The sequence below is a fragment of the Nipponia nippon genome, unplaced genomic scaffold (genome assembly GCF_047370975.1).
Source record: "Nipponia nippon isolate SJK-2023a ecotype South Korea unplaced genomic scaffold, ASM4737097v1 scaffold_7, whole genome shotgun sequence".
Classification (NCBI taxonomy): Eukaryota; Metazoa; Chordata; class Aves; order Pelecaniformes; family Threskiornithidae; genus Nipponia; species Nipponia nippon.
This window is the reverse complement of record NW_028262391.1, coordinates 37,603,402-37,891,759: the sequence shown is the minus strand read 5'-3', so window position 1 is coordinate 37,891,759 and position 288,358 is coordinate 37,603,402. Positions and strand designations below refer to the sequence as shown.

Here is a 288,358-nt window from a genome sequence, read left to right as displayed (position 1 = left end):
ACTTTTTAATGTAAGGCTTTTTAATGCTCTCTCTCTCTATATATATATATTTATAAGTGTGTGTGTTTCCGTGTATGCGTATACACACAAACACACAGAAATATACATAAGCACACAAACATAATTAATTTGATTTAATAAGAGGAAGGGAGTGTTATATACAGTGTTAGAACTAGGTAATAAGTTGTAATAAACTTTTTCTGATAAATTTTTTTAAGTGAGCAGCTGTCAAACATTATAATCATGAAGCATTTCAGTTTAGTTGATGTATTTTTCAAGGCATATGTAGATTTTGAAACTATGTATTGTTACTTTAACAGTTTAAAAAATGTTTTATTTGGAGAAAACTTTTTAATTATGAATGATTTTAGTCTCATGTTATCATGGTCTTCTAAGTCTCACAAAATCGTAACATATTTCAAAGCATAAACCCAAGCATTTTTTTACAATCCTTTTGAAACTGTTTCTTCTGTTCTCATAGTGCCTTGCCTTCCTCTTCCTTCTTCTGAATACATTTCCTCTGTGCTGCTGTATCAAAGAATTCTTTTTCTTTTTGCTGATTGTTTATATATTTGAAGATATTTAAAGAAGAAGTAAGAACTGTGTATGTATAATTAAAGGCCTATCCACGGACTTCTGCTTTTGAGCTTCGGTTCTACTTATGGGTAGATGTAAGCTGTTTCCTCATGCCAAGTAACAATGATAAGATCAAAATGAGATTGGCTTGATTACTAATAGGTACGCGTTGTTTTAAAACTTGAATTGCCTAGTGCATGGTTTCTGGATAATCTCTGGGAGTTCAGAACATATATGCTTTCTTTGAACTGTGGTACAAATATAATCCTTTACTTAAGACATTACTGCAAACAGCAGTTAAATCAGACAGTGCTAAATCTTCTAGAGCTGCTCAAAAGTGCTCTGTAGCATCAGGATGGGATTCTTATAAGTGCCAATAGGCATTACATACCTAACTCCCACTGAATGAGTGTCTTTTAAGGTGTCTGATGATGGAATGACCCAAATCATTGGTGACTTTCACAGATCTTGAGCGGAGAATAAATTCATGAACACAAGAACAATTTACTAAGGGGAGTTGAAATGGAAATGAAACAGATGTTGGCAGAGCAATAAAACATCCCATGAGCTGTGCATCTTTCTGAAGGCAGATCTATAGCTGATATAAATTATTTTAACTTGACTGTAGTCTGTTTTAAATGAATGGAGCTATGCTGTCTTATATTAACTGAGGATCTGAACCAATCTTTTTTTATTTTTAGTTTATTTTTTGTCAGTATCATGCTTGCGGTGATGTTCTGTGTGGATTTGGAAAAGATACTGAGAGATATTTGTGGAAAGCAAACTAGGAAATGATATATAATAATTAATTTAATAACCTTTATTACATCTTCATTATATTTCTACAGCATAATAATAAAACAGAAGTGCTTGTGTAATGTAATGGTAAACTCTGATAAGCTCTCTTTATAAAATACTGGCAATTGCTCATATTTGTAATATAGTTAGAAGTATGTGGAAACACCTATATAAAAAGATTTATCTTGCTTGTGAACTGAATATCAATGTCCTCCAGTGGACAAAATCTTCCACTAATATAAGCTGATGTTATCCCATTTTACCTCACCTGATGATATGAAGAAGCGTGTTATAAAACACCTTTCTGTCAATATCGGTAATCTTCCTGACATCTGCAGAGGTTTAATGATATCTCTTCATCATTTGCTTTCACGTATACCTATACAAACTCATTGTCTTCATCTTGTGCTTACAGAAGCAGTTGTGCAACCTCATTGTATTTGGTACTATCGCACGAGAAAAATTAGTAGCAATTCTGTTTGCTTGATGCATAAAAAGAGAGTCCTGTGCATAGAATTAGCTATACGGTTCTGCAGGCTAAAATGCAGCAAAAATGAGTTCTTGGAATTAAATAAAGTAGCTAGAGTTCCTTGCAATCTCTGTAACAGGATAGATTTTTTTGAGAAAGAAGGTGTCATTTTTATACATCTACACCATTATTTCAGACCAGAACTAACTCTTTTAGCAAACTGAAAGCACATTTAATTCTACTGAAACTATCTCTGCTTTGTTGACAACAACAACATAATCCGGAGTTTATAACAGTAAATATATTTCTCTATTAAAAACAGATTCCTGTTTTACTGGGGAAAGCTGCTAGTTGTTTCATGAGTGATTTCATAGATATCAAATTGTCAAATTGTCACAAAAAACTGCTGCTACTTCTGCGACAATTATGGTAGAAAAAGGAGGGCGGGAAAATGAGGGTTTCTAGGGAAAGAATTTTTTTGGGAACTGGATCTGCATGTTTAGAGCAGAATTCCTAACAGACCAGCAGAGTTCAGTCTGCAGATACTGATGCAAGACACAAGAATTTAAATGGAGGAAAAGTGGGTAATTTGATTTCAGTATGAAAGAAGATGCTTACCTCTCTACAACTATATAAAAAATAATAACCTGCCACTGATAAATTGAATTAGCATTTTTTAGAAGGTGGTGGAAAATGCTTCTGGAATAGGTTGAGTAATTATATATTAGTTCTGTGAACCACCTGCCGAACTGCAGAACTGAAGATAAGGTCAATGCTACAACTACTTTCCTTTTGTGTTTGTACTGGCTTAAGGAACTAATGTTTTTAGGATTCAAGCAACAGCAAATGTGTGTCACATGAAAGATGATCAGCTGAGCAAAATTGTTCCATGGAGCAATCTGTTTAGGAAAAAAAGAGGATAAACTTGGTAGCTAATGAAAAATAAGTCTCAGTTGGTACAGTGATGCTGTAATGGAGATAATAACAGTAGTAATTTAGAGATAAAATCAGCAAGAGAAGGAGGCTCCTGAATTTTATGAAGACAGTCATATAGGTTTTAACCGAGTAGGCAAGGCTATTTCTATAAAGTATTTATAGATAGGTATTTATAAAGTATCCTGCATAATATTCAAGGATTAACTGACCTAAATTTTCACTGTTGGCAAATCTATAAATAAAGATTTTCTCTGGTTTTAAAAATAGTTCAGATTTATCCAGGTAACTTTGCAAATCTGTTGTATAGGTGCCAATACACGGGGTTTTGCATTTGTGGGTTGATGTTTGAGATGCTTCTGCATTCTTTCTTTCCACCTGTTTCTTTATTTTGGACTCTGTTTCTTTGCCTTTTGTTCATATACCAACGGTGAGCTATGCTAGAGAGAACTACAGCTTGCATGAAATAAACAGAACAGTTCGACCACTTTCAGATTGAAAGATGAGAAAATCTCAGTTCCATAGCATATAAGACGGGCCAAAATGGAGACCCTGCTGGGCAACATATGCATTTTTATGGCCTATTGTCGACCTCCTTTCTTCTATACACAAATGGATAGAAGAAGAAGACCGGATTAAAAGATTAGTTATGTCAGTTCCTTTTGGTTCCACTATTTTACTGCTGTTTTATTAAATCAAGCTACTGACCAAATGTCTAGTTTCCCCTTCCTGTGAAGGGTGTTTCTTCATGCCTACAATTGATTTTCACACTTTAATCAAAGACTATTCAAATCTTTCAATAGAAAACTCAGGTATGTTTCACGGACTTAAAAAAAATAAAAATAAAATGAAAAACTTTTACATTCTGGTCATGCAACACAGCTATCTTGTTTACTTTAATATAGAATCATAGAATAGTTTAGGTTGGAAAGGACCTTTAAGATCATCAGGTCCAACCGTTAACCTAGCACTGCCAAGTCCACCACTAAACTATGTCCCTAAGCACTACATCTACCCATCTTGTAAATACCTCCAGGGATGGTGACTCAACCACTTCCCTGGGCAGCCTGTGCCAGTGCCTGACTACCCTTTTGGTGAAGAAATTTTTCCTAATATCCAATCTAAACCTCCCCTGCTGCAACTTGAGGCCGTTTCCTCTTGTCCTATTGCTTGTTACTTGGGAGAAGAGAGACGGACGCCCACCTTGCTACAACCTCCTTTCAGGTATATACCTGTCAGATGCATACATGTCTTTACATTAGAAAAGCCTTTTTCCCCACTGGTGTTTTGAGAGAACACTGCCAGACGTGATCTCTCCCTTCTTTGCATACCTGTGTGTCACAGTTCTAGGAGCTGCTGCTCGTCTGTTGACACTTTGCTGTTAATGGCACGTTTGGAGATAGAATCATAGAATATCCTGAGTTGGAAGGGACCCATGAGGATCATTGAGTCCAACTCACAATTAATTAAATATTTAAATAAGCCTATCCTGTAGCATGATACAGCAAAGCAAAACTAATGACAAAGCATAAAATAATTCAAGTTAAGCAGGAACAGTGTATTGGCTGAGCTTACTCACCTTCAGTAATGGAAGCACCCAGTGTCATGACTATTGAGGTACATCCTGCAAATATATCCTGAAATACATTTGGCAATGTGTATAAGAACTCCTTTGTTTATAATGGGATGGATAGCAATAATCCCTGGAACACAGTGTCTATGTTTTACCATCAGGTTTTAGTCATAGTAGTGCTGATAGAACATAATGTAATGGAAGACCTGAAACATCTCTATGCCTGAATGTGGGGGGGTTGTGGATGCAGACGGTACTCAGAAAGCTTCCTTTTGAGATTATGAGGTCGCTAAAAATGTGTCCCACTTCGATTTTAATATTTTAGAAGTTTACTAACTTGCATGATCTATTGTAAGGCTTTGATCTTCTAAGTACTGGCACTATGCACAGCAGGAGCATTTGATTTAGAGTAAGTGCGTACGGTGACTGCCACAAAACTCAAGTGAAATTAAACAAGCAGCTGAGGGCTCTGTATTATTAGAAATCTTGAGCTTCTTGTATACCTCTTCTCAGCAATATTAGGTAGGAAATGAATATGGAGTGTGAACAGGGAAAGGGCTATATTATTATGTAAGCTCAGCCTTTAGCTGACAAAGGAGATGCCTGCTTACGTACTTCTGTTTGCAGGGTAGCCACCCCACAGTTCTTCCCTGAATGTTGCAGTGCATTTCTTACCTTATCTGCTTTTCTCATCACCTTTTAACTTAACTGTACATGCCACTGTCTATTCCTGCATGATATAAGAGTGATTTCTAGCTAGTAATTTCTGACTGCCTTCCTCCTCCCTTTCTGAACAATTATTTGGCTTTCTTCGTTATACCACTTACTGTGCCCCGCCATTCACAAAGGCAAAGCAATTAGTTCAAAGACCCAGACACATGCTATGCACTAGAAAGGCTGCTATTATCTGCAATCACTTCATTTGCTGAAACTAGAAATTCAAATCTCTACAAAGCTTTACTGCAAATAGTATTCACAGACCTTTATGTGTAGCTTATTCTGTCGTTTTAAATGGTATATCTGCATTTAGTAGACAAACTACCTTTTTGTGAATTCAGCAGCAGTGCTTTGCCATCCTAAAGAAAATTACTCAAAGGACTACAGTATGATAGTCATTTATCAGCAGTGCTACTGTATGGGATTGCGGCTTGTGTTATATCTTCCTACCACAGAAGTGTCTGCTTTGCTTTCTCAGTATTTTATCGCTTTGCTTATAGACATGGTAGGAAATTAGGATATTTTACTTATAGCTAGTGATGATTGTTATTTTTATTCACAAAAGGCGAGGACTGGGAAGTTATTAAACTTATTCTCTTGAGTGAAAAAGATAATCATCACTTCATCATTTTTCGTGACTAAGATTCTCCATTTGCTTCACAGAATTACTGTAGTTAAAGGAGGACTGTGTTTTGGGGCTTAAATTAGCATGACCATTAAGGAGATTCAGATCAATGGCTGCTGATATAGATATGATATGTTTAGTACTATTTTATTCTCATGGAAATGAGTTATTTTTCTGTGCAGTGCCCACATATAAGATAAACATAATTCCATACTGACATATGAATAGCTGTTCATTACTATAATGTTCTAAGGAAAAGCACTTTGTCTCTTTGCAGTGGCATATGGCTGGAGCTTTAGGATACAAAACTATGCCTCTTGAATAGCTTGTACTAAATGAGCTTTTTCAGCTATTATTTGCAGTATTGTGAATAATCTTGTAGTATGAATAGAAATACCACTCTGCCATAGTTATCATTAGCTAATGCTTTTCATATATTAACATTTACTTAACAAAATTACATCAACATCTTTGGCTTAGGCGCTCCATTAACTAACTTGATTCTAGTTGTTATTGTGTGTAGTTTGGCTTTCATTCAATCCTGTTTACAAAAATGGTCATTTGAACGCCAATCTGACTTAACATGTCATATGAAGTACCTACTAAAATATCACTACTAGCAATATTTAAATCATGAGTAACCTTGTACATCAAATCCTCCCAGTGGGCACAGTGCATTTGACCATCCATTGTTTGAATTTTTAAATTCTCTTCTTAGTGATTTATTTTCTCAAAATTCGTAAGTGCCAGCAAAGCATGAACAACAAAAAGTGACCCCTCACAACCCTTACCTATTCACAAATCCTTCTCAAGTTATACAACATCCTTCCATTTTTGCTAAGCTTTGCAGTAAAATGCTTTTATTTTTTTCTTTCATTTAAATTTCTTGCAGCTTATTAAATTTTTCAGTTTTAAAGTACTGTATGTTGCTTCTTTTCCTCCTTTGTTTTGTTCACACATTTTTGGAATCTCCAGTGTATCACCTGATGTGAGCAAGTTTTTGTTTTCCTTTGCTTGACATCTTTTTGCTGTTTTAAGGCTTTCTTTTACTCTGAAACAACAAAAAATGAGGAAAAAGTAATACAGTTTTGGAAATGAAATCGCCATTCGAAAGGAAATTCAGAGAATGAGTCGTGTTATGGCACCTTACTGAAAACTTAAGAGGTCTAGATGCAGATTTTTACAAATTTAGGGTCCAGTTAACCAAGGTCATTCAAATAAACCAGGGGGATTACTCCCGTGATTAAATCCTTATCAACATGGATGAAGGATCAAAATGAATAAGACATAACTGGACCACAGATTTGTTGTGGTTGAAGTATTTTATGGAATGCACCCGCAACTGATGTTAAAATGAAAAATGAATGACCACAATGACTGCTTTCCTAAGAAAGGAAAATAAGTGGTGTTTTTTGATGCATCGTGCGAGTTTAGAGTATGTTTTTGCTTTGGAGTCCTGTAAAAATAGAACAGCATAGAAATAACAAAGCTGCAGCACAGAAGTAACAAGGAAGACAAGGTGCCCCCAGACTACATGATTTTATAGGAAAAGGATTTGAAATTATACTGGATAAGTGCGGTTACAAATTGAGAAAATGATGGCAATTTACTTTTGCTCAGGGATGATGAAGAAATATCCCTGATTTCTCTGCCATCACAAAACTTCTGACTCGGTAAGATTTTGACATGACCCATTGCTGTAGTATCTGTTGTTTGGATAATGTACTTCAGATGAATGCTTTGAATTTCTAATGATATTTTGCTTGTGTCAAGCTTTTGCAAATTAAGAGCTTAACTTCTTTTGTGCCAGAAAAAAATACCAATAAATTTTTATCTAACAATGATTGGCTCAGAGACCACATCCTTCCTTTGTCACGTGAACTATTGGCTAGTCAAACAATTCTAGTGTTCCAGCGATCCATGACCATGTTTGAGCTGTATTTACACTAAGATAAAAGTGATTGGGTAAAGGATCTGAGCAAAAGTTTTATCTCAGTCTAAACAAGTGATTCTCAAATGGTCTGTGTTCTATTTGGAATCTTTGTTGACCAAATCTATAAATATTACACGGACTATCTCAGTGTATTCCATTTAAGAAGAATGTTGTAAGTATCAGAGCCATGATGAGGTTGAGTTTCTTCAAGAATTCTTAGAGGCTCATACAGCAACTTTGCTAGTTTTTTTTTCTTTTTTTTTTTTTTTTTCTTCCTTTAATGTTGAAAAGGCAAAAAAATAAATGGTTAGAAAATGGTTAGAACTTAATTTCTGGGAGTCTTGCTTATTTGACAAAGGATCAGCACCATTGAGAGCCAGGGATTTACTCTTTTTTTCTTATGCTGGTGTGATATTTAAGAATGCCGAATGCCTTCACTCTGTACATGCAAGCATTTGTCTAGATGGGGATGTTCCATCAGATTAGTTTGCTTATGTTTTGTCCAGCAGCATGTGATAGAAAGCATATTGATGCTGCTTTGCTAAGTTTGCTTTTTAGCTAGGGTTTTCAGATAGCACTGCAGTTGTTTAAAATAGGTATGAAATGTTCCAGATAAGTGTGCTCTAGCGTGGTGTTCTTGTCCTCCACTATAGATAGTGGAATTTTTACCGCTGTACATTGTGGGATGTCACTGCTGCCTGAAGAAAACTATGGTCCAGCTTAACAAACTCTTATGATTCCCTCTAACATCCCATAATTCTCTGTGTTTTGGAGCAGTTGGTTAGCATGTGGAACCTGCTGTAGAGCATGAACAAGATGGTGCACTTGCAGCTGGAGAGAAAGAGTGGAACTGGTTTAGCTTGGCAGCTTTGTCTGTCTTTGTAGAAATGCATCTACAAATACAGGGAGGATTTGAGGATGGGATTTAGCAGATTTTGTTCTAGTTTTTGAAGCATCTATGGAGCAACATTTTGGGGCTTGACTCACATGACAGAATGGTAATGCAGAACTGGGGGACCAACAACGGCATCAGAACACCAGGATAAAAAAGACTGCTTTTCTATGAATGCTGTTAGGCCCATAGATGCTTTCCCACTACACTAAGAGCATTGTTGGGGGAAAAAAAATAGGCTTTTTCACTGTTGCAGGACATGGTTGATCAAGCTGGAAGATTAGTCATTATTTAGTTCTGAAGGAGCAGAATGCCACATTCTCTAGGAAGTCCCATGTTGTCAGGAATAAGGAAGAAGATTTTGTTCTTCTGCTATTGCACCTTGTCACTCTGGTAGAGTCAACTTACCCTCTTGCTGTTTGAAGTCTTTCAATGGATGTTTGGACAAGAGACAAGAGTTGTTTAACTATACCATAAGTGGTTGCAGAATGAAGGCAGAATGTTTATTTAGAAGACTGAAGGGTACATGGTAGTGCTTTGTGACAAGTCTGAGTGTTTCTCAACAAATGGAGTTCCTCTTCTTCCAGGAAGAGTTATGTGCTACATGTGGTATCTTTCACTTTAAGAGAACGTCACATGTGGAAACAGGCATTGCAGGGTGAAGAAAATAGCTATTCTAACATAATACCTCTAATTACAAAATGCTCAAGATTTCACTCTGACGCTGAAATTTAACTCAGGACTTTAAAGACTTACAGGCACTACAGTAACAACAATTTTATTTTATATGTACCAATGGAAACTTCAGTTTTCTCTATTTTTTCACTATTTCTTTTTTCTTGCTACGCTCGTACCATCCCATTTTTTTCTTTTAAAAACTGTTAGAAAAGGTGACCCACAGATATTTTTTTTCAAGGTTTGTTCTTCCTCACATACAAACGTACAAACCTGATACTTTAAAATGAAGCTGTTTGTTAGTCTAATGAGGGAAGGTGGGCACAGCTTTCTCAGACCAGCATGTTATGTTGCTTGTTGATTTATACTACTGTGTGGTTTGAAAAAAGCCAAAATGATAACTTCATGCAAACAAGACACCAGTGCATAACTCTGCCCACTCTAAGGCTGAAGTAGTTTACGCTTTTCTGCCCAGTTCATTTTGTCTTAGTCACAAAATAGTATAAACAGTTCTAGCCTGGGCTATAAACTGTGAAGAGTTTAACTGTTGTGCACAGTAGAGTTTTAACTTCCGAGCCTTAAACAGTAAAGCAGATTTCAATTCCTAAGGGTCTGACCATATTTTTAGTTAGGAGTAAAATATAACAGTTGCCTGAGGAAGAAATTTTACTTAGAAAATATTTGAGGTAGGCAAAAGCCGTATTTAAATTTTACTAGAAAATGAGAATTCAACACCAGTTTTCAGAAAATAGAACATGCTAAGCCACAGGAAATCTGTCTAAACAGTGTTACCAGGTGGGCCACTGAAAGTATTTACTACAGCTTGTGATACCTGCCAGACAGAGCGTATGGGCTCGAAATTCTTCTGGCACACAGTGCAGCAGGGTGAATTTTTGCCACTACTCATCTGGGACTCCAAGAGAAAAGGTGAATGAAGAAGTTCTCTGTCCTGTTCTAATGAAGCTACTTGTTAGTGTCTTTTCTGAGATTGTCAACTGTGTGACTCTTGTGACCGATACACCTGTCTGCTGAGACGGACAGCTGAGTTCACTTTGTTTTGCACAGGCTGTCAGACAGCTATGAGATACTGATCCTTCCAGTCTTGCAATGGCTGTTGAGACTTCTGTTCTAAACGAACGGCCACTATTGAAGCCTGATGAATGTTGACTAATGGAAGGGGGAATCTCTGCATTTATTAGAACTTTGCTATTTCTAATTATTGTAATCTTTCTCCTGTCTAAACCATACTTACTTGTGCCAGCAAGAAAGTATAAAAGAAAATGCTGTCTATCAAGAGAGATATTGCAACTATTCCGATAAAGTCCCTTCCAACTTGGGCTGTTCTATGATTCTATAAATGGGGGCAGGTAAACAGCAAGGTGTGTGCATTGATATTGAGGGACAGGGAGCTGTACTTGCTTGGTGTCCCACAGAAGGAGGCCTGTTGCACTGACTGGTGTGCTTATGCTACTGAATCAGAAGGGTGCCATTCAGTTAATCAGACTCTGCTTAAGATGATGTTGCTTCTTTATAGATATGAGGAGGTCTTACCCTACATGCAGCCTAATTATATTTTAAATAAGACGTTCTCAGGTTTTAATTTTTCTGTGACTATTGCGAAGGATGGACAAAGAGTATTTTATAATGGACAAATAACTGCCTGCTTCAGCAAGCAGGGAAAATAGGAGCCAAATATAAGAATGAGTAACAGCATTTAGACACAATTGTGATTCAAGAGATAGCGTCATAGAACAACTTCAAAGATTCCTGGTAGTCAACAGGACATTTGGAACAGACTGAGATGAGAAAAAAGAATTCCCTCTGCATTACAAAACTCTGGCATTCTCTTTCAAACTGCTAATTAGGAAAAATAGGTAGCACCCACAGATGAAAGCACTGTATGCGTCAGTCTTCGAAATAAAGACATGATTATGGAATTCTTGGTAGTGAGCATCTAGATGTTGGTCCGCCATAATCTTGTTTGTGTATCTGAGAAACAGAATTTAGAAGTGTAAAATAACTTCTCTAAATCATAGTGCAGAGTACATTTTTTTTGCGGATTTAAATTGCTTTCTATTTAAAAGATTGGTTTCCCCAAGCATTTTTGTGGGGTATTTCCACCTTAATACTCACGAATGTACACTTATTTTACAGTCAAATGATGTGCAATTCACAGTATCATAATTTGTTTGATAATTACAAGCATTCTTTGAGGATACCTGTTGAAGTTTACAGACACGTCAACTCTTGCTAAATTGAAACAGAGAGAAAGGCATCTGTTTGGTATATACAAAGACTTTCACAGTCCTAAAACAAAGTTTGACCAAAAAATTAGTGCAGAACAATGATGCTTTTTTTTTTTTTTTTTTTTTCCTTCTCTAATTAGATGTGTTGCAGATATGGTACAACCCAGAGAGGATAGCAGTGCTTGGGAAATGCATCTGCTAAGTTATGAATTTGATTCTGTGTCTGTCTTTGTGTGAAATACTGCTTAACAGTATAGCCTTCACTGTGGCTGTTTCTGGCAGCAAGATTGTCTGAACCTTGGCCATCAACACTGAATAGTTCTAGCCCAATGAAGCAAAGCATAGGGATGGAGCATGGAAAATCCCCAATGACCAAATTGAAGCAGAAAAGTTAACGGAGGTTGTTTTTAAAAAAAACCAGCCTGTTCTCTCAGCAAATGAGATATCTGGTGGAGAAGTAGACGTGAGAGAATTTTTTACTTCTATCAAGTAACACTGACAAAATTCTCAAGAGATTCTCAAGGCTGGCAAGGGATTTGGGGACAACTGCATTAAAGGATATATTGCTTTGTAACTCACTTTTTCTGAGGGTAGTAAAATGAGGGTGTTTCAGAATTTTCTTTGTGTAGCCTGAATTAATTCTTGGAAATGTTGCATGGCTTCCTCCTATGAAGCTGCTGTTCCGACTGCAGCTATGCAGGGCTCTAGGATAATGTTTATGATAAGATGGCAAGAGATGTGAGAAGACTCTGTCCTAACTCTGAGACTTAGTGTAGCTGTAATATGGAGCCTGTCTCTTCCCAGAAACAGTAACAAATAACAGATTTGACCCTTCGTTGCATATATGGAGGGCACATCTGAATTTTGTCATACATATCTGGTCTTGCTGCAGTGATTATATTCATGTAATTATCCACTTAACGGATGTCATCATTTCCCTTCAAAACTGAAGTGAGGTCAATAATCTCGAGCCCATTATTACCCTTCAAAACTGAAGTGAGGTCAATAATCTCGAGCCCATTATTATGCCAAAAAATTGTCTTATATTTTATCCCAATTGAGATCAAATGTTCAACTACCTATTAGTCACCTGTATATTTTTTAGTAAAGTGTGGTTGTCAGTTTTCAACCGTATGTGAAATATTCAGGTAAATACATGGTAATATTTCACACTGATATTTTAATATTGCTTTATCTAATGGGATAGTGTCTTTTATTCATCTGTGGGTTCATTATTCTTACATATCATCATTAGGCACAGGAGTTGTGAAGGCAGCTGATAATCCAGGAAGAGAGGTTCAAAAGAGTCTCCTGAACAAATAAAGTTTCCTGAACGTTCATATTTGCAGGGAAATGTAAGGAAGATGTTTAAATTTGGAGGCGTCTCCCCACCTTTCAGAGTCCCCTAAATAGTTACGTGGTATAAAAGCCTGCACCCTTCCCTAAGCTGAAGTTCTTTCCTATGAATGGGTGTAGACCAAGTCCCTGACTGGGGGGGTGGGTAAGTAACTATGACTCGTCAGCTGGATGCAAAGAGCGTGAAGAGTTTTCTTTCCTTTTAGTTAAGCATGATTTTCTTTCTTTTCTTCAGTGTGTCTTTCTAGTTTTCTAGTGGTGATGTGACTGAATTGCGAATGGTTGTGATACTTGTAAATAAACAGTTGTATTTGCTTTCATTTTAATTTGGCTTGAGATAAGTATGATTTCAGACTAAGGGGCACTGTATTCCTGCAAGGGTAGCGATCCTTAAAATTCAGGCACTCTTCTAGTGCCCTGATTTTGAAGACATTTCTCTGTGGCATGTAAAGGATAGACCAGACCTCTGTTGGACTGTTTGATTTAGGAAAGAATAACACAGCTACATGTGTGGAAAAAGTGCCTTCTGATGACCTATAATAGCAACAAGAATTTGTTGGCATGTGGAAAGGTAATTAGGAACACCTGGATCCCAGGAGTGCAGAAGAGAGTTTGTGGCACAGGAGCTGAGCCCAGAAGCACAACGTGCTGAAGTTGTGTGTAGAATGACTAGTGACAATGGTGTTAATTATGCATGTTGGTAGCCTATAAAAATATGCCTGTTGCATTGCTTCTTTTTATGGTAGTTGCAGGAAAAAAAAGCACTAGAATGAAAGTATGCAGCAAGAGTCACAGCCAGAATTAATTTTGACTTTGGTAACTTCTAGTATCTAACTGTGTACAGTTCATAAATTCTGTTTGAGCTGTACATATCTTTGTGTCTAGCTGCAAACTCCAGTTGGATAGTAAGGCTGAGCTTGTATTTTCACCTTGGACTAAAATATTTAGTGCAGGACTAAGGCCCTTTGGAAGAGTATAAAGGAAAACAAGGCAAAAAGCAAAGCTGCAGTTTACTGCGTCACAGACAACTCTGAGTGTACAATCCAGAGCTAATGGGATCTAATACAGATGTTACTGCATGACCAGGTGACATGAGTGCTCCTAAAGGTGTGTGGAGTCATTCTGAAAATATAAGGGCCAGATTAAGCAAGTGAAAAAGGACTGCTTTTCTACTGAGAGGTTCTGGAATACCAGCCTGGCAAAGTGAATGCAGTGCGGGAAGAGATCATGCAATAGAGAAAGCAGGAGGCCACATTTTTTTTGCACCATTTATACTCTGTGGGGGCTTACACATGAACAGCAATAACCTTGTCAGAAACTTGGTCATACAGCTGGTAGATTACTGAACATTTTAATGGAACTGCATTTGGTTGCCTATTCCAGGACCAGTCCCCTGTCCACTCAGCATATTGTGCGTCAGTCAGCCACTTTTATTTATATCATAATAATATATGATTATTTATATCAGCAAAAGTTTTTTTCTGCATCTGTGCAGTGAGTGAAGAGCATAACGTGATGTATTCTAAAGTGCTTCCTTGTAATTTAATTGCTATGCATTAAATCTCAGGACTAAGAAAGCCACTTTTTAATAAAAATTGCTATTACAAAATTTATTGGGCCCATCAAAGCTACCATCCAAAGCAGATTTTTATGGAGATGATCTCTTTTCATTCTCTTCTCAGCAAAGTCTCAGGTGAACTACCAGTATAGGAAACTAGCTGCTTAGAAGATGTTTTGCTTCAGACATTTTCTGTTACAGGAGATGAATGGAAGACTGCATCAAAGAGCTTCGTTTTTTTTCATGGTTCAGTGTTCAGGTAGAATATGAGTGCAACCAAAGCAAATGCTGTCAGCCTTACATTCATCTCAGGAACCTTTCCTCCCTTCCCTTGAGAGAAAGTGAGCTAAGAAAAACGAATCTATAGAGTTGCATCTAAAATTCCCTAATTATATCAAGTGATATTTCTGGGGGGAATTAAAAAGTGTAAGGCTAAAACGAGGCAGATTTTTTGTTCTCTTTATGTTGCTTGTATAGGACTGTGCCTGTTTTAAGGTGCCCACAAGGGAAAAAAGGAAGACCTGGAGAACTACAGGCCAGTCAGTCTCACCTCTGTGCCCAGCAAGATCATGGAGCAGATCCTCCTGGAAACTATGTTAAGGCACAAGGAAAATAAAGAGGTGATTGGTGACAGTCAACATGGCTTCACTAAGGGCAAATCATACCTGCCAAATTTGGTGGCCTTCTATGATGGGGTTATAGCGTTGGTCAATAAGGAAAGAGCAACAGATGTCATCTACCTGGACTTGTGCAAAGCATTTGATGCTGTCCCGCATGACATCTTTGTCTCTAAATTGGAGAGACATGGATTTGACGGATGGACCGCTCAGTGGATAAAGAATAGGCTGGATGGCCGCACTCAAAGAGTTGCGGTCAACTGCTTGATGTCTAAGTGGAGAGCAGTGACGAGTGGCATTCCTCAGGGGTCGGTATTGGGACCAGCATGGTTTAACATCTTTGTCGGCGGCATGGACAGCGGGATTGAGTGCACCCTCAGCAAGTTTGCTGATGACACCAAACTGTGTGGTGTGGTAAACATGCTGGAGGGAAGGGATGCCATCCAGAGGGACCTTGACAGGCTGGAGAGGTTGGCCCATGAAGTTCAACAAGGCCAAGTGCAAGGTCCTGCACATGGGTCGGGGCAACACCAAGCACAAATGCAGGCTGGGTGGAGAATGGATAGAGAGCAGCTCTGAGGAGGATGACTTGGGGGTATTGGTTGATGAGAAACTCAACATGACCCACCTAATGTGTGCCAGCAGCCCGGAAAGCCAACTGTATCCTGGGCTGCATCAAAAGAAGCGCAACCAGCAGGTTGAGGGAGGTAATTCTCTCCCTCTACTCCGCTTTCATGAGGCCCTACCTGGAGTACTGCGTTCAGCTCTGGGGCCCCCAATGTAAGAAGGACATGGACCTGTTGGAGCAAGTCCAAAGGAGGGCCACGAAGATGGTCAGAGGGCTGGAGCACCTCTCCACTGAGGACAGGCTGAGAGAGTTGGCGTTGTTCATCCTGGAGAAGAGAAGGCTCCAGGGAGATCTTATAGCAGCCTTCCAGTACCAGAAGGGGGCCTACAAGAAAGCTGGAGAGGGACTCTTTACAAGGGCATGTAGTGGTAGGACAAGGGGTAATGGCTTTAAACTGAAAGAGGGTAGGTTTAGATGAGATGCAAGGAAGAAACTCTTCACTGTGAGGGTGGTGAGGCTCTGGAACAGGCTGCCCAGAGAAGCTGTGGATGCCCCCTCCCTTGAAGTGTTCAAGGCCGGGCTGGATGGGGCTTTGAGCAACCTGGTCTAGTGGAAGGTGTCCCTGCCCAAGGCAGGGGGGTTGGAAGGTCCCTTCCCTTTAAGGTCCCTTCCAACCCAAACCATTCTATGATTCTATGAATATGAACACATTATTTTGTAGTGAAAAATTATTCAGTTTTTAAGCTACAATAACACTTTCAATGGTCAATTTTTTCAAAGTTCGAATTATGTTATAATACAGGAGATGGAATTTTTTTTTTTTTTTAAATTGGGCACATCAATTAGATATGTGCACTGAGATCTCTTGGCAGCTTAAGTGAGGTGGACACTTAGTTGATTACTGACCTCATGCCTGCTGAGCTTTCTGCATGGACATTGCTGTTTCTGATTTTACTGATAAGAAATTGCATGAGCTTAAGTTCATCTAGCACTCACTGTAGTAATACATTAACTTACTAATGTAACTACATTTGTGAATGGTGAGACAGTTAGCCTCCTTAAAAAAACTGCACAAACCCAGATTTCACACTGGCAAGTATATAATGAGGTTATGACTGCATAGCTGGAGAAAGTACAGGAGCTAATTGGAGAGATTTTGCAGGTGATTGGCATATGGAAGTGGCATATACTTTTGAGATACTTCAGAAAAAGAAAGTGTATAAAGGCGGTGCTCTCCATTAGTTGTTTCTCTTAAATTATATTTTCCTGGAGATACATTGCTAAATATTCTGCCATATGTTGTTGATCTAAAATTCTTACCAACATTCATGTAAATTTAGAATGCAAATAAACTATTTTTCCAAAGCAGCCTGCTTAGAGAAAGTTGTGATCCTTATGAGAAGGATGTCTTGCAGCATGGTCTCTTACAGCTGCTGTTGCTATGATGTGGTTCTTTTGAGGCAGTACTTCTTGATCTGCCATAAAATTTATGATAGCACAAACTGCAATTTATGAGGAAACGTAGCTGCAAATGTACCCGTTAACATGGTATATCATTTAACAGAGGTATTAAGTAGGAATTGGCCCATCTATAGAGGACTAGACACCTGGCAGGATTTTCACTGTAAAGACAGTCTAATATGTGGCTGTGCCTTTCACTAGAAGACAGATTTTGGTCAAGAACCCTGTAGAGTACCAGTCATGTTCTTCCTTGCCTGGCCTTTCCTTTGTTTATCCTGGTCTGCTTTCAGGTCATGTGTCTTTATACTCTGGGAAATAATACCTTTAATGAAGCAGAAAGTGAATTAAATATGGTCATATGAGAGAATACAAGGCAAGGAGAACAGAAGCATACAGTGTTAGCAGTTGTGCAAGTGGATCTCATCAGGTGCTGACAAGAATGACCAGCATGAAGACTATAGGTACATAGCAAGGTAGTGAGAGAAAAAGGACATAATCTCTTGGCAAGAACAGGTAAGGTTTTGTGTAACAGGTTAAGAACATTAGTAGCAAAGTAATGATTTAGGCCTTTGGTGCTTTCTAAAATGCGTTGCAAGCACCATTAAATGTAAACTGAATTTGCTTCTTAAAAAAACAAAGCAATATTAAAAAAGGGGCCGTGAAATCATCATTACCAGTAACTGGAAATTTATCATGCAGCTACTGTGCTGCCAACTAGCATGAGGTTATTGAATAGAAGGTAACGAACTGGGGTCTCTTAAATAGCAACCCTGATGTTAGTTCATTGGGTTTTGCAACTGCATTCACCTACATATTTCCAAACATTTCTGAGATATTGATTATTTAATTTTATTATTCAATCTAATTTCTGTAGGATAGACAAGTATGTTTATTTTAAAATTGTGGTAAGACAGAGGAGGATGCACAATGGCCATGTCATAAGCCTATGGTAGATCAAGAATATAAATTAAGAGATAAGAGTATAACTTAGGATTTCTGATTCCTGCTCTGACATTAGGCACCCAGAATATTTTACAGCAACAAAAGTTGTCTCTAGACTTTGGTGTCTATTGGGATACATGGCAGCTAAGGGAGATTTTCTGTGATCAGAATTTTGGTCATAGGTGTTCATGTTTATTATGTGTCCCAAATCAGACACCTGTTGGGTTTTTTTTAAATTGTTTTGTTTTGTTTTGGTTTTTTAATCTAGCCTTGTGTCATTAATCCTACAATCTGATCTTAATCTAAAATCCTTGCATAGTTCTGTCCGGAAAGAGATGGGAGAATTGGGTTGATGGTCAGTTTTATTTTACAGTTGGGCAAATACAAACCTCTGCAGTTGAATGGACTTTCTGCTCTGTGATGTTTTCCCAATGAACCTTGAAGAGAAAGTTGTAACTGGATGTAACGTTCCCTTGGATGTCAAAGGACTAGAGGGCTAAATCACAGCTTAAGGCTTACAAGTCAAAATAATTTTTTTCATGATAACCACATCCCCATTGTCTTTTAGTTATTATGAAATCAAGACTTTGTGGTGGAGGAGTGGGACATTTTTATGTAAGGAGAGTAAGTTACCAGTTGAGACTGTTTCTGATTTACAGCATGGCTCATAGTACATTGACATACCCCTTTAGAATGCTAGTTGCTCAATCACAAAGGTCCATCAGTCCAAGCCATTTTATAAGGGAATTACATTTATAATTTCTTGTATTGATATTTTTCTTTTTTCTTTCCTTTTTTTTTTTTTTTTTTTTTTTTAAATAATTCTCCCTTACTGATGTCCTCGAATAAAGAACTAATTTTAAATGAGTTGTTGCCAGCCTAGGGTCTGGCCTTTATCCTCATTCCTTAACATTAGCCTGAAGGTTTAATTCAAGTTGTATTTAGTGGAATACTTTTGTAGTCCTTCATTTACATGTATGCCAACAAGCTTAAATGCACTGCAACCTTGGAAGACTTTCAAAGGAAGTAGTAATTCCTCTGAAATAGGTCTTTTGAAAGCTTTATCTTGTTCTTTCTCTTTTTGCTAATCTTGGAGCCCCTTAGCATGTCAAAGCAATTTTTCTAATGTCACATCTTCTAGACATTAGCATGAAAGAGCTTTAAAAGATGATTTGAGAAAGAATAAATGTTGAATGAGCATTTATTATAGAGCCGTTTATGCTACATTTGCATTTTGACTATATTTTTGACGTGAAATGTTTGAAAAGCAGACTAATTTGAAAGTCAATAGTCTCTAAACAATGTATACTACAAGTCTGTTTACACTGAACTGTTTCCTTTGTGCATTAATTTACAAAAATAAGATTTCATTAGGCTTAAGCTGATTTGTTTATAGGAATGAGATTAAACTAGTCTCATTAGTCTTAACATTGAAATGGTATTCCCTTTAGAAATTTGGTAGTGATCAAATGTTCCTCTTTAAGTTACATTCAATAGAATAGGGACAAACTCATCAGTCAATTGATATTGATCTTTTTTGAGTTCTGATTCCTTCCAATTCAATGATTATGGAAATTAGCTACTGAAGAATACCCAGGTCTCGAATGAGAAGAATAATATTTATTTATTACAGTACTACAAAGAAATTGAAACTTTTTTTTTTTTTAATTTTGAAAACATGGCAGACTGAAATTGTCTGTGTATATAATAGCTAACAGACTGAAGTTGTGCATAATTTGAATGATTTTGTTTATCTTTCGTGCATGGAGACTGGCCAGATGATGGCATTTGGAACATTGATAGCAGTAGTTGCATGCTACCAGAGTAACACACCATGTATCATCCGTATGGGTATGATGTTATCCAAGATATTCTGGACAAAGTACCTAAAAGAATTTCGGTTTTCAGGCATCACAGCATTCTATATATGTCATTTTAAAAGTCCATGCTATTGTGGGATTTCTGGAAATACTACTTTGCAAACAGCTTGCTATTTACCAAAATTTAAAGGAAAGTAAGAAAAAAAGAGGATCTTCCTTCCATTTTTACATTTCCAGTGAAACCTCAGCTTTAGTAGAAGGATCAACATATTAACAAAGAGGAAAAGAATAAGCAAGATTGATATCTGTAATGGTTGAGAAAAAGTTAAAAGATAAAATTGGGGATGGTGTGAGCACCCAGCAGGCAGTAAAACAAAGCTAGATGAGCTATATCTTCAGATAGCCACTCTACATGGTAGGCAGGACTCCTATCATAGCCCCCCAAGTCTGTGGTATGGTAGGAACTTGGAGAGATGCTGATCTTTTAACTCCAGAAGAGAAATTCCCTCTTCTCTATAGAGGTCCAGTAGTCACATTAATTGTCACAAATATTGTCTTTTAAAAATTGTTACACGTATTCATACATATTAACATTAGTTAATATTATTTTTGAGAATGACTCATTTGGAAGGGTTTTTTTAAAAATATAGCAGATTTTATCACAATGATGGGATTATTATTATTTCCTGGATGACATTTGTGTTGTAATTTCTGATATGTTCCTGTCACTGAGTCCTCGGCAAAGGGGTGACTCAGAGTCTGGGTAGGTGCAAAACCAAAAGAAGGTGTAGCATAGAGAAGGAGGGAGTGAGCATTTACCCATTGCATAAATCCCATAAGGAATAGTCTTTGATTTAAGTAGTGCAGTAGTGAACCCACCTTTTCCTCATTTCACTATAGATTCAACTGTTGTTTGCCATCCAGAGAGGAATTGCAATTTCCCCAGCCTAGAAACCTTAAAATACTGCTAATTACCTATCATTCTGATGTCAAGAAAGCCATAATCATTCTAAGTATGGCTAATGTGCAATTACACAGAAGCTGCCCTCCTTAAACAATCCTTTTTAAGTTCTCACAACATACAGAGGGCAAATCTTGTGGCGCCAAGTTGTAGAGATCAAAGGGACCTGGTAGTAGCAAGGATTCTAAAGTGCCAATAATATCAGAAAAAGGGGAATCCACAAAAATGAGCAACTTCTCCATGGGTGTTCTTGTTCTTTTTCGTTCCTCTTGAGATATCTGGGTTACTTTTTTTAAAAAGCTCTATTGAAATATATATCCTCAGAGCAGCGACTCATTCAAGAAGATTCAGGATACAACTAAATAAAACATGGCCTAGTGTAGGTATACATACATCTTCAGGTATAGAAAAGATGTCTGGACTATTTGATTAGGTCTTTATATGTATTTACGTGGAGATATATATATGCACACACAAATGTTGCAGTTAAAATGTTATAGTTAAAAAAATATAGTTGCCAGCGCTATCCGAGTATCTTATAACAATTATTCTAATACTTGAAGTGACAATCTAATTGAGAGGGGATGGCAGGGAAGGGTTTAAATCTGAAATATAACAGAACTTGAAGGGACCCCCCCTCGACTCTTCAGATGGTATTTGCTGTAAGGGAGTACATAAAGAACAAGTGAAAGATTTACACTCCTACTGTCATTCTCAGACACACACATGTGTATACAGGGAAAGAAAAAGAAACTCTTTACTTATGAACTTTCTGAATAAGGTAAGAGTGTTCTCATAAAAGTAGGATTTTTAAAAGGGAATTGTTGAAAATGGCCTAAGAATAAAACTTTTGAACACTGTCTCCTTTTTTTTCCTTGGTATGAATAAAAGCTCTAAAAGCTCTAGCCTTTAACCTTTTCAGGTCTTTCTATTCACTTTCTGAAGAGATTTACATGAGAGATGTTCTTTTTTGTTTGAGTTGTTTGATATAGGTGATGATCATGTAAGTGCAAGGGCCTATCTTTCTCAGGATCTTAGACCTCAGCACTAAGCTAAAAGCTTGCTCTCAGCAGTGGATAGCAGATGAAAATACCTCTGTCCTCCTTCAAATGTTATTTCCCTGGAAGTTTTATCATTTCAGGGCTAATGCTTTACTACTTGGGTGCCTCCAAACACTAGCCTTCAGATAAAACTGTAAGAGGTTGTATAGTACCCTGGGCAATCCTAAGAGGACATCTACTAGTATGAAGTAGTTGCCTGGGGGCTGAACTTCATCAGTCATGGTATCTGTAGTAGTCTGTGTCCCGTCTCTCCTTCTATGTACGCAAGTGGGTTTTGCCCATGCATTTAGACATGAGAACAGAAACATTCTTTAAATGGGAGACTTCTAGGGAAAGACAAATTCTGAAATGAACAGTCCTATTGTCTGAGTAAATTCTTGCCCTGTGCATGCCTTTTGGAAACCTGCGCAGTGCTAAAGCATAGCCATTCAAGAAGCAGAATGCTTGTAGTTGGAATTTAACATAAAGTCCCAATCACTTCCATGTATTAGAGATTTTGTGGCTTCTTTTATGTGAATAAATAATAATAGACTAGGCAAATGCTGGCCTTCCTGAAGTAGATTTAAAAAAAAAAAAATCCTGTTCCATTTACTAGGTCTAGGGTTTAATTTCTTGGCCCTAATGGATTATTTTTTTCAAATTCCAGCTAAATTAGTTTTTCCGCTTGCTGCGTACTTATCTTGCAGCTTGACCATTTCTTTCTTTGTCGTCACTCAAGACTTGCTTTCCAAAATTTTTTCCATGTTATTTCATCTTCATCAGGAGGAATTATTGAACTATTAGGAGGAGCAGTTCAGCAATTTCACCATGTTTCACAGTGTGTTGCGTAATGACTGCCTTACATTATATTCTCCACTTTCCCTCCCAACTCTCACTTATTGTATCAGTGATTGACAAAGCTTTTGTTTGTGCAGCTATCTGGGGTAGTAGCAGCAGTGACCGCTGATCTGATAACAGCTACTACTGTATTTTGTCAAGCTTGCTTTGAATGCTGTGATAAGAGCAAGTAGTTTCTGAACCTACCTGTGACAGGTGAGTAAAAAAGGACTTCCCCCCCCCCCCCCCAGTTATGATCATCTGCTCTAATAAAAACCTTTTCTAAGTAAGTCTTGCTTCACTAGAAATGTAGAGACACAGGGACTAGAAAGCACACAGAACTTAATTTTCAGAAAGACGGGAATTGAAGATTGCAGCGGTCACCTCCTCTGACAACTGCCTTGTGCTCCCGCTTGAGCAAACCTTAGCCATACAGAGACAAAGCTCAGTGTTTAGCAGAACCTTAGACTGTATTTACATATTTAGATACGAGCCACAATATCCTATTTTATAAGATAATTTCTGCAATTTCTGCACATTTGGGTCACTTCCACCCTTCTTAAATTATCAGTTTTTACTTTTGTATTTTGAATGACCCTTGGTGTTTCAGGTTAATTTAATCCAGCTCATCTACCCAATAGCTTTATTATTTCGTAATGTACTCTCTTGATCTTTTTTGACCTTCTCCCCATTTTTGTTTTCCTCATGTCATCCTACTTTCCTGATTTGAGTTTTATAAATTCATTCACTTTCTTCAGAAAGACACCTTTCAATACATATATATTTTCAATAGTGAAATGTATGGTCCCATTCTAGAAATAATTTGCTTTCTTTCATGCTACTCATTAGAGTTGTGTTGTTGTTGTATTCATTCTGGTATATCTGTGCAAAGCTTAATACACAAAATATGAATAAACAGCAATAAACACTGACATCTTAATTTCTTTCTCATGAGCATTAAAAAAAAAAATAAAAATAGACTAAACCAGAAATTCTGCTCCTCTGAGATGGATACTTCAGTGTTATGAATATATCCTTGGAAAAATGTAATAATGACAATGGTCAGGTGAAAATATTAGTTCTACATTTTATATGTTGTAATTTTTAAATTGTCACTCTTACGGCTGTCTTGCTGAAAAGAAATCCAGCTTTTGGATAATAAAACAACTCTGTGTAGGACAGGTATTGCTGTATTACAGTTCCCCTTCTACTTTAAATTTAGAAGACTCAGAACAGTGCAAATAGTCTCAAAGTTTATCAAGTGATTATTTTACAAGGAATCACAGATTTGTCGAGCCTTACCATTGTACAAATTTCTAAAAGTTACCAGTACTAGTGAATTCTTCTGCAGGCAGAAGTTTTAACTAGAAACTAGTTGTGTTTTTAGAAGGTGAGGGAAGGTTAAATGTAATGTAGCAAAAGCTGACCCCTGATAACTGTGCTCTTACCTAACACACATTAAAAAAAATCACCAAGGGTTGATTTGTCCACTTCCCTGAAAATGGAAAAGAAGGAATGAAAAAGAGAGGTGCCCAAGAGAGTTTGAACTGATGATTACCTAGGAGCTCATGGAAAAGGCAGAAGTCAGACTTAAGAATCAGTGAATCCCCTTGAAAGTTAAACAGCTCGCTGGTTTCTCAGACTGGTTTCTCATAGCTCCTGGCTCCCTGTAGGAGCCCAGTAACCTTAGAACCAGAGCCAATCTGCTTCTGTTGTTCCTGTTTCTATGTTCCTGAACATGTTAAGCTATTCAGATGGAGAACAATGTCTGAGGTTGAGCTGTTGATCGGCAATTGAACAGAATATATAACTTCACCGGGTGTTAATTAATTAAAATGTTAATTCACAATGCAGTTGTAGAGTGACATCAAATGGGACGTGCTACACAAATTATATTCTAGTAATTCTCCCTGCTGACTGCAGTCTTTTACTAACATCTCATCTTTTTTCATGTCTCTGGGTCCTGGTTAGTCAACTGTTACTTTGATACTTTTGCTGGTATAAACAAAACTTTCATGTTGAATGGCAGTTAGTGTGCTTCCATGGAGAGAATATGCACAATGCTGATGTATATCCAATCCCCATGGCTTCTACACAGTCTCGTAAATAGGCATTAAGCCCTATTTATGCCTATTCATCCCTGTTCATTGGCATGGAATATAAGAATGTGCTGGTCCTGCTATTTTTCCATGTAATAATTACACTGAACAACTCCAAGTTTCAGCACAGTGTGATGTGGTCTGTTCGTGAAATAGGGCTCCAGGGATGCTGTTTCATTGACCATGTGACATTGACATTTGGAACGCTGAGGTGGGATACAAGTGGGTTTCTGTGGAACAAGGCTGGTTTACTGTCTGGGTGCTGTTTTTCCTTGGGTCCAGTTCAGTATTCAGTGATTGAGCAAAACTCCAACTGACTTCAATTAAGAGGTTAGCCCGAGTATGCACTAGTGTAGTAACTCTTTTTACAGTGTTAACATCACAAGTTTCATATGCATGTGGAGGTAAAAACTGTTTTCATATAGGACACTGGAACAAACCCATGAATTGTTCCCAGGCTACTTGGGTCAAAGGTCCCCCATAACTCCCTACCACCCAAGATGAGTATTGTTTGGATCCTGGAGGAGGAGAATTCTGCAAGTACCAATAAATGGGACTTGTCTGTCCAATTAATAATCAGAAAAAAATGCAAATATAAAGGGGAACTGGTAGCGATCCTTCTATTAAAGCATTAAATATTTTGTAGCACAAGAGCACTAAGTCAGACTTCACTAAAGCATTTGAAATTAGGACCTCTTTAAAAAAAATACAGCAGTTGGAGGGAAAAAAAAAAAGCTTCAAAGCTGCTTTTTCTCCCCCTTGGAAACCTGCTGGTGTTAGGATAAAATGAATAGAGAAAAGAGAAAGGTTTGCCTTCTAATAAAGCATCTGTTGCCCACTTTGAACATTTCTTACTTCTTTGTGAGTGTGTCTCTTCAGTTATGGCGACTACTGACAATGAAGAACAGAGGTATAGAAAAAGACAATACCTGTTATATAGCCAATATTTCTGATTTCATGTCACTTTGAACAGAATCTTCATTTGACCACATGCTGTGTCCAAAAGGAATTTCTTTGTTGGCTGATCCAAAGATGCCGTAAGATGCTCAGAAAAGTAAACTGCAGGAATCTGTTCAATAAGAAAGATAAAAACAAATCTTACAATTCTTTCAGTGCACTGCTATCACTTTTAACTTCAGCCTATTTTGGCATGCTGCATAAAAACCGAATTCAAATGACTTGTGCTTTTTTTTCCCCTTTCTTTTAATGTTGTTAATTCTGGTCATGGACTATAGATTTCCTTCATCTTGGTGGAAATAAAAGGTAATAAAATAAACAACTCCACACAGATTCAAAATGTGAGAAGCAATAAGAGGTGCACATACATCGCTGGATTGTTTAGAAACCTATGGACAGTTATTATTGCCACTGAATTTTATCTGCTGTAACCAAGCTTTGTGAGGGCTACCCTCCCCAAAAGATTTGCAGCCTTTCAGAGCAGGAGGTTCTCAGATTTGGCTGAGGTACTCACCTGAGTGATTCAGCAAAATTTTGGCCAGACCTCAGACACTTCGTTTTTCTGTCTTCTGTGAATGCTTACAATTCAAGGCCAAAATGGGAGGACATCATTGTATTCTAAAGGCTACTTTCACCTCTTCCTAGTCAGCTCTTGTCCTGCTTGCAATGGATAAAGCCAGCTCATGACTGGCCATTGAAGCATTAAGCAAAGGCAAAGTAATGAAATTTAATCTTAAAGTTTGACCTAATTCAACTGAGTTTAATGAAAAAAAAAAGACGCTTTTATTTTAAATGTATATGGGAAAATATGAAGTTTTGAATAGACAAACATTTGGATCTTTGAATTATTTAGAGTAGATAAGGCTGTGAAGATGACTTCCTTTGCAACCCTTTTTTTCGGTACTCTTAAGCTCTCAAAACTTTCTTCCCAGATTCTTTCCTACTTTAAGCCTCAAGTCTATTTTAGAATTTCAAGAAAAGCACTTGTAGGTTGGGGGTTTTTTTGTGCTTAAAAATATGTATGCTTTTTCTTGTGAATCACGCTACTTGTGAATCCAAGGAGGGCACCTATGGGTCTGGACATAACTCAATCAAGAGTTGTAAGGCACTCTACCCAATGAGGATGTTTTTAATTACTCAGATTTAGGTAATGATACAGGTTTCCTGTATGCCTGAATTGTAAAGATGCTCTGAGATGCTCACATGGTACAATAGTGAGAGTGTTTAGCACATGGATGTAATTATTACAGTTCAATTTGGTGTGACTACAGTCTAGTACTACTAGTCATGGGGACTATTATATTGGATTTTTAAATATTCAGGCTAGTTTTAATTTCTGACTTGCAAAGTCTTCAGCATAAGAAATGTAGCATGCTTTTGGAAGGATTTAAGGCAGGTTATATTGAAATTACATCTATCAGATACTTTACGGTATTTGTGTGAAGCCTTGTGGTGATAAAGAAAAAACAAGACATGCATATATCTTGCAAATGTTACAAACAATTGGCGTTATATAGACTGAAATTGAGGTTGTGTGGTTCATGCCACAGTACAATTAAAAAACTGGTACACAAAATCAAACATGCCATCAATCGAATTTAGTGTCAAAGACAGCACAGGATTTTGCAAGAAATAATCTCATGACATGATCCTACTCTTTGAACTCGATAGGAAAGCTCATTGATGTTAATGGAGCAGGGCTGAGTCCTTGCAGAATAACCTGTTCCTACAGAGAAAAGTGTCTCTGTAACCCTTTCTTTAGCAGTGGTTGGCTTATAAACAGACTGATGAGGGCTTGGATCCCTTCTAATAACAACTTAACCTACTCATTTTATAAAGATTTTCTTGTAAATACATAATTTCTTTTTCAATCTCATTCATGTTTCAGACTCAAATTTGTCATTTTGCAGTGAGTTCCATGGGTTTAATAACTGTTTTGTTAAATGTTTCCTTTCATTGTTTTTATATCTGTGCTGTTCCTTTTTAATTCACTTTACCTTTGTATGTATTTTAAAAGAGAACAAACAAAAAAAATTCAATCTGCTATCCGTATCCTTCATTACTGCTAAATATCCTTTTAGGTCACCTCTCTCATTTCCTTCACAAAATAGGAGGATTTCTCTGAGTCCTAAATGAGTTTACCTGGGAAAATACCTGTGTCAGCTTGCAAAAAATTTAGGAGAGATCAAAAGAATAGTCTGAAAATAGAGTTCCTAGAATATTTTCTGTTCATTCTCTAATATTCTTAAATCCATTCTTTTGTTTCTCACTGAAAAGTTAAAATACTAATTATGGAAGCCCTGGAGTCGTGAAGGAGCAATGCATCCACTTCACATAGGTCTTCAAGAAAAATCTAGAAGATCCTGGCCCTTTGAGAAAAGATGACACACACTGAGGAAACATAGGTTTGTGCATTGCATACAAGATGGGCAGATGAACTCTGCCCTTGTTCCCCCCTAAGAAGGGGAAGCATGGCAGGATTTGTGCTGGCAGACCATATTATTAGCCAGATTTGAGCAAGAGTCCCTTCCTTTCACTGTTATGTTCCATTTCAAATGAGGGCACAGCAGATACTCCTATTTAATCATTAGCAGCTTACCTCTAGGCTGGCCACCCTCTGTCTCTTTGAATTCCTTGGTCCACAGCCACTGCCAGCTTTCCCAAGGGGTTTACTCTTTGAATTATGCATTCCTTCTCTCAAGTCATCAATAATATTACTCAGAGCAGATGTATGTTCTGTAATTGATTAGTTATCTCTTCATGGCAAATAGTAGAGTTTGTGATCGAGTAAGCGGGTTCATAGATTCTCTTGATCAAAGCATCAGAATCTGATTATGCCTCCTACAAAGAACATCCTTTGAAGTGGATCAGCACTCAGGTAATTCAATTATCTTCCTTCTGGAGAATTCGTCTTGAAAGGAGGTCATTTGCTCAGGTACAAAGAGGTAGAAGATACTGTTTCCATTATGACCCCTCTGGTGACTTTAAGTCAGCTTCAGAAAAAAAGGAGTATGTGAAGTTTACTGTACGTGCGAGGTAAAGATGTGATCTATTTTTTTTTATTCTGTAAATTAAATAAATATGATAATTTCTCTAAAATGATCCTGTATTATATTTATCTGTATCTGACCCTTACTACACTTTTACAACAAAATGAACAGTTCCCAAGTTTAAACTTAAACTGTAGTAGGACTTTTCAGAATGCTATACAAATTTTTACCTACATTTGCTTATCAGCCAATTTATTACCTCTTACCCTCCTCATAAATCTGGATGGAAGTCCATTTTTCAAACCAGGCATCACTCTTCTTTTTTCTCTCCTTTTACACAGGGCTAAAGGTTTCCAAGGGATATCCAGTAATCCAGGAATTATTTTTCCACACTTTTTCTTTCCCAGGAGTGTGTCAACATTTCTTATTTAATTATTAAGATAGATCAATTGTTCTCATTAGGTACCAAAAGAACTTTAATATAAAGAAATGAAAAGTACTGAAAGATAGTACTTTAAAGTTGAGAACTCCCAAGAAAAGTAATAGAAAAAAGTGAAAGGCGTTTTTAATTTGAGCACTTTTAAAGATTAGAATGATGTTATTAAGTTCCTTCTTAAACATGAATTTCTTAGTATCATTTATACTGTAGAGACATACGAAGTTTGCAACCCAGTTCCCCAATGCAATGGGCAGGTGCTTCAGACAAGGCCTATCAAAGATCCCGTTAATACTGAAATCTTTCTTCAGTTCTCAGTTAAGGAGATATGAGATCGAAGTGGTGCATAATTGCTCTGCAGCATGATAGTTTTCATCCTGAGAGCACCACGAAGACTCCAAATGGATGGAAGAGATTTTTCCTCAGATGTGAAGATAGTATAAAAATGTGCAAAACCAAAATAATTAATTTGTTCTTTTTTCTTCTATTCCGCAACACCCCTACTATAATCTTTCCTTTCTTCTTCTCAATGGGTAGATCAGATACTAGAAGGACTTTTTTTCCTCTTTAACATGGGTCTGATGGCTGTAGAATCTGACAAATGTTGCAGGGTTAAAAGCTAACATGAAGGCTCAATGAGTGAAAAGAAGTCAAATTAAGAAAATGGAAAAGTCAGCCTTTTAAAACAACTATAAAAGTAACAGCCTCTTTCTGTGGCATGTGGAATATTTGAATGGAGGGGTAAAAATTAAATAATCCTTTATTCTTTCTTTCTTTTTTCTTCCTTTTTTTGCATTTGCTTGGATGAATTCCATGGCCAGAATGATGCTTCAGTTCTATCTCCATAACAAACAAAGAGCAACACAACCTGACAGGATCCAGCAGTGAGCTTCCAGTTAGGAGTCTCCACCTCAATGCTTTCTTTCCTGTCTTTCTTTAGCCTTCAGGATCGTGTCTCCCTAGGGCAGAAAAGGGAAAGGTGTGAAGGTATCATAACATTTATAAATAAGTTCTCTTACACATTCTTTGTTATCAATGGACATCAGGGAGCATATGACAACAATACTTCCTGAAGTGGTGATATACATGGTAAATCTTTGTAGTTAGCTTGAATTATGTGAGGTTTCACTTTAGATCTCATACCATCCTCTGCTGGTGGATGTTCAGTGGCCCCTGGTAAATCTGTCCATAGTAGAGGACAAAGTGGTCCCCAGATTCAGTGTTTGTAAGAACTGACAAATCCTGCCAAGTACATGTTTCTAGCCAGAAGGCAGGATGATAAAAATGGAAACGGCTGAAGGAAAATGAAAAATAGCCAGCCTTTGTGAGTTTTAAAGGGAGCAGTCTCCTTAGGACCATGTGGAATTTCTGAAAGAATTCTTTAAACCACTCACTGTGAAGAAATACCTTTTTTGTGAAAAAGGAAGGCAGGCCACAAAAGTATATTGAGGATTTAATATATTTTCTTTCTTCTCTCTTCAGTGGGTGTCACTTGTGTTTCCTCCTTGCTCTTTAGGCTCATCCATGTTTGCCTACCTGTGGCCCCTTTGAGATACTTTCTGGGGTAAGAAATGTTTCTCTGTACACTTTTGATGGGAACGTTCAAGTGGAGACAAAGGCTTCAGGCTCCTTGCTCTGGCTGTTTTTTTGTACGTTAGTTTTGTCTCTTTTGGGTGACCTATGAGACTTGCCCAAGCTAATTAAGGCTTCCACAACCTTCTATAATTTCATAATCTTGCACGCACATATATATACACACTTTTTGTATTAAAAATATTTCTGAAATTGTGAAATCAGGAAATTCATGTGCAAACTTAATTTGTTTCTTCTGTACATCCCCTAGCTCTGCTCTGTATCCATCTCACCAGTTCTATATTTCCTATCTCCTGGGGCCATATTTCTAAGTATCTCAAAGTATGGTATGTAAACCACTTTATCTGAATGGTGTGAGGATTCATTTTCCTAGTGGAGTATGGTTACAGCACTCTGATTCCATAGAGTAAGGTTGATTTAGGTATATTTTCAGGAGAAAAGGAAAGAATTCCTTTCTGCTCGCCAGACAATGATCTGCTCTTATGACTAAGGTATTATCTTGTTTGCTAGCTCCATAGTCTATATTTTAAAACTCATGATAGTCTCTAAGAAACAATTGCTCTTGATTCTGTTTTTGCGTGCCCTTTTTTCTTGGCTATAACCATATATGTAACAACAATAATTCAACTGTAATGTTTTGTACATTATTCCTTTAAAGAAGTGCAGTGTCTTTGCTCATTCTGAATCTTATTGACCAAAGCCATACTTTGTATGAAACACAAGGAGTGGTCTGAAAGCTGACTTTCTTCCAGATACAGATAGTCCTAGTGGCTAGGAAGATACTTGGGCCCAAAAGAAGAGTTCATGTATCCTTCAACAAAACAAAAACAATTTTAATCCACTTTTCCCCTCCTACTGCAGAGAGTGCTGAAAGCTGTCTTTGCTTGTAGCAAAGGAAGTAAATTTTGTGTTTAACTACTTTAAAATCTGGGAGCAGGGAATTCATGCCATCATTAAAATCTTTGAAGTGACTTCTTGGACTTGAGGCCTGAAGTTATGTTTATTCCCAAGAGTGGGTATAAGTATTTACAGGAAATTTTTTGGTCCTGTTCCACTGTGGTGGTCCCTTTGCCTGCCTGAGCTGTATGTTTCAGCTGTTTGAACCTGGGCAAGAGGATCTAATTTAATTCACCTATGCCTGTCTATTCTGTAAACTGAGTAAGACAAGACAGGGCTCCCTGTTCTAAGATGTCTCTAAAGCACCTACTGCAATAGGATCTTAGTCTTGGTTAAGTCTCCTACATGCCAACGTGCCATTGTTAATTATAATAAGGAATATAAGATAGTAATTAGTAGCCTGCATTTTACCAACACGGTTGAATAGAATGCTCTTCTCTAGGAAGCAGTTAGATAGCGTGGGAACTGCAGAATGAGACTTCAGTTTTTTGGTTGTATGCAGTGCAGGCTATATGCACGTCAAGCTCTGTTAGGACTGTTAAGGCTGTTGAGTCAATACCTCATCCTCTGTTAGAAACATCTCCTCTGAAGTAATAATATGTTGCTTTGGGACAGTTGATTTAATTTAATTATGACTTTTCTACTCAGCTGAATCCTGTGATTGTGTTTTTCTCAAAATGCCCATACTGTGAGAGTTCCAGACTTACTGCTAAAGCAAAGGTCTATTAACTTGGTTATTTTATTTTTAAGTTCATGGCTATATGTGATATGAACTCATGTAAAGTATTTTGAAGGGGGGAACTATAACCAGAAAGAAAAAAAAAAAAGAAATTACTTAACCGTTTCTTTGCTCCTACTGCTGCTGAAGGAGTAAAGTCCATTGAGCATAATGAAGATGGCAGTTGCATTACAGTACGTGTGTTGACCATGGCCATGGAGTTATTCCCTTGAAAGCCATGGAACACTGATAAAACGTAGACATTTGAATGCTGGAGCAGTAGCCAAGCAATGAGGAACTTAAGTGGATGAGACTGTTGGAATGGAAACGGAAATCATTAAACGTGGGTGTCAGGATTTTGACATGTGACTGTGGCTTTAGGCAGTTTTGCAACTGATACTGAAAAGAAAAGAGAAAAAAAGAAACATCCTATTAAAAGAAAAAGTTTTCAAACTTTGCAGACCAAAATATAAGCCATTCAAACAAATCACTGAAGACGCTCCTACAGTTCCCATATGTTGTACATTTTGAATAGATGTGGTTTGTAATGGCAATGGAGCATCTGGACTGACCAACTGAGGATGTCTGCAGCCCAGATGGAGTAATGCTGCTCCCCGCTGTGTCAGTGGGGCTCGAGCCTGTGGGCTTGGGAGCCCTGTCTGGTGGGTGAATGAAATGGGTGCTTAACTCCTCTGCTCTGCTCTGCTCTGCTCTGCTCTGCTCTGCTCTGCTCTGCTCTGCTCTCCTCTCCTCTCCTCTCCTCTCCTCTCCTCTCCTCTCCTCTCCTCTCCTCTCCCTGTATATGCCTCTCTCTGTATCTTACACAAACTTTGAGTCATTAGTGGACTGCCTGCTGTAGAGCTCCCTGGGCTTTACACAATCTGGCAGTCTCTCTGTCACTGGAAAGCAGATCTGAATCAAATCACAGCAGAGAAGAAGAAAAATTTCTCTTATGAGAGCTGTCACCTTGCTTTTAAAGATGGCTAGGATTTGAAAGGGGGGAAAAAAGTATTCAGAAAGAATGTATTTATTTCCATAATCCAGGAAACTTTTTCTAGCTTGAAATATTTTATTATTGTACAGTGAGTTTTCTTTTGTCTCCTTGTTCTCTGTGACCTCATATGTGACTTTGCACACCGTGATGTGAGGGACCACAGTAATCTTAATCCATCCCATCCATGGGAGACAGTAGCCCCTGACTGTGATAATGCCTATGAACAACTTCTGGAGTTAAATAATGTTATGTTGATATCAATTATAAATGTTATAAATATACATCAGTTTCCAGCTAAAAATTGAGTCTTGGGTTTTCCAGAATAAATGGAGCTGTGGATCTGATAGGAACAGAGCTGTGGTTTGTCTCTGTTCTGTATTCCCTTTAAAAATAATTACAATAAAGAACTAATTATCTTGAACTCAGCACTGCAGCTGGACTACAGTAAAGATTTGAATTATATCTCTACTGTGGTGAAATGTGTTTCGTTCTGCGTAAGAAATTTTGCCAATATCATGTCTACACCTGTTTGTTGTGAATGTACAAGTCTTCTTGTGATTTTGTTTCGTTACACTGAAATTGCTGTAATTTCTTTTTCCCTTTGTCTCTCTTCATGTGAAGAAAAAAAAAGACAAACAAAACCACCAGACAAAGTGAGTACCTAACTCAGTTTCTTGCACTTTTGGCAAATCAGATCAGTATTAACTGCAGTACATTTTTCTTGATATGAAAACGCTTTTAGCAGCTTGGTTAGGACTTTGTCTTTCACAGTGCTGTGTTCATGTCACTGTCAAGTGACATCTGAAAGAAGTTCATGGTCTCTTCGTCTTGTGAATATTCTGCATGTAATATGTGCTTCGACTTCTACAAACTTCAGTTGCTTTCTAGAATTACAAGCTACAGGACATTTCCAATCCAAAATGCTTCATTTCAAAATGAAGTTGTCTGCTAATTGATAAAGCATCCCTTATGTCCTTCTGAAAAAGTCCAGCTCTAAAAGATGGAGGAAGTAAAAACTTCAGCATGACAGCAAATCCACCCAAGCTGTATGATTAACGTGCTGGGATGGATTCTCAGCTGTGCTGAGTTTGGCCTTCGTGAAGCTGAGCAGAGCCAGAGAGAGTGGTGGCACTGAGCCACCTTTCCAGTCCTTTGATCCTGGGCCAGCCAGGGGCAGAACTGGCTGTCTGCGTACTTTAAAGCAACCTAAGAGGTGTTTTAAACTGTGCAGTTATAATGATGAGGTAGGGGCTGCTACCCCAGATTGATACCCCAGCCCCACTTCAGTGGTATCCTGGGCATTGCTCTCTTCTGCTCCCCAGCCTAGATTCTGACGCTATCACTTGTCACCAGGAATCCTAACTGCATCTTTACGGTTACTGTTTTTGGAAGTAAAAAAGCAGCCAAAGCCAGAGACAAAAATATTGTCTGTTACATTTACAAATAGAAGGAAATACCTCTTTCACCAGTACATTAATCTTATTTTGGAACAAACCCAGTTTTAATTATTCTTCTTGATTTCAATGCCTAAATCCATTCTATTAAGTGTTATTCTTCATCTTGAATAAATATTTTATTTTTTAAAATTCTATTTACCATTAAGTGTTTATTATTACATGTATTTGAGGAAATGACATTTGCATTTTTGGAAAGCATTTGCATATTGGAAAAACATGAGTTTCCCAGATTAAGGTGAAATACTTATATTTTGGAGTGAAAGTGTTTCACTTGTTTCTTAAATCTACAAAATGTTACTTCCCCACCAGGATTTTATTTTGTGCTAGTTTTGTAGTGATCTTAATTCTGAGAAAATGTTCTTTCTTCATTAATCATGTTCATAGGTTACATACTCGTGAACTGTTTGAGATTAATGTGTTTATGACAAAAATATCCTTTGGACTCTTCTACTGTTGTGATGTAATTTTCTGGATTTGAAAATTTCAAACTACTCCATTAAAATTGTCTTTTCAAAGGTAAGAGCTATTTAAAATGGAAGGCTTGCTACTTGCTGCTACCGGAGTGCTCTTTGAACTAGGTTGTCTAGATTTTTCCCTTTGGATGAGACCTTTATGGAAGGAGGGACAGATGATCCTGTGTATCTGCCCAGTGTGTGGTTTCTGAAACATCTGGTGCTGGCTCTGTTGGAGACAGAGGAGTGGGGGGACAGGGAAGGGGGGAAGGAAGCATTCTTCTGGAAAAAATGCTTTTTCTCTTTTGTTTATTTTAAGATCTTATTCTGAACGTCTTCAGATTGCTCTAGTTCTGAAATTTCTGGCTTCCTCTCCAGTTGATATTAGCAAGTTGTTCTGTCCTCATAACATGTTAAGTGTAAAAATAATACAAAAAATGAGAGCTCTGTGGTACACTGTTTCTGAAATAATACTGTTCAGTGAACAAGCTAGCAAAGTCTGCATCTTCGTACAAATCTGTACTTAACTTTCACGTTTGTGACTGCATTACCTTGCAGCTCTAATGTTCTGTTATCCTATTTACTTTTTAGAGCTCACTGAAAGAAAAAAAAAAATCTCAGCTTTGAAAGTCAAAGAAATAGTACTTTTTTTTTTTTTAATATGGGCATTTGAGTAAAATTTTTATCCTAAATATTCATTCATCTTTAATATTTTGCTGATTATTTTCAAGGTTTTGTGTTTTGTTTTTAAAAACTAAGTTCATTTTGTAAAATGCCTTTATTTCACTGGATGCCATCAGAACACCTTTAAAAAGCTGTGTAAAGTGCCTACTGGCTCTGCTGCAAGACCAGTTCTGTTCAGTCCACACTTCGCAAAGTGTGAATGCCTGATGCCTGTCTGCTCTGTGCGTGCATGGATGAATGGACTACACAATACACTGCCACCCTGAAGAGCAGAGGAAGGACTACTCCCACCCCCAGCCCAGACTGTATTAGATGGCATGATGGCACGGCCTTTCTTTCTCTTGTCTTAAACCACTAGAAAACAGTGATCATAGTTTAGATGCTTGAAATCTTTGTATCTTACTTCATCTGGAAAAAACAATGCATTTCCCTAATCCTTTTTCAATCTCTAGGTCTGAAAGGAAGAAGGTCCATGAAAAACAGGTTAAAAAAAAGTGTGCCTTAAAATATATGAAAAGCTGTGTGATGGAGAAGTGCTAGTGCTTTGTTGCTTTGGAGCAGGGACATCAAATTTGTCAGGAACAAAGATGTCTTCAGACAAACCTTTTTCTGTTCCCATGAAAAGCTTACAAATTATTAACTGCTGAAAAAATGTTTATAAATGAAATTCTCATCTGTTTTTTCCTAAATGGTCCAGTTTTAGGGGACAGGGTTTTGAAAGCAAAAGGTTTGGAGGTTTGGAAAGGAAAGGCAGCACAGCTGTAGAGGTGCGTGGATAACAGCAGGAAGCTGACTGGGACAGGGAACTTCATAGAAGACTGAGACCCAGAGACAGCGTTTTGGAGGGACGAGATGGAGTTCAAAGGCAGAGCATAGGCTGGGGACAGGCAAGAGAGACTTTTAACTGGACTTTAACTCCTCTAACCAATGATGCAGAAGCTCCGCACTAACCAGTCCTGACCCAGCTTTAGCTTGAGCCCTATCTTGTTCTCTCCCTTAGAGAAAATAGCTTTTGTTCATTGTCAACAAAAACCATCAGAGTGAGTGTGTTCACAAGGGAGCAGCATCCATTGTGTGGCTGGAAGCCCTTTCATGCCTTTTGTTCTCTATTTTCATCACTGTTTTAGGAATATCTTCTCCTTCGTGACTCTTTACAATTCCTATTCATGGCAGTGGACCAAAACTTTTCCTCTGATTTTTTTTTTTTTAATCATCAGCTTCCAGTGGGAAATGATAAAAGCCCTAATTCTGATTTCAGGATTTGAGGATACTTGGTACTTAAAAGAATCAAGACCTTAGAAAAATTACTTCTTGTAGTAGTGGTAAACCTGACCTAGAATATTTCCGAATGAAAGTATTTTCTGTGAGATATTAAGCTAACAAGATGTGTTCAACTCATGTGTCACACTTTGAAAGCTTGAGAGTTTAGAAGTGGGAAGCTCTTTAAATTCACAAGAAAGATAAAAAAGGAAAGAAACGGAGAAACAAGAAGGGAAGGACAAAGTAAGGCAGTTTTTCCTAACCCTCTGTGACCAAGGCGGACTCAGAAAGCTACAGCCTGTCAGATTGATAGAAACAGTTGGCAGTCATTTTACTCAAGTGAGTAAGAAGATTTTAAAAAATGGGAAAAATAATGAAGAGCTGTACGTTAAAGGTTTCTGAAGCTTTCCAGGAGCTCCTCTTCTACCAGTTACCTTCCTGTACATAAACCAAAATGGCCTGTAGTCTCTTGAAAGATTTCTCTAACACATCTTTCTAGAAATCTTTAACTCTAAAGTGTAAATCTATAAGAATCTTTACGATGTAAAACTGATTCATGAATAAGTAGCTGTGTACTAATTGGAACTTTTCATGTGTTATAAAAGAGTAATTAATTTATCTTTGAGCGAATTCCAATACCATGTGAATCTTGGACAGCAGAATGAACATTGCTTGTGTACTACATCAGGTATCTTGGATGAGTATTTATTAGTTATTATTATATATGTAATCTTCTGGATGAGTGCCTTAGACAATAGGAACAGTAGGTAAACTGCAGTGGGAAATAGCTGCGTGGAGACTGTAGAGAAATACAGACTTTTCAAGTCGTACTTGCTCGTGTGCAGCGTGGCACTGCTCTTCCCCGCTCCAGCATGGCACTCTTCCGGCACAGGAGGCTGGCACACAGCAGTGCAGACCAGGAGAGCAGCGGCAAAGCCGTGCTGTCGCGAGCTGGATGCTCATCAGTAATGTCCTTGCTCTGAGCATCCTCCCTGGCACAGGCAAATGCTCCTCCCAGCACCAAACACCCCACTGTCTGTCCATTACATGAGTCAATGCACCAGGGTCGCACTGAGATGAGAAGATCAGCCATACAGCATTGTCATCCCTAAGTACTGAAAATTAATGATGTTTTCAATAAATAAAATTAGAACTTTATTTTCTGGTTTGTGGGCTTGTAGGGTGTATTTGAGTGACTTTTCTCAGAAACCGCAAAGGCTAGATACTTTCCTTCTTTTGTGATTCTTATGTTATTAACTGGCTCCAGATGTTGTAACTGTAAGAAAATAAGTACTGGGAGAGTTGTAACTATATCGTTCATGTAGCAACATTGGGAAGAGCGATCCGAAGAGGCTGATAGTATTCCTTCTCCGAGAGGCAACGCTGAAGGCAATTAGGTGTAGCTGAGAGAAGTAAAATGTGGCCATGAGGATAATGAAGGATGGTTTGGAGTTTCTGTGAGACCACTAACTAGAGAAGGGTCATCAGATTAAACGGGAGTAAAAGGAATGCAGGTGTATCATGTATTTTCTGCTTCAGCACCATGTACAGAGGTGCGTTCAGGGAGCCTTTACAGAATGCATCTTTGAGAGGCCAAAGATTACTGTAAAAAGGAGAAAACTGTCTCTAGAATAATTTGCACGTACATAAAATAGGTTTAGACTTTGCATACTCTTTATGCGAGATCTGAGGTGTTTTATCTGCATGAAACGGCATATTGCTGGTCTTGCACTGACGAACATGGGCTCTACTAATGCATGTGAATAGAAATACTTGTAGCAAAATGTTTAAAGCATAGAGGTTAAAAAAAATGTCATTAGAGTGATGGATTCTCTAGAAAAAATTCCCTTTGAGAAAATGTGTCATAGTGTATATTTTCCTCTGTAAGTTGTACTGGTCTGTGGTTTAGAAAAACTGCAGGGAAATTGGATATTAGAATTGGGTTTGCTTCCTTGACTGTGAGAAATCCTGGCTTAATAGCAAAATTCAGGACAGTATGTGAAAAATATGAGGAAATCGACATATCAGGTCACGGCAGACACGCTGTATTTATGCATTTAATGCTTCCTTTTGGACTATCTTATTAATATGGCTGGGTTTTATCTGATTACCACACCGATGTTCAAGAACATGCACAGACTAACATACAGCGAACCCTTCTGTTGTTAAAGCATTTTGAAAAATAGCAGGATATCAACTAGTTCCGTGCAAACTGCTCAAGTGACTGTACTTCAAATGCAAATCCCTCCCAATGCTGAGGATGACAGTTGCACTCACTAACACGTAGGCATAGGTGTACTTGAAGAGATTATGATACAGGAAACAACAGCATTGTAGTGAATTAAAGCAGTGTTATCAGATTGGGCTGGGGCTTGGGTTTCTTTATTTGTGAGGAGAGCAAATCTACATTTATTTTCAGGCAGTTTAGAAATTGCCCCAAGAAGCCTGGCTCAGATTCCCAAGTGCTGTAATCTTCTCTGTATGCAAAGCGTGCAGAAGGGGCGAGGCGGCACCGCAGGAGCTGCGTGGGATGTGCTGGGCAAACCGCTGGGTGCAACAGCGGCAGAAGTACCTGCGCCCTCACCGCCAGCCCCTGCCGCGCCTGCCCCTGCTCGACACGCAGGCTGCCAGCTGCGCCGCGCCGTGAATTATGCGCTGTTTATACGCTGTGAAAATCAACTTCCAGTCAAGACTGCACTGACACTACCTAACTCATGCTCACAGAATCTGGGGCACATTATACACAGGTCTCTGATGTGAGAGGCCAGCCGTGAACTAGCCGTTCTGCCATCAAATCCTTTCAGTCAGTCAATCTCTAATGAGAAACACTAAGGAACATGTTTCCAGCTCTTCTCTGGGTTTGGCCAACTTCTAAAATGAGGTTAATTGTCTACATGTGTGTTGTTCAGTTGAAACTCTGTCAAGAAAACAGTCTATCTGGCTGGGTTTAAAAGTTAGCTCTGATTCTGTAAACCACGTAACTCTAGTTTATGCTGGAGGTTAAATTCCATTGATATTTTAGGTGCATGTTCTACTACAATGCACAAAGATAAACTAAGCCATTTTATTCAATCCGAGACCCCATTGGGTTAATGAAATGTTCTTAAAATAAACAGCTCGCTGATGTATTTGCTAGCTGAGTAATCAACATAATTATATTGTTTTGAGAATATAGCCTGCAAGTAAGCGGGCAAAGTTGACAATTAATACTTCTGTAGGTAAAATGGTATCTGCCTATTTGTATGATTAAAAGAATTAAAATGCTGTTTAATGCATTTGACAGAGAAAAGTTGTGTTTTGTTAACAGCAATTTTTAAACCTTTCCCACCATTAGAAAAAAGGCGTATTTTTAATATGCATTATGTCATATTACAAGTCAATTTTCCTTTTGCAAGAAGAAGGAAGTTCTTAAAATGAATACAGGTTCACCTTATTCATCATGACAAATTAAAATCACAACTTGTTCTGCCTACATTAGGATCTGATTGTTAATGTATTTCTAAGGATAAGCTTTAATTTAAAAATAAATTCTGGGAGCTTTTTGCTTTTCATTAATTATTTTGCATTGTCCAAAGTGAATAAATGTCATAGTAATACATTTAACTACAATTCAAATTGGATGCTAGCCAATCTGGTTTTGTTTGTCTGTTTTTTTGATAGCTTAAGTGACATATTTTGTGCTTTCTTGGTGCCCATCATTTTCACATGCACTAAGGCTGTTTTTTGCCTACTGGGACTGAAGTTTTGGAGAGGAATAAAAGAGTCTTTTCCTTGCTATTTACTTTAAAGAAGAAAGCTACATGGAGGCTCTGATATTTTTGGTAGGCACATGTGGAAAAAACATGTGTAATTGTATGACTGATCCAGCAGATTGTTTAGCTGTATATCATGGTATGCCATTTAGGGGAACAATCTGAAGTATGAAACAAACTCGAGTATGTGTGAAAGTTCTGTGAAGCGAAAGGAGCTTTATGTATGAAAATGCCCTACTAACATAGCCCGTGTGTAATTATGCAGACTATTGCATGCATCTCTATAATGTGAGCATTTTACATTTAATCTGCTATATCCATGAGAACATACAGACAAAAAATATATTGGTCATTTGCCAGATGACTGAAGATGATGAAGTGGCTAATATAGCCCAAGTAGATGGAACATCACAACTGGGTTGCATAGGGCTGTAGCAATGTGATGTATTGTGTGTCTAGTGGCCTTCAGTTATTCTCATTTTCGTTATAAGCTGGAAATTCTTGGGATAAGTTAAATACCCAAAAGGTGTTTGGCATACATACAGCATTTATTTTATTTTTACTTTTTTATCTTTTGAATGTAATTTCATCAAACAGTCCCACAAGGTGGAAGTACTTGTTGAAGATGCTGCAAGAATGTGCCTTGTACTTGTGTAATCAGTTCTGTTTGTTTTTTTTTTTTTTCAGATGGTGCATCAGTACTTCAGGCGGCTTCTTCATGCCTCAACGTACCTCAAACCTCAGTACACCTCAGCACCCTTCGAGCATGGTGACACACAGCATCCTGGGCCACCTGGAAACAGAAGAATTACAAAGCAGCAGCAACCACCTGTTATGTTTCTGACATCAGTGAACTGCAACAAGAAAAGGTAAGAGGAAAACTAAACCGTGGGGCAGGAGCTTAAGAAGCAAGTTCCCAGGCTTGTTTCTGTGCTATGTAAATAGAGAGAAAGTACAGCAGATGCACTCTATATCTGCTATGATATATTAATATAACTATAAAGGAGACATTAATGCTATAAACTAATGTTGGTAAGTTAACACTTAATGTGTTGCATAACTCAAAGTATTACATTAACTTCAATGGAGGTTAGATAACTAGATATTATTGCTGTATGGACATGTAAAACAATGTCTGCCTTCTGTAGAGTGCTACCTTTGCAGCTTTTTTAAGGAGTGATTTCTTTCCTGGTGTCATGTGAAGTGAGTTGCTGGTTACATATAAGTTCTCTGTTGACTCTCCTTCCTCCTGAAACATTCCATAATAGTTCTGTGCAATACTGGGATGTCCATTAACACTGGAAAATCTGCAATCAACAACACTGGGGAAGACTTGCATCTGTTTCACAAAGGAGGCAACTGAAGCACAGGCCAAATCTTGCCTTAGTCATTTAGTGGCGATGCTAGGAAGAGGAATGATGAGTCTTGACTGTGTTCATTTCAACAAATTGCAAAAGTTGCTACTGTGCATCCCTTTTCCTTATACACCTTGACTGCAACATAGAGGATGCTATAAAGACTTGCCTAATCTATGGAGATTTGCAAGAACAATTTGAGACTCCAATTAGTGAGTCAAGGAAATAAATAAACAATAGCTTCTTAAAATGATTGAAGGAGACATAATACAATTGAAAATGGTTACTCACATTTTGAGGACTACCTATCTAGTTCTTAATATTTTCTAATATAGAAGAGGACAAAGAAGCAGATCTTCTATGTGTTTATAGAATGTAATATATATAAAAATACAAAAAAAAAAATGTGTATCAATATATAGGACAAGGGGTAATGGCTTTAAACTAACAGAGGGTAGATTTAGATTAGATATAAGGAAGAAATTCTTCACTGTGAGGACGGTGAGGCACTGGAACAGGCTGCCCAGAGAAGCTGTGGATACCTCATCCTTGGAAGTGTTCAAGGCCAGGCTGGATGGGGCTTTGAGAAACCTGGTCTAGTAGAAGGTGTCCCTGTCCATGGCAGCGAGGTTGGAACCAGATGATCTTTAAGGTCCCTTCCAACCCAAACTATTCTATGATTCTATGATAAATTTGCTATTCAAGTAATTCACGTTATCAATTGTAAAAAAAAAAAAAATCTGGAAAAAAAATACTCAGAACAATTCAACAAACTGATGCTTATTTGCTTAAGCCTTGAGAGCCTGATTCTGCAAAACTAAGCCCTCCTCAAAGGTACCAAGGGAAGTTGAATGTGCTCAGCAGCACTTCCCTGGATTGGAATTTAGGCCACCAAAAGTCATCTGATACATTACAAGATCCAACAAATTGAAAGGAAAGAGCAGATCTTAGAGAAAGTATGTAGACTATTTGGGGAAATTCTGTTATATCTTTTAATCTGATGATATATTCAGTTGGGCTGTTGTTCCATTCTGACCATATTGTGATGAAATGTTTAAAGTAGCATACCTGTTTTACTCCTTGGATAATAATTTAAAGAAATATTCTGATTTGGCAGAAAAAAATGGTGAAACAGCAAACACTTTACACATTGTTTCAAGTGTTTGTGTGTTCCTATCAGGTGGGTAAAATATTCATAAAAGTAAATTCTAACTGATATGACTGAATTCACACATATCATACCTGTACAGGATTGACAGAAATTTTGAAGATAGGTCTTATGTGAGATACTCAGCATGTCTATGAATGTCCTAATTGTTTATTCCTTCCATTAGGCTAGTGTGCAGGCCCCAGGAGTGTGAAATTGTTAAGTGATAAATATTTGAGCACTTACACATTGCTTTAAGAACAGAAAGATGGGTCGTTTCAGTGGAAAGTGTTCCTTTTTGAGGAAAAAGCCTGTTTTTCTGTAGAAAAGGTTCATTTTGAAGAGAGAACAGCTTAACTAAACTAAAATCATCTCCCAGAGGAATGCAGGAAATATTTGCAACTAAGTGTCCATTTACAAAATGTTGTGAACTCTTTCCTTTAAAAATGATTTCTAAAGTTCAAAGAAAGAAGTCCCCCACTTCTGGGGTGAGTATATATTGCTGTCATTAGTGTTGCTGTTAATGGGGAAGAGTGGGAAGAACCATGAATACAAGTTTGTTTGCATTATTCAATGTATAGCCATCTGCTTTTTTCTGTAATGTGAGAGTCTTAACAACTAGAGCAAATAGAGACACCACCATCACTACCCTAACAAAGGTCTGTGATTTCCAAAGGGTATTGATTTCCTTTTAATACTTCAAAGAAACCAACCAACCTTCTCCATCCAACTTTAGGCTCGAGACTTCCCAGCTTTTCTTTTAAGGCCAAGTTATGAACTGCTGCAACGTAGGGGTTTATCATAGAAACCCCAGTGCAAGCTGAGCTCTAGCCATCGTACAATTTAAATTATTTATGCACAGTGCTGTGTTCAAACCATGTGCACATTTGTCCTTGTCAGTCAACAAGTGTTCTATTAATCAAACAGGAACCCTGGCGCGTTCATTACAAAAGTAAGAACATTGAATTTGGGATGGTATTTTTAGTGCTTTTGACAGACAGGGATTATTAAGCTGTCACTCCCTCTTTTCTGCCAACTCCCCTATCTTCCTCCCCTTCTTCTGCAATGCATTGTCATTTTATTATTAAGAGCACACTAATAGTTAAACGACAGGAACCCTAAACCCCTGACTAGTTCACTGACATGACAGGTTATTTTTTCCCTCTATTCCCTGTCCAAGAACCCCTGCTGATCTTCCCAGCATGCAGTGCTGTGTGACCCTTAACATCTGGCAGTGATTAATTGTCTTAGTGTCATAGCGATCGCCTTCCTCCCTCTGATCCTCACTTACTTTGTTCTCCCTTTTAAAGCCAGTGTGCTGGAACCTTTTCTTCCCACTTTTAAATCTGTCCAGTATCCAGGATACTGTGTGTGTCTACTGCGATACAACTTGAAAGAAACCGAAACAGTCAGTTATCTGGCCCTGAAAGTCTGGTCATGGATTCAGAGGGCTTTCTGTTCACTGAAGGGGTGTGCTTGAAAAACAACACTAACTAGAATGACACAGATCTTGTTGAACTTGATCCGGATCTCAGGTCCCTTCTAAGCAAACAATGCAATTATGGGAAACACGATTTTCAGCAGACGCATGCGGTATTGTGTAGAAGGCTGTTGGCTGAAACTTACACAACGTTACATAGATTAAGGGCCTGACACCTCCTGACAGCAGTTGCCCCTTTGTGCTCAGCTCACCCTGCTGTACCACGCTGCTGCAAAGGTCTGAGCCCTATCTGGGCCTGAGCTCTTCTTGCTCAACTCCCACCAAGTTAGGCAGGGTTCCTCCACGTGTACCGAGGACCGGTGTATAGGCTTCAGCACCACAATCGCCTGGGGTGAGAGCTAAAACAGAGACTGTGTTTGCAAGTGAATTTTATTGGCTGAGCGATATCTGGGAAGTACTCATACCTGCTTTAGGTGCTTGTATAATAAGAATACTGGTGGAAGAGGAGAAGCCTGTACCACTAAGATAAATGTCAGATGTCCTCATTCTGCTCTCGAACCTCAGTAGACTTCCCATGTGATTTTCAAGAATAATTTTAATCCCTGCCTTATTTTTTCCTATTGGAAAATAAAGACAATAAGTGCTTTGAGGTATGGGAGACTTAATTAGAGTTTTCGGAGACCTTTATTTTTCCTGTATGAATATGAAGGATTGCTAGGCAATTATTTATATCGGTATTAAAGACCAGCTGCCAGGCATGGGGGGAGCTGTGTAAGAGGGAGGAAGGAGGCCATGTTGTGCAGAACTTTTTTTAGATTGCTTAGATTCAGGATGCCTGTGATCTATTCACAGTTTGGCAACTTGCATGGGTAAATTACCAACTGCTCTAAACTTCCATTTCCTTGCATGCAAACGGAGGATCAGCTGATAGTCGTCTTTGCAAAAAACCCTAACCCGCTCAACATTTGAAGATGAAAGGTAGAAATAAACAATTGTTTTAAATCCTGGTTGAATAGCAGAATACATGCACTGAACTTAAACTACTGTTACATTTACATTTTAAGGCAAAATATCTGAACGGCAGTTTCTCCTTCACTTAGCTATTGAATGTTGAGTTCAGAGTCTCTCTGTCTCCCATGACACACACTGCTCACAAACAGATTTCTCCAGAGCAGTATTATGTTCTAGCTCTCCATGTCTTTCAAATAACTATAAGGCCATTTATTTTCTATTTAAAACCAAAATAGTAAAATGGAGTGCATGGCCTCTTCTAGTTGCTAAGCAACACTGTAATGTGCATCCTGCATTTTGCTGTGCCATTTGGCAATTCACACAAGATCTTGTTTGTTCATTTCCAGTCTAGTAACGTTGGTTGCTATATTTCAAGTGCCAGTATAGATCAAAGTATTTCCTAGAAGGATAAACATGTTAACTGGCAGAGAGTGAATGATTAACATCAAGCACAAGCCTTTTAGTATAAAGGACTTGGCATGTCATCCATTGGCAAAGCTATTCAAATGAATGCCATCTATACCTAACAGATGTGCCACTAAGGAGTTATCCGCTTCTTTCCAAAGTACTGCTTGCTGTGCTGGTGTGACTGAATAAGGATGATAGCCGCTGCTGAGCTTTGTAAGCAACTGAGCTAAATGCTGTTGTCAGCCATGGCGGTGTATCTGGAGATCTCTGCTGACTTCACTTGAGCCACTTCAGTTTTGCATCTGTATAACTCTGGGCAGAATTATATTAAACTGCTATTTTCTCTTCCTCTGCCCTGTACGAACACTTACAAACAAACCAGAGTCTAATGTCTGACTATTTAATATTACTTGTCTCCGATAAACTCTATGCGCATGCCTAATGAAAGTTGTCTTCGAGTAGGGAACACTCATTCCTCATAACAAGGTGGGACATAGCTGGTTTTTGCTATGCTGTCAGCATTTCCAAATTTCTGATTAAAAACTGTAGACGATGTGAATCCTTCTGTTAGCATGCAATTTGGAGGGGAGGGTTGAAAGAGGGTTGTTCGGGCAATGCTTTTAAAAATATGTAAGAAAGACAATTTTTAAAAGGTGCAGATAGCACGTGTTTTTTTTCCCTTGTGTCTGTTTTGTCACCGCTAGCTACTTGTGCATTTGTGGGGCATCTTTAATTTGCAACATGTGTCACATTCTCAGTGGTACTATATACACTGGACCAAATGTCAGATACTGGCAAACATATTCATTAGAAGTACTACTAAAGGAGGAATGTTGTGGTGAAGCGGTAAGTTTGACATGGGTGGCAGTTTTGACTCAGTCACAATATTCCAGACCCATGGAAAAGCTGAGAATTTTTAAAAACCTGTATTCCTGTTGTAGAATGCTAGAGGATAGTTCCAAGAAGTGAACATTTCCCGTTACAGCCTCTAAAATTAGCAGATTATCTGAGTAATTCTTGTAAAACCTTATTGGCTTAGTCAGCTGTGTGTCATTGTGAGTATATTTTATAGAGTTTCTCTGGACAAAAATTTACCTGCCAGCAGTACTGCTGGAATAGTAAGTGCTAGAAGTTATTTGTTAATTGAAGAAGCAAGCACAGTACTCTCTTGTTCGTGCAGTCATATTATTATCTGAATCTGATAGTATGGCCAAGGTCAGCCAGGGGATAAATCTGTTCATACCATTTTTCTCCTTGATCATATACCCTGTCTATCTCAGACATGGTTGTGAAGAAGAGGATGAAAAGAAAGGTAAGGCAGATTTGCCTTGTGTGATCAGAGAGCAAAGGCAAGAGGCAGATTCTTTACACTGCCAGAAGTGTGTACAGCTGGGGAGAATCAGCCCTCTTATTTCATGGCAAATAATCAGTTTCGTATTTTCTGGGGCAACTATTAATATACTACAGCCTTAGCTCTAGGCCTATAGGTAAAGCTATTTGCTGTGACTGCTCTTCTGTTTGTCCCCAGAGAGCTGAGGATTCTCCAGCAAGTCCATGGTGAGCAGAGCGATGTTCTGTCCTGTCTGTGATGCAGCAGCCAGAGCAGACTCAGGCTCATTATCCTGTCGCTGTATGGGTAGATACTTCTAACTGATCTAGAAATACATTAAAGCAGCTCTTTCTCACACATGCGCAGCAGGAATGCACATAAGTCAAAAGATGGTATTTTAAAATTGACATATACTATCTCTAAATCATATTCCCTGTTGTTCATTTTGCTTTTTCCTAATATTGGAATCATTATACTGATTTCTACTGAACAGACTAGATCCTTTAGCCAAGCCGTGACGCTGAAGTAGTATGAAATGAGAACAGCACCTCAATAATACTTTCAACACCATGGTTCTTAAATAAGTTTTCATTTCTAAACTGCTCAAATGTTGATTTGGGAGGTCATCAGTTGCTTCTCAGAGTGGAGTATGGTTTTTGTAGAGTATGGCTATAATAATTGTGGTTAAAAATAAAATTAAATGGCATGGTAAAAATATTCTTAGAAGATTTAAAGTGTTTGTAATGGTGCGAAGAAAACTAATTTGTGTACTCTTGGCCCAGACTTAGGCAACTCTCTAACACTGATTATAAGCTTAAATGCCCATAATGTAATGTCAGCTTTTCAAACCAGCATTTGCTTTTCAGAGTATCTAGCACTCCAGTATAAGTGCTGCAGAGGTTGAAAAGGGTGGGGGATAGGGAGTCATACTGCTCCTTTGTTATTTTATGTTGTTTTGGGCCTCAAGTTTAAGTGCTCTGAATTTCCTTTCTGTGTATACCTCTATCTTTGTGTAAGTAACAAATTTACGCTCCTACTGTCTGCCACCGTGACCTGCACCTAGATTGTACGCCTAAACCAGTAGATGACGTGATGACAAGATGACATCTTTTTAGTGTCAAATGATGGTTTCCCATGGCAGATACCCTCCCATGAGGAAGCAGCAAGCTGTACGTGGGAGCAGTCACCGCGGTCCCAGCACCACTCATGTCACAAGATGTGACTGGAGAGGGTAGCGGGGTCCTTGCAGAACAGGTCCCCCACTGCCGTCTGCGTACACACAGTGCACACGAGCAGCCCCAAGGCAGTTTGCAAACGGAACTGAAGCAGCCCAGCACTTTCTCTGCACTATGTGTACGCCCCTGCAAAAGGCTCACAGAGGCTGCTGCTGCCCCTGATGATGCCTGAGCAAAGCAAATCAAGGAGATTTTCCTACAGAGAGACCAAGGCTAAAAAAAAGTTGTAGATGTGTGTATCTGCCTCACCTAGGCACTTGGTGAGCATGTTTGCCCGGTTGCCAGAGCAGTGCTGCCTGCCGTGGGTCCCGCTGTGCCTGTCCTGCCCTGCCTGGGCGTCACTTTGGCAGCAGGAGGTAACTTATGTTTGGAGCAGCAGCTGCCGTTGTCTGCGGCCGTGGGTGTGACTGCAAAGGCACTTGGGCATAGTTGGTCATGGAGGGCAGGACTCAGGACAGCATCAGCTGTAAGGCTGCAGGCAATAATACTAAGCTCTGGTTGTCATTTTAACTGAGTATTATGTAAATCAAATAGCGTAGCTGTTAAATTAAAGCGTGAGAAGGTAATGCCTTTGGGTAATGCCTGCTGCAGCCAAGGCACTGGATTTTAAAGAAATACAGAATTTGTTATTTCCTTATTTCTTTCCACGGGAGATGGAAGTAAAGGCTCAGAAAAAAACCCTAATTATTGACTTCCCAAGGAGATACACTGACAGCTCCCCTCACACAGAATTTAACAGTGTTGGGGCAAGCCAGTGTGGCCACAGAGCTGAACAGCTTATCACACAGATCCTTTCCGAGGGAAAACTAGACCCATTTTTACATCCTGTGAGAAATAAGTAACTTTTTCAACAGGGCTTGGAATAATGAAGAATTTCTCAGAATGGAAAATTTTAAGAATCTCCTGCCTTCAGAAATCTCCAGATAAAGTATCTTGGCTATTCAATCAAATACCAATTCTGATATTTCATAGTAAAATCTCATTTGGAATGAAGTATGTAAACTTAAAAATGTTTTATCTCATTGACTTAGTGTCTATATTAGCTTTCAATGTTACTTAAGAAAATCTCACTCAGAAAAATTAAAACACTTTGCTAAGGTTAATGTATCCATGATATGCTCTTAACTATTGCAATTAATAAACTTTTTGAGGGGCAGCAAAAGGATGAAAGTTCTAGATTAAGACTATATCTTAGTGATATTTTCAATTAAGATATTTTAAATTAAAATGCAGGTTTAGGATTGTAAAAATTTTCAAAAAATCAAAATATCTTCTCACTTTAAAAAAAACCATACTGTTTTCTTTAAAAAAGAAGTTCTACCATTCTACCAAAATGTTCCGACTACTGTTCAAGTATTGAGAAAACACTTCAGGTGCGGACCACTGATGGTGCTGTAATGCAAGGTGACACTGATATTCTGAACAGTTAGGTTAGCAATATTGCTGGACACACTATGATTACCCTAACTCATGAGAATTTTCAAGATTTAATATTTTTCCTGGAGCTAGGATGAAAAGCCAATCTAAATATTATTAAAATGTAAAATCTCCTAGAAATCTGGACTGAGTGTATTGAGACATTCCCATTTTATTTGAAGACTTTCAATGTTATAAATTCAGTTTAATCTACTTTTTTGAAAATCTGAATGAAAAAGGGAACTTCCTCATTTGAAGTTATGTTCTTTTAATTTCAATACCTCTCTTCCATTTTCCTTCTTTATTTGAATAGATTTTTTTTTTGAGCTTTTGAATTTTTAATGAATTGGCATTTTCAGATGAAAATGCATTGTGAAAATATTCCTGACCATCTCTGTCTGAACTCTATGTGTATTTAAAATATAATTGTCAGTAGTTTGGGTACACTTGGAATTAGATCTGAAAGTCATGTAGAAATCAAAATACAGTTTATATAAACACCCTTTCATCTGTCCCATTTTATAATAGATAGTTTACAAAATGTTCTTTATAAAAGTAACAGACAGCAAAGATAAAATCATGGTGGAGGAAAAATAATTGAGACAAACAAGAAGATAGTTATCTTTCCTACAGATTTTTACTGTTGGCTGCTTTTTGTTGCCTTGCTATGTGCTTGCATGAATGCCTGAAAAATAGTATATGACCAGGTAATTCACAGATTAGACAGCCACAGACTGAAATAATTATGCTTCTAGGAGGCTTGATGCTTACTGAAGACTGAATTTAGTCTTTTGCTTTGCAGCAGTGCAAATTGTCAGATAACTTCCTAAAGTCAGATTCTGATCTCATTTACACCAAAATAAATAGAGTATAGCTACATTCGCTTCAGAGGAGCTACTCCAGATAGGCAGTGCTTAATTAAGAACAGAATCTAATCCTTTATCATCTTCATTCGTGTATATCTTGGTATACACTGACAGGAAAGCAGTCAGTGGGGTGGCAGTTATGTCCAAAGTAACTCTGAGGTAGATTTGTGTTGAACTTTTTTAGTCCTTTGCATTTGATAAATCCCTCTCCTACTTAACCAGGTGTGGGGGTTCTCATGGGTGCCAGCAGCATTGCAGCGGGTCTGCTTCAAGCACAGATTACTTGCAGGAAATACCGTTGACTGCCACAGGGGTTTCACACCTGGAGCTCTTGGAAGCTGGGCCAAGAGAGTGCCCACAGATTAAATCAACATTGTGGACTTGACAAATGGCTTTATAGTACAGCATATCCCTTAACTTCTTTCAGATATCTGGGACATCTTTGATCCCTATGATATACTGTCTAGGAAGCTGTGCTGCACCAACGTAGTTGGGTAATATTTCAGCCTGTACCCAGCACATTAACGTCTATGGAGACTAGCTTGGTAAGGATATGTGGTCTTGGTAGCCTTAGTGAGAAAAGCTGTGATGTGGGCCCCCTTGATATTCTTAGGAATCATAATGATTCATGTACAAACACACAGTTTATATTCCCTCTATAACCTTACCAGCAAGGGAAGGAAAACTTCTATCCCTTGGCAAGAGTCCCCGGTGTACTCAGAGCTGTTGGCTGCATTTGTGTGTTTATGAATTCTAACAACTCCATCACGAATGTTGTCACCAGATACCTGGGCTCTAGCCACAATAACTACATTTCCAAATGTTTAAGCATGGTTTGCTCTTAGGAACGTGCTCTCAACTGCATTATATAGTTACTATAAACAGTAAGATATCATGTGATTTTTTTTTTTATTTACTCCCTAACCTTTCTAGTCAAGGATGAAATACGCATGGCGTTACTTCCAGACTTCTTGTGTTTTCTGTGTTTCAATGCTATAGAGATGGCTTTCTCTTTTTCATAAGACCTTATATCCTGAGATACAGAGCAGAGGGACACAGCAGAGAGACCACCACCATTGGAGTTAGTACAGAATGTGCATCTGGCATTTCAAAAACATTGTTTGGCCTCCTGGAGAGAACCAGTATAATTTTTCATCTGGAAAGTATTCAAAGGGTATTTGCTGGGAAGGAAAGTTGTAGCTATGTAATACAATTATGCAGACATAGGTTGCAGAGACACTATCCAAACAAAGTGGGGTTATGGTATGTGGGAGGAAAGCAGGATGAAAAAAATAGTGATTCACTGTTTTGTTGCAAAGGGAACAAAATGTCTCTTCATACTGTTTTGAATCAATAACAATGCCCTAAAAGACAGAACTCTGAGGGAAAAATAACCATCTTGATAGCGAAAGGAAGAAACTTACTATATTTTTGTATACCATTGGCAGGATCACAAAGTGCCTATTAGTCTGACCGGTAAGTCAATGAAAACTCTCCTTTTGATTTCCACAGATGTTGACTCTACCCAAATCTGCATAAAGGGTTCTGCGAGGGTCGAAGGGATAAATAGTTCTTCTCCAGGCTGAAGGAAAGCAGCAGAGTAGTAAGAGCAGAACATCCCAAAGTAGCAACAGGGGAAAGAACCTGCTTTCTCTAGATCATATGGACGTTTCCAGTACAATGTTGGTAATTAGGATTTTAGGGATGAGACCAATTTTTGGCCTAAGGGATTCTGTTAGAAGTATATATAAATAAACAACACCAATTTAAATTTCAAATAGATGTAAAAAAAAATAGTTTTGAATAAGTACTGTGAAGCAGAAAAGAGCAAAAGAGCAGATGTTTGGAGTATTTTATTCCTTGACTATAACTCTATTTTGCAAATCTCAGTGAGAAATATTTGACCAGTCATGTTTTCTTTAAGTATAGTGAAAGCTCTGATTATTCACCTCAGAGTAAGAAACAAAATTTTGTGTATCTCTATAGACTTTTGTTACCATAACAGCTCAGCTTCAGTGTGTTTATCTCAGGGAGATAATACGTAGATAGGAAGAGTCGCCAAGTGACCAGCCTGAAGTCACACAGGGAACCAACCCATTGCAGACCAGTTAATCGGTCTGCCTAGTGACAGACTGTCCCAGTAACCACTGGACCTGAAAACTTGCCTGTTCTGCAAACAGACCTAAGCACTTCGTGTGTGTGTGTTAGATCTGCCTGCCCGCTTTCAGGTAACTCGTCTCTTTTGCATATTACAGGGTGTTTCTTAATTTTCCGTAAGGAATCACTTCTAAGTTTGCTAAATGCAGGAAAGGGACCTCAATTCTGTTTGCATAAGATCAGCTTTTTGGCACTCATACAGCTTTTGGGAGAAAAATGGGGAAAAAAAAGGAAGAGCCCATTAGGAATAAGAAGATGTCAGGCTGTTTTAAGTGCAGGAGTTGTTCAAACAGCAGGTCCTTGTTAGAAGTGTGTAATTTTTGGACATGTCCCTAGCCTAGACTATGTGCACCACAGTAGCATTTCCAGAAATGAGTAATGGGAGGGGTTTTTATCATTAAATCACACAACATAAGACAAAATTTGTTTTTTAAAACCCCAAAGTCTTTGAGTGCATAATAGGCATTATTTCTGTGTGGTTATTTTTGTTACCTTATTATAAGCTTTAAAAAAAAAAAAAAAAACAGCAGGTTTTTATTCTTCGGTTTTGGAGGAAAAAAAGTCGCTTCCAGGGTGAGATTTGGCATGCCAAGTCTCTGGCCAGAGCAAATTTTTAAAGCTGTATCATAAACCTCTGAAAATAGGAGTTTATAATAGAAATGCAGACATACAGTTAATTATATCATCATGAATGGCGCCACTATAATTAGCTAACTTCTATATGATGCCAAGTTTTAAAGTGTTTTACTTTTATGGCACTGGATGTCAAAAGCTATTTATGTTACGTTTCTTTCATTTTTTCTTTTATTGTCTTACTGACCTGGCTCACCAGGTTAGGAAAATGGCTTGCAGATTTTTCTTCAGCTCTGAAGAACTTTTGCAGCCTCGATGGTTAGCAGATTCCTAGAACCTGGGGTGTCGAAGGGAGTAGATTCCCTCCAGAGGCAGGCAGGAGGATATCAGCAGATGCAGACCTCTCTGAATAACCTCGGACTTGTGGTTGCCATTGAAGGGCTTATTCAGAGATCACTGACAATCTCAGCTGGACAGGAATCTGCTAATATTTGGGTATTAATTATATGTACTTTTAAGGTGACAGTTTTAAAGAAAGGTAAAATACAGAGAAGAAAAGGAACATAATCTGTTTTATAAAGACAATATTTCATACAGATTCAAAACCAGAGAAAGGTGCTACCAACAGAGCCAAGGAGATTATGGGATGAGAAAAGCCCTTCCTTAAGTTTCTTTTTCCAAGTAACTGTAGCCCTTTTGCAGCTCGTTGCTTTTTAGGTGCTTTATAGCACACACAGGGATCACTGTTTCTCCCATCACTGAAATCCAGTTTCCTCTGGAGTTGAATACAAAAACCTTTACAAAAATGTGACCAGGGCTGTCTAGGTTTCAAAGTAAAGATGAACGTGATTTTTGGTTAAAAAAACAGGAGAATCCGTGAATTAACCATACATGCTCAAATATTATTTGAATTGATAATGATAGCTTGACAAACTTAATCATAGAAAACAGTCATTATAATTTGAATGTCCAGGCAAAGTCTGTGCCTGTTTTTTAAGATAAGTTGAATTTTCAGAATGTTTTTTCAAAGTGAATTTAAACTTTTCTTTTATCAAAGAATATCCATATGCATATAATAGTATCCTTAAGTTACTCATTGTCCTTATTATTTAACATATCCATATTTATATGTGTATATATAAAAATTATTATTAATATTCATATGCTTGATACCACTTTTCTTAATTATAACTGATAAGGATCTGAAGGTGAAACTTTAGTTCAAATACACTGCACCCTGTAGGTTGTTGCTTTTTAGGGATGGTCTAAATTGTGCTGCCCTGGAGAGGTATTTTTCTCTATGGGTGATACGTAAGGTGACGTGTTAAGGCAATCCTACTTCTGTTTTTTTGAATGAGACTACGTGAACTAGTACTGTTCTAGGAGTGTTTGGGCAAGCGGAGGTTAACAGTCTTTACGATCTGATAGTCCTAAATTATTATGCCCAATAGGCTGTTTGCTACTGATCTGCATTTCTTCAGATCTGCCATCTAATTCCATCTCTTCCACTAAAACTTCTGATGGTAATTTTTTGAAGTATTTTGTTTTGCAGTAATCAACAACACAGTAGGAATTAACATGGATTGTGCTGTACTTTTCAGGCAATCTCTTCCTTCTCTTGGCCGCGTGCTTGTCACCTTTCCCTGATAGCTCTTCTTTTTATGATCATTTTTGGGTATATGCTATTTACTGGCTACAAGGAGTTCCACACATGCTATTACCCTGTAAAGAGCTGATAATGCAAACTAATGACATGAGCTCAGTTACCGCACATTCCCCTTTTTCATGTTGGCTTACTAAACGATTCTCAGGTGGATCCTTCCAGCTCCGATGCGTATGAGAAATCCTGCTGACTGCTGCAGAACTGCCCAAGTGAGTAAGGAACGAGGGACTGGCCTCTGAGTGAAGAATAGTAATTTCTGCTCAGACAGGGCATGTCAAATCAGTGGCCACCAGCCAGTGTGATGGAATTAATGAGGGGAAACAGTAGCCAGCACTGACAAGTTGGGATAAACTCACAGAGTTACAGTGCCACATCCAATTACTGTATTTCATTGTTCCCTGGGGATGGGGACCTTCTGACTACCTCCATGAAAGCTGAACTGGAAATCCTGGGACAGAAAAAGCAAGTATGAGTAAAGCTCATGCTGATCTCCTTTAAAAAAGAACCCTAACACTGAAAAAGCCTTGCCTTTCTTTTCTGTCCCTTTGCTACAAAGTCTGCACTTTGCTGCCTGGCAGGAAGTGTTAAAATAAATTGCTTTCAATTGAAAAAAGAAATAAAAGTTAGGAAAACAGTTTTTTTTCTGTGCTTAATTTTGATGTTCTGTTGGAAGTGACACTTTTACGTTTTGACGCAAAGCATATTTTGATCTAAACTTCTTGTATAAACCAAATTGGACTATCAAGATTCCTGGGACTGCTTTAAAAAAATAAAACCTAAGGCATCTTTTTCCATTCCAAATAAGGGCATTTACTAGTAAAGGAACCAGAGAATTAGTCCAAAGATTGCAAAAAACATGTTGATGCCAATGATATTTTACTCCATAGAGTACTTCACTCAACCATAGATTCCAATACATATGAGCAAAATAACAGCCTGGAGGAATGATTCATGTGGAATTATTTAATTCTGCTCAGCAGAGTGCTACTTTTAGCTGGGAAAAAAGTTCTCATAGACTGGTAGGCAACAGAATATCCAGTACAAAGCCAAATGACATCACCGGCTTCTCTGTGTAACAAAAGGCCAATGGCATCCCCCCTTGCTGAGTGAAAATTAGCAGCAGGTCTTTGCACAGTGCACATACTTGGAGAGGAGGGAATTGTGTCATTGTTATTTGCTATTTCCGCAAGCTGACACTTATCTTGTAAGCACATCAACTGTTTGCTTTAGCTCCACAAGTCATTTCCTATACATTATATCAGTTAGTCATGCTGTTCTGCATTGTGTGCAAAAGAGGTTAAATTCCACATGTAGAGAAATCAAAGATGAATGAGAACTATCTAAATAATTGTTTTAGAATGGGAACAACTATTCATTTCTTTAAAAAGTGACTGTGTGGGTAAACTGTTTCAGACTTTTGCTTCTACTACATTTGAAGCCAGATCAGCACATCAAACTTTTAAACTCCTTGAAAATAAAGTAAATTAGATCAACTCAAATTCTGCCAAATGACTAAATTAAAATGGTGACTTTTTCTTATTTTTACATCCCAGAAATCACACAGAGTTATCAGGAGAAAAAACAGAGTTGACTATAGTTGCAAACAGTGGAAGATATCAGGGTTTTTTTCATATATATTTACATATGTAAAGAAATACATTTTTGTAATCATTGCATCTACGCAGACATTGCCCACTTTTATTAGCAAATGTTTGTCTCCTGTATTGCTGCTGGGGAATCGTTGTATGCTTGCTAGGGAATTGTATGTGATCTAGTCGGTTTTTTCCAGCTCTAATATAATTGAAGCTTTGGATTTGGTTCTGTCTTTTTACAGTAATGTTTGCTTACTGTTTGTTTTTATTTAATTAGAAGTATACTGTCATGCAGTGCTGCACTGTACCTCTGAGAATATACCAAATAGAACTGTAACTCCTCAAGCACAAGGGGAAAGTAAGAGGAGAAAAAGAAAGCAGAACTATGAGAGAATACATCATTCTTTGGCAAATAATAATGAATATTTTATTCAGCTTGGTTTGAAACATAGCATTGTAAGATTCTGTTAGAGAGCTACAATATAGGCTTCTTTCAGTCTCTTGGTTCTATAATAAGATCCTGAAAAATGAATTTCCTTAATCCATGGTTGAATACAAACTTATCGGTCAAGATTTTCACAGTCTCTAGATTTCTGCAATAGAAAGAGTTCAAATACTCAAGTGATACAGAGTTCACATTTTTTTTCTTGTTCTCACTATCTCATTCCTGTGTAACTGTATTAATATCACTGCTCTTCATCTTTTCTTTATTTTTAAATATCCCAGGGCAATATTATAAAATCCTCATGGAGAGAAATGTAAAAAGTTATGGCTTCAATTCACCAAACACTTAAGCGAGTGCTTAATTTAAAGCATGTGGATAATCCAAATTTGCTTCAGCCATTGGCTTCTGGATGAGAGCCAACGCATTTGGAATGCATCCTGCATATTTATTCTACTATATACATGATTCTATCATGTGTGTGCAGAGTTGTTTGTGATTAAATTTGTCAATTACAGTAACTGGATTGAAATTTAACCTGAGAAAAAATTACATTGAGCGACACTCCTGCAATAAAGGCAACATCTGAAGACAGAGAAATCTTTCATTTTCAAAAAAGCCCTAGTATTTGAGGCAAAATATCTATGTAAATTTTGTTTTTTCCTTTCTTGAAAAGTAGTACAAAAATTAAAACTGGTTTGATTTTTAAAATAAGGAAAAATGATCGGATCTGTTGCCTTTGATATTCTCCAGATATTTCTTCTGATGCTTAAGTGTATTAGAAATATCTGGAGAAACTGCATCCAGTTTTCTCATCTGATTTCTCAATACCTTTCTGTTTGATTCTCCAAATATTGCCCAGAATAGGTTCTGTGGAAAAAGCTTCTGTTTTAGCAGTTCACCTGAAAAATATTTCATCTTTTGAGATTTTATGTTGATTGTTTGCAGTATTAAAATAAAGTGCTGATGTTCCAGAGTCTGTCCTTTGCACCTGTCCTCCCTGGTGGATGTCGTCTGAAAAAAATAATCTGTATATTGTTATGCAGAACAAACACAAGAATATATTATTCTTTTGCAGAAAAGTTGCATGGGCCTAACTGATAAAGTCCATCCTTCGCCATCAACAGGAAAGACTGATGTATTTGTATTGGTATTCATATTATTCATTTCAGAAACGTTATTGAGGGTGAAGGGCTTCCAGGATGGCTACAGTGACCCTACAAAATGTTTGATGTGCTACTGTAGGAAGCAGCAATTTCCTTTGGTTTCCTCGGATGGAAACTTAGACTCTTTGTTCCCTAGTTCTGATTCCTGGACTACTGTCCTCAAAAGAAATTTCAGCTTTTTGTGTTATTTTTAAAACAGGAAGAAACAGTTTTTCTTTGTTTTTAAGTTTATCACTGAAGGCACAACTTGAAAGAACTTTTTAACATAAGTATAAAAACACGAGCATCTGTTTTCCTATCACTGGTGAATGTCTCAAAGGAAGCTCCATTCCAGCACGACTTGCTTCCATCCACACCTAAGCTACCAGCGTGTGCTGTAGCCATCAGTGGCATTGGGGGAGTTGATATTGCTCAGGCACTCTAATGAGTGGAAACCTTCCTTGTGGAAACTTCCTCATGGAAATGCTGTACAAAGCTAACTATTTATAAAGTGCTTTGAAAGGAGATACGCAGATAAAAATCTTTGGTATTTGTGCAAGGTCACAGTTTATTAGTATCTTCTAGTTTACAAGGGCCAGATTCAAGTCAACCAAAGCATAAGCACCAAAGAGATTTTTCTTATGGTGCTCTGATATTATACTTTCATTTGCATGGGATCTGGCCCAAATTTGAAAATGAAGCTGAATTTTATGTCCTCTCCATGGTTTCTCTGGGGATTTAATTCCTGAAAGTGAGACCATGAGGCCTACTTGAAGAGGTTTAAAAAAAAAATCAATATGCTAAACATTGTTGAAAATAAGCATAGAATGCATTATCTGTGACACTACCGGAGGCCACAGGTCTTTCTTGAGGCTCCAGTCACTTCCCAAAGTTCCTAAAAAGACATATTCATGTTCTAGAATGATAGCAAGTGACAAAAATGTCAGACCTGCTCTCAGGACCTTGGCATCTGTTAGGGGTAGATGGCATATGTGTGAGAGTTTCAAAAGGAACAAATAAATTAGAAATGGAAGCATTAGCGTGTTCAGAATTTTGCTTCCTTACAGTAATGTCACTATTTGGGATGACTTTAATATGATGTCCTACATTTTGACTACCTTGCTTTCCTCCTCCTGTTCTCCTTCAGAAGATCTCTAATGGACATAGTAAAAATTACCCTGAGCTTTTAGTTCTGCTTTCTTCTTCAGAGCCATCTGGTTTCTTGAATCCATATGTATTTTTTTTTTACTCAAGACAGTCAATAGAGAGTATGAAATTACTAATAGAAGAAGGCTCCTGAACAACTTACTGCTATTCTTTTTCTTTCTAATCACCCAGCTTTCCTTTTCCTTTTCTTCTCCATGTGAGCATTTATGCAAAAGTTTTAAGGGCCATAGATGATCTCTTCTTTATTTACCCACTAATCATTGAAGAAGAGAGTTAACTCAGATCCTGCTCCGTAAGTCAATATCTGAAATCTCAGCACTAATTGCAACTTTTCATTTGATGATTATGAACACTTAACCTTGTCCGCTCAGATTTGAGTGCTTCATTCTGAAGTCTGCAAGTCAAGACTCCTGTATTTAAGTGTTTTAAAGGAGGGACTGCTGGTTTTCACAATGTAGTGACAGGCAATCCTTACATACACATTTCAACTGAACAGTGACATCCTCTCTTGCATATCTGTGCAGCCAGTGTAGAAGTATAGAGTGGAAGGATATGAGACATAAAGTCTTTTGTTAACCCAGGAGTTACCTTTTGTTCTTCTTGTTAGACCCAAAGGTAACGATGACTTCCAATTAGCACGAACCACTGTAATGTTAAATGAATGACTGGAAAATGGAGGGAGAGGGGCAGTGGAACTATCAAGTGGGACACTATAAACCTTGAATGAAGATTTGGGTTTGTGAAAATTCACCTAACCAAGCTCATTTTTTATCTCTGTCTCACATTCCACTTATGTATTACGGCAGCCTTTGTGTCCTTAGGCTAACTTGCTATCTGGAAGTAAACACCGAATTACCACCAGTGTAAACTGCAGTGTGTCTGACATCAGAGGTGCCATAAAGCATACCCACTTGAAAGGATGGTACATGGCTAATTTATTGACATGCATTCCTGATCTAACTGCTGAAGAATGATGATTCTGTAGGCATACAGTTTTGTGGGTGACTTTCAAATGGCTGTCGAACTGATTTAAAACGTGCCTTTGGCTAAGAAATCACTGGCTGCTGTGAAGCAAACAAGGTGACTATACTGGTCACCAACAGTTACTGTGTAACGTCAGGGAATTTTCCTTCTAAAGTGTGTCGGCAATGGCGCAGGCAAAAGAACTTACTAAATTCACGCTGACAAGCAGAACTTACAAAAACCTGGATGTTGACAGGCTGCAGCTGAATGCACAGAGAGGATCGGATAGGCGAAGCAGGTGGTTTATGAGAAGTGTTTCATACACAGAAATGTAAGACACAACCTTTGTTCTTTTAGGAGATATTGTTGTAGTAGAGATAAGATACTGAATTTCAAAGAACTCAAGTACTTACAAACCAAAGGTGAAACACAAAACTAGTTTGGCTACTCACGCATTGCTGAGAGAGCCTGACTGTGGTGGGGAATGCATGTCTTATTAGCCTGAGATTGGTACGACTGTGTTAGTTGTGTGACTGTTAAACTTCAATGAATTTTCATGCAAATCCCCTTAAAACACTCTCCTTAAAACTTTTAAGAAATTACCTTCATGCATGACTTAAAAGAGTTATATTTTGTAGGAGAAAGTATCTTACAGGTTTTTTGTAATAGACTTTCAGAAGATCTCTCTCCCCTAGCAGTTCCCTTAAGGGCAAGAGTCTAACCCTGCAGGCGTAGGCAATAGAAAACAGTATTGCTTGAAGTTACACTAAAATCACTTTATCTACCCACCCATCTGTCCACAGTAGCTACCTGGCTCACATGCTTTAATAATTAGGCATTATATCATAACAATGTGATTTCTTTTAGACAAAGTATTTAGAGTTTTATAGGTTAGAACAAGTGTAGTGCTTGTTCCTGGAAGCGTCAGACCTGTGTGACTGGCTGGCCGACTACCCTGTTGTCTGTCTGTTGCAAGCAGGGGTTTCTGGTTTTCTATCACTTTTCACAGAGAAGGAAAGATGAAGTCTGAGCCAGTCAATACAATTAACAGAAAAGTGCAGACATATTCTATAGAACTAAACAAAATTAGATTAAAGGCGTTGTACGCAAAGAAGTACTTTGAATCCAAATGTTTTGAATTATTTGTGTACTTACAGAAGTAATTTTTTTTTTTTCTTAACCAAAGTAGCCATATAAAGATTCTATACCTGCTTTTGTATTTTGAAGGCTATGTATCTCCCAGTGGTAGTTGGTGCTGGGGGAAGGAGATGAGGAGGGAAAGAGGAGGGAAAGAGAGAGGATCAAGGAAACACCTGACAAAATTTCATCAGTGAAGTGTAGATATGAGATAACAGCTTTCCATTGACCTTGCTGACTGACTACATTCTTACATCCTTTCTATAAAAATAATGCTGTTTACTGGAGAGGAGCTTCCTAGAGCAGTGTCCCAGCCTTCTGACAGAACCATGTTACAGCACAGAAGTAGCAATACCAGGATGTTGTCACAAAATTTCTAAGGATGCTTTGCACCTAGCACCTCAAAGCAATTTCAGCGTGTGAACTGCAGGTTTGACTAAGGGGAAATTAGGGAATGGGGGAGGAAACAATTACTCAAAGCTACCCAAGATGTTAATTAATAGTAGGGAAAATGCAGTTAGGCTTGGATGATTTTTAAAAATAATTTTCAAGTTAACTGGATTAATTCAGCTATGCAAAGAGGGAAATATTTAAATACACTGGGCCACAGTCTGTTTTGGCTTACAGGCTTGCTGTAGCTACTCCACTGAAGTCAGCGTAAAGGATGGGAGTGTCCACATTTTGGAGTTAGACGCTAACAGCTGGCCAGATCTGTGATCTTTTACCTCTTGATCTTTTCTTAATCCTCCAAGCGTACGCTTAGAAGCAACAGCTTTCTATGCCAAAGTGTAACTGCTGATATTTTCCAAGCCCTGTTTTCCAGCTCTAATAGTTCTGGTACAGTTAAGCTATATGTTTGACAACATATGACTTTATCATCTGGGAAGGAGCATTGCATTTGGAATCCAGAGCAAACAAAGTAGAATTCAATACTTTCTAAAGGAAAGTTGAGAGTTTGTTGTTTAGGGTAAGTATACCAAGTTACTATAAATTAAAAGGAGAGACTTTTGTAATAAATTCCTTCAATGGTCTTGAAGATAATTTTAATCTAATGTTATACTCTAACAAATGTACAAGCAACAATTATGCAGCAACATCATCTCGTCAGAGATGCAGTCTATACTTACAAATCTCTTTAATTGTTACGGGTAATTTCTGTTTCCTGGAGCATTTTATTTGTACTGTTTACTTTTTAGGGCCTGTCACCGATTGAACAAACCTTAGGGGATTTTCTGAAAACTTACTAGAGTGCAGCCTCTCCATGCATCCTCGTTCTGTTTTTCTAGAACTACACCAAAGTTGGAACCAAAGTATGTGTGTGGGAAGGACATATGGCTAGGTAGAAGACAACATATGTCTTTAGTATGCACTTACCATGCAGTTAGTTTAGACAGCATCTGTTGTTTGTTTAAACAGCTTTTTTTTTTTCTTTTTGTAGGGGGAAGGGTGCAATCTGTTTAAAGGGGACCTGCAAAGAGAGGGAGGGGAAGGGTTTATGTCTGTTTTCTTTTTTTCCCTTATGTTTAAGGAACAATTGCTTTGGCTTGCCTTTTGCCTTCGAAATATCAGGACTTTGAAGCATTATCTTTCATGGTTTTGTTGCAGGCATTTTTGGATCACTGAGGCTCTGGGAGTTTTTGTCAGCTTTAAATGGAAGGGGGAGTAGGTGCGGATTCCTAACAAAGAGCATTTCTCCAAGCTCTCCCAGTGAAATGCATTTATATTTCTGTTACCATTAGAGCACTCGGCCACCTCATATATAGTTAGGACCCTGCAAGGCTGTTTGGTGTCATGCACCTTATTTAACATATGCATTTGGTATATATTGTGGTGATCTGTTATTGCAGTTCAGGCTGCACATATTTATTTGGTGGGAGCAGATGTTCCTCCTCTTGCCCCCTGGGAGCCCCTGTTCTGCAGGCAGCTGCTGCTGTACCGGGCGCTGAAGAAGCCAGAGAGGTGCAAGGAGAGAGGTCCATCCTGGCCCCAGGTTTATTCCAAGTGCTGGACTGAGACAGCTGCCCTGAGCTCTCTGGAGCTGCACCCTTCCCTGAGCGGGCACCTACCTGAATCCACGAGCCTTAGCCGTCTCCAGTTTGCCACTGAGACTTCCCACCCCAAAACCCTGACGTACTCGGCAAGCTTTGAGTGGCTCCATGACCTCCCTCCCCTGCATCATGTTTAATAGTCATGAGCCTGCAACCAAAATCGCCTATTAAAGAATTTACATAAAACCTCACACGTGGAGTAGGCCAAACCTTGGCAACTGCGGCGGTGTTTTGCTAAGCTAGTACAAATATAGAGGCAGACTCAATTTTGGCAGGAGAGAATTCCCAACTCAGTTAATAGGCCTTTCACACGTGCGATCTCTGAGATGTCTCAAATCAACTGGTTTGCCACTTGTCTTCTAATTTCCAAGCAAAAGCAGAGTAGGCAGACCTGGATTTCTACAGTGCTTATTGTTTTAAGAATTCCCATACTAGAAAGAAAAAGGAGATAGAAAGAGAGGGGAGTGTTATTTGTCATACAAGCATTGTAATTGCTCAAATGAATGCTTTCAGTATTTTCATTTGAATTCTCTTAGGGCCTCTTGGTATTATGAAAAACAATGTGTTCAGTTAGGAACTTCAGTTTTGAGTTGGCCCTCAAATCTCACAGGCTGGATAAAACCCCACAAGTGGGAGTGCAACAGACTCCGGGAATTCTGGCCCATAAGTACGCTTCCAGGTTCCACAGGCTTCAGTGAGAGGAGCGCACAAATCAATTAGCTAAAGGAAGACACGTTTTTAAAATGTTTCACTATTGTCCCTGTTTGTTGTTTATCCATTATTATTTTTATGCTAAAGCCTCAGCCAACAGGCAGAGTTGATGCGTTTCATAATTAAAAACGAGACAATAAATCATGTGTTATTTTTAGTAGGAAAGAGTGCCCTTGATTCTAGTAACTAATAAGGGGAGTAACTTACTCATGGAGGCAGATAGGCTGCTGTAGGAAACAAGAAGCAGAAGACAGAAACAATTTGAGTAGAAAGAGACATTTGTCGCTCTTTCCAAACACTTTCTAACAGTTGTGGGAGAACTATCACACAGCTGCATCAAAGATGTCCTCCTTCTCTACAAGTCACCTTTGCTGCAGAAGTCACAGGAGGGAGCTCTTGGGTGAGCGCAAAATTAGCTGGAAAATGGTACTTGAAGAATAGTCACCAATAGTTCCCTATCAAAGTGGCTGTTGGGATTCTGCAAATGTCTATTATGGAGCCAGTATGGTTCAATAATGTTATCAGAGAGTACAGATGAAAAAGTAAGTGTGTGTTTCAGATATACAGTGGTGAGAGGCTGCAAGGAGGTGGGAAGAGAGTCTTAGAATTCAAAACAAGTTTGCAGGCTGGAAAAACGTCCACATTTTCCTCTCTCAGAGAAAATACACTTCTAGCAGACTCACGCAAAATACTGCGTAAATAATGGATGGGGGCAATCAACTAGATAATACTTATTGCAGAGGTATCGGAGGGCTGTAGTAGTTCACAAGCTGAAAGTGAGTCATGAATATGTTTATCTTGCATAGGAGTATATTGCATAAGAGATTACTTATTCTTTCTGCCCTAGTCATCATGCATATAGCCTTGGCTGGAGAGTTGTATAGGTGTGAACAAATTGGAAAGAATCCAGAGGAAAGCAAGGAAAATGATCAGAGGTGTTGCAGACATGACTTAGGAGGCATGATTGAAAGAAATAGGGTTCTCTATTTAAAGACGACTAATAGAAGATGTAATATGCAAGTGTGCAAAAGGTGTGAAAAGAAGAAAGGAATAATCTATCCTCCACATCTGTCAGGCACAGGAAGAGAAATAATGAGCTTAGCTTGTGTCAAATGACTTCTGGCTTAATGTTTTTTAAAAAAAATCTCTCTAATAGTTAGGATTCAAAAAATTGCTAATGTGCGGGGAGGTGCTGAAGCTTCATTTTGGACATCTTTAGATAAACATCTGCCAGAAATAACAAGAGTATAATTGACCCTGCTCTGGGAGTAACGCCGCACTAAATACCTTTTTGAAGTCCTTTCTGGCCTTATTTACCATGATTCTCGACTTCTGAGTGCTTCAGGCGCAGTATGTAGCTTGCTTACTCCTGCTTCTCTTCTGTGTATCTTTCTGCGTATCTGTGAAAGGCCAGGGTACCCAGTTTGTGCCCAGGATACCTCAGTTCTCCTGTACCTATAGGCACAGTGAATTTGTTTTGGTAAACCCTATGTTCCTTTTAGACCTACATAATTTGAATTCAGTTTACAGCAACTTTTCTCCCAGTGAAGACATCTAAATTCCACTTTTGGACCCACTGTGCAGTAACTACACTGCCAAACCTGCCTGAGTGCTGATTTGTGTATTCAGTTGTAAGAGTGGGACACCCTTTGAAGATGTGTATGTTTGAACACTGGTTTGGCTGCATTAAAGGAAAAATGAAGACATGGAAATATATTAAGCAATGCTAAATAGTTGCTAGAGGTTTGGTTGAGGCGCTCTAAGGAAAAAATGCAAAATTTATTTTTGGACAACATTTAACTATTGTATCTGAGTATTCTTCAACTACTGATCCATATAATTATATATTAAGATTTTTTTTTTTGGCAGGAAGAATGCAGAAATTATTTTAATTTAAGTGATTTTATTTATATGCACCCCAAACATATTTGTATACACAGGGAGCTCCAATTACAGTGTAATTAGAGTAACATGAGAGCCTTAAGATCAGGAGTTCAAATTTATATTTGTAAATATTCCACTAACTTCTAAAACACTCTTCAAAGATGTTTATTATCTCTATTTTCTGATTGATGGGGTTGTCATACTTTTAAATACAAACCACACATGTATTAACAGAGAGACAGTTTCACCTATCTACAAGACCCTTATTACTTGAATGTTTGAATGATCATAATTGTTAAGAGAATTGAAGAAAGAAACTTAAATATGTGGATGGGAAGAGGAAAAAGGTAAAGAGCCTGCACACATCCTTCCATTGCATCTAGATATAATCAAGATTATTATTTTTACTAAACACTAATAGCTGCTCATATAAAAAGCAAAATGAGACCATGAGCAGTATGGCAAACTGTGGTTTTATTTTACAGGAAAGGTTTGGGGATTTGGAAGATGATGCAGACTTGGAGATTCTTGAAAAAAAACTTCATTTGTTTTATAAAGTGTATGACAACGTTGACCCATCCAGTGCTGTCCAAAGAAAATTTTGTTCTATGTGATCAACTTACTTATTGGCATGCAATGCTGGAAGTGATGCGCATGCAGCAGATTCATCTATTGACTCACATATTACCAATAGGTTATGGCATATTTTTGTCTCTGGATATTGTCTGTTCTATTTCTTTCAGGAAAAAGTCTTTCGGACTGGTTGTTATTTCTGGAAATAACCCCTTTAGAGAAGCCTGGCAAAAATCTATTGATCCAAGACAAAGGGGATTTTTGGCAAAAACAGATTAGAAGTAACACTCCTTAAAGGATATGATTTAAAAAATCTGTTCTTACTGTCTTTACTCAAGTAAGCTACTCAGCCTTAGCTGGGATTTCTGTAATGATGTCTGTGAGGAAGAATTCTTATTTTCTCTTTTTGTTCTTTTGTTTTTCAGTAGTTGATTCCGGAGAATATTTTATGATTAACTGATTACTGAGAGTGGTTCACCTTTTTATCAAATCAACCCTTTAAGATTACTCACTCTGGGATAAGAGGTTAGGATTAGGGTTTGGGAACTGAAGGCTTTCAGAGCTGGAAATCCACTGAAGTCTGCTCAACCAGAGAGCTCAGCCACCGGTGCGCTCTGTTCTGCTCTGCTGGGGGCAGGGTCGGGGTGGGCCACGGGAGGCCTTCAGAGCTGGATTTCCCGTGGAGGCATGCCCAGCCTGGAGACCTGGGATGAGGACTGGTTTAAAGACAGAGCTGTAGCTCAATGCACGTTTGGGCTCAGAGGGACTGGGTTAACAACTTAAAGGAGAAGTTTCCATTTTTAATGAATAACTACCTTATTCCAGTGTATTTTTAAGACATTCTATTTGCAATTGCTGTAGAAAGTCAATGTTGTGTTGCTGTTGAGGTGCCTTTTAGCAGAAAATATATGACATATTGTTCTTCAGTGAGTTGTGAGCCACACCTGGTCTAATCCTTGGTGACTGCTGTCATTTCGAATGAGTCTCAGTTGATGAAACTTAGCTTTAATAGTAAGCAATGAATGCAATAAAGCGTAGATAGCCATTTTTTGTTAGTTTGCAGATTTGTTTCTTCTGTCATTTTAAGTAAAGAAGTTTATTTCTGTAAGCTGTTGGAGAAAAGATAAACTGAAATTATTTTTTCTTTGGGAGATAGTCATTCCATCTGCTAATTTATTCTCCAGTGCAGCCATATTGTCAATTGGTTAATCCTTTCAGTAGGGAAAGAAAGAGGACAAAATAGTCTCCCTTTTGCTCCATGGAGGCTTCCTAAAGCTAATATGTTCCATTAGTTGAAAAGAAAAAGGAGGTAAAAGGTATGTGTTTTGTAACACCATTGGTATCACATACATGAAGGACGAATTCCTCACACAGCAAAAAAGCTGAAAGAAATATCCTTGGAATAAATAGGTTAGTGGTAGCTGCGTTATATGACTGAGGTGGGGTGGGAGAGAAATTATTTTACTAACAGCTAGGATTAGGCTTGTGGTTTCTAGAAAATATTAATTTCTTATGAAGCCTTTTCCCTCCTGCAGGAGAAATGAAGTTGAATCTGGACATGAAAACAGTTGCAATGGCTGCAGGGGCAGAGGGCTCTTTCCGAGACATGCACGTGGAGGAGGCTGGGCACCAGGCCAGCCCTGGGGAGGTGGGGGGACACCACTTCCATTTCTCCCTCCCCATATTCGGGTTGCTTGGGATCTCTGAGGAGAGAGAATGGCTCTGCTGCAAAAATATCCCAAGTGACAGGATGGAGCTGAATCTTAAGAAGTGGGTCTTTACTTGCTCTTTGGAGCTGTTTTATTTTTGTGTTTTAAGCACCATGCTCAAATCCTCCAAGGAAGGAGAGGTTTTGGTCACCTTTTGAAGATTGTTTTTGCCCTTTCTAGCTATGGACATAGGTCTAGAAATGACTCAGGTAGTTGTTGGGTCCATGGTCTGATTAGTTTTCCTATTCTGAGCCATAAATATGAAGATAAATAGCTCTCTCTTTATTCTGAGATAGTAGTCCTTAATAGTAAATGCTTTTTTAGCAGCATTACATAAAACTGAATAAGATTTAGCAAACCATGCTTCAAAGACACAGTCAGAGCTGTGGCTTCAACATGGACTGGGGATGCATTGCTTGTAGCATCTATGGTATGGGTTTAGCACCAAGAAATGAGACTGACTGAATGTGAAACAGCACAGGCCACAGTTATTGCAGCATATAATCTAATGTGAAAATCTAAAGAATTGGGACTCACCCAACACACAAAGGAGTTTAATGGGACTAGAGGGAACAGTGGGCTTGAAAAAGTGCTGGTTTTGCTGAAATCTGAGTCTATGCTGGGGGTGGAGGAGTAGCTGGTATACTATCACCACTAAACTGCTGTTTATTGCTTTATGGAATTCTCTGCAATTCCTGCTTCTCCCCATGTTTTATTAATCAAAGTGAGGAATCGTGCTGAAAGTCACAGGGTGTTCCTTCTGTACCACTTGCTTGAGTAAGGAGGAAGGAATCACTGTGTCTCCAAGGGGCTGACAGAGTTTCTGTCCCTTCCTTGTTCCCTCCCCCAGCCTCCATTTTATTGTGGGAAAAACACTGCTGGAACACACCTGTGGGTAGATGGACCAGAAAGGGATTTAGTGTTTCAGATGCCTTTGACTCAGAGATGTGAGCACTATCTACTGCTCTTCCTGTCTGTCTGTCTTGTTTAATAAATTCGTCCTTCCTTGCAAAGGAGACTTTGATAAGAGAACATTACGTCCTCCGCTGAATCGCTTGCCATGAAGGACTACAAAGCAGCTTTCTTCAGTTCATTCTGCCTCAAATGGTGGCTTTTAAGAAACTGTTACCTAGTAAGAAATGCTTCTTGAATCCATCTATTTTTTTTTCTCTCTTAAATGCAAATCTCTTACTGTGTTCTTAGCACTTTGCATTTATATGATGCTTTTCATCTGAGACTTTTAAACTGCAGTGTGCTATAATTTTGTTGAAAGTAAGAAAATTTTACCTAAGATACATGTTTTTAATTAGACTAAACAAATAGTAAGGAAATCATGGCCCTGATTCTGCAGGCTGATCCCACTGATTGAACCCAGCTCTCTCATGAATTCTTTGTGAAACAGGGGCCTAACTTCAGATGCCTTTCTTCTGGAAATGAGGAGCTCAGCTGCACCACATGATTAGTTTTTTAAGCAAATAACTTTTTGGCTATCAATGGAGGGAGCCCAGGAGGAATGACCTGCAGGTGTGGAGGAAAATTTAACTCCCCAACCAGGCAGTACTAATTCTTTGTTCTGCTGATGCAGGATTAGAGCTCAATGGTAAAAAAAAAAAAAAAAGATCAATGACATTTAAGGCTTTGTCTATACCGGGGTAGGATTTTTATGTTCTCAGCACCCATAACTGGGGCCAGATTTTTCAGTACTACTCAACTCCCACTAGATGCTTAAGTATATACTTGATATTAAAAACAGCTCAACACCAAATGTAGTGAACTCCTGAAAATCCATCCACTTATTTGGATACCTAAGTTGTCTTTCCAGAAATATAACTCTGTATTTTTTTCACATTCTTAATGCCCCAAAGTAGCACATAAAATGTGTAGTGTGGGTGATGCTTCTGTGAACCTAAGCTAGTTGCAATTAATGGTGTCTGGTCACTGTGTGGCAATTCCATTAGCAAAAATCCCAAAGTAGACCCAATCTAGAGGTAAGCAAACTGTTTAGGAGAGAATGAGAAATTATTCAAACTGTTTCTCAAGACTCTATGGAAACTTAAACCACACAACTCTTTGAAGTTTTGAACATTCTCTTATTAGTAATTCATATTTTTGATTTCTGGGATTTGGATACATCTGAATAGATGATTTTAAACATGAGGATTTTATCCCCTAGTTTTTTATTCTAGAAGCAGCAAAATAACTTGCTAAAGAAAGACTGGGTGGTTTTTTTGTTTTTTTTTTTTCTTTGGTCAGAAATAAAAATTGTCTATGACTGTCTTAGGAAAGGTTCTGTTAAAGTGCTTGCATTTGGCCAGTATACATGTATATAATATTTGAAGGACATTAATTTAATGTGTCATGACTTGTAAGATGGTCAGTACTCCGAGGTCCCATTAATCTAATTCTTAAATTAAAAACCTAATTATCCAGACAAATTTGAACCAGTTGACAATACTACAGTCATATTTGTTCTCCATGTTTTCGAACATCCTTAGATTTCTTCTGGAGCCAAGCCAGTGCTGTAGAATTTTGCCCTCCCTCAGCCCCTCTGCGAATGCTGAAGAGGTGGGACTCCCCCAAAAGCATTGCTGACATGACACCTAGATCTGCTGGTGAGACTGTTTTACAAATATTGCTTGTTCCACCTGAGTGGGAGAGGTCATAGTACTGTAATTATGCAGTTTAGCTTTGCTAATGTAGCTGAGAGCCCATGAAGAATACTTTGCCATGTTGATAAACAAGTACAATGATCACAAACATTGTGGAAACACAGCTTGGTTGGGTAGTGCAACTAGATTGACAGGTTTCCGCTGCTTATGTGATTCTTTATGTGATGAAAATCAGGTTATTTTCAGTTTTGTATTCTGCTGAAAAAGTCTGTTAGTTAAGGTTCGACTTTGAGGGGCTTGGAAGTTGTGGGGATTTTTTTTGTTTTGTTTTGTTTTGTCTTGTTTTGAAGATATAATGAGGACTTTGCACTGGAAGCCTGCAGCAATCCTGTTATGCTGTGATTAATGTCACTGTATAATTCTGACAAGCTGAAGCCCTCCCAGAGTGCTCATTCATCATGGATCTCTCTATAGCTCTTATTTATTTATTGAACAACATGTAAGCACAGTTCCCTTTTTTGTTTAATGTATCAGCATTTCAGTGTATGTGGACTTCAAGGTTTCAGTTTTGTTGATGATAATGAGATCATCCAGACAATTATCGTTTGATTTTCACTTCACTAGTGAGGAAGATTAAAGAAAAGTTAAGGAGCTTTGTCTGTTTCCTGTTACCCATTTATTGAGGGGGAAGAAAAACTAACTGTTTAAAATGTATAAATTATGAGACTTTAGATCACGCTCAAACAGTACGTGAGGAGACTGCATACGAGTTCACTGGAGTTTTGAATGGGTCAAGCTAGCTTTCTGCTTAACTAAACCATGATTTAGATCCCCACTTAAGCAGCATGTATGATTTATGGGGCAATGCGTATCCTACGTGTGTACCATGTATGAGCATTTGTCCAGCTTATACACCATCAAGTTCTTCATAGTGCAAAAATTCATTGCTTGCACAAGAAGGATCTGTACGTAGCATCAGCATTTTGTTAAGGCGTCCAGGTTCCTGCAGGCTCCCTGCACTGCCGTCTTTCATTTGGAGAATAAAAACGGGTGAGAAATTGAACATGAACTTGTAATAGGATGCCACACAAGGTTCCAAAATCAGGGACATGCAGTGTCATAGGCCAGGCTGGGAACAAGGACACTGGTCACATTCCACACATTGGAAACTGCTCAGATACTGCTGTGACAGGCGATGTATAAGAGACAGAAGAGAAAGTGATTCTCAGTACAGAAGTAACACTACACCTACAAGAGATAGCACTGGTATGGACACTTTAAGATCAGACAAAAATATCAAGAAGTTGGAGGGAATTCAGAAAAGAGCCACAAACATGATTAAAGAGCACGGAAAGATGATGGCAAGAAAAGATGAAAAGAACTAGACGTGCATAGCTATATGATGATTAAGAAGGTGCATAAGCGTCTACAGCTAATTGAAGAGTATAAACGTAAAGGAAAGAGCATAACTGTCTGGGGTGTTATGAGGGCTTGTAACCGGGAGTAGTTGGATGAAATTAATCAAACAAAAATTTAGGTTGGGAAATTTCCAAAGAGGGGACCATATGTTCCCTTCTGGCATAAAAATGTGTGAAGGGGAACAAAACACACTAAAAGCCATGTGGCTTTTGAAGTGCAGCTGTTGTTCCACATTCTCTCCCCTGCTCTGTGAAACTAAGGGCCAGGGCCAGGTTTCTGAAGTGCACATACTATCAACACAAGTGTTAGAAAAACCAGGAAATCACTAGTTAAGCTTATCCACCCCTTGAAGTCCCAGTTACACGTTGTACCTTTGCCTTTCAACCTTGCCCATTTTTACTTCCCACATGTCTCTTTCCCTCCACCCAAACCTTGACTCCCACTGAGACAGAGTGTTTAAAAATTTATGTTTTTGCTTTGTTGGGAAAGTTGATTGAGGCTTTGAAGTATATGATTAATGTATGGACAGCCTTTCAGTTCAGGTTATATTCAAGTGTGTGGTACTGAAGGATGGTTAAAGAAGGGACTTGTACAGCATTTAACAGGGTAACAGTGTTTAATACCAGTCCTGATAAATAAGTTTTTTCCTTCCCCTTCAACAGCTAATGTATGTGGTTGAAGTTACCACACTGTATGAAGGACAGAGGTCTTCATGGCTTCTGGTTACCCTTCTGGAGGGCTGTACAGAAAGAAATTTATTTTTATACCTTGCTAGGGTAAGAACTCAGCACATAATTTCTGGGTTATTTTGTCTTTGTGTAAAATACAAATACGTGGGTGACCTCCACTGGGTTTTTTGGGGTTGTTGTTTTTTTTGTGTGTGTGTGTGTGGTGTCAGTTTGTTGGTTTGTTGGGTTTGTTTTTTTGTTTTGGGATAGGGTTTTTTGGGGTAAGTTGTTTTGTTTTACAGTTTTAGAAAGATCACAAGTAACTATTTTGTCAAATTTAAGAATAACTCTTGCTTTTTGATGGGATTCTCAACCTTATGTAGTCCCCAATGCCCTCCAAACTGCCCCCCCCCCCCAAATGCTTCCTAACTTGCTTCTGCTCCACACTCTCCACAGCTGCACTCCAGATTGTCCAGTGAAGAATTACTGTGTCATGTTTGGGGACTAAATCCAATCACTTATATATTTCAGCAAGACTGAAATCTATTTGTTTAAATGCGTGTCTCAACATTAATTATACAGTCATTGCTGATTTCTTCTCAATAAAAGTTCACAAAGCAGAATATGTCATACAGTGATGGTACTTTGATTTTTCTGTTTGCATTTTTCTAAGGGAAACACTTTGTCCAAAACAGTTCTATTTCTAGATTTTAAAGAGAAATTGGTCATTGGAAAGTAAGTAGGCCAAAGGAGTTTGAAGGAGTTCAGAGTATTCAAAGCAAAGTCCTTTAAAACATAAATGGAATTTACATTTTCCACTAAAACAATTATATTTAGATGAAATTTGCTGCTGATATAAAGAGGTAATTTTTACCGGCTTGCACTACCCATCAGTTTGGTCTACAGCTGTCTTTCTAGTAGATTGTAAAAGCTATAGACTGTCTAAGCATTATCGGTGATAAATTCTGACAATAGTAATTGCTGTATTTTATAAACGTTTAAGAGACCGTCAGTAGCTTTGAGTTTACTTTTATCAATATATGCAAGTAAATAACAGCATATTAACCAAAACCTAGCAACAAGTCTTTTTTTTTTAATGTTCATTTTAATATTCTCAAACACCAAACAATAAAAGAAATAGACCTGCGCCCACACTGAATTAAAATTTCATCAAAAACACAAAGGCAAGAGAATTCTGAATTAACTGAACTTTGCCTCCTGCTGTGTATCTAGATGTTGCTGGAGTCCCCTAACCTTGATTAGTGTCGACACCAAAGGCTATATGTTATTGTAGATCAACTCGCACAATTACTGCTGACATCTTTAATCTAGCTTCTTAAGCAGAAAAAGCTATAACGGTCTTGTGTTTAGAAGCAGGAGCTAGACAAATTCAGAACTGAAGTACTGTGCCCATTTTTAACAAAGAGTAAATTAACCACTGGAACAATTTACCTAGGGACACATTGGTTTCTCCTTCACTTGAAGTCTTTGTATTAAGACTGGGTATCTTTTTGAAAGAGGTTCTGTAGATCAAACAAAAATAATGGTTTTGATGCAGAAATTAATGATTGAGGTTCTTTTGCCTATGTTACCCAGGAGATCAAATACAATGGTCATAATAGCCTGTTTTGGTTGTAACATCTAGTGATTCATGAGTAAATTATGTATTCAGCAAAATAGCTTTAGACAAATAAATACTGAGATATTTAGCTTTCATTTATTTGCTATTTATATGAGATATGCTTATCTTCAACATTTTCTGTGAAGCAAATGGAATCTTGATTTAAAAAATAAGATTGACAGGCAATTTAACAGACATACTGCTTCACTGACTTTATTTGGGTAAATAGAAAGATTTTGTGATTATGCTACCATGTGAAGTTTTTTCAAACAAAAAATGAGCTCACGGTTGTAATTATTTCTGTTACATTGTCAAGATTTTCTAACTTCTAAAAACTGCCTTAAAATGTGTTCACACACATAGCGAGATATTTCATTTCCCATTTTACCAGGACAGCTTCACAGAGAGGTTTGATCAATCTCCAGACATAGCATTTGAAAAGACCATGTATACTGAGTGTATGGGATTTTTGTTTCATTCTATTTTGTTTTGTTTTTAGTAATAAATACAATGACTTAAGTCAATTTGTTTAACAAAGCAGACTGGGACTTGGTGAATCACCTTAATAGGTTTCAGAGATGAGTTTTTAATTCATTGCAGTACTTAAGCTATTGAAAGCAGAAAATGAATAAATTATGTCTTTTAAAAATAATAACAACAAACTCACATCTAATGACTTCATGGAAGGATTTCAAAGTAACGTTGCCCCTGGTGGAAAAATGGGAGCCGCCTGCTTTCCAAATGGGCTGCACCTGTGCAGCTCTCATAGAGGTTAAAAACATATCAAAGAGTTTCATCTGTGCAGGGCCTTCTGGGACGTGCTAAATGGATTCAGAAGTTGGAGGAGGATCAGCACTCCTGGCATCATGTGCGGTGTTACTGTTGGTCCTTGTTTCCTGTTAATTGTGATACTGCCAGAGAAAGGCTTTTTTTCCCTGTCTCATATAAATAAAAAAAAAAAGGCTCAGCCTGCAGGCATGGGATCTGATGCCTTTTCTTGCTGTGGAGATGCAGTCATCTGGTTTTAGTGCTCAACATCTAATAGCTGGCATATGGACAGAGCGGAGGTTCTGTGCGGCTCCCCTGGCTTCTCATAATCAGCAATTGAGATCCATTATTTAAGCAGGTGTGCTAATATCTGCGAGCATGGCTGCCTCGCTCTGAGAAACTGAAGATGTGTGGCTGTGGCCTCTCATGTAAAAATGTTAATAAAATTATTATTGCACAGAATGGATTACATTCCCATTCTACAAAATGGCTGGTGTCCTTGGGGAAACACATGGGGTAAGACTCTCTGTTTTGTAGTGCTGTAAAGCCAACTGAAAAATGATAAAATGAATGATAAAACCCAAATTATTTAAGTACTACACATGTATGTGCTCTTAAGGACATATTTGTCTTCCGGAACACAGTCGTATGCTGAATGCATGTAGCTTTTTCCAAGGTTTGTACTTCCTATCATTATCCTATGTGCTCAAATTAACATAATTGGTAGAAACCAGATATTAGAAATTTTAGCATCAGCCAGGTTTGGTTGGAATTCTCTTGCAAAATATGTTCAACAAAGGCAAGCTGATGTATAGCTGCCATCATGTTCCGCCTCTACCATTAATAGCAAAGTCTGAATAAGATGTGTCAGTAACAAGCTGTTGGAAGTAAAAGATGGTGGCAGCAGCAGGAGGCTGGTAACACCCCATAACATAGCTATTATGAAAGTGCACATATCTTTAAAGATGTATTTAAATTTCAGAGTAATTCCTTCCCCTACAAACAAGAAATTCCGGTAGCACATTTAGCACCATTGCCCGCACCAGCTGCCATATTTTTAATAAGAAAATCCAAAGGAGAAGTATTTATCTTTGTACACCTGTTTCCGTGTTCCAAAATTATATATCACATGATATACAGGGAGGCTGAGTTAGTAATGCCTGTAGAAACTTTAATGTTTGTACTTGTATTTATTTATTTTCAGACAGGCCTGCTCTTGTTTCATTCTTTGCAATTCGCTTCATTTCAAGAGGCAGAGCCATTCAATTGTCTAGTTACAGGAGAATAACGAGTCTGTTTTATGACAATGTTGGCATATAACACTCCCAGCCAGGAGCATGGTCTTGAGATCATTTATTCCCTGGAACATGAGGACTATGTATGTGAATAAGCCTCTGCAGGATGTGGCTACATTCTTGCAAGCTTAATGAGAGTGGGGAGGTTGAATGAATGGAGAGCTACCACTTAGCCAAGGCTCTCTTTGAATGGAGGTATTTTTCTGCAGTGCTGCTTAAATCTATACTATCTGAATTGCGATGGCTACAATGCGTGGCTCAGGACAAATAGCTAGGCCCCAGTGTAGCTAAGCCTGGAAAGTCCAATTGAAATCAAGGAACATTAAACATTTCATTCATTACAAATGAATAATCTTGAGCTCAAGGTCAACATTTCCTATATATAAATGAATACTGATTAGATGTGGCAACAAGGTAGCAATCCTAACAAACAGTGCAGAAATTGCAGTTATCGTCTTCATTTTTTTCCAGGATTAGTGCTGACATGCTATGATGTCTATTAGAGCACATCCATGACTTCATGCTAGCTGCTAGCCACAGCGCTGAGTGCCCATGAGTGCCTAGAGGCTACTGTGTATGCTTCCCAGCTGCCTGATAGCAGGACCTCTGAAATCACAAGCACCAGGAGAAGCATGGGGTGATTGTACAAATCATCAGATTTGACTATTACTTTTCCTCTGCCTTCTGATTTTTTTAACTATAAAGGAAATCACCCTTGACTAAATATCCCCACCAGGATGCCTCTAGGTGGGGTGATTTCAGCTAGAAAGTTCACCATGGTTGCTGTATACTCACAGAATTTGAGTCTCCAATGCAACGTAGATGTTATTGTCTCTAACTCTTATGTCTTATGAGGCCTTTCACTACCCTAGGCATCTTTCCTCATAGTTTGCCTACTCCTCTTTCATGCCTATGTTCTTCTAGCTAATTCTCTTCCCCTCTTTCCTTTTCCGAAAAAGTTTGGGTGTGTGACAGGAGGCAGGGCAAACCGCGTTGTAGCTTACAAGGTGGAAGCACGGAGCCATATGGAGTGAAAGCAGCCGAGCTTCAAGCTGTGAAAGATATGGTGAAAACCGCGTCTTTATTAGAGGCAGAATATTTTTCATGTGCAAGTGAAGACTATTTATAACTGAGGGGGTTTTATCATATATCTATAAAGGAAAAAATGAGAGGTGACTATATCCTTTGTAAGTGGAAAAGAAGTCATAATGCATTCAAATTAATTTCTGTATATGTGAAGAAAATTTTAAGCATCACTTCAGGTCATGGAACTGGAATTGGAATGGTGAAAGCTGTTTAAGCTTTTGCAGTTTCTTTAGACCTCAGTGGATATACACTGGTCATGCTCAGAAAGTATTTTCCTCTCTTTTATTATCTAGTGAACTGTCCTCTCCCATAGACTGTTACCTAGTTACGGAAAGGGAAAGAAAATCAACTGTTTAAAATGTATGAATTATAAGACTCTATGTTACATCCAGACAATATGTGCGGAGTCTGTGTGCTGTTAGGAGTTCTGAATAAACTAAACTGGCGTGTGCACTTGGTTTGTCACTGAGTCAGCCCCCCACTTAGAGTATGATCCGATGGTCGAGATGCATCTTAGTATGTGCTGGAGGAGTTAGTCCAGTCCGCACACTGTGAAATTCATTACAGTGTCAACTTTCTTTTCAAATAGAATTTGTATAAAGGATTTGTATATAATTTTAGTCTCCTGCTAAGGTCACCATTTAAGTCTTTGGAGTGGGGGGAGGTGTTTCAATTAAAAAGTAAGTGTTTGTGCAGGCAGAAAGGTGTTTTTCTAAAAAAGCAGTATGCTTACTGAAAGAGTCAGTCAAATCAACCAGAAATAAAGTAGAAGAATCTTTCCTGTTCTGAGTGCAACTCAGATTTTGATGTTTGCCTAGAAGCAACTCCAGACAACACCTGGTTTTCATTTGCCAGCACCTGGTCAGCAAGACTTTGAAGGCTGTTTCTACCTCTCTCTCTGTCTGTACTGCCCTGAATATATTTCATAGTATTCTGAATACAGGCCTATGTGTTAGCCCAACACTGCTTTGTAGTAATGCACACAATTGTCATGCTCTAATGTTCTACCTATACTACGTGAAGGTATATGATATAACGCCTTTACGGAATTCACCGTGAAGGGTAAGACATTCCTCATAGAAGAGGTGGAATTTTTAAGTCTCCAGGACAACAACTGAGCTTGCATGGCCTCTAGTTTTCTCCTATGTTGGAGCAGCATCCTGTATGAAGGGGGTTGAGAAGCGGGGTGTAATATGTCTTCTGCAAAGAGATTTTTTGCAGGTTCTTAATCCACAGCAGCTCAGACAGACACCCAGTTAACTACCAGCCATTGATCTAATCTGCAACATCAGGCACATTAAAAAAGTGCCACCGAGGATGGAGCAGAGAAGGTGACTGAGCTAGAAATCCCATTCCTGAAGAGCTTACTCCATTTGTTAGAATTATTTTTTTTAATTGAAATAAGTTGAAAAATTTGCTTTTATAAGGCAAGCTAGTGCAGTGTAAACACAATCGGCTGGACAAATTCACATTCAGTTATGATTGGTAGCATTTAGAAAAGGCTGTATAGTAAACCCCTTCATCTCTCTTCTTTGGCTTTTATCTTTGGTTGTGAGGATGTGAAATTTCAGGCTTCCCCAAAATGCCAGGCAGGATAGAGAAAAGACAGTCTTTTGGAGACATTCAGGAAAAAAGAAGAGCTAAAATAGCTATATGAAATACTGTTTTCCTTATTTCAATAGTGTTTCTTAACTGATGTCATACTACAGTCATGTACTATCTAGTTGTACTGTTAGCTTGTGAAAAATAATGTGCATTGTGATGCTTCCTCTAGGCATTTATGTGTAAATGAGTTTCATTTCACATTAAGACGTGCCTACTTTTTACCCATTGTTCTTGCCTTTTACCGTAAGCGTGCCACTAGACATGCTGAGATATGTAAAGAATATTTGCACTATATTTGAACTCTGACTTGGGTGTTTAGAGACTAACTTAAGCTTTGTTCTTCTCACTTCTTACAGAGCTTAAACTACAGTATGTGATGTTTTAAATATGGTCCCTGAGCCAAGTTGTTTCCTCCCTAGAACATGCGTTAGGCATCAGCTCTCGCCCGTCATTTGCTGGGATTGATAATGTGCCAAGTCTTGAAGTCTTGACTCAGTTCTTACTCTGACAAGACTCCCATGGAAATCAATGGAAGTTTTGCCTGATTAAATACTTCTGGATTCCTCTCCAAAACACTTGGCTTATTTATTTCAGGCACGTTTGGAAAAATCCAACATTTTAGCCCCTGTAAAGTAGGATTATCAAAATCTTAACTGATGGAGGACATTCTGAAGGCAAAATACCCAGGGGCCTGCTTGCTGGCAGTGCAACACTGCCTGTGTTTGAAAAGCAAACCAAAACAAAGGCTGCGGGACAATACATCATCTAAAAAGCAGTTAAACTTCTCTCGCAGTATCCACATATGGACAACATGAGATGACAGTGTCTTCTTCCACTGTAAGGTGATCAATCGATGACTTCTGTTATTCAGAGTCCCTCTGAAACTAAACAGTGGGCTATGAGACATTATATATAAATTTTTTCTCCTGTTTGTGAAAATTAGAAAAACTAACTGTGCAATAGATTCATACAGAAAGAGGTACTGTAGTTTAGTAAACATTTCATTGCAATCAATTTCAATGAATACCACAAAAACACTTCAGGATGAACATAATCACCAGAAATAAACAGAAATTAACTTTAATGATCAGCTTTTAACGTATGAGTATCATCCCACTCTTATTTTATAAACATGCTTAGGTTTTCATGAAACTTGGCATGCTTTATGTCATACAATATATGTTGCTTTGAAAACAATATGTGCTTTGCATCTGGAAAAAGAAGCCATTTGGGGGGTGTAAGAAAAAGTAATGTCTATACATTCTCCATCATTCTGCCATAGAGTAAATCTAGTTATTTTGAGCCACATGCAACTTCCATTTCTTGGTGAAAGCAAAGGAAGTGAAACACAGTTTTCAGACGGAGTAAGAACTAACATCATATGAACCAAAATTAGATGTGATTTTTTAGTTATTCCACTAACTCTGTGCCACACTGGGGAGCATGAGAATTCCGTTCTGTACACCTCAGTCCTGGCGGTAGGAGTGTCCCAGTCAGGCCCTGCAGTTCCATAGGATGGTGCGCATCTTTGTTGCATCTTCCTTTGGAGCCAGAGTACCTCCTTGTGAGGTACGTCCCACTGTAGAGTGCACTTGTCCTGCACTGTAGACACAGCTTGTTTACAACAGCTCTGACTATGCGAACTAAGATCAGATGGTGATTCTTTCCATTGCCTGGAGAGATGTGTCAAAGGAGCAGGGCCTTGGCTTTTGGAAAGAAAGCATATCATATTTCTCTCCAAAGTCTTTCTCCAGCTGTCCAGGAACTGCACAGTGAGATTGTGGGATTATGTCTACCCTGTGAGATGAAGAGTAGTTAAAGCCTACTGAAGCCTGTGACTCATGCTTTCTTTCCCAATGACTATTAGCCCAGCTGCATTTTTGACTTAGAGCATTCACATATTCAGGAAGAGTTGGCTTGTGTTGTGTCTTGGCAGACTATTTTGTAGCATGTTTGCTTGTGTCTGGTCCATCCAGACTTACGAACAATAGCTTGGGCCCATGCTAAAATACCAGGCATGCTTCAGCAACTATAGGCACTGTTTCCTGCTCTGATACCTGCCTTTTATTTTCCTTTCTTTTACTATCAAACAAAGCTGATGATCTTAGAACTGATTTACTATTGCTGTGTAACCTGCACAGACATTGCTTTTTCTTGTGCCTCCCGAAAGTACAGAGTTTGGGCTGAGACACACTCTTAACATTGGCCTCAGGTTTTCGCTATGAACTGGGGGCGGGCCGAACCCTGAAAATGCATATAAAAAGGTCAGCAAAGCTGACTTTCTGGCCATATGCTGTGACAGAGTATACGAAGGGTAAGGGCAAAAAAGCTATTTGGGAGGAATTCTTTAGGATGGGAGCTGCTGAGTTCAAGATGCAACAGGGCTAGGCAAGAGCCCAACTTGCTGTCTGCAAAACATTGTTCCCCGTCTCTACAAGAGCAAGTTGGGAGGGAAACAGCCTCCAGTCACCTCGCAGCTGTGTTTGGAACTGGATTGCACTGCAAGTTTTGAATGCTTCTTGCTTTAGTTCCTGTATGGTCAATTAGCAAGGGGAAGATATATGTCAGAAGGACAGATGCAACAGTAATGAGAACTAAATCTAGGGAGTCATTATCTGGTCAACTGTTCTCCAGACTCTTAACTTTTATGTACAAAGAGAGTAGTCTGAGGTCTCTAAAAACATGAGCATGATTGCACCATGACCTATGAACAAAGCTACCTTCTTTGAAGCAGGGTGACATATTTTAAAGTTTTAATTCTAATTTTTTTCACCAGTTCATTTGTCTTTCTACTTTCTTATCTAATACCTCTGGAAATGCCCCTGCTTCCACAGGGCCTATGGATGCTCCTCACAGGCTAGCATCACTCCCTGCTAAAACAGAAAAAGTTAAAAAGCTTTATGCTACTTCCATTCTCTGAATCTCTTGGAGTGAGTCTGTTTTATCTTCTCTGCCTTTCAGTTTGTATGCTCTTTTGGCAGGAACTGTTGGCCTGATTCTGATCTTATTTGAAGTGTGTAAATCAGAACAAAGCTCCCTGCCTTTGAGTGAGATATGGGAGCAAACACCCTGGCACCGTGTATGGCATTATGTACTGCCAAGAATTCCATCCGGATTCACAGCAAAAGGGAATTCTTAACCAGGTTCAGTTTGTACAAAGGGCAGTTTGCTACTACAGAGGGAGTCAAATAAATAGAATGACTCAATGCTGAAACAAAAGTGGAGGTAGGGACCACAGTAGTGAGTTTTAAAGACATTTATTGGAAAGTCTATAGAAGGGGGAGAAAGTGAAAAAAAGGATAAGAGTCAGTTCAGCACAGGCATGAACATTCAGTATAGACTCATTTTTCTGGAACATACTAAGCTGGTAAGACACCTGGTATTTTGATTAAAATCTGATGATTATTCTTTCACTGGCTATTATGACTGCTTAAACTCTCAGAAAGGGATGGGGAGGGATGGTGGCATCAGACGGAATGGAGAGCAGCTATGGTAGTTAAAGTCGGCATAAGTAAAAGCACAATTTTAAAAAGAGTGATTTTCTGTTTTAAGGTTCAGTGTTCTGGCCAGCAGTGATTTGGGCAGGAATATAGAAGAAAACATACAGCATTTTAAAGTGACTAGTGGTAATACCACAGTATTTAATTTTTAGTTTTGGACTGACACAGCTATGTTTCTCTTGATAACGTCTTTGCAATTTGCCTTCAATTTTAAAAGTGGCAAGGATTTGTCTTTCAGGGAAAAAAAAAAAATCTCTATTTCCAAATTTCTTTCATTGCATTTTTGCAGTCATTGCTTATGTACATGCATAGATTTACCAGCCAATCTATAATATATTATGATAGCTATATTGCTGTAAATCGTGGGTGAACTGGCCTATTTTGGAGCGTCTTCAAATGAGAAATTACACCACTAGAAGCCCAATGGAAAAAGTTCACTGGGATAATTCTGATGGTAAACTTTATTATTCAGAGAAATTCTTAAAGGATGCTAACATTCGCTATCTCAAGTTTCCCTGCACTGGAAAGTTTGAAAACATCCTCGAGATCTGTTGCCACTGAAGTTGCATATATCAGCTAGCAAAGTCATGCATCTTAGTCTCGCTTGCTTCCAATACAATATTGCTAAAACTGAGAGAGCTCGGTTTGTTTCACAAGTGAAGGAAGCACTTTTTCATGATTTATAATTTGACTACAGCACTTACCACCACAGAAATTTGTGGAAACAAAATAGATTCAAGAAAGGATTAAACCTATGTCTGATTAAGCACCCCTGCTGCATTGCAGACTCTAACTCAAGGAGTTCCTAAATTTCTACTTGTTGGAATCAGGAAGGATGATGGAGATAGACCTGTTCTTCCCTTAACAGCTTGTAGTGCTTAGAAACATGATACTGAGTAATTAGCTTGACCAAGTGTTGCAGATCCTACATTTTTAATACTCCTGAGACTCTTCCCGGAGATGCACAGTGAAAGGTTGAGAAGCGTTGGTCACAGGTTGCACCAAGGGAAATTCTGAACAGGTATAAGGGTAAAAAAATTTACAGGGGTTTGGACTAGATGACCTCCAGAGTCCCTGCCAATCTAGATTATTAAATTCTGTGATTATCAAATTGGAAGGAACTTGGCAGTATGTCCAAATAACTGCTATTGCAGGAAATATCCCCTTTCTGTCTCTTCAGTCTCTTTCACAAGTTGATCAAATTCCCTCTTCAAAATAGTTGGTAGGGTCAGTGGAAAAAAAAAAATCTAGGGAGCTTTCCAGCTTCAGCTTCTGTGCACTGCTCTTTTCCGTGTTAGGTCCAGTCTTTGTAATTTCAATGGCTGTTACATCTCATTGTTTTCCTCTTCACATAGGACTAAGGACCAGATACCATCAATCTAGAGCTAGTGTCCTTTGACCCACACAGCTGGGGATTCCCTGACTGAGGAGACCTCTCTCTTCCCTCCAGTAACTTAAGAGTAATAACAGTTTATGACAGTGTGTCAACTGAGAGATTTCTAACTGCATGTATTTGCCAAAATTAGACTTCAGTAAGCCTACCAGAAAGAGATTAGGACCTTTTCATTAGTTTCCTTTCTTTGTCTCTTCATAAATATTGGACCTAAATTCCTTTTCCATTCATTATGCCTTCTGTTCTCAGACTACCAAACTGAGGATCCTGTCCTGGTGGCGAATCCCCCGTCACAGCACTCACTCTTACCTCATTAGACAGCTGGATGAACTCTGCTCTGCTTTGCTGATAGAGAAGCCCTAAGCTACTCAAGGCTCTGCAAAAGTGCAAACATCAAAACATGTGTTTTTCCATGGGGAAAAAAAACATCAAGAAAACAGTAATTTTTTTCATTCTTAGCCTTAAACCTGCACTATTGTTTGCAGAACCCAAAATGTTATACAAATGTCATATATATTTAATGTATTTTCAGTATTTCCCCATACTTTTCAAGAATAATTTACACTCATTAGTTTCCTTAGTATTGTTCACCCCTGAAATATTTTACTTTAGAAAAAAATTTTTTTGAATTGTCATTATTCCAGCATGTGCAATGTAGGTGTATTATAGAGGTGTTCAATTGAAAGGAATATTTAATTTAAATAGAATCTAAATGTTAGAAATGTTTTTCTTTTACCTGGCTCATCACCTTATTGTAGTTCACAAAATACAGAAATCTATTCGTAGTACTTTAGTTCATAAAGTTTTTATTTTGAAAGTCTTAGATCTTGTGATCTGTACTTCAAGTCACAAGAACAATACTATCAGTCTTAACTTTTTACATCTGCCCGATCCTCTTCTTGCCGATTTCTGGTTGATTTAATACTCTTCCAGATGAGCAATTGATGCCTTTGTCTAGCCTCTCATTTTCCAAGTGAAAAGAAGTGACCCTAGTAACATCCACCCTCCCTGCAGCCCAGCCATGACAGAGCTCCCTGCCTGTTGCATGCAGCACTTCTCTCTCACAGCAATTTGCCTTTGCAGGAATTTGTTTCATAACCAAGTTTGGCTGCAAGAGAACAAACTGTGGCTCTCTCCCCTGTGGGTATGGAGCCACTATTTTTGTTTTGATTTGTCGTTTAGGGTTTTTTTTGTGTCAATGTTCTACATATTTGGCCTTGTCAACTATATTTACTCTAGAGTAGGAAAAGAGAAGCTGGTCAGAAAATGACACGGAGTTGAGCAGTTGCTGAACTGCTGCTTGTATCATTCTTTAACTGGGTTATCAGTCCACATTCAGAGAGCTGAAACCTGATATTCCTGCATTAGAGGCACAAGGAGAGCTTTTGATTTGAAGTGTATGTTCTCTATATCTAACTATTTCTTCGTGATATTCATCTTGAGATTTCAAGAGGAAGGTTAAACTGGAGACTTATTTTACAGATGGCTTTAGGCTTTATCCTTGCTCTACTCACTCACCATGTGATGGGTCTTTCCTGCACCAGTGAAGTTCTGAGCTCTTCCACAGCCCAAGGTGCAAACTCCAGTTTTCACTGTTCTGACCTCATTGTCGGAGTGTACTAGCATTTCTGCCTTCTTGCCTCATTGAAGTGTAGAAGTTGGTAACCCAGAGTAGGCTGCCAGAGAGTGGGGGACATCAGAATGAAAAGATACGGCTCTGAATATATCATCTTAATGTTGTGTCCTAGTGTTAAAATTCATGTAAGTAGCTGTCAGTGTATGCAGACCAGGAGCTAAAGCTGTTTGTGTGCTGTGTAACATAGCAGGGGAGCCTTTTGATTTACTGAGCGGCTTTGTCTAGATCCATAGCTGCTTCTTTGCATGCTTAATATTATCTTTACAGTTCTAAGAACAGATAAGCTGTTCTGACCCTCAACAGAATCATTAGATAGATCTTCTTAACAGCTATTATACTGATTACTTTTTTAATAGAAAATGCACTCACAATTCCGCATTAACATTGGGATTATTTTCCACATACAAACACCCTCAGAAGAGACTTCAGAGTGAATAGAGCTATTTTCCCATTTCATTATCTTTATATCATCAAATATAATCTGGCAATGAGTTTATCTCCTCTGATCATCCTCTCAACATCAGTTATTATCCCCCCATAGTCATGGGCTGTCATTGGCTGGGTACACTAGAGACTCAGCTAGAGTATTAGTGCTTTGTGGGTATCAAGGTTTTGCATACTTGCTGGATTGCTTTCAAGCTTGGTCAGTGTCCGGCAATGATAACTGGATAATTTGTGATTTTATGAAAACATCTGTATGGTTAATACTTCAGTTAAGTGTGACTAACGTATTTCCAAGCACCCATTTAATGGCCTACTTGAGGAATCAATCCTCTTATAAACTATAGATCTATTTCTGTTACAAGGAGCATCTTCTATCTGATCACCAGCTAATATTTTCTATTTATTCAATAGCCCTACTTTTACGTGTGACTCTTCTGATAAATAACTGACTCCAATCAGCATTACTGCTGTGATGCTGCTAATGTGTTTCATACCGTGAATGTTATACCTGAGCCCAGTATGGTATCTTCACCCTAATGCATTCTAGGCTCTTAACTGGCTTAGGCAACTTTAACAATCTCTTCCACATAGCCTCAGCACTTGTTTAGACCTTCTTCCTGAATAAGGCTGTAACACAGTCAACTGAGATTATCTTACAACACAGTTCTTCAGTACAGGCGACTGTTCCTTACCATTTACCTCCAACTGGCTTTCCTTTTCTTTCCATCATGCTCTGTGGCAAGATGAGCTCATGCTCCATATTTTGTTAGCTGAGGCTATTTGAAATAATATCTAGGCTTTGTTAGGATTCATAGATGTTAATGCATTTGAGGAATATAGTAAATGTAGGCAGGGCAAGACGGCATTGTGGCAGGAAAATTAATTTGCATGGATACTGTGAGCTGTGTTAAAAGGGTGTGTCAGGCCCTAATTATGCTTAGCATGTAGGTTTTTTCCTGTATGAAAACAGGACCTACAGAATTGGATCTCTGAATCACTGTTGCCATTTCATATGGCTAAAATTTTTGGGAAGGTTTTGAAAATAAGAAGGAAATGGAGGTGACTTGACTGGAAAGCAGATATTGGGAGGTGTTAGCCCATAGGCCCCTTGATAAAGGCCTTATTTTGTAGCAACTTTTTGATGTCTGAGCTGTGTGAATGCATGTCTCAAAGACACAAAAGTGTTCAAGTGTCCTAGAAGTGTTTGTTCTAGATCTGGGACTAGCAAATCAGGGGCGCTTCCGCTCCACTCTGTTTTGGAAGTTGGAAGTTCAGAATTGAGATCTCTTTTTCCTTCTCCTTTGTGAAAGGAGACCATACCTTATTTTTGCTGCAGGTCTATCTTTGTTTAGTAATCACATAATAGGATGAGCAAACAGCTTCAAAAGAGAGACAATGAAATATTCATTGTTGGTCATTTAGAGAAACTCATGGTCAGGGTCTTTAGTAAGACTAAAGAGTTCATCGTCTAAACTAACACACAATATAGATGTTTGTCAGCTTGCCAACTTCAGAACACTCTTAACAGCAACAGCTTTAACCAGAGTATTTCAGCCTCTTAAAAGGCCCAGTAGTAACAACTTATACATAGTTCCATATCCTGCACCTTTATTTCAGTTTGAAATACCGTGATTTCCTTCTGTGATGGAAAAAGCATTAACCATGATTATCTGAAGACAAACTGCATATTGGAGTGTAGTGCTTCATTTACCAGATGATTTCACTGCGGCATACTGTTCTGATACAGCATCCCTCTTAGATAAGTATTTTAGCATTCTATAGGCTATTATTGAAAGAACAAATCCATTGTTCCAGTCAATGAAGTGGGAACATTTTCAGTTGTGTAAATTCTGGGTGTACTCATGCTTTTTCATGAGCCAATTCTTTCAGGTATATTTACCCTAGATGTTAACAGGAGTTAACAGAGGCACAAGGAGCCATCTGGTTTTTGTCTTATGTAGTTTTGTTTGGATGGCTTTACCTGGTAATTGCTCTAGTTGGGATAGCATTTGCTGTTAATTTTTCAAACTAGTGATAATGGACAAAGCATTATTACCATTCTTATATGTGAGCCTGTTTGTGGTTTAAATCTCTAAAGCTATGGCAGCAATGTATGGTTTGCCCAGATCATAAATTTGCTCTCCTGAAAATTCAAGCGGAAATGCCCTACTGATCTAAAATCTTTTGCCAGGAGGTACAGTACTATGGAACATAAACATTGCCTCTACTAAAGCGCCACTCTCAGTTCTGTTGCATGCTCATTCTCCATCACTAGACTCTGGGTTCAAGCTGTAAAAACTTTGAATCATGGGTATGCTAGAAAAGGAGCAGTCTTATGAGTGTGCATGCGTGCATTTGTATGTATATGTGTATGGAAGGGATGAATGAACTCTTAAAACTGCCAAATCACAATTGCTGACCACTAAAAGGGTACCTCTGTCTCATCCAACCTCTGCTGAAGTTTTCACATACTGGCAAACTCACAAATAAGCCTCCTGTACCCTTCAAAGCTCTGTGTATCTGTGATCACCTGGGGACTTGGCCAGTTCTTTTTAGAGGCAATTTTTTCATGCTACCAGGTTTAATGACCTCATTTAATGTTTCACTTGTTCCCATTTACTCTTTTTTCTACCAACTGAATTGATTGCTTTTGCTGATTGCACAAAAATACCTCAAAATACCTCGGACTTCCTCTTTCCCACAATACAGATCAGGCTCCAAGTTGTGCTGCCTCAGCTCACAGCAATCAGTTGGCATCTTTTTCAGCTCCAGTTGCCTTCCTGTTCAGCGGGCTGCTGAAAGGGAAAGGGAAAGATTCAAGTTCTATAGGCAAATCCACAGCCTCTTGGAATGACTTTTGCTTCTTTTTTTTCCCCTGATCTTGATCTGCAAGTCCAGATGCATCTGAGTGTATATAAACTGGTTCGTTGCCTGTTTATCCTGGAAGATCTTACATGTACTCGAATATGCCAAAAATACAAGTTTCCTCAAGTCCTTTGCCAGGTCAAGTGGGGTCTCTTCCTTCCCTCCTGACTTCTACCTCTTAGCTGTGCTGTGGCCAGCTATGCCCTGTGCTGGCTGGTTCAAGCGTATCAAGGGCTGGTCCTGCATTGGAATGATTCAGGGTTTTTTTTGGGGGGGTGGGGGGAATTTTGCAACATCATTGGTGCTAGATCAGAGTAGCTGACTGCTAAAAAACCTGCCCTTTCTGACCATCGTGTGGGCCATTCATTTGAATTTGACGTTGCACTGAAAAAATGCCAGAGCTTGCACTTTGGTTTAGCAGGAGTAGCAGTATGCTTACACTTTAGAACTCATTGCTAACACCACTAATCCCTTTTTGACCTAAGGGGCTCGCCAATTTTAGCTTGTTTCTGTTGGGAGGAGAAGTTGACTATGGAGTGAAGTATTTCTCTGGGACAAATCTGTTTAGTTACAAAGAATATGCACTGGGGCCTGTTTGCCTGAGCACAGCTGGGATTAACAACAGGACTCGGAGATCCAGGCCTTCGTCCAGCCAGCCCTCTACTTCGAGAAAACTCTTTTTCTTAACTCTTCTCAGATCATGTTATCTCTGTTTGCTTTGGATTTCTTTCTGCTGCCTTCATTTGTTCTTTCACTGCTTCTTTCACATGCTCAAAGATACAGCACAAAATTCAGTACAAACCCCTCTGTCATTGCATTTTTTAATTGAACCCCAATTCAATTTCTGCCTGCAAGGATCAGCCCATTCCCAAGTCTTTCCAGGGCTTCTTTTCTTTCAGCTGTCACTTAATCAAAGGAAAACTAATGGAAATCATCTCGCATTTAGTAGAATGACTTGTTTGTCTGGTGCCAGCCAGAGTATTTTGAAAGAATTCTCCACTGATATTCACTAGAGCAAACAGCTAACAAATGGAGTCACATTTCTGTGGGCATATCCTGGAAGTTGGTGCGTGTCTGCAGAAACTTACCCATTTAGGAATTAACTGTGATTTTGGTCTTATTGTGATGAAAGTTACAGATTAATTTATGGAGGTGGAAGTAGAATGAATGCATCACTTCAGTTTAGTAGAATGGTGCATCACTTTTGCTCATCTACCCAAGAAAGGACTTACCTCAGAAACGCACACCTGTGAAACTGAGTTGGGAGTGACTTACTCTTAACTGTATGTTTCTTGGCTATGTTCTAGTGTTTGGGGAAGAAGGTGGAGGATGTTCTTAACAGAAAAAGTTGTGTCAAGGATTATGTCCTACTTTTTTGCATCAGCTGAATTGCAAGTACAAAGTGAGGATGAGCATTGGATTTTCAGCTGTAGTGGATAACCTCTAAAAAGGGGTGGAAAAGAAAGTTCTGTGACTGTTCAGCCTACAAGTTCTGGTCATCTCTATCAAACTTACAAACTAATCAAGATACGTGGTCTGTACACTATCTGTCTTTATTAATAATTTAAAATAATTTGTGATGGTTTCATCCCAGAGAAAATGGCAGATGACACAGAATTAGTGGCATCAAGGGCACATAGTAGTATATTAAGAGGTATTCTTAAAGATTCTGCTGGGAAGGAAAGAATCTGCAATCAGGAAAGTTTCTATAGCATAATACAACTCTAATATTTTAGTGGTTATGATCATATTTCATTCAACTTCTCAGTGTGAGCAGCGCTTGTCTTTCCCTTAGTGTAGGGCACTTGTTAATTTCCACGGTCTAGAGCTGGAGCTGGTAGCTACCAGGTAACTTCCTTGTGACTGACCAAACACAGACTGTCTCGCGTTCAAATATTAAATTTGTATTTCATCAGTTATAACTGGGTCCATTATAAATGCTCTTCCTGGAGAGCTGATAGGAACGCCAGTGCCCTACTCATGGCAATTTGGAAGTGCTGAGGCTCTTAGTAATTACCAATTTAAAAAAAGAATACTCTAAAAAGGAATGTGTTTAGTGAGCAAAAGAGACAATGAAGGGCTTAACTGTAGAGATCATCAAGAAATACATTTTCCGTTCTCAAATCAAATCAATGGAAGTTGAAAAGAGAAAGAATTCTCAGGCAAAATTCCATCTTTTCCAGTTTTATGCTGACATTATTATCTAAGTTCTTGATCTTTCTATACTACAAACAAAAATTTTCCATGAAAATGTTTGCAGTTTTTTACCCAAAAAAGAGGAATTTTGTCACTAAAAAGGTTGAATAACAAATTTCAGCCAGCCTCATTTAGTATTTTACATACGTAGCCGTGACCTAGGATGGTCATGTGTTCAGAATACCTGACGTTTCTGATGCAGCCCTAGAGTTTTCAAGGATGTTAAATTACTCATAAAAAAGGGAAAATTAAATCTTTTTTCTCCCAGGTATTGTGTTGCTAGTGAAAAATCAAACTGAGAAGCAGCACACACATTACTTGAGAAGGAGGGAATCCTCCAAATAGATTAGGGGTTTGAATAGGTTCACCACGACGTACCAAAGAGGTGCTATCTGAAAAGTGCTATGAACAAAGGAACAGTTTTTGATGGTCCCTATGATTATTTATTTTTCCCCTGAACTCTTAGTACCATTCGTCACTCAGCACTACTTTCCCTGGACTCTTATGTTCTTGGTAAACATAAAGACAGTTCTATTTTGGATAGCAGTATGCTTCTGGCAGTCATTGTGTACTAAAAAATGTGTCAAATGGGTCGGAGAAAGCCCTTGTTTGAATTAAAAATTTGTGGGGCACCTATTAAAAACTTGGTCTGCCCAGTAAGACGAAGGCACACAACTTTAACCAAATCCTGCTGGGGAAGGCCTTTGAATGGCAATATTCAGATTGCAAATCATAATGGGGCTCATTGTCTTTCACCTTGTCAGTACAGTGATTTGAATCTACGTGAGTAAATAAAAAATATGTTCAAGAACACAATCCTGTCATCTAGAATTCATGTGACATTCAAACATCAGAAGTATACCTGTCCCCTCGCTCCTCCTGAGAGACAATTCAGACTTTATCACTATTTCAGACCTTTGTGAAAGCTACCATAAATACATGCATTTGGGTGACAATCATAAATATGTGAAATGTATTGCATACTTTGAAGTCTGTAGAGTTCAGTCCCTGAAAAAAAAAAGTAACCTATAAAGAGTTTATAGAAATGTAGGAGCAAGGGAAGGAATTTGTGCTGAAAGTGAAATCCCCAACTCTGTAAACATCTGACCGTTTAAAACTAGGGGAATCACTGTAAGTGCTTCGTACTCCCTAACACATCCATTCTCATATTAGATGATCTCTGTAGCCCTTTGTACCCATTGTGGCGAATCGCCAGAAAAAGGCATACTTTAGCTGCTCCTCATTAAGAAAAACATCTGAGGAAAATTTCTGAGAACTAGACTTTCAGCTGTATTTCTTCTACATTTTCATGTTCTTAAAAAAGAATTTTTATTGCCACCAAAGAGTCTTCAGCACAAATATCTCCAGGCTTGAAAGCAAGAATGGAAAGCATTGTTTACCGATAATTTGTAAAGTTTTGTGTGAATTTTAGAGCACGTTTTATGTATAGAGAATGTGCACATCTGCCAGCAGAATAAGGGCTCGTGTCTGAACTGCCAACAGCAATAGACTGCGCATGTATCAGGAAGGGTTTGTCAACTGCTCCCTTCTTTTAATTTGCACGGTTAGTGCTGTGAGGTTTATGCAAGGCAGCTCTCAGGGGAGGGGACTGAAAGTTCTTTGAAGTCCTTTGTGGTGGCTGTCTAATCTGGAGAAGAGGATTACTTTCTTTCTGCCAGAAGCACATGACAGTTTGGTAATTAATGAGCATCATAAAGTTCTCTTTTTCTATTAGATACCCATTAGTAAACCTGGGATGGTTGTCATTTTGGACAAAACCACGCATATCCTCATTTTATCCCAACATCAAAGGGGATCTCCTACTGTCTGATGCTGAATGCTCTAATTGTGTTTGCGTTCGGTGGAGTTGGTGCAGAATGCATCTGAAACAAGTCTTGGCATAAACTGTAGGTCCGTGATTGGACACACAGCCTGAACCTTCCCAGAGCTAACAGCTTAAATGAGTGGTGGGTATCTCTATTATTTTAAACATACTCCTTTCTTCCTCTCCTGTCTGTCTGTTTATGCTATTTGTTTTCCTTTGAGAGTACAGGAATTAACATACTTTCCACATCCATATCATGCTGAAAAAAGGAAAGCACTGTGTTGGGCTATTTCCCTTTCCCCTTTTGATATAGTATTACAAAACCTCTTTCTTCAGGATTTAAGAGCATTTCAGGTATTAAAGCTCTCTTGGGTTGTCTTTTTCACATTATTCTGAAAGTACAGAATGGTTTCCTGCTCTTTATATTTGGCTCTTTTATATTGAAACAGTTGAAAAGTGCTAGTCTGTGGACTTTTTCTTTTTGAGAAAATGTCACCCTTTCTTCCAAAGGTTCCAGTTTCTGAATGCAGTGTAGTTTCTTCAACTGCATTTAATCTCCTTTAGAAATAAGAAGAATGGCTAAGCAGCCTGTTTTATATATTCTGAATTTAGGATTTTTTTGAAGGTCAGATGCTCATCCTATATTCAAAATCTATGCCGAATACAGACAGGGAAAGAACTCAAGGATATGCAGGCGCCTTTTCTGTAAGTGAGGTTGGACCAGAAAGCTCCACTGTAATGAAATGTGATGGCTTCAGAGGGACTGTACAGTTGTAAAGCCAAAAGAGAAATACACATACTTAAGATTCCTTTTGTTTTGTTTTCTCTTACATTATTTTATCTTTTTAATAGGATTATGTCTGTGTTATTTGTAGTATCTGATGGGGACAAAATTCTTGTTCAGGGTTAGTCTGGATGCTGTACATTGTGCCTGTTAACTCAGTATTAGCAAACAAAATATTATTAACTTCTGCATCTCATGTGGGGAAAAAGTCCTAGTGTTCTAACAAAGCAACTGTAAACATCATCAGTATAAAAATACATAAAATAAAGCCAATTGGCTTTGGCTAGCCAAAATGTTTAGCATGATCGGAGGCACCCTGGAGTATTTCTGAAATGAAAGTGTACCTTCCTCACTGAAATCACTGTGAAGATGAACTTAGGTAAATAAAGGGTCAGATGAATCAGAACTGGAAAGTATTTTTTTCAGATGATATCTTAAATCTTTAAAATGTGATAAAATAATAAATATAATTATTATATTTGTTATATCTAGGGCCTGGACTTTCAATCATGATTTTCTGAGTCATCTTTGCCCTTAGGAGGTGAAAGGCATGAGTAATACCATTGAAGATACAAAACCACTTGTAAATATAATCCCTGTATTCTCTCATGTTTCAAATTGGAACTGGTCAGAAAATTTATTGTGGAACTGCTTTTCATTGCAAAATGGCAAGCCATATAAATGGTTCACTTTTGACAATTTTCTATGAATTAAAAACATTGGAGCGGGATATTTGAATAGACTTGAAACAGAAGTTCTTTATGTTTTTGGAATAGAATATTTTGACCTTGTGAAGTAGCTTTTTAGCCCATTGTTTAAAATTAAGAAGATAAACTGTGCTTTATAATAGAAGCAGCCTAAAAATCAGAATGATCAGCTTCAATCCAAAAAGAACATTAAAAAAATTATGAAAATTTCAAGGGTTTTTTCCTCATTCAGAATGATTAAAAAAATATTTGTTGAATTCCTACAAAGCAGAAAATCTACTCTCTGCACAGCTCTGATTCCAGCTATAAGCTTGACAAAGGCTTGAACCATTGTAGCAGTTTTAAACTCTTATGTTTTCTTCTAATATTTGCTTCAAACAACTGCAGGGAATCATGTCTGGATTATTTTAATTGCTAAAGTGAAAATTAGCATGGCTGGGATATTTTGTGGTCCCTGCAAAATCAGTCTCTCCTGCCAGTTTGTACACAAAAGACCATTCAGCGTTTACTTCTGAGCTTGGTACGTTACATTTGTAATTGACTCTAGACACAAACTCCAGGTGTGTTCCTCAGCGTAGCCTCTGGCAACCCATGTCAATGTGGGGATGGGGCTGGGAAAGCCGACACCCACCTGGAGCTGAATCTGGCAAGGGATGTGAAGGGCAACAAGAAGGGCTTCTGCAAGTGTATTAGCAGGGAAAATGTGGGTCTGCTGCTGAATGGAGCGGTGGGCCTGGTAACAGAGGACACAGAGAAGGCCAAGGTACTCAGTGTCCTCTTCGGCTCGGTCTCTACTAGTAAGACCAGCCTTCAGCAATTGCAGGTTCCTCAGTCCAGTGAGAAAGTCTGAAGCAATGAAGACACCCTCAGTGGAAGAGTGTCAGGTTAGGTAACACTTAAAGAAACTGGATGTACACAAGTCCATGGGAGCTGATGGGATGCATTCACAAGAGAGCTGGCTGGTATCACAGCGAGGCCACTCTCAATTATCTTTGAAAGGTCATGGTTATTGGGGGAGATTCCTGAGGACTGAAATAAAGCAAATGCCACTCCTGTCCTCAAGGAGGGCAAAAAGGAGGATCTAAGAAATTACAGGCCAGTCAGCTTCACCTTGATCCCAGGTAAGGTGATGGAGCAAATAATCCTGGAAAGCATTTCCAAGCATGCTAAGAACAGAAGGCGACTGGGAGTGGTCAGCATTGATTTATGAAGGGGGGAAATCATCCCTGACAAACCTGGTAGCCTTCTATAATGAAAGGTGGATGTTGCAATGGATATTGTTTATCTTGACTTTAGTAAGACTTTTGACGCTGTCTCACATAACATCCTAACTGACAAACTGATGAAGTACCGTCTAGATGAGTGGACAGGGAAGTGGACTGAAAACTGGCTGAGCTGCTGGGCTCAGAGTCTTGTGATCAGCAGTATGAAGTCCAGCGGGAGGCCAGTCACTAGTGGTGTACCCAAGGAACCAATACAGGAGCCAAATACTGTTTAACATCTTCATGAATGACCAGGATAAGGCTATGTTATCTTTTAGGTTGTTAATCTTGTTTGACCTGATTTAAGACTGATACATTGAAACTCCTTAACTATTTGCCAGGGTGCCATAATTCTGAGTATACATTTCAATTGTGTGAAAGATTAGCTATTAAAATAAAAGACTTTATAGTAAAGAGAATATAGAATTTATAAACAAAAGTTACATTATCCATCTTATTGGTTTGTGCTACAGGAAAGAATTTGTGGAGAACCATAGGGTATTCAACAATAATCCAACAGCGGGGAAGAGCTGAAAGTATATTCTTTTTCCATAGAGATTTATGCTGATTTGTAGAATTTTAAATCCAGTTTTATTAATGCCTTCCCACTCTCAGTAGGAAATACTCAGAACATATGAAGAAAGTGTCTTATGAAACAAGATTTTATTTTAATAACGTGGATATTATTGTACAGCCACTCAGACATAAAGAGAATGAATTGTACCTCGTGGGTCTCTTGAAATCAGTATGGAGTCTCCAGACCAGCTCAGTGGCTTAGTTGAACTCGGTGCAGAAACTTTCTTCCTCTCCTCCATGGGGACAGTACTAATTGAACTTCTTCAATTGGTCTCAAACGCTCATGATCCACTTTATTTTTTGTGGTAGGTAGGTAAAGAATTGCTGTACAGGATGCTGGTCTCTAACGGTGACCAAAAGCAGATGCCTGGGGAATAATATAATAACAGGGTTAACATATCATGATACTTCCACTCAATCATCTCTCGGTCTGTCACAAGTTGTTATTCAGGGAATTCTTGAGTTTGAGATGGCTCCTATGTATTTAGAAACTGTCAGTGGATTTCCCTTATGTTGGTTTGCCCAGTCTTTCCTTGAGCCTGTGTAAGCTAGGGTACTCCCACTGTTTGGTTGGTTAGGAATATCAGAGGACTAGAGATGACATAGCTGTTCTTTCTTGTATTTTGTCTGCTGGAGGTTGATGGGAATGGTTGGTCTGGTCGCTGGACAGTGCCGTGCCTGCCTGCACAAGAGGGCTGATTAGAACAGACCCTAAGAGCAGAGCAGTTAGAAAAGCTTTTATTGATACAGTGGTTTTTATGCTAATGAAACTTTCCGTGGTGACATTCTTACTCCTTGAGGAAACAGAAAATACACCTTAAAATGTTCCACAATAGCCACAAGTACATAAGCGGGAATTGGCTTAACACATACGTAACTTACACGTTGACTGTCTTCTGTATGATGACAAGGGTATGATCTCTCAAGCTTTTATATATACTTACTTGAGTCTTGTTCAGCTTAGTAGCAATTTGTTCCCTCTGATCTCCTAGATGTTTTGCAGTGTGTAGCATGCAGGAATATGATTTTTGTGTTAAAAAAAAATCATCTTTCCTGTCAAGACCAGAGGGAAAAGGAACCTTAAGTCTTACACCATGTACAGGGAGTGGAACGCATCTCACCCAACTTTAGCTGCCTACAATATCTTCACTTCATCTAGTCACCCAGTCTCCCCTTATAGCCAAGGGAGGGGAATAGCCATTCCATCTCACCTATTTTAAATGTCTGTATTAAGATGAAACAAATCATGTCCTAATAGGTACTTTTAGAAAATGATTCATGTCAACTTAATAGGGACATATAAAAATAGGTCACATGAACCACCTATTTCTCTCCATTGACTGTAGAGGGAGATGAATTGTACCTAGTACGTTTTCAGGAATTTGTATTTTTTAAAATCTAAATTTGTTTGAATCGATAAGAGACTGGGATATTATTGCATGAAGGCAATATCAGCCTCAGTGATCCAGCCCACAGTCCTATAACTGCCTCAAAATACTGAAGGAGCTCTATAGGGAAAGATTCCCTTAAGACATTGCAAGAAACTCCCACAAGTGAGGGCAGCAGGTAATGCTGTGAGGAAGTGCGAGGTGTGTGGTTCATATGCCAGCGGTCCTTCACCTGTCTGACCTTCTGCTGACAGAACAGAGACAAAAGGGAAAGCCTGGTATGATGCACCCTGCCTTTGCAGGATGCTGGCAGAAATGCTGCCTTGGTTAGACGTGGTCTGGCACTAGTTCAAAACCACCACAGCAAAATTACTGAATGCCGGGAGAAGAATTGGGGGCTTGTTCATTTTATGCAAATCCCAGAATTCCTGTAGCTTCTGTCATGTATTTGAAAATATACAATGCAAAAGGACACAGACTGCGGAGTAGAGCAGCAAAGTGAATCTCCATGGGTTATCCTCACTTCATTCAAACTAGCGCAGCCTATCTGAATGCAATAATTATGTCATTAATGCCATAAGAAAATGTTGCAGAACTACAGTGAAAAGGCCACGTATACAGCGCACAAATTAGATCAATGTGCGCTGTGCTGGGTGGATGCAAGGTCTTGTAACAATGATAGTTAATGGTAAAAGAAAATCAGAGAAGTATAAATTAAATGTTCAAAGACTTTACTTGGACATCTCATATCTGTCCATCTGCCAGGTCTTCAGAATTTTCCTTGTAGGAGTGAAGACGACTTTGGTTTTAAGCTCGTTTAAGATACTGTCTTACCTGTATGAGCCACACTTGTGATTCCATTGGATGCATTTTATAAGAAAAAACTAAGTGAATTTTGAAAACAAAACTGCTTTACACAGCAAAGTTTAGAGAATACAGGTAAACAAGGGCCATTTAGATCAAGCTGTTTGTGCTGCGCTGGTTGCACCAATACAGTTGCATTGCGCTCGTGACTTCTGTTCTCCCTGCAAGGAATTCAGTGCGCACAGGGCTCAGTCTGTGTCTCATCACCCGGAGCGTGCGTGCGTGTGGTGCCGGGCAGCGCTAACGGGCCCCTACTTCTGCTGCGTGCCTCCACCTCCCTACGTCCATGTGTGAAGTGAGTCTGTTACTGGTTCAACAACTGTGGTGAGCTGCACAAATGCTGAGCATTGAGCCAGGACCATGCTTTTTGTGCCCCTTGAATGAAGTTACAGAGAACCTGTAGTTAACAGTCTGGATCTTTCTGTTTAAGTAAGTCTTGTGTAATTCATCACCAAGGCTGTCTGTAGGCTACAGGCAGCCAGGGTCTGCTCTGTGTCCAGCGGAGCAGAAACACACATACTGAAATGGAGAATGGCTGTTGTCTTTGCCTCTGCTCCTCACCGCTATCAGTCACTATATGCTGCTGCATCACAAGCTTTGCATCAGCACCATTCCTTAGTGTAAACAGAGTATCTATGGGGAAAATCAGTAGTAACCAAAGATTCCACATGTAAGCAACTTAAAAATACACCTGAAGGTTTATTTTGCTGAATCTTAATGTTCAGAAGAAGGCATTCTTTTATAGCCAAGTTTATTTTAGAATGACAAAATACTTGTGGCAAGTTACTGGTGCCAGATTTGTACAGTGACATGGTGGCCCAGGCATATTTTTTAGAGTAAAGTTTTCTTTCCCAGTATGATATGGCTATGAGTGAGTTTGCCAAAACACTTTGGAATTGTTATCATTCACACAATACTTAAAAGATAGTTTTACTAACATTTTTTATCCTTTTCAGATATCTATTAAGTTAAACACTTCTTACACTTACTTATTTGTAAGCACAGCACCACCCCTGCCTACTATAGCAACAGAACTTCAACAAACTTTATGCTTATTTTAAAAAAACAAGCAAAACTAACATAGAAGTGCTGTGCTGAACCAACACACGTTGAATTCAAGCCTTTCACGTTTCATGAGAGTTTCGCAAAGGCTATCGTATTGAAAATCAGGCCCGGGTGCCTGTCAAACTCTGTAGTTTCAAATCTGCTGGTTTCAGAGATGGAACCTAAATACAAAATATAGGTGCAGATCCTGATTCTTACATTCTCTTTCCAAATTTCACAGCTTTGTCAACATGCAACAGTGTAACTCAGTTTGTAAGTCTTTACCAGGCCATAGCTGTAAATAATAGGACGGTAATCAAGCAACTTACTTTCTCCTTCCTCCACTCCTCGCTGTGGGTTGTCACTCAGAAGTGACTTTACACAAGCAGTGTGCTCTGTGTGTTAGGTCTGACTGGTCTTATTCTGTTTGCATGCCAGTTATTTTTCCAGACCCTTTTCTTAGAAAGAAAAGCACCAGCAAGTTACAAAATGAAAACAAAAATCCAGCTTCTTGTAGTTTAAAAAAAACTCCAACAACATTGAGCAAGCAGCAGTGGAGTGGAGGAGCTCACCTGCCTTATCTGACAGTAGCCATTTGCTTTAATGCAAGACACGTTTCTTTTGTCCGCATGCAATTAGCATCCTCTAGAATGGATATGAAAAGTAATAGGGAATTGTAGGATTTAATGGTGACCCTCAGGGCCATGCTTTAAACAGACCTATGTTGTCTACGTTGTCAGCTGTCGGGAGCGGGGCTCTCTTCAGTCATCAAAGCATTTAGCAGAGTTTACAGTCTGCTGTTTACATTACTGGCCAGTACTTTACTCTCCTGAATACAGTTTAACTATTCCACCACCCCTGTGATGAGTATTCTTTTCATTTGGCGGTGGCAGCAGTCCTCACGAGAAAAGCCTTGGAACATTGTTTTTGGACACAAACATACACAAGTTATTAGAACACAAGATCAAAGGAGATGTCCCACTGTCTTCCTTTCAATGCTCCCATTGTGTTTGTATGCTGAAGCCTGCTAGAGAGTTAGAACCAGAGAAGGGGGAGAAGGGGGGGGAACCTTTGTACAAAGGTACTTGTCACTGAGAGAAGCCCATAAAAGATGATGTGAGAAAAGACACCAGGTGGAGTATAAACCACCCTTATTGTTAAGAAATGCAAATAAAAATCCTCTCCTATATTAAAACTTTCTTACTTGTCATTTCTTAGATGCTAAAGGAAAGGTTCTGATTATTGAAGTCATGGCATTACTTTTTACTTTGCTTCTTTTCTTTTTATGTATAGCACACTGTACGTGATGTCGGCAAAAGTTATTTTTCCTCTTTTTCTGCATATTGTTATAGTTGTTAGCAAATTTTATCTCAGCAAAATATCCACCGGAAAAAACTCAGAAAAATCACACTTTAAAATATCTCAAGAATTGTCTTTTTTATGAAGGACATCCACAGTGTCTGGGATTTGTAAATAAACTGCAAGTTTATTTTATTTAGGAAGGAACTGTGTTTTCCTTGGGGAAACTTTGACAGAAAAATTGCTGGTAATTCTGTACGAATTACCTGAATTCTGTACGAATATCTGAATTCTGTACGAATATCTGAATTCTTTCTGGTGGATCTGCAGTCAGATTCCAAGCAAATGGATTCTAGATCCAACACCCATTAAAATCTACTGAAAGAGACAGTTGCTTCTAAATTGCTGGGAAAGCCCTGGTCCAGCTCCCTTGGCTATAGAGAGATACACGGTAGCAAGAGTCTCTCACTTGTTTTTAGGCATCGTCTATTGTTGTTTTCACTTTTTCCAACTTTTCTGATGAGCTGAAGTCTGCATTATTGAGTTGGTTATGCAAAGTCCTTTGAGAGAAGAGATGCAGGACAAAACAGGTTACTATTAGCAGTTCACAACAACAAAGCATTTCTAACAGAGAAGACTTCCAGCTGCACCAAAACTCAGGCCTTCAGCTGACGTGGACTTTCAGAGTTACAGATGGTGAGAACAAAGATTAACCTGGCATGAGTCTATATCATCATCATTGCGGATTCTTCCATTTAAAGACTTTTTAGATTCATTTCCCTGAATACAATGCAAAGAAGATGTGATAACTACGTGAAAAGGAGTATTTTAATGGAGGCAGTACAAAGCACACCTGGCTGTCTCCTGGTGGTCATTGTGGGAAGCAGCTCATCTGCTGAATCAGCACTTGTCACCCTGAACCATCAGTCCTTAAACCCAACAGCTATCTCCATATGATGGGTTTTCTCAGCTTTGAAGAGAGGTGAAAGAAAATACTTTGATGATGGAAACTATATCCACTGGAGTATGGAGACATAGTGTTTTAACAGTCTGGGACTATGACTTGGGTCTGCCAGGGTTTTCTCCAGCCCATCATCACAGGCTCTGAGAAGAAGTATAGGGATAATCTTGAAGAAGGCCTGGAAAAATTTCTCATGGTACCTGAGCATGTGCAGTATCTGGCACACTTACACAGAAGGGCAGGTGATGTAGTGAATGTGCTCATTTGTGATAGACATCTTTCTGCTGCACAGACACTGTTTGAACTTGCTGATCAGTCTTTCTTCCCCCCTAGGGTCAGGGCAGTTGCTGACACCCTGAAAAAAAACAAAGAAAACCTGTGAAGCAAGTAGGTTTGGAGTTGAAAGGATGCCACAGTGCAGACTCATGCCAAAGCTTTGAGGCAATAAGCCAAGGCTGCAAAGTTGCTACAGCTAGTAGGTGCTGACATGCCAGATTGCAAAAATCCCTGAGGAAAAATGCTGAAAAAACTGCCAAGACCATAGGTACCAAAGACAAAGACCCAAAAGCTGAAACAGTGTCTTGTGACAAGCATCCCATTTGTGTGTCTTGGGAATGAGCGATCAAAGCACTCATATGGTCACCAAAACAAAATTTAAATGTTATTAAAAGGATCAGTCATACCTGCAAGACCAGGATTGTGACCCCAAATGCATCAGCAGGATAGCAATTGAAGCAATTGTTGAAGAGGTATCATTGCTGTGGGCAATTCTTTGTTGATGGAGTAAAAGGGAAGGTGGCTGAAATGGAGGCTGAGTGTGGTTTGTGTGATTTTGAGAGGGATGGGTTCAAAATTTTGTATCAGCTGGGTCCCAGAAATCTTCAGAGCTTAGATATATTTCAAATTGTCCCTGACAATGGTGCTGAGAGCACCAGAAGCATCTTTAGAAACTTGAAATTGTATATATTTTTCCTTTCGCAACTGAGCAGCCTTTTTTTAAAACACTTCTGTAAAATATAGACAGATTATTTAATGCAGAGGAGGAGCAGCACAGTTTGCACAGTTACTGCCTCTGTGCGTACAATTTTTGGAGAATGACATGCTTTTTTCCACTTCAAAAAGCACAGTTCAACTCTCACTGGAGGTGGTCTAGCATGACCTGTGTGTCACTTCCAGGTGGGAGAGAACAGCACCCATCTGAGACCTTGGGAGGCCAATGCCAGACTTCTTTCATCTTCAGCTGGATGGGAACATGGCAAGAGAGGGGAAGCAAAGGAAGGAGACAAAGCTGAAGAACTGGAAAGCAGTATCTTACCACTGACCCCATTACCCAGACAGGAAAATCAGTGTGATTCTTTCATCTGTTGTGCATATTTGCCCTCCTTTCTCTGCTCCTACATGTAGGGAACAGCAGCCTGGTGGAGGGGGTGCGTTGCTGCCGTCTTGCCTTGGGCACCAAGCAGAGCCCCACTCTGTGGTGGTGTCAGTGGTTCTGGCGTGGGGCTTGTGCGCTGTGCGGGGCTGGGCCTTCTCCGCTGGCCGTATGGACTTTCTGAGTGTGTCAGTGAAGCCTGCGTAACAGGGAGGTGAATCCCATCAGCTATTTATGTTTGCCATGATAGACTGAGTCTATCGGTCCATGTCTTATGTGATCTCTGACAAAATTTACCAGTCTAAAGCCAGATACACCATTAATGTATAATGTAGTATTTCTGCCCTGGCCTCTAACTGTTTTTAGGATGCTTGCTTTCATGCAGCCTTATACTGTGTTCAGTTATGTTTAGGTACGTGTTGAATCAGAACCTTTTCAATGCTGGTTTACTTTGCCATATGCTAGGCTAGCATTTATTTTTGCCCGCTGTTCTGTAGCTAATATGCAAATACAGAATCAAACTAGATGTGTTGTTTTGGCTGATATCGTTGCCTAGAAGTACTCCACTCTTTGTCAGGACATGAGAACAACTTGCACTGGTACACAGAGGGTTCTTCTCAGTCTAACTGATGGTATAACTCTTGCTATTGCAAGTATCGTCATTAATTTTACTATGCTATTGAATATTGAAAATTAATTTTGGGAATGGTCTTATTCACTTGTTCTTTGGCTAAGATATATTTATTTCCTATCATCAAGTAGTTTATAATATATCAAGGTTCAAAAGGGTTTTCCGTCCTCTGAAAAAGTAGACTGTGGTCAGCATTAATGAAAGGGCAATGAATAATACTCTACGTCATGGCTTTCAAACTTTAAGAATTCCACTGGGGTCACTGGGTTGAATTAGAGACCCTTTAATCATTAGTACAGTTTTATGAATGGGGTACTTTACTCTGATATTTTACTAGATGTCACTACTTAACACACTTCTGGCTCCATGGAAGGAAAAACAAAAGGCTTTGTGTTCCTCAAAGTCCCTGTAGTTTTGAGGATCATTATAATTCTACCGACTCAAATCCTGAGGTCCCTGTTTGGTTGTTGTACCACGCTAAATCCTCCTGAAATCAACTGGAATTTGTCTGAGCAAAAACACGCTAAGAATCTCAAGATTTGGCCCTTTAAGAGTAGCAAAAACTTTCTCTCTCCCAGGCGGAGGAAGAAATAGCTGCAGTTGTGATTCCTACTCAGTGTAACGTAACCAGCGTGTATTTGTGTTACTCCTGTGCCCAAGCATTGCAATCATGAATCCCATTGTAGGCAGTCAGTTACTGACATTTGGGATTCTTTTGTCAGATTTGCTCTCCTGTGAAACCCTTGGTTTTGCAGGGTACGTCATTGGCTGTAATTAAAAAGGGCTTGCTTTAAACTCTAACAAATGTTGCATATGTGAAAGCACTACTGCACAACAGTGGCTGTGTTACCAATGCAAGTCCCTTCGTCTCCGTAACTGTGACACCAGTGGACCTCTGTAATCCCCTGTGAAAGTGAGGGCTTCTTCCCCCAGTTGCTCGTTCAGACCTGCTGAACTCACGACGTTTCTAAGGCCTCATTTTGTTCCCAAGAGCTGAATGATGGGGGCACCACTTCACAAAATAAATGAATAAATCCATACCACGTGGGGGGCACTTCCACTAAGGTGTTCTCTATTTCTCGTAAACAGTGAAGTTCAGTGATATCCCAAATAAAACATTTGCCGACGAAGTTAGAAAAGAGTATTCCAGTATACGCCAAGCTGAAGAGAAAATAAAATTGGTATTACAATTACAAATTTCTTAATATGCATCAGAGAGTTTTTACAAGTTTACACAGTCTAGGTGAGGCTCATGCCCCAAGGAGTCTGCTTCACCTAAATCACTTTCTTCCCCTCTTTCTCCTCCCCAAAACAAGAGGCAATCTTCAAAGGAACAAATATGTCACTTTAAATACACAACATAAAAAATGGGCCAAATAAATTATTAAAATACATAAAAAAGAGATTCAAAAAAGATGCATGTTATTAGCTATTTGACAAGCAATTGATGCTGTCGCAACGGCTGCATTTCACAACGCAAGTGTTTTCTTTGCTAGACAGATAAATAGTAGAAATAATGTGAGAAATGACTTTGCAGTCATCCAAAGAACAATTTGGCTTTAAATGGTTCATTTAATGCCTTTCTACTGGCTGTGCTGCGCAGTCATTTCATACCAGGCCTTCACCACTTCCATGTGCTTTGGAATTCCTTCTGAAAATGAGCTCCAAGCCTGACCCTCCTCTCCGCGTCCCAATTCCCTGCAGAAGTGTTACTACATATGCTTTGAATCTTTTTTTCAGATGAGCTCCCAAGCCTAACTCCTACCTCCCTGTGCTTGAAACGTATGGATTTGAAAGCACAGATGGGGCCTTGAAGTTTTTGGACCAGGCCCATCTGGGTCAATCCTTACATAGTTTGACTAGTAGTTTCTTGAATAAAATTCTCAGAAGCCTTCATTTTTTCTTGTTCCGAATCTACTACACACACTCTTTTATCTCTCCTAGTTGAACTACAAGGATCTCAAGGGAGATGTGATTTTCATAAACAGAAAAATAATGACCAGCCGGAGGAAGGAAACAAATTTTTAATGACTGTGAGAATTGTCTTTATGAAACAGCAAGTTTCCTTTTAGTTTATTCTATATGTAAAATTAATAAACTAAAGAAGGGGAAATTCTTTTTAAATCTCATCTACTCAATTAATAACAATAATTTAAAAAAGCTGACAGAGACTTTGTCCTCCTGCTGCCAACATTTTGAATCACTGAGAAAGGGTTCCAGATCTGACCCCGAAAACTGCATTTTGGCATTAACAGTGACTTCAGTAGGGTCACTTGTGCGCGCAAAGATGCCCGTGAAAAACGGTTTGCAGGACTAAGTCCAGAGAACAACTGCTGTTCCAGACAGGCTGGCTTCCTTCTCAATCCAGACACTGCGGAGCAGGGACACCAGGGGTGCGGGAGCGCTTGCCCACCGCTTCCCGGTGCCGGGGGTGACGGAGGGCCGTTCGCCCACCTCACGGGAGGTGCGCGGGGTGTCCAGTGCCCGCATCCCTCCCGCACCCGCGAAGGGGCGGCGGACGCAGGCAGAGCCGCGGCCGGCAGGGAGACCCCGCGGCCCGCGCGGGAAGGCTGCTTCTCCGCGAATAAAGGGGGCAGGCCCCGCGGGCGCGGAGAGCGGCTCCGCAGCGCCGGCTGCCCGCGGGCTCCGCGCTGCCTGCGGAGGGCGGGGCGGCCCCGGGAGCCCCCGGCCGGGCCGGGGCCGGGGACGGGGCCGGGGCCGGGGCCGGGGCCGTCGGCGGCAGCAGCAGCAGCAGCCGCCGCAGCCCGGGGCAGGGGCAGGCGGCGGCGGCGGCAGCGCGGCGCGCAGCGGGCCGGCAGGGCGGGGGCGGGGGGCAGCGCGGCGCATTGTCTGACCGGCGCCCCCGGGCTGCGCGGGGAGCGGAGCGGAGCGGGGCCGGCCCCGCCGCCCGTGCCTGGCTGGAAGTGAAACGCGCCCCGGCTGCTCCTTTTTCTTTTTTCTTTTTTTTTTTTTTTTTTTTTTTTTTTTTTTTTTGGAGCCTCCAAAAGGCTCACTCGCCGCTTTCATCTGCCGCCGCGGCCCAATGGGAAGGCGGAGGCTGCCTGCAAGTGGTCTAATCTCAATGAGGTGTCAATCATGTTCCCCGGTGGGTGAAGTAAGGTCTTTTGTAACCGCCTCTGTCTTTGGGAAAGAGAGGAGAGAGGAGGAAGACCGGAGCGGAGAGGGGGACGCCGGACCGTGCTGCAGGAGAGGAACTGAGATTTGATCTCGCTTGTGCGTTAGCAGGGAGAAGCGGAGCACATGGATTTCTAAACACGCTGGGATTTTATACATCTACACAAATAACAACAAGCGAACCTGACCCTACTGAAAACAGTCAAATGAATCGTAATTGCAGATCAATGCAGAGAGATGGGGAAACTTCACTCGAAACATGGTTAGTTTCTTTCACTTGCTACTTTCTTAGCCCCTTCCCCTTATTCGGATTTTACTCGGCTGTTGCTGTGATTTTATACCGGTGTCTAATGATCTTCCTTTATTATTTCCCCCACACACTTTCCTCCGGATCTGCCTAGCTGCCGTTTGTAAACCCCGAGAAAGTCCAGAAGGTAGGGATGGCTCCTTGCTGCTAGTAACTTTGAACGCCTTCCCCCGGCGCCTGCGGCTGCCCCCGTCCCCCTGCCCTCTCCCCCCAGCTTTCGGCCCCGGCGGGCCGCGGGGGGGCCGGGGGGCTCCGCGGGCGGCTCAGCGGCGGCATTGTCTCTTCTCTTCTAGGTGATAGTTTTGCGGTGAACGCCTCTCTGGCTCGCAGAGGGCTGGAGGACTGGATGGTGAAGCAGAAATACTCCGGGGGCAGCAGCAGCGGAGGCAGCAGCTCGGGACTCCAGCAAGGCTGCCAGCACCGGGCTGTTTGCAGGCTCTCCAGCGCCAGGGTATGTCAGCTTCCTCGCTGCCCCCACCCCCCCTCCCCGCCCCTTCTTTTTGAAATACGGAAAACCAAAAGCTCTTTCTACATCCCTCTCTCCCTCCCAAGGGCCGGTTGTGCAAAGGAAGGGTTTTCTTTGCCCTAATGCTGCTCCAAGGGGCTGCCCCGTGGGTGGTTTCCTTCAGTCCTTTGATGAAGTTAGGAGCTGCAGAGCAAACTTGGTGCTGGTACAAAAGCCAGAGGAGTAAGGGGACCTGTCCGCTGGTGTCTGGGCAGTACGGTTAGAACAAAATCCTTCACAAACGGGAACAAACGGAGAATCTCTGGAAAAAGCCCAGCACCCTGCCAGTGTGCGCAAGCTTGCGGACCCTGATTGGTGCACAAGTTTGTCTGTGACATTTTGGCAGAGGAATTCAGGAAAGGAGAAGTCCCCGAAGAGTGTATTGTTATTTATTTGCTCTTTGCTAATAATGCGTGGCTGACTTTCTCCATAAGAGTTACTGCACATGTCACTTGTCCCGGCTGTTACCACACGGGTCGCTTCCCACCCTTTCTCTTTCCTCCAGTCCTCCCGTGTAGGAAATGTTTAAGTTGCCTTTGTTTTTTTTTTTTGTTTTTTTTTGTTTTTTTTTTTAATGTTGCCCCTTTAAACAAAAAGGCATGATGGGAGGTAAACAAACTTAACAATTCTTCGATATGGTCCTCACAGTGTTTCGGGGTATGATCCAGGGCTTATTGATGTTTACTGAAAGGCTCCCATTGACTTCCGTGAGCTTTGGATCAAGCCCTGAAAGCTTCATCAGTGGAAAAGTAACCTGAGAGATGGGGAGATTGGAATCTGTGCTTCCCAGCAAGGAATGTGGCTCTGAAAGTGCAAGCAGAGCAGGGCCACCAAACCTCCTGCAGGCTCTTCGCTTTGTTAGCCACCAGTTTCATTGTCAGAAGCCCGGACTTCTTGTGTCTCAGGAAAAATTAAGTCGCAAGTGGAGAATACTTCATTTTAGGTGGGGTGTTAAACTGCGTAGAAGACGTGTAGAATGGGAAAAGCTAATGATGACTTTTTAAATACCACCAGAATTGTATTTAGACGAGGATAAATTGTTTGGGAGTCACTAGAAGTAAGGCAAAGGGGGTAAGATATTGATCTAAGTGTTTGTAATTGATGAGCATAATCAGTTTATGTTCAGCTTGCAGGTATGGTTGGTTGAAGTGATTTTTTTTTTTTTTTTTTTAATTGTGCTTTACTTGGAGACAATGTGTCCAAAGAAAGAAGTTCTCATTAATAATGGTACATACACGTATGATACAGGGGCAAAGAGTAAAAGCATGTGCTTTTAATTCTTTTTCATTATCCCCATTTTTGTGAGTCAAGCTTTTTAGATACGTTCTACCTTTCACATATATATTTTCTAGGAAAGAAGTTCAACTCACCAAACTCATGGGTTTAAAATACAACAGTTAAAGGTCAAAAACTCTGACTTCAGCTTTGTGAAATGTATTTTCTTCCACAAAGACAGTTTGCTTTCTGAAAAGAAAATAACTTGCTCTCCACAAAACTCTTCAGTTTTCAGTTCCATGAGGTCTGCTCAGCTGGAATGACAGTAGAACAGTATTTCTCTTCTTACTTGAGGTGTCCTCCTCATGATAGCTCAGCAATTAGCAAGCCATTAACTAAAACTTAGTCAATAGTTTTACTACTTTATAAAGCTGTAAATAGGTTTCAGTACACTTAAAAGCACTGTTCCCATGAGGCATTTTACGGTCATCCTGATAGAGCTGTTTCTGAATGTTTGAAAATATTTCCAATTTATTGCCTAATGTATTTAGTAGTATCTGTATGCGTATATAGCCTGCTAATTGATTTAGTTTAATTGTCATCCTGTCACAGGCACACTGTGACAGCTACATTAAAGGTCCTTTAAAATATGAACTTTTGGTAATATGGAAGGATGCATTTCTAATCCTACATTGGAACCAGATGTGCCATATGTACAGTCTTTTTGACAAGGATTATGGAGTCACAGCTATTGACTCCATAACTGAGATTGCATGACTGTTTCTCTTCTGAGATCTCTTTGATCTCTTGTATAATTATACCAAGATACAAAGCGAATTGTAGCCTAACCTCTTGGCTCTTCATTCACCTCAAGTTACAGAAATACTAGTCACTTCGACTAATGGGATTGTGTGGGACAGTTGTGTATTCCCCAGTAACGTAGTACAGTTGTACTTCAATCTACCAAGGGCTTTTTTCCTTACTATTTCAAAATTCTCCCTAAACTGTTCAGTGAGTTTTACAAGGCTCTGTGGAATGGTACAGTTTTATTGTGTCACAGCTGAAACTTTGGCTTCTCATTAAAACATGATTTTTTCTCTAAAATAGGTCCTAATTGCTGCATTTGTGACTTATGGCAGAAAGAGTTAGATCAAACACATGAAAATATCTGCATTTGGAGAAACATCCAGTTCAGTTTAAAACAAATAATGGTCCTAGAAATAATTTTCCTCCTAGGAATCCTTAACCAGAGTTTCGTTGATGGTGGCTTCATTAGTATGTAGGGCCCTATTTGGTGAAATCCAGTGTACTTCCAAAGACCAGTTGGTGGGAGAGGAGAGAGCTCAGTTGCTTCCAAGTCTGAAACTTCAAAGATTTGGATCATTTTGATTAGGACTCGAATGCGATAGTGAAATTTGACTTACATTGCTCTCTATAAGCCAAAAATTCTGTCTTGGTTGTAGTTGGAAGGCTGTTTTCCTCAAGAACAGAGACACTGAATTGTTTTGCTAAAGTTAGTCGTCCAGGGGAGATGACACTGAAGTTCAGGGGGATTCATGTAGCGTTTTACAAGAGGAATGAGTGGCTAATACAGGAAAGCAATAAAATGTCATTTGTGCTCCTCTCTAGAACGATTGAATTTACAATAGTTGTGGAGGGGAGGTCTTGACGTCAGTTCACTCAAGGGGTGTTTGACACAGGGAGGGTTCAAGAATACAGCACCTTTTCTCTTCCTGAACTGAAGTTTTGAGAGTTTCTTGGTTAGAGCAGACTTCCTTCAGCTGACATGTCATCCATGCCTCGTCCCATCCATCCGTGTGTTCCCCCCGCCAATTCACTGGAAGAACGGTAATCAGTGTCTGGCTATTGCCAAATGCATCAGTCACCTGAGAGGGATCTCATAGTAAATTGTTGGGTGAAGGCATGAGCCAGAGGAGGGGGAGCGTATCTGAAATATGCACTTCTGGTGTGTATACAACTTTCTGTTCTGGGCTAAGAGCTCTGATCTCATTAAACCATTGCCGCCCGCCCAGCAGGGGCTGCTCTGCTCTAAATGTTTTAATTACTGTGGAGGCTGAGGGCTGGGCTGCAGCCTTCCACATCATGTAGAATTAACGAAAAAAGTAATTTTGTTGCAACCCTGAAAAGTATGAGGTCCAGAGTCATCTTCTAGTTTCAAAGCTAATTGAAACCACTGGGGCTGTAAATCTGCTAGAGCAAGTGAATACACTTCTTTTGCCGCTTTATGAATGAGTTAACTGGTGCCCAGAAAGGTTTTCTGACACTGTGGATTATCCTGTATAATTCTTAAGTTTAAATTTATTCAGTGTGTTTACTTTTACAAACTGTTTTTGGAGATCAGCATTGTTTGCAAATATTCATGTATTTATTTATTTAACTGAGAAGTAGTTATATGCTAGAGGGGAAAATATTATAGATGACATTTGCTTAGTTCAATTTACTTTTATCTTCAAAGCCATAAGAAATTTTACTAGTTTCTTGCATGTCTCATTGAGATCTGTGCTTGGGATTGGAAAAAATCTCATATTTTTAATTAAATTTCAAACTAGCTCACAGTGAGCCACGTTGTAAGTAATCATTTTAGGTAAAATAGGAAAGACTTCAGCTTACCACTTCTGCTAGTGATCCTCATGTTCAACCTTAATTGATATTAATTAGAGTTGAGTATCTGGTCTGGGAATAATACAGTATGAAATGCTGAGGCACATCACTGCTTCAGAGGTGGGGCTTGTTCTCCATTTGTTCTGTGCCTGTAACTGCCAGTGACATTAATGGGCATTCCTTGCATGGCTGAGAGGAGACTACGCCAGTGTCAACTTCACTGCTCCTCTAGCATGATCTTCAATTTAAAAAAAAAAAAAAAAAAGCCCTTCCCAATCCACCACTGTTAAATAGCATGCGTGTGTGTGCATGTAAAAATACATAGCCTTATGGAAGACACAGCTGGGTAGGTCATTCATCCAAAATAAAAATAATAAACAGAGAAGAGATTTTTTTTTTTAGTGGTCTGTATGGCTTAAAGGCTGTTGAATTGGAAGATTTAATTGTAGCGCTACTTTGGGGTCACCTCATGGGTGGAATGACATTTGAAAGACTGCTTTCTTATTGATGTGGTGACAAGAGCAATTAACATTTCCTTGGGTGATATCTTGTGTGACTGCTTGAAGTGATCTTTTAAACCAAAATATTTCCCAGTACATTAATGTCAGTATTGTATAGATAATTATTTGTATTTACTCAGAGGATTAAAAAAAGCAGCAGACTCAGCAGGGCTAGATATTGGTATGACTAAAAATATATTTTGAAATACAAAATATTGTGTATGGCATTTAAAATAAAATTGCCAAACTTTGTATTGAAAGACAGGGAGGCAGAATCTTATTTAGTGTTGAAATTTGGTGCCAACAAACCAATATAATTTAATTAGTGGTGCACATAGTATATCTTGACAGCTCTGGTTTGGGAAAATTATAATACGAATATTAACAATCAAAGAGTCTCTGAAAGTATTAGTGCCATGGTGATGAGATTAGTGAATTGGCCAATACTGTAGCAGAAAGCTGGATTCCAAGGGAATTATCCTTGAATGATACCAGTTGGTGCAATTAAAAGCCACAATTCAGTTCCCATATGGAAAGTGTTAGGCATCCTTACATGGTTTCAAAGCTATGTGCCGGAGGTTAAATTGACATATGAAGAAAAGCATAAATTAAATATTTTGTGTTATGAAATTAAAAGTTGACTTTGCTTGAGCCATATGGAGGAGGTGAATGGGAGACAGTCTGTATTTCATCAGGGCTTGTTTTATAGGTGTTTCAGATTTAATGCGGAACACTTTTAATTTGGCATGTTGATTGGAAAGCTGAATGGCCCATGAAGTTTCTGCAAGCAATCTCATTAAAGTAACTTTTTTTGATCTCTAACAACCCTCTTAGGTTGATGTTTGTAAGAACGAAGCATATTCTGTGTAGTAGCTGGGCGAAGTCATCATCTAAGTGATACAAGCTATGTTTCTTGGGCTACTGATAGTCCCTCTTGGCTTAGTGAAATGTTAGTTCTTCTGACTGAGAAGGCCTTGGTTATGGAGTGTTGGTTGATGAGGAGCTCAATATGACCTGCCAATGTGCGCTTGCAGCCCAGAAAGGCAACCGTATCCTGGGCTGCATCAAAAGAAGTGTGACCAGCAGGTTGAGGGACGTGATTCTTCCCTTCTGTTCTGTTCTCGTGAGGCCCCAGCTGGAGTACTGCGTTCAGCTCTGGGCCCCCAATGTAAGAAGGACATGGACCTCTTGGAGTGAGTCCAGAGGAGGGCCACGAAGATGGTCAGAGGGCTGGAGCACCTCTCCACTGAGGACAGGCTGAGAGAGTTGGCGTTGTTCATCCTGGAGAAGAGAAGGCTCCAGGGAGATCTTATAGCAGCCTTCCAGTACCAGAAGGGGGCCTACAAGAAAGCTGGAGAGGGACTCTTTACAAGGGCATGTAGTGATAGGACAAGGGGTAATGGCTTTAAACTGAAAGAGGGTAGGTTTAGATGAGATGCAAGGAAGAAACTCTTCACTGTGAGGGTGGTGAGGCACTGGAACAGGCTGCCCAGAGAAGCTGTGGATGCCCCTTCCCTGGAAGTGTTCAAGGCCGGGCTGGATGGGGCTTTGAGCAACCTGGTCTAGTGGAAGGTGTCCCTGCCCATGGCAGCAGGGTTGGAAGGAGATGATCTTTAAGGTCCCTTCCAACCCAAACCATTCTATGATTATATGGAGTGCATTTTCTTCTGTAAATTGGGATGAAAAGTAGCAACAGTATGTTATATTCTTTAATGACATTAATGTAAATAATATAGTCCTGACTTTATGCTAAAACTTTGGTTATAACAAAAAATGGGAAATTTGTAGCACGATTATTGACATATGGGAATGATCTTTACAGCAGCATTCATTAATAGAAAGGTTTTCTGTAGGTTTTTTTGCGCTATTTGTAGGCACCCTTCAGAAGATGATCTTAGTTGACTCTTATGGTTTCTTTTGAATTGGGTTATGAACAGAGGAGAGAAGTGTCTTGAGTATTGAAACTTCGTAATATCTAGTTTTTCCAAAGTTGGGGAAATAATTGTTTGGTGATGATATTTAAATCAAAATGGAACATTGCTCCCTGTGCTGCAGATGTTGGCCTTTATAGAAATCCCTGTGGATGGATTTTGCTTTGTGAATGTCAGCATCAAAACCTGGTTGGAAAGTAAATGGTAGATATTGAAACGTACAAAATACTTGAAGTAGTTTTTTGTAACTAAACCACCTTTCTAGTTAATATACTAGTTATTCTGAATACTCAGTTTTCAGACTATGTGATATTTATAGATACCTTTTAATGGAAAAGGAAGTATAGTTTTAGTTCAAAAAATTAATGTGAAGAAATGGTCAAATAGACTTTCTCTGTGAATTTATTTAGTCATATCTGCCAATGTTGGCAGCAAAACTAAGCTTGTATTTACTCCTACAGAGTAACTACAGCTATGGGAGGCTGAGTTGGACTGTATTCCATTCAAGAATTATTAACCAAGTTCCAAATGCAAAATCTTCATTGTGTCTGATTTCTGAGCCAGCAAAGCGTGTTTGTGTTGGAATATCTCATGACATTTGTCTTGCAGTGGTGGAACGCCAGTGGTGTTAGCTGTGGTGAAAGGGCTGTGCTGGCGCAGATACTTTTACTACTGCGTAATCTAAGAGAGAGGGGAAATGACTTGAGTAGGTTCAACTGTTGCTGTCCTGGTGTCTCTGCAAGGCATACAGCCATACAGCGCATTTGCTTTTTGTAAACTTCGGGATTTATTGTTATCAGAGCAATACGGCATATATTTTGTCTTGTAATTTGCAGAATAGAGATGACACTTCTGAACATGTGAGACATCCTTTTTTGAGTTGGAAAGTCCTGTATAGTTAGTGTCTTGCAAATAGACTGCTGTCATGTAACTGCATGTCCGCTGTTCAATAAGGATGAGTCCACTGGCTTGTCATGGGAGTTGGCATTCAAGCAGGCTTATATCTGCAAGTGTTCAGCCAGATTCCTTAATGCCTATATGCGTGCATCTCACACGACCTGATACGTGCCCATCATATGTGAGAAATACTTCTGTTTTAGTCGTACAGAATCTAATCATTTGAGGAAGGGAATGATGTGGTTTCTTGTTGGGAAGTCCTATAACAACTGTGAAATTGAGTACCACTGATTTTGCTTGTGGGGTGTGGCCTATCATATGTTATAGAGCAATAAATGATCCTGTTGTTCTAGTCTATAAAACTTTTGGTGGAGTAAATCCTTTTGCTCCTTGGAAGACCAGACTGTGGCCACAGGAGACTGAAACGCTATCGGTGCCTGAGAAGCTCCTCAATGGCCAAGAGCAGCCCTGTAAAAATACACCTAAAAGATCCCACCACAGTAACCCCTTGGCAGGGATAATGGAAGACCCTGTGGTTCCCTGGTTCAGACCAAGGTCCCTGCCAAACGTGTGTGAGAAGGAGTTGTTCCTTAAATCTGAAGCTGCTGTTAATACAACTTAATAGTTGTTCACAAGACTTATCAGGCAAGCAGATTTTTTGCTTTTTGTCAAAGTTTGATAATTTTCTCCAGTAACCCTTCTTGATCTGAAAATTGAGTGGAACTCTGAAACTCATTGTGCTGACTGTGAAAGGGTGTCTTGCTTATACCTTCAAAAGTGCCATCTACCAGTCTTACTTTCAGTTGTAATGGATTTGGATTTAAATGCAGGCTTGGTGGCACTGGTCCCTTACATCATTTACAATGAGAATCCCTTGAGAACGTGAGATCATCCCTTAAAATGTGGGAGGAGATCAGTTATGTTTTGAGCAACATTTGCAGCAGAGAACTTTTAAAGTGTCTGGAATTTTCAGCCACGTATCCTTGGGCTTCAAACTAACAAATGCAGGCAGTGTATGTTGCTTTAGCTCAGAGATGGACTGGCATGTGGTCAGAACAGTCTATGCACTGTCCATCGAGAGAAATACTTTGTATTTTGCGATTAGGGTGGAATTTAATGCATTTGGGGCATTACTGTGGCAGCTTTAAAGGGATTAAGTATATTGAGGTTCCTATTAAAGTATAACATTGTGATTCAAGATCTGTGAAAGAAAATCATGCATGGGTGTTTGATCTTGGGGTGCAGCCACACATGCTGTGAGGCATAAAATAAGGGGATAGACTCAGTAGGGAAGTGACAGAACAAAGTACTGTCTTGCAGGAGAAATGGGATTTGGGAGCAGCCTCGGATCTTTTGATCCATTCTCTGATGCGAATGATAAGTGGTACGGAGGTGACAGATTTGTCTTGGGGGAGGAGGGAGAATGGTGGGTAGCGTGTCGCATTGCCCTCGGAGATAGTTTGCTGTCTGATTCCCCAAAGATTTGATAGTGGTAGGTAAGGACTATGCCACTTCTTGTTGTCCTATCTTAAAAATCTTTTATAATTCCAGGATGGTTAGTTTCAAGAGAGTTAAGTAAAGAAGGTAGTAGCTGTAAACTAAGCCTTATGCATTAAATGCATATAAAGAACAAATGCCTGTTTGGGGGAGCGGGAATTTTCTCTAAGCATAGAGTGCCCCAGCCTTGAGCTCACAGACTAACAAGTAGTCTCTGTATTGCATAAGATGCTGCGGTTAAGCCTGTATCAGTGTTTCTGTAATAAACTACTCTTTTTGAAACAATAAATAATAATTTTGCTTGTGAACTTTCCAAGTCTCTCTCTGTTCACATAGCATACGTGTGTATAAACTACAGACACTCATTCTCCTATAAAGAGAGAACATCATAGTCTAGCAAACAGAATATCTGTCATTCCAGCTGAGCAAAGGTCTAAGGCAATAACCCAAAATATCCTGGAAGAAATTCTAAAAAGCATTGAAGAAATCAATCGTCTGATCCTAGAGGAAGGTCTTTGATGTAATCCTGGTAAGTTTATACTGGGAGCCTGCCTGTTTCTTTATGGTCAGCCCTAGACTTTCTATATGAAAAGTGGATCAAATAATTTCATATGCTTCTGCTTTAAAAAAAGATGGTTGATAGTTTTCTGAAGCGTACACACTGTTTAAATGTAGATTGTGGCTTTTAGCCGAAGCCCAGGTGGGGAGGAAAGGCTTTTCAAAACAAGTACTTACAGAAAAATAAATAATACTTTGATATTTTCCCATGGAAAAAGTGTGCCTCATTTAGCCATCCTGAATATTTAATTTTATTTTGAGGATAAACTTCATAGGTTATCTCAGTTAAAGCCATTTATATTTATGCAAAGCTTATGTGCAAGGTCTTGTTCCTGATATGGATATGTATGTAAAAGGAGTTTTTCAGAATACCATAGATAAATTACTTTTAAAGGTATATTTTTAACTAACTCAGTGCAGTTAGGTAAGGCTGTTTTTACCACCCTGAAAAATTCTGCAATATTTCTCTGTTATGTTTTGATGTGAAAGCCCTGCTCTGATAGAGGGGAAACTTCTCATTGCTTTCAGTGGTTTCGTATTGGGTTCTCTGCCACATCAGTGGAAGACGGGGGGAAGGTTCAAGTGGTGAGAGTAATATCTATCTATTATCTAGCAGCTACATTGCTGGTGGAATGGCAATGTATTTTCCCCTGCAGATGCAGTTTATCTGATCGTTTTATGACAGGTTCACAGAAGTTTTTCCCGGTTCTACTGCCACTTAAATTCCCATTTGTAATTAGCAATGTAATTTTGCAGATAGGTTTAAAAAGCATGTTTTGAGAGAGGCTATTCCCACAGCACTGCTTAATACCCATTAAAATACCACATTTTTATTGTATGAAGGTGTTTTTTATCTAATTAGGTTGGTTTGTTAAAGTATTGCACCACAGTCTCATTCTCTCCCCCGCCCCCCTTCTACTCTAGGGCTGTTTTTAATCGTTTATTTATGGCCAATAAGAAGCACACAAAATCTTTAACTCTGGTCTAATGCACAGCATAAAGAAGTAAATGAGATCTCTTCCTGCCTAAGCTATTGTACAGGGCTTTTTTTTTGAAAGGCAGTCACTCTTGGATTAAAACATGGTGATGTGTAACAGAAAATGAAGAAAAAACCCCCAGCATTTGGAAAGGAAGTATTGTATTCATTGATGCTACATAGACTTCATTGGAATTTGGTCATCAACCTTACCATGGCACTCTCCTCTAGATGTGCTGTTTGATTTCTCTCTCTCTTTTTTTTTTTTTTTTAATGCAATTTAGGAAAAAATGAATGAAATCAATTTTTGTGAGAACTGTGTGATGACAGTCAAAAGTAAGGCACGTTGAAGTAGCTCTGTGTCCTTAGACATTTGCTGTTATCCAGGAGGGACTAGCTAGACTGCAGCACGCAGGTGTTGCCTGTGCTTAGTCACTGAACGTACCTGTGCTGTTTAAACACAGAACAAACCTCTGCTAAAACAATTCACCTTTAATCCACGGCCACCGCTGATTTTTCCCATTTTGGAAAGACAGAAACCAAAGACACTGCAGTGGGAAGCCCCTTAGATTTGCCAGTAAATGAACACCAGACAATGGGTAGTGTCCTGTGGGAGTAGCAAAAAGGCTGTGAGGTCCCTTATTAGCTCTGCAACAGTAATCTGAGCCTCCTCATGTGTATTTCTGATGGCAACACCAACAGTCCTGGTCTCCTCAAAAAATGAGGGGAATTTCACCACCACTGGGGAAAATAGGCAAGCTTGTCCAATACAGAAGAACAGAACGGTTAGACAAGAAAAACGCTAATGTCATGCCTTCAGGGGTATGTTTTAAGCAAGGAAAGAGTCCTGGCCTGCTGTACAGTCCGATCGTCTCCTAATATCAGCAGGAGCCCTGTCCAAAGGCAGGGTGAGGTTTCCTCCTTCCATGCTCTCAGTAGACATGGGGTCTATTCAAAATCTGCTGTTACTGCATATCAATTCCAATATCCAGTGGTATTAGGAATAGATAACCAGTTCTGCCTTCAGTTAGAAATATGTACAGAGACTCTTTTGTGAGAGGCGTGCCAGTCTGAGACACATGCCAGATCAGGGGCAGGATTTGGCTTTAAATGGTGTTGGCACAGCCTACTGATGCCAGCAGGCAGGGTGCTGATAGCTGATGGCAGAACTGGGTGGAGGGAAGAAACTCAGCTGAAAAAGCAGTCTTCTGATGTTGTCTCATCTGTCTGTAAATGTGTGTGGGGGGGAAGTGTGTGTCACCTGGACTTAGCCATCCACAGCCAAGAATCTTTCTTCTCATGATGGTGGTGGTGAACAGTGAGTATTTTGTGTCATACCCGGCTGCACGCCAAACTATATTGTAAGTTTTGCGCAATGCTGGTTTGCAGTGGCCCTCCTTGCAGGGTGATGCCTTCCTCCTGTATCAGTGCTGCTTTGTCCGACTGAAGTGCCCTTTCTGCTGTTGACCAACTTCTGCTTACAGCAGGGTTTACCCAAACTTCACATGTCTGTTGGAGCTGCCTGCCTGTGTTGTACAGAGGGTGAAATGGCTCAGGTTTTGCCATGTGGTTTTTTTGACTGTATGCTATTGATAGGATGGCTTTTGGAGTGAGGGATCTTTGTGGAATATAAAGGGTTACGTTGTTGAAGTTACACAGGCGCCAATCCACTGGCACACCGCAGGTGATCTCGGAGTGAATGTTGTTTAAAGCGCCTGTCCCACGGTTTCACAAATGTGCTCTGACCAGAGGATGTTTTTCTAACTTCAAAGGGCTTCTCAGGCTGGCTCGGTGCCTCCACAATTCCTCTCTGCTCGTGATGTGTTCTAACCATGTGTGATTTTTTTGGTATGTGATGTTTTCTTAAAGCGGCATTGACCTGTGTTGAAGTGAAACTTGCTCTTAAGCTTGTAAACACAAACTTGTTGTGTGGGCAGTTTTCATCTTAACCTGATGTGTGTATTTTTTTTCAAGAGCAAGAATAGACATCAAAAAGAGGAGTAATTGGGGGGGGGGAAGGGGGGGAGAAATAAATTTGCAGCAGCCTTTTGAGTTGCACCATCCAGAGGCTTTTCCTTGAAGATCAAGGTGTGGGTCCTTTGCTGTAAAGAGCAGAGCATATTTCCACCTCGGCAGTGCTAGTGCTACAGTAGGTTACTTTGTCTGAAATGTGCCTCTGCACAAGGGGTGTGCAAAGCGGGAAAGCAAGGCAAAAAGAGTAGAAAGTGGAAAGAACTTAGGACACTTACCAGTGACCTGATTTTTTTTTTTTTTTTTTTTTTTCCCTCCTCTGCCCTGTTTAGCAGGGTTATGTTAAAATAAACTTTTAGGAACATGTTTGTATGTTTTTAAATATTAAAAGTTTCTTTTTCTTCCGTAGTACTTTGTCATATAGTTTTCTGAAGGGGATTATTTTCAGGTTAATGCAAAATATACTTTCTTTGTAATGCTGAGAATTAGAAAGCAATGAGTCTTTGTGGACCAAATTCTTTTACTGTTGAAGTCCATTAACTCTCCATTGACTCTGCTGAGAGCAGGATTAGGCCCTGAAATACGCTACATTAGCTGTGGTTGTGAATCTGGGAAGATCTCGTGTTCTACTAAGTTGCATTGGTGGGCACTGGTTTTTGCAATGCTTGTGCATTCACTAAGGCTAGAAAAATGAACCTAGTTTGAGGTTTGAAAGTCATAATTTTTAGTTTACTGTTATTACTATTATGGATGTTTTTGAGTATATTAAAGAAAAACCAAACCAACAACAAAACAAACCCTTTCTTCTAAGAAAATGATACCTTACGAGCCAGACCATAATACTTTCTGTTGGCCGAGTGATTGAAAAGGATCATCTGCGGTGGGAATCAAACATCATACTGTGAATGGCATGCTGTGAACAATACATCTCAGCTGTGCAATGAAGTTTTGCTCCTCATGAGTAACAGTACTGCAATCTAGCACTTAATAATTAATCCAGCTTTCAGATGCAGCTTGGTCCCAAGGTCCTCATCCACACAAGATCCTGAAGAAGTTAGTGATCTCTAGGACCTAAGCCCTAGCAGCAAACAACCTGTGCTACTCTGCCATCCCATGGTTATCGACAGGAACCATCCCACCACGTTTATTTTGGCCAGTTTTAAAGCAGGTGGCCAGGATGAATTCCTAGTTTCAAAGTCACAGCTGCTGCTTTGAAATCGTGTAAGAAGGGCTTTGGTTTCTTAACACAAAATAACTGAGCTGCTGTTTGGTATTAGAGCATCATTATTCTGGGAAATGCACTCTTCATTTTAAAAATATCTTCTGTATGGAAGTTGAAAGTTTATACTTCATGATTCTAAGGGCAAAGAGCTGAAAAGGTTCCTTGTTTGACTGATGATTGTAAATACTTAAGAATTCCTCAGTGACTTGAGTGAATGGAATCTGAATGTAGCATTAAAAATTAATAGCAATATTAGAAACGCAGATTTACTGCAGGAATATCTTGTTGGTATTAAATAATGTCTGGGGTGTTTTTTTTTTGGGGGGTAACTATAATTTAAGATTTTTTCTCTTTTAACTGGATGTTTTTGTGGCGGTTAGCCCAAAAATGTTATGTCTTTATCATTAAATCAATTAAAAAGACCAAGTGGACTTTATACCATTACAGTAATGATGCTGTGATTAAGTAGAAGGAAATGTTCCGTTACAAATCCTCATTTCCTCTCCTTGTAAAATTTTATTTTAAAATCAGCCTTCTTGGGTGACTTTTTCAGTAGCGTCAGCAACAGTGTCAGCAGAATGGCAAATTCGTGTCGCTGGAAGTATAAAGAGAATTCATGAAGGAGTTTGTGTTAAGCATAGTTTTCTTTTTTTATAAAAAAGGATTCTATTCACTGTGGTTTTTTTTTTTCTTTTGTATTCCTTGCCACCTTATGATATTATAATGTTTTTTGCCTACTTTCAAAATTCCATAGATATATATTTATAAAAAATATATGTCATGTAAGCCTTTTTCTAGTGTAAGAGAAAGTACATTTTATGCAAGGTACACAGCATGGGGTTTTCTGGGCCTTCAATCTCATGTGATCCTGTCTCACAATAAATATATCAAACAGGAATGAGCAAAATGCAATCCTCTCAGACTGGGTGAAAATGCACTCTTAAGAAAGAAGATGAGGGAGGGCTGGTTAGAGGAAAGGTCTAGCCTTTCTCTGAAAGGAGGCCTGAAAAAAGCAAGTAGGCAGAGGATGGAGTGTTTCTTCAGCTTATGTAGACAGGCTTGTTAAAGCGTGCAAAGGAAAAAATTAAGGTTCACTTGGTATTGGGGAAACGGTCAAAGAAATGAATGTAGGATTTGAATGCATAGGATGTAACAGAATCAGTGACTAAGGGGAAGGGGTGAGAATGGGCACATCAGAAGTACAGGCAGTACAGATGGGGCGTCTGGGCTGTGCCCTTAATCCTTTTTGCTTCAATCATAAAATAACTTTTGTTTGTATTTTTATCTTGTGTTAGTAATTACTAGTACCTCTCTTGTCTGTTGGAAGCTACATGTTCTAGTGCAGCACTTCTTACGTTTATCCATTAACAAGTGGTGCCGGACCATGTTTTATATACAGGTATATATGGCAGAAAGATCCCTGCTAAGTTAAAGCTCTCAGCAGTTCAGAGACAGGCTTTCTGTGCAGTCCTTGCATCTCATAACAGAGTGTGCCTTTGCTAACTGGGCTGACTAGTGTAGCCCCTTGGGTCTCTGCTTAGTGGCTGGGATTTTCATGGGTAGGATGTTGTACTTAAGGAGATAGGGTAATAGGTTAAATACAGCTTTCTTAAACACTCTGAATCACAAGGCTTTGAAGTCATCTGAGATTAGAGGACTGGCCTATGGGCTTGGATGTGAAGTTGGGAGGTGTTTGTGATGTGGGTGATCAGAGATGGATAGCCATTGCTGTGGTGCTACCTGGTCTCTGAAACTCTGAATTTATGGCTTAAGAATGAGATACAGGAGCTGTGTATTCTCGTCTAGACCCTAGCTTTAGCTCTGTATCCTTTCTCAAGTTGCTCAAACATGGATCTTCACAGAGACCCAAGATAGCTAAGCACTTGCCACTCGTTTAGTGTCATTTGTCTTCTCCTTGGAACTACCAGTTTTATCTACTTTTTTCCACTTCCATCAGGGAAGTGGGGATAGGTTTTATCCTTTTACCTACCTAGGCTGTTGAGGTAGACAGAGAAATATTTAAAGTTCATTAAGAACTTCAATGTCCACTGTGGACTTAATTCATTGCTATGTTTTTATGAATAAGTCAAGTATTTATTACCTACTTTCCTGAGCAAAGTAAGAAAATAAGAATGAAAAAGAATGTTTGAATTCCCCCTGGAGTTTATATAATCCCCCTTTGCAGAAAAACCCTCTTACATTGTTTCTTCTTTTGCTCTGCAGTAATCTTCCTGAAATGCTTTTGGAAAGGGGGCTTTCTCAACTGTCCAGCTCTTGTCACAATCCAGTGGCCCAAGATGTCTAATTCTAAAAATTTTGTGTTAATCAAAACAGTTTTAACATATGGAGAAAAAAGACATTTGACTTCCCACTTATCTGAACAAGAGTTTGGACAAGGTTAGAAGGTGGTGGAAGGGGTCGTGTCTTTAACGTGTGAACTGAGTCTCCGCTCCTTCTGGAGGCCTCTCCAAGGACATGTGCGTTCGAGTGATGTAGACTTCCTGCTTATTGTTCTCCCTTGCTTTTGGTAAGGCATATAAATTCAGTGCAAGACTAGTAGTAACACAGGGATAGAGCGTATGGCTAGCGTATGTATAAATGACGATAGGTAGATAATATAGGATGAGGAGAATGCCAGACTTTTACCACTGTGACTAGGTGAAATGGACTACACAGACATAACTAAAGGGTGAAGGAAAACGTTTGTTAAAAATTAGACTGAAGATGAGCTCTGATGCACCAGCTAGACTTGAGGCTTTGCAGGGAGATGAGCTTTTTTTCTGGTGTTTGCTTGAATAATGAAATTACCCTCTCTTGAAGGTTATTCTTCAGAGCAGCAGAGTTTGCACATGAGTGAAATGCATGTCAAAATGTTTACAATGAACTGAAGTGGAGTGGTGAGTCAAAGCAGTAGGCTTTTGTTTGCACTGGCTTTGTAATGGAGAGACTTATAATGAGGGTGAACTATGCCTCCTATTCTCATGGGCCTTTGTACTATCTGGAGCACAAAGTGGAGCAGGTTTACAGGTTAATTAACACCTCTTCCTTGTGGTTCTGGCAGTGATGTATCACCCACGGTCATGTTTAGAAACGGTGACGGATGGTTAGTGATGGATACTCCCAAGCTTTTTAGCTGTTGCCACTGGATTCTCTGCTGCGAGTGTCACTTGTTCTTTCAAACAATAGAGAGCGCAGTTAAATGTCTGGTGCTGAAGAGGCACTTATTGTCCCGGGAGCCTGGCAGCAGTGAGCACACCCCAAGAGCTGTGTGCTGGCAGCCAGGCACAGCCCAGCCTGGAGCTTCCCAGCTCCCCCCGCCTTACAAATATGACGAGAATTCAGACAAATTCTGCCTGTCTAAAGAGGATTTAATGGCATCTCACAACCCATTATTATGTATTTAAGGATGGTTTCTCTGAATACTGAATTGTAAGGGTGGTTTCAGTCTAGCGGCTCTGTGGTTTTGGAGAGTTCAGTCAGTCTGGCTGGAATCATTGTACTTTAGTCTCCGTGTTAGATACGGGCATTTGTTGTTGGGTTTTTTTCCTCTCCCTTTGGAGACTTAGTTTTCTTTGCCACCTATTGCCAACAGATCACACTTTCTCAGCAGTTGCCCTGTGCTGCTTTCTTTTCTATTTTAACAGCTATTGCCTTTGCCTTAGCTTGGTTTAAATGCTACATTGTTCAGAAATTAAATCTTGGTGGAGAAACGAAGCCACGTGGTGGTCTAACTAGCAGGGTGTGCGTTTGGGTGTGGCACATCAAGAATCCTTTTGCCATCTTGCATTGGTGACACAGCATACTGTAACATTTGAGGCAAGTACGTACCATACATACTGCCTAACCATACCATACCCACCGTACAGATTGCTAGCAAAAAACATGTATAGCATATATGTATTTTTGGAGCTTAAAAAATGTCTCACATCTCCTCCTTCCTCACTTGCCTGTTTGTGAGTGGAAAGATGGTGGAGCATAGCTCAGCTCAGGAGCAGAATCATCTCGAGAAGAGGACAGGGCAGAGGCAGTGCTTGCTGCCTTCCTTGAGGCAGCGGGGAAATTGGAAAGTAAACTGTGATTCAGTGAATCATAGTCATCTCTCAGACAGCTCCAGGGGCAGCGCAGCTCTCAGCTACTGCCTTGCAGTGGATTATAGGGTCATAATACAGCCCACTATGCTGAAGCAGAAAAGCAGTAAGTTCGTCCTCGGGAGCTGCATTGTGTTGTCTAGAAATGAAGAATTCCTCTGTAAGAATGTAATGCTTTTTATCCAACTTCCCAATTCCCATGCTTCAGCAGTATATTTATCTTCACCATTTTCATCCTGTGACTAGAGGAAGGCCAAGAAACATGTATAAAGGACTTCCTTTACAGCCAATGATATGTGCAGTATAGCATCCTATAAAGTTAACGGGGATTAAGGTGAATGACCATGTGAGCAAGGGAGGCATCCCATCAAGAAATATGTCTGTGTCTGTGTAACAACTAAAGCAATACTATCTACAGACCTTGAATCAAAGGCTTGGACAGCTAAACAAAGCTAATCCCCAAAGATGTACTATTAAACTCATTTCCTGTGTATGGAACAAATATTGTAGGAGTTTTGAAAAGCATTTTCCAGCCATTGTTAAGAGAAGAGGTGGGGTGTGAGCTATAAAATTTTGATCTGGGTTCAGACTTTCTCCATATTTGTGGTTTTGGTTTGAGCCTGTCTCTAGTTAGCAGGGATATAAATGTTAAAATTTACCCATGTGGCTTGAGAGCTGTGCTGTGTTAGTAGTGCAAGTCTCGCTTTTTCAGTGCATCTTTATTTTAGAAAGTATTTCTTTCTGATGGAGTCAAATCCTTTCTTTTACTGGGCAAACTCTGAATATTCTGGCAAATAAGGACAACTTGGCTAGGCCTAGTAGAGCTGCAAATGTAAAGTGTTAATTGTCTGTGAAAAATAATGTTTCTCTCTCATAAATTCTCTTGAAGTGAAAACTCAAGTTTGTATGCCCTTACTGAGAAGAAAGTAAATGTCCTATCATGTTATCTTTTTAGAAAAGCTTTTATTTCTTTGTTTCAGTCTTGATAGCTTGTTATATTTCACTGCTCAAGCAATTGAAATTAATGATAGATGGGAGAAGGTTTAAACTGAATAATGAATATTCTTGGTTTCGGAGAACTTTAAGTGAGAAAGATGAACACTAAGAATTAGATCCTGTAGTGAGCTGAACGTTCCGTTCCCCCCCCCCCCCTCCCCGCCCCCTACTTTGAGCCTAAATACAATTGCAAGAACAACTCTCACTTTGGGTAAAAGAGCTGTCTGCTCAGATCTGTTAGGCATAGAGTGGGAGGTTAGGGCTCTGAATTTTAATCCTTGTCAGAAGACATAATTTATGAATGGCGGTGAGAAATGATAGCCCAAACGCGAGCAGAACAAATAAGCTAGGCATTGAACATGTTTTCTCCTGGGCTGTCACCCATTGTATCTGTAGCCTGGTGTGTGGCACTTAATGTAATTTCAGACTGGCTTCATTTTGAGCAAAGGCTGATAATGTGTGAACATGTGCGATGGTCCTGAGATGATGGCAAGCGAGCCCATCAGACACTGCATGGTGTCTGTTTTCAGAGGGGATTTTAGTGCTGACTTCTGTAGAGTTAGGCTCTGGCAGTCATAATTGTGTAGCAGAGAATATTACAGAAATGGGTATACAGGCTTTCTCAAATGCTTGGCACTTTGTCATAAATTTAATCTATTTACATATTTCCTGTACCACTGTACAAACAAACCAGTGGGCAGAGTCCTGAAACCATTTTCTCAGGCAAAGTTCCAGTTGATACCAAAGAGGTCGCGATTGAAAATAATAGCTTGTTTAGAAGCATTTGAATGTGACCTTTAGAGAAATCCTCTTTCCTTTTGCTGACTTTTTGAACCCCTCATTAGGGAACTATTGAAAATCAGTAGGAAACTTCAATGAGTTCAGGCTACAACCCCAGCTGAGTTGTCACTTGCTATTCCTTTTGGAGCATTGCAGGGGACATCACTTCTTCAGAAACTAACATAGACCTATGGTGGTGTTACTCTTCGCTATTTCTCATTCCTTGTTGAATTTGCAAGTACTTTTCTGTTAGGCTTATTAGATCTGTGGGTAAAAGCACGTGTGGTGAACTTACGCGTGTTTCGGCATAGATGCTGAGGCCGATCCAAGTCTGGTGGTGTTTTGCATGCATGTGGAGATCTTATCATGCAAGCAGTATGCAATATATGGTTCTCTGCCACCATTACAATATCCTTATGTTCCCAGAGAAACCCCAAAAAAGATATTGGGCAAGCTTGAAGAAATTCATAGAAGAACTAAAGGTGGTTGAACTAAGACGACTGAAAGAGCAAATTATTTGCTTCTTGTGTACGTAGGGAAACTGATAAGAAAAGTTCTCGTTGTAGACAAAGAGTGAAAGAATAAAAGTACTTTTCTTTATCAGTAATTTATGTGCTTACTTTATATAGATTTTTATTGTGATACAGAGTGTTTGCGCAGCAGCTATTCTGGAATACCTATTGCAATCAGTTTCCACATGTCAACATGGCAGTAAATACTACTGAAGCAACGACTGAATGAGAATTTAGTGTATGTTTGAAGCTTAAAAAAAGTTATTTAGAACTGTGAAGGAGTATGATTAGGAATAGCAACAGGGGAACTTAGGAAAGATTGAGTGTAAAGACATGGTGATGGAGGTCTGTTTGAATGCGGAATAATTCTTGGAAAATGGTACAGGTTTTATTTTCTCTCAGAATTGTTAAAACTGCACAGTTTGCATCTCTAACTTTCTCAAGTATGTGATGGCAAAGGGTCTTCAGAGTTGAGTCCATTGAACTCAGTCTATTTCAGTTTCTTCTACTGAAACATAGAATAATTGTGTGCATCTATGTCAGCAAAATTGAGATTTATGGGATTTTTTTCCCCCTTCCAGTGAATATCTTGTACATGATACCATTCAGCATAGACGTGCTGTTACTTTAGGCATGGCTTTAGCAGATTATGCTGACAGCAGTTAGTTGTAAGTCAGAGCTCTGTCCTTTACAAAGATTAATGATCCTTGAAATAATAAATATATTGGAAATGCCAACCCTGGAAGTCGTTTTCAATTCATAAATAGAATTGTTTGTGTAACGGCAGACATCTTCCCCTGCTATTTCCTATAATAGAGCAGAAGTAAAATACTAGAGCAGTAAGGTTTCAGTATCTCAAAGGTGCTGTTGGAGAGAAAAGATCCCTTCATGAGGAATATATGTGTTGGGAAGGGCAGGAAGAGGGTGATGACAAGCCATTTTGCAATATCACATTTGCTTATGGCTTATGGGGAGTGCTGCAAAGAGCTTGAACCTTTTAACACATCTGAGCATTGTTGACTTATTCTGGTTGCCATCATTCAGTAGGCAGAAAACAGGTCAGCAGGCACAGAGGCCAAAAGCTTGCCTTCTGTGGGTGGGCATTGTTTTGGGGGAGAACCAGCAACTTATTTTTAAGTTTGTTACAGTATAGACCTAGCAGTAAATTAATCATGACATTAAGAGGGAATGTATGTATAGACATTACTTCACAGAGTTGTCATAAATTCTGCTCTTGCCATATTTTAATTTCCAAGGCTTTTGAATCTCAGACAAGGTGCTATAGATGTAGTTATTAAATTCTGCAGAAATATTTTTATTGGGTAGGACATTGCTTGATGATGTAGCTGTGAAAGGCAAATTCAGAGACTAGCAAAAGGTTCTTTATCCATGCATTTAGGAGGAAAAATATTATTTTGTAATGCTCACTTATTATTGAAATACTTGTTTTAAATTTACCTTCTTTTTCCGGAATGTATGTATGTATGTATGTGTGTGTGTATATATTGTGTCACAGTTGTGACAATGTAGGGTTTATTCTCTTTGTTATTGGGTCATCAATAACATTGTCATCAATAACACACAGGTGGAAACACAGCTTTGGAAATAGCAGAGTGATTCTAACTCTTGTAGCTCAGCAGACACTTGTTGTTGTAGAGTGACCTGAGGACATACTGCCCTTTTTCAGCTTTTTTGAATACTCTTGAGAGAAGACACTGGATAGGATATAGAGAAAAAAAAACCTTTTAAAAAGTTTGCACAGTGTACTTCTTTCAGTGCAAAAGTTAACTTATGTGGGGGCTGAGTTAGACTAAATATTGCTGAAAAAACAGTGTCTAGTTCTCTGCTTTTCCAAGATTTTTCCCTCATGTGCTCTGAAAGGGGAAGCCATGTTCTCTGCACCTTTCTGTACCAAAACACGTGTTGCTAATTATTTGGTTTCTCCTGGGGGCTGTTCTTCGGTGTGGTGGTTTGCCTTTCCCTTTAAGCATATAGGGACAGCCAAATGTCAGAGGAAGCTTAAAATAGGTTGTCTGTACTGAGGACGTATTGGCATCCAGGCAAAGAATGGAATGGCAAAGTGCTGGAAGAGTTAAACCCCACCTCATCCCACCTTATCTGTGTAGCAAACCTGTGCCTGGCTAGAGTGGAGATAGCTTAGGATCAAGTACCTTGAAGGCTGATATGGGAGTTTGGTTGCAGTTTTAGGGCAGATGGTCTTTGGGTAAGCAAGGCTGTGGACACACAAGTAACTGTCTGCTCCATGGAGTCCTGTCTGCATTCCCATATAGCCCATGGTAAATACAAGGTAATTTGAGGCAGCTTATGCCTTTTTTTAGCCCAGTGGAAGTGTTGACATGAGCTATTACCGTGGAATGCCTGCCATGTAGCCATACTCTCGGATGTCCTAATGTTGAGAAACTAGCCTGAAGCACTTTCCTGAGGTTCATCCAGTAAAACTTCCTAGCTCTTAGTCATCTGCTCCGTAAACCATGATAGCAGAGCTGTATCAGATGGCAAAGTCCTACAGCTCCTCGCTTATAGCTTGAAACAAAATTTAAGAGTTATGTATTGAGTTTAATTTTATGTAATAATAATTTATATAATGTAAACACGCTAGATATATGTTCTGTTGCTGGAATTAATCAGGAAAAAGTCATGTATGTAGAATTCTCCTCTTCGTCTTTCTTTTAAAACACACGCTTGCTCCTGTTTCATATTTAACAGCACTGGTAAATGAAGTTCTTTGCCACAAAACAGGTGTAAGCCACCGTCCTGCCCTGCCAGCACGCCTCGGTCATGGCTTGGAGAGCCAGAGCTTGGCCTGTCTGGTGAAACTGCCAGTTGTGTTGCAGGCACCTACTTAAGAGAAACTGGAAGTGAAATCACGATTTCATTTAACATTGGCCACCTATTGGATAATAACTTTCAGTCACCATAAGACTGGGCTGGATTTGAAACAGCAGCCTGTTATTCGAAGACTCTGTTTCCCTTTCTGATCTGCTGAGCCAGCTCGTCCTCCAGAAGCATTTGAAAAAAAAATATCTAAGTGGAGTATAAGAACAAGAAATTTCCCTGCCTCTTCCAATGTGTTTGCCTGTGTCTCATTCTCATATGCCTGTTAGGCCTTCAGTTCACTGTTCAGTCTTTAGTTCTCACATGCCACTTGGCTTCAATTTCCATGCAAAATTCTTGAAAACCAGGGATGATTCAGAAGGGGATGAAACCCTTGTCCTACAAGACTCTTCATGAAGCAGGCAAATGGTTTCCTTTCTTGTAAGGAGCAAGTGAGTGCTCTGAGCCCTTGAGAGCCAGCTTGATTCCTCACTCTTGACACACAAGAGTCAGGACACTTCTGCCAAGAGTTTTACTTGCACTTATGTTAGCGGAAATGTCCCTGATAAGAAGTAGTTGTTGTTGAAGTCTCGTGGCTTTGACTCTGAAGGCTTTTAATTTTTTTGCATGAAGACTGTTGATCCACTTATATTTGTTGTTGTTGTTATATAAAAATGTGAGTGAGGGTTTATCTTTTCCTTTGAGGTGTATGGCTCTCACTCTGGAATTGCTTCCAAGTTTAGGAAATGAGTCTGTGGTTTAGACTTCTCTGATAAACTTTTTTTTTTGTTGTTGTTGCTGTTGCAAAGTTGGATCAGATTTTTGTTGTCATAATGGTTGGTGCACTTGGCAGCTTGCATTTTAAATAACTGGGAGATAAAATTGGACTGTGTTTGAAATCCAGTATGTCTGGTATTTTCTTGCTTTACTTAGTGATGTTTTTAATCCCCCTTTTAACTTTGAAGACTAATGTAAGGCAGTTAAGAACTGAGGGTTGGTAATTTTTTATGTCATTTTTGAAACCTAGATCCAAGCCAGCTTGTCTTGCAATATTTCAGCCTCACCTTCCCAGGATGCTTTGAGATAAATCAGTCTTTATCAAAACAAGTAGGCTTTTTGTGGTGGTAGCATTGTAACATTAAATATTCGTTCTAATTTGCAGAGTTGAGACAATTATATTGAAGTTCCTGATAAACTTTACTTTGGATTTTGAAGCTTTAAAAATATGCCACTTGCTTAATTTCATTCTACAGTAACCAGTAAGGGAGTTTACATCTCAGATGCATTGGAAGTGAGATGTTTTGGGAAGCTTGTGGAAAGTCTTCGGTGCCCTTTGCGGCACATGAAACAATGTGACAAACTGAAATGCAGGCATTAGGGTTTTGAGGGTTTTCTCTTCCTTTTTTTTTTTCCTTTTTTTTTTTTCCCCTTATTTTTTCTTTCCCCTCGGCTTTTGGCTGGACACAGTGCCATGGGAATGGTGAGGAAGCAAAACAGCAAGCTAAATTGGGAAACGTTTTTCCCACTTAAGGAATATTTGCTGCATGAAATGTATACGGTGAAAATATTATTTTAGATAGCTTAGAATCCAGTCACATTGAGGAAAAGGATCCTCATTCGCAATACTGTTCTGCACCTCTTAGGAGCTATTGGTTCCCATTCTGGTCTAGAAGTGGATGCGTTTTAACAACCAGAGAAGTAATTTTCTGTATCATTATAATAAAATTCTAAAAAAACCCAAAACCAACCAAACAAAAAAAAAACAAAAAACAAAAAAACCAAAAAAAAACCCACAAAAAACCCAATCAACAAACCCACCCCCCCCCCCCCCACCCCAAACCACCAAACCCAAAAAACCCAAACTTGGCCTAACTGACCATAATTTGGCAGTATACTATGCATTCAGCAGAGGATTAACAATACAAAATTCGTGACAGTGTGGGTCAGGCTGTGTCTTCTATATCCAGGCTTGGGAAAGAAGGTGTATTTTGGAATTAAGTGACATAGAGTGCAAGCATCAAAGTCTAACTCATAAGCAGATTTTTTTAAAAATTGTCTTGATTTTACTTACTTAACTTCTTTAGGCCAGAATAAATCATGTGAGGAAGGAGAACTGGAAGTCTCTGGTTCATAGCCAGCTATATAGCTACAAATGCCACTTCCAAGGAAACATTTTTTGTTAACAGTCTACCAGATATGCCACAGAAGAATAGTTGTGGCACACCTGCTCTCACTTCACATTCTCGTAGGCATCTTCAAACAGAAAGCATAGAAATTCAGGGACTTTGAATTCACCTTGTTTCCTTTGTTCTGATGGTCCCTCAAGTACAGAATTGAACATGGCAGCATGGAAGAATATAACCTTGCTCTCATCTGAGCTGAGTCTATTCTGAGGATAAATTGACTACTCAATCTGCTTTCTTTCAAAGGGTCTAAATTCACTTTATTCTCTTTACAGTTGATTTTCTGTAGAGATTGGGCCTCCCAGTTTTTTCCTCTGGGCAGCTTGTGGGAGGAGATCCAGATGCATAGGCAACTGGCAAAGCAATTTTGTTCTGCTGCTGGTGGCCTTAATTAATTGTGTCTAGATTAATTAGCTGATCCATTTGTGGATGTAGTGTTTGGGGAAGAAAGTAACTGGGAGTGTTGTGAGCCAACAGTTAGGGCTCTTGTCCAAATATGAATAAGAAAACATACACTAGCTGATATTCTCAGAGCAAGCGTGCTCCCTCTTCATGCTTATTGTGCATACGTATGCACAGATTCAAATGGTGAAAACAGAAATTTAAAAAAAAAAAACAAACACTGAAGTTTGAATGGTAAAAGTATATACATAAAATCAAGCTGTTTCCTTGTGGAATGTGACTCATGGAGAGGAACACCCAAGTTTTAAACTTCCTCCCTTCAAAATTTATGGAAGCCTCAGAAACTTTCCTTTTTTTTCTTTTCTTTTTTTTTTTTTTTTATATATATCAGGATCCATTTCAGGATTTAACTTTTTTTTTTTAAAACATGTATAACCCCAGTACATTTCACAACTTGATTTAATGCAGCTTCCATGTGTCTTGAATACAATAGTAACTTCTGAAACCAATATTTCTTTAGAGAGCAGTAAAGTTGTTTCTTCATGACACCAGTAAGTAGTTTTCTTGCCAAGAAGTATATTGTAAGATTTATTAGACTCTCCATTGCCCTCCCCCAAGTAACCCAGATTTTAGCTTCAAGTAAAGCAAACATGTTCAAAAAGTACTCTTTAACTTCAGGCTAGGCGGATACAAAATAAAATCCTCCAGGGGTACATTACAACTAAAAGATTCACAAGCCCTCCAGGGGGTTTAACTTTTTAAGTAGGCATTTCACAAGTATTTGTTGCATAAACCATTATATGCTCCAGGCTGGGGTTCTTGGAGAATTTTTTTTTTTTAATATAAGACATGCAGCAATAAATATATTTTTGTGAAAAATAATATCTCATCTTTGCTTAGAAGTGATGTTCTTGCTTTAGACCATGTGTTTTCTTGGTTTAATATTTAATATCAAATTTCTTGGACTGTCAGTTTAGTCCACTCAGTACCTTGGGGTGCTGCTATATGGAAATGGGGATCATATATTCCAATTAACTCCCTTCACTCATTTTTCTAGATTGAGTGCTTTTGATCCACTGCAACTCCATCTTTGGCAGTTGGAAAAACAGGTTTTGGAGACTGCAGAGGCAAATGACAGCCATTTATATGTTGTTCTCACATAACGGAGTAGACCAGATGGGCACAAATGCCCTGGAAAATAGTGTATCAGAAAGAGGAGATAGGTAGCCTTTCAGTTTTAGGAGATCTGGCCTCACTTTCCATATCTTTCAGAGACTTCCTTGTAAGCTTGGACAAGTCTTGTTTCTGTGTTTTACATGTTGTTCATCCTTCCCACAAAGATAATTACCCTTTATTTGTTGCTTTCAATTTTTAACTCCCGGGGCAGAGCCCCTCTATTCTAGTGCTGTAATGTGCAAACCGTTGTCTACAGTTTCATTGGGACCTCCAAGTGCTACTGAAATGCAAATGACAAATAAGAATACGAAGAATAGAGAACAAGTAATGTAAGACAAACAAGGGTCCTTTTAAGATTGTAACAGGAAGCAATATAAGAAGTTTAATCCAACCCTGAGCCTTCCAGAAGTGCATGAGGAGCTGTAACTCAAAGAGATTTTGGAAGAGAAGCCCTTGTGTATTACAGGCTACCAAGTGACAAGAAAATGTAGGAAAAGGAGTCTTGATTGTCTTTTTAGATGACTTGTTAGTTGAGTTGAAATGTTGCATTTAAATAGGAATGATGATCAGTTCTAGGTAGAAAGAGTAATAGAAACCCTTGTAAGAAGGGAAATGATGTGTCTGTCAGAACAGTGGTACTCAAGTCATCAGACATGAAGGATAAAGACAAAATACTGAAAGCTTCAGAAAAACAGGAAGGAAGTATAAATCCCAGCAAATAACTTTCTTTCCAGATCTGAGTCCCTTACACAAGAAAGAGGGCAGTCCTGATACCTGTAAGAATACCTTCTTGAAAGAGGGCTTCAAGTAAAAATATTGTGTGCATCAGAGCTGAGTCATATAATGGAGAGTCTTAAGTATTTGATAGACTGACAGAGTTCTTGGTGGACAGAGACAGCTGTCCCGTATCCAGAGGTATTTTGATATCTGAAGGTAGAAGGATAACTACCAGACATTACTAAAGTGACACAGTATTTGTCTTGAGACTTTGGTGTTGGAAAGGCACTTGGTAACATGAGCTTTAGAAGTGGTCACTCCCTACACCTCCATTTCCCAGAAGAGACTAGTTCTGCCTCATTTTTTTGTAGGAGCATCCTTATCTCTAACAGGAGCTCATCAAGCCCTGACAGCAAGACAGCTCTAAGTTTGTTTCTACCAACCACTGCTTTCAAAAATGTAATCCAGGAACAAGCCTTGCTTTAAAGCCCCAATTTGAAGGAGAAAGATGAAGCTCTGCTTGCACTATAGTTTAAATACTTCTACCCTGGCTGCATAAAGTTCAGTGGTATATTGTCTGACTGCCAAAGGACTGTGCTTATGCTTTGCCTCACACAGAAATTTGAAAACTATTAATGAGAGAGCAGATTTGCTCAATTATTGATTCATTCCACACACTGCGTGCTTTGTAAGTCATATTTTGCATAAAAGCACATGGCTGGTACAATCAAGGGGACATCACTAGTTAATCTAGCTGGCATGGTAACCTGCCAAATTTGTGCACAGCATAAATATAATTGGCTTTAGTGCCTGGAGAAGTATGAAATTGTTCCTGGTATGGGCATGTGCAGGTTGGGGAGGTGGCAGTAGAAGGCTACCATTAATTAGATTATGGTTTGGTGTTTTGTGGCTTTTTTTAAATTATTATTATTTTTTAGCAGAAGTATACTACTTGTGATAAATCTCTTTTTTCACATCCCAACTTCTGTACTCTATTTTACCTTTCCTGCGCTGGAGGAGTTAATTGTATTAGCAGGCTTCTATTCTATTATTTATCTTTGAGGATGTTTCTCTAATTTCTGTAAATGTTTTGATGTCTATTGCAGAACCTTTTTGAGGTTTTAGTGCTCTGGCTCTGTCATTTCCATTGGCATTCTTGCATTTGGACCTGACAAATTATATCCATTCCTGTTGTGGTTATAGCTGATGCTGCTTTTCCATTTTATGGGCCAAATAAAGTCCCTGGATGTGTATGTGCAGTTCCCATTGACTTCAATCATCTATATATTTTATTTATAGTCTTTTTGTCCCCCAGACGCTCATCATTTCAGCATGACAGTAGTATCCAAATGTTGCAACCTCCTGGTCTCCTATGGCCTAAATAAAGTGAAAATGAGCCAAATTCTTTTCACATTTACACAAACGCAGTGCCTCACTTTAGGAGCGAATGTGTGAAAAGGGGAGATTTGTTTCAACATGCCTGAGGCTTTTATGTCTCATCCCTGTTCATACAACTTAAGCAATTTTTGCGAAGTCTAACTACAATAATGACAAAGCAAATTTGATTATTAGGAAGCAGTGCTCTTAGTCACATAATATGCAGGAATGAGATAGTTGGCAGTAATAACTGGTATTGTTTCAACTCTGTCTCCTTGAAAATTACTAAAGTGAAATGTAAATTACATAAATAAAATTACGAGAGGGCCTTTGAGAGCATCATTGTTATAGACCAGTTCATTCATTGTTCACCTGGGATAGAAAGAAATACTTGAATTTGAGAGGACACATGTACGCTTTAATTCAAGCTGTCCTGCTTCACAGGTAGAAATCCAGCATAGCCAACGGAGGACTGCTCTACTTGTTTCGATATGCATTTTGAGCGTCTTAATGATCCTCTAAATTTTTTAAATTTTTTTTTTTACCAGATGTTTACTAGAAATAAAACCCACTGATAAATTTACTCTAGATTTAGCTTGGAGAGTGTGTTGTTCATGACATAGTCTGCAGAACAAACAGTTCTACAAACAAACTGGAGATTCAGGGCACAAGATCAGATTTTCTCCATCTGTGGGAAACTAATTGGAAACTTAACATGGAAAGAAGAAAAAATCTTAGATATCTTTCTGGTGAACTTCTTGGTTTATGTGAATTATTTTCTGAAACAGAACGAAGCCAGGATATGTTTGTAGCCATAGAGATGCTAGGATGCTGCCCCAGCTTTGGCTCCTTGATAGCTCACCAACTCCTCTGTAGAGTACCCTCTTGATTGGGACAATCCTCCTAGAGAGCTGATGGAAAATCTAAACCAACTAGAGATTGCATTATCTCTTCTTTGGGGCTATATAAGATTTGGAAGGGAGCCAGAGTGATGAACCTCATGGGTTTTCTTTGATCTCTTCCTGCTGGTGTGATACGAAGCATTTCCGTAGGACTGCAGAGGAGCAGTCAGTCCTGTGGATGCAGTTGAAACTCATTTTTGTGTTGCAGATCCAGCTAGGTTCCTTTCTACATTTGCTTACAGGAGAAAGGGGGAAGATTAACCTCATTTTGCTGCCCATGTATTACCTTGAACAGGATGGACTGAAATCTGAATAGTGTGCTGTTGAATTCTTGCTGGTTGATTTCTGTGGAGAGCCTGCATGCCTCATTTTATTTTTCTCCATTTTTTGATTTTTCTTTTCCCTTGATTCTTCCCTTTTTCAGTCATTTGAAGTAGGGAATGTAACTTGAAACTGGAAGCAAAAAATTTGCTTTGAGAGATCAAGAGTCTTTTAAGCGGCTTACTGGATCAGCAGTTGCAAAGTTATCATGAGGCCTGAACTCTTTCTATGGGTTTAATGGAAGCAGCACAGTGCAGGAGCAAACATCACAACTCTGTATCCTCAAGGGAAGACTTAGTGCTTTACACATACGAGCAGAACTAAATACTGTACTTTGATGTACTCCTTTTTTTTTTGTTATTAGTTTCAACCTGTTGGGAGTAAGTTTTTCTGCACTCCTGGTTAAGATTTCCCTTGATGTTTTGTGGATCTCATGTACGTTATATAAAACTGGAAAGAAGGACACCTCTTGTAGATGGTAACCATCCTAATAGCTATAAGCTATGGATTTGTGTCAGTGTGAGTTTTATACAGTTCCACGTGTGAAACGGTAGACATCATGTGACAGGGGTATTGCAACGTGTAATATTTGATGTTTGCCTGGTACTCTTTGCTGTGTTTGGTGAAAGCAGCATGGATGCCCAGTGTCCATTTTGCAGGGGTGGGCTGAGCTGTTGCTCCCTGTGTTGAACTAGACTCAATGGGTCTCTGATCAGATACACTACCAGGACTCCGGTTTTCAGACTGTGTGTACGTGGTGGGTAGTTACTACAGCACACTGCACTCTGTTGCTAGTCATTATATTATCTGGATGTAAATCTGGGTGTTGACAGGTGGGATACAGTGGACTTCACTCCTGTGGAAGTGTATTTTTAAAATTCAGGGTACTAAGTTGTATGAGCTATCTCGAGGTAGGAGCACAGTGAAGACAAGGCACTTGGCTTTACGAGAGGGTTGGCTATGCGAGGTCAGCAGCAGCCAGGGGGTGACTCTATCTAGCGTGCCATGTGTTTAAAAACCTTGTTTCTCTATCTAGGATGTCTCGTGCATTAGAAAAAATGAGGCAAAGGGCTGGGATAATCCTCTGGGTTGTCAAGGTTATCCCCTGTGGTTACAGACAGCCGTGCCATATAAGCACATTTATAAACTGACCAAGATCCATTAAAATAAAATAACCCAACAATGCTCCAGGGTTTTTGATTGTTTGTTTGTTTTGGGGGACAGAGGAAGAGGAGATTGCCCCATTTTTCCTGTTGGAAAGGTGTTCCATTGCCTAACCTTTGGGTAGGAATCCATATCTAATTTCAGCCTAAATTAGTTACCCTGAAATGTAGAAACACACCTTTTCAGCAGCAAAAACAAGGCCTCAGAGAAGGAAAACTAATGGCTGGTTCATAGAAGCATCAGGTTTCAACCACTGAAATGCCCTGGCACAATAGTTTGAAATCCTGGCAATGTCTGTGTTTGTCCTTCAAAGGTAAATAAATTAAGCACCATGGATTTCACTGGCTGGAAATCTGTCATGGGAGGGTAAAATTTCCTTTTATTTATCTTCTTTAAGACCATAGGATAGTCTCCTTAATAAATACAAATTGTCCTGATGTTCCCGACTTAAATTTTCTCTTTCCCGTTCTCCACTGTATAATGCACTAAACTGATTTCATCAGTTCACTAAATGCTATATGTCAGATACAGGCACGTTGAAAACTTCCATGATATAATGCTAGTATGCCATGGAAATTCAAGTGCAAAACAATAATAATAAAAAATCTTCATTGTAATAGCTGAAATAGCTTTCTGTTATGTCATCATGAATGCATATATTTTGAACCTTTCACAGGGTTTTTGTGGAAAGGAAAAATTTACAGTAAAAAATCTGTATGAATTTCTCGTGAGGTTCTGCAATACCTGCAGTACTGCTTCATATCCTGAAATCTGGACTTAACCAAATTTCCTACAGAAACCAGTAATCTTGCTTAAACAATATCAGTAGTGATAGTGGGACAACTCAAAGCTGGTCTGTAATCCTACTGTGAATTTTATTTCCCAGACAATATGATTTGTCAAAATAGACACACTGTGTGATAAAGCTTAATTTCAGAAAATGTCACATTTTATTCAAAATTGCTGAAACATCTGATTTTTACATGTTTGAAATGAATCTTTATTTCTAATGTTTGAGCAATTTTTTTGTTCAGATTTTTCATTTATAGCAAGTAAACAAGCAGAGAAGGTTGAAATTGAAACAAGTGCTTGAAAATTATCTAAATAAATCTCTGGATGCTTTGATTGACCCAGGAAGATTTTTAGAAAAAAAAATGAATGCCACTTATGACTTTTTTTTATCCTTCCTTAAGATATGTAATTTTTCTGAAGTTTTGAAAATTATTGTCCAGCTCTCCAAGGTTTTTCGCTCACATTACTGTATGGAAGTCCATGTTTAAAGTCTGCTTTGGTCTTCCGTTGTGTATAGAACAATATGCTATGAACATTTTATAGTTTGTTTGTTTGTTACCCAAAATAATTGGGACCTACAATAATTGGATATGCAACAGCATTGTAGTGAAATAATGCTGAACTTCCCATGTGCAAGACAAATGCTGCCTCAGCTCCGAGGACTCACGTGACAGCTCTTCAAGAAGGTTTAGCTATAGTTGGCTTTAAAGGGTGTCTTAGCTAATTAGTGTATTAGAGCTCATGGGCCACGGCTTGTGAGTTCAGAGCTTCTGCTAATTAAGTTTTGAATGTAATTTTAGTTAAACTATTAAAGCTTTGTCCCAGGGCTGTTCTCATTAAGCAGAACTCCAGCTCTCCTGGATTTTCTTTGTTCAGAGCTCTCTTGCAAGTGCATGGAGGCACATCTGGTATTGGCTATGGCATTCACATGGGTCTAAAACTGCTGCAAAAGAAACAATGCAATGAAATTTATCTGGAAAAACAGTGAGATCACAGCATAACATTTCCCTGGAGAAAAGCCTGAACCTTTTTTATGATCTGGCTTAGTACTTAGTACAGTACCCTTAGCCATCAAACTTCAGAGCGTATGAAATCCCAAAGGATGGAAACGGAAATATATTTTTGTTTAGTGAAGGCTAGGGTACACCAAGATAATGATTTCATCTCCTGCTTCAGGATTCATTTACGGACCTAAGCCCTGCTGAGTAACACGTACAAAAAAAGTACAGTAGGTAGTTACTACCAATGGGTGTGGGATCACATACCATGAACCACCTGTGCCTTGAGTACATTGAAACCTCTCAAATCTCTGTTATTTTTCTGGTGTCATAATATCACTTTGTTTACCAGCTTTGGGCTTTTAATTAAATTTTACAGGATACTTGCCCACAATATGGATTAGGCCCATTATGTTACTTGGGGGGGGGGGGGAATTATTATCAAACATGAAGCTTTAAAATTGGCAGTTGCTCAAATTTATTTTTTCTTAAGACTTAATAGGCATGTCCAAATGAACATGGCAATTTCTATAGAATAGAAATGAATACACTGTTTTGTTGTGTCCAAGATCTGTGTAATAGACTGTGACGTCTCCTGCTGTGATACCAGGTGAAAAATCCCTTTCAAAAGGGCCAAAACCCACCCGTTCCCATTGGCCTATAATGCATCATTTTCTAGCTGGTGGCCGTAGCCCGCTCCTGGCAGCACTGCTGCGTGCAGGGGGGAGGCTGCAGGTTGCTGCACTTGTAAGGTGGCTGAACTTCCATGCTAGTGTTGCTACATAGCACACCAGGATGGAAAGATAAGTGGAAAGATGAAACTAAGATAGAAACTTGGGAGCTGATGTTCTGTGGAGGTGAACAAAAGTAGTTCATTCTAATTAGAGACAAAATTTCTCCCTTTGCACCTCTATGGAGAGCCCTATGTAGCAAAAGATACCTGTTGTTACTGTTTATCTTTGTTTTCAGTTCTTGTGTACTCACTCTAATGCCTTCCCCTCCCTCCCCACCACTTCTGAACTAGTTGTTTTCTTTCCTTGTGGTTATGTAGCATGTCTTCTTCCTGATTTTGTTGTGTGTGGGGTTTTTTTTGTTTTGTTTTTTTTTAACCTCTGTACCTGCCTTTCCCTAGATCTTTCTTTTTTCTTCTCTACTTCTCATTTTTCCTTTCTGTCATCTTTTCTTTTTGCTTATGGAGCAAGAGCTGCTGGAGTGACAGCAGAGTTTGGACCGCCATGCTAAGGCTGCAGCTGCTGCTCACTGCGGTGGTTCACCTCTTGGAGGGAGCTGGAGGCAGGCTACCAGCTGGGAAGTGGAGAGGGAAGCCAAGAATGCATATTTGGTTTGCCACACAAACACTTTGCAGCAAACAGTGCTCCGCACCTCTGCATGGAGATCCTACCCTGTAGAGATGCTGACAGATCATTACCTTTTCTGGGTATAGCTTTACTAGGGTGTTTAGCTGTGTTTCTGTGTGTGTGATGAACATGAATTTTTTTTCTCGAGTGTTGAGTTTGGCTTGGAGTTCCTGGATCAGGCCAATCTGAAACTCCAAATGAACTTCAGAAGCTGCTCCCTCAGGAAACCATAGCCATGGTCTTAGTTTATCTAAACAGTGGGAACTCTGAGTACTCAGCGCTCAGAGAACCTTTCGGTCATGTTCAAGGACAGTATTTGCCCTTACCCCTGACTCGCGGACCCGTCCTCTGAACTTCTCTTCCATGTCAGTCATAGTCCTCCTGGTTCTTCCTGGGGCAAGAACTCAGCCCGAGCACCAGCATCATTTCAGATTCCAGCTCTTTCTCCATGTTGTTTCTCTGGCAGCGCTTGTCGAGACTGTGGCATGTTTTACTCAAATTCTGGTTTTCTTTTTCACCAAGGAGAAACCACACCATTCCCTCAGCTGGCTTGGCAGACTACCACAGTGAGTTAGCAGTCCGAAGCTCTGTGTGTTGCTGCTCAAATTTTTAACCCTTTTATTATGTGTCAGGGAAGAGTTGCTGCTTTTGAGACTGCAGCAAGATAGCTCAGCTCTCATCCTGCCAGGCTAATGGGCTGGTTTTGCACATCTTTGCTTCCTCTAAATTGACAGCATTGAGAAACAATTTTGCAGATAAGGTTTATGTATTTCACCTTGTATTAATTTTTCTTTTCACATACCCCAAGTTAAACATCAAAAGGAAGATAATGGGTTGTTGGTTTAGTTTGTCCTGTAATAAGTCTTTTCTTTACTTACGTCTTTCCTATTTATAATCTTTGATTCCTTTTTTGGGTGGGAGCAAGTTTTAATGACCACAGAACCTTGTGAATATGAGACCAAACACAAGGACAGTGCTTGTCCTCCTACAAAGGAGATCTTTGCCTAATGGGTGTATTAGTGTATTTATTAGATGTTGCCTTGGGAGGAGACTATAGCTCTTGGAGGCAATAAACAATTTGGCTCTCGTTTCCTGTCAAAAACTAGCACCAAGTGAATGATGGAAAAAGTGAATGCATCAACAGATCTATGTTTCATGTAAAATCCGGTTATTGTATTCTTAACTTACTCTCATCGTTGTTCCTAAGGAGCGTGATGTCCACGTTGAGGCAGAAACTCACATTAATTTGGTGGTGAGATTATTACTAATAATCTTAATTGTGTCTAAATGGTATTGGGCATGATAGCCTGAAACTGTGAGTGGTGTGGATGATTAGAATGCTACTGTGTCTGTCAAAGAAAATATTCCTTGAATGGCTGTAATTGTGGTCAGAATAGGCCAGCATACGCTTGTATGCCATGCTGACTTTTCTAAGGTTAAATCACCACTTTGCATGGAGAGAGCATGAATTGGAGCTGGGCCTGTTTCCCCAGACTTCTCATCCTCTTATTTCTTCCCCCTGCTACAGTAAAACACTATATATAGCAGTATGGCAGCAGGTCTCTCCATCAGCTCATCAGCTGTGAGACTGCTCATTCCTCACTATGCTCAGCGCAGAGCTGTTTCTTACAGCAACCCAGCATGTTGGGATATCATTGAAAAATGTGCCACAGAAAAGAAAATGCCTTGCTGAAGTTGTCTTGGGAGCCTAGTATTAAGAAGAGAAGTTCTCCTAAAGTCATGGGCTAATACTTTGTTTAGCTATATTGGGTCTTTGAACTGATATTTCCCTTTCCTATCTCTCCCCACCTTTTCTAATTCTTTTTGCCAACTCAGCCTCTAACCTCAGCCTGTCTTGGGCATTCCTTTTTCACTTCCTCTTCCATGTCTGGGCTTTCTCTCTGTGTTCATCTATGATGTCCACATCTCTGCTCTCTGAAAAACAGCAGAATTTCTTCTGTGTCCTAAAGCAAAATTATACCATAAGAGATTTCTGCTCCAGCACCACTAAAGCTAGACTTGAGTCTGCCTTCTCTCTCTTCCTCATAGGCATAAAATATCCCATATAGAGAGGTGGGAAAGAATAGAAGTTTAACTTTTTTTTTTAATAATGCTAAAACTGCCTGGCATTGCCTGGCGCTGTGTCTGTGTCCATTCAAGAAGGACGACAAAGTGAGTATTATAGGGAACATTTTATCATACTTCTGTAATTATATACAGCCTCAGGGTCATCATTCAGGAGATGGGGTGGAGGGACTTCCACACTATTTTTGGTCTTCTATTGAACCTTTATGTGACTGGGAATAAGTAGCTTCACTTCTTTTGGATCTTTTTTCCGCTGCTATGTTTACTTATGTCTCTCACCTATTAAGACTGTGTAGGGCACGATATATCTTCCACTTGTATTTAGAATCTGAATATTATTTGAATTTTTAGACACTTCCAAAATGCAACTGATGTTTTTCAAAGTTTGCTTAATTGTTCAATCAACTGCATTTCTACGATCATAAATTTCTCTATTGTCCTAGCTATGAAAGATACTCTTGAAACTCTTGTATGCTCTGTTCATTTTAGAGGAAATAGACTCCTTTTTGTATATACCAGTTTTGTTTAGTGGAATTAACCGTCCTCCTTACCAGAATTGTTTTGATGATTTAATCCCTATGGAATTTGATAGGAAATGTAATCTTGTTCTTGTATGTAGCACTTCAGTTATGATCTTCACAGCTGTGAACTGGGGTTTCCCTCATGCCTGTCTTACTTGCCCTGTCTCTGTTAATATGAATTTGACCAAGTGTGGTTTATAGTTAGATTTCACGCTCATTACATTGTGACATGAACTGGTAGCCTGCTGAAATGAGCATTCAGAGGCTTAAGAGCCAGGCAGGCTTGCTAGTGTGTTCAAAAAATAAACACTGCGAGGAAGTTTCTTCATTAGATGGAGCTGGGAACTGTAAATCCTGGGAATTTGAGAATTATCTATGTACATATCTGAGCACTTAGAGCTAAACCAGGGAAGGTGTGAGATTTCAGCTTTAAATCATACCTGTCAAGGGTTAATGGGAGTCGAAGCTGGGCTACTTCCTTTGCAGCAGTATCCTTTTACATACATGCTTTTAAAACCTTGCTAACCAAATACAATCTAGCCCTCGCTTAAAAACCCGTTCTCACTTTCCGAAGGTTTAACTAGGGCTGTCTGTCCAAATCTGCTCACATACCATTTGATATCACGTGGGAGAATCATAACTACCAGTGGAAAAGGACGCAGATTTATCCTAAAAGCAATGTCTACCAAGAGTCCATACCCTACATGACACGCGAGCTGAGAGCTCAGGATTATAGCCACTTGGAGATATTCCTTTGCAACTTTAGTTTCCCTTAAATTTGGCATTTGTATACAAATGTGCCCAACATTTTATAAATACATTGGAAAAAAAAAATCTTTTCTTGTGTGTTTCCAGAATTTGCCTTTATATCTATGTTGCTCTACTTATTAATTTTTAATGAGAACATCCGATTGCTTGCATGATTGACACAATGAAAGGAAAACTCAAAACAGAACATGCAAAAGCACACAAAAGTTGACCAAATAAAAGTAGATTATAAAATGAATTGAGTTGCATTTTTATGAATTTTCATTTAGGAAGATATTTTGCTGAATGGGGGCATAGATTTGTCTGTTACAGCCTTTTCCTATGACTAAATTTGCTAGAGGCAACTGTTCTCTTTTTAAATCAGATCCTTGAATGAGTATCACGAAAGTTGAGTAGAGCTGTTGACCAGAAGAAAATTGGGTTGTAAAAGTAAGAGTTCTACAGGTTACCAGATGTGTGTGAGTTCACTCTTATTTTAAAGTTTGAGGTTTGATAATCCTTTCTCTGTGACAGGCATAAATGACTGCACAAATCAGTTTGAAGGATAAATGTAAAAATCAGGCTGGCTGTTTGTTTTTAGTTTTTACGGTGTACGGTGAATGGCGGGCTAGCCTCTGAACTCTGTCATCTTACTGCAAGTCCAGGGTGTGCCAGAACACATGTAGTGCCCGAGTGTACATCTAACCAAATAGAGGCGAGAGTTGTTTTTCCTTTTTTGCCTTAACTAAAGCTTTTTCTTCCTAAATTATATAACAATCTTTCAGGCATCTTGTTAGTTTAAAAAAAAAAAAAAAAAGCTCAATGTTTGTAAACAGCGAGACATAATTTGACTCCTGACTTTAATTTAACCACAGCAGATGCTGCTAACTATACTCTGCTTCCCAATGAAGTAATTTACCTTGAGGATGAGAAGTGGAAACATATTGTTTAAATAGCTGACTTGATTGCTCAGAAATGAGGCTGACCAAAATGAGTTGATGACTTGTACCTTAGGACTAGGCTATTAAACAAAGCTAAACATACAATAATATCAGCAAAAGCTCTCTGGGAGAATCAGACGTCATTGCAATGGGGATGTTATGAGTATTTTTTTGAGCAAATAAGCATGCCGAGTCAAGCAATAATGAAAGTAATGCTGCAGTTTGCCTGCAAAACTACCATTAGAGGTCAGGAATGAAAATAAGTGGGAAAAATAACAGAGCACCAAAAAAGAGGGTGCTGGAGGCATGAATGTTGTCCATATCAATGAATAATAAAGACAAATGTGCTGCAGCTGACACAATACAGAAGATTATTCTGGATTCATTAATGACTTGAGCTATCAAGAATTTCGTAAATTATAACTAAGCTGGAAAAGTTTCAAATGCTCAGCTCAGTAAAGTTGGGGTCAAAACCTGCAGTGCCTACTCAGATACATTGCCAGATGTCTTCATTTTAAGGCTTCCAGCTTCTACAAATAGGAAGTTCATTGCTAATTCAGTAATAGTTTTTGATATCTTATTTAAATAAAATCAGCATAGGAAAACTCACAGATTTTACACTTTATACTACTCGCATGCAGAATCAGCATTTAATTTATGGTTACCCTTTGTCTTGCTAGCACCCCTCGTTACAACTGCTGAGGTGCTGTGCAAGTACTATGTACTTCTTGTCGTGTCTTGAGCTCAGTTCATCTCGGCTAACTTTAGATGTCTACAAGGTAAATGCTGACATCTGAGCTAGTCATGCTGTCTCCTTTCATCAGGGGAAAGAAACAGCAACTTAAGTGAGGTTGGTTTTAACACTTGTGACTGTTTCTGGTAAGCCACGTGAGCAGGAATGTCTGTTTTGCTGTCTGCGTTACGCAGAGCAGAATGAGACCTTGACTCTGGCTAGCTCCTCTGGGTGGTACTGTTATATATAGACCATGGGTGAGAATTTTCTTATAGCATTGAGAACATTGTTATTTTTGAATATATAGCAGGAGGTAAGTGAGGTAAGATTAGCTGCTCAGTGTCTAGCTGCTTTGAAATTTTACAGTTAGTTGTGCTATTTTAACCAGAGGAGATATATCGGGTTTCCATGGATAGACTCATGCCCACTGTGTGTGCTGGAAGTCACTGCTGTGTCCAAAACTGTCACCCTCATGGGAAAACAAAAAACCCAGCCACATTCAGTGGCTGAGAAGGAAGAAACTTAACAGAAGAAACACTGCAATAAAAATCTGGGAGAGGATATGTATATTTATAAAAAGAGAAGAGCAGATGACAGCAAGAGGAGAAAGGAAAGCTGCCAACTGTCCTTTCTTTATTCATTGCTGCTTTAAGGAAGGCCATTAAGCTGGAGAGCAAATTGGAATGTCAGCAGTGACAGGCAAGCATTAATCTCGTGCATCTGAAAAGGGGTAGATTTAGGAACCTTTGACTGCGAAGCTTGGCCTCTGTTGCACTTTGTTAAGTGTGGGTGTTTAAGGGAGAGTGTGTTTGTGTGTGCATGTGTCAGAGAGAGAGAAAACAGAGGCCCAAGGACTTATCTTTGCAGAACCAGAACATGACACCCACTATCAACAGTGGGTGCATCTCCTCTACAGATAGAGGGGTTTTGTCCATTGATCATCTTGTTCTCTGTGTCTTCAGTGTTTGCCTGTGTGTCACAGAACTGGATAAGCACTCATAGTACTTCTCAGCCTTGTGCTAGGACTGTGACTTATCCCATGTCTCTTTGTGTCTGCTTTTTACATTGACCAGACTGAGAAAATCCTTGATTTTTCCCCAGCAGCACAGGTCAAAGTAACAGCTCCATTATGTTAGAGGTGAGATGTGTGCCAGTAGGAGCATATGTGTGTGTGTGCGCGTGTGTGTAAATAACCCAAACAACTTTAAGCTGTACATAATGGTTCAAAATATTGAACGTCTTTTTTACCATATGTATAACTAGCATAAGAAACAAGTAATAACCCTGTCACTCTGCTTTGGAAGGATTATGGGCCAATGGTTACAAAGTAGGTGGGGTTATAAGAAGTCCCAGGTTCTTTGATCAGTCCTCTCGAGCTCATTAACTTCTCTGTGCCATGCTTTATCTGTCCTGAAAATACTTTAAAACTTTTTCAACCTCCATTGCATCCCATACCATCCTATCATTTGCCATCACCGCTCACTACCACAGCTAGTTGTCATACTTACTTTACAAGGTTCTGTTAATCTCTGTAAAGCAGTTTGTACTTGCTTTCAGTCATGGAATTCAATATTTTCTTAATATCTTCCCAATGGCATGGTATTTAGGGACAAGATTTTGCCTGCTGAATAACCTCTCACTTGGGAGTGAGTAATACCAGTGCTTGAGACTTTCTTGAACAAAAGATGATGTCAGCTTCTCGCAGGAAGGAAGAAGCCTTGCCTGTATTTTAGTGGCATAGATAAGGGGAGGGGAAAAAAAATTCCTTCCCTGAATACTCGTGCTTGGAGTAGGAGGGGCTCTTATCACTCAGGTCTTGAGCTGCTTTATTGTAGCCTGGTCTTCCTCTTTGATGCCTTTTTTTCCTTCAGAGCCTTGTAGTTAATTAACTCACTTGATTAAAAGCAGAATGTCCAAACTCACGGGTCACCACACTTGGGAAGTTTAGATGTCCTGTTTAAAAATAGGCATCAGCACCTGATATGCCTTTTGAAGACAGCGGGAGCCTGTCCTGCATGGGCTGGCTAAATATAGCGGCAGCCCCACCACTTGCTGGAGAGATTGATAAAGGCAAGAAATTCCATTTGGGCAGGTAGGGTGCAGCGGATCCAGAAGATCTCCCAGCTGTGCTGTCTGGTGGCATGGGCTCCTAGTAAGAGAATTGCTTAGATTTTTATTTTGTTCGATATAGTGGTATAGAGAAACTTGCTCTGTCAGATGTTGTCAAGTTGTGAACAAGAAGAATTTTATATGCCTTTTACTCAGTTATTACTTGGACAGAGCAGAAATACTTGAAAATTGCTTTTTTACTTCACAGCTACTTGCAGAGATCAGCCCCGCATGCAGCCTTCACTTAGTGCAATAATGAGAAAACTAAATGATCCTAATTGCACAGTGCACCTTGACTCCATGTTTCAGCTGTCCTTCATTTTAGTTTTATGTTTACTACCATTCCACACAGACCTATTTTCTGTCTTATTTGTATTATTGTAAATTATTAGCATCAGCTCAAAGGGACGATGAAGGTGGAGTTAAAGGAGCTGGACTGGTGAATTACTTAAACTAAAGTTTAATTCTGCAGTTTTATTTCTTGTGTTCCTCAGTTTAGGCATATGTTCTAAGTCTGTGAGATTTGGCCAGTTGGAAGTTTTTGATGTGTAAGGACCTCTGTACATAAACACAAGTTGCCAACTGTCCAAAAAAGGAGAAGCTAATCCAGTGAAAAGGCTAAGATCTGAAATGAGAAATAGAAACAGTGGATTAGAGGAGAAAGGGGAGAGACTAGCCAAATTAAAGATGCAGGAACAAATTCTGAAGGCTGACAACTAGCTTTTGGAGTGCTTTTACTCCACACTCTTACACTAAGTAATCCATCCTCCGAAATAAAGCCTGAAAAGTTTCGCTTGTATCAGACAAAAAAAAAGCTTTAACTGAAAGGGGGGAAGAGTACTATTGTGGAATTTTTGATCTGTATGATCAATATAAACTTCCTTTGCCTCACTGCAAAGTTAACCTAACCTTCCACTTGTGGACAGAGTACTGCTGAGTGTAACGTCCTACTATCTGCCTTAGTCTGCAGGCAACACCAGAGCTTCTTGTTGCCACCACAGTACTCTTACGTTTCAGAAGTGTGAGCGGTAAGTGTCCAGGACAGTTTGGAACAGCATCAAACAGTCTTCTGCTGTTTAGGAGAAATTTGTAAATCCTTCGTATGTTGCTAAAGGTGAAAAGTAAACTTTGTGCTGACCAGCAGTTGACACACAATGCAATATAATAGTCCACTGTCATAATTGAGATTCATCAAAGATCGATCAAATACAGCAAATAAATCCAACACAGGAGGCCCTGAAAAACTGCCAGAGACAGTGCACCTCTGGGAGCATTGCTCCTCCAGCAACTGAGAAAGAGAAGGCTGATTATTTACCGTGATACTATCTCTGTACAGATATAAAAATACATTGATATAGTGTCATTTGACCCTATCATTGTGTTCGGTGTATAGTGAACAGCATACGGTTACCATGTAGTCCTTGTAATTACAAAGCAGGTCCCTCGGGGAAGAGTTATATCTGAAAAGGAACTTTTTAACCTTGATTGTTAGGGTTAGTATTTGAAGTATGTGGTATGAATAAATCTTTCACCTTTGTATTTGTAGATTATTTCATCTCCTCCAAAAATCTGGTATTTAGAAACACACCTACTTACTGCATACAGATGTTCTGATCTGGGGACCCTCTTCAGGTAATAATTTGGCCTCTTTGAACATAAGAGCTTTTTTTTCCCCACAGACCACTTGAAGCTGAAACAGATGCCTGCCTGACCAGGAGGGCATGCTGATGAACACCAGACTGTCTAAATACTAGCAAAAGAAGGAAAGAACAGTGATATGAAAGGCTGAGGGAAAACCATACTCTAAAAAAACTTCTATGGCCTCTGTATACGTGGTCCAAATATGCTGAGAATTGCTCAAACACTCAGAACACAAAGGTTGCACTCCTCTCACTGAGCTCTGTCCTATATTTCCTCCCAGTGGATGTGTGATGCAGGCAAGGAGATCCAACATTTCAGGTGGGGCTGAGCGCCAAAATTTCTTTGCTTTAATTTCTGAGCTGAGATTAATGAGCCGCAGTATCAGTTTCTGATGGAAAGTGTTTACCAATGTCACCTTCTCCCTCCACACTGAAACACTGCTGTCGAAATAATGCCTGTCTAGGAATCAAAAAAAAAAAAATAGAGATATGGAGCTAATCTAAAGATGGGTGGTTTCAGCAGTTGCAGGAGAGGCTTACGATCCAGATGAGTGCTGCAACTGAATGGAGAAGAGGCTGAAAGAAGTACGTATTCCACGGGGACCCATAAAATAATTCTCGCCCCTTTCTTAGGAAGGAAAACAAAAGCATATTCTTCAGACTCTGCTGCTGTTCTGTCCATTCTCTATTTATTCCTTTAGTATGGAAAAGATAGAGAAACTTTTTCCAACAACCTGTTTGCATTAGGCAAAAAATAAATGTATTTTTAGTACTTGTTCTGCCCCGGCCGTGTCTTGTCTCTAGAGAGCCTCATGTAGAGCTGCTCCCCTTTGAGATAATCTGCTGCAGTTAAGGCAGGGTGGTGCTGATTCCTGGGGGAATGCTTTTTGTGTGGGATGACAAGGAGTCCTTTGCACACAGGACAGCCAGGATCCTGGTCAACACTCACAGGCTCATTTAAGTGGTAGCTCAGTGCTTAGTGCGAGAGGGTTCCAGCTCATCGCCAGGGCATGTAGGCATGGCTGCAATGCAAATAATTATTGTTACTGGCCTGTCACATGTCAAGAGTAGATAGGCACGGAAGCTAAAATGCCATATTAAGTGAAGTTTGTAATAGAGGCAGCAAGGAAGAGCTCTACAGCCAGTACTGCATAGCGGAGCACATAAAGACTGTCAATCTCATCTACTTTCAGGAGGTCTTCCTTTGTGCAATATGTTTATAGAGAAGTTAATACTCTCCCTATAATAATCTAATTGTGTTTGAACCTTCTGGACTCTTTTGCTAAAGTTTTACTGTTGGGAAGCTTGAAGAGAGGAAAACTCCCTTTCTTTTCAGAGTATATGCCGGTAGCATCTTCTGGATACTTAATCTCCTCATTTTTCCTTTGTAGTTACATCCTTTCCGCTTTTGTGGAAGAGTTTTAAATATGTTTTAAATATTTTAAAAGAACAAAAACCCCCAACCTTTTGAGCTTCTTCAAAACCATATTGTCCCAGTTTGCGGTACTAGTCCTTCTGCCTGTATTTCCCTTAAAAGTAGTCACCCAACTCTGAAGTCTCATGAAACTGCAGAAAATAATTTTTTCAAACTACATCTGGTCTTAAGAAGATGTTTTCTATTGTCTGTGCTTCTAAAAACAGTATTTCTCTTTCTGAACTCTTGAGCTGCTTTTGTTTCTGCTGAAAAACTTGGCCAAACCAGATTTAAGAGAAAGATTAACAGAAATAAGAGGATAGAAGGTCAAGAGAGAAGGAAAGTATTTAGTGGCATCACTAATTTTAAGAGCATTGCACAAAGATACTGTCGTATCAGTCTTTGTATAGTCTGTGCTCCTATGTAGTTTCTAAATGTCTATATCTCATGAGTTTACGGTAAGGAATCTATTATTTCATTTAATAGGATTTTTTTCTTTGGAGCCTTTCCCAACTTTTCTTTGGGTCCCAAAGAAGGTGGATAGAAGCTTTTGGAAATTCGCAGCATACCCTTATGCTGACTGTGGAACAGATAGGTAAATCCTGATAGACCAAGACAAATTACATGCACTTGCCTGTCTGTAAGAGACAGTAATATACTGGAAAAATATTTCTTTGCCAGCACCTTTCCCACATTGATTCATCTCATTCCAGCAGCTTAATCATGGCCATTTGAATGTGCCATTGCAGATATTAATTCAGTTTGACACATCCATTTTCCATACACTTGGGAAGGAAATCTCTTTCTACTGGTTCCCTACTTTAAGACACAAAGCAAAACAAAAAACAAAGGAACACTATGTGATTGATACCAGCACTAGTTGCTCTATTTGTTTGTAAGTTCTTGTTCTTTTTGAAATAGGCTTTAGTGGCAAGAGAGGCCTTTAGACAATCTGGAGGGGATATAAAGAATGTGCTTTGTTTATACTGAGCAAAAATAATTGAGCTTTTCTGTTGCTGCCTGAAAGCCATGTCTCCTGTTTCTGGGACCTGTTTACTGTGTACTGTACAGAGCCTGCAGCCTTTCTGCAGCAGATCGGGACTCCCCTAGCCTTTCTGCTGTTTCCTTTTTTATGGTTGGGCTTTTGAGCAGCACTGGTATGCCCCAAACACCTGCCAGATTTGCATATCATTCTTGCTTGGCTTGAGCATCCACTGCAAAGTTGGCACATGAACTGTGGAGAAGCAGGGCTAGTGTTTTGATTGTACGCCAGAGCCTGATACTGAAATAGGCAGTGGGAAGGAATCCAGTAATTGTTGGCTTCTGATCAATTAAAACTGTCGTTAGGCCAGTAAATCGTCGGTATGTGGGCTTAGTTCTATATATCATCTTTGGGCTGGTGTCACCCTGACTCCAGGACGAGAACATTATCAACATGTCATCAAGTCTGCTGGGAGCTTTTTATTACTTTTTCTCCCTTTGATTTATAGCCATTCTCAAATTTCACACAGGTCAGGTTCGACAACACACTGGAGGGACGTTGAAGGGATTGTTTCTTTGGTGCAGAAATAGATTTGCCAGCCCTGTCTAGCAGGGAGCCCCTCTCCCCTGTACACCCCAAACTGCTGCCGGTAGAGCTCCGGCCTGGCAGAGCCTCCCCCTCGCCTTGCTAATTGCTGTGGCAGGAAGCAGAGCCTTCCATTATCTCCGCTCAGACTGTTCGCTGGAACTGTGGTGAGACGACACCTGATTAGCTTTGGCCTTGTCCACACACACGAGTGGCACAACTTCAGTTGAAATAAACGGCTACTTTAATTTGGATTGAATGGTGAAGACTGTTGTGGGCATTAAGGATTCTGGCTATCTTTTTTGTTTGGCTTAAAATGATTCTGAATCAATTAGGCCAAATAAAAATAAACTGCACAAAATAAATGTCCACACAGCTTTTTGCACCTTAGCTCAGTTTAGAGCTAAGCCTCCAGTTTAAATCCAGCAGAGCTGTCTTTTGCAGACAAGCCCGTGCCACCTGTAGTGCTGTGGGAGTAATGCCGGAGCAGTCCCTCTGAGCACAGCAGATGTACCAGCTCAGGCAAAACTCTCCCCTGTTGCCATTGGGAAATTTAAATCTCTATGGGCTACAAAAGCTGCAGCTTCTGTGGCTTTGCTTATATTTTTCTAAGCAGGTAAATGGATGGTTGTTGCTATGTGTAGGTGTGGAATAATGTAATTTCTTCCTTAGGGTAATTTATTGTGAAAGAAAGACTTTTTCTGCAGTAGCACCTGTAAGAGGGAGATATATTGCTAAAGCAGTAGCAGAATAATTGTAATTGTGACGAAGACCTACACCTGCTTTAAAGGAAATCATGAATGTTCCTAGTGTAAAATACTGGCCTTCTCTTTGAGCTGGAGATGGGGAACTAGGTGGTATTTCTTCAGTAACTTTTTCCTTTATTCCTAACTGTATCCTATATTTTCAAGGCAAAGTAATGTTATTTCTCAGTTACTACTCATGAGAATGATTAGTGTTTAAAAGTATATGGTGTATGCAATTAAAGCCTATTGTAGTGTAAAGGTTTGAACTCAACTCCTTTTGCATGCAAGTAATGACTGAAATCTGGAAAAGATATAGCTGAAAAGAATTTGGCCAGAAAAGACGGATGTTGCCTGTTGGATTACAAAAGCAGGACAGCACGTTCAGAGTTCAGGCTGAATGCACAAGTGGCTGCGGCATACCAAGGGATTATATGCTGCTGCCTTCTACATATAGGCACAGTGAGTCCGGATACGGTTAAGAGTCCAGGCCCTGATTTTTCCCACATTTAGTTGAACTTGAAATGTTCTGTTTAAAATAACTCTTTGTGGATTCCTTCCTTGTATGTAAGATAGCTTTATTTAAAGGCAAAGTTAGACAAAAAGTTGCTGGTTAAGGGGAATGGCTAGATTTTTACAGGCTGAGTGGCTTTTCTGGAAACCTTTTATTTTAATGTGTAAATCCTCATTAAGGGACACTCTGTTTAAATCTGATCATGGCCCCATTTCAGCAAAGCACTTAGCGTGTGCTGAAGTATGCGGGAAGTCAGTGAGATTACTTGGATGCTTAAAGTTAAGCAAGTGCAGTACCGAATTGGGATGTGCATTAGCACAAGATTAGTTGCTACACAAGTACAGACCTTAGTACTCAAAGTTAAATATTTTGAATTCTTTTTTAATCTTCTTAATGGGAAAGTGAGTAGGTTGCCTTGAAACTCCTTTCTTGCCAAATTCCGTTTCTTAAATCAAAGCTTACATTTGAGTTACATGACCACAAAAAGCATTATAAACTAAGAAACCTCTGCATTTGTTTACAGTTGTGTAAACTGAAAAACAAACCAACCAGTTTAAGATTTCTTTGTTCTTATTTTTCCTTTTCTTTTTCTTTCAGTATTTACTGTCAGGCTTGGGCCTTTGAACTGCGTTCTTTCCTTGGCCGCGTTATGCTCTTCCCTAGCTCGAGCAGTCAAGGGTGGCTTGTGACAGCTGCCTGTACCGAACTACACAGCCAGCCTTGTTACCTCTGCGCACACTGCCTCTTCAAAGGAGCTACTGTTTTCTGTCAGTACAGTTTAATATGTCCAGAGTGACGTACCTACCTGACCCACTCTGTTATCAGAAGGCTTAAATGCAGCCCTGATCATAGAGGGCTGCACGACTGCTTCTAAATGTCACAGTGTGGTGACTTGCTCTGTGTATAATTAGGAAACTTGTGTTCTCCCTGATTCCCGTCCTGCCTCGGTGAGAAGAGCAGAACACACATTGTGAGTGGAGAGCTAAGGCTCTATGTGCAAGGGCATAACAAAAATAATACAGTGATAATACGTTAGGGAAAAAAAGAGCAGAGGTCTCTAAACAAGCGTTTGTGTGTTATCTCCAGCAGGCTTATAAGAGAATTCACAGCATGAATTTGTGTATGTGTGCGATCATTGGCTTGAGCATGTAGGCTTTAAAGTCTGGTACAAATTGTATTTGTTAGTATTGCCTCTTGTCCTAAATTCTATCCAAAAAGTGAGATCTTGACGCTATGATAGTTTCCTGTTCCATTTATTTATTTCTTTTTAAATCTTTTAAGTTTGTTACTCTTAAATGGAAGAGACACCAAAGCAGAGGAGAAGGAGCTCTGCCCATCAAAACAGGCCTATGGAAATATCCCTAGCTAAAATAAACAGAGCTTTACTGGGCACATTTAGGATTCAGTCAGGATGCAAAGGAGTACCCAACCCCTAACAAGCTCAGAACTGCAAAGTTTGCTTTGCAGGTGTTGTGTAAGAGATACACAAAATGAAGTTCTTAACAGGGATTCTGCTGCCACATTACAACTGATAAATATTGGGTGTGCATAGTTATTTGCCATAAAACCAGAGAAACGTGAAATAAAATGATCTATTAATAGTAGAGAGTGAGCAAATGGAGAATACCTCAGACTCCAGTGCAAAATCCATATACTGCCAGCCTATGTGAAACACCTTGGCCCATCCTAAGGCCAAGACTACTACCAGTTTTTGAACTGGTGTGCTAAAACTATCACAGCTACTGTGGTTTATGATCTAAGCCAGGTGTGTTCGTGTTTCCTGAAGTAAAAAGCTTGTCACATGTTAACAGACACTCACCTCCTAGGCTTCCTTCCAATATTTGAGTCTACAATATTCATCAATTCAAATGGACCAGAAAGTTGTGTAAAGTTCTGTTCCTGTGCACTGTGAACCCCTCTGAGCCTCATTTGTGGCACTTACGAGTCTGCAGCAGGTGGCTTTTTAGGGACACTGTCCTGTAGCTCAAGCTGTGGGGTCTTCTGCTTTGGCCCTGAAGATCCTGGAAAAACTGTACAAATAAAATTTACAATGAACATCCGAACATTGCATTTTTCCATATACTTGGTGTAACTTTCAGGGCCTTTACTTCCATCATGATATGTTTTCCTAGCCTACCTCCATGCATGTTTCTGACTCCTCAAGTTCTTGTTTTCTTTTTCAGCATCCCTGTTACTGATTATTGCCTTTGAGCACTGTCATTAGAGACAGTTACTCCTTTCTGCCTCATACAACACATCAGAGGGGGATGTCTATACTATACGCATTGGTGTAAGAGCAGCTTGTGTAGAAACTTTGAGAATTGCTTTTAAATGGTTGCTCAGGCAGCACAGAGAGGGCATGGCAGCACAGGGGAGCTTGGTGGTGGGTGAGGTACTGCACTGTCAGCTGGCCATGCTGCTCCAGCTGGGTGACACTGTTTGCAGAAATTTGTTAAGATGGACAGAGAACTAATCTGCCTCTTTTTCCAATAGTCTAGAGTTGTAGAAGAGCTTCACTGAAAGACGTCATGCACAGAATTATCTTCTTCATACCCAGTTTTCTTATGAATTCTTGATATTTTTTCTTTCGAGGCAGCTTTGTGTATAAGTTAGGTGTTGATACCTAACTTTATTTTACATATGCATGATCCAAGGAAAGTTCATTTACATGTTAAAGAAACTTTTCTCACTGGGGCAGTGTTCTCAGTGTTTTCTGAAGTGTCAGCTAGCAGCCCATCTCATTTCTGTCAGGTAAGCAGCGGAATTTGTCCGTAAGTTCTCAGAAATCCCAGTCTCCCCTGGATATCTGTCTCTGCATGCACCCCATTTTGTCACACTCCCAGGAATTCATTCTCACTTGGACAAAGCTGTGGCTGTTGGAGCCATATTGTAAGAAAAACGCAACCCTGCAAGGGCTGTGAGCTAATGACTAAATCCTGCAGATGCACGTGTGCTCGTTCACAAGGGAAGCCCCTGCAACTCCAAACCTAGGAATGTCTTTAAGAGTTAGATCCAGGTCATTGAAATTCACAGCAATGGCCATGGCTTTAGTCTTTTCATCAGGTGTTAAATGTTTGCGGGCTGTGGCTCTGACTAGATAGGGGATAAAGACATGTGGGCATGTTCTTTCTCTACACCCATCTTATTTTCTTTCCTGCTGTAGCCCTTGCTTCTTTGCCTTGTTTTTGTTTCAGTCTTTCTGATTGCTTCCTTTTCACTGCATATTCTAGTATATACCTTAGCCTAGTTTCTATCATCACTTGTAAATCTTGCCTATATTACCATTCAGGTTTCTTGTCCCACTTTGAAGTTTATTTTTAATGAGAGATAATTAACATTAATATTACTGTGATATCAGTGTGATACAATATTTCATGTGCTGTTATTCTATTACAGATACCTTATATCTTTTTTCATTGGTTTTAAGCATTCATTTTAGATGCTTGATCCTGCAAACTGTAAAATTTACTCATTTAAGTAATCACATTGGTTTCAAAAGAACTGTTTGAGTAAGCTTTAGTCTTTGTGCAAAGTTTTCCATGATTTTAACTTCTATGCATCTGTTTTCCAGTCTTCTTGTGTCACTAAGCCTTGTCTCTAACTTCTCCCAACTTCAATGCCTTTTGTGGTGTGGTTTGTTTGTTTATTTGTTTGTTTGTTTTGTTTTAAATTCCCCCCCCCCCCGATTTCTTACTGCATCTTCCGTCATCGTCACCATCCTGGTTCTGTGTGAAATTGGTTTGCTCCTTCTAAAGAAGCCTGTTGGTAGTTTCTGGTAATAACTAGTTGGTAGTTTCTGGTAATCGTTAAAGCAAATAAAGGCAGATTGACAGCAGTTTGTTTGGGAGGAAAGACAATTGTAGTCTAAAGTGAGACCTGCAAGGCATGACATATGGTTTAGGATGTTAATCTGCAGATGGCCTATGTTATGCAGTGGAAACAAGGCCTCTCCTTCCATTAAAATCAATGGCAAAACTGCCATTTACTTCAATGGAAGAAGCAGCAAATCCACAATGTGTATTTTGTATAATTACACACGTCAGAGTAGAGTGACTCAGACATTCAAACTTCTGTTTTAACCTTTTGAGGAAGGTGTGTGTTTTCCAGTGCAGTGTATAGGTGAGTTAGTATAAGATTATTGGTGGCTCAGCTGGGAGAGTGTGGAGGTGAACAGCGAGGTTTTCAAGAGGAAGAGAGAGGCAGGCTTTTATCCAAAGCACATAAATAGAGCAATGTCTGCAAAACTCTAAGGCTGGTCATGGTGAAGAACACTAACTTTGACAGATGGTTCAGGTATTGTAGTCTTCTGGTTTTTTAGGACCTGGAAGTGGAATATCTGTAAGATACGAAGCAATTGGTTAGGGATAAGTGTTGGTGAGAAGCTGTGTTGGAGCTGTGCCTACCTTGCTTCAGTTACATCTGTCAGCTCCAGAATAATTCTTAGGACTTTTTATAACCCTGTGCCCACAAACTGAATTACACAACAGGAGACTTGACTGAAATCAGTAATGCGATAAGAAATCTTTCAGGCAATCTAAGCTTCATCAGTCCATGTGGGGAGAATTGACCAATCTTTGTTCTGCTTTTCCCATAGAACACCGAAGGTTATGCATTTGCAATATTGAATCTTATATTCTGTCTCCCCCTAAATCAAATCCATATTTAGTTCAAAATGCCAGCGTATCTTTAATTGGAGAGCAATAACCTTTCCATAACCTTTGTTGGGATTTATGAATGAATTTCTGTCTTAAGGCAATACTTTATTTAGCTATTGTACATGGTTATAGCACTGGGCTGGATCCACTGCTAACACTAGTGGCTGGGACAGCTGGAGTAAATCTTAATAGCATCAGTAGGAAAGGCTGATCAAAGTTTCAGGTCACTTGCAGCCTTGTGCTTCCTTCCTGTGTATCAGGAATTTCTTATTCTATGCCTTCTTTCTTTTTTGTTTGCAATGTTTTTCTTTATGGTCAAAGAGGAACTGTAGCCTCCCAAGAGGTAAAGAAAAAATGAGGAAACTCTTTAGTGACTAGCATGAGCAGATGACTGTTTCGATAATGAGGTTCATTAAATATGGTGCAAATAGTGGTGCAAATGCCTTCGTCAGTCAAGTGGCCCTTTAGAAGACTTTGGAGCCAGGATATTTCCTTTCATCATCAGGGCTTTGTTGAGGTGCACTGTTGATTAGGAACACGAATGTCAGGCTGTCAGTGTGCTGAGTTGGGAAAGCGTGTCTGAACAGACTCCCAGCAGGAAAATCACTGAGCTACGCTTAACAGGTGAAATAAGGTGGGAACTGAGAGAGAAAACCACTGTTAATAGAAGGCAGCTGACTGGGGAAGAATAGCGGCAAAAATCCTCATTATTATTATTTGTTTCATGATAGATGTCATCTTTTCTCACTGCATAGTAAGTGTCTTCTGAGGAAAGACAGTGCACAGTAAACTGAAAGTTCACTTTTTGCACCTTCACTGAGACACCGCACCAGTCACTCTTGCAGACACTCAGGATGCTCTAAGAAAGCCTTTTTTGCAAGGTGCTTTTCTCCATTATACATTTAGCAGGTAGAGTGACTGTCCTTGCAGACAGTTAGTGAGTACTATGGATGCTGCTGCACTCTCTGGCTACTCACTAAACTTACACGTGGGGATGGGGTCCTGAACAATACAAGGTAGTAGGACTTACGGGTCTTTTAAGGTCAAGTCCAGTAATTTAAAAACAAAACTCTTGTTGTATGGTGTTGTGATTTTCACTGCATGTCAGAAAAGAATAACCCACTAGCTGTAATTATTTCTTAAAAAAAAACAACCCAGGTGGCACAATTTTTCTAACACAGCATCACCAAAATGCACACCTCAGTACTGAGTCAAGATGGTGTGCCTGGTCTCAGTGCAATTGCTCCTGGATGTATTACAGTATATTTAAAGATTGTAAGGCTTACCTACCCATGGCTGGCAGGGCAAAGACTTCCAGTCTAATACTGACCTGTGTTGTCACACTGACGGGTTACTATGTCATTTGGAATTATTGGCTAATGCCTAAAAGCATTTCTGTTCCATGTAATGCAGTTAGAACCAAAATTTGTCCTTGCAGTTGAGTTAGAAATACGAGCTATTGCAGACCAGACCACAGTCAAGGGTTGCTTATACTAAGATCCTTTTATGGGATCTTTAATACAAATGTCTTACTCTGCTTGCTGCTTCTGATTTCTTTGGTTGTATTGGCCCCTATGTGCACTTCTGGCCTTGTCATTTATTAGATTTCTAAATAACAAAGTCTCAAGTGCAGACAGCAGTTTGAACCATTAGGCCATGTGTGTGGCAAGGTAATGGTTGTGGTGCATGTGAAGTGGAGGTGACTCGATAGTCTTTGTACAAGACTTCTTGTACCCAGAACAAGATGGCTGAAAAATCCTTCTTGTTAAATCACCCTCCACCACCCGTGACAAGCATGGTAGCTGAGGTGCTTTGCAATGGCTTCCTACATCTGCCCAGCATGTTTTCCTGATTACACCCAGCCAGGCAGAAGCACATGCAGAGAGCGTAAAAGGCCTGGCTACCCTAGTGCTCGCTGTGGCAGGTATGCTGCGCTGTGACGTGACGTGACGTGACCATGGTGCTGAGAGTTGCGGCAGTACCGGTAAGGTGGGCTGCTCCAAAGGATGAGGGCTTATACAGCAGCTTGGTTTTGGAGCAACATAATGGTACTGGCTTTGTGCATGTTTAATGGAACAACTTCTTCAAATGGCTCCTAGCCCTTATTTTAGTGATTTTAAAATAAAAGTTTTGCTTTCAAGAAAGGATGTTACTGGTTCTTTTGAATGCACCTATTTGCAGAAATGGTTTTGATTCTCATCTGCTTCCCCCTGCCCTTTTTTGTTGTGTGTTTTATTTCTTTGGGGTGTTTTTGTTTGTGCTGAGACCTTTTTTTCCTTCGCAATTTGATTGATCCTCCTTCTTTCAATTCCGCATTGGCTGGCTGCATATGGAACCCCGCTTGGCTTTAGCTGAGACAAAATCGACTGCACACAATTTCCCTCTGACAGCTTGTACAAGAGCAAACATTTCCGAAGAGCTGAAAGTCTAGAAATTCAATCAGCGGAAAACCTACTGTGTGGAACAGCTTTGCTAGTGCTACAGCTCCCTGCTGGGTAGAAAAGCAATCCAGTTACAATAAATCCTTAAGAGTGGAGTCATTTGGGTAAAAGGAAAAACAAAAGCTGGTTTATACAAACTGATTGAAGTCAGACGTTTTGACTTCCCATTGAAAAAGGAGTCAAGGCCCAGGCTTACTTGGTAATTTAAAGGGGAGATTGGCTCCTTTCATCTTTCTCTAGGGCAGGGTTCTTAATATTTTGCTTGTGGAAGAAATACAAAGAGTTTTCAACTTAAGTTAAAATATCTACTTTGATATCGATATTGATGCTATAGCTGACTATAAAATGAGCTGGTCCTGAATGCTCCGGCAAGAGGTGAAGGCACAATTCTGTTTCCAGCCTCTCTGATTTTGTTCCACTGCAGTTACAGAAATGTGAAACTAGGGTAAAACTGGGATCAAAATCAAGGCTTGCATGTCTTGCCAGGACAGCTTGGGCAACAGTTTGTGCTATGTTGCTGGTGTGTCATGAGCTTATGAAGCTGTTGATGCAATCTGGGCTGCCCGACAGACTCTTCTGACTGGACTTAAGAGTTGTGCCTAGCAAGAGAGGAGAGATCTATTCTGTTTGTGTTAATTTAATTTCATTCTTTAAATACAAGCAATTAAAAATTAGCAGCATTAAAAAACATTTGACGTTAAAATAACAATATTAACTGGGGTGCCAGTAATGACTGTGGTAAAATATTTCTCCTAGTTTATATTTCAAAATTTAAATGGAGGTAGCTTGGGGTAATAAAGCCTCCTTGTCATTTTCCTTTATTTTAATAACTATTTGTACTACTCCTCTTTGTGCGCCTTTCATACTGGAGCATATTAAATGGACCAACAGGCTTGAATCGAAAAATTAAGGCAACAATCTTCTTAAAGTCAAGCGAGCAAAGTAAACTGACTGGAAATGCTGAGGTTTCCTTCCTTCTTTAATGCCTTTCAGGTATTTGTGTGAGACTAGGTGAAACATTTCTGGGCAAATGTGAATTTTAAGATGCTGCTGACCCTTTAGTAGCTGCATGGGGTCAGTCAAGCCTACTGCTCTGCATATAATCTGCATTTGGCTGTCATCCCTCCTCCCTCCCCTCCCAAACGTGTCTGATCCTCATGGAAAATATTAAAGACTGTATAAACATTGTAAAGGATTTCCACTGGCCTTTCTGTTTAAATAAGATGTTATAAATCATAGCAAATGAGTACAAAACCTTGCCACAAAGATGGAGTTAAGTTGGTTTTAAAAAAGAAAGTAAGGCAGGATGGTAACCTGATAAGACTCTTAAAACTCCAGTTTGTGTCACTTGCTCGTCACAACCACACAAGGAAGACTTTGTGGACCTGTGATGAAACTCGAGTACCCTAAGTTTCTCTCCAGCTTTCTCCCACCCTCTATGGGAAGAGAAAGTGGCTGTTGATCCCAAGTGATGCCACTTTTGTCAGTGTTTTGTGCTAGTCATGGAGTCGTGTTTTCTATGCCACTTGTTTAAAGGGGGGCTGTGCCCTTCCAAGGGGCACACTGAGGACTTCCTAGCCCTAGTGATGTGCTCAGAACATGGAAATGGTGCTCTTACAGCTTTTGACAACATCCGATATCCTTGGTTTGGTTGGCTTCTCACAGTGCTGGTGGTTTTGGCCTCTCCTGTTTTGTGTGAAGTCTGACGTCAAGGCCAGCTTTTGTCAGATACATGCCCTGTATCTGAAATCATACATAACATCATGCCTGGAGATGGATCCCTGGCATTCGGGGTTGATCTTGGAGTACCTGAGCGCTTGTGAAACCTGGACCGAAAGATCCAGTTTGGTTGCCCAAGACCTGTGCACTCATATCTCTCTGGGCTTGGTCACCGCAAGAAGTGAACAAGTGAGCTGCTCCAGATAGCAATGCTTGTGGGGTCTTCTCTACTGCAAGAGCCCACAGGTAGCAAGAAATAAATCCCCGTGTACCTTTTGGAGTGCATCCTCCTGGGCCAGGGGAGGGTTTGTGGGTCTTCATAGCACTGGGAGGCACAGGCACTGGCCTCTGCTAGAGTATATTGCAGAAGAGTAATATACAACACTAATACATGGTAATAGAAATAGTGGAACAAGGGAAAAAAGGCATTGAAAGAGGTTCTACAAATATTAGCTCCCATAGTGCTTCCGAAACCCAGGCATGAGTTTGTCACTGCAAGGTAAATTCCTTTGTTTCAGGTAAAGGAACTGCATATATTCTGTGAGACTGGATTAGGTTTTTCTATCAGTGTTTCTTGAGAGGAAACTTAATGCTTGGCAAAATTAATCTTTTTTTTTTTTTTTTTAAAGTTTCCGTTCTCCTTGCAATGTAACAAACAAACATACACACTCCAACACGCATACGCACAATCAGAAAACCAAACGTTTTCCCTGAAATGGTGAAAACCAGTCATAAAAGCCCTTCCAAGGTCTTTGGATGTCTCTGGGCATCATTCTGCCCAGTTCAGGAGACAAAATCATACCAACGGCCCGATGTTCAGAGTTTTGCGTGTCCAGATTGTCAGAGTTGCGTCAAAATGAGAATCTGCTCCATCATGGCAGACTGAAGTAGGTTTTTTCCCTCCTCTCCTATCTGTAGCACAGTACCTGTGTGTATCAGCAGAAGTCCTGGTTGAGGAATATAGGCACATCTGAAAGATTTCTGTCTAGACTTTTAGTGTTCAGGGGGATACAGTTGAAAATACATTGATCGTATCTTTGACAGTTAAAAAAAAAAAGTTTGGGAAAAATTTAAAGAATTGTAATGGCTTTTAATTTGTCTGCTTGAGATTGGAAAGGAATTACGAGTTTCCGAGGGCAATTATACTGCTGGGCCCCTACTGCTGAGACCATTTGAAGGAGATACACTTGAAAGGTTTAGTGCTCTGTCTTGTCTATGGGTTGGGTTTTTTCTTTTACAAATTCTAGCAAAAGTAACTTAGCCTATTGAATGTAACTTTTCAATGTATAGAAACAGCTGAGGGAGTCCAGCAAGGTTACTAAAATGCAGGACGTATGAGTGCCTCTGTAGTTTATGTTCTGAGTATAGAAAACAGAAACATGGTATAAAGTCAGGAGTATTGCTATAGGTGCAGATTTCTAAGTCTTTATTCAGGCAAAGCATCACCAGCTTTAGGAGGAACCTCAGATTGTAGTCCTATTATTTTTTTAATGTGAAGCCTCAGTCGTGGTGCTGCTGCTGTTGTGCTTCATCTTATGCTGGGAAAACTTCAGCTTTTGCTGGCAATAGCCACTTTAAGTAATAGTTACTAAGTTTTTTTTCTTTTTTTTTTTCTTTTTTTCTTCTAATTAGCATTTGCTATTTTTTCATCCTAAAGGACAAATTATTTTGCAGTCACAAAATAGTGCCAGTAGAGCTCAGCTGAAACTAAAACCAGACCATCACCTTTATTTTATATCATATATTTTGGGATTCTTTTTTTATTCCTCACTCTGTTCTGGTACATGTGAGACAGAAGGACCGTGTAATTGGCCCACATTGGAATATGCTATTTGACAGTTGTAAAAAACATGGGCAAGACACACAGTGTCCTTCGAAGGCGGTTCCTGGCCCAAGTGCTGCATCCCGGTAGCTCAGAACCTGTGGTTTGATGGAGACTGGAGTGTTGCTGCAATGCAGCCACCACAGACGCGTGGCATAAGTGGTTCTGGTAGGGCTTCACAGTCTTTCCGCACACTAAATAGTCCTCTTAGTCTGGATGTGTTGGGGTGTTTTGAGGAAACTTAGAACCCAGATCTTATAGGTGCGCTGTTTGGAGAGTTTGGTAAGCTTTTGGATTTATGGAATAGAATTTTAAATCTTCTGATTCCGTGCTTTTAGCAATAAGGACTCAGTACTGTTTTCTACTTCTGTGTTGTCCCCTGTCTCTTTTCCTGACTCTTTTCATCTCAGCCCTGCTCTGCTGCTGTAGAAATCTCCAAGTCCACAGACTAGATTTGAGTTACCTGAGCAGCTCTGCTGTCTGCTCTCCTGCTGAAGTTTCCTGCCACCCTGAAATGTGGTGGATGACCTCAGTAATACGGTATTTTACTTACAAAGCCACAAGGCTTCAGGACGCCTTCCTTGTTATTCCCTAGAGGAAACGATCCATCTGCAAACAGTGAGGCAGGAGAGATAATAAGGAATCATTTAACGAGGAACCACATTTTATCCTGAACAAATCTGATTGATAGAAGATTTTAGTTCTGGTTTTCCTAGGCTGTTTACCAGTGTGTTTGGGGGACAATTATTCTGGAAAGAAGGTGTGCATGGGAGCAGCAGGAGCTGAAGTGGGGAGACTATTGAGCTGCTACAAGGGAAATTTTTATGCAGGTGAAAGTGGATGCAAAGTGTGGTGCTTGGAAATGAGCAGCAGTGAAAAACTAATAATTCCGCATATTGTGCTACGGTATTATGGTTTGTATTTGAACCATTCTGAAAAAGAGACCATGTGTGGTTGCCGTTGCAGAAGTCGGGGTGACTTCTCCCCCCTGCCTCTTCCATCTAAACCCCTGAAAAAAATCCAAGCCGGAGAACACACCTGTTTGTCTAAAACCATTAAAACTCTTTACATTTTAATTGTTAGATGAGAGATGCCTACGATTGTGTAGTGGGATAGATTCCCTCTGTCCCCCCCCGCAATATTTTCTTTCTCATTGTTACTTGTTTTGTGCAAAATCTGCAGTTCACTGGCAGGAACTTTATACAGACTGCTATACAATAACTGCAGTGGTGGATTTTTAGGAGTTTGTGTATGAGGGGGAGAAGGAATTTACCATTGTTGTTACATTTTCGTTTGTTTTGATTTGATATCCATCCCGATGGAGGGCAGAGCACCACCGAGAGAGGTGCTGCCAGGTGTGGCTTCCTACTGCTTTCTAATTCTGTGATCACAGAATACCCGATTCTGCAGTCCTTGCACAGACAAGTCTCCCACTGATTTCAATGGGAAATTTGCCTGCATCAGGGATAAAAGAGCGGGCCCCAAGTTGTGTACAATGATGCAATCTGATCCTCCTGCTGTGGAAATTGATGTAATCGCATTCTCGCCCTCCCCCCTTTTCTCAACCCTTCTCCCTACCAACCCCTGGTGACTCCTGGGGGGCTTCTCACCAAAGGCAAAGGAGGATGCAGCTGTGTGCTGAAGCAGCAGGGGAGGGGAGGAGACCTGCTAGAAAAATTTATGAAGGGTTGCATCCTAGATGTAACCCTAGAAAACGGCTAAGAACACGGACCTGCCTGCCCTGAAAAATGCAATCACCTGCTTTTGCTAAATGAGCAAATGTTTCTTCTTTGTAATTGTGGCATTCTTGACGTGTCCTCCTGCATACGTTGTAAGGCTGAATTGAAGTGCTTCGTGAACGGAGCGATCTCATCGCTGCCTGCATTCATTCTGCGCAGAGGGACAGGGTTAGCTTTTTTTAGGGCTCTCCGTATTGTTATTGTTGACAGTCTCCGCTTTTCAGCGGTGCTTTTGTGCCCTGGCACAGCGCAGGTTGCTTGGGAATATCGAACCGCGAGAATGCTGGGCTTTGTTGCTGGGCGAGCCGGGTGACCTCTCTGATGCTTCCCTCTGCTTTGCCATTTATATGGGGTTTGGTTTTATTTTTTTCCTTTGGGAATTCTAGGCTCAGCTGAATTTGTTCTGTGTTTTGCGGAAGAAAGAGCTTGTTAAAGAATTCCCTGATGACTTTGAAGTGAACTATTTATTTTCTCTCAAGGGTTATTCAGTGTAGCCGTTTGCCCCCTCTCCTCTGTTTTTTCACCCCAGTGTTTCCTGAGCTACAAGCATTCTTGGAATATATTAGTTGTAATGAGTTATGTGGGCATCAAAAGTTTTCTTTGAAACTATATGGCATCAACATCTGTTAGCTCTTAGAGAACAGAGACGCAGACAAAGGGGCTGGTGGGGGGAGGGAGGAAAAAGATATTAAATTCTGGAGTATGAAGTCTCCGTCTCAAAGACTCGGGGGGAGGGGAAGGGGAAATCTGCTGAACTGCGCGGCTTTGATGTGGTCCTCTGGCCCTCCGGTTCCTTTTATGGGAAAGTACGTGGCCGCCCAAGCGCTGCCGCCCAGCAGCCTGCCCCGCTGCAGCGAGAACCCCGCCACGGCCCGTGTTGCTGCAGGAACATTTTCAAGGAAAATGCCCTGTGCTCGGTTTTCAACTATTGAGATGGGGAATCGAAATTCCTAATAATAGAGGTAACTCTTAAGTAAAAAAAAAAATAATAAAAAAAAAATATATATATATGTTTAGAAGTGAACTTTTTATTTGCTTATAATCCTCCTGACCCTGTGGGTCAACATGCAACTGTTCATCTAAATCAGGTTTTTAAATGGTGTGTGTCTGTGGCTTTTTATTGCCTGTAATTAAAAAACATTTGTCTGTTTCTATGTACGCAGCATCAGTCAGCATTCAGGCATGATCACTGATGCTGTACTGCTCACAGGAATGTGTGGGGACGGGGTCTGCTTTTTCTTTTATCTTTTTCTGCAGAGCCTCACAGTGTTTGTCCTGCATGCCAGGGAGCAGAGGAGAAGAGTAAAAGAAATCTCTATGCCTGTCTTTTCCTCTTGTTGGCTCCGTTTTTTAGCCGTAATGCTGGTGGCATTGTGCTTCACTGTGACTTCCTGGCCCATTAAAACCCTGACCAGTTATAAAATGATTAGTTGACATACCTGGGCTTTGGGGACAAAGAGGTGGTTTAAAAAGGAATGTGAACCATCTGTTTTGCCAGCACCTCCTGTTGACAGATTTATGGATCAACATTAGCATATGTGTCCAGGGTCACACACCTGTGCTTCCTAACAAGGTAATATTATTTACCAGGGTATGTGTTTGTCCTGAGGCGCGTCCTTCAGAGGTCTCTGCAAAGGTGGGCATCGAGAATTCCGTTTTACAGTTGAAAAACGAAGGCACAGAGAGATTTAAGTGACTTACCCTACACCACACATTGAGTCTGTGGTGGAGCAGTTATTGAATCCAGGTTTCCTCCAGCTGCATAAATATACGTCATCCATTAGCAGGAAAAGACTTAGAGCTATAAACATAATAGAGGAGCATTGATTATCATTCTAGGGGAGCTTTAAGCCCTTGTGCTGTATGAAGACCTGAGGCACGTAGGAAGACACAGGCTGTTATCACAAGAAAGGTTCAGAATGCAGTATGTTAAAGCTGTCATGATCACTGAAGTCGGTGGAAAGACTACCCTTGATTTCAGTGATCACATCTTAAATGAGCAAGTTATTCTGTAGTCAAGCTCTGTAGCCATTTTCTGCATGCTTGCTTCCCAGCGTATGCCTGGGTAAAATCACCTCAGTGCACTTAAGTCTGTTTGTTAAAGGGTTTCTTGGTAACCAAATCTATTGTGAAAGGAAGTTGAACAGAAAGCTAGGTTTATTATGTAGCTATGCCCATCTGTCTGCTGTGGTGAAGAAGCCCAAAATAAGCAATTTTGAGTAGTTATTGAGCTTTTCCAGGCTGGAAGGTAGATGGAGCTTTGTCCTCTTTCATTCATGTTCTTAGACTTGTTCATCAGTATAATCTATGTTGAAGATAAGATCTTGAGGGACATGGGACAATTGATTTTGCAATCAGCAAAGAGATTAGAGGGTAGCTAGAAGAACGAAGTAAGGTAAATAGCTGAATCTGTAGAGTGAGTTCATTTATCCTTCTGAAGTAGCTTCCAAGTGAATTTAAATATAGCAAAAAGTGGTCATTTCTTGTTTCAGTCCTATTTAATCTCAAAGACTGATGATCTTTTTTAGTTGGAAATGGTTGGACCCTTCAGTTGGAAAGTAACTGCTGAATCCATATGTCTCATTCATAAAGTTGCTTTCGATTATATCATCTCTTATCTGGCAGAAGTCCTTGAAAAACTGTCTCTCACCCTATCACCTTAAAAAGCAGAAGCCATAATAGTTCCAGAATTCCAATACTCTAGTGTTAATGGAAGATGTCACTTTGCAACACCTAGCAAGAGTTTCTAAAGATCCATGAAATCCAGGGTGAAAACATCATAGAAACAGTAATGTTCTATCTTGAAACTGGAATGCTCTCAATAAAACTGTCCCCTAAATGGATCTTCTGACTATCTACAGGTCTTAATGTACATTGGATAATTTTATCTGTTAACGCTTTTTTGCTAGCTACACGTAATATTAAGCAAGTCCATAGTATTTTAAGCTATTATTGCTGGGTTTTTTTCTATAGGTTTGGTGTGTTGTGGTTTTTGTGGTTTTTTTTTTGTTTGTTTGTTTGTTTGTTTTTTTTTAGTACAGGATATCAGTAGATATATATTTACAAGCGTGCTTATCTTCCACAGCACATAGGAACCTTATGATTCAAGTTAAATGAGCAGGTTGGTAGCTTTTGTTGAATGCACGTTGCAGTGACTGACCACTAAAAGAGGATGCTCATTTACTCACTGCAGCAGAGATGAAAAAGCTACCTGCAAAGAGCATGTTTCAGTATTGCCACTACCCGATTTCCACAGGCTGGAGAAAAGAAATATATCAGAAGAATGAAGAAAGGATTTATGTTTTATCAGAAAGCCTGGTCCAGGTGTTGAATTGGGACAAAAGAGACTCAGCTACATGTTGTAAGCAACCTGGAGCAGAAAGTACCACTTTTCCTTTCTCCACTTATTCAGATGTTCATCATGAAGGCTTTTGTGTAAGTGTCCATCTGCTTTGCACTTTCACTTCCTCAACAGCCTCATGTTCGTGTTCCTATGGATGGGATAAAAGCATATCGTACAACTGCTCCTTGTACCCATTTGAGGGTTTGTAACAGGGATATAAAGATATTGGGCATATTTTTTGCCTCATAAGTCTCTAATAGTCCACTATCCTTTGTGACCGGAGATTAAGGGTGCTTTGTTTTTTGTTTTTGTTTTTCTTTTCTTTTTTTCTTTTTTCTTTTTTTTTTTTTTTTTTTTTCCTCCTGTCATTATCTTCACAGTATTTTACCAGCAGCTGGAATTGCTCTACAGTCACCTTCTGTGAGATGAGACTGCAGGGGCTCCAATCCTGTCAAATTGGTGGATATAGATGCAGTGATTTCAAACACTATGACCATGTTGTTATGGCTGGGAGTTACTGCTCCTAGAGCAATGGCAGCCAAACTGAATGCATTTGTATGCTTCACCATCATAGTTTTGATCTGGTGTATTAGTGTGAACTTTGTGCTAAGGTACCAAAGGATGAATTTCAGTATCTGTTGTGCTACACCCATTGTGTTCCGCTGCCTCTGTTAGGAAGACCATAACTTGGGACATAGAGGCCATCATGGCAGATAAAGGCAGTAAAATCCTAAACTGCAGCAGCTAAACCCATCCAAGATCATCTATCAGAGATCTTAGAGAAGTCTGTTTTCTTAACAACTCTACCTGCTGTGATTATATTATGAAGAAATTTTATCTGAGAGAAGCTTCCATGCATGGTGGAGGAAGAAAAACCCATCTGTAATGGATCACAGAACACCAGGTTCTTATTTCAGAGAAAGAAAACGTTATAGAAGTTGAGCTTGCTCCTTCTGCTTAACAAACTGCATTATTGCAGTTGCAATGTATATTTTAATGTTGGTCTAAAAGTTAAAGTCACCTTGACTTCTTCTCCAAGTGTGAGCTGCTTTACACATCTTTACAGAAAGTTTAATCCTGGTGAGTTATCTTTATTATTAAATTATCTGGAATGGAAAACTCAAAAAGAAAAAGTAAAACATCATGGTTGCAGAAGGAAAGGTAAAATATGCTGTAGGAGAAACAACACTAGGCTTAAATCAACGCATAAATGTGTATTGCTCTACAGTGTTTTTCTGTATGGTATATGCTTTAATTTGCCTGGTTTCAATTTTCATTATAGTGAGGCTTGGAATATATACCTTATCTGTGTAAGGCCCTAGGTATACAGATTACTTATGAACAGGGAAGGAAAGGAAAGGAAACTCTTGTCCTTAATAGGACACTTAATACAGAAGCGTATGGCTTATTTGAAAAGGTTTATGAGGGGGATCTTCAAGCATTTTTGAAAGAGAGTATTAATATGAAGGCTTCACTTCCAAATGTGGAGAGAGCCAAATACGTGCCCAAAATCCATTCTTATCTTTTGCCTGTAAGTAGTGATCACACAAAATTGTGTGCACAGACGTCCAAGCAGTTTGTTTGTTTGTTTATATATTTATTTTATTTTCAAGTTTTAAGCCTGGCTGTAAAGCTGTATTTGTAAAGAATGATGATCACTTCAGATAACTGAATATCACCTGCATTATCCTAAAATAAATGATACCGTTTTTTGAGGTGTGAATAGGTTTCCCAGTAGTGAAGGCTAGGCTTGAGCTGATCATAGTTACACATGGCTATTTCTAGTCCATGGGAAATTTCAGATACCCAAAGGGGAACTAGGTTCCTCCCATCAGCTGTTTTTCAAAAAGGTCTTTTACCTCTTTCTCTTCAAGTCTGGACAAGATTAAAAATAAAGTAAAACAATAATAATGACGGTTTGGGGGTTTGGATGGGTTTCCTGAAGCATCTTCAAGGCACTAGTTTTTCAAAATCTGCTAAGGACTCGCTATATGAAAATCAGACTTATTTTGGAAACTTGTTTCTTGCAAGTGAGACTGAAGCATCCAGAGTAGCCGCTCAGCAGTTGACAGAGCCCTCAGTCGTTTGGGTGAAAGACCAAAGGGCATTCTCGTTTTCTTGAACCTCTGTTTCTTGGGATTGTTTTTTTGTCTACATCAAGAGTGGAAGTTTGTGCATAGGTGACGCGGCATTCTTGTTGGTAACTACTTTAAAAGTTATAAAATCTACTCCACAAGATGTTAAGAGTTACCACATATCTTGTCCCTTGCAGTCCTGTTGTGAAACACGTTTCTTCAACTTTGCTCTTTCCAAAAGTACTGGAACTTTATTGCATCAATATGAGAATAAAGAGAGAGAAAAAAAAATCGTGGTTCAGTCAGATGGTTAAAAATAGGGAGTAAAGTTTTCCTAGCTGACGATTTGTCATTTTACATGTGTTTTACTTGGGGAAAGTGGTGGATACGGTACCTTGATAAGAACTTCACTAAACCAGGAAACGTGTGCATATTTTCTGCCAAAAATGTGGAAAATTGAGTATCTTAAGGCTAAATCAAAGGATTTTAATGAGATGTTTGAAAGAGGAGGAGAGGTAAAGCAACTTGTTTCTACTTGAGAAGAGCCACACCTTTTAGAAAAATGTTAATTAACACAATATTGACTGTGATGTAATACAAGGAGTAGTGGGGGTCCAAACTTTAAAAATGTGCTTGTTACCATGATAACCTACCTATATCAAAGGTTACCCTTTGATATATCCAATACTTCTATGGATGTAGCTGTCTCTACTTACACCAAAAGCAAAACTGTATTTAACACCATGTTAGTCCAAATGTGTGTTGCTAAAATACACACTCTGCTTGCATTCTGTAGCTTTGGCTCTTATGTGCTGGCTGCTGGGTGTCGTGGAGAGCGGCATGAAAAGGCAGGACCAGGGCAGGTAGAAAGAGTCATACTGATGACCAAGATTAAAGGAATCAGTGGGCATAGGGGCTAGGAGGTAGGGCTGGGAGATGTGAATGCAAGTACAACTGTGTAGAGCTTGGAAGGTGAAGACAAGGAGCTTAACCTCAATGTTGAAGCAGAAAGGGAGCTCGCAAAGGCATCGGAGGAATAAAGCGATGTAGGCAGAACGATGGGTGAGGTTTTGGATGGCAGTATTTTCAGATAGCTGGTGAAAAGAGAGTCAATAGCTGGAAGCCCCAGAGTGAGTGCCTGGCCTCTAGTCTCCAGAGACTCGTATCAGTAAGAAAACTGCACAGGGTGGTTAGGGCTGAGGTTGGGGTTAAGAAAATAAAATTCCCAGTGACTTAGAATTCATTGGAGTCTGATTGCATGGCAAAGGTGGGAAGCGAGTGACGATTGCCTGACTTGTAACCAGCTGAATAGAAGCCCTGGGGTGTGGGAGCTTTCAAAGATTGTTTTTCTTCCTTATGTATGTATATACTCAGCAGCATTTCTGAGGGAGTTGCGCTAATTAACTCTTAAGCTGAGTGCAGCAGCATCTATCAGAATGGGATATATGGGACACAAGGTCCTTTCTACCCCGGCCAGGCAGCCAGCTGTTCAGAGTTTTGAAGCAGATGTTTGAGACTGAAACTTAGTCATTCTGTGTGATTTGTGCTGGTAGCTAACATAGGCCAACTTATTTATCTGTGAAACTCCCGGTGAGGTAGAGACACTTACCCTAGATGGGTTCCTGTTTAGCAACCTATAGAAGTGGCATGCTCGAATAATCCTTCTACATAAATGTTTCTTTTCTTTATTCTGTCAAGTGCTTGCTGACCTCATTTATATAGTATTTCACAGGGTACATCTGGTTTTGGTTGTTTCATGACTCTGTGTTCCAGTTTGAAAATGCAGTGTTGTGATTTAAAACATCATGTCAGGACAGTGATATACAACTGCCTATGACCTAAACGTTGTCGCTTTTGCTCTCTCAGGCACCGCTCCTGCCGCGGGCCGGGCTCCTGCAGCTGCGCGGGGCGCGGGGGGGCCCATGCTGCAGAGCCTGGCCGAACGGCAGAGCCGCTGCTGGTCTTTTCACCCCCTGGAGCCTGTGTTTCCTTTGTGCTCAAACACGCTTCTCCCTAGTGTCAAATATTCCTATCCGACTGTAGCGTTTGCTTCCCACTAGAATTTCTTGAGCTGCAAGTTATGTTTTACATATTCACCCTTTTCTTTCGCTCTAGTCTATTTTCTGAGTTTGGGTCGCTGGGGGTAGATGCACTATTTTATTCACGTGAAGGCAATTTGTGCAGGTTACTCGAGAATACTCCATTCTGCAGTATGAGCTGCAGTCAGAATGTTTTCTCTGATGCTTGCTCAGCTTTTGTACTTTTCTGTTGAGTGTGAGTTTACATCCACTGTCCAGAATCCTTTTCTCAAGCAGGTGCATTTTGGCATTTATCCAGGTTGTGACATCTGTCTCGGTGGTGCTAAAAATACTCAGGTAACTCTTGCAGGTTTTTTTGGCAGAAGAGTTAATGATAATAAGATGAATTATATAGTTTCTTTTTTTTCCCCTTCATTTTTTTTCCTGTAAAACCTTAGAGTTGCCCAGACCTTTTGCAGATACACATCTGTCTATCAAAGATAATACATGGCATAATCTTACACAGAGGAACACATTTGAATGGGAGCTGAGGAATTCTGCTTAAATGTGACACTAAAATGTTCAAACGATACTCTCATCAGTTTCAGGAAGGATTGCCAATTTATGTGCTATTTAACAGTTATATTATGGTTTGACATCATAAAAACACTTTTCTAGAATTTGGTAATTTATAATAATTTGGTTTAAGGTGGAAACACTGGAAATTTGCTTGCATTAAGTCACTACTTTAACTTAAATAACTAGGAGCTAGAGAAGGAGTGAAACTAGACTAAATATAAAATATATTTACTTAAGACCCATGTAATGATTAAAAATGAGAAAATATGGAAGCTAGCTTAATGAATATTAATGCTTCACTCTGCTGTTTTACACTTCTGTCTTCCACTCTTTTCCATTGAGCTACTTGATGGGGCATTTTACATCAACAAATGTATGCTCATTTTTAAGTGACCGCTTTTGAAAAATCATAAAAATTAATGACTTGTGGGTTTTGTAGAGGATGAGATGAATGACATCATTTTAACAGGCAACATTTGATACCCAGATGCACTGCCTGCTTTGCTAAAAATTTAAGAGATGAAGGCTACCAGATAGATAGTATTCTCCTCAGAGATACATCACAAGTAAGATCATACCTACTCATTGCATATTTGCTGATCAGGTTAACAGAAAATATTTTTTTTCCAAGAGAGCAGGAGGGAGCAGGAATTCTGAGTTTAGTTAAAAAAACAAACAAGAAAACCAAAAAAAACCCAAACCCAACCCAAAACAGTTATTAAATATTTAGCATTGTGGGAGAGAGCAGAGGTGCCATATATACCTGTGTAGTCACTTCTATGTATCTCAGTATCTACGAGAGCAGTCAGAGGTGTACTCTCAGAGCTTCGTGGAAAATGGTGACATGGGGGAATTTGATCAAACAAAAGTATACTAACTTTTACAAGGCCCTGGAAAGACCATCGTCTTGCAGAAATATAAGTTATGCCAACATTTAATGGCTTCTTTTCGTTCACCATCCATGTCTTCCATAATTTTTAAGGTAATGATTGATTTCTCAAAAAATTGACATGCTCAAAAAAGAGACCTTTTTTTACTGGAACAAAAACTCAAGGAAACAAAATAGTTTTTGTGATTTGCTTCTTGGAAAGCTAAGTCCAGAATGACAGCTTTTATAGCAACATTGTGCTGTGCAGAATCCTAGCATTCCGGGCCACGTTGCCAGCATTTCTCAGAGCCATTTGGCCTGTGAGTTTTCATGTTATTTCAGGGTATCTGCTCATGAACAGAACAGTATTTTCAAGGTCTCTGGGCTAGCTATCTGGTAGTGTTTGTGAAATCTATTTTTTAAAATGCTGTTGCAGAAGTTGATGCTGAAGAATTCTCAGGATATGCTTTTGTGGCTTAGTTACTTTGATAGCTAATCTAAAAGGATAACATTTGGGCATGTGGAAGGCAGAAAAGAGCCTCTGTCAGCTTTTTCAAGAAAAAAAGGTGAACTGTTTTTATCATGATAATAAAATTGCTTAACAATAAAGCTAATGAATACAGCCAGACATTAATTTTCACAGGTTATTCCCTTATTCTTATCTTGTGCAAAAACCTCTGTACTGTCAACTTCCAGTTCACAGGTTGATGCTGAGCATGCTGGCTCTGTGTTCCTGGTATGTTTTTGCAGGTGAAGTTAAAAAGGCCATGAGTGCAGCACGTCAGCTTTTTAGGACCATATCCTACTTTAGGACCATAATTATTTATCAGTGGCAGAGTGTGTTTGTGGAGAATCTAGGGAGCCAGACTATAGTGTAAGGTCGGTGATGTTACGGTGATGCTAGAGCCTTTGGAATGAATGGGAGAAGGCAAAACACGAGGATAACTCTCATTGCTTATGGTTTAGCTGGGGTGGAGGGGATGGAGTTGGAAGGGTCTGCTACTAAGAGAGTAAGAATGTTCTTCAGGGTCTTTGTAAGTGGGATTAGCTCCAAATCCTACTGATGCCCTTTATTACTACTTCAGCACAATTAGAGAAATGTTTTTTGGGTCTGAGATAAGATCATTTGCATATCTATGGCATCTCCTTCTGTATGGCTCTCGACATACTGGGGCTGACAAAATTTCATTAATTTCTGGACTGAAGGATCAGGCAGCTCTTCAGAGTCTGGTATCTGCTTTTCTTGGGTGACCTCTGGCATACGAAATTTTTCTGTTTGTTGGTGGAACCAAGTGATAACATTCCTCTGTGGGTAGTGAAGGGCTTACTTCTCCTTTATCATTTCCATTTGGAGGGTTTTTTATCTTGCTTGATTGACAGAATGTTGAAATGCTAAATATTAATCTACTCTGTAAAAGAATTTGCATATGAACACTTCTTTTTTCTTTCCTCTGTACAATCTATTCATCTCCCTTAAATTTTTGTCCTGAAGTATGTCCAGAGCATTGTAAAATAGCCCCAAATGCATTGACTACCACTAATAAAGTGATTGACTCTTTTCCTGGAAATCAACTTCTGTGCTTTGGTTAGTGTTTTAAATTAATCCTGATGATAATAAATATATACTCTTGACACCTCAACACTTTGTATATAGTATATTTCTGATTTTTTTTTTTTTTTTTTAAACAGGATTTATCTGGGGAAGGCTACAGAGACACTATTGGTGATGAACACTTTCATCTAGAAGGTATTTAAAGAACAAAATTTCTTGGTTAATATTAAGGGATATTGGAGTAAGTCAGTGAACAAGTCAGCATGAGAATGCATGTATGAGAGTGTAGTGCTTGATATACTGATGTGTTGTTTGCCTGGCAAAACCGTTAAGATGGGAATAGGGTATTATTTCTGTATCTCCTACCTCTGTCCTCCTGGTATCAAAAAAAGTCACCCAGTTGTATCATAGGGACCAGGTGTTTTAATTCAAGGTCTCACAATTTTTTTTCCAGGTACTTCTCTTGCCATTGGTAACAGTAGTGAAATATCACTGTCCCCAGCACAGGTGGTAAATGCGATCACCGAAAATGTTAGCATTGGGTTTTGTGATATGTTGCACACCCTTCTGTGTTACACAACCAGACTTACAAACTCCTGTATTAATTTCTAATAAAGACCAGAGACACTTACTCAATACATTTCTCTTGAATATGAATGGAATTGTTATTGCCTCAGATAACTTCTTCTTTCCAAGGCTCACCTCATCTCTTCCAATGTGATCAAGCCTCTCCTTGCAGTGGAGGTGGAATCATTGTTATGGTGGAAAGGGGCTTTGGGGACCTTGAGTGTGGACACTGTATTCTGTGTGCCAGAGAACACATCTGAGGTACCTTGAACTTCAGTTGGGCAAGTGGGAGTTGATGAACGGAAGAGATATTAATTTGAAGACATTGTTGCTCAGTCTTTTAAAAAAAACAAGGAAATGAGACTTCAGAAACTCTCTGGGAAACTCTCTAGGACTAAACAAGTGGTTGCATGGGCTGTGTGCTAAATTTACATTATAGGCTACTGGAAACAATATGCCCAACTTATTTAGAGCAATGAACCGTGCCAAGCTTAACTTGAAAATTTCTGTCCTTTTATAATCCAGTCATTTGTTTCTGGTAGTAGAGACTTCTGTCTAAACAGAACTTGAAAGATTGTCTGTGTTAAGAATATCAGTCTTCCGGTTCCTTACCTGTGAAATGTGTTAATATACTGTGTTTCTTGGATCCCATGTTTCTATCATTTCTGTAGTTTGCAAAGAATGCTCCCTCTTATGTGCCTGTAACATAGGAGCTCAATTTCAGCTGGTGCTTGTAGGCTACTGTTAAACACAAAAGCAAGGTATACTTGCCATGATGCAGTCAGTGTTTGTTAAAAGTGTTTCAGTATTTAACTTCACTGCAATTTTCCTTTCTGCTCATAGTAGGACATAACTCTAATAAAAGGTGGCTTTTTAATTTTCAGAATTACAGGAGAATCTACTTAACACAGGATATTAAATGTCAGCGAGGTGAATAATTTCATTTTTCTGTGTCTCATTCTACCTTTCCTTGCCTCTAATTATTTCTTACTTTGTTGTGTAGAATTGTCTTGCATAGCAAACATAATATCCAATATATAATATTTCCAAACTAGTCAGCAGCAGGATTGTTTTTATTAGAGTGTAAAACCTTTTAGGCTACTGTAATTTCAGTCTTTCAGCAGTTTTACATTATTACTTCTGATGCGTCTCATTTCTTATGAAGTAGCTGAGTAGTGAAGACAAGATTTAGATACCAGCAGGTGGTCCTTTCTTTGTGTGCTGCCACTGGGAAAGAGCTGTTCTGTGGCATCTTTCCAGTTGGGAGGCAGGTAACCGTTCCCACCCAGTGCTCAGGCAAATGTGTGTGGCTTGCCAAGACTTGGTTCTCATCCCTTCAGCTCTCAGATCTCCAGGCTATGCTTTCCACGCTGGGGACAGTGTTAGCCACTTCCCTCTTGAATGGGATATTGAAAAACTTCTTATAATTAACAGAAGATACTAGAAGCATTGTGTTAAAGCAGGATGCTTTCACTGTTTTTGTATAACTTTGTACTTTTTACTGGCATGATGTTTTTGGATGATTGTGAATAGTACTAGCATAAAACTATTATATTAGCATAAAGTAAAGCTGAAACATGATTTGAGACTTTTGTTAGGGCACACCTTGAATTCTGTGTGGCTTAGGTACAAGATGACCACTGTCGTAGCTCTTTTCTGCATAGAAATGTTTTGTGTGAAGATGTAATTAATCTTCTAGAAAGTATATTAATCTTTCCATCTAAAATAGTTTTTCTGCTTTTATTTTGCTACTTCACGATCTTTACATATGTACTCGTGTAACACATATATGTTGCATGGTTATACATTCATGTGTCATTAAGATAACATCAACATCACAGATAACTAGTTTCAGAGACAGGGAGATGTAACGCACTGAAACATGGTTGGTTGGGCTAAGCTCACAAAGGGCATGAATAGCAAAACAAAGACTTGAACGCAGCTCGACCAAGTACCAGGCAAGTGTCTAATCAATGAACTATATTCTGTCTTCATAAATATGTGGTAGGGATGGAAAAAAATGAAAAAGAAACATTTCTCAGATTTGCAAAAAAGGTGCCACTGTTCTTGTGGGTTAGGGGAAAGTTTTATAGCCTTCACACTCAGAGATTTTATTGGAGAATAAATCTGAGTTCTTTAGAAGACTCTCACTGAAAAGACAAAGTGGCAATAAGAGAAATAATTGAATTCCTTATTTTGTTTTACATAGCCAAGTTCATTACCTTTTTTTTTTTTTTCTTCTCCGTCTCATTTTTTCCCCCCTCTTAGCTGTCTGAGCAGTACAGATAAAAAGAACTCTCTTTGCTGGATTTAACTTCTGTGTTGTTATGTAAAGCTTGATCAAATCCTTTCGTCTTAACAGACTTAACTGGCCAACAGCAAAAGGCTCGGGATTCTGGGATTAAGATTGTATTTGGTAAGAGGACTGGTGCATTAGTGCTTTCTTTTGAACTGTAGAAAGAACAAAGTAAACATCAAAAGCATTAAGCCATGAGAGAGGATTGTTGACTCAGTGTTGCTGCATGACAAGAGGTTAGAACTCAATAGTGGCAACTCTGTTTACTGAGTGCTCTGCAGAAAGAAACAGTTTGACCAGTATTGTCTATTATATCCAGCACCTGCCTTTGATTTTGCTGCTGGGCAAGTCACTAAATTGAAATTTTTGGATTTTCTCTTACATGGTCAGTGATTTCCTTAGATAAGAGACACCAATGGAAACCTCAGTCTCTTATATTACTCTTACTCTGTTTCCCTTCTTCCTCTTTCATTAATAACTGAACAATTGGGCATGCTGGATATGGTTTCTATAGCGGATTCATTTGCAACTTCCATTCCAAGTTTAGCAGTGCTTTCCCACTGCATTTCAGAGACTTCCGCTTGCCAAACTTAGAGTACTTGTGCAATCTGCTGTGGCTGTGTACGAACTTCTCGTGCTTGGAACTTTCTTGTCCAGCGGTTTCTGCACAGGAAGCATGTGCTTTATCACTCTGTTCATGTCTAGGATAAAAGAGCTTGCATTTTCTCTTCCTTGTCCCTAGATAGAATACTAGGTCACCAGAACTGAATGAATGGAGGTGGCTCTGGAAGAAGTCACAAAAACTAGCACAGACTTTGGGAGGTATTTTTCATTTCCTTTCAGTGGGGAAGCTAAAATGGCAGGCAGGAATTGAATGTAGCGTCAAACAGCGAGTCACTCTTCCATCATGGAGACGTGCAGCTGGCTCAGAAAGATATCTGCTGTTAGTGCGTTCGATAATGGCATCCAAGTTCTCTCTCTGCTCTTCAAGGAGTAAGTAAACTTTTTAATGACTCATTGAAGAGAATCGCTCTTGTTTTCCAGAACTTTTTTCACCTCCTTTCCCCAGACCTTTTGGGAAATTTTCACAGCTGAAGCCTGCAGACCAAGAGAGCTTTCTTATCTTGACTGCTCCATGTCTTTATGAAGTGAACTGGGGTTCCTCCATCTTATCACTTGAACATTTAGAAGCTTTTCTGAGCACCCTGTTTTCTCCCTGCTTGTGACATCTGAACCAGAAGGAGGAAAATCTCCCTCTGACACAGACTGATTGTGGAAAAGAGGCAATTTCCTACTCGTCTCGATGCAAGCTCTTCAGAGCCCAGTAGGATATAGCTATCAGTCTACTTCAGCTGCCTTTTGGAGTTCAAGGTGAAGTCCTTAAGCTCAGAAGACACCTAACCTATCACCAATTAGTTATGTGATAATGTGATTTCTCATGTCACTGTTCTCCTGAAACGTATGACTTAAGTGTTTCTACTAACCAGAAACCTTGCATCTCTGTGAGATCAATCCAGTCCTGTAACTGTCAGAGTTGCTGCCTCTTATGCTGATAGCAATCTGTTCCCTGTTTCATTTGTCAGCTGAGGGTGATGTCTTGATTATTATTCTCTCAACAGAAGACTGGAGAAGATCCAAGCCTTCCTGGTGCCTTATCTGAACAAAGTCCTGCTGAAAGTGGTGACAGAGCTTGACCTGAATCAACAAACGCATTTTTTTATGTTTCCCAAACCAGATGTATCCAAAACCCTAGATGTAAGATGTTCCCTTGTCTGGTACCAGAAAGGACAAAATTATTCAGGTCATCTTTTTGCCCATAAATATTAGAGAGCTCTCCAGCAGAGTTCAAAGCACATGTTGTTGCTGGAAAAAAAAAATCCATCATATCTGTAAAAGAGTTACTTGTAGCACTTTTCACACATTTACAATACATTATGGAATTTCTAAACATTCAAGTAAGGCATGCTGTATTCAGCGAAGCAGAAAAATAATTCATTATATTCCTAATATTATTATATGTTTTTCAAGGTGTTACTAGTATGTCCAGTCAGTCCTTCATCTCTTCTTCCTCCATCCAGCGTCCGGGGAATCTGCGGTCAAGCGGGAGTTGAGGTGTGGTTAACAGAGTTCCACCATCAAGAGTTGTGTTGTTATTTTTGGCTTTAATAAGAACTGATAAGCAAACAAGGAACCAATAGTAAAGAATGAAATAGTGGTTTAAGGCTGCTGATCTTACGCTCAATGCTGCCAGCCATCCCAGACCCCCACACAGCTGCACGTGTTTCCCCCCACCGTACGCATCCCAGACAGCCCAGCGAAGAAGGCATGCTGGCTTCCACGTGAGTGCTGCCCAGGCGCCTGTGCTTTCCCCTTGCTGGGGCTGCAGCTGCAGGGGCGGGCATGGGGTGGAGCGTGCCTCCCGACAGCACCCTGCAGCAAGCCTGCTCTCATGCGTTACAAGATAATTCCCTCTCCTCTGTCTCTCCATTCAGGAAAAAAAATCAGTGAAGACTTTAGTTCCTGGAGTTGTTTCAAAAATTGGTGATTGGAAAAATATCTGTTGGGTTGTCAACTCAGAGGAGGGGTGGTAAGATATGGTGCTTGGGCCCAAATTGTTCATAAACTTGTCAGCAGAGGAAAACTTGAACAAGCATTTTAACTAGTTTTAGCTAACCTTCTATTTGCCTGAGAGACACATTTTACCATACATAATCTCTTAGCTGCAATAAATTCATGTCTTGTGCTAAGCTGAGCTACGAATGGATAATACAAGGCAGTTATTTCAAACTGCATGCTCCTTTCTAGTTAATGCCTTCACTTATGATGGTTATTTCATTTATTTTCTAAAGCTTAAATAATTTTCTACGTATCATGTACATGAAATTTCAGCATATTTATCGAAAAGACGTAGATTGCATCTTGCACACAGGCAAAGTTGCTTTATCTCAGCACGATTGTTATTACCTACCTGGTACTATTGATGCAGGCTTGGTGCTTTGCAGAAAATAAAGGTCCCTTCTCTGTCATTGTCTTAAACCAAGTGCTTATTCATCAGTGACACTGCAAACAGAGTGCTAATAATTCTACCTTAAAAGTGCTCTTGTGGTCAGCCTTCTGGGATGTTATATGGGAATTCTGCATTTTAATAACTTGTTGCTAATCCTACATGCTTACCATAGATTTGCTATGCATGTGTATGTGCTATGTGATCACCTCAGACTGGTGATCACTTGCTCACTGGCTGTATTTTTTTTCAGCTGTCAAGAGGTTTCTGCTGTACTGTTTCCTACTACTCAATATGACACGAAACAACTCTGAAAAATATCTTCAGCTTCAGGGTGACCCACCGGCACCAGCCACCATTATCTGACAAACAGCTAGTCCCTGCCTAGGCTGGAAGCTGATAAGCTGGTTACTGTGAATTGGAAGGAGTACCAAAGAACATGGGGGGGAGGCGGGGAAGGAGCAGTGGAGAGTGCCAAGAGAAAACTGCTTAGTTTGGCAGTTAGAATAAAAGTCACCAAAGAACATGAGACTGGTAGGATTAGCAGAAGTTTTCCTGTGGTCATACACAGATCCAGGAAATTATAAGAAGCAGGTAGGCTGTTTGCCATGAGTGGGAGGAAAATCTTATGGCATAAGGCACTTTAAAAAAAAAAATTAAAGAAATATAAAATCGTACAAGTGTTTCTTAACATTAGCTGTTCCAGTTGAGGGGGGTTGGTATTTGGATCAGAAGCTTTTACTTCTGGAGCTGCTGTTTCAAGTGCAGCCAGGTTAGTAGTGATGAAAGACTGTTGCCATCCAATGGTTGTCCATGGCCTGTGTGTAATGAGTTAGTGGTCTCCAGGTGTTTCCAAATGGACCTTTACAATGTCTAACAGCTCTCACCCACGCTGGCAAGCGGAGCACAGAAAGGCAGTGAAAAGTAGGCTGTTATGTCACCTCAGAGGGTGAGCTTTCCTCCTCGCGCGGAGCTGCTGCTGTGCGCAGGCTGTGTGCTCTGCTGCCCGTGCCGTGCTTGTTCTCTGCATGCAGGGTATCGCTCTCTTTAGCTGACAACCCACCAGCTCCTACCCGCGCTGCCTAAGTTTTTGATAAATGATGTGTTTTGTCTACGGTTTGAGAGTTTTGTTCTGGGTTATTAATTCTCTGCATTAGACTGGGAAGATCATAGCTGCTGTAAGTAATAGTTTCACACTGATCTCTGTATTCAGATCATTCTACACTGCTGGAAATTCGTTCAGGAATTGTTATTCCTGAACACAAGCAGGTTGCATGTTTGGTTCAGGGACACAACAGCAAAGCTGAGAACAGAGCCGGGGATTTCCTCTATCCATGTCTGTCCCTTACAATATGACAGAGAGAGGGTTTCAAAGAATAGTACCCAAGAAAACCTTCCAAACTTACAAGTGGTCTCTCTTCTTTATGGTGGCCAAAGAAAGCCAAATGTTAATTTACTTGTGTGTAATGTATAAAAAATATATCAGTAGAAAACCGAGGTAATGAAAAGGGAAGTGAACAAGCATCTCAAAAAAGTGAAGTTGATCCTTATAAACACCTTAAACGTGGAACGCTTTAATATTATATGCATGCTTGATATTTATAACAATATTGGTTTTCCATACTCTTTCCTTCTACCTAAGACTGGCAACTTTTCCTTCTTTCACAGAGAAGCTAATGCTCTTCCTGAGTGGTCATTAAAAAAAGAATCCGTTAAGAGTAAATGAATATTCCTATTGTTAGCTCTGGGGTAGTCGTGAACTAGTTTGCTAGGAGGCAAAAAGTCACCTGTGGATATAGCTCTTGAAAACCTATGTCTACAAATCTCTCAAGCTGCTTCTCTTGTAGAGAGGCAGACGGTCAGGGTGCATGTGGAAAGCAGGACAATCAAAGGGCAAAAGTACGTAGCTAAGGGAGGAGGGCTCTTGCATTTGCCTTCCACATCCTCAAGGTGAGCGAAGCATCACGGCGATGCTTAGGCAGCAGACCGTGGCACCCAACTGGTTGCTCACACCAGTGAGTGAAGCCCGAGGGAAGCTACCGTGACTAGGGACTGAGATAGGGGTGAGAAATGGGTGCCAGTGACCTGAGGCTCATGCTCTGTGCATGGGGCTTGAAAGGGCTGGGCCTCAGTAGTCAGGACTCACCAAATCAGTCTTGGTCATTGGTGATTCGCTTGGGCTGTCAATGTTTGATTCAGAGGAGGAAGGAACTGTAGCGTGTGTAGTCATATCTGGGTGAGCTGTTCATCTAGCTTAGGCTGGGTAACAATCACAGTGAGCGCACAGGAACGCAGGCTGGTGTAGAGCTCTGCACTAGCTGCCCGCCGCGTGGGTACACCTGTCAGACCCTTACCACCCCCCAGGCATGGCTGGCTTACAGCTACCTACGTCCGTCTGCACGTCCTGCTCTCCTGCCTCTGCAGTGGTGACTACTCTGGGAGGCAGGGTCTACCATCAGGTATACCTTGGCAAACTGATGGACTCGGGTGTATCTGTGAGAGACAGCTGATTTAGTGTGTATGGTACAGAGATAAAGCTGCATTACTGTACATGTGCAGCAGTGTAAAAATGTAAGAATGAAATATTGGAACAAGTCAGGAGTTTGAAAACAATCTTTCTGGAAACATGATGAATACCAGTGGTTTCATTTATTCTACTTGAAGAACAAAGGTCCTTTTCTACTTTTAATTTCCCAGCAACGATTATTACCAGTTATTTTTCTTGTAGCTTTGACCACAGTTCGTGGAGGTTTTATTAAACATGTTTTTGAAAAGTGAGTCAAAATGCCATTCTTCTCTGACTCTCTTGCGACTCTCTCTCTCTCTCTCTCTCTTTTACCCCTGTGAAACTAGAGCATATTTCCAGGCAAAGATTTGGAGCCAGATAATACTCTCATGCTGGTGTTCATGGAATTATTCCAGTTTTGTGCTCTTGTAATTGAAAGAAGTTTTGGCCCTTGCTATTTCAGAAGACAATATATTTGTTTCAAATCCCTTGTCTTTACATGAAACATTACATTCATTTTTAGAAGCCTTGAATACTGCATTTAATAGGCAATATGTCCTGCTGCTACTCCTGAATATTCCTAAAGTTGCCAGTTCTCTTGTGTTTGACTTGACCTTGACACAGCCAGATAACTGAGTTTCAGAGTGCTCCCTTTGCTGGGTTTTTGGTAGCTTTCTGTGATAGGCTTTTGTTTAGATCCCGTGTGCATGCTCCTGTAAGACCCTTCTCTCCTGCCTGTAGGGATTTCATATCCCAGAGTGTCTCACGTGAGGATGCAGTTTATGACAGGATTAAATAGTTCTTGCATTTCTGGGATTGAATTTAGGAGCCATCGTTTTATATATAGATGGCTAGATAGATGTAAAGCTAGATGGATGCCTGAACCTTCAGGCTGGATAGTTTAGACACAACAACCTGTCATCCTGCTGAACCTTACAAATACACAAGCATGTACATGCAGCCTTATAGAGGCAATTTCAGTGAAAAGCATATTGCTTTTGCCAGTTGCTGTTCCAAATTCAGAGTGTGTATCAGTCAGGGTGCTTTTGTGTGCTTCAACTCCACTTCTGCTGCAGGAGCTACAGAAACCCAAAGTTTTACCTCACCAGGCAGAACAAGTGCCCTTTGTTACCTAGACAGATTACAGCTTTTTCTAAAGTCTGCTCTTCATAAAAGCCCAGCTTGAACAGTGGAAATTCTGACTTGCCTCAGATACTGAGGAGACTTTTATAGTTTCAAGTAGCTCCAGGGTTATATTTTAAAAGTTGAATTTCATCACATGTTTCAAGTTTGGTGGAAAAAAAAAAAAAAAAAAGGCATGATATTTTTAGCAGAAAAAAGTCCCCCCCCACACCTTTTTTCTTAACAGATGTTTCATCTCAATCATATCCAAACCTCAAAGCACAAGTAGCAGTCAACCTTATTCTCCTGTGGAGAAAAAGATAAAGTGTCATTTGTTTGGAAGAGGGTTTTTTTTTTTGTAACCACAACTAGTTTGTGAGTAAAAGCAAATAATAAATGCAGCACTATGGGGTTGTGGAAATGAACCTGAAGCAACATTTCTGCTCTTGAAAGAGCTTGGAGTCCAGCTGCGCTTGTTAGATGGAAAGTCCCAACCCCCAGTCTACCAAAAAAATAAAAATACCAGTAATAAGGTTTTTCTTGCTTTATAAATCTGATCCAGCAATCCAGGTCCTTTCACCAGTAAAATATGTCATACAAAGTGCCCAACTTTGTACCGAAAAGGACTTAAAATCATAAATTTAACAAAAAGAGAGGAAAGGAATAGTAGTTGTAAACTGAAATATCCAGAAGTAAAAGAGCTGCTACCCGAGGAATTTTCACAGGGCTCTGGAGCAGCAGAGAGCTTTGCTGTGCCTTGCAGCCGGGGCTGCGCGCAGGGCTCAGTGCCGGCGGGGGGGTGGCGGAGGGGAGCCAAGGCAGCCCTGAGCAGTGCGCAAAAGATTTATTTAGGAGGGAGTTATAGTCCCTCTTAAGGATTTGGAGGCATGAAGCTACAGTGTGGTGCTGCAGACCTTTGGTTTTTTTTATTTTAATGAGCCTTTACAGAGAGTGGAGCCATCCAGCTGTGGACGGACATTCTTGGCAAATTGGTGTCCAGGTGAAGACTGCTGTCTGTGTCTGCTGCAGGACCCTCTGGGAGCTGCACTGAGCACCCACCCGCCTGCCCTGTCCTAGGCTGCCTGTGCCCCTGCAGGGGTGGCTGCCCAGGCCCCACTAGCAAGTAGTGGTTGCCACCCGGATTTCAAGACGCTGCGTTTGAATAAAAATTCACAATGACGCTGTCTAGGAGGATATTGCAGGGTTTTCCACCAAAGGGGTAGCTCCAAGTGGGAAGCTGACTCTTCAGTTGCAAAACACATGGGCTCCCTAGAGCAATGGGAAGGGCTAGCTCCTCCCGTAAGCCTGCTCCAAACCATCTCTTCTTCTGCATTTTGAGCAGTACATAGCACAGCAGGCTTCCACCTCTGATTGTGGTCTTTAGGCTGTACTATAATTATTAATAATGGTGAGCAGTTACCTGCATTTTCTCTGTGGGAATAATTTCTTGTGATGAGATCCTGTGTGCTCTCTAGACTTTAAATAAGGTGGTAGGGTCAAGCCTTGATGAATTTTATTTCTCTGCATGTTTTGCAGTATGTGATGTATCACCTTAGTACCATTCCTCACCCATGTATAAATATGAAAAGGGAAAGAGACATATGCTTGTGCGCACACACATATATGCTGGACTATTAGTCACTATAGTACTTTTCAGTTGTGTTGTGGATCAATTTCCATTTTCCCCCACCTCTCCGACTAAGATGCAGGGCTCTCAGGATGGGAACACTGAACCTGCTGCTGTATATTAACTATGAGAGAGTTGTCAGATATGCAACTGATTCATCACAACCAAATTAATGTTACAGTACAGGTCTACAACATTGCTCTCTATAAAAGGCTAGCTTTGTGAGGGTCAGAGCAACATTCTTCTTCATGGGAAGCAATGCTGATTAAATTAATCTTACAGTTCAGATACCTTTAGAGGCTCCGTTATCATAGCAAAGGTGGTGGAACAACGATTTTCCCATTGAACATCTAAGTTAGATGGAAGGGAGTTGATATCAAAGCCTATGTTATTAATAACATTACCTACTCAGCCTTCATTTGAATAAAGGGTTATGTAGTGGCTGGGCTTTCTTTCTTTTACTTCCCTTGTGAATCTCGGGGGAAAAAAATCCAAAGAGACAAAGAAAATTTAAGACAGAAAATCCTATGTGAACACACATATCTGCAACTTCCACCAAGAAGGGATTTTTAAAAAGCAAAATTGTCACTCGTTACTAACCAAAATCAGTGTATGGCCATCTTTAGAGAAGAGAGGTCTTTCTTCTTTTGCTTTAAGTTACAAATGATCAGTTGGTGTCCCCATCTGTCACTGTTCAGCAACAGAATTCAACACTTCGCAGGCCCATTCAGAGCTCCAGGGACACATAATGCTGTTAGAAAGTGGTAAGTGGTCCATATGACAGTGACAGTTTTCACTTAAGAAGTACTTACCCATGTTAAATGATACAGATAGTTATAGCAGATTGCATTCTGTTAATGTGGCTTTTGATATGCCCACTGATCAAACGCAAATCTTGCTGCTACAGGTATCATCCTGAACTATTCTGACCAAAGCTGATGGAGATTCTACCCCCCCATCCCCTGTCGTGTCCTACCCCCCCCCCTTTTTTTTTTTTTTTTAAGATAGGGGAGGGAGAAATGATCTTCTTTGATCTCTGGTGAGGAAGGGAAAAAAAAGACTGTTCTGTTCAGGCTTTTGGCTAACACAACAAACAGTGTTTAAAATTTAACTTTGCTTAATTAATTAGTAATTCTGTTTAGTGCTGTCTGATCTTCATCCAAAAGGTATTTTGAAGCTTGAGAACTGAACATCAAAGTGTATTGGGTGAAGATGGTCAAGTAAGGCATTTAATCTGGCAGTTGCTGTTGATGAAATACAGCCAGTTGGGGAACTAATTGGAAAAGGGAATCGTAATCTGGCAAAATTCAACAAGCTCCCTCCCTTCAGCAAGCTCACTCCAGAGAGAGTGTGAGAAATCTAGGTTTAGTGTTTAAGCATGTATGAGTTACACCCTAGCTAGAAGAGAGAGACCGTATTGTCCTTTGTATCTTCATCTTCATTACAAATCTTTTTTTGGCAAGGAGATAGTAAAAAACTTCCCCCCACCCCCCCCAATAGTCAAAAAAAAGACGCCAGACCTAGACAGAAACCTGTGATTCTGTATCAAGGCTTGGAAATATGTCTGCTTATATGTGGCAAATTATTGGGGTTGGCAAAAGGAATTGAAGCTTTAAGGGAGGTGGTGTTGCACAGACCTGTGAGTTTGACTGCTTTTTAGCCAGGAGAGAAAATGTTGTCTGAACGTTAGAGTGAATTTCAGTTTAGCAATTCCCAAATGTCCTAGTGGTGACTTGTCAGTTAGAATCATTATCTGATGCCTGAATGTTTAAAACATATTTTGGTTGTCTATTTTTGTTGGGGTTTTTTTGCAAGCCATCACGTGGTCTGAGTCACCCCCCCTCTGTTCTGTGCCTAACTGTCTCCCCCCGGTTGGGTGCTGGCAGTAGGTCTTGTGACATCTTGGATCTTTTTTTTTCTTCCCACATGCAATTGAACCTTTTAATTTGTGTTGTGACCAACAACAGGAAACAGTGAAATAGAAGAAAATGACTTCTTTCCATAGTTTCAGGTTGAAATACCCATCCCAGACTAGTACAAAGTACTACTAGTACAGCTCTTGCTAAATTGGTTTTGACTTGTCCCACTGGACTTAAAACGGACAATTAATTTCCCTACAGTAAGTTTCAGAGAAGGCAGCTTGATCTTTGTTGTTTTGAAGGGTGTGTCTAATTCATCAGCTTCAGCTTTCAGCCAGAGAAAGTTGAATACACGCTTTTGGCACTGACCCAGGACAAGCCTGTTTTTCTGTGTGCTTATGCTGGTGGCTGTGGAACAGGAATGTTACTCCCTGGTCCTATTCTGCCTACGCTCATTTGCCGCGGGAGAAGAGGACCTTTGCTCAAGCGAAGTTATCTCTTTCGGGGATGTATTTCAGTCAACTCTGTGGAATAAAACCAAAATGTGTTCTTAATGGGGGTGATATTTCTTAATCCATGGCCTCCAGGAGAACTTAAAAGTGAAATCTGAATGCGAATGTAATTGTTAATTAAAGGATGACTTCTCAATTTGGACTTTCAAACATAGCTGTTACTGCTCTGATTGTTGTCGTGCAGTCAGCGAAGAATGTCAGTTATGTTTGTCAAACCTGATTTGCAATGAAAAAAATGTTGACAGAACCAGATAATTTAGACATCAGAGACTTCAGGAAAAACAACACAATTAATTCTCTTTCTATCCCTTTGGTCCTCATAGTCTCTGACTTGAAGTTCTGCTGCGTGTGCTAGATCTGTAAATTAGAAGTGAAACCCTTACCCTATTGATGTCAAAAGGAATTTTACTACTGAGCTCGGTTGGACCAGCTCTTTGACGCTCAATTGCACCAGTCCAATATTGCTACTGAAGTTCAATTTGAGTTCTTACAGAAGTGCTTATGACTTCATCTCCTTGTCTTGATATGTCTATGCATTTTTTAATTTTCCTTTTATCCTACTCCCCCACAAGTCTCAGGTTCTAGTGTGTGGTTTGTTGTTTTTCCCCACGCACAGATAATTCTGTCCCTTTGTTTCTGGTAGTAGTTTTAAAGAATCGCTGTGGAATCCAGTCTATCCAACTTGAGGGGAAGGCTAATAGTATTGCACTTCAAAGGGTTTGCCTTCATGTATGCCAGATGCTGACTTTCATAGGTGGCATTTTTGTCAATTCTCCAATTTTACCTTTACTCTGCTTTCTCTCAAAAATTACACAGTAATGACCCTGACGTTAAGATAATAGTCACTGGTGATGTCCAGTCATAATTTATCACTGTGGAATTGCATAGCTTCTCCCATAGTTCTGCTTTCTGAGTTAAGGCCCTGTGATCTCTCGCATACCTTTTGGAATGGCTGTCATCCCAAAGAGGCTCTGAAGTAGTTAATTTTTAGCCTGAATTCTCCTAACTGCTGTGCAAATTTGGACTTGGTAGCTGTAACTTAGACCTGAACATTCATCAGAGTTGCATCCTTTTTTGTTTCTGGCCATAGGATCCTCTTAATCCATCTGATTAAAATGCTTGGTACAGTTGAAAAGTGGAGTGAAACTGTCCTTACTTGGAGAAGGAAGATCATTTGTTAAAGAGCATGGTGCTTTGCTTGAATGAGGCTTTGAGAAATCTGAAGTGACAAGCCACCTGAGTGAGGGTGAAAGTTTAAACAGTCACTTTTCAACCTGACTGCAGCTGTATTTTGGCGCCCTGTTTTTTTCCCCCTTAGATGCAGGATGGAGGTGAGTGAAGAATGGTTTGGCTGTCTGGAGCTTAGCATTCTATGCTCACTTGATACATGCAGCGCAGCAATCTGTTTTACCTCATTTCTGGGATTTTTTTAGTGATTCCTAAGGAGCAGTTAGAATTATTACCCCCTTCTTTTCTTAGGAATCAATAACCCCCAGGAAAAAAGACTTAATTCTTCAGGGATGAGTCTCAATACCTTTAAAGTGGTGTTCATTCTCTCCCCCTCTTCCTCCCCCACCTCAATTACAAGCAATTGGGTGGTAGTAATTAGCGATCTTAGAGAGAAACATCTGCTAGTAGACTTAAGCCAGTCAGTTTGTTTTTCATGAAAGAATGGTATTTCACAATTTTTCCAAGTTAATATTTTTCCTTTATTGTCTTTCCAATTTCAAATATTGTCCAGACGCATTTTTATAGTGTCTTAAGGTTATAGAAGTGAATACAAGACCATTAATAATGAACAAGAAAAAGAGAACATCATAAAGAAAACATATGCAGTATTTCAATTCATGAAACATTCTGTTAGGGAACATTGTTTTTGAGAGCATATGGTTATTCCCATGAGAAGCAATAAATACACTTTTTTTTTTCCCCCCAGTTGTGGATTCCCACAACAAGGGTACGTTTCTCTGTATATTCATCTATATAGAGCGTTCTCTTTGTCAGGACTTGTTATCTGAGTGGGGAGGTAAGTAAGTATTTTTGCACAGATGATATATTGTGCGTGGACCTATTTCTGATGGCCTAGGCTTTGGAAACACAAGTCTATTAATTCTCCACACTCCTTTGAGATAGCAATCTTGTCTGGTCTAGTTTAATATCATTGGCAGAGCTGAAAGGAAGTTCACATTGTGAATGTATCTGAACCTTGGCATGCGGCTCACTGGTGGATCTCTGTTTACAGGCTGCCAGTTTTAACTGTCCCAAGCAGACATTCTCCTCTTATTTATAAGTAGGTTCAGCATGTGTTTGTATCCTTCATGAAACTGAGCGCATGTCAATAGTCAAAACTAAGTATAGAAACAAGATGCCAAACACTTATCCTTCTCTTCTCAGACAAAACAGTCGTACTCCAGTATGTATTTTTAAATGTTCATTGGGTTTGGATAAGGCACATGAGGATATATGCACAGACACATTATTTGATCGCTTGTAAATATTATTTTAATACCTCCATATTCCTCTTTAAAGTTTCCTCATTTAGATTTTATTTTTCTTTGCTGAATGAAACTTGACATCAGGATGAGATCACCAAATTTCCCCATTTCATCTGAGCTCCAAAATGAGTAACTGATTTCAAAGGATAATTCCCTGGAGCAGCAAAGCCAATGGGTTCTTGCGATCAAAGGTCAGCGAAGCTGAAAGAGGATAATTTCTGGCATACAGTATTTAAACTCTCTCAAGGAGTGTACTGCAAGATGTATCCCCTCCTTCCCCAATAGCTGAACTCTTGTTTTTTGAGAAGACTAATTTGTCAGAGCACATTTTTTTCCTCTGTTACATAAATTATACATTAAAGCGAAAGCTTTCTATCTGAACGCACAAACTACATCCAGAAAGGTCACTAAACTTGCCAGTGGAAGGGCTATTCCTGAAACCAGAAGGTAACTCTGTGCCATTCCTCTCTGAAGCACCCTGTGGACTGGGGAACTCTGGTGCTCTCTGCACATGCCAGCAGCTTTCAGCACAGTGCAAGAGCACGTGGTGGGAGGGAGAGAAAATGCTCTGCAAGACACTTTGTTTTGACAGAAAAACCCAACAAAGAGTGTTGGGGCAGGGAAGAGTCACCTTGTGCAGGATCTGCTCCTCAGTATCTCAATCTAATGTTTGCCATGCCAATGTCATTTGGGATGCTGTCCCTTAACAGATAACAGACCACTGTGGAAGTCTTTTGGCATTACATACCTTCATACATTTAACAGTATATGTGATAACAGGGGTGGATTTTTTTTTCCAGTTGGTTGTCCACTGTTCCAACAAAGCTAGGAGTCATACCGGCCCAGCTTTCATTTATTTCACATTCCCTAGAGCGAGATTGTGAGGGATTGCAATAGCCCCTCATACAAATGTTTCTATCAGCTTAGTTAGAACTGTTCATGTGAGAAAGTGATGACTGGTACACATGAGCTGCTGAAAATCTAGGGGCATATTTAGTAGTTATGAAGAACCACTGTCAATATAACTGTCAATATAACTTGTTATGAAGGCCCATGTTATCTTTTCATTTCTTGTTGATTTTGGAAGGAAACAATGAGGCTGGACTAAGGTAGACAACTAAATATTGTATTTTGTTTTATGGGGGTCTTTTTGTGGCCTTAGCTTTGAACTGGCAGGAATATGGAGTTGTATTTATGGACAAAGTGGGTATAAAGCAAATGACCCTTCTTCAGATATATTTCAAAGTTCTGTATTGTAAGTAATATTTATCTTAATATGTGCCTTCATTATGATAAACACGATATAAAAACCTCTTAATAAACAGTGCCTGTTGGTCCGATAACACCAGATTAAAAGGACAAGGGAAGAAACTGCTGTGAATTGAGCTTTCTCTTCCTTCATCTGACCTTCCTGCTTAGCTTATGTTTGGTGTGGGGAATCCTAACATGGCTTGGAGTAGAAATCAAAGTGTATCAGTGTGTGAGTATGTGTATAATAAACTCCGTGTTTACTTGCATTTGTACAACGCAATTTACATGTGCGTGTTGGGAAGCTGGCGTTAGTATAACATCAAAACTGCAAATAAGTATTAAAGTCAAGAAATTCCAAAGGTTTTGGGTGTCTGCTTCATTCCCCCTTTCTTTACTGCACACCCAGAATCTTTTATAGTATACCACAGTTTTGAAAACAACAAAAAAAAAAGTAATACAGTAATGTTAAATTTAAACAAAGAAGTGAAACTAGAAAATGTGATATATATTGGCTTCAGCCCAGAAAGCCAGCCGTATCCTGGGCTGCATCAAAAGAAGTGTGGCCAGCAGGTTGAGGGAGGGGATTCTGCCCCTCTGCTCCGCTCTGGTGAGACCCCACCTGGAGTACTGCATCCAGCTCTGAGGTCCTCAGTGCAGGAAAGACATGGACCTGTTGGAGCGGCTCCAGAGGAGGGCCACAAAAATGATCAGAGGGATGGAGCACCTCTCCGATGAGGAAAGGCTGAAGCTGGGGTTGTTCAGCCTGGAGAAGAGAAGGCTGCGGGGAGACCTTATTGCAGCCTTTCAATACTTAAAGGGGGCTTATAAGAAAGATGGCGATAGTCTTTTTAGCAAGGCCTCCTGCAACAGGACAGGGGGTAATGGTTTTAAACTAAAGAAGGGTAGACTTACACTGAACACAAGGAAAAAATTTTTCATGATGAGGGTGGGGAAACACTGGAACGGGTTGCCCAGAGAAGTGGTAGATGCCCCATCCTTAGAAACATTGAAAGACAGGCTAGATGGGGCTCTGAGCAACGTGATGTAGTTGAAGAGGTCCCTGCCCGTTGCAGGGGCTTGGACTAGCTGGCCTTTAAAAGTCCCTTCCATCCCAAAGCATTCTATGATTCTATGATTGCAGTGTGGCAATGTGAATGTTGTGGCAGAAATCTTAGCTTTTGGAATTCCTGAGAATATAAAGCTATAGTGAGGGTAGATTTTTTTTTTTAAGCTAATTGTTCTATTTTAAATGTGAAAGAATAATGAAAAATGGTTAATATAATATCTTAATTTCTAACATATTAGTGACTTGCTTTCCTGGGAGAATGCTTGGGAGGCACCTCAGTAGTGCTGAACACCAGGAGAGCCACAGAGTAAACCCAGTTTGAAATGGGTCATCCTGAACTGGAGGGAATCATGTCTCTTTTTATGTAAGGAATCTGACTTTACTGAACTGGCACTTACATGAGATCTTACTTACAAAGGCATCCCCAAGAAATGGTTCCTACATAGCATTAGGATAAAGGTTTTGGGTAAATGCAAATGCTGCAGTGCAAGAGAAAAAATGTTGACTTTAAGATGTATGTTCTCGCAATATCTTATGGTTTTTTGGGGAGTACGCAGCATTACTGCTATGCCTAATGAAGTATGGGCATAACACTGTTGGCAGAGGTACGTGGATGTATAAAAAAAATCATATCTAAAAAGTTTGAGGGTAGGGTTAAAAAAAATCTTTGTATATTTTCATAACGCTAATGAATATAGAATTAATTTTCTTCAGATACAGGTTTTCATCATGTGCAAGACTGAGTGCCTCTGCAGGAGCCAAAGGCACAGCTATTAAGTTCCTGAGCATTTACCTTTTAATCCACATCAGAAGTATATATATCTTTCTGCTATTTATTTGTTATATGCTATGTTATGATATATTGTGATATCTGTCTGATAGATGTTAATATCGATGCTCTTTATGAGTGCTATTGAATTATGCAAGTGCGTAATGTTTTAATTTGAAACTTAGGTGAAATATATTTTTTCATACATACTTGAAAAAACGCAGCTTAACCTTTTTGGCGAGTAGTGTTACCTTTTTGGAAGGTCGTAAGGTTTGTGTGTATTTGAAGAGGGAAATTGAAACAGAATGAGGACTTCATTTCAACTTCATTACTTCACCCGCTGCTGGTGAATGTAATGTGTTTTTGCAATATGTCACAAACTTTCAATATTTTGCAAATTATTCAGCTTATTTACAGTAACATTCTGCTGATTTATATTCTCATAATGCTGTGTTTGAACTTCCTGTGACTCTAGCGATGTTTGTAGGAGAGGCTGTGTACCAAAAGCTGTTGGTAGATTGTCTGCTGAAATTATCCCAGATGTGTAGTGAACACAAAAGCAAATCAAGTATAATGATCCTCTCATACAAGTTTGCTGAAATCAATTTCACCCTAAATATAAAGACAGATTTGCAAATATAAGACTGCTTTGACATTTTCTTATAAGCGTTTTTTCTTAAATATGTTTTTCGCAGTGGCTTTGCCTCCAGAGAAGACAGATGGAGTTTGCAGCGGAGATGAAAAGAAAGCAGAAAAAGAAAGTGACACACGCACAGGTTCCAAGAAGCAACTGAAATTTGAAGTAAGTCCTCTATATTTTAAAGTTTAACTGTACTGACATAATTATGGTAGAAAAATAAGCTGTGGACCAAATAGTGTCCTCTGATGCATGTATATAGCTCCCAGCGATTATAACGGGTACAGGAGGAAGCAGAATTGGCACAAGTCAGTGTCTTACTGTTGGTGCTCCTTATGAGGTGATTAGTGATATTTATTTCCAGGTTTGGAGAGGATCAAATGATGACCATTCCTCTGTAGGATCTGAAACGTATAGTAAGAAGAGGCGTTCAGGTTAACCCTTTATCTATGATCCTTTCATTAGTAATTTATTATGCCAGCTACCATGTTCCTAAATCCTTAGATTGACTTTCATGGACTATTGCCCTTGATTAAATCTGCCTGATGTAAAAGATATTTGTGAAAACTTCCTTAACCATTGGTCTTCTGTGGCTGGACCTCCAAAGTGAAATAACCCTGACCTGCTACACGGGAAATCCATCTGATCACATGGCAGGAGGAAAAGGATCTTAGAGGACAATGAGTCTGATGGTCTATTTCCTTGTAGACTTACAAACATCATAAAACTGCCAGACATTGTGTGTAGTTGGCAGGTTTTGTTTATATAGGGAGTGATTTAATAAATACGAGTATTGAAACATGCTGTCATCTGGCTAGAAGGTTGTCTGTCTTGGGGAGGAGGAAGATACTCTGGTACCGGCAAGAAACAGCACGAATTTTCATCTCTCTGCACTCCAGCAGACGTGGGAAACTTCTACCTTTCAGTGCTGTCAGCCTGTCACAGTAATGAGCTTTGCATTCCTCAATTGTTATTTAAAAGCCCATGCAGCCACCTTGCAGCATAGCTTGAGTGTTCGTTTCCTTCTCTAGAGCAGATTTAATAGTCTGGTACAATTTATTTTTTACTGTTTTAAGGCTGATTAAAAGGAAGTAGCTTTCCTATAGGCAGTTCAGGTGTTGCTAGGTGCTTGTGTGCCTTCTGGGGGGAGGTGACTTTTCCTGCCTTTTCTTTTTGTGCAGCAATAACTCTTTTTCTAGGCACGTTTTATGTTCTACCTTGAGTAGCAGACATTTGCAGACAGGAAAGGCATGATAAATTGCAATTAACAGTGCCTTGATATTTGAACGTTGCAGGACACCTGTCAACATGGTTGGTGCCAGAGTAGCTGGAACTCCACTGTACCAGCAAAGTCTGTGTTTGTTCCCAAGTAGTTCTTGGCATGCCATAAAGGTTAGCACTTGGTACTAGGCACCATGACTAATGCAGGGAAGGTTGCCATAGCTCTTAACTAAGCAGAGTACATCCTCACATAAAGATGTTATGGTAGGCAATGTGGGACAGGGAAGTATTAATATGTGGCAAGAAACCAAGCATTGATATTTTTTCCGTTGTTCTACTAACGAAAATTTTCCAGCTATGTACGCTAGGAGCTAAGAGATTGGTACATGCTTCAAAGGTATAAAAGAATCAGAAACGCAAGTGTTGAAACAAGAGGTCTAAATCTGAGGTGGATGTGATTTGGCTTTTAAAGGTGCCGGGAATGTTTATGTAATACGAAACTGTGTTTCCACAGTAGAGTGTGGGGCACTTGGCAGCTTTCAGCCGGGCTTGTTACAACTGAGAGAGGGCTGCCTTTGAACTCGGCAGGGGACAGGGGGTACCGGTAACTGCTGTAGGGAATTGGTTTCAAGTCAGAAGATCAACCAGGTATTTTGAGCTCTATCATGCTGAAGCTATTTGGAGCTGTTTATTTTACTTGCATACAGTGGCTTTCATTTTAATTGCACTGTAACTTTCCTGGTTTGCCTTGTTGTGGCTCTGGATAATTCTGATTGCAGAGGTCTTGAGAGAAAGCAGATGATTTACACCCAGGTGACTGGAGTCAGTCAAAGTGCATCCTTTGTTCCTGACTGAAGTCTTGGTTTTGGTTTGGGGATTTTTTTTCCCTTTAACAAATTGATTCTTTCAGGCTTTCCACACATCACAGTCTTGCTAACAGAAGCACAGTTGAAATAAGGACCAGGCACTACTCCCAGGTCGTTCTTACCTGCCAGTTCCTAGGCAGGCTCCATTTCAGGGGCTTCAGTGGCATGATGCTGTACTGCACTAACCCTGATAACCTCTGGGTATCAAATATCTGTGTCAAGGACAGGTCTCACTGGTGGGGATTTGTGCCATATGTCCACTTTGTATTAATGACTGCTCCTGGCACTGTGGTGTACCCCCTCATTCTGTGAGTCTGTTCCTGTTATCTTTCTCTTCCTGAGTTAAGCAGAGTTTTCTTTCTCACTTTTTAGTGGGAAATCTTGTTATATTTCAAGAGCTTCAGAGAGTAGTTTTCTTGTACCTTTTTGTGTTTTCTACAATGGAAGTAGAAAGCATCTTGCAGATTCCCCGAGGTCTAGCCCAAGGGAGTTAGGATTATCATGTGATTGTGATGAGACTCTTTCACTGTGGTGGACAGAGGCCTCCCTGGGACATGTCCTGAAAGCTTCCTCCCGCAAGGGAGGGAGGAAGGAAGAAAGAAAGCAAGCAGCCTCCTTCTACAGAGAGTCTCCTCTGCAAACAGGCCTTTTGCTTTAGGTAATCAGCTGCTCTTTGCATGTTTCTTAGGAATTGCAATGTGATGTGTCTGTAGAGGAAGATAACAGGCAAGAATGGACCTTCACACTGTATGACTTTGATAACAACGGAAGAGTCACACGCGAGGTAAGCAAAGTACAGCTGCCCCTTTGTGTGCAGCGTTTGCTAACGAGAGAGTGTTTTATAACAGGAACATTTTTTCTTCTATGAAATAGAGGTGTCCTGCCAATTTAAACAGCGGTTTCCATGGACCCTTCCCTCCTAGAAACAATCCCACCAGTAGTTTACTGTTTTCAGATGTACCATACCACTTTTTAAGCTGGTGGTTGTTTAATATCTGGGATTAGCCTTTAAAAAGTAGTACTGGCATTTGAGGAGGAAAAATATCTGAAACAACTGAACGCTAAACACATTGTCAAAATAAACCCCTGCAAATGTATATTGTTCTGGCTTCTATCCTGCTTTTCAGAGTTAAGCTAACCAAATAGCAAGGTTGCTTTCTGACATTCTTTCCAGTAGGACTAACTATACTGTTCTGTTGTTTTCATGAGTATTAGGCTGATCTCTGCCTTCTCCCTCCAAGTATAAATAACACTGATGATCCTTGCTGGAGGACCATAGTGAATGGCGGTCAAAGCATACCCATGTGTATTTTTTATTATCAGGATGTTGTCAAGTTGTATGTCCTGTGCAAATAAGAAGCCAAATAAGAGGATGTATAGATTAGAATACAGTCCTTTTCCAGAACTATTTCTATCTAAATTGAATGGTACTTCTAGAAGAATGTCTTTTACTGAGATTTACTGCAATGTGCTGTCATTGATTTTTTTGTGAGGTGTGTTTACTGGCTCCCATGCCTTCAGATAATCAGCTGAAAATTGACAGTTTTTGTCTCTCTTGGCTCTTAGGCTGGTGTCTGTGAAAATTCCTAAGAACTGAGTGAAAGGAACAGGGTAAATACTGAAAGCGTAGTGGCCTTAGACACCAAATGAGGGCAGAAATTTTTCCTAGAAGACTGAAGCAAATCTCTTTTGACATTTACGAACAAATGGCCAAACGTGGTGGCTGTTCAGGGTTTTTAACATGTATATGAACATCATTACTAGGCTTTTTTTATTGTCTGTACTCTAATAGTGCTTTGAATAGTCAAATGAAATCTATGCCCCTCATGCAAGAGAATAAGCAGATGAAACGTTACAGGCCAAGTCCAGAGTTTCAAATGGGAAGAGGAGATATATAGAGAGGGCAAGGAGAAGGGGTGAGGAAGTAGTATTGTATTTGTTAATGTATGGGGAACAGAGCCCAGAAAAATGAAATAACTTGCCTGAAGTCTCATAAGAACCTAGTGGCAGATTGAACCCAGATCTTTCGAGACCCAAGGCTAAGTCTTCATTACAAGATTATCGTGACTCTCAAAGAATAGGGGAAAAACACACAAAACCCAAACCCACACACATGGGTGTCCTTTACATTCAGGCATGGAATTCCCATTAATGTCAGTGGGAGTTCCATGTGCTGAATGTAACAAGAATATGTTTTTAAGTATGTATACAATAATTATTTGTGATTATGTGGTACACCAAAGAGCTTAATTTGACTGTACTTAGAGAATATGTTACAGCCAAATTCTACCTCTCCCTGCTACAAGAGCAGACTGCAGCTTAACTGAAACCAAATCTGTGCAGGGATTGAAAATTATACTACTCTGAGGTCTGGAGGTTGCTATATTCGGGCTTGAACCTGTGCCAAAAAAAATTTTTTTCACCAAGGGACCAAATAGGTTGATAATTTTTGGCTCTTTACGTGTGACCAAAGATAGAAACAAATAGTATGCACCATTGCAGAGTTTCCCAGTTGTGTTACACAGTTCTTTTGCAAGCTGTTCCAGTGCCATTTGTATAATCCATCCTGTTGGTTGTCTTCTGTTGAATCCAGATGCAATTTAGGAGTTGTTTGTGCAAGAATGACTGATGATAGCGGCTCATAGATAATCTTGGCCACAAAAGAGGAATTTCAGTCTCTTCATACGACATAGAATTTCTTGTTCTATTAGCCCCTGAGAGACTGGCAGTCAACATAGTGGGCTTGATACTGTTGTTTGTTAAGCAGCTCTGCTCCTGATCCAGCAAAGGACTTAATGATGGTGAATGTTAAATGTGTGAATAGTTTCAATTAAAATGAATGGAACACATGCTTTGAGTTAAAAGTATGTGAAGCACATTGCTGGTTCAGGGACAGAACGGACAGTCTGAGGAAGAAGGCTGATCTGTACCAGTGCCATTTAGTGAGCTGATGAAAACACTTTCGGAACCAGTCAGCTTTTCCAAACAAAGGTCCAGTGTTCTGGTGACAAAAGCTTAGTGTGGACCTTTTCTCCTTCTTTGAAAATTTCACTTTAATGTCTCCTGGATTTATAGCCTGATGTAAGAGAGAGATGAAATTTCTTAAGTCAGATTTCTATCTGTAGACCTTGAGGTGCTATACAAAAAGAAGTCAGCCTTATCATTCTTATTTTTCATGTTGGAAAAGTGAGACACTGGAAAAGGAAGTGACTTGCCCACCCACATCCATTTCATTTGATTCAAAGTCATTGTGTTTAAAGCGTCGGACTTCAGGTCCAGAGAGTTTCCAAAGGAATACAGTGTTAAATTGAGTTTGTAAGAGACATGTAGGTGGGGTGCAATATTACAAGTGGAGTAAATGTTTTTTTCATTAAAATATTTGAAAATTGTAAATAAGATATGGATTTAGTTACTGGATAAAATTTCCCTTGGGTTTTACACAATGACAGATCACCGCAAGAGCATTCAAATTCCATCTTAGTGAAATTTCTTCTGGATCTTAACAACATCTTCAGAACTTAATACTGCTTTGATTTCCTCGTAGAGTCTGCATGACTTATTCCGTAGTCCTTATAACTAGAAATTCAGATCTAGTCATGCTTCTTGAAGAAATACACCCATTATGAAAGCAGAATTATTGGGATGGCAAATTATAAAATTAGCATTACTGTATGTTATTACACTACTGCATTTTCTGTCATAGAAGACGACCATTTTTCAGTCCTTTTGGTGTAGTGCGAGATAACTTTTCCTGCTCTAATATGTATATTACAAAACTTGGCTAATAATGCTTCCCTTCATTCTATAAGCCATAAGAGGACAATTCATTATGTACTGCAGGCCTTTTTAGAACTGACAGCTGCACTGTAATTATCTTCACACGGATATTTGTAATCAGACTTGAAACTTGGATAATTGAACTAATGTGTTTTGATCCATGAGGTTTTATATTGAGCTCTCCGAATGTAATTATAATTCATAAACACTAGCTTTTTTTTTTTTTTTTTTTTTTTTGCTATCAGTTCTTTCTTGGAAAATTGATTCTCTTTGGTGAGTGACTGCACAGGAATAAGCACACAAGAAAGTTGCTTGTCAGGAGTAAAACAAGGGAATTTCTCCTAGACTAGTTGTTGAGTAGGTAGCAAGTGAAGCTCGTTTCAGGTTGCAAATAAGAATGATCCAAAAACATATGTGATCAAACAAAGCTGATGTTGCAATAAAAACATCTTGCTGTATGTAAAAATCAGACTACAAACAAAATACAAATGAGACATTTGTACTTTTCTTTTTCTGAGGGAAAGGTAATGAACTGATATTGATGTTTCTCTTCATGCATTTTTAATGCTAAAAATGTTCTTGGTGTCTTACATTAGATACCCAATTTTTCCTCTTATGTTTCCTTTCTTAATTTTTTCTTTCCCTTTTTAGTTATTTTTGCTCATATCCTCTGTAATGAGTGAAAAGGTTTGAGGTTATTTCTGCATTCAGAACTCAGCACCAAATCTTTGACTTGGGGAGGGTGCTGGCTTTTCTGGGGCTACCGTTTTATCAACCTGACCCTTATCTTGAAATTTGCTGGTTTTCACTGTGTTTGTCAACATTGTATTAACTCATGATACAGAAGCAGCAAAGGAACCAACAGACAGAAGAGTAGTGCCGGTCTGTATCAGAGGGGCCATCGTTTCAGCCATTAGATTTGGTGGATTTGTACCACAGAGAAATATTAAGAGAAACTATGACTTTCTCTTTTGGTTTTGAGGGGACCCAAAGACATCTCTCCCAGACAAGTTACAAAGGATCAAACTGAATGTTTTCTTTCAGTGTTATTAAACTCAGTGGGGTTTTTTGGTTGTTGGTTTTTTTTATTATTATTGGGTTTTTTTGTTGGTTTTGGTTTTTTTTTTGTGCAAATGTCTTATTGTGTTAAATGAATCCCGCTGGAAAAGCCTTTTAGTTTCCTTTACAGAATCTCTAGTTTGCTAACTAGTCCTATGATGATAAGCTGCACCAATTCCGGAAAAACAGGGTCGTCCCTGTACCACTAATGTTCCTTAGAAGTAAAAAATTAATACCTGGAATAGGGAGTTCCTCAGTCACGAGCTGTGTAAGGAATGAATACTTCAGTGTAATTTGCCCTTGTTCTTTTTTGCAGACCCATTAGTTTCTCTGAATGTTCTAAATTCCTGCTAATCTCCTACTGGAGATATGTAAAGTATTCTGTGGATACATGTGTGAGTGCAGCATACATGTGTGGCCTTAACTGTTTGCTTTTTAGTATTTCTAATGCAAGTGTTTCTGGCAATCTATTAAAGTTGCTCTTTTTAACATACTTTGTTGTATTAGCTGCTTGATAAAATAGGATGTGAAAAACATACAGATAAATACTGTTAAATCCTTCAGCCCTGGAAAAAACAGCTGTAGTGTTCAATAAGCAAGACACAAGTAAGTCCTAGGTATGGCATGTGCTGGCTGTTTGGATACTACCCAGCAAGCATTTGTTTTCCTCTTTGAGGAAAAATATCATAGTTTCAATTTTCTTACTTGATTAAACTAGCTATCCCAGCAGAAATTCTGCACAGTAGAAGCCCTTCAGAAGTTAGTTAGATGCATGCAGCCTACTTCCCGTCTAAATATAATCCATTTGCTCTAAAGGGGATAATTCTTTTTTTTTTTTTTTTTTTTTTAAATTTCTATTTCTTTACCCATTTAATATACTCATTTAAAAATCCACAATGATGTTTAACTAGAAATGGTTTAAAAGTACATTTCAGTAAAAAAAAAACAAAACAAGCAAATGATTTGTTTGGAAAAATGGGAAACATGGAAAAATGTGTTCTTGTTTATTTTTCATGTAAAAAGGGAGGAAGTTTGAAAAAAGCGATGAGACTTTTTGTGCGGGAAGTGCCGAGCAGTCTTAAGCAAAAGAGTTGGAAAATCATGTGACTGGTAAAAATCGTAATCCAATCGTGCAGAAAAGTTAGATTCTTTGGTAGGTGGTTTCTGAGACATGCTAGTTGGTGTACCAGAAGAAAGGAAAATTTAGCTAGCTTTTATGTTTGATCCTTGATGCTAAATTTCTTGAGGACAGTGAAATGCACAAGCTGGTGTGTAGAAGGTAAAGCTGTCTCAATGGTTTTAGACAGTTCTTTAAGGAATTTAAATGCAGATAATGTTCAGTGGGACAGCTTTCAAGGGGAACATAAATTGCCTCAGTCTCCTGGCAGGCTACTGGAAGAGGAAAATTCTTTTGGGGGTAAATATAGACATAACTATAAAATACCAATTTTGGAACATATATTTAATGGTCTAGTGCTACTAATTTGACAAGAAGCCACTACCATATTAGCTGCCAAAAAAGGGCTGCGAGAAGGTGGTTTTAGTCACCGTTCAGAACTCATTGACAAAGACCGTTCTTACTAGTGCCTCAGGAATTTGTATGTTATAATTGTGAAGCAATAACTGGAAAGCAACAGGAGGTTCAGGCTACCTTGTAGCTGATACCTGCTCGGCCAGGACCTTGGTAGATGACAGAGTAGTGAATGACCCAAGCAGACTTGTTTGACCGAAACAGAACTGTCAGTTTGCTAGAATTTCCAACCCCAAATTAGGACCACAAGTAAATGAATCCTGTAATAAAAATGATGTCAGTATTTAAAAGATCAGCATAAGCATTAAGTGGTTACTTATGGATATCCCTAACCTCGATCTTGGTATATATCCAGTCTGACGACCACGTTCATTCAGTGCCAGAATGCAAAGCAGTTCAGATTGTTGTGGAGGAAGCTGGGTATTAACCATGTAACGAAATGCACAGGCAGCAGAGCATAAGGCCACGAGGTGTCCTGATACCTCTGTGCAGCCTCTTAAACTGCTCGGAGCCTGGACATTAATTTGGGTTAATTCAGGCCTGTTTGGCTGAGAGGTGTAAATTGTCCTGATGTGATATGCGTGTGTACGTATTTCTGACTTGCCAAATATGTGTCACACAAATGCTGCATCTGGCCTTCCTTGACAGCATTTGGGAGTACTTTTTAAACTGCTGAGTCAAGCGGTTTGTTGAGAAAGACCCTCACAGACACAAGGAGCAGATTGTATGCCAGTTGGCAAGTTAGACCTCATCACTGGAAAAAAATAATGTAAAAGGACAGTGGGAGTAAAGACTTTTTGTCTTTGCCTATTGAAGTTAAAATAGACAAGATGATCAGCTCGTACAAACATCTGGCATAGCTGAAAAAAGGAAGGAGGATAGATTATTGTGAATGAAAGAGTTGTTAATAACCTCTTGATAGTAGCCTTGTGTGGAAAGATGCCATGTTGGCTAACCAACACTTGTTAAGGAATGTATGGGAAAGGCTCCGTTCACCAAAGTGCTGAGTGTATGAAGCCCTGTTAAGAATAAATATGGTGCTTCAGTATTCCGCTGAAGGGGAAGGTTTGGCTTATCGAGGTGTAAGATTAGAGCACAAGGCTCCTAGAACATAATTTATGAAGGGTGTGTAAAACAGATATGTTTTGTCTGTCTGTCTGTGTTCTTGCTTGCTTGAGTTTTTCTCATAGATGAAAAAAAAATTCCAGTCCTTCAAGCTGGCTGTCAGATACTGCTATGTCTATTTAGAGGCCTGGCTAGGTTTCAAATTAGGGTGGACTTGTGAGAAGTGAGATGTGTTAAAGAGCTGTGAGGTGTCCACCAGATTGTCACTGAGCAGTCTTGCCCTCATTCAAGCTTTAGACGGTGATTCTTGTCAAGAGGATGGAAAGTGGCTACTGACATTGTAGTAAGAGCCCATATATAGACACTCTTGTGGCAATGGTAGAAAAAATATGCCAGTGGGGAGATAAAAGAGAGACTGCAAATTCTGCTTTCTTTTTATGAATGTTGTCTTGAACTCACAAGTCTGGAGAAATTCCACTGACTGCAGAAAAGTTAGAGAGGGTACATGTTAAGACAAAGTCTGGACCCTCTAGGATTTAGTTATTCATTGTGTCTATTGAGCTGGAAAATCACCTACTGTAAAATCATTTGTCCTGACTATTAGGTCAGTATTTCCCTAAATTCTGTGTGAGTAGAAATTAGTATTTCTGTGTCACCTTTAAAGCTGGTTAGATAATGAGGACTGTGTGGTATATTGACTACTAAAGCGCTGGGACCCATTAGGGCATACTAAACTTCGAGCTGCTGTTGTTACGGGCCTGATCCCTGGGCAAAGGAAAAATTGTAAAGGTTTTGAATTTTTATAAACCTGACTTAATCCTCAGAACCAGTTATACTTAGCAAAGGATGATTTAGATATTTCCTTTGTGCTCGCAGGCATCTGGAAAGAGCTTAGGTACTAGGATAGATCAAGGAATAAGAAGACCAGCATGGATAAATTCTCAGATATACATTGAATGGGATCTTTATAGCCTGCAATGATCAGTATGCTTTGGCCTTAGGTTGGTGCCCAAGATCAGTTTTTGTGAAATCCCTTTGGGGTAAAGCACTGAGCCAAGAGATCTTTTCATCCTGGCAATTTTAGGTAGTACCCTATTTGAGCCTGGCTGGATTAGATCAACCTGAGAGACCTTTGAGCATCACCAGCTACTAAACAGTGTTTCTTCTGTTTGAAACAATTGGCTTATTAAAATTGGCTAGTGTTCTTTCTGCTATAGCCAGACATGTAAGCATTTGTTCATGTCCCATTGCCTTCAAAGAGATGTATGAAGAATGTTATGTAATAGGCCTGACTGGATAACCTCTGCTGTTCAAAAATGTACGTTTAGAACTGGTTTGAACTTTGCAAAATAAGCCAGACCCCAATAAGCATGTGGTAGAGTGACATTCAGACATAATTTCTTTCCAAACCTGAGGTTTACAGTTCTGACACTTCTCTTACTGATTTTCCTCTATATAATCAACCATTTAACTATCACAAGAAAAAAAAACATGAAGTAGTAAGACTGTAATGTCCAAGATTTTCTTCAACTGCTGTACTTGTTTTGGTCATGTGAACTCAATTTTTAGTGCAGTATGAATGGTTATCCCTGGGTTCTGTTGAAACCAAAGAAAAGAAAAGGCAGAACACAATTTTGCTGCTTCACAGTTTGGGAAACCTGAATGCCTTGTGCTTTTATTATTGTTTTGATCTGGTTTGCCTCATTTCATAAATCTTAATGCCATTTGATGAAGAAGGATATGGATCTACTCGAATCGTTCTCTTCTGTGTCTGTGAGCTATATTACAGTCTATATTAGAAAAAATGGGGATTAACAGAAGAGAGAAATGGATCCTTTCTTGTAAGGTTCTGTGCAAGTTCCGCTCTCTTAAATTCAGTGACTTCTGAGGATATTTCAGCATTTAATAGTCCCAAGTCCAAAATAGTTAAAAGTATCAAAGCTGTAGGTTTCATACCATTTTCACAATAGCGTGTCTTTTTGTGTTTCAACCCAACTATAGGATATTACCAGCTTGCTTCATACCATCTATGAGGTAGTTGATGCATCAGTAAACCATTCTCCTAGTTCCAGCAAAACTCTGCGAGTGAAACTTACTGTGGCACCAGATGGCAGCCAGAAGAAAAAGAGTATCTTGTTAAACCATACTGGTAAGGATGTGCAATCAGCCATTGGAAAAAATGTGAAGAACTTCAAGAATCCCTTAAAAATCCATCTTCGTATTTTGTTAATACAAATAAATATATACTTAAAGGCAAATAATTATGTGGGTATTTTAAACCCCATGAACCTGTTTTAAGATCTCGGGTGCAAAATTGTCTACTCTCCTTTCAGTGTCTCTTAAGCAAATTGGGGTTCCCTCTCCTGATTGCTTGTTTCCTCCTGGAAGCAGCAATAACCCGTATGTTGTGTAATTGTCTTTGTGTACTGCAAGGCAGATTTAAGGCCTTTTCGACTTGTACCACCTTAACTCTGCTGGTATTACAGCGCTCAGTTTGTGTGGAAACAGGTGTAGTGGTATAAAATGGTTTTTGCAAGTGCATAGCTATCATTGCTGCTGGATAAGAATAAACAATTAAGCGTAAGTAACCTTTTTGAATCTATGCATAAAAATTGCACATTTTTCTGTACTGGCAGAGTCTGCCATTATAAAATAGCTTATACTCTGATGGCTTATTCACCTTATATTCACTCTAATAATAGTTGTATCAGCATACAAATCTTCAGTAGATAAGTACTTCAGTACTAAATTAAAATACTTAAAAGTATTTTCAGTAATACTTCAGTAGAAAATGTGGACACCTTATCCAAAAGGAGAGCCTTGTTACCTCAGTTTTACTATACACATCCACTCAGTCAAGTGCAGACATAAGCAAATTTGCCCTGCTGGGGAGCTACGTGATGCATTAGTACAGCATCGAGCTCCAAACTACCGAGCCCTCCTGAGGGACAAGTGTATCAGTGCGAATGTGGCTCCATTTAACCTGCCACATGGCTTGCAGCCTAACCCTGACTAATGTCCTACAGTCAAGGTTATGTCTGTCTGAAATCTGTCATGCAGACAAAAGCACTTTTGAGAAGGTTACACGAAATGATACATTACATCTTGATCTACCGACAAGAATAAATGTACTTGCAATGTAGCATGTTAGTTATGCTGGTCAGCAAGGACAGTAACGTGAGAATAATGTACTTTCTCTTGTTGGCAGATTTGCAGAGTGCCAGGCATAGAGCTGAAAGCAAAGCTAATGAAGAAGTAAGAAGCTCTGAGAAGAAGCAGCGGGCCTCTCTCAGGTAAGGGGAAAGAACCCTGTCTCCTGACAGGCACTGGGTACCTCTGAAGAAACCTCAACCACTGATTTCTTGCTTACTTGCTTTATTTTTAAAAACTATGTTAAAATAGAGGAATTGCAGGATTTGTCACCGTGGAACCATCAGAGTATTCCATGGGTGGATATTTTGTATATTAAAACAAAAAAGAAAATCTGTAGCACCCATTGCTCAAATTTTCTTCTTCTGTTGTCTCTTTGGAGGACATGCAGTGTCTTTTTAGATGCCATCTGCAAATATTGTGCCTACTAGTGGAGTTTATAGCACAGCCTTTTGGCTAAAAGTGTCCTAAAACCTTTTCATCTTCATAGAGGCCAGCTCTTGCCTTTCTCTGTCCTCTTTCCAGCCCATCTTTTTCACTGGTCAACTCAGTTAGTTCCAAGCTTTATTAAGACAATCTTGTTTACCAGGTCATAACCAGACCTGCGCCTCCTTGCTGCCTTTCCTCCTAAAGGAAGCAGCTTTGAGCTGGCACTGGGTACAGTTCCTAGCAGAAGGAGGAAAGAAGGGAGCTTGCAGCAGAGCAGCAGACAGTCAGCTTTACAGCAAGTGGTTTACACAGGCTGTGTCCCACAGAGTACACGACAAGCCAGAGCTTCCAGCACGCTGCCTGCTCCATGCTCAGTTCTGCTGAGGTGGTTCTGGCTTATAGCAACTGTGGGGTGGCTCAGCTCCACTTACAAAGTGTAGTTGTACATTTAGTAGGAGAAGTAAATTAATCTCTTTCTTACCTCACAGTGACTTAGCAGAGTGGCCATCTCTGCTGACTCCCACCTGCCAGAAACCATGCTTCCCCGCTGCCACATCAGCTTTAGGTCAACTTCTCCCTTACAGAATTAGTTATTAGGTAGTACCCAAGTAGGAATTAGCCTGCTTGCTTAGAACCAATATATTTAATGTAATCTTGCGGGAAAATTGGGATAATTTAATTTATCTTTTTTTTTTTTCATAAGTTTCAGAATACATTTTACCACTTGAAAAAATACCTGTCTGTTGTCTTTCAATGGAATCCAGCTTGTGTGTCTCAAAGTGCATCCATTTCCAATAAAGCACAAGCACAGTGGTTTCTTTCATGAAGAGCTGCAGGTACACTTGCAGCCATCTACAGATTAGATAAAAAAAGGTTTTTAGTTCTTCCCTAACAGAATGTACAATATTATTTTGGATGCCAGTCCAGAACAGGTCTTTTTCTTCTGAAAGTGTGTAATCATGTGTACCTACCCTGTTATCATGAGTTCTACCTACCTGATAGATATTACCAGGACTGAACTTCAGAGTACGTCATAATCATTTGCAATGTATTTTTCAAGTACTAAAATTTTTTACAGCTAAGAAAAATGTTAATCTCTCAGTCACATGTAGGTGTGCTATTTCTTTTTGGAATTTGGTATTTTAATGGATAGGAAAAAAAATCAAAAGCAAATAATTTTGCTGCATTTTAATGTAAATCGGTTGCTCCAAACAGGTCATCTTTGTGTATAGGTTAGATCTGGTTTATGATTGTATGTTTCACACTAAGGCAGAGGGAAGTGTTTGCTGAAATGCTACCATAGTGACATTGAATCATTAGTTGCATTTCTTCAGCTGCAAATTTAAAAAAAAAATAAATAAAAAAAAATCCACTTTTGGCTTTCCTGGGAATTAGGGATATTTGTTCAAATACATAATAAATTTATCAGGAGAAGGAGCATTCAGTCATTAAAAATGACAACAAAACAGTGCCTCCCTTTTTTGGATAGAGTAAAAATGCTAGTGAGTTATCCCAGTGAGTAAATCACAGTACAATCAAATTTCAGATTAAAAGAAGACTAAAATGACTTCTAATCTTCTGTTAGCAACTCTGTACAAAATCTTCTGTGAACTAAAGAATACTCTGTGGTTTTGCTTGCTGGCCTGGACGTGGTGTTCAGATTCCCTCTGCCCATTAGCAAAGGTTCGTCCTGTGTGAATTTAATGGACTGTTTTTGTTTGATAATCTATTGCAAAAATCCCCTTTCAGTTTGAAGCCTTCCCCATCCACCTCAAAGTCCTTGTTTTGCAAATGTAGTGGTTTTATGAACAGCAGCCATTTGCACTTAAATTCACAGTCATAGAGGCATCAAATGTTGGGGTAGAATCTTGGCTCTGCTGCATTTGTCCTTCTCATCCCTTTGGTTAGAGGCTTCCTAGACAGAACAAATCTGTGTCTTAAGCTGAGCAGATCAGCATCAGACAACTGTCAGCATCTGGCAGTTTTTGCTGCATCTCATTAAATGTGGCCAGGACAAAGAATGTCCTGTTCACACTGTGTATGTTGCAGGGATGTTTGTGCACTCTGGCCAAATTGCTAACCCTCAGGAAAGCTCCCTGAGGCTCACATCAGAATCTCACAATATTAATGCAGAGGCTTCCCCTTTGAAAGCAGCAATGAGGACTTGTGAGAAGTGCACACATTTCACAAATTCAGTCACTTAGGAATTCTAGGCAAGATGTGATTAATATTCAAGACAAAATGGATAGAAATGTTTTTATCCTGAAGGTGGAAGATAGATGGGTTAGATTTTTCATCTGCTGGAAGCTACAGGCAGGAGTTTTCACCTGTAGGGCTAACACAAGTATCAAGATCAAGTAGCGAGATTCATAGGCAGCTTGCCTGGCATGTGTGGTACAAAATGGATGGTGGAAGAGCACTGGCAGGCACCTTTGTGGATTGGGTATCTTCATGCCATTCTAGTTTATATTTGTTTAGTGCAACAGGGAAAATATGATGCACACCAGTGTCTAAAACCTCTTCCTTTTACCCACAGATACTCATTCTCACTCTTTCTTAAGTGATTTCTTCCTGACTGGCTTAAACTCTGTGTTATCAGTGAGCGTAGCTTTCAGGAAATGTCCTTGCGTTTTTCTACCCTGTGCTTTCTCGCTGCTCTGTTCCCCTTACCTGCTATATTGCTGTGAGCTTATTAGCATCAGGATGACACTCCAGCATGGGAATTCTAGAAAGGGCTTTCATACACTCCACAAACACTTAAGCAGATGCCTTTTTTTATTAAAAACCAAACCAAACCAACACTGTATATTTTTACACACTGTGCTTGATGCATGGTTGATGCGTGCCCGTGTCTTCCCATGTGTATGCAGGAGAGCACTGTGGAGCTGGATGCCAGACGCTTCAGTTCTCAGAAGTACTTTAAGTTCTCTTTGACAGTGGAGCACATCTCTCATCAGTATATAATTGCTTCACTCAATATATTTGCAGGAATATTGGTGAACGTCATCTTGCATGTAAGAAAGTTATTAGAATGCAGGGCTGTGGCAGTACTGGCATAGTTTTTCTTCACTGTCTTGATGAGAGATGGAATTTATTACAGTAACAAAAAACCAGGTTCCCTGTTAACTTAGTTTTCAACAGACAGTGCTGTATACAGTGTTGCTTAATTGTGTTGGATCAAACCCAATGATGTTTTTTCTGGGTTAACTGTGCATTGTCTTCAGCACATGTGTGCAAGTCCCAGTGATTTCCATATGCAATTCATGCCTGGCAACTTCAGTTAGCCAGGTTCTAGCCCCAGAGATCTTTTATGTTGACCTGCTAAAGTGTAACAACCTGTAAAGGTGTGTCTGAGGCAGGAAAGGTACCAAGTTGGCTATGTATCCAAAAAAATAAAGAATATCTGGACATTCCCTCTTTTTTGACAGTACTCCATGTCACTTTTGGAGTTCAAAGCTGACTCAGAGTCTTTAAAGCTTACCTGCTTTCCAGGCAGCCTCTCCTTCATTCAGGAGACTCTACCTCTATCAAAGCAGAGCAAAAATGATCTTCCAGGTAGGTCAAGTCTTGCGACTTTTATCAAAGAAACTGTAGACCTGCATCTGACAGAGACACGGGGGACTCAGTTCTGTAATGTCCCTGAACAGTACTACCCTAGACCAGGAAAGCAGTTTGTGCCAAAGCTCAACGGGATCGGCAGCCTCTGGAAACCTGGAAATGGGTTAATCGACTAAAAGTGAAGTACTGGGCACCATACGGTACAGAGTCCATATTTAGCAACTGGTGTAAGATACAAGGCCAAATTCTGGTCTTAGGTTGACATCGGTGCAATCACACAGGGAAAGAGCAAAGCCTATCTTGTGGTCTTGGAGACTGAACTATCTGAATGACAGGCAGTGACTTAATCAAGAGTTTTCTGCTTATCCTGTTTGTTATATTGAAAATATTGTTCAAATCTGCAGACATCCATTTAAATTGCTGAATTAAATTGTTCGGCATTATGGGCTACAATACTGTAAACCTCTGCCTGATTTTTTCTGCCTCATAAATGAATGGTATTTCAGATATTCATTCTCAGGAAATAGTTCTGCTATAAATAAAATTGCAAAGCTGAGCAGGAAAAGGAGTCGAGATTCTGAAGCCAGCGGCTGATCTGACCTTATTAATTGTATTTTGGAAAGCAGCAGTTATCTCTGGGTGTCCTACCAACACCTTCTCTTCTCGGACTCTCTCTAGTTACTACACCTGTGCTGTTGCCTGTCTTTCTGAAGCAGATACACATGAATGTTTATCTGACACAAGGCTTACCCCAGCGCTTCCTGACAGCGGTGGGAACAGTCAGGAATCAAACAGCAGGTTTTCTTTGGCATGTCCAAATTAGAGAATCAGTTGAATGGTTTGGCCCTAAGACAGAATGTAATAAACCTTAGGAGCATTTTTATTTGTTTTTGCATGTGTGATGCAATTTGAAAGCCTCCTTTGCTTTGCAACATCGGGGTGGATTTATATCAGGGGAAAGAACAGTCAGTTCAGGCCTATCGACTTAGCAAATCCGGTCATCCAGAATTTCAAGTGTCTGTTGTTTCTTTGTGAGCAACTCCTGTCACTTCAAAGGGGCCATTAGTTGTTGGTTTGCAGATGGTGATAACAACTTTAAAGAAGTTCTGCTGAATTGTAATTTTGCTTCCTGCTGACAGATATCACCAGAGTGAGAACAATCCAGAGCAAAGTGGGTGCTATCGTCATTGTGTTGATGAGAACATTGAAAGGAGAAACCACTACTTGGATCTTGCAGGAATAGAAAACTACACATCAAAGTTTGGGCCAGGTAATTTGGTAATTTATGTTGCAACCTTTTCATCTTTCTTGCATGTTCCACATCAGGGGCAGTGAATTGTGGACCTGTGTGATTTGTCTGTAGTGACTTACTGGAAGAAACAGGACTGTGTGAATACTGCAAGATAATTACTGTTGAAGGTGGTATCACAATGGAGTGGCTAATGTGCTCCAAGCCTGCTTTGAAGCACTTGCTTGTGTAGCTAAACTTGGAGGTGAGCCTAGGAGAACAATCTTTACATCTAAATTATTAAGTTTAGTCTATGGGTGAGGCAAGGACTGATTTTTGGACGTTGGAGCTCATTCCCAAGGTGATAGCAGCACATATTTTGTACTCACTACTGACCCAAAAAATCGGAGAATGTGGGTTCATACCTCAAATTTTGGCCTCTGGCCCCAAATTAAAGGGATTTGGATTTCCTCCCTTTCCCTGTCCTCTGCCAAGATTTTACTATTCCACTCACAGTTATTTTGGTGAATTTCAGATATATGATGACCAAGAGAAAGTAATGTAAAGACTTTCATACATGTGCATGCACACACACACTCTCTCTTATATAGATATGTATGTATATTTGTGTGTGTATTATTGACTAGTCAGAATTATTAAATGTAATTAAACTAGACGGCTATAATTGCATTCACTTCCTCAGGAAAAATTCACTCTGCCGATTAATGCTATCCCTGCCAACTGCATGCTGCTAATTAAGACTTTGAAATACTAGATGACTAACTCAGCTTGTTATTTCCTAGGATCTCCTCCAGCAGCTCAAAAACATGACCCACCAAGCAGAGTTGTGAATCAGACTAGATCCCGTTCTCATGAACCTGAAACCTTCCATGCTCACCACAGGAAATCTCAAGTGGTGGATCCGAGCCACATCAATCTAGCTGAGAGTTCATATACCAAGATTGCAGAAATCCAACAGAGGCTCCGGAACCAGGACTCAAACAAGCACTTTGTGAGGTCTCCCAAGGCCCAGGGCAAAAACATTGCCCCTGTGCACCCTGGAAGGGCAGTAAGAAATAAACCTTTTCAAGGGGCGCCCATGCCAATGGCTTCCCCAAGTGCACGGGTGGGCCAGAATCTTCCTTACCTCCCCTTGCAATCTCAACAGGTTCACAAGAAGCATAAGCAGAGGGCAAAGGAGAATCATCAAATGTGCAAAACCTTCCAGTCTCCAGGGACAGTTGTGGAAAAGGAACATGTGAGAGACCTGCCCACAGTCATTTTATATGAAGGCCAAGTTGGACAAATGATACAAAGACATGAACACCACCACCACCATGAGCACCACCACCACTACCATCACTTCTACCAGACATAGAAGAGATCCCACCAACATCCTCCAAGAATCATCCCATATGAAGGAAATGCGTTCTTGTGATACCAGAACTAAGGCATTACTATGATTAATATTGTTACTCCATTAATATTCAGCTAGCATATATTTTAGAGGTTATATGGAACTCTTGAAACTTACCCTATTTATATGTCGTGGAACTGCATAGCTTACATAAACACCTTGTGGATTTTTTTTTTTTTTAAAGTGGCTTGTAAAAGAGCAAACAGCCATAGCTTTTTGAGCTGTGATTTAATACAGGTCGTCAACGCACTTCTATACAAGTACTACTTCCATTGTAGTAGGAAAGATACTTCAAACACTATTGCAGACATCTAGCTTACCACTCTGCTGTATGTCGGCTGATCGCACACAAGCCTTTTATCAGGGGAGCAATGTTCGAAGGGTTGGACTCCAGAGATACTCAGAGTAACAGAAAATACAAACAGCTGCTACCTCTAGTATTATTCAGATTTTATTTTCTTTTTATTGATTGTAATGTGCTACGGGGGGGGGGGGGGGGGGGAGTGTTAATATACTGCATTCATGTAGCCTGTTTGTGTTCACATCCTTTCAAATTATCTTAATAATTACAAGGAAATATTAGCTATACTTGTCAACAGAGCTACATTTATATGACTTACACTTTATTTTCTTGGAGATTCTTCACTGACACAAGTACAGTCTGTTATATACTGGGTAATATTTAAATATACTACTTTTATTTTTGGTTTTTCTCTTGCTTATTCTCCATTCTGTTTGGGGTAACCATTTGAAAAGAGGAGGATGTGAAATGGGGTTTTCAAAAGCATCACTAGACTTTAGTGCTTGGGCCATAAGTATCACTCATGGGGTTTGAGAAGGAGAGGGGTTGTTTGGGGGTTTTGTTTTGTTTAAGTCCACAGTTCTTTGTTTTGAGAAAGAATTGAGGAAAATATACTTTCTCACTTTAAATGTTGGCAAATATATATAAAATATAAATATAAATATATATATATAAATATGCACACTCTCAGGTACATTTTGTTGTGTTTTAGAAATCTGTGGTTTGAATATTAACATTATAATTTTTTTTTCCACAACAGTGACTTTTTAGAAACGTATGCCATGGCATTTTCTTAGGTGCCTCCAATTTAAATTTCCCCAGCACCTTCCAATTTGTGCTTCTCCCATTCTAGAGACAATTCAATATGTGAAAAAATATCATTCACAATCATCCTGGCCTCTTCTACTTTTTCTGTATCAAAGGGCTTCCATTCCATGAAGGAGAATGAGACCATACTCACAAGACCTTACTGGCTGCTGAGAAATTTGAAGGTCAAAAGCAAATGGGAAAAGTGAAAAAAAGGGTCAGTACATTCAAGTTTTACTTTCTGTGGGGCCCAGATTTATAATACATTCAGTTCGGTTTTGTACAGGTCACCATTTTGCAGGTAGAAAGTGACTGAAAAACACCTATGTTGCTTTTGGAACATTAAAGTAGAGAACTCCTCACATAAAAACATAATTGTTCTATAAACATATTTGCTTTTGGTTTTAATTATTTTAAATATTGTGGTATTTTGTCTATAGTATATATTGTGAAATGTTGCTATCCCACATTGTTATAAGCCCTTTATGATTAGGGTATTTTTTTTCTGACTAGAGTTTTGATCAGTCCAAAATGGGGTATTACCTTACTGCTGACCGGTTTTAGAGGGATGTTATCCTTTCTAAGAACATGGAGACATCAACTTTTAAAGAAAAGTGGAAAGCCTTGCCTTCTTGTGGAATTGGAATAGAATCACTGCTTCGTGGTAATTAGGTCCATCTCTTGTCTCCCTGGATTAGCAGTTGTTTAGACTTATTGTCCTCTTTAAAAAATCTGGTTTATTTTATTTTATTTTTTTAAGCTGTCAACAGCGTGTTCTGTTAAATCTAACAAAATGTTTTTAAAATGTGTTTGATCTGTGTGACAACTATACTGTTCTGTTTATTTTTAAAATTCCTAAAGTCCAAAAATATTTATATGCAGAATTTTCTGTATTGAAAATATGAAAAGGCCACAAATTTGGTTAGTTACCACTGAGTTGTTCTAGTCTAAGCCTTTTTTGCTGCTTGTGTATCATTCTTTTTCAATGTATATATAATTATGGACTGCAAAAAAAACAAAAGGCATTTATATGTCTAGTAGAAGGAATAAGCTTATTTATATTATAGTGTTAACAAAGTCTGATGTATTCAAGTGACGTACGTTATACCGCATGCAAACACACAAGTGTACATTCCATCTAAGAAGGGATGCCATGCTATTTGTTTTGAAGATGTAATTAAAGCTGTTCTCTTTTCAGTAGAGCATATGCCAGAAAGACTGGAAGGTGGGAATTGTTCCTTAGTCAATTTTTTTAATGCAGATTGTTGCTGAAAACCAGAAAACATTCTGGAAAACTAGAGTGCTTTCAGAACTGTGGGCTTTTCTAAGAAAGGGCAGCAAAGGGGCATAAATGCTCTTTCACCCAAAGATATTTTGCTGGAAAAGATAACAGCACCAATAACAAAATCCCATCTGATTGAAAAGTGTGCAGTACTAGCTGTGCCAAGTGGACTCTGAAATGTAACACAACTGACCATTGGTTACAACCTCACATTGACTCGTTTTGGTTTATTATATTTGGAGATTCAAAAGACAAATTCTACCTTGCTCAGATTCTCTGGAATACAAATACATTTTAATAACGTGGCATCCCCATACCAAAACTTTACACCAGCCATGTATGAACATACAGTATCTAAATACTGTGTTGCAGTTGTGTTACGTGTATTAAGTGTGAATAACATGTAGCACAGTTTCTTTTCACAGAACCTTAAATTTCCGTATCTTTTAAAAACGTTTGCTTTTCAGTATTTTGTATAGTAAATATAGATGGTTTTGACTAAATGCTTTATTTATTTAACAGCAAAAACTGTGCCAAGAGAACCCCCTGTTAATTAAAGTTTTACTAGTTCAGAAAGTATATTTCCTTCTTCTTGTTGTGGATTTCAGGGGCTTATTGCAATTGCTGTCAGTGCTTGCAGATCCCACTGATGAAAGAGCTTGCATTAACATTTTTGGGAACAGAATCAGGCTATAAGGTATGGACTGGGTATGCTTTGGTTTTATATTTAAACTATCAAGTTTCAAAGTTAAATTTCTTGTCCCCTACTATTAGACCTGTGTTGAGTAACTGATTTTTCAGCTTGTTATTAATTCTGAAAACCTTTTTAAAAAATATAGTTTAAGTTGCTCAAAACTGTGGCTGAATCAAAATTTAAAATAGATCAGTTTCTGGTTAAACAAAACATTTCATTCCCAAGAAAAAAAAACTTGAGAGTTGAGTATATTATTACTATTTAAAAGTAAAATGCAGTGGCATGAAGTAGTTTCAAATGAAAACTCCAGCCTTTTCACTTACTTTTTCTGGTTTTACACAAAACAATTCAGCAAAACTAAGGCAATCCCCAAATTTGCGCTATTTGCTGAAAAAATTTCGACTGAAAAATTTTGCTCGGATCTACCAGCTGCAATTTTTGGGAAGCCAGGTTTTTGAAAAGAAGGATTGCTAAGCTCTTCTCACAACTTCATGACCACCTAATACGAAGTAAACTAAGCTAAGGATAGAGAAGTAAAATCTGTTTCCCAGTGAAATCTCTGGCAAGACTGCCAGATTCCCACTGGCTTCAGGGTGCCTATCATTTCATTCCAGGAATGTGGGTCTGAAGTCTACATAATGTGCAGACAGTGATTTCAGTATTTATTTTTTATGCATCTTGCTGCTGATGTTTTGTAGTAGCTAATATTAAATGGAAGTGTTACAGTAAGAGATCAAGCTGGTAAGTTAATTAAGATTAGCAGCAAATACTGTGCTTTATACTCATGTCATTGGAGGACCTCAAGGCACTTCCAAATGTCTTTGAAACATCCACATATCATTTAGTCACTGTTAGAAATTAAGACCCAGTTCTGCCCTTGGATGATGAAGTACAGGTTCTCCTGGCGTATTGGCAGACCAGCCCCTTAAGGCCATACCAAATTAAAAAGCCACATATATGACCTCTATAACTGCCTTCCTACTCTAGTCATCATGAGCACAGAACAGCAAAGTATAGCTGGAGAACTGCCTTAAAGGTATGTGTGTGTGTGTGTGTGTGTCCTCTGGCAGAAGTTAGTGAAGGGCCCAAGATGGATTCTGACAGAGGTGATCTTTTATAAAGGGATAAGTACTGCGTATACTCAACAGTCTACAAGTTGCCACATAAACATACAGATGTGATGAATGCTTACTGTTCTCCATATGTCATTGTGTACCTCAATTATTGAATGACAGATTTCATTTGTAGTCCAATTAATAGGAAAGTTAGGCCCCTTGGGGCCTAGATTATACTTGAGAAAAATTCATCATGCTAGAAAATTTGCAAAAACATTCACCATAATTTTTGCCTGGAGTATAGGCAAGAATTTTCATGTTTGGAAATGTGTCAGCTAATCAAGTCTCACCTTTAATTACCTTGATGCAATTCATCAAGATCTGAAAATATGTTTTCAAACATGACTTATTCATGGTTTTGCTGGGAACCAAGTCATATTCAGCATCCTGTTAGTTGTCAGACTTCTTTTTTTTAAAATGCACCAAGCAGAAACATGTTTGAAAACCCATGAAATAAAAATTGAACTTAATGTGTTTTCTAAATAGCTTCTGGAAGAAGGTTTCTCTTCTTTTCTAATGTACTTAGCAGCAAAACCAGCCTCAATTTATCACATAATGATTTGTTTTCTTTGCGTATTTGACAGATGTTCAGTTGATTTGACTTGGAAGGGGCTGTTTTGGGATTTTTTTGGCTTATGTACATTTAAAATGTGCTCAAAATGGGCTACAAGAAACAGACGTAGAAAAGCAAATAACTTTATATTGAAATTATTCAGTAGACATTGAACTGCATCTTATTTGAAGTTTGGATTATAGTTATTAAATAATGAGGTTTTCAATGATGCTTTAATTTACTTTTATATTTCTATATAATTCTAGATAATTCGATCCTACTGAGCTAAAATGATAGAAATCATATGGATAGGGTCTTCTAATTTCTTTGTTTTAAAATAGCTGTGAGGGATTACTGTGAGGGTTAGAGCTGTGAAGAAAGACTGGCAAGGGAAGGATGGAAAGATTTGAGAAGTGTAGGGATAGCACAGAACTGTCCAATGGAGGGGCGGGGGGAGACAGACAAGAGGCAGGAAGATACTGTTTGGAGAAGCTATATTCATATTACTTTTTTGAATCTCTCATGTGGTACATTTATTGCTCATAAAATGGCAACAGTAGTTCATAGAATGCTTTTCACTGGGAAAGCTTGAAAGGCTTTCTAGAAGAGGTCAATCTCCAGTGTGCAGCGGGAGGCGCAAGGAAGGAAAGCTGTAGATCATCACCACCAGGAGTGCGGCAGAATAAGAAATGATGCCCTGGTTTCCTGAGTCCCTGTCCAAGCTGAGGGAAATCTTTTCAGAAGCAGAGGTGTTTCTACAGATGTTTTCAATGTTCTTTAGAACATGTTTTGAATAGTAGCATCAGTTGTTTTTTTGTTTGATTACACACATAAGTTGGTCAAGTGTTGCCCAAAGCTTCGATATCTGTCCCAGTTTTTTCTAAACACTAAGCACCAACTATGCCTGTGAAATCTATTGACACAAAGTATAATCTTTATATCACAAGAAATGGCAGGCTGGACTTATCAGTTGTCTGGTCAGCCTACTATTTCAGGGTCTGAGAGTAGGAAGTTCCAGAAGTTTGATGAGAATGTTGAAGACATAATGTTAAGGGGCTTCATAAATTTGGCAATGGGCAAACATTAACAATATCAGGCATACTGGTAATTACGTCCACTGTGCTTTCTGTTTTTTACGAAGTGCTTATGAAGTGAGGTTTGTGTCTTCCTTTGAGTGCCTAGTCCTTATAGAGAAAGCAGCCTGTAATTGCTACCAGCTAAGAGATGTACTGTTTTAGTGAGCCTGTACTTTGTGGATGAAGATATGGGGTTCAGATCCTTCTGGTGCTGAGTACTTATTCTTGCACTTAATCCCTTCCGTTCTGTTCTATTCACGAAATATAGCACATTGAGGCTTTGTGAATTTTCTAATAAAACACCTAACAAACTGGGCCAAATTTGTCTTCAGCTTCACAAATGGAAGCCAGAGAGCCCCATGCATGTCTTGGAATTTGGATCTTCGAATGCAGTTTGCTATATGGGTCATCATTTTTTCTTGTACTAATTTCAGATATTTGATAAGCTCTTTTTATGGTTTACAAGTTTAAAAAGACAAATAAAACTTTGTAGATTAAAACGTTGGTTTGGAGGTTGTATTTTGTCTGTTCTCACTGGAGTTCTGTGAATGGTCTTTTTCTGTGGGCTTTAGCTTAAACCTACAAAGTGACTTTGGAGTGGGTGTTTATAGTTCTTCGCTTGCTTGTTCACAGGATAAGACTGTTGATAGATGAATAAAGTGCCACTTGAGGTTGTTAACAACCAGGACCGGTAACTCTAGTTCAACTAAGATAAACAGTGAAATGCTATGGCAATTAGCATTAAGGTCTCACTCGGCCAGTGCCGAGTTTTAAAGTCATAGATATGGTGCTTTATAGATACCCATGGCCACAGGGTCTGGAGCTATTTATTCCATTCTTGCTCCGAGTACTGTATGGACTCCTGTGCAGTGTGTGCCCAGGGCATCTTTGCATACTCAATGTGCTATTAGGAAGCAGGAGTATGAAAATTGTAATGTTTCAGTCCGAAGCAATTAACCCTCTCACCCTGCAAGGAGTGGAGGGGAGGAAAAGCTCAATTAAAGAGACTTGGAGTTTCCAGTAAGCGCAAAAGTATGAAGGGAAGCAAAAAGCAGCACTGTGGGCCTCACATTCCTCCTGTCTCTTTACAGCCTTCTCGGGGAATATTTTTTACTTTTGATGTCTGTAATCACAACTTCTTGCTGTTTGAGTATGCCATCTGTTAAGGCCATAGCCCTCAATGGCTCTGCACATGTGACTTCCATGGGTTTCAATGGAAACTTTGTGCAGCTTTACTGGATCGGCAGATGTAAACAGAGGTACTTCAATTTACTCTTGCTTGGAATCAGGGCCCTGGGGTACTCAGCTTGCACTGATCAGAGACAGGTTTTTATAAGAATTTTCCTGGTCTAATAAATGGATGCTAAAATCAACTAATTTAAAGATTACAATCTTGACAGCTTAGGAGTCTGAAATGTGGAGTCATTTTAGCTAGTGACTATGAATTAAAGGAGTAAGTCATAGTGTTTTCAGGAGTGGGTCAAGACTTTCATACCTTACTCTGCTAAAAACATCATCACTGCAACCCCTTTCCTTATAATTGAATCATAAATCCAGCATTCACAGGATTCTTATGTGTCTGCTGATGTTTCTAACACTAGTTAACGAAGTTTATTTTGCTTAGAGCCTTTGTTCATATCAATACTGCTTTTATAGCCCACAAGTGTAAAGGAAATCCTCCGAACAGCAGACCTCACCATGAGCGTCCTGCATGCCCTGTTACCCACCTACCCAAGGATGTGCAGGACAGAGCCACTCCAGAGGAATGGTCAGAAGTTTCTGCTTCTGGGCACACAAGAGGTACGTTCACAGTGTCTGCAACCCTGACAGAGAAAACTGAGGAGCCAAAGTCATTCTGAGGCAAGTAACTCTTCCTCAAGAGGGGCAGCAGTGTCTCACTGCCTAATCACTCCCCTCTTCTGCGATGCTCTGGGACAGGGGACAAGAGGATGCTCGTACTCAGTAAGGCCTTAGATTCCAAAATGCTCTTCCATCCCTTTAGTCAGTGATAGGAAATGTTTGGAAAGATGTCACCGTGAAAAGAACAAGACAATTTTTTGCTGTTGACTCTCTGCTGTGCCCTTTCATGGGTTTAAAATCCACTTATCTGAAAGTGTGCAGTTACATTTTGTCCTTTTTCATCATTTAAATGCATCTTCTTGATCTGAAGAAATAAAAGCAATTTTAAAAATTAGAGATTTTGTTTTCATATGTGCTGCCAAGTCTGATACTGCAAAGTAACTGCTGAATTGGCACAAGCAGTTTGAGAGAGCCAGCAGATTTAGGAAGGGAGAAGATAAACCTTCTTTGCCAAAGGAGAAAAGAAACGATATTGACTTAAATGTGGGAAATTTAAAAGGGGCCATATGTTCTCACTTTGTGCTTTGTTTCTAATAGATAGACAGAAATCTTTGAAGTGTGGATTGGCACAGTAGGGTGCATGCTTCTGTAGAGAAAAGATGCTAAATGGGGAGGATGTGAGGGGGCACATGAAACTCTATTAGCCATGCAACAGCAAAGAGAGAAAGGCAAATCCAATGATAATGTACATCTGTTTCAGGGAATTTATAAGCTTTGAACATTTTTTATGTGCAGATAAGTGGATCCTTTTCTTACCATAACTTAGAACTTCAAAGCAGATTGTGTGGATAATGCAAATTGCTGAAATATGAGATTTTCCTACAAAGAGGTTTCCAAAGAAGAAAAAAAAAAAGAATTAAGGCTAATTGATGCCACAGTCTTTTATGTACAGTGTAAAAACTCTACAAAAATTGATTTTTATGAACTAAGAAATTGATGAAAAAATATTGAAGTCTGCTGTTTGCATTCAGGGACTGTAGTTTGAAACTGAGGTTCTGTGAATTAAACATTTGTCTCCAGTATCACTACAGCAATATTGTAACATAAATTAAGATATGTAGCCGAGCCGTAATTGTATCAAAGTCTGCCATGTTGTAGGAATGTAAAGCTCATGAGTGTGGCATGATATGCAGCACCTGATGTTAACATCACTGTCAAGGTAGTGAAGCAGGAATTTCTAGGATATGAGAAAAAATGATTTTACAAGAGACAAAAACTGATGGGGGGGGAGGCAGGGAGTGGAGGATACTGATATGGTAAATCCTGGGAGTTGATGAATGTGTAACTTCTTAACTGCTCAGGAAAATTAGTTGCTCCCTGAACTGGGGGGTTACAGCCGGGCTTGCGGATGCCGGCTGCGTTCCAGCTGGGACATATGAATGTCCCAGCTGAAAGTGCAAGGCTATGATTATCATATGCAAGAAATGACATAAGCAAAGGGATTTTGAAGACCCTCATTTATTGCATGTACTGCAGAGGTGCATTCCCTTCCTCTCTCGGCAGCCTCAGAGTATAAAGCCAGCTTTGTGTTTCTCCCTGCACTGTCGCTGCCGGGCACGGGGGTGCGAAGGCTCATCTTGATGCTAAACACATAGGCAACCAGAAGTGGGAGCTCACGTCTCATTGCTGTCTTTGCTCAAGACTGGCTTCAACTGCCAGCTTGGCATGTTCACGAGATGTTTCTTTCCTGCACTTCAGTCTGAACAGACCATCACGACCTCAGCCCTGGATTTTTTTTTTTTTTTATTCCTAAATCCTTGCACGATCTTGGTCACTGTCTGTCATGGTGGGAGATCTTCTGGGGGAGAGTGCCAGGCCTCGATACCCCAAAATAAGCTATATCATTTCATATTTTGCGATGTGTTTTGCATTTTCTTGTCCAGGGTGCCTTCCTCTGCCCCAAACCCACCTCAGCTGAGGTGGCCCCCGCGGAACCTTCCGGAAAGGTGCCTCAGGCACCTCAGGTTCCATGGGGGCCACCTCAGCTGAGGCGGAAGCGGCAGTTGCTGCCACCTGGGCTCCCTCACCTTCACCTCATGCTGGCGGTGACTCGAGATGCCTCTCCCTCACCCTGACAGGTATGATTGCTCTCAAAAGGGTAGATTTTTTTTCGGCATTTTGGGTTCGGAGGGCGGCCCTGTGATGGGATGAGCACTGTGAGACTGCAGGATCCGTCCCTGTGCGGTGGTGTTTCCGTAACTGCAATTAAACAAAACTCCCATCAGGTAATGAAACAATTTACCTCATGATTTGGGCCAAAACTTACTGGTTTAGGCAATCAGCAAGGGTCCTGCCTTTAGACACCTTTACCAGGTGCTGTTTGGGTTAATTAACTGTTAAACTTGAGACAATCTCGCCTCGTCTATTTACAATCGGACCCCAACAGCAGGGAAAGGGCAGTAGGCAGGGATGTTGAAAAGAACAGCTGTATGCCATCAGACTAAAGATAGAAACATGAAGCATGCGGACTAATTAAGTTCCCAAGTGGCAGTGTACAAAGTGTACAGACCAAACAGAACAGTGCCTTCTGCTTGTCTTGATCAACTCTGTTTCTATCACTTTGATGAAAATAACTGCTTGATTTGTCACTCACTGTGGCTGCCAGGGGATCCCTCACACTGTGCTCTCAGACGGTCTCGCTCTGTCCATGCCGCCCTCGCGGCGAGCGGCGCAGCCCGGACACGGAGCCATTTCATAACCAGGGAGTGACTGTGGCTTCTGTTGTCTGCAAGTGGGGCCAGTCAGCAGCACTCAGTGTCAACAGAAAAAAGCGTGAAAAATGTTCAGAACTTTTGAATTTACTTTCCTGCATTTTTTTTTCCAGCCAGCTATAATATTAGACACTTTCACCCTAAACAGGGTCAAGTGGGCATGCTCTGACCAGCTCAGCACAACAGTATGGACTTTATTTTTTTATTTTTCCTCCTCTGATGTCTTTCAGTCATTTCTTTTTTCCTTCAGGGGGCCCCAGCTGACTCTTGGTTAGGTCAGTCAGCTTGCTTCCTAACTGGTTTGTAGCTCTGGTAACTTTTCATGTAGACTGCATATGAGCCAGAACCCCCTTTTTTTCCAGAGTTCTGAGGAGAAAATTACCTTAAGGGTAAACACGAAGAAAAAAATTAATCTGAAAATCATCTTCCACTTGGAAAATGAATTTGTGATGTCTCAAAGTCTCTTATGCTCCAACAGGAGGCAGAAGGGACACTTGGGGCAGTAATCCCATGACCGCTCTAGCAAGCTCAAGAGAGGAAGGCTTGGCTCATCTGTAGTTCTGCAGCAGGTTATAAGTTGTAAAGCTGAAGGGCTATGACAGGGTTGAATTCTTCACTTGAAATGATGCTCAGATAGAGATTGAAAGATGAAAATGCTCAGTGTGAAGAGAGGCTCTGTCTTTCTCCTAAGCGTAATAGTCAGCTCTAAGTTTGCATTGCTAAGCTGCTTCAATTAGAAGCATAGGGCTGACTTCAAATTTTCTTCTATTCCAGTAGAGCTTCCAGTGAACTCTGGAATTTAAATTTAACTATTTTAATTCCAGACTTAATCTCTCAGCTGAATCCTTGAGTTTTCAGAAGGTAGTATCATTGATGGCTATTTCATTCCTGATCACCAGTAATTAAGTTATGATAAGATATGCACACACACACTTTTTTTATTGTGATCTTTCATTCTAAAGTGTTGCTGGTTTAATCTTTTAAGAGTCCCATTTTTCATTCTTTGAGATCTAAGTGCTCAGCCTGCACTTGTTTAACGCTGCAGTCCACAATAATGGGCTCCTTGAGGGAATTATGAATCAACAAAGCTACATCTTCATGCACAGGAGACCTGACGTCCTGTAAGCTGTCAGGCCTCACTGTAAACATACAGAACGTATTGTCAAGACTGCTGGGCTGTTGATGAATCAAATAAAATGACTGCTGTTCTTTACAGTAAGAGCCTAAATTGCTCATGTATTTTATCATGATTGAGTTTCATATCTCTACTGATAGAGGGTTAGACCCAGTAAAGTCTTTAATCATTTTGTTTGATATAGTAGTACTTCAATTAGCAATAAGAGTATCAGCTCTAATTTGCTGTATTGGCCACTTGCAGTAGATTGATTCCCCCCCACCCCCACCCCTTTTTAGCTTACGGCTGAAGGAGTTTACACGTCTAGTTCCTATTTCTGAGCTCCTCAGGTAAGGAGACTAGTGTGTAGATAATATTTTTAGATGAGGGGTGTAATAGTTCAAAGTGTGATAGCACGTCTTAGGTCTTTAAAGATACATGAACTGGTTTTCTCCCTTAACTGCAACAATAAGTGCAATTGGGGAAAGATAAATAAGGGTCTGACATTACAGTGGTACTGTGTACTACAGCTGTAGTGCCAAGCAAAAGTGACAACATACCCCTTGTTTTCTAGAAGGTTTCAGAGATGTTGGAAAGATTTGACGGAAGTGTTCAGGTCACTGCTGTGTAATGCCTGTTATCTGCCACTGTGGAGGAAACGGACCAGTTTCCTTAACCAGGGTTTCCAGCTACATGACATCAGTTAATTAGGCTAGTAATGAACTGGTTTATTTATGAAATTTCCAGAGATCATGATGCCTCACAAAGGTCCCAAATCTGCACTAAGTAAATATTACCAAAATAGGCAATGCTGGCAGGTACTTTAGCTTAGCATTACAGTTTTGACAGCAGCCAGTGCTGCATGCGTTTAAGGGATGGGATAAAAAACTGAGCATTGAGAAGTTACTTCCCAAGGCTTCTCAGCAGTCAGAGCTTGTCTTGAGGCCTGCAGCAAACAGCTTATCCTGTCCTTTCCAAAACTCCAGGTCCCTTGTGCTGGGTGATGGTCTGATGATGGCTCTCACTATTATAATTCTGATGATTCTTTTTGCCCTTATTGACTGTACAGTATTTAGTCTTCTGCTTTTGTTTGTGGTTGTATTTCAGTCTTCTAGAAGGAAGTGGGATTTCAGGGAGGGAGAGGGGGATTGCTCTTTCTCTTGGGGAGCTACCGAGTGTGCTCAAGCAAGATGGGGTGTCAGAGGGTCCTGGCAGGGCTGCAAGGAGGCTGTGAGGAGTGCAGGAGCAGCATAAGTTGCAGCCTAGCCTCAGGGGGCTGCAGACCCTGTTGGCTGTAGCTCAGAAAGTCCTGGCACTGGCTGAAACCATGCCTGGAAATAAGGCCCGTTCAGACTGGGGAAGTTCCCTAGCCTGAACGCGTTGATACTGGTAGAGAAGAGTACTGCTGCTGCTACAGAGGAAGGTGTAGTTTGTGTAAGGATGTAGGCATCTTAAACTGGCATAGCTGCTGCTTGAGAATTTAATCGGCTTCCTTTACCTTTCCATCTCTAGTCTGCTGCTACACAGCTTTTACAAAACTAAAAAGGGTTTCTTGCAGCTGAGTTGGTACTGACAACTATTTCTTTAAGAATAGGCTAATGCTTAATGAGAATATTTAAGGTGATTTGTGACTTGACCAGGCCTTATTTCGGGCTCAAGAAAAAAGGAGGATAAATATGGCTTACAGATGGTGTGCTTTTCAGTGTTTGGCCTGGGTAACAAAGGGAGCACGCAGGATTTCACCTGGCTAATCCTTATGCCTCCAAACAATCCTTTTCAACAACATCTGATAGGTAGCCTGAAACAGGTGCTGTAGTATGGTACTTGGGCACTAGGAGCAAGGGGGGGTGAAAGGAAGTGAATATGACACTGCTAAACAATTCCCAATAACGTACAACCTTCAAGCACAGCAGAGCACTAAATTGTTGTGCTATTTCTATTACTCTAAGTGATATAAATAACATTGTGAACATTTTTTCTGTTAAACCTTTTAATTCTGGCACTCTTGGCCAGCTAATAACAATAGCGAAACCAGAAAGATTCACATGTGTCTTAGAGATCAACAGACAGTCCTCTAAGGTAGACCGAGTCAGTGCTTTGACAAGGAGGGAATCTCGCTGGAATAATGTTGAAAGCAGAGAGCAGAATAACAATGAGTGTCAGGAGCACTGAGTCTACAGAGGAGTTGAATGCAGAGGGCAACAGTGACAGAGACTGAACTCCAAACGGCAGAAATAAAAAGGTTAAGTCACACACACACAACTTCATACAGTCAGAAGGTGCTGCAGAAATCTGCCAAATCTGTCAAAAAAATCCTGTACTAACAATGGTATTTTTAGGCAATATCATTCTCCTAAAAATCCGCATTAATTCACGAGTTATTTTTCTTCCTGACACTCAAAATACCTGCTGGAAAACCTCTCCCATTCTTCAGCAAGTGCCTGTCGGCCAAGCGGAAAGGACTGATGCTCTGAGTCTTCCATTTTCAAACCTGGCTTATTTCAAGAACCACCTCTGAAAATTCAGTGCTTTTTGATCAGCAGCATCCATTTTATTTCATTGGCTCTAGCATCCCAGATAATTGTCCAGATAATTTTTCCTATTTGGTTGTTATAAGGTCTACACTACACTACAAAAAAAAAAAAGAAAGCATTTTAAAGCACATTGTGTGTCTCTCTTTTAAAAAATAATGGGTATTTTGTTTATATAGGCAGAAAGAACATAGTATAACCATATGCTGAACCATCTTTTAGCTTTGGTACCTACAAACTTGCTTGTTCTGCTGCTCAGCAGTGGTAGCAAAGACAGAAGCTGTAGTATAAAATGGGCTCAGGTGTTTGTTTTGTTTTATCCACTTGAGAGACATAAACTACCTTTCAGATTTCTTCAGTGTTATAACGCCTATTGACTGTCTACAGGTTTGGATTTTTGCAAGAAAGTGGAAGGGGTTATTTGGATTGACCTGTGTGAGTAATTTGCTCTTTAATCTTTGTCCATTTTTAGCTTGGTTTCTGCATTGTTCAAAGTAAGCTGCGAACCATATGCATTAGTGGAGAAGGGCTTTCTTAAAAGCTAGGCTTAATAAAAGGCTTGTTTGGTGCAAACTTAACTGGATAATGGTTGTTTGCTGTTTAATGAAGATAGGCTAACAAGGATTTTCTCTTGGCTGCCTGCAAACTTTGAGCCAGATGAGATGGTACGTTGTGAGCTAAGCTACTTGGGTTTCATCCACACGCAATCACATCTGTGAGTTTTTGCAGAGCCATCTTCAAAACCCCACTCATTCACTTCTTTCAGAGACAGGCATCAGCATGGTTTATGCCAAACTTCATTTTCTAGGTCAGCCAGAACTTCACGGGTCTGAATAAAATAAAAGTAAGGTAGACAAGGTTTAGCTATTAAACCTCTCTGTACCAATGGTTAGTTGTCTGACAGCATTAGGATCACCTGGGCTCCCCTGGGTAATAAGAGCAGGCCAACAGCCTTATAGGTGCCACCCAGGCAGCAGAGTAATAGGGGGCCTTGGGGAAGCTTCTGTGGCAGTGGAGGGCAGTCACAGGATTGGACACACAATCCCCCATCCAAACTCCCAGTAAAATCAAATGGCATCTTTCCTTCGACTCTGACAGAAGCTGCATCAGGCCTCCCATGAATTGTAATGAATAGTTATATTAATCCACTGCTATGTAGCTGTGAAAATCCTGCATCCCCTTCACTGGGATGACAGTGCAAGGCTAAATAACCATGGATATTCGATTGCATTCTGGCTCATGTAGCAGTAAGAGCATTACCAGGCAGCATTTTATCTAAGAGGAGTGCTCTCTACAGTACTCACAACAAATCTCAACTTATTGAAACTCCAGTGATTAAATGTTTTACAGACCCCTGCAACATCAGAAGACTCTGTGAAATAGGCATGGCTGCTTTCAATATGATCTCATAGGGATCTGATTACCATTTTGGCTCTCTTCTCACAGTCATTTGAGTGGACCTTCAAGGAAATGTAACCCTTTCACTTTCAGACTTTCTTGGTATGCAAAACACTTGCTCAAGGGTAAAAGCCTTGAGTACAAAACCTATAGCACTGGAGCCAAATAGTCAAACTGATCATATCTGTGCTAGTCTTTAAGCACAATACAGCAAGAAATGAGGGAAAGTAGTTATACATGTTGTTTTGGAAAATTTCAGGCCCTAAACTGAAAATAAAAAGTCTCTCTACAGCAGAAAGTCTGGGCTAAACACATTCCTGCTGAATCAATTGTGGTAAATGTTTGACACATGTTCCTGTGTTGGCACTAACTATTGATAAAATTCTGTTTGAAAGGAGTAGCCGACACTACAGTATGTGCAGTCTACTCGCATCCAGTTGCTTAAAATGTAGTTCTTGCAGATTAACAGTGTGACCAAAGTTTTCATTGCCCTCCTTTTCGAGCAGGCACATTACAAATGCACATCAAAGAAAATGAGCTCTATTCTGACTTACGGTCTGGGCATGTTCCTGACAAACCACATCTGATGAAGACTCTTAAAGAAATAGCACAAGCAACACTGCCGGCAGCAAAACAACAAAAGGGCTGGCCCCTTCCACCAATGAAGGGAGGCTGGTTAATCAAAGGATTTGGTACCAGGGAGAGGAACTGTTCGCTTTACATTGAAGCAATGCAGTCGAATAATACATATGCAATGACCTAGCTAGGCAGCATTCTAACAAATCACATTTAATTACATATCTTTTCCCCTCATGATATTCTTCTCAGTTCCACTGCAGTCTGGGAAATCAATAACAAATGTTCATTTTGAATGTCTCTATTCCCTAGCCTTGGACTAATTATGCACATTCCTACTGTCCTTATAAGGTCAGGGTAGCTCTTCACTTCAAACAATGGAAGAAAACATGCAAAGAAAACCTCCCTTGATAGTATTCAAAACAATAGGAACATAAATTATGAACGAAACCAAGTCTTTCCTACTGTGGTGTGCAGCACCTTCTGATAAGGTACGACTGGCCTCCTCCCAGGGTTATTGGCATTTTTTGTGCCTGTTATGGTGCTGCGTACCATCGCCTCTGATTTCATGACCAGAGTGACCTGCCGAGTCGAGCATCCACATAGGCACTGGGACTGCTCTGTTTTATTGCCAGCTATTTGCTATCATGGCCAAAACAAATAACATCTCTTGTTGCACAATTTCTTCATCTACAGCATAGAAATGATCATGCTTTTCTAAATCCCTCTCAGTGACCTGTGAATGAAAAACATAGCACATGCACTATTATTATCAGTATTAGTGAGGTGACGCTGGGGGTCATGACACCTGGAGTGTGTAAAAGTCACAGGTGCGAACCAAATAAGGTCTTTAAATAAAGTGTGTGTGTTCTTTCAAGCTGCTGTAGTTTAGGCACTGGGGCCCATATTTAATGGACTGCAACGAGATGTGGCTTGTTTTTTTACCGGGAACAAAATGTTTATATAAGTTTGGTGAAAATGGCAAAGATTTTCACATATTCATGGGGAAAGCAGTAGTATTTCTTTAAGGCAAAAAAGAGCAAGCTACAAGTTCCCCTGGTCTTGGCAAATCATGAGGCGTTTTTCATTTTGTAACATCAAAGTCGGCTCCTCTTCTTTGATGTCTTCGCATGCTGTTTAAGGTAAAGCATGAATGAAGAAATGTCAATCTGCAAGGTGTCCATGTAGTTTATGCTGAACACTGAAGAGGACTTGTAGATAAAAGGCAAAGACAAGGTTTGATAATGAATGTCCAACAAGGAGGTGTGCATATCTAAAAGGAAACACTCAGCTGGAGAACAGCTCTGCAAACCTTAAAACTCTGCTTAGCCCAAGTTTAAGAGATTAAGAAAAAGTGGATTTTTCTTTTAAAGTGTGGAACCAAGACAGGAATTCTGCAAAAATCCTTGTTGATTTATAAGAATTGAGTGTTCTTTCAATGGTTTTACTTAACAATCATAAATGTGCCACCCACTGTGCTTAATTTGACAATGTGTAATTTTGAGAAGATACAGAGTTAATACTGGGAAAAGCATCAGAGAGGCAAGTATAAACCAGCACAGTATATTCTGGAAATTCATAGCAGTTGATTTGTGGTGTCTAGTGTCTCAACACTGGCAAAAGTTGTATGCTGAATTAAACAAAGGAAAGTGTCAATTATTTAACTCAGTTTGTACCTATAATCTACAGACTGTAACGGAGTGATAGTCACTTGGGATGGCTAAGCAGTTTTGGGATGAAGGGGAAGGTATTTTCTGGACCCAAACCGCACATTTTTCAGTCACAGAACATCTAGTGATGTTACTAGAAACTTAGCTGTAGAAGAGGGTGTTGCTGCTGTATCATCCTGCTGCTTGCACTGAATTTGTGTTTCCTATTCATTATTCCTGAAGCTGCTGAAAAGGTTGGTTTGATGAACTGTGTGTGCTTTGCTTGATTTACTCGCAGAGCAACTGCACCGGGCGTGCTGCCCTGGAAAAGGCAGCACCCACGGGGGCTGCGATGGGAGCTCAGGCTTTGCGCCAGTCAGTCTTTTTCTTTGCTGAAACAGCTCTGCAGGGTTCGAGTCTGAAATATATCAGTGTCTTAATATTACCATCTGTCTGCTAGAAACTGGACTGAGACTGCAGAATAGTTTTGATTAATTAACAGGGCATAAAAACGCTGCCATGGGTGCCTGTTGCAGTGGGGTGTATCTGAATAAGTAACATAAAGGTGAGTTTCCAGACATAGCCAGGCTCCCTTTGTGTGCATTAGCCCGTATGACACCAAAATGAGCCCTGCCCATTAGGATCAGAAATATTTGTCAGAAAATAGAGATGACTGGATGTTCGATGTGTGTTCGATGCTGAGGAATGGATATCCACAGAAATCCAGGGAAGCAGGAGGTTAAACTCCATAGCTTTGGTCAAGGCACTTAAATTCTTAGCAGTCTTTTCTTCTGTTAGTTGGGAATAATTATCAGAAAATAGTATTTATTAGCACTTTGAAGATGGGGAAGAAACAAGCATAAACATGGAGTGACTTTTTCTGTTGACGAAAACATATCATTCAGAGCTGCCTAAAACTCCTTGGAAACTTTGCAGCCTTGGGATGCTAACTCATAAAAGAAAAATGCAGGTTATAATGCGTGGGTACATTGGTACGTTACCTGTAGGACATCTTGTGAGAATATAACAATATTTGTAGAGACGATGCCTACATTTTCTCTGGAAAGCTATCCATGAGTCCTAAGAATCATCTCTTCTATTGCTTGATTTTTTCTCTTTCTCTATTCTACTTTAACAAAGTAACGTGCAGAGACAAAAAATAAAATCTGGATAAAAGAGGACCTTTTCTTTCATCCAGATCTCCCTGCCAGATTCATACTTTTTTAGCTGAAGAGGATTAGGTGTGGCAGAGGCTCAGAGAAAGTCCAAAATCAACAGCCAGAAATATTTTTTCTCAGTTAAGGTGGGACAAAAGTGAATGGAGATTATCTGATTGTGAGTAGTGTGAGCTGGCTATAATACATGTTAATTTACAGATTCATGGATATATGAAAGCGAGATCTGGCATCATTTTAAGACTTAGCTGTTAAATAATTTCTCTAGACTTGTATTTTTTTGAGTTTTATCATCAACCTGTGGATTTTATGTCCATTAAAGAAATGCCTTGGGAAGTTCAAGAATGGGGTATCTTCCCTGGGGGTGGTGTGCAACTGCACTACCCTTTGGAGAGCTCTTGGAAAAATTCACACTGAATGTCATTGCACACAGGTAGAGCTCCACTGAGTTCTCCCCTTCCAAAGCTCCAGGACCTTGTTTTGAGGTTTGAACAGATCATGGGAGCAAGAAAGAAGATGCAAGAGTGGGTACAGGAGCAGAACTAAAACTGACTGTTGCATAGGAACAGAAAGATAGAGGGTGGATTCTTTATTCTTGCATCAAGCTCTGCCAAAGTTCAGTAGTCAAATCTCATGCTTTCAGGTTTACTTGCCGCTGCACAGTGGAAGAAATGCTTTTGTAATAATCTGACTCATTAGGACAAACAGACTACGCAGCTGAAATAACGGGTCTTGAGCTAAGCTGGTGTGCAACATCCGAGATCTTTCTCCTTAAGATCTAAAAGAAATGGCTGAGGTCTCTTGTTGCCATTCAAAATTTAGGCTTAATTTGAAGTGCAATTGGATTGGACACTTCTAAAAAAGAATAACAATGTATTAGAAAAGAGATGACAAAAATATTCCCAAGATATTTTTAAGGACTTCAGACATACTTCTAGTGCAGTGAGGGGATCCCACATACTCTCAAGTTCACTTTAGCTACCTCTGGTGCAGGTAGCAGGGAAGCTGTCACAGTGTGGAATTTAGCCCAACCTATAAAACCCATCTGGGCCGTTGAGCATACTCAATGCTGTCATGAAAGCACTCAGCTGTAGGCAGGCTGGGTTAAGGACAATTTGGTAGTCTGAACGCATCCATCACACTTCTTATGGCTTTGTAGAAATTTTCTTCACTGTGAGCCACGCTAAATTGCTGACGGATTTGATCCACTATTCATAGAAATTCTGGTTCCAGCAGACAACAGCATCAACTTTAATATTGCATTTACAGAAGTGAATTTTTAATTCAGATTTTTTTGTTTTTGCAGTTAATTTTTTTCTTTTTAAAGAATTGCAGTTACATATAACTCTAGGCTGAAACTGACGCTATTTTGTCTCAAGTATCTTTTTAGTCAAATTAAGCCCCAATCTTACACAGTCTTTACCTTTGTGGTCGAACTCCTACAAAGAGACATCCACATTTGTTTTATTTGTCTGGTAGATATCCAAATATTTGCTGGGAAATATAACTTTTAAGAAGAGAGATTAGCTTTCAAGCTCTGAGTCTTTTAAATGTCATCTCTGTGAAAACTACTGACAGTCAGTAGGTGGAGAGTTAGTATTGTCTGACAAGGATATTCATGGGAGCAACTTCAAAATGCAACACAGAAAAGAGTTTCAGGACTCTCAAAAGACTTTGGAAGCAAGAAAGTTTTACCCCTCAGCACTTGTGCAGAAGGAACTGTATTTGTTCTAGGAGGCTTAATCACATTGTTTTGTTATGATGCTCTCTCAGTTCAATTTCTCCAGACACAGGGAACTGAAATAGGACTGGCAGGTAAGGGGTGATCTTGGCATTTGAATCTTGAAAAGACAGAAGAACCAGTGGATTAATTTGTTCAAAGCATAGTCTCTCTCTCAGGCTGTTGGAATGCAGTATGCTTCAATGGGGTGCCACACTGCTTCAGCTTACAGCAGTGATGATGATGATTTTTTTTGTATTGTGTGTACTGTAACTGGGCCTAAATGCCCTATTCAGCTTCACTTCATACAAATCTTATGCAAAGATAATCCCTGCTTAGTAGAACAGATCTGTTACAGAATCACTTTTCTGTCGTACTCTAGCTCTGAAATTCAGAGCTGTTGTCACAGGAAGGCAGATATCTCTGTTCAACAGAGAGAAAGGTGGGGTCTCAAATGGATCTTTCTTACATTTTCTGACATATATGAGATGCTGAACACTAGAAGGTATGTGACAACCAAAGCCTCCCCCTCCCTTTTGAAACTTTCCATCCATTTAATCCCTTTTATATCAATTTTAATTTTTTAGCCTTAAGAGCTTTGATCTGTTTTGTCCTTCCCTAGAGAACAGCTATGGTTTTGTTCTGTCCCTCCTCTTGTTCCTTTTGCCCACTTCACACCCTTCTGTCTTTATATCTCCTTCCTTGTTCAGCACAGTGTCATGTGTTGTTCTTCCTGAACCTGCAACTTCCCTCCGTGCTCAAAAGCATGCCTGTTAACTGAGTGCACAAACACTGTTCCCTTTGCCAGTTCCCTGAAAACCTGCTGCAACTGCCATGCAGTCAGCCCCTGGGGAACACTTTGAATGGGGACCAGCTCCTGGCTTATCTGCTGCATGTTGTCTCCAAACGGTTTGCTGCTCTGCTTGGACTGTAAGGCGCCTTGTATCTACCTCTCTCTCATATGGTGCAGAAAACTCTGACGGCACTTAACAAGCAATGACTGGTAACAACAAGAAGAGTCTTCAAAGAGTTATATTTACATGTAAAAAGACACAGGGACATTTATGTATACCAGAAGGCCCAAAGCAGGTGGATATTTTAATGTAGCTATGGCTTACTGCAATGCCAGAAGAGGAGAGTGCATGTTGTTACTAAAGCAGCACCTCAGGGTCCTAACCTGGACTGTGCTATGACTCCTGTTTTAGTGTCACTGTACAAATGTATCATGTCAATCACTGATGTGAAGAGATCACAATCTAAACAGACAAGATAATTACAGAGTGCAGGGGATATAGAAAGACTTTCAAGGGCCCTGCAGCCTGTCAGAGGCAGAGCTGGGACTCCAGCTCAAGGCATCTTAGTACAAACTGAGCCTCTTAGTTATTAGTCCTTGCTGCTGTTGACTAAACTGACTGTTTTGTTTATTTGCCCTGGATCCCCTAGCCTGCAAGCCCCAACCCCTTCTGTAAGCAAAGGGATCATTAGGAGCCAAGCACCTTAATCTGTTAAAGGCTCTGTGTATTAATTCTGAAGATCCTTGTCATGAAATAAACATGCTCTTCAAAAGGGACTGATTTGGGGCAGCAGAGAAGGTACAAGACTTTGGTTTTATATCTTACAGCCAGGTGGAGCTGCAAGCTTTTTGACACCCTTTGTGCCACTAAAATGGACTGAACCCATTGGATGCTGTGGATTGTACTAACGCTTAGAGACCATTCAAACCCTAGCTGCAGCTTTCAGTGAGTATACTAAGTCTGAAGCACAGGAGAAATTTCAGACTTCATCTGAGTGCCTCTGTCTGAGCTTACTCATTTGGTGTGTAAGTGAAATACAAAATGAGCCCTAGAGGGGATCCTGGGAAAAACAGGACAGTGAGGGCAGAGTCTGTCATACAGAAAAAGTTCAGTGACTCCATAGAGAAATGTGGTGCATTGGGCAAGAGATTCTGGAAAGGGAAATCCTGCCCCTAACCTGTCGCAGTTTAATGAGGTGTCAATAAGCATGTGCACACATCAAGACTTTGATTTTCAAAAAACCTTTTTCAAGGTTCCACACAAAAGGTTATTGGAGAAACTACATTGCCAAGAGGTTGGTAGACAGGTTATTTTATTGATATCTGGTTAAAAGACAGGAAATAAAGGGTTGGGCTTAAAGGTTACTTACTTCTCCATTGCTGGAGACAGAGTGCTAGGCTAGATGCACCACTGGCCTAATCTAGTATTTCTTGTGTTCTTGCATTAGCCGCAGTCTCTTTTCCAGGATAAGTTTGTAAAATGGCCATATGAATGTCTTCTGTGTTACCTAGAAGCAACTGGGAGTATTCTGCTCTCTGTGTTTAGTCAGGAGTGATTTGCAAAGAAGAGGTACATACATTATGCAGAACTAGAAAGAGTCAACTTTGGGCCATCCTTGTTAGCCTAACTTAGAAACTTCTGAAGTAAACTGTAAGTTCCAGCCCTGTTGGATCTGGATGTTGCTGTCTTGATCTTGGAGCACCTGGCAGCTAATTTACTTGTGGTGAGACAGTTCATTTTCACTGTTTGTGAATTTTGGTTTAAAACTGCGTTAGACTGTGTAGCTTTTTACCACTGTATTCATTGTATGCCTTACTGAAGAAATAATGGGCAAATGAACTGTCGGAGACCCAAAAGGGATGACTGTAATTTTCAGTTTATTATGAGGCGAAAATACATCTGAAGTGATCAAAGGTAAAAGCTTTGCCCTCCAGAGCAAAAGCAGCCCCTATGATGAGCAGGCAGACTGTGGCACACCTGGAGGTGAGCCACGGGTCGGGTGCCTGAGTCTTATTTTTGAAAATTTCCATTTAGAGGAGGGGAGTAAAAATGAGAGTGGAGCCAAAGGAGGGGCAGGAGCTGAAAGGAAATAGAGCAGTGATTAAAACAGACTGAAGGATTCCACCCCCAGCTGGCACAGCTTTGCTGCTGGATCTCACATGCTGCCACAAGTTTTCAAAACTAACAACAACCTTGTATCACTACAGAAGGAATAAAACAAACTTTAGCTCCTGCTCAGTCTCTCTCTTGGAACAAGAATTTTCAGTGTCAGTCAAGCTGGGTTTTTTTAACAGAAGCGAGATTTTTCCAACATGTGATGGAAGAGAGGGAGAGTAATGTAGAATCAACTTCCTTGTAATCTGAGGCACTGGGAACTGTATTTTTAAGTATGTTAGCTTCCCAAAATGGGAGCCTGGGAGACAAGCAGAGAAGGAACACATCATTCTGTGATACCGAGGCAGCTGGAACTGTAAATAAAAAGTATTACTTTGAGGGACCTTGAGCCCAAAATGATCATTCGATATCACATGGTATCATGAATAAAGAGAAGAATACCCTAAATAACCTGAATAGAAGAATAGGACATCCAGAGCTGTGACTAGAGGTCTCTGAAATTATAGGAGACAATTGAATTAAAGAATTGAAGTTAAGAAAGTATTTGCTATCACCGAATGCCAGTGAAAACAAAGAGAAGGAGAAGACAGCTTTATTTGTGAGAGTTAGAGGTTTTCATGCTCTTGATGTATTTAACAGTTCTTAGGTAAATTGAAGCAGAGGAAGGATTCTGTGAGCCCTTAGTACAAAAACAGTATAACTACATTCCTTGCAAAAGATGCATGTGAATGTCATTTAAGCTCTTTCAGGTCCAGCAGAGAAAAAGCTGCAATAGTGGAGAAGTGTGATAGAATTAGAAAATACCTGCTCAGAATGATGAACCTTTAAGAGAATTGTCTTTTCTGGTGGCTTCATTCCTTAAGGTGTATACAAACCAGGCACCTAAGGTATGTTCTGGGCTGTGATGGGGTAAAAGTCCAGAAGGTGGACAGATTTCTATGGGCCTCAGCTCTAATCAAAAAAGAGCTGTGAAGGCAGTTTGGATTAGCAGGGTGGACCACAACGCTGCATAGACTCTGTACCCTATCGGAGTCTGAGTAACTCAATTTACCATGCTCTGTTGCTCTGTGGACGGTCAATGGCTCTGGATGGAGAGAGCCCTAGAGCAATCTGAGCTGAAGGGCTTAAGTACATTTTGACTGGAGTGAAAACAGTTGCCTGTTTTCAGCCGACCACCCACCCCAGGTATTTCTGCAAGAAGGAGGAGTGCTGAGAACTAAATATCTGACAATGATAATAACTGGGTTATTGCATACTGGACATACCACACCCCACAAAGTTAATACTTTTGTCTCATCAGTGCTAACAGAAGTTCTGCCTCCCTGCACTCTTTCTGACTTCCAGTGTCTGAAAGCAGGCTGACGAGAACTAAGGAGGTCTGTTCTGGTGCTTTTAACCCTCCGATTCTTTCTCTTTTCATTCTGCAAATGTCATATCAAAGAAAAGGAAACATCTTTAGGCTTGGAAAATGGGGGAGGCATTCAATGAAGGTGTCATAATTTAAGTTCCACTTTAAGTCACAGACTAAGCCCAAAATGAGGCCAGCGTATTCAGAAAAAGCTTTGGAGATGTTTTTTCTTTAGATGTGTTGTAACTTGATATTAAAGATGCTCCTAATTCTTCAAGTACAGTGGATGCAGACTTATAAATCATTTGGCTCTATTCATGCCGAATTACTGCCACATGGAGTGGAAGCCAGTGAATAACTCTCTTCCCTTACTCTCCTCTTGTTAAGCCCCCCTCGCCCCCTGCCTTGGTGTAAGGAATACAGCACTCAAGTTTCATCAGGTCTAATGAAGTCTTGCCCTTTACAGATCCAAATTCACCTCTTTTTTTCCCCTTCTCTCTGAAGCACTTCTTGGTAAAACAACTAAGCTGAATTAGGTTCTATTTTAAAATGGTCTGCCGCTGACAGCTTCAGTTCTACAAGCAGTTGAAAATGTCTGGCAAACTTTTATACAAACAGCATGCAAAACATCACACAAAGCCTAGGGAAGAAATGGCTTTAGATGTAGGGATTATAAAAGAGTGAATACAATTTTAAGATAAAATACAAGTGATTAAGTTAATGATGGATAATTTCACCAGTTTGAAAACTATAATTAATAAGAATTAATTGTATATTTAGAAGTTTAGCATAGCTCCACTAAAAACGCTACATCAAACATAATGATATTGGAAGCCTATATAATGAAGAAATGATCCAGATGTTCATAAAAGCTTATAAAGCTTTAGAAAAAAAGGGGCTGCATGAAGAAGCTCTAATGATAAAAAGATGCCACTTGCTGTTCTGCTCTTCTTTTAAATACATCCTTTCTGAAATAATGATTATCATTTGCACTTTCATCTTAAGTTAAATAGCATATGGCTTTGGCTGATTAAAGCCCCCTCCTGGTATTAATCAGCATCTTAGTATCATGTTTCTAACGGAGGCAGCAGTTGCCCTGCTGATATTGTAAGCTTTTTAACAACATCTAAGTCTGTGGATCACTGCTGCTGGCAAGAAATAGCTTTGAGCCTCCTATGTACAAGAGTATTGCAAAGATGTCACTTACAGGTGCAGTTTATATGAGCTTCTACAACATATTGTATTTTAAACGTTTGCTGAAACTTAAAATTTAATCATAACCTTTAATAAGTAGTTACCTGTTTTTAAAAGAAAATCAGAGAACTTTTGAGCATGGTAACATTTAATACATAGAGGCATCATGGAACCAGAAATTACGTGCTGCAGGGAAATGTTTGTGTGCTTTTGAATGTCTATAAATCATGAAGTCTGTCCACATGGCCACCATTCTAGCCTGAGCCCAGGCCAGCAGCAATGCTCACAAGCTGACCTGACAGCTGTGTCATGGCTTCATGCAGAAACGGCCTCTTACAATGGCTAAGCGTCGTTTAGGAGTGTTGTAGATTTGTCACATCGTCACTAAAATACAAAGGGAGAACTGCAGGCAGTGCTGTGGTGGCAGCACTGCTGCTCACATAATCACCCGGGGTGTGGTTGGTCATTGTTGGAAGCACCCTGCTCCTACAATGCCAGGCTGGACGGAGTGCAGGGAGACTAGACTGTGTGATTTAACGGAGATCGTACTGCTCTCCGTCACAGAAACGTATAGAGATGTGAGATGGGGGGTGGCTGCTTGAGTTTGTCATTTCCCACAGGGGTCCTGCCCATCCCAACTTGGCTGTAAGGCAGAAGCGGAGCCCTGGGGCAAACCACCGAGTCCAGAATGCTGCACCACGCTTCCTGCATCTGTTTTTTTGTTTGTTTTGTTTTGTTTCTCTTGAGACTTGCTCTCCTGTCCTATTGAGATTTAACAATGGCCCCCAACTTAGTTACCAAAATTGTTTTGTTTGTGCTGAATGGTAAAACAAACAAACAAGCACAAAACAGTAAGAAAACTGATGTTAACAGACAAGTTTAATAAATCGTATTATTTCAGAGATTTTCAAACGGAGGAATATCCCAGTAAGGTTGACAGGCAGATCTTCAGCACCTCCTTTTCTACGCATGAAGCAGTTCTGAAGACTTGTTCTCTTGTGTGTTGTAGTGATAATAGAGTTTACATATATGGATATTTTCCCAGATCTGGTATTTCTGCCTTAGCACCTGGGAAGCCTGTTGGATGCTGCTTCCATTTGCTGTTTGATGTAGCTACCCTAAGGCATTGTGGATGCACAAAATCCTACAACCCGCCACTCTTTTTCTGTCTGGATTGCTGTATTAAAAAAGTGTAGCATGCAATGCTTAATTCTGTCATACAAATGAATTTTAGCAAAGCAATACTATCATAACTCTATTGTTGCCACCTTCTCCTTCGTTAGCTCCCATCTTTCTTTTCTCACTTGTTATAGTACCATGTTCATCTAACAACTTCCTATATGCCAACTGGACAATTAGTCTCTGCTCTTTTGTAAATGGCTGTTATTAACCTCATGTTTTGTCCTTGTCTTTTGTTGCTTCTAAGCTCACTGGATATCACCGTCCACCACATTCATGCTAATTATCTAACATGGCTCACAAGAGACTTCGATACTTTAGCTGTTTTGTTTCATCTATCTTGCACGTTTTTCCTGTAACATATCCCAATGGCTGTTCTTGCCTGCTGCTCCTGTCTCACAGGTTAATTTAAATTTTGAATCTTTGGCAGATATGTTCGAACTTGAATTTTTTCAATTCTAAAAAAATGTACAGTTGTTTTACTTGCTTGCATTCTTGATTTTAAAAGTAATCAAAGACTGTGATTTTTAATCTACCATTTTCCAACTCTCCATTTTGTTTTGGGATCAACTTCTGCTAGAAGCTGATCTCTAGGATCTATTTCTTTTTCTGTCTCCCTGACTGTGTTTTCGTGAATGAAAATATCTTTACATCTTTATAAATATTTGCCCTATTGATAACCATTGACCATCTAAATACTTTAAACTATTTCTTTTTTGAATGTTAGGGCAGATGAATCATACTCATGCACTGAATACATAGAGTAAATCATGCAAACAGTTTCATTTCTTTTTGTTAGTCAGAATTGGTGGTATTAGGGCCAATTTACTCCCCAGAAGAGCTCCTCTTGTCAGCTTAATGTCTTTTTATTTAGTTATTTGCCATCTGTAACTTGTTTCTGTTCTATTTCTTTATTGGCTATTGATGAGGTCAAGATGGTGATTTGGCAGTAGCTGCTGACCACCTGTTTTTCAGCTCATCGGCCCACATGGTTGCCACAACGTCACATAGATAGTACAGAACCTGCCTCCGTCCAGGGGTTTACTCGTAATCAATTTCCTTACAAGCCACAAAGAAGTCCCTTCTGTCACTGCTCCCTCTCACTGCCAGCAGTGTGCCTGAGATCCCTCAAAGAGGATGTTCCAAAACAACTGTCCTCAAAGGCCGTGCAAATTCCCATCATCCTTTCCATAAGTAACAGGAGAATCTGCTTCCTGTTTAAAAAGAACCACTGACATTGTGTTTCAGTTAGCAACCAACCACACAGGCCTTTTTGCAAAAATTCCTCTTTGATCATTACAGTGCCTTCATTTTTCTTCCCCGCTAATTTGCCATTACTCAGTTAAAAGAGGAGAACATGGAGTTACCACTGGCCGCGCACCTCAGGAAGTGAGTGGCAGCTATTGCACCGTGGAGTGGGATTTGCGTTTGAGAAATGGAAAACAGGGGCCACATTTCTCCCAGCTTTCTGGAAAAGAATTTTAGCAGCGGTATCACCGCTGGGTTTCTAGCAGCTGTGTGCATTTTCTAGCAGTGAGAATTATAGTTTCGGGACAGAAAACATAATTGTCTTGTCATTTCTTTTCCCTACCCCCTCTTAATGAGAAAGTACTATTCTTAATGATTTTATAGTGACCTCTACAAACTTACTCATGAAGCATCACCATGTTCTGCTAAGTGCTGTAAAATGAGCAAGGTGTGTGTCTTTCAGTGTCAAATATTTGTTTACAAGTCTGCTATTCAGCTGCTGAATTCCACATAGAGCTGCTTCTACAGAGGAAGCAGAGCTGAAACTCAAGCAGCATGCAAATGGTTGTCCAGATACTTAGTAGCTCCTTTCTTTCTGAAGCCTTCACAATCCAGTCCTTATATTTTTGTCTGATATCAGGAATAAACTTGAGGAAGTAAACATGCCTAATATAGTAGAAGAATACGTGCTTGCAGTGTTTCAACTTATGCCAGTCTTTGCTTACTCTGGGGTTGCTTACCACCTGAACCTCTGAACATGTCAGCTGAAGCCTTCCTCTAGGAACTCAAATGGCAGAAAGACTGCACGCTGTCAGTAGTGCAATGGAGTGGGTTTACTTTAAACTGCATTGTGCGCATGGTAGCAAGAATCTGCTCCACAGATTTCTTTTGGATTCCTCGTAATTTCTTCAGATTCACAACTGTTTCACTAATAATATACACAATGGTCCTGTCAGTCTTAATGCAGAGTCTGCATAGCTATAAAGTGTATGACATGACAATTATCATGCAATTTGGGGGTTGTGGGAGCTGTAAACATTATAATAATCTGATTTAAATACTCAGTGCTCCAACAAATTAGGCATGATTATAGTGAGTTGAGTTCTGTCTTGAATGCAAATGCAGTTTCATCCAACAGCAATTCCATAAAAGTACATAGAGAGAGCATGTGGCTCATAAAGTATTTTTAAAAAGGAAAATGTTGTATGTATTAATGAACACAAAATAAAACCTAGGGGGAAAAATAAATATACTTTGTGATGCTTATCTCAAGGATAATTGTTTAGATTTTTACATCTGGAACAGCTAGCATTTCAAAAGCTAAATATTTGATTCATACAGTTTATTTTATTTATATTAGACATTCTCCACGTGTCTGAAATTTATCCCTTTGCTCTGGACCTGCATCACTTGCACCCTTATCTCATACGATGAAGCTGCAGTGCTACACAGGCCTTGCATGGGCCCTCTGCACAACGGCAGATGCCACGTGCGAGTAATAGGCAGGTGTTCAGTGTGCGTACCTGTCTGTGCTTCACGGGGCTGCTGCTTGGCACCTGGAGTACTGTAGTGTGTAGGAGCTCTAATTGTAGGCTGGTAACCCCAGATCCAGTTCAAAGAAAGAACAAAAAGTCAGTCCATTTGCCAAAAGCTGCCATTTCTAAGACAAGAAAAAGCAGGTGGATGTGGACAGGAAGAGAATAAAGAGAAGCAATGACAGTATTGATCTGTATGACTGTGCACTCCACTGCATGTTGTGTTTAGCTGTCTCCTTCACAGTGAGTGAGGGCTGTGGAGAGGGTATCTTTATGCAGACTGGCTTAGTTTTGCACTGGGATAGCTGGCTCAAAGCTGAGGGCATATGAAGGATGAAATTCCCGCTTGAGTTTAAGAGATAAAAGTGCCTGCGGGTAGCTAGCAGTGCCTGTCTAGAGATGAGGGAGAAGAGCAGATGAAGTGTTTTTAACATCCAGATTCTACCTACTCAGCTTTCTTAATTGTTGTGTGTTAGAATCCTACAGATAAATACAGATCCCATCCTGAAGCAGTGATGCACTGCAGGTTGTTTGCAAAATGCCAGGAAGAGCTCTGTTCTGTGGCTGACGGTTGAACCCCTGGAGCACAAGACGCAGTGCACCTTGTTGTCCTGATAGAGAAGGGACATCACAGTGAGTGCTATAAAGGTAAAACTGAAACAGGGGAAAGCCCAGGGTACCACCATAGACAGAACAGAGCCGTCAATAGAAATCAGAGTATCTGATATCCATTTCCTTCCCACACTTTGTGCTTACACAGGCTTGCGACTTTCTGTTTTTTCCCCCATCTCCTTTAAAATATGCTAGCTATGACAGACAAGCCTAAAAATGCAGCTATGTATTTCCCCTTACCATCTGCAGCTGAAACAGCTGGATGAGTGCATCGCCGTGCACTCCAAAGGTGATACCAATGGCACGTGTTAGACAATCTGGGGGGGCACGTTTCAGAACAGCACAGGCACCACTCCACTTCTGAGACATGGTGCCTCACTTGCGCTGTGGCATGAGCTGGGGCATTGTACACCATACTAGCTGTCATGCCAAAAGACTGGCAGCAACAGAAGCTAAAATGAATGAAGTATCAGCCCATTGCATATCTGCTATAAGCAGAAACATTTGCAGTGATCACTCAGCAGTTTATTGGCTAAGATCAACAACTGAGATAACTACAAATAAGTGGCTTTGCAGCCCTTTCTTCTAGCATGTCTTTTGCAATCAGTATGAATTATTACAGTGGGTTTCAAGAGGTACAAAGAAAGTTCAGCTAACAAGCAAATAGATATAAAAGAAAAGGATAAAGGGAAAGCCAATGTTAATGGCTTTTCCTTACCAAAGACAGCTGGAGTTCATAACTATATCACTATTAGTCTGCACAATGTCATTGTCAGTCTGAAGACAAAAAAAATCAATGTGCTGTTTTCTTTTTTCTTTGAGAACAGAAGAATGCAAGAACTAGATTAGGATAGATTAGTTCAAATATCTGGTCTGATGGCAAATAACATTGGGATCAGAGAAATGAAAACGCTGTATGAACTCTGGCCAGAAATTCCACATTTACTAGAAATCCAGTAGTGCTGTTGTTCTCTACTGGGATGCTGTGATCCTCAGTGCTGTCCTGATTGTTCACTTCTCTTAGGACATGGAAGAGGTTTCAAAAGTGAAATCTTCTGGAGAGATGGCCCCCATTTTAGCCAGTATATTTTGTGCCATGACTGCAACTGCTTTCATTATTTAGAACCAGTGCCCACACAGTCTTTAAGAAAGAACCTAATTCTAAGGTAGTGCTTGCTCACAGCCAACATCCCAATATGGCCCAAGGAGCAACTCAGCTGGTGATGGTGCAGTGTGCTTTTGAATATGATGAAAAAACAAATTCCCAATGACTTCTTATCAAAAATCTCTTAGTATTTTTCTAAAAGTAGGGACTTCTTGACCAGATTTCAACATGTATAATGTCATTGTTCAATCCCCTTTGCTAACCTAGCCATTACTTGCTTCTCTTGCTGCCCAAAAGGGTTATAGAGGATTGCTATGTCCCAATGAACAGCTGATGTACATGGTCTCAGAAAGCACCATTCCAGCAGTTCCTGGAATGCAGCATTGCCAACTCTTGCACATTAAATGCAAACCTCACAACATTTTTTTAAAGCTTCAGTTCCTTGACTCAATGATTAGGTGAAAATCTGAGTTTTCATAAAAAAGTAAGCACCTCATTTTATGAAGATGGATATAGAGAAAAGCTTGATTATATGTACTTTTATAAGATCAGGAAATATCAGGCCTAGAAGAAACTGAAATGTGTTATATTTTTAGAACACTCCCGAGTTTTTAGACCTGACCTGTGTGTTTTTAATTCTTGGTTTTGCATACTGAAATTGTAGAAATTTAAAATTATTTCTTTGTACGCTATTTCATGAGATAGTGCTGTTTGAATCCATTTTTTTTAACATTTAAAGAATTTGGTGGCTGAAATTCCAAAAAGATAAATTTTTGGTTTATTACTTGTTAGATAAATGATGTGATGGGAATACATCATACGCCTTTTTTGATAGTTAATTAAGAAATATCTGATTGCATGCAATGTAGAAAGTGGACCTTTCAATTCACTATTAATGCACATACTTCTTCTTGTCCTAAGATAACTTATCTCCAAAGGAAGAAAGAAAAAAAAAGGTGAACCTTCAGTATTTTTCCCACATGTGAGAAAAGAGCCCATAATCTCTTGATAATGTAGTAACTGGCCAAGAAGGGAAAGAAATGGCATGTCTAGTTCTGGGAATGCCTTAGAAGAAACCTTCCCATGACAGGCTGTATGACTCCTTAGCAGGTTTCTGTTGTCCTTCCCAGAGGTTTCTTAAGATCTTGGGACTGGTCATCACTCTTTTTGGATGCATCTTTGTCTTGATTCTCAAGCTATATGTTGCTGTCTGGTATTGAGTCTATCTAAATTTCCCCACCTCGTCAACTGGCAGTGGAATCAGCACTGATTTTATTATGTGTGCTTTTTCACCTGTAGTTATGGATCAAAATTAAAAAAGAAAGAAAAAAAGCTTTTAAAACAACTACTGCCACCTAGTGACATACTAAACTCTCAAAATCCCACACAGGCAGCTCAAGCTCTTCCCACTGGAAAAATCCTTGGCAGTAAATCCAATTTCCATTGATTTCAATTGGCACTGACTTCCTCAGACATTAATGTTACAGCATGTATAGCAAAGCCTACATATTTTTCCATCACTATATCCAGGGAAATAGTTTTACATAGGATACCTGAGAATCTGTGTGTGTGCATTGACACGATGACAGAGAATTTAATTCCATTCTGCAGCTTTACACTAAAGCAGAGGTGGACATTACTTGGGAGCCTGTGGTAGGCTGGCAGCCTGTGACAGTGGTGTGTCTACCTGCTCATTTACCAGTGTCAGAAAGCTGGCTCTCAGCAATGTAAAACCTTTTTAAAGGTATTTGCCATACTGAGATAAACAGCACCATTTATTTTATCATATTTTAAAGCACTGTAATAAGTATTTTATACCTGATTTTCTTAGGTGGAAAATGCTTAAACTAGAGCTTAGCACAAGACATTTGTGATGCAGCATTCTCTTCAGAACGATACAACTCCTAATGATCCTCTGTGTTGAATAAAAACTATTATGAGACAAGGTGCACTGGAAGATATTAATTACACTTCTTGGTGCTTGTGGCAATAATTCTGATTGAAATGTATTGCATCATTTGTTAATGTGCGGCTTGATATACTCTGTGCTGTTAAATATCCTTTCTACAAGACAAAAGCTCAGTCAGAATGGTGTTATCACCACTCACCTCTAATGGCTGGATGCTGAAAGCCAAGTGAGATTATCTCTGTCTGGTCTGAGGTTTTACCAGCAATGGAGTCCACTGAGATTCCTGCAAATACTTTGGGCTCAACTAGTGCCTGTTCTCTGAGGTCCTCAGTGGTCTTAGAAATTAAGTAATCCTCCAAATATTTCTGCACTAACTTGGTGCATATTATTGAATACACTTTGTAGACTGTTAAAGCAAGGCGGAAAAACTGACACTGACAGCACTTAGATGTTTGTTCATGGGAACATTACTTTGAAGTACGTACTGTGTTTCAGTATTAGCTGTAGGGCTAGGCCCAGAGTCCAAAAGTTTTGTCTGTGTTTCCTGTTCTTGGATCAGCACACTTCTCAAATTGCTGGATTTAGAAAATGAAAGGAAATGGGGGACTAATAGTCAAGACTGTGAAAAGAGTGGGAATTGTCAAGAACCCTGAGTGAATGCTCGATCTGCTTCTCAGCGGACTGCGAAGTAATAGCCAACATGACACAGACACATTCTGGAGCAGCTTATGACCTCTTCATTTATGAAAAGCTAAAGTAACTAAAGTAACTGAAGTTACGAAGGAATGTTTGAATATCATCTTCTTGCACGTCTTAGTGATCATCAACAGATCTGGGAAAGTTTAGAACTGCAACCTGAGAATAGTCTATGAACTGCGAAGGGCATAAAAACTGGCAGAGCTCCTAATGCAGGAAAATGCTAAGCAGCTGCTTAATTTTCAGCACATGAACATTCCCTGAAGTCTTTGCTGGATTGGCACATTAGCACTGAGAGGTTAAAGGACTATTTTCCACAAACCCTTAATTCCCAATGCTTTGAAAATGTGAGATACATTTTCTCTTACACAGCATCTCAGTCCATGCTCCGCATAATGTCCTGTTATTTCGGTGGTATTGCTCACAAGAATGTCATAATCTGACCCTATGTATTAGTCTTCTACAGACTAATACAGACAAAGCTTTTGCAGTTGGAAGACACAGGTGCAGTTGAGGTTAATGCTGAATTTATTGCGTCATCATCTTTCCAAGCCTACCAGTAAAGAACGAGCAGTGAAGACACATCTATTCTGTTTTTCTTAACTAAAAATAACTCTCCATTTTTAACTTTTTTTTAATCCTGAGGGTAGAGTTTGAGACAGTCTTGAAACATTTCAGAACTTACTGAACAAATATCTCCTTACTCTGCCATGCAAAACATCCACAAATGTTTTAACCCCCAACTGTTTTATCTTGACATATCTTGGCCTAGTCCCATACAGAAACAGAAGGCTTAACAAACGATCTCCATGTTTTCTGTGAAACGTATTATAAATAATGTAATTACAGTGCTGGTCATTCAGATTATCCTGCTCTATGGATACACCCCAGCACCATATAAGACTCAAAAAGAGAATGCCTCTGAGCATTTTGGACAAATGTCTGAACATCTGTATGGATAGTTTCAAGTCTTTCAGCTACAGGTGTCAGTAAGCTTTAAAAAAAAAAAAAATCTGTGTACACAGGTAGAGCTAATCATAATATCTGCAAGGTGTTTCCTGGCAGCCTGCCAAACAAAAATATTATTATAGCATTAGTGTTCTCTGCTCGGATGCAAACTTACAACCAGCCTGAAAACTTGGTTATAACATTGTTTGAATGTCTGTCTTGCCTGTTGCATGAAATAAAGTACATGAATATAATTTTTATTTTGCATCACTATTAATATACTACACATGACACTTGAACAGCTGTCATATAGTCAGGCATCAGTCATAACACCTAATTAGATCTTGTATGTATTACAAAAAGTCTCCAAGTGAATTTAAAGTTTCAGTAAGGCTGAGCAATCAAAAACGGGTAGGCCACAAAAATCACGAGGTTTTTGAATCAGGAGATCTGGAAGAGTCATATGGGGCTCCCCATTACTTTCTTCTGGAGTTCATGTTCTGCTTTGCAAGCAGGAGGGATATAAATGAACCCTTTTCCTTTTCTTCTTTTTTTCATTGAAAGCTGAGACAGACAAGCAAGGAACTGAAGCTTTAAATTACTAAAATATTGTAGGACAAGTAATGAACTATCTGGATATGGCAATACTAAGTCAAAGAAACTTGCTATAGTTCTGTACACACATCTCTTATTTTTTGGAATTTCTTTAAAAATCAGGGCTAGATTGTGTTTTGCACATCCAAACCAGTATTGAATAGTGGGGAAAGATCCATCAAATCCTTTCCATTCTTTTATGTGGTCAGTGATACAAAGGGAGACCAAACAATATTATATGAGTGTCAAGTTTTCGCTTGTTCTGCAGTGTTGTGGTGATTGACAGTCCACTGTTGAAGAGTGGCACAGTGGAGCCCTTAAAGTACCTGTTGTGTTTCAGTCTCTTTCCCTGCTTTCAGAGTGCATTTTTACTTCAAAATGAGAAGAATGTAAAAGCCTCAAAACAGATGAGAGATTTTTTGAGAGCAGTCCTAAGTGTCTAACGTCTAGCTTGGATGGTAGTGTGTTCAGTGCAGGCTGTGCCCTGGTGAACATGTGCTTTGGAAGGAAGAAGGAATCATGCAAGCACTTGGGAGAGCCCTACTTTGACAAGGTTCAGGGGTAGCGATTTCCCATTACGATTTCTCCACAGTACTGAGTTTTGAATGAAGTCACTGCATCAGCATTAGTGATGGTTTGGACAATTCAGCTCTACGCAGGAGCATTCTTCAAAAAATGTCCTCTTTTTAGCGTGTATGTCCTCATATTTTGACCTGGCAAAAATAAAAGGCAAAATAAGCCACGTTTCTACTTTTTTTAGCAGGTACCCTCAGATTTTTGGCTTAAATCATACTTGCAACATTCAGCTGCAGTACATCTATTTGGTTAGTAGAAGCAGAAGCCTGAAAGTTCTTAGAGCTATGGTATTATGGGCTCTTGGACAGACTGTTAGAAATAAACAGTGCCTTCTTGAAAGAACTTTTAATCTGTACAGACTAAGATGGAGCAGAGGAAGAATATCTCACAAATAACTGTTTTAACTTTTACTTTGTGATTTTAAACATGAGCTTTATGATAACTACAGAGAGGTGAGAGCAGAAATTGTAAATGGTGATATCTCACTCTTCCATGTAGTGTGGCGGTGGAGAGAAGTAATGCTTCCTGGCTGGGTGGTTCAAATGAGATGCCTCAGAGACACATTTCTCAAAAGGCCTGTGAAAGAAACGTGGATCTCCATGGCCATGGATTTTTGTATACAAAGGAACTGGGCCCTTCACAGTCCGTGACACCATTTGTAATCTTGAGTTGGACATGTACGCGATTATTGAAACTTGGTAGGGGGTCTTCCGATACGGTCCCTCTCTGAGTGGTTTCCTGTGTTTATTCTGCCTCCCTGTCCCTTATGCCTGCCTTCATGCTGGTTTATTTTTCAAGTGTCTGTTCAGGCCTATTCAACTCTTTTTTTTTTTTGACTTCTTGTAGCAGTTGAATGATAAATTATCACACAAAGGTTGCTTCTTTCATTATTTTTATTGACTTCTATTGATTTATAGTAGGTGTTATTAATGGCAACAGTATTGTAGATGGATTCAGCAGAAAGCTATCAAATACACTCTAATGAAAAAGCTATATAAAAAACATGAACCTGACATTTCATCACTTAAACTTACATCTAACTTTTAAGCATGAGTAGTCCCATAGGCTATGCATTGGAAGTGCTTGTGTTACCTGAGCTGAAAGTATTGGAGCTTAAAATACTGTACAATTTAACCAACATATTAAGGACAGAATTAGGGACAGAAGGCTACAGGAGCCTTGTTCCAGAGACATTCACAATTGTTATACATTTGTTAATTAGCAGAGAACTATTGTGTTCCAAGCATTTTTTAGCCTGGAATGAAATGAAGGAACTTGATTCAAACATTCATAGGGAGAAATCCAGGCCCCGTTGAAGTCAATGGGAATTTTGCCATTGATTAAGAGGGCCAGGATTTCACACATAATCTAAATACAGATGCCTGGAAGAAGACGGGAAGCAGACATAAATTCAGCAATGACACTGAGGCCAGACACAATGATCTCCGTAATGTCACCTTCCAGTGAGATGCCTACCAGTAGTGAAACCCTAATGAAAAACATCTTTTAAAAAGTGCTTTCTGCAACGTCTTTTCTGTACTAGTGCATAAGTCAATATGCTGGTAAGAAAGGAGGGTTATAGAAATGTGCCGTGGTCTTGCTATTGCAGTAATACTGATTCATGACAATGTAGTAGAGTTTAAAACTGAAATACTTGAGCTTAGCTGGAGAATAATGGGCTCTGTGGAGGCTCTTGTGCATTTCATAATCGGTGCTGACAAGCTATGGAAAAAGACATTCTGGTTAAATCATCGTTCATACTAAAACTGTACACTACGATTAGTTACTTCTGCCTTTCTAAATTAGATGAAGTAAGGACAGGGGGACTAATGTAATTAGTAAAGGGGAGGAAAAATGGCTTCATATTATCTTGGAAATCTTCTCCAAGTCACATAGACATTTGGGTGAAAATTGCTATCTCTGAAGGAAGACTTTTCAGAGCTCAAAAGCTGACATCACATTTCTGATCATAGATAAACTGTATGAAACACAAAAATCAGAAATATATTTTCTATGCTTCTGATACGCACAAATATCTTCTAATATCTCATAATTGTTCTCAAAAGTTTAGAAAGGGAGGAATGGAGGATTAATATTGGTGAAAGTAGATGTCTGATTCTAAAGGATTAACAAAAAATCTATTCTTAAAGGTTTTAGATTTTATAGGCTTGTATTGATCTTTCCTCCTCTCAGTTAAAAAAAACACAACTCTGCTTTTTTAATTAAAATATTAATTGATTGTTTGGGGCTAGCAACTGCTGTTCTAGTGGCTCACCTGAATCTGATCAAATGTTTCTTTTATTCAATGAGAGAAGAGCTGCAAACAATTTAATCAGTGGCTCTGACAATGTGCAGCAGCTGAGGATGTGGCCTCAAAACAGGTCAACATCCTTCTTTTCCCTTTTGCTATATTTATCCTTGGGAAGGTCTGCTTTTTGGGAAATTTCTGCTCTAAAGAGGCTTTGTCAGCAAGGGAAATTGGTGAGTGCTCTTTCTAATGTGAAGATTTTGGGTTTATGGCACAAAGCATCTTACTTTGTTGTGCCACCTATGTATGTATTCATTTGGGACCTGGGTAAAGAACAGATCAATGAAGAAATGCAAGTACATTTCAGATCTCCTCTCTCTCTCTCCTTTTCAAAGACAAAGCTCTTGTACAAGTTTTCAGTATCAGCCTTGCTCTTCTGCCTTCTCTTTTTGATACCTTACTAGCATGTTTTGTTCCTGAACTGCTTTTGCAGACTGCCATGAGTTACCAAGGGATGCTAACTTTGGGAATTGCTGTGCATGCCTTCTGGTACACAGCTATGACAATAAATAGGTTTACCAGGTCAGCTCTAACCTCTAATGCTGCTGGAAATGTGAGAGTCCTGCTTCTCTGTGGAATGCAGAAGGCTCACTTACAAGAGCACATTTTTAAGCCCACCAGTCTGAGTGGGTTTCAAATGTGTGCAGCCAAGCTCTCTTGGTCCTAATGAAAACATGCATCTGGCAGCACTGAAATTCCTGCTTTAAAATAATCCCACTCTTTGGGGGTTGTTGACTTAATAACACCGTGGACCCTTTTTCTTTCTCTTAGAGTGCCTGTTTTTTTTTCTTTTTTGTCACCACAACAGCCAGTGACAGATATTCTATTCCACCTCTGTTTTATTTCTTGCTTTCTTTTGAGACCATTTTGAATGCTTAAGTTTAAGGCATTTCATAGAGCTCAGCAACCAACTTAATGAATCATTTTAGTTCTAGCACCCTCCTCCTTACTAACAGACAATCCAATCACTCAGCATTGCCTATATTATAATCTTGCTGTCTTCTACAGCCACTTATTTAGCACAAAGTAAATGCAAATTATTTTTACAAAATTTTATATCAGTGAAGATGTCCTTCTACTACCTAGAAAAATATTCAGCTTCACCTGTAACTTATTAACTTTCTCACTTAGCTTCTGGTGTGTTCATTTTTCATGGTTCAAAAGACCTGTAGTTCTGCCTGCAAACTTGAAGCATTATCCCATTATCACTAGGGATCAATATGTAATTTTACCTCCAAAAATACTTTTCAAAGGTCTGTTTTTCCCATGGCTACTCTGATGTATGCTCTTAATTATAGTCATGACTAATTTTAACAAGTTGGACAATATTAATTCTGTATTGCTAAGAAATATCTTTCCCAGTTGATTTAGAAAATTGGGGCATTTTAACTATAGCTGTTTAGGTGAATTGTTTAAAGAGCTGGCACACGGCCCCAGTTGTATGAAATTACACAGTCTCAAGTTTAAACTGTTAGTACATATTTCTGGAGACAGCTTGGAATAGCCATGTAAAAAAACTGCAGGGTCTCTAATTTATCTTTAAAATATCAAGTTTGTATGAACTGATTCCTCCTCTAGTTCTTGGCAATTTGTTCTTTACTTAAATTTCTAGCAAATGTTGAAAATTCTCTTTTGAATCTGCCTGCTGTTTGGCATGCCTGAAGCTGGAGCTCCAGACTGGGCCACAAATTTGGGTTTTAAAGCTGTAAATGTCAAGGCTGGATCTAGGTCTTCAATATATCAAAATCTATGTGTTGTTAGGTTTGAAAACCTGGTTTACCTTCAGCTTCTCCTTGGAGTCATGCTTTTAGATATATATTGTCCTGTGTATAATTATTTTTCTGGTGATTTTCAGGAAGGAGGCAAACAGTACCTTTTTCTACTCAGTCGCTTGAAGTAAAAATAATCCTTAGTGCTTTTTCATTTAGGAAGAGGTAGCTGTGACTGGGAGACATGGAACTGCCATTTCATTGCCCTTCTTGATGAGTTCTTCCTTGTAATAGAGTGGCATGCCTTTTGGTTTTCTCTCCTGAGGACCTCCTCCCCTCCATAGGCATAAGTCAAGGGGTGTCACATCACTCTTTTTTTCCTTCACTGTAAAACATGATTATCTCCACCATACGGTTAGCCTTGGTTGTCTAACTGTCCACCTAAGGGTGCTGCAGCCACAGATCCCACACCAGCACTTGCTTTCCCAAGAGCTGATGAGAGACTGCTTCATCTCCTGAAAATATGCTTTGACTGAATTTCCAGGCATGTTACAAGTCATAGCTATGAGCATCCCAACTAGCAGCACGCAAACATCTTACAATCCTGCAGACTGAGTTAATTTAAAAAAAAAAAAAGTGGTTACTCAGCTTTTTACCTCTGTGCGTATTTTTTTTATTATTTGATTTACTCTGTTCGTCTTCTGCTTATATTGTATAGTGGCATAACAAAGCCAGCTTTTTCTATCTTTAAAACCTTTAGGAAGAAAGTATGAAGATATGATTGTTACAACAGACGTTTCAGGTTTCATTTTTTATGTGTATGTGAGGAGAATTCTTTGCGATGGCAGATCTAGGGAAGGGGAAAGAGGCAGGAAAAGGGATGAGTGCTGAAGAGATTGATATCTAGTTACTGAAAAATAAAAAACTGGGCTTGGGAATGGGAGAAGCTATGTTCTGGCCAAACCTCTAATATTGCTTTGTAAAGCAGAAAACCTAAATTAATCTCGTGTTTGGTTTTTGATTTGTGGCTTATAAAGACTAAATACACTATTTTTTCTCCTTTCCATATATGACAAACTGAAGCTAAAGTATTCCCTCTTGTGCCTTTAAATAATTCAGGCTCGCCTCTGAGAGGAATATAGTAGTTGTGCAAATGGTCCCTCTGCTTGCCATAGAAATGTTCTCCAGAGCATTGTGAGATGACATGACTGCAGTGCATAGGACTTTGCCATCCTGCCAAAAGCACCAGCTGTTTATCTGTAGCTCATGAGAATTTAAAGTAGGGTCTGCTGTGGCTACTTGGGAGACCCCTGGCCTCCCTGGACTGGCCACAAAGTAGGACACCCAGGTAGCTAGTTCATGCATAGCTGTGATGCATATAGGCACATCAAGGCCTCTGTGCATGCAATTGAATCTTTCTTCACTGTGTGGCATTTAATATCTTTCATCAGTTACGTTCATTGCACTCTGAGATTTTTATGACATATTCGTGTCTGCCTCTTCTTCTTTTCTGCCCTCTTTGCTCCATGCCCCATTTTTCATGACAGCAAATTCCTCTTCTCCTCCTCCTGATCCTTTTTTTTCCATTTCATTGTTATATCATTTGCTTCTTGTATTTTCTTTGCAGTACCTGCAGCAGCTGCTTTGCAGGTCCCCTGCTGTGCAAATCGCCCTTCACAGAGGAAGATCTTCCTGTCAGCGACTGACAAGAGGTGCCAGGAGACTTTTAAAACCCGTGAGTTGGCAAATCAGCAGGTACCTGTGTGCAGTTCTGGATACGCCCCTAGCATTAGTTCCTATCTTGTATCAAAGAGGTTTTTAGGATGATGTGGCCCACAGGCAGAGTTTCAGGTTAAAAGGAACACACTCATGGTGTTTGGCTGCATCTATCGTCTCGATTTTTTTTTTTTTTGTTTGTTTTAAATATAATGACACCAGCAGTTTGTTCTTGGGAAGGCTTTTGGGTTTTGTTTGGGGTTTTTTGTTGCTCGTTTTTTTACAGGGACTGTGTTTACAACAGCCTAAAGAAGGAGAAAATGTTCTTAGTACTAAGCAGCTCCTGTTTTTCTTCTCCAAAGAAATAAAGATGCCTTTTGTATTTTGTAAGGCTGACAATGTTGAAGAGGGTAAGATACATCAAAGACTGAAGGCAAAGAGCAAGGGACCTGCTGTAACTACCAGTTCCTTTAGGGAAAGACGTGGGATTTTTAGTGACAGTAGGAATGCCCTGGACAGTCCTCTCTCCTTGATGTACAGAAGGCGGCAAAGGGTCTGGAGGAGTTTGAAAGCTTGGTTTAGTTCCTGAACCATCTTAAAGAGGTTTTAAAATCTGTCCTAAGTGAAAGCACTTTGCACAAGAAGGTGTAGTTTTCAGGCAAAACAACGCTTGAATCAAATGTAGAATAAATAGCCTGAATAAAGGGCACAGAATTTGGTCCACTGTGATCATTTGATCTGAGTGGCTTAAGGCTTTGCATGCTTCATACCTGCAAGCCAGCTGTAAAATGCAGGAAATACAAGTAGCCATGGTCTGACATTTTCCCATCTGTTCCTAATATTTTAATAATTTGCTCTCTTCTCTGAGCATATTAAGTTTATTTATAAATTTAAAAAACATGTTTTATTTTATATAATGAGCTTAAAGCTATAATGGCCTTTTTGCTCCAAATTGCTCAAAGCACCCACCTTTGCCATATGGAGAGTATTAATTTTTCTGGAGGAATTTGTGTATAAGGTACAGATGGACAAGATGCACTTTTTAGCACACCAGGCTTTTGCCTTGCTGTTTGCGTGTGTTTCTGTTCTCTAGAGCTTCTGTGCAGTGAGTGAGTGCTTTGAAAGGCCTACATTCTTTTTTTGCCTCGCTCTAAGGATCATGGAGAGTAAGAAGTAAACCCTGGTTCTCACAGCTGAGGCTAGTGTTTCAGTAACTGGAAAAAACCCTTCCCTTTGGAAAGCTTGCTGAGAATCATCCTCAACATGTTGGAATCGGTAAGAATTTTGCTGTTGAGCTGAACAGCACTAAACACAACTGAATGGTACTTCAGTTAAGAACAGCTTTTAAAACATTTTAGGGAAGGCTTGTTTCCATAAATGAGATTATAAATTCTATGGATAGGAAAAACATACTGGATCTAAACATCCATGTACCCAAAATAAGGCATAGTACAATCTCCCAGATCTATGCTGATAGTACCCCATTTTAGCTAATGCTGTGCCCATGCTTATTCTGTGAGTGGGAGGTGGTTGTATCTTCAGACTACACGCCCCAGAATGCTACACTGAGAAGGAATGCTGACCTAAATACCTTTCTGTCCTCTGTGCTTCATAATTTTAGTTTCTACAGCACAGTCTCAAATCTTTTTATTCTGTAGTGATTATAATTTTGAGGCTGTTTCAAACTGAAATTTAAATATCTGAAATAAAAATATACCACAGGCTGCATCCTGTACCTGCTTATATTTGTGTAGCAGTCCAGTGAAGTGAGTGAAAATAGGCCTATTTACATAAAGATTGAACCGGGTCCAAAATAGGTTGTTTTTCACATAAAGATACAATTCAGTAAAGGCAAGTGGGTTTTTAATTTAGTAATACTTTATGTAGTTACTTCGTTGTAATGCATCAATTGATTCACCACACTTTTGTCTCCCAGCAAACCGAAGATAGAAATGGGAGCTAGTTAGATGGGTGAGAATAGACCTTGTAAGTAAAAGAATCGCTTCTGGGTTTTGTTTCAGATTCATTTGCCCTCTGTCAAGACATTTTTGCTTATAAATCAGTGAGAACTTCTGGTTGTTATAAATTAACCTCACTTTTACTTTTACCAAGATTCTTAACTTTTTAGAAAAGTGACCAGGTTCCCACCTGAACTGAAAATTAGTAATTCTAGTAATTCTAATGTTCTTGGTGATTGTGGCAAGCTGCTAAAATTGATACTGTAGTATTTGTTTAACAAATTAATTGGAATAGTGATAATAAAATCAATTGCAATCAACATGAAAATAGGTCTTTTCAAACAAGCCTAACTTCATTCTCTGAGAAAGTTAAAAGTTTAGTTAAGGAAAGTAACCAGATAAGGAATATATTTAGGCTTCTGTAAATCTTATGACTATTACATAAAGAACATTATAGTTTGTCTATATGGAAAACATTAAATAATTAAGAACCGGATGATGGACTTGTCTTACAATAGCTGTCAAAAGAAATTTTCATCAAATAGCAATGTTTCCAGGAATGGTATATATCAATGTGAAGCCTGGCATTAATCAGGATTTTTCACTGTAACATCACTACTATGACACTGTTGATGGCAGAATGCCAACCGATGGCAAACCTGTCCTTCCAGGTGACTTGGATTGTAAAGTAGGATTGGAACCAGAAGAGTAAAATATTTTGCTATATACCCAAAAGCAAGGTAATAAATCAAGTAACAGGGAGTATGAACTGCGTCTGGTGATTAAGAGTGGTATTGTGAAAGCAGATACTGTGGAATGTGTTTGGGTACCACAGTGGAGAAGCAACTGATCATACAGCATAAGTTGTGCAGCAGGAAATGGCATTAGAGAGGGCATTCACCTCTGTGCATAGCACTTCTGAGGCGGTACAGGACTATAGCATGCAGCTCCAGCATTAGATTTCTAAAATTATACTAAAAATTGGCAAGATGTAGGGACCAAACAGCAAGGGAGATGATATATAGGTTCAGTGGATCTACAACCATGGGATCTATAACTGATACAGTCTTATAGATCCTGTGTCCATGGTGGTATATGTGTCCATGTGTCTGTCCATGCAGCTGTAAACCAGATGACATTTGCTCTGGTCTTCATTTAGGGGAGAGCCTTAAGGGACGAGGATTCCATCTTCCAGGTTTTATGTTGTTGATTTTTATGGTAATTGAGCCTTATTCCTCTTTTCCATGCAGCACTAAGCAAAACTATTGCTCCACTTCATTACCTTGGTCTCTCAAGAATAAAAACAAGCACAACTTAAGTGAAACTGAAGTGTTGAAGATACTGAAAGCAGTATGAGTCTTCCAAGTTGAACTATGTTGTTAAAAAGTAATTACTGCAGAAGTTGTGGTATCTCCCAGCTATATGTTGAACATCCCCAAACTCTACTGCACTGTGGCCTCTTAAACTCTTAAGTGTGTGTCTGCGTAAAGGCACTTGGGAACATTAATTCACAGCTACAGTTCATTCAAATGAATTTTCCTGAGTTTCCTGTTTAGGAAAGCCTAAATTTATTATAAGAGGTCTGGCTAACAGCCCCGAAATGGAATTTATCACAAGAATAAGCATTTCTATGACATTCCTGTTACAAGCCCCCATGACTAATATTTTTCCTTGAACTCCCTGCCTCTATATCCTGAGAATAACACAGGTAAATCCCTGGTCTTTTACACATATTGAAAAGCCTACTAAGTGAAAGAAATACCATAATAAATGATCAAATACAAAAAGGTGCTTTGGCTTAGATGTTTCCCAGAAGTGATACAACAAAATTAAAATCAACTGATTCCCCTGGAAAAACACTAATACGTGTCACTGTAGCAATTCCTCAGCATGTTTCTCTAATGTAGTTTCTGGAATAGCTTTTTAAGATGGTTTTCACAGAAATTAATGAAGGAAGGAGACGTTACCTGAATGAATAATAACAAAAATGCACTAGGCAGATGGTACAGAGATCTAGGATCTAATTTCTGCCAGACTTCAAATGTGGCCATTCAGCTGCCTTCACATTTTCTATGTGAGGATAACAAAACCAGCTTTGGAAAACTCCCAGCTCTCCCTGTAAGCTTTAAGCAATTTCTAAACAAACTTCTGAGATTTTTTTTGTTTTCTTTTGACAAAGGAAAGTTGGTGGTGTTCTTAGAGCTGTCTAAAATATTTTGACATGGAGCTGCAGTACAATTTTCACTTGAAAAATTTCATTTTCAAGTAGAAAATCCTTGCAGTTTGTGGTGGATTAGGAAGTTTCCAGTTTGAGATTGGAGGGGGGAGAAAAGCAATGTGAAAAGAGTAATGATTTTCTTGCTGAAAATAAGTAAAGATTGACATTAAATTTTTGATTCATAGTGCTGCTTTGAGAAAGCCATTCTAGATTTCTCTCTAGCATACTACAAAAACTGAGACATGCTCATCTTAGGTTAGTCTTCTCCTTTATTTTCATTTTTCACTTGTGGGTATTTTTTGATTTCTGTAACTGCCACCTTATTTTTTTTTCCCCGTGCACTTTATTTGTTAAATTTTAACTCTATGTCAGCATTACATTATTCTTTTAAATCCCTCTCTTCCTCCCTTGTAATTTTAAACCTTTCTAGATTTGACTACTTTCCTTTCTTTTTTTTTCCTTGTCTTTATACTATTTCTTTCTTTCATTTCTTCTTTCATCTACTTTTTGCATAAGCTCTCTCTTAAAAAATTCTGCAGTTTCTCATATGCTTTTCTTTCCCAGTGGACGACCAATAGTCAAGGTAGCCAGGAGACTGCTGCTTTCTTGGTAGTTGCACAGGGAAACTGCTCACTTGGGAAAGAGGGTGCTGATGGATGGGAACTGGAGTATCAAAATGCAGGCTGCAGTTTAGCTGCTTTGCTCTGCACAGGCTATCTCAGCTAACAGATATTGAAGGTTTGGCTCTTTTTTTTTTTGCAAAAATGAATTAATTTTTTTTCTAAATTCTGTATTTCTGAGTACTGCAGCCTGTAGCTAGCAGAATTGGAGAGAGGTGGAGGGGCTGAAGTCAGGGGACAAACCAACCTGTGGACATCAAAAAGCACTTAATCCTGTCCAGCATTCAGACAGCTAACATACATAGCTAGACATCTCAGTAGCCTCCTCTCTTCATTCTCTGAAGAACACTATTCTTATTGCTACTTCCTTTCTTAATTTGCAGATTCTCTTTCCTCCCTGATGCATCTCTGGCAGTCAGTTTTGCTGTGTAGGTATGGAAATTACCCATACATTTTCATCAATCAGTGTCAGGGCTCTCTTGATATGCCCTGGAAAGTTTTGACAAATAAAATACAGCTAAATACCAAATAAAAACCTGCATCTTACTGATTCTGTTTTAGGGCCACCTCAGGATTTTTTCCACAGTGACAAAGATTGAAGAGCAGCCCTTATTTTTTTTTTTCTCAAGAGTTTAGAGCTTCCAGTTTCAATCTTTTGAGGCTACAAACCTTAAAGTCATCACTAACTCCTGTACAGGCAGGCACCTGTGGAATCTCTGAGAAATTATTTGGTTTTGGAGCAGGACTGGATGTTATTATCAGCTTGTGTTGCTGAAATTCTTTTGTGAGTTTCCAGCTCTACCGGCTAGTTGCTGCTAAATGCCCTTTCCAATACTTTGAGTTTTGTAAAAATAACCCCAAAATGCGTTCTGCTATTCTGGAGGCCATACTGTTTCTTTAGTAAAATGCATGAAATGGACAGTGGCGGGGGGGAGATCTACTGTTTTGAATACAAGAGGCACGGTTTCTCTGCAGGTGTTTTGCATGAGGGAAAGCTGCAAGGATAGCATTTGTGAGCTTTAAATAACGAGCACAGAACTCTGTATCTTCCCCAACCAATGATTCTTCTAGTGAATATGATCACGAAGGAAATTGAATTCAAACATCAGCTTATTCCCCTGCTAATTAGTGCACTCTGACTCCCTCATGAGATAACAGTAATCCAGACAGAATCAAAACCAAAAGCAACTTCTGTTGTTTTTTGGTGGTTAATGTTGTAATTGCACTTAAGTTATTACAAATAGTACTACTTTAGAAGAACACCACAATGCTAAGAGTATGTGTGATTGTGACTTTGGAGGTATGGACCAGATTCAGCGCTGGCTTTAATTGGTGGTTCAGCCCAGTGAAGTTAATGGTGATAGAAGCTGCCTCAGGGTGTCTGTCTGTTTATGTAGCTCCATTCTCCCCTAGGCTACTTCCCTGGCTTAATCCCTCCCCTATCCAGCCTAGAAACACGTTTCTTTTTCTTATTTAAGATTCCATAGACCCTTCATATTTAATATTAGTATAAAGGAGAAACAGAGCCCCAGGAGAAAGATCAGAGTTTCTGTTCTGTTGAGGCATCAGAGTCATTCTTCTCTTAATGAAGAGGAACAGCAGGATGGATAAAAATCAATGACTTAAGAAATAAATTGGATTTTTAATTTAAGTTTAAAAAAAGTCTTTCTTGAGTAAAACTATTTTAAATTAAGTTTTAAACCTATATTAAGTCTAATTTATTCTGATGTATTAAATCATTCAAAGTTTAAAGAAAAAAATCCCAAAATGTGTGTTGCTGGCAAGGTTTTCACACTGGGCCAGTGAGTCACTACTCGTTAGCAGTGAAGAGAAAATAGTTCTTCTAGGTTCCATTTACTCAATTTTGTTCAGTGACTAAAGTCAACACAAAGAAAATTGAGATATTTGTTTTCACTGTGTACACTTCAGTTATTTTTCTAAAAAGACAGCAACATTAAAATTGTTCCTTGTAATTAAATATATCCATTTTGCCATACCTGGCACTCAGCACTGAGTCTCTGAAAAAGCAGGATGCCTATTTTCTTATACTGTGAAGTATAAGATGAGACCTACTAGTTTTAAAATCTTGAATGACATGATAGTCAGAAACAACCATTGCAAGTCACTTTAAGCCTTCCTTTATTGATTGAAATATTTTGTTTGAAAAGCAAAATATATTTTGATAATTTTACTTTTTCCCCTTGAGAACACTTGCATTCATTTGTATTTATAAATATTGATTTATAATCTACATTTCTGTAGATTACCTTCTATAGTTGCTTTAATAAATGTGTATAGTTGGAAAACTATGTATGCAGACACAATAAAATGGTTATACTGAGTCATAAATCAGCATGTTTTAAAAGTTACCAGCCCGAGATAATCAGCCTCTCTTCAGGAAAATGAGAAGTATCAATATGAAACAAGACAAAAATAAATCAAAGTTTTCTGCTTGCTGACTTTAAAGATCATGATTCTCTCTCAGGCTGTTCTGTTCTCAGTCTTCATATAACTTGCTAAAAAGCCCACAGGTCCAGCTTATCAAGGTTTAATATGCAATTGACCAAGGATGTGATAGCACAGGTTATTCACAGGAAAAATCACAGTGCTACTGCCTTTTGGCATGTCTGTGTCAGTCTTGAAAAACAAGAGCACTTTCTCTAGACATCTGCCACGAGGGAAGCATTGAAGGTGGTGGGTGTGTGTGCTGTTGTTAGGAGGAGGCTATATAAGAAATGACCCTGCTGTTTGATTTGCATGCATCTTTGTTTTCTCTTTAATTCAAAGAACAGAGACTGCCTGTCCTACCTTAGCAAGGTACCTATCTATTTGCATTTGACCATTATCTGGGTTAGAGAAAACATACAATCAGCCCCTGCAGATGAGATATTGGTCAGCAAATCTGCAGAAACAAACTAGAAACAGTAATTGGAGGAGGAATTTGCTCAGAAGGCTGAGCAGCTCTTCACAGCCCAAATTAAGATTTTGCCACTTGTTTGGCACTGGTCTGAATGCACACACGCTTCATTTGATCCATGGGGTTTATTCCAGTTGTTTTCAGTGTGAGTAAATGGAAACATATCCATGGTTTTATGGCCTGAGGATGTGCTAACTGCCTTCAGTCCTCACTGGAACGAGAACCTTTGCACTAGTGGGCAAAATTAACTTTGAAACTGAAAAGAGTTTTGTTCTGGCAGATCCTGAAAAGAGTAATGTAAACTGTCATGCAGCACTGAAAGGTAAAGGCCTAATCTGGATTTGGATTCTGATTTTTAACACTGCTGTATCATGGGGGAGTGGGGGAAGCTATATGTTACCTTTTCAGCATGTGCAATGTGTGTGTGTGGGAAAGCAAATACTATTGCATGAAGACATGAAGCGCCACATTTGTATGTGCAGTTGTTTCAGGGTTTACCCCAATACGGATTACTGATGGGAGTAATATTTCTACTTGCTCATCGATATTCTGTTTTGTTTCTTTTGTAAAAGCTTCCCCCCTCCCCCACTCCCATCCCCCTGTTGTCTTTGTGCTTAGTATTTTTCCCCACTTTATTTCCTAAAAGACTAGCAGGTTTGACGATGCATTGTGATTTCTTTTCTACAGGGCTTTATGAAGGAAGCTGGAGGCAGTTCTCATTAGTCTCACTGACATCTTTTATCACTTATCAGAGGAACAAGCAAACGGAGAGCAATTCCTTTGATCATGGCAAAAGTAGAAAGAGTATTAAAAACCCTATGAAGATTCACTAAGTAGAAAGTGGAAAAGACAGTCTGTGGCATGTTTCAAAGAAGTAACATGATTTAAAGTTGCCAGATTTGCTTGTATATATTAAAGAATTGTTAATGATGCTACATTTTACATGCATCCTTAGGTTTTTGGTTTTTTTAAAAAAAAAAAAAACAGGCAAGGGAGTTCTTAGGTAGAATAGATGGATTAGATCAATTGGCAAATATCTCTAAAAGGTGAGCTGTGTCAGAGAGGAATTCTGTGATTCAATGAAAATTCTTGAAAATAAAAATAAGGTTGTAACGGTGGCACAATGGATTGAAAAAGAAACCTGCTCTCATGGGAGAATGTTAAGAAATCTTAAGAATTTCTTTTCTTTTGGAGGCATTCTGTGGTGAATCAATGTGTGTTTGTGAAGACCGCATATAGGAACTGCAATGTTTGCAATTACCCATGTATACCTGGCTGCCTAACTCTGACCTCAGAGTGCCACTGCTTCTTCATTCTATGGAAAAATAAGATTTTTCTCAGTGGTTCTGAGTATTGATTCACCTAGCATGATGCCCTTGTCATGTGCCTTGCATTATTACCAACAGGACAGGGAGAAAAGAGAAGCAAATATACCCTCTCACCCATAGCTATTGAGCATTATGTAGTCTGGATCCACTAGTGCTTTTCTGTACGGCTGCAGCTTGGTTATTCACTGCTTATAAATCCTGTCTTGATTTCTGCATGTGCTCAGCTCATATCTCAAAGCATCAGATTCGAATTGCCCTTGAAGGCCCTTGTCTTAACCTGTGAAAATACAGAGACCACAATTATTTAGGCATTTTCTTCCAGCATAAATTCTGTGCCAGCCTTATTCCTGCAGCGTTTTTTACTACCATAGCTAATTTTTAACTATGTTGAATTTGATTTGGATATGATGCAATGTAGTACATTTCTATAGCACCTTTTATGCAAGCATCCCCAGAGCACTTTCTGATCAGGCTAAAATTAGCTCTGAACTACATACAAATTCCTGAAAGATTCCTTTAAAAAAAACAAAAAACCCAACAACAACAACAAAAAAAACCAACTGGTAAAGAGAAGGTAGAAATGTATGCACTCAGTTCAAAGTTAAAACAGGCAGAGGGGCAGGTTCTTCTCTGTTACACCAGAGTAACAGAGGAGGAACTAATTCAATATATTGCTTTATAACAGGCTTGGAGTGTGATTCTCCAAGTGAGTGCAATGCACTGCTTTAACAATACTGACTAGAATGAATTGCATGAATGCTGTAAAGGACCTGGAGGTGGCACATGAAGCAATACATAGGTGGGTTATCAGATCTCCCTTTACGTACATGTTGTTCTAACATTTGCTGCTTCTGATAAGAAAAGGAAAGCCACACAACTCTTTGTGATACATGGCCTCAGTCATCCAAGAGGAAGACAGTGGGAGGAATAAACAAATAGCTTTGAGGGACGTGAGTCATGGATCCAAAATGATACAAATCTTTTTGCCAGAGCAAGGGGCTTGGAGATAAAGCAAACTACAGCTGGTTTCTCAGGATTAAAAAAAGAAGATTGTTGCCAGAAGCTGTCAGGATGGACAGGCTGACACAGGGTGACATGCTGAGGAAGGAGGCTAAGAGTTAGATCTTTTCCTAGACTTAGAGATCTTAATGAAAATCAGACTAACACATGATCTATTTGATTGTTGTAAGACTTTCTTTTGATCCTTTTCTTTTAAATAAATAAAATATTTATTTAAGTCAGTAGTTTGATCACCAACATTGTTCCTTCATGGAAGAGAGCTGTAGGGCCTGAAGATGCATCAAACCTGCTGAGAAAATTAAAAGAGATTGCTGCCTGAGACAGTTGATGATGGTATGAACTAGCAAGAAGAGAACTGATCATAGTTCAGTGCTCTTAATAATGGTCATGCATGTTTGTTAACAGCTCTGTCTGCACCAAAGGTGGTAGTCAGGCTGGTGGAAGTCCACCTCCATGGCTTGTCCCTGCTGTTTCCAGAGCAGTGAGACAAAGGGCATCAGTATATTGTGATGTGGCAACCTCAAATCATGGCAACTGTGTGACCAGTGCAGATGCTTGAGGCTCATCTGCAACAGGCAGGAAAGCCTTAAGTGGCAGTGAACAAAAGGAAGAGAAATTTTATAGCCACATGGTTAGGAAAGACAATATTTGAAATCTGGCATTTGTTACAAAGAACAATGAAAAAAGAACTTTAGAGAAAAGTCAGATTTTTAAATACGGCTGTACAAGGAGACATAAGATCTTGTAACCATAGCTAATAAATTAAGCAAGTAAGTTGCGTTTTCTGTGGAGATGTGCCTTCTAACACTTCATGGCTCCAGACTGTAGCTGAAAACTCACTATGCGCATAGCTGAGCTGTACTGCAGTATGGCAGGAAAGACGGGAAGCATGCACGTCTGAAAACTTCGTCTTAGGCTGAGCTTTTTAGATCTCTAAGGCTATATGTGCTTTTGTGAAATTAGGAACTTTACCAAAATGTGGAGAATGTGTACATTGAGGCTACAGTGTTCAGTGAATAAGTCTCACCTGGGCATGAGGAAAGACCAACAGTATAGGTCAATTAAGAAGTTAAGGGCACCCTTGGACCTTGTCCTGCCGCAGCCAATCCTTTACGCTGTGGTGAATCAATTGTCAAATGTGGCAACAGTGAGGTGAGAGATGGTCTCTCGAGTACGCTGTTTCTGATTTAGAGACCTTTCCATAGCTAGCAAATTGATCTATTTTGCTCCAAATGTAATTGCAGTGTCTGAGGCAGAGAGGATGGGACAGGAGGAAGGAGCAGAGAGGTCTGTGGAGCCACATGGTGATGTTGTGAAACAGATGCAAAATAGTAGCTATAAATACATCCAGTGGAAAGACTGAACCTCTGGACTGACACACAAATAATCTGCCCAGCTCTGCCACGTGCTTCCTCTGACTGCGATTAGCTGTGTAATTGTTCTTTGTCTCTGCATTCCACTTGTTTGGTTACTGTGTTTACTGCTCCCTCATCCTCTCTACTGTGAACATCAGCGGCAAGCTACAGTGTGGCAGAAACAGGGAAAACATACTGAGATCAGACAAAGTGTCTCCCTCCCACTGCCTTCATGCTCTGCCTCTTACCTTAGGTATTGAAGGGTTTTGGGGTGGCAGCAGCAGACAAAGGCTGTTTCAGAGTGCTCTGCCTGCCCAAAGGGAAGTGAATTCCTTTCCTATACAAGAGATTTATATGGCAAATTAAGTCAGTTATCATTAAGCTACTGCACAGCAGGACAAATCATAATTTTAAATACATTTACTGATGCAGTACAAATCAAGCCTCTTACAGTTGCTATGTGGACCAGTTAGATGAACATGGAGCATAATAATCAAGAAGCAAGTTAGTTGGGTTTACTGCTGGTTGTGAAGACTATGTAATTTATACCATTGTTCGTGTTTACTGGCAACCAATTATCCTTACTGCTGTCTCCTCAGGATAAGAAAAATATAAATGCATAAATAAAACCCAGTTCTTCCTATCAGTCTCTCTGAGTTACTGGTTTTACCTTAAAAAAATCTGCATGACTCTTTGTTCTCCAGAGGACATGAAATGAATGGAAACTTATGCCCTTCCTTTCCCAAAGTTTCCCAACATCAGCCCTAAAACTGCAGCCATCTGTTATGCAACTGACCAGCCATTTGTTTGCTTTTTCCCACATTTCTTTTTACTCTTTATGATTCCCAAATAACAAACTTTTCTTTCTGGCTGTGCTTCTTTTGAGTCTCCTTTTTTTTGATTGTCACAATTTAGCTTCATGGCAGACTTCATAATCTCAAGGGCACCAGATTTTTATGCAGATTTAAAGGCTGGATTAATCTGGCCCGGTATTTATAAAATGTTCTGAACATGTGAAGCACTATAAAAGCACTGTATATTGTTGCTGAGTCCATGGAAGTGCCCCCCTGCTAACTCAGCACACATTTAAGCTGCTGTTCCTGGAGGTGAGGTGCAGTGACAGAAACAACCAAATCCATGTCTTGTCTTCTGAGATTGTCTCTCTCTCTTTCCTTTCTTTTTATATCTCTTTTTTTTTCTTTTCCTTCCAGGATTTCTGGAAGAAACTGAATAGGAAGGAGGGAGACCCCCTTCAAAGATTTCACCTCCTGAGAGTATTCTTTCAAAGACTTCAGCATAGTCTTCCTGCTTTTTGCTGCTGCTGGACTGCCCAGTTCCCTCATGCTGTTTCCTAAGCACTTTTGAAAGCTGGCAGCCTCTGCAGAAACCTTTTCGGAAAAAAAAAATTCTTGATGCAGGGGGAGGCATCTTTCAAACTCTGGTCTGCAGCTGGCACTCATTGCGGGGAGAAGCCAGTCTCCAAATCCAGGCCATCCCAGGAACTTGATAAAAATCACTAGCATAACTCAGGGAACTGTAGGCCTATGCTAGCCAAATCTGCTGTGTTTTTCAGGGGCTGCTTCCAAAAATATTTCTGTGTTTTGTTACTTAAAGCACAGATGAAGGAGATGACTGGCAACTGCAGTCCAGGTTTAGTCATCGTGTCTTCCCCTTCTGTGTTATCAACAAGGGGACAAAGCTCAACACGAAATGTGTATACGTATAGTGTTTGGGGTGTATTTAGGCCTTTATATAATTAAATTAATTGAGCTTTAAAATATTTTATAGTAGTTGGACTGAAAACAGGATCAGCTCTCATTTTCACACTTGGGAGTGCGGCTATCTAAAATGGAGTCAATAAACTTTCCCCGTCACTGTTCAGAAGGCATTATGGGTCCATTTATTTTTACTTCCCTCCCCCCATTATTTGATAGTTCTTTTAAGAGTTGTGAGTTTTACTTGGTTCCTTTTGATCAGAAGGGAAAGGAACTGTAGGAACTGAGATACTGCAGTGACTCTGGCTTTGAACTCACCAGGTCTAAAAGCCTGCAAGAACATTTTCTCTTTCAGCTTTCTAGCTAGCTCATAGAGCTGGCTGATAAAGGGGTATGTTAAATTGTCCTGAAGGACAGCTAGAAAGCTAGGCTTTACAGTCTGAACTCGCAATGAAATTGATGTATATATTTTTAGTGTAATCATATTAAAATTTGAATGTTAGATTTTAGAGTAGATTTAAAAAAAAAAAATTCAAGTCATTAAATCCTTTTTGTTAAAAAAAAAAAGTTTATTTCTAGTCACTTCAGCTTACAGAGGTCCTGAGCTCCTGCAAATGCTGCAGCTCCATCTAGTGGCACTGCAGCCAGTTGTCAGGGTGGCGGCAAATCTTTTAGAAATGCTAATAACGAAGAAAAACATTATCATTTAAATTCTGTATTTTCAGTAAAATTCTTTAAGATTTCCTTTCGGTTATCACAGCTAGAGTCTACTCTAGCGCTGTCTGGAATGAAACAATATTTAAATTACACTAGTTTAGAGAGATTAGCATATGAAACTCCATCCAGTCTATTTCTCTTCAGTATTTTTCTTGCCTGAATAATTGCAGACTTACAAATGTACTCCTATTTCTAACAAAAGAAGGTAGTATGTTTAAAACTATGTATATGTATATATAACCATGTGGTACTTGTAAAAGTAGCTTTGATCCGACTGTCTTAAAACCCTTGGCAAACATTTATTAAGCATCAAAACATTCAAATTTGTTTGCTCTATCCACGCATCAATCCATCTGTCCATCCACCCATCCATCGTGTATAGAGATTGTGCACGTGTCTATATAGACAGTAGACCTTATTCTGCTCTCAATTACATTATAACTTAAATTATTTCACTGTAGTTACTCTCAACTCTCACTGGTCCGACATGAAAATTAGTGTCTTGTGTATCTGTATATGGAGCAAATATATACTGACACGGTGTGATGAACATATGTTGTAATGTGATCTTACTGTAAATAGGTTGGTTCTTTGGGGTTCTTACCTCATCCAGATGGGAACTGACATTCAGTATTTTACACCATTACAACTGCGTTTAGTTTTTCAACACATCTTGCTCCTGCCTTTGATCTAATCAGAAAATAAACATTCTTGATTTGATTTGCTCAGCTGCTGTCTGAGCCACAAAACCTAGATTTCATCTTGTGTCCTGAACTCGACTCCCATGCTGCTTGTACAAATCTGTTGAATTCAATAAATGTATTTAGCCTTATTAAGATTCAGGAAAGCAAATATTATCCTCCAGTGATGCAGCAGATAACAGGAGTTAATAACAAGTATGTGATAAAGATCACAGGATTCCCTGTAAACAAGATGCTACATTGCACAGAGAGCGTCTTGTCTGCATATGTTTCATAAGTAACTAGGCATCCTCATGGGCTTCTTTAGTTATTTTAGAAAGTTATGTAAACAGTATTATCTACTTAATGCCCCAAATGATATAATAATTGATATGGAAATGGGGCAAAGCTCAATAGATCGTAATACAACTCTCCATGGACTCTTGGAGATGATCTGCCTAGATTTTATTTAAATTTTCTTCTAGCTTGTATGTATGCAGCCTGTGGTTTGTTAGACACACTAGGCAGGTGTTGGTTGGACAATATTTTCTTTTTTGACCTTTTTTTCTGGAAAAAAAAAATTAAATGTGAATTTATACTTGGATTGTTATCTGTTGTAGGTATACTTTGGGGGTGTCAATGACAATGTGAAGAGTAAGATCATACTGAAAAGCTCTGATGCATTGTGTGCTGTTGTTGATAAAAGTGGATAATAACAGATTGCTAGCAGATATGGTACTCTGCAGTGGTTGTGTGATTCTTCTTGTTTAGACTACAAGAGTGGTGGAAAGAAATACAGGAGTTCTAAGAAATGCTTAAAACTGGAAAAATGTATTTGAAAATATTTTTCTGTTCCTTCTTGTGGAAAATGATATTGAAGCCTGGAGATTTTTTTATATATTCTAAAATTTTCTTGTGCAAGACTTTCTGCTTTGTTATTTTTATGAAGTAGTGATTAAAATATTTTCCCTATTCAACCACTTATTAGTTCTTCAAATATATTAATTAGTCAGACTTAATCAACTGTTTTCTCTTCCATAGACATCACATGCAATTGTCTCAGGTGTATGATATCAGGCAAAAACTAAGCTGTGTTGCAGTTGTCCATGCAAGATGAACTTAAGAACATGCAACTCTGACGTGTCTCTGTTTTGCAAAGCTGTGATGCCAGTTGTGCTTAACTATTTCTCCAGACAGTTAAGTGTGGTCTCCAGACCACTGTATTAGACTTTGGGAATAATCACTTCTCTTATTTGTACCACAATTCCCTCAGCTGTAAAATGAGGAAAATGATACAGTGGAATGTACTGATAAAATATAAGTAAAACATAGCTTTATAGAAGAGGGGAAAGTGATATTGGTATTCAAAAGAAATCTGAGATTTGATTAGACTTGATCAAGGTCACTCAGTGGGCTTGTAACGTTGCCAAGAGCAGAGCTTGGGTCTCCAGACATTCTGTCTGTTGACTCCAGCGGCCTTCCAGGTACAGAGAATGGCTGATGAATGTTAATAATACAAACAGGACAAAAGCCAGCAACTGCTCATTTCCATTTATTTTATTAAACCAAAGAATTTTTTTGTAAAAAGCGCACATTGTTTTGGGAGACAGGAAATGGATGAAATGGATTTATTTATAAAACAGGCTTATATCACTCAAATATTGTACAGCAATGAAGAGTGGAAGTGAAATGGCTCTCTGGAAGCAGGAACCACCTGCTAACTTAATTTATGTTCCGTTCTTGCATATGTGGTAGTGCCAGAGTTTCCTTCTTCCACAATAGCTTCACTGGTGCAGTGCTATTCACTTTTGCTGGCCTGGCACCTGGAGAGGTGGGACGTGTACTCTGGGGACAGCAAGCAAACCCCAGGGAGAGTACACAAGGATTTTAGTCGTTGTTTCTCCAATGACTTCTTAACAAGAGTTAAGGAAGGGCAGTAGAGAAGCAAGACATGTAGATGTGGATGAAAATTGTAGCTATTTCCTTTTTGAGCCATCCTCAAAACATTATTCAGAGGAAAAACAAGATGTGGTGGCAGGTGGAGAGCACCCATTTAGATTCTACACATCTTATGAAAAAGTCAGGACACATTCAATTCATGAATGGGGGCTCTGCAGCCACTACAGTATCCCTGCACCAGGCAATGGTAACAGGAGAGCCTAATCTTCTCTGACTCCCTGCAGGAAATCTGCCCTACCTGGCTACGCATTTTTAACTGTGGAAGATAAAGTCACATGTACAGGCAGAGGGAACCTGGTCCTTGCAGGCTGTCATTCCAAGTGGAAGATAGTAGGGTCAGTATGGGAGCAGGAATGCTATTGCCTTTTAGTTTAGTAACGTGTAACTGCTGAATACTCACTTTGCTGTAAAAATCAAGTGAAAAGGAATATGCAGAAATTGACTTTTGAAATGTGAGTAAAGGAAAGCAGAATTCTTTTGGCAGGTCCAACCAGTCTCTGAGACTACACAGCTAAGAAATCAGAACTGGCCGATTGCCTATGGAGCTGATGAGCCAGAATGGTCTGCTGTCCAGTGCAACAAATAGATAATTTTGTAACTAGTGTGTAAGGAAAGTAAGGCCTGATTCTAAAATAAGACTGCATTAGTAAGAAACTACACAATCAACAATAAGCGCACAGGTTTGGCAACTTACTGCCTCTAAGTTCTCTTCCATTTAAAGATATCCTCAAGAAATAGGCTTGTATAAATCAAAATTGCCTCCATCCCAATGCACATTTCTAAGTTAAATGTTGGAGTTAACTTATTTGGTCAAGTTTCACAGCTTTTCTGGTCAGTGAGTACTGAAAACCTGAATGAGGAAACTTTACTGGGGAAGTACTGGGTGAGGAAATAGGGGCACAGAGGTTATGTTACTTCTTCAGACCAAGTCTGTGGCAGAGCTCCAGGTGAAATCCAGGCCCCCTGGGTCCCCATTCATTGCCATCACTGTACCAGCTTTCTCTTTCCAAAAATTTTCAATGTCATCTCTGAAAAGATTAATAAATCTGAAGGTCACAGGCTCTGCATTTGTAGGAAGGGAATACATACATGATTTGCTTGGGGGAGGCTGAATTGTTGGGGGAGATTTTAATTTTGTTGTATTCTAATAGTAATGAAATCACAAACTGATTTTATGAACACCTCTCATGACACATGCTGTAGGCTCTGCGGATTCATACATGAAGCGGCTTGACTGAAAGTCTCAATGTAGCAGAAATTGAAATCAGCCCTTTGAGTGAGGCACATGACATGTTCTTCCTGGGTAGCGCTGAAGATGTTGTGGCTGACTGGTTGCCACAGATGCCCCACTGACAAGGCTCTCCATTAAAGAAGTTCAGTGTTGGGGAATTATCCAACAGACACAATGTTCTTTCTTCACACCATTCCTGTATTTATTTAGTTCATTTTCCCCCATAATACAAGGAGACTGACCTCTGCCTTCTGGTGGGTAGGGACAAAGTGACCTATTCTAGAACCATTATGCTGACAAAACTCTGTTAGTACATTATATGGAAAAGCATTCTCGGATGAAATTCGGCTTATACCAACAAAACGGGGTGGGGGGCACTGTTTATTTTAGTGCCTTCTGAATTATGTACATTTTTCTCTTAGCCAAATAAGCACCTCCTCATATTCCTAATGTGCACTGCCATGCCAACAAAAATTGCTTAGCTTTGGATCAGTTAATCCTTCAGAGATGGAAAGTTATAGCATTACCACAAGTAAAGGTTAAGTAGGACCTCTTTGATGTGCCACTTTCCTGGTACTTGTCCGTGCTAGGCAGCATGTACTTAGGGACCCTCTAATCTTGTAGTCAGCTGTAGGGTGGGGGTCTGTGGACACAATTAGCTACTCACATACAGTCCCATAGGAACCTGAGGAGAATCCAAGGCAGTTGTGCCTGGGACACTGCACACAATGAGTGGAGGGAGCAAAAGGGAGGAAATTATTTTTCCCTCTTCTTTCGGTCTTTCTCCACAAACTGCTGTGGAGATAGAGCAGCGTGACGGCCATGCTTCCTTTCTGCCTTAACTCCAAGTTGCCTGGGCATGATGCAGACCCCAGACATGCTTTCTTCTTCGCTACTTTGTTACTGATTCAGACACGGTCCTCTAAGAAGGTGTTACCTTTGATCCATTTTGACTGTCCTGCAATGTGGTATGCTGTGGCAAGGTTAGTCCTTAAGTCTCTTATTTAATCACTCTTAATTCTCTTACTTCTGGTATAACTAGAAAAAATAATAATTGTCAAACAACAAATAATCCACATATTTTGAGTTTAATGCCTAGCTGTTAATAGCTACTTAAAATATTAACTTTCCACCCTAGACACTCCTATTATTCTGTATTTTTTGCAAGCCATCCTTCTTATAAGAATGCACAGCAATGTTTTTCAGGTTCAGTGCACTTTCAATTAGCTGATTCTTTTATGTGTCTGGGAGGTAAGTTAATACAGTTATTCCTAATTTATAGACAGTGTCATTGTGGTGCATGTAGTATCTGTACCTGGGGTACAGGCCTGAAAACACTAGTGGACTACGTTCAGCAGAGAATAATGACCCATGCTAGCATGACATGTTAATTACAGTATTTATAAGAATTAATTTACCAGATTATTAAAATAAGTGTATGGGAGAGATAATAGAGTTGAGGGAAATTATAGAAGCAGGTAAATAGAGACTTTTTGGGCTCTTATGAAGCTTTCACAGGAGCGTTAAGTCCAAGACAAGCTCAGTATTTGTATATAGGGGTTGGATCCCTGAAATAATTAGTTGTAATATTGCAGTTCCACCCAGATGATATTTGCATGGTGTACAAGGCTGTAAAACTAAGGCAATGCCCAATTTACATAAACCTCTGAAAGGCAACAGGGAAGCACATGCTTAACACAGACTGTCTGTTAACCATGTGTCTCACAGCTTGATAATCAGAATTAAATGCTAGCATTATATTAGCCAGATGTTCTCCTCAACAGCACCCTTCTGTGGTTCCTTTCCATTATGTGTATAGTGCACGTGTTAAGAATCTTCTACCCTGGTCAGAGCTGTACTTAAAGATCACCCCAAACAAGAATGTGCCTTCAATGCAAGTCATAAAACTGTATCAGCTACAAAAGGGAAATGAAGCATATTCCCTCATCTCTGATGGAATGACCATTGCTTGTATTTTTTGTTCCTACCGAAGTTGATTGTAAACCTTCCCCCCAGGTCCTCCCACCCAAGCAGTTGACTGCAGTGGGAACAGGACCAGTCCCATCATTCTCAGAAATGGCAGGTGTTGTTTGACCAGGCTTCAGCTGGAGGAGTAAAAAACTACATTCAGTGTCTGAAGATGGATCTTTTAGATTGCATCAACTGAGAAGATATTTCTCTTCTTGAAAGGAAGTAGTTTCCACATGAGCAAGCAATGCCTCTGATTCTGGAGATCCTTAAGTGCTTTATTAATTGTAGTTTCCTATTCTGGCTTCTCACACGAAATAGGCTGTGTTCAAAATAAGCAAATCATAAATGATTTTTTGTTGCAAATTTCTTTCCAAAAATCTTAATAAGTTTAGGTGCTCTCATATCTGTAGAGTAAATATAATATTTTCCAACATAAATGTTAATGTCCCTTTTGAACATGAGAGATATTTAATTTTTTTCTATTAATACAAAATTATGTTAGCCAAACAGGTAATTTCCAGTTCTTACTCTTTCAAGAGTTTGTATTTGGGAAAAGGACCTGAAAGTTTTGTTCTTTAATGAACTTTTTTCTTGTGTTCATTGTACGTACTCCCGAACTGCAAGTTCTTTCAGGGTAAAAACCCGTATGGGATCTTTTTTTGCCTTCCATTCTTCCAGTTTTTCTTGCAAAGACAGAAAATCCTTGCCAAGTTCATATGCCAAAGGGATCATCGTTTCCAGCAATGGAATGTAATATCTGTGGCTGGTATGCGCACGAAGGCGTGATAGAGCTTTTTCTGCATATTCAAAGGCGCTTGCTAGGTTGTCCAGGTCCTTGTGGCACACAACGATAGCACAGAGAGTAGGGACAATTGAGACAGGGTTGCCTCTCGTCAGCCTTTCCTGCAGACCAATGACTTCTAAAAGGATTTCCAAAGCTTTGGTGTACTGGCCACCCCGCAGGCAACCATATGCTTCCTGAAGCTCTGGCCTTGTTAAAAAGTCGATAAATTTTTTTGATCTTCGGATATATTTCATAGAATATAGAAGTCTCAGGTAGTCCTTGAAGGCTAATTTTCTCTCATTGATTATTTCTTCTGTGAAGTTCCCTGTTAGAGTTTTTTTGGGAAAGGTCACATCTTCCATTTCTTCACTAAACTCCTCCAGCAGATTTCTGTGCAGTTTCTCAAAATCTGAATAACGCCGTTCAATTACAGACTTGTTGCTGTCAAAACTTCCTGTTTGCAAAATGATGATTTTATACATCTAAACACAATGAAACAGAAAAATAAACATGAGAAGGACCATTCCAGCCCCAGTGCAGTCAGATTTTGTCTGTTATTGCGCTTGTATATTCCACCAGCCGAAACCTTCCCGCACCAATTTTATGTGTGTAATCTTTCTACTCCTATGGCTTATAGCAGTGCTGCTAAATTAGTTGCTTCCTGAGATTATGGTGCATGCTCAGTGTAGGCCTGATCTTTGAAATATGCAGCCATCAAATTAATAATTCCCACCTCCTGCTGTTTTGGATTTTTGTCACCAGACTTAGCCTTAGCGTGCAAATAAGCTGTAGATAAACAATACACTAACAGATCCCATCCTGCAGGGTGCTGGGAATGGTGAACTAGCAGCAGACTGAAGCACGTAAAATCACTTACAAAGCATTTCTGTAGCTGTACTTTGTTTATAACAGCCATGGCTGCTGCAATCAATCATCTTCAGTGAACTGAATGGATTTCCCAGACTTAATGTTGAATGTAATCTATTTTACATTGGTCGTAATACTCAGAAATGTTGTTTGTATCAGACATTTCTAGGGATTTGGGGGTGTTATTAATGCTGTGAAAGAAGAGGGAGTATTTGGCAGTAATATTTGGTGTGTGCAAAAATAAGATGGAGCAACTCCAAAGCCTTTTTTCCCCTCTAAATCATTGTCCTGTTATTCAAACTTACTTGGCATATAAATAATGCAAAAAAATGTGACATTTCTGTAAAAATCTGTTTGCTATCCAAAATCCTTCACTAACAGCTAACAGCAATGCTGTCCCACATTAACAGTACTCAAGAGTATGTCTTCCTCAGCTCTTCACCAGCCTCAAAATGACTATAATAGATGTGATATTAGAAAAATAACTGCAAAATAAAATTGTGTGTTTTGTGTTGTACAAATAGATTTTCTTCTGGTCCTGATCCAAGCATATGATGTTGAGGAAGGGCCAAATCCCTAATGTGCGTAAACCAGTGGAGCTCCACTGAGGCCAGCTTTACTGTGTCATTGTACACCAGCTAAGGACACGGACTGTCGACCTTGCTGGCTTTTGGATGATGATCATGTTCACATTCAACTTCACCCTGTTCCCGTTGAATTATACGGGAACTGGAGCAGTTCTACTCATGCCAGTTGTTTTCTTTGCTGCTGTTGAAGGGTGCAAACCAGTACTAGCACTAGTGTCTGTCTGATTATCTTCCTTGTTTTTCCTTAAAGAGAAATTCTCTCTTTTAATCTTCGTAAATGATCTTTACAGGCATTCCTTGAAAGGCTTCTAAATTTGAGCTGACTTCTCTGATCTCTTTTCATTTGTAAGCTCTGTGACATTTTTCCTATACTTTGTCCTGCTCCCTGCTGAAAAGTGTATATATGCCTGACGCATATCCAAAACAATCATAAGAGCAATTTTTTAAGCTATCATTTTATCAAGGGCAGCTAAGTGAATAATTTACAAGTACTTGTTCTTTTTTTATTTGTGGAATGTTCATGAAAAAGGGAAGAAATACCATTTAATTAGACTATCATTCAAATTGGCTAAATTTTGTTGTAATGTAAATCTTTTTGGCTAGGCGTGTAACATGGCTAAGTTTAACTGCTTCCACGTATGCTGAATGATACTCTTGTTCTCCTACAGTTATACTAAAATAATTTTTAACTGTTCAGCAAGCTGGATACTATTGGGTGTATGCAAGAATGACAGCATCTAAGTAGGTGTGTATAACACGCAACAAGGTCTTAGGACAGTCTCCAGAACATTTACCTGCTTCAAATTCTACCGAGCTGCATCACCCAGTATCAGCGACACTGGTATGATTCTTAGCATTTTTTATCTACAGATCTCAGTGGTTGTTGCAAATGAGGAAAACATCCCTATCTGAATTTCACAGGAGTACTGAAAGAGACTGGCTCTAGATCAGTCTTCCTGAAGGCCAGGAGCAGAATCAGAAAAAAAAAAAACAAGTCTCAGTACTGTGAGTAAAGATACAAAAATCCAACCCGTTCTGTTATTCCTGTCCCTCATACTCGTGTTTCACCTTAAAAATATGACAGAAATATGCCATCTAATGGAGCTCTAGGTAGGAAAGGGGAATGATCCCAAGTGATCTAGCTGGAGGATGTCTTAGACTGTCAACATCAAAGAATTTTGCATTTGTGCTAACAAAAATCTCTGATGTGGAAGTTATACAAATGCAATGCAGCTGCTACAGCAGGCTAGCTCAGTGGAAGTGTAGCTATATTGATATTTTTATATTTGTGTGAATTTCCTTAATGTTGACAAGCCTCTGGGTGTTAAGGATACTCAAGCTACTTATTTACTTGATATCACTTTTCCACTGCTGCAGATTTTGTGAACTGACTGTCAGAGGGTTTTTTTAGGGGCAGATTCCACCAGCTATGCCCATGTGAGAACAGGTTCTACTTGATATGATCACGGCTTGCAAAACTTGGCCCTCAGTAAGGCTTTCATGTAGTGAGGCATGCTGTGTGCTGTGCAGACCCCTGTAGAGTGAATAAAAATTAATGATTTTCTTACTTATTAATGTCTTAGCTTACCACATATTTAGATAAGTGGTGCTCTACAATTCTGGTTGATGGAATTTCAAAAAGGAGCTTGACTTGTCTGCACTGGCTCTTTTCATTCCTCCAGTATTCCTGGAGCTCCTTAGTGGTCATCGAAGAGTTGGGACTTAGGGATGCACTGGAATCTAAAAACAATGTATTTAGTATTTCAGATTAGAACTTTTGCATTTGGAAAGAAAACTCTTATGCATTTATTGTGAAAGGAGAGCCTAGAATTTCTGTTGCTGTAACAGCAAGACCTAAAGACTGTTAAAATAAGTGATTTCACTGCTAATAAAGACAGGTCCAGATACTTTGAGGAAACCTATTGTGGCCTGAAATTTTGAAAGGCACCAAATTGGCTGCAGAATACAAAGTTACAGAAAAAATACTGACAAGAAGTATTGTATGTCTAGATTGTAACCTTGGGCACAGTCTGAGCAGGGGGTATGCTTCACCATACCAGAAGTAGCCCTAAGAAACGCCAACTCAAGTCTTCTGAATCAGATGTTTCTCGAGGCTTCTTTGTTGCTAAAAGGAGGAGATAGTACAATGCAGCTGCAAATTCAGACATATATTCAAATACTGACCCTATTCAAATATTGGGTTTGTGCAGTAACAGGTGAAAGCTGAGAAAACATGAATATCCTAATCTTAAAGGAGAAACTTGGATAACCAGCTCAGCTGAAGGAGGAATTCTCACATCCTCTTCTTCTTTTGTAGCTGAACTGATGCCACCGTTCGGCTACAAATATTTTTATATACCTCCCTCCCTTCCTCTCTCTCTCCCCCCACAGTCACATACACACACAAACATATATGTATGCATATATAAAAATGTAGGACAGCTCGTTGAAGAGTTTGCTTACAGGGGAATTCAACGTAGCTTTTCAAAAGGGTGATTTCTCTGTCTTTGAAATCTACTGGCAACAGTTTTCATCAGGTGGCATACAGGCTAGCAAAGTGGATAAAAGAAATGGAATGTTTGTATTTCAGTGGGCACACCAGTCCCAATTTCTTATCAATAATGTCTCTGTCGATGCAGTCAGCTGAAGTCAGTCTGCAATATATCTAACGTTCTGACAATGGAGGTGAATGACCACAAATGAATGGGAAGATAACAGCTTGATGCAGAAATAGAATTGTAAAGGCACCATAGTACTCTTTCAGTCGCCCCACTTTTACATGTTCTTAATCATTTGGCCATACAGTTTCAATTATCAAGGCCTTTGGGGTTTGGCTCAATCTCTACTAAGCATATATCTCCTGAGACGTGGTGTTTATGACATCTTTGCAGGCTGAAAATCTTGATGAAATTATATATATTTTGGATTATATATAAGAATTTATTCAGTAACAGATGACAGCAATCTTAGGCATAGTAAAAGTTCAATGCTGCCTCTTCATAAGGCATGTGAGAAACTACTGCTTGAGATTAGCTTCTATCCAGTTCTTGGTGTCCTTGCTGATACTGCCAAGAAGTTCAGATTTTGTGATGTACAGAAAGTGCACTCCTGAGACTGGCCATCTGATGATCACTGCTTTGGTCCCTGGTGTGTAAATTAAATCTGGAATACTTTCTAGGCACAAGGGATTTAAAGGGAAAACTCTGTGTGTGTGTATACACACCAGGATGTGCATCTGTTTCATTATTGCTACATTATTACTCTGAGTTTAATCAAGGATTATCTTCAGTGCAGTATAGCAGTGTAAATCTGGACTACTGCTGCAAATAATAAAACGAAGTTTTTTATATAAAAGATTAATGGCATCAATAGCTACATGAAAAATAAAATAAAAGGATAGCATCAACCTTGCAGGTCATCTTTTTCTGGGTTTTCTTTTCTCACTTGACGTGAAATTTCAGCTTTGGGTTGATTTTGTTCTTCATCAGTTGGACTTGGGGTAGAAAACGTAGTAATCCTGCTTACAGCTTCCAACACCTCCCTTTCTGCTGTGCAGTGTGAGTCTTGGTCCATTGCAAGCTATCACTGAAAGATTACAAAAAATATGACATTCCTTAGTAGCATGCCTTCAGAGTACCCAGCCTGGTAATCTTTTTTATTGACTTACTCATTGTTCTCTGTGAACTTGTATGAGGGCAATGTAGTTTCATAAAAACTAAAGTAATAAATAGAAATATCTAGATAGCTACAAGTGGAGAATCATCCCTATTACCATTGCCACTGAAAGTGTTTGGATATCTTTTTGGCAGAGTAAAATCAAACATGAAAACCATAAGAAGTTTTGTTGAATAAGATTAGGTGGGGACCTCCATTCTTATCTATAAGAATTTTGTCATAAACTTCAGTGGAGGCAGATTTTTTCTCCTTGTATTTTGCCCTCAAGCTTGCAAGTATGAGTTCAGATGAACTAAAATCTTGGAGATAATCAGTATAACTAGCAGCCTGGCTCTCTTATAATGCTGGAATTTACTGTTCTCAAGACCCAAAAACTTGCCATCTGCTCTTAATCACAACCTGTAGGACAAAATAGGGTGATATCTAAAATAGTATACTTTTGTCATATTTCACAGTTTCACGTTCTCTCCAGAGACTTGTCTCTGTACTTTGAGAACAAAACAACTGACTCTGACAATTGCTAGGTGGAAGGAGAACTGAGTTTTCTAATTATTATACAGAAGCCTTCTGCCTTTACTTGTCCTTTTAACCTACATACTGTGCTTGTAGTAGATCTGTATGCCTGTTCTGCTAGGACTACTATTTTACCACATACTGATAAAATGCCTAACATAATATATTCCTATTCCATGGATCAGACTGGCCATTCTGCCGCATGAATGTCTCCCCAGGATTTTATTTTTTAAAAAAACTACCTGTTACATCATTGTGTTATACTACCAGTTGAAAAAGTTCTAAGAGCATCCTAACATCTTTGCAGGGTGCTGTGTTCTGTTAGTTAGCCTGAGAGAAGTGTTGCTCACAATTCAGCCAACAGGTGAAAATCAAATAACATAAAAACCTACTTAAAAAAACCCCAAGTCTCCTGCTACAAATGTAAAAATAATGCCCAAGCAGCGGTTATTAAGTAATGAGACGGTTTAGGACAGGGATGTTTCCACATATCATCTTGCCTCCACTTGTCTACCACACAGTTATGCAATGCTGGATACAAAGGTGAGGAAACTCCTTCAGCAGACCTATTGATTTCTGGCAAACTGTGAGGCTATAAAAAGAAAAGCAATTACTTTCCCCACTGGAAATAAGGGAAGTGCAAACCACTTTCCTCTAACAGAAACCCTTCCTTTGCCTGTCTTGGACAAGCAAGTACATACGCGTTGTCATCCTTCTTAACAAAAACATCGTGGAAGCCTTTATTTTTGGACTTCAGACTAGGACATGAAAGTTCTCACTGTTCTTCTAGCCCTCCTTAAGATCTGCTTTTTGAATGTGAAGAGTAGCCACCTACTTATTGTCTAACTGCTCAGTCTTTTGAAAATCATGACAGTTTATCCCAAGAGCATAAACTTGCAAATATTTGTTTTTAATGTAAAGTTAATCTCAAATATACTAGATTAAATGAGGAATCTGAAAATGGCTGAACAAATTTAAATGACAACTTTTTTCTTGGTTGTGAGTTGGTATAACCTTATAAGAAAAATTGTGTTTATATGCAAGATATATAACCTTATATATATGCATAACTTTATATACATAAAATATGTATATATATGTGTGTAGATATACAAAAAATACCACTTTAAAACATGATTTGCCAAAGAAACACAACGCACTTGTAAACAGAAGAATGCAGAGGTGAACATTATGATATACAAGTCTTCTGCCTTGAATATATCTGCCTTGAAAACTATCTGTACTTCATATAAACAGTTTCGTTTTCACAGCTAAAAATCATTGTAAGCGCTTTTAACTAAGCTACTATTTATTTTTACATTAAAAAAAAAATCCAAAACAACACAAAAAACCTGTAATGAATTACACAATTTCACTTTGAGCAGACACTCATCCTGTTCCGTTTCAGGGTAAATGCCACTCCAACTGCTTCACTGAGTTGTAAGTAACACCAGAAACTGAAGCACACGGAATACTTACCTGGAAACTGCGAAGAGCTTTTAATTGTGGTGCATGTGTAGTCTGTACGAAGTCATGAAAAGCCTGCTTCGCATTTTCAAAACGCAGAAATGTCTGTGTTTTCTTCTAACAGACACAACCTGTGTTTTATAAAAAGGAAGGAAGAAGTCTTGATTAAATCAGACTTCCTCGTCCAATTGGCTCACTGGTTCAGCGCTGACTGATTACGCATGAAATTTCCTATCTGCCTCAAACAGCCCTTGTGTTGCCTGCGGGTGAGGCATGGCCTGTTGTCCGCAGTGCAGCTCCAGCAGCAAGGGCAGGTTTGCAAACCCGAGTGTCAGGATTACACGTGCAAACACAAAGTCTGGCAGAGGAAAGAGTTCAACAGTAAATAGAATTACAAAATCAATGAAAACTTCTCTGCATGGATTTCTGAAACCAAAAAAACACACTGCAAAAGAGATTAGGAAAAAAGAGCCAAATATGTAACCATACTTATGTGGAAAAATATGCCTCTTGGGACATCTTTAAAAGACAGACTTAACATCCAGTTCAGAAAAGAAAATGCAGATGGTACCACAATAAATAGCCTCACTCTATGTAAACTTGCACTTCTGACAGAAATCCCGATTCCGCACAGTGCTTAAACATATGATTAATTTCAAATATCTGCTTAATTAAAGTTCAAAAAGGAGCATTATCATATCTGACATGACTGCTAAACTTGAAATGTGCTTATGTGTGTGCCTAAAATTAATCCTGTGCTTAAATTCTTTGTTGAACTGAGGACAAAGTGAAGAAGAATGACGCATTAATCCACATGTCCGTTGGCCCAGATGCTTCCTTTTGCAATTCACTTCACTGTGGAAATTTGGTTTAAAGCATCAGGATAGCTATTTCTGGGGTAAATAATATGGATGCTATCTTTTTTTAGTAATGCAAGTTTCCCCATTGCCAAAGCTCACTCACTGGAAAACCAAGCGATTTTAATGCGGCACAAATGTGGGAGGCAAACATCCAAAGGACCACATGGATCCTGCCCCACACATTCCTTTAGAACAAACAATTTAAAATAATGTAAAACCAGGGCCATAAACTGGCAATGCTTCTCTTCTGCTTTATTTGCAACATAAAACAATGCCAACTTTAACTTGGACTCAGTCTAAATGTAGAAGTTTTGCCA

At 39.5% G+C, this 288,358-nt stretch overlaps 2 protein-coding genes and 1 long non-coding RNA gene across 4 annotated transcripts; 2 read left to right on the top strand and 1 right to left on the bottom strand.

Moving 5' to 3' along the window:
- The first annotated feature begins 107,848 nt into the window (after positions 1-107,848).
- NKD1 (NKD inhibitor of Wnt signaling pathway 1) lies at positions 107,849-217,921 on the top strand. Of its 2 annotated transcripts, XM_087739992.1 has the most exons (10): positions 107,849-108,074; positions 108,214-108,246; positions 108,413-108,570; positions 178,577-178,634; positions 198,209-198,315; positions 200,926-201,021; positions 209,671-209,818; positions 210,878-210,962; positions 215,946-216,076; positions 216,838-217,921. In XM_087739992.1, the coding sequence occupies exons 1-10, from the start codon at positions 108,050-108,052 to the stop codon at positions 217,410-217,412; spliced, it is 1,416 nt and encodes a 471-aa protein (XP_087596118.1). In that variant the 5' UTR covers positions 107,849-108,049; the 3' UTR covers positions 217,413-217,921. The 2 variants fall into 2 exon arrangements, with proteins under 2 accessions (XP_087596118.1, XP_087596119.1); XM_087739993.1 differs by lacking the exon at positions 200,926-201,021.
- Positions 217,922-256,232: 38,311 nt separating this feature from the next.
- Positions 256,233-268,298, top strand: LOC148051017 (uncharacterized). Its single transcript, XR_015700766.1, has 3 exons — positions 256,233-256,347; positions 259,511-259,638; positions 268,000-268,298. It is a non-coding gene; the product is annotated as an uncharacterized LOC148051017 (long non-coding RNA).
- Positions 268,299-275,729: 7,431 nt separating this feature from the next.
- On the bottom strand, positions 275,730-287,330 carry SNX20 (sorting nexin 20). Its single transcript, XM_087739591.1, has 4 exons — positions 287,194-287,330; positions 284,934-285,111; positions 283,115-283,266; positions 275,730-280,554 (listed from the first exon to the last, which is right to left on the bottom strand). Exons 2-4 carry the CDS (start codon positions 285,097-285,099, stop codon positions 279,886-279,888), a joined length of 987 nt encoding a protein of 328 aa, XP_087595717.1. The 5' UTR covers positions 285,100-285,111; positions 287,194-287,330; the 3' UTR covers positions 275,730-279,885.
- Positions 287,331-288,358: the final 1,028 nt, after the last annotated feature.

Bases quoted from the DNA above. Each gene is read 5' to 3' on its own strand.
- NKD1 (XM_087739992.1), top strand. From the start codon at position 108,050: ATGGGGAAACTTCACTCGAAACATG. The intron at 198,316-200,925 runs GTAAGTCCTCTA...CATGTTTCTTAG, and splicing joins AGAAGCAACTGAAATTTGAA to GAATTGCAATGTGATGTGTC. The intron at 216,077-216,837 runs GTAATTTGGTAA...GTTATTTCCTAG, and splicing joins CACATCAAAGTTTGGGCCAG to GATCTCCTCCAGCAGCTCAA.
- SNX20 (XM_087739591.1), bottom strand. From the start codon at position 285,099: ATGGACCAAGACTCACACTGCACAGCAGAAAGGGAGGTGTTGGAAGCT. The intron at 283,267-284,933 runs GTTGATGCTATC...CATTGTTTTTAG, and splicing joins AGAAAAAGATGACCTGCAAG to ATTCCAGTGCATCCCTAAGT. The intron at 280,555-283,114 runs GTAAGCTAAGAC...CATTGTGTTTAG, and splicing joins ACCACTTATCTAAATATGTG to ATGTATAAAATCATCATTTT.